General features: G+C 47.9%; 6 protein-coding genes, 1 long non-coding RNA gene and 1 pseudogene across 18 annotated transcripts; 2 read left to right on the plus strand and 6 right to left on the minus strand.

The window, feature by feature from the left end:
• Nucleotides 1–26,581: 26,581 nt before the first annotated feature.
• On the minus strand, nt 26,582–40,754 carry LOC134053062 (uncharacterized). 2 transcript variants are annotated; one of them, XR_009933923.1, is made up of 4 exons: nt 40,666–40,754; nt 29,255–29,318; nt 28,222–28,354; nt 26,582–27,029 (listed from the first exon to the last, which is right to left on the minus strand). It is a non-coding gene; the product is annotated as an uncharacterized LOC134053062 (long non-coding RNA). The 2 variants fall into 2 exon arrangements; XR_009933922.1 differs by lacking the exon at nt 40,666–40,754 and having other exon boundaries at nt 29,255–29,341.
• A 1,209-nt stretch (nt 40,755–41,963) lies between these two features.
• Nucleotides 41,964–57,870, plus strand: LIN37 (lin-37 DREAM MuvB core complex component). Of its 4 annotated transcripts, none has more exons than XM_062508204.1 (9): nt 41,964–42,076; nt 43,090–43,159; nt 54,225–54,275; nt 54,359–54,388; nt 54,758–54,840; nt 55,782–55,909; nt 56,310–56,450; nt 57,188–57,261; nt 57,492–57,712. In XM_062508204.1, exons 1-9 carry the CDS (start codon nt 41,998–42,000, stop codon nt 57,577–57,579), a joined length of 744 nt encoding a protein of 247 aa, XP_062364188.1. In that variant the 5' UTR covers nt 41,964–41,997; the 3' UTR covers nt 57,580–57,712. The 4 variants fall into 4 exon arrangements, with proteins under 4 accessions (XP_062364188.1, XP_062364189.1, XP_062364191.1 ...); XM_062508205.1 differs by having other exon boundaries at nt 56,340–56,450; XM_062508207.1 differs by lacking the exon at nt 56,310–56,450.
• A 2,433-nt stretch (nt 57,871–60,303) lies between these two features.
• On the minus strand, nt 60,304–61,029 carry LOC134053413 (olfactory receptor 14J1-like; annotated as a pseudogene).
• Nucleotides 61,030–95,349: 34,320 nt separating this feature from the next.
• MRC2 (mannose receptor C type 2) lies at nt 95,350–123,939 on the minus strand. 2 transcript variants are annotated; one of them, XM_062507833.1, is made up of 29 exons: nt 123,532–123,932; nt 112,353–112,751; nt 111,903–112,076; nt 111,551–111,715; nt 111,281–111,394; nt 110,244–110,387; nt 109,558–109,746; nt 108,613–108,767; nt 108,232–108,339; nt 105,828–105,943; nt 105,542–105,690; nt 104,840–105,425; nt 104,317–104,419; nt 104,090–104,228; nt 103,800–103,838; nt 103,137–103,297; nt 102,767–102,834; nt 102,389–102,489; nt 102,143–102,288; nt 101,625–101,739; nt 101,382–101,545; nt 101,061–101,169; nt 100,370–100,608; nt 100,116–100,284; nt 99,799–99,948; nt 98,616–98,735; nt 97,943–98,122; nt 97,513–97,539; nt 95,350–96,643 (listed from the first exon to the last, which is right to left on the minus strand). In XM_062507833.1, the coding sequence occupies exons 1-29, from the start codon at nt 123,644–123,646 to the stop codon at nt 96,423–96,425; spliced, it is 4,665 nt and encodes a 1,554-aa protein (XP_062363817.1). In that variant the 5' UTR covers nt 123,647–123,932; the 3' UTR covers nt 95,350–96,422. The 2 variants fall into 2 exon arrangements, with proteins under 2 accessions (XP_062363817.1, XP_062363818.1); XM_062507834.1 differs by lacking the exons at nt 95,350–96,643; nt 97,513–97,539 and having other exon boundaries at nt 97,986–98,122; nt 98,616–98,749; nt 123,532–123,939.
• Nucleotides 123,940–130,379: 6,440 nt separating this feature from the next.
• On the minus strand, nt 130,380–200,109 carry TLK2 (tousled like kinase 2). 3 transcript variants are annotated; one of them, XM_062508134.1, is made up of 23 exons: nt 199,870–200,103; nt 171,123–171,211; nt 169,280–169,345; nt 162,604–162,675; nt 160,143–160,212; nt 159,064–159,107; nt 157,866–157,961; nt 155,043–155,210; nt 154,388–154,483; nt 151,472–151,564; nt 149,818–149,928; nt 148,534–148,670; nt 147,019–147,171; nt 143,142–143,208; nt 141,216–141,313; nt 140,766–140,847; nt 138,987–139,078; nt 137,874–137,963; nt 137,235–137,404; nt 135,678–135,816; nt 134,483–134,594; nt 133,452–133,559; nt 130,380–132,982 (listed from the first exon to the last, which is right to left on the minus strand). In XM_062508134.1, the coding sequence occupies exons 1-23, from the start codon at nt 200,012–200,014 to the stop codon at nt 132,809–132,811; spliced, it is 2,472 nt and encodes an 823-aa protein (XP_062364118.1). In that variant the 5' UTR covers nt 200,015–200,103; the 3' UTR covers nt 130,380–132,808. The 3 variants fall into 3 exon arrangements, with proteins under 3 accessions (XP_062364118.1, XP_062364119.1, XP_062364120.1); XM_062508135.1 differs by lacking the exon at nt 169,280–169,345 and having other exon boundaries at nt 199,870–200,102; XM_062508136.1 differs by lacking the exons at nt 130,380–132,982; nt 133,452–133,559; nt 134,483–134,594 and adding an exon at nt 134,607–135,186 and having other exon boundaries at nt 199,870–200,109.
• On the minus strand, nt 185,595–195,484 carry LOC134053246 (tRNA N(3)-methylcytidine methyltransferase METTL2-like). The gene is made up of 7 exons (XM_062508137.1): nt 194,118–195,484; nt 192,172–192,221; nt 191,503–191,563; nt 190,138–190,277; nt 189,267–189,373; nt 189,012–189,077; nt 185,595–187,712 (listed from the first exon to the last, which is right to left on the minus strand). The coding sequence occupies exons 1-7, from the start codon at nt 194,499–194,501 to the stop codon at nt 187,561–187,563; spliced, it is 960 nt and encodes a 319-aa protein (XP_062364121.1). The 5' UTR covers nt 194,502–195,484; the 3' UTR covers nt 185,595–187,560.
• A 5,318-nt stretch (nt 200,110–205,427) lies between the features above and the next one.
• ITGB3 (integrin subunit beta 3) lies at nt 205,428–227,270 on the minus strand. Of its 5 annotated transcripts, none has more exons than XM_062508397.1 (15): nt 227,099–227,270; nt 222,058–222,143; nt 217,713–217,905; nt 215,557–215,809; nt 214,685–214,847; nt 213,941–214,102; nt 213,697–213,792; nt 213,436–213,525; nt 212,908–213,042; nt 211,840–212,269; nt 209,543–209,765; nt 209,172–209,272; nt 208,931–209,050; nt 207,743–207,909; nt 205,428–206,963 (listed from the first exon to the last, which is right to left on the minus strand). In XM_062508397.1, exons 1-15 carry the CDS (start codon nt 227,154–227,156, stop codon nt 206,895–206,897), a joined length of 2,346 nt encoding a protein of 781 aa, XP_062364381.1. In that variant the 5' UTR covers nt 227,157–227,270; the 3' UTR covers nt 205,428–206,894. The 5 variants fall into 5 exon arrangements, with proteins under 5 accessions (XP_062364381.1, XP_062364382.1, XP_062364385.1 ...); XM_062508401.1 differs by lacking the exon at nt 227,099–227,270 and adding an exon at nt 222,738–222,755 and having other exon boundaries at nt 205,431–206,963; XM_062508399.1 differs by lacking the exon at nt 227,099–227,270 and adding an exon at nt 222,350–222,423 and having other exon boundaries at nt 205,431–206,963.
• A 4,136-nt stretch (nt 227,271–231,406) lies between these two features.
• RPRML (reprimo like) lies at nt 231,407–231,742 on the plus strand. Its single transcript, XM_062508386.1, has one exon. It carries the CDS (start codon nt 231,407–231,409, stop codon nt 231,740–231,742), a length of 336 nt encoding a protein of 111 aa, XP_062364370.1.
• Nucleotides 231,743–282,259: the final 50,517 nt, after the last annotated feature.

The raw sequence follows: 282,259 nt of genomic DNA on the forward strand, positions 1-282,259 counted from the left end.
TCTCTGGGAAGGAAAAACCTTGGGAATGTTTCCCAAAAATAAATAAATATCCCTAAAAAAACCTCGGGAATACTCACAGAAATAAATAAATAAATATTCCCACGAATAAATAAATAAATAAATATTCTGAAAAAAACTTGGGAATATTCCCAGAAATAAATCAATATTCCAATAAATAAATAAATATACACAGAAATAAATCCATATTCCAATAAATAAATCAATATGTCTAAAAAACACTCGGGAATATTTCCCAAAAAAACCTGGAATATCCCCCCCAAAAAAATTCCAAAAAAAACCTCTGGAATATAAAAAAACCCTGAAATTCCCTCCCCCCTCCCAAAAAAAAAAATTCCCTAAAAACATCAGGAATATCCCTAAAAAATCCCTGGAATGTCCCCAAAAAGCCCTGGAATATCCCCCCAAAAAAATCCAAAAAAACCTCTGGAATATAAAAAAACCCTGAAATTCCCTCACCCCTCCTCCCCCCCCCCCAAAAAAATCCATAAAAACATCAGAAATATCCCTAAAAAATCCCTGGAATGTCCCCAAAAAACCCTGGAATATCCAAAAAAAATTCCCAAAATACCCCATGTTTATTAAAAGAAAAAAAAAAACCCTCGATTATCCCCCAAAATTACCTGGAATATTAAAAAGAATATTAAAATTAGTATCCTAAAAAACCCTCTGGAATATTCCCAAAAACCCCCTCCTGGAATATCCCAAAGATAAAGAAATATCTTTAAAAACCTTGGGAATATCCTAAAAAAACCTGGAATATTTAGGAAAAAAAAACCCTGGAATATGTCCAAAATAAATAAATGCAATTAAAAACTTCTGGAATAATTTTTTAAAAACCCCAAAAGTGGAATATCCCTAAAGGTCTGTGGAATAACTTCAAAAATAAAAACTCTGGAATATTCCAAATATAATTACCCCAAAAATCCACAGGAATAAATAAAAATAAATATCCTGAATAAAAAAAAAATAAATATTCTGAAAATCTTCCAGATCATCCCTAAAAACCCAGAATATCCCCAAAAAATGGAATATCCTCAAAAACCTCTGGAATATCCCTAAAAAAAAAAAATGGGATAAAGGGATCCAAATTCCACACAAAAATGGGAATTTCTGGGGAAAAAAAGAAGCTGAAATCCCCAAAATTTTGTATTGGAAAAATGGGAAATAAGGGTGAAGGAAAAAAAATGGGAATAAAAACTAAAAATCAGAATAAAAGGGGAGCTGGGAATGTTGGGACTGGAAAAATAAATGGGGAATTCTTTAATTGGAGTTGATGAATAGTTCATGGAATTCACCTGGAAAAGGTCAAAAGTTCCCTGGGAACTGCAGGCTGGAAAAAAAGGAGAATGGAGGGGAGGAAGGGGTTAAATCCATGTGGGAATTCCAGGGATTTTAATGGGAATTGAAGGGGAAAGGCACAAAATGCCTTAAAAATTCCAATTAAAACCCAAGGTGGGAATTGCAGAGGGAGGAGAAGGAGCCTGGAGACCAAAAAACAAAAAATTCCACCTGGAGGTGGTTCAGGAATTGGGAAAAAAACCCCAAAAGTCACACAAATCTCAAACTCCCAAAAAACTCCTCAGAGACCCCAAAAATCCCCACACAGACCCACAAAAACTCTGAGAGACCCCACAAAAAGCTCTCAGACCCAAAAAACAGCCCAAAAACCCCAAAAGGCACCAAAACCTCCTCAAACTCCTCAAATAACTCTTCAAGACCCCAAAAATCACCACACAGACCCCCAAAACCTCCTCAGACTCCCCAAAAAAGCCCTCAGAGTCCCCACAGAAAAACCTTCAGGGATCCAAAAGACCCTCAGACCCCACGAAAAGAGCCCACAAACCCCAAAAGACACCAAAACCACCTCAAACTCGCCAAAAATCCCCACACAGGTGTGGATGATTAGGGAAAGGCGATCAGAAGATATCGCGTTGTATGGGCAGACAGAACCCCTCCCCTCAATAGTTAAAGTTACTAAACCCCCCTAGTTAGCCACCAGCACCCAGTTTACGACGCAAGCGGAAGTAAGTGATGCAGTAAACTCAAGATATATAACCCCATGCAACCCATTAATAAACGCCATTTGCCGTCCACCACACTGGTGTCTGTGAGCTTATGGCCCAAGCGGCCTGGAGGTGGCCGCCGTGCCGTTCCTGAACCAGGTCACCATGCCTCAGTGAAGGCAACAAGTGGTGCCGAAACCCAGGAAAATCATCCAGGAAACGGGAATCGCCTGGATGGGTGAACGGTAGCCGAAGTGGCTGGACCAGCTCAGCGGGGAGGACGCTCCCAGAGCAGCGAGGAGGATGGAAGCTCTCGCAAAGGTCGTATCCCAGATTCATAAGCAATGGGGTATTGATTGTAAACCAAAAGATTTTACTCTTGCCGTGTCGAGGCCTTTGCAAATTGGGGTCATTGACTGACCAGTGGATATACTCCACCCAGAAATATGGGATAAATGTACTAAGGCTCTGGCTGAGGAAACAATGTCCTCAGGTTTGGGGAAAAATCTTAAATCATGGGGAAAAGTTGTACAGGCTTTGCAAAAGGCTTTGCAAGAGCAAGAGACCTGGAAAGCCGCACAAAACTGTTTGCTGGCCATTCCCCAGTTGGGAGTTGGGGCAACCACGCAGACTATAAATGAGAGCAGTCTTGCCGAGCACAAAGACTCGTAGGTTTGGAGGAGGTGTTTGGCACTCCAATGGCAGCCAGGGTTCTAAGTGGTGGAAGCCTTAGTATGGGAGAAGTCCTGGGATCCTCCACACGGACATTGGCACATCCCAAAATTCCTGAATCCCCCCACTAAAGTCACTTGGACTCACCCATGGGAACATTGGAACCCCCTCAGGAATCTGAGGGGATCAAAAATAGGTGGGGGACACACCTTGGGGACACCCTTGGGGACACTGGGAGCTCTCTTGTGAGGATTCTTGAGATTTCCACCATTTACTGGATGCCCCCGTAAAGTCACTTGGACTCACCCATGGGGGACACCCGGGACACCCCAAAGCTCCTGGATCCCCTCCTTGGGGACACTGGAACCACCCATAGGGACATGGAACAGCCCAAAGCTCCTGGATCCACCCCTAAAGAGACCTGGACTCGCCCATGGGGACACCTGGGACATTCCCTGTGGAAACTGAGACCCCCCACCCACCCTGCAGGGACGTTGGCACATCCCAAAATTCCTGGATCCCCCCCTGAAGTCACTTGACACAAAAAAAAAAAATCCCCCTAAATCCCAAAATTTCCCAAAAATCCCCCCAACAAATCACTAAAAATTTGCAGAAAAACAAAAAACAAACAAACAAACAAAGAATAAAAACAATGCCCCAAATTATTGCCCAAAATTCCTGACTCAATTTTACTTATCCAGGAGTTTGAACCCTACCCAAAAATCCCCTCAAATTCCTGACTCTTTTTACCTGTCCAGGAGTTTCATCCCTGCCCCAAAAAAACCCCAAAATTCAAAAAAACACTCCTAAAATCCTTAAAAAAAAAAAAAAAAAAAAAAAAAAAAACTAGAAAAACTGTTTAAATTAATAATAATAAAAAAAAATCTTGTGATTTTTCACCTATCTGGAAGTTCCATCCTGACCCAAAATCTGCCCGAGCCACCCCCCCCCCCCCAAAATAAAAACAAGACCTGCCAAAAAGTCCCAAAATATTTGGAATAAATTATAAACACATTTTAAAAATTCCCAAAACTTTTACGTAACTTGGAGTTTCATCCTGACCCAAAACATGCATGAAAAATCCCGCAAAATCCCAAAACCGCTGCTGAAAAATCATTTAAAAATTTGAATAAAACTAAAAATTCCAAAAGATTCTGGAAGGTTCCTCACCTTCCAGGATCAACTCCATCTGCTGCAGGCGCGGGGAGGAGGGGTGAGCACGGCACTGATCAGGGCCCCCCAAAATGGATAAAACTCCCCCCCTCAAAATACCCTAAAAAATACCCAAATAATTTCCCTCAAATTTTCCCAAATTTCTGACCTGTGCAGGACCATCATCCTCACCCAAAACCCCCTGAAAACACCCTCAAAATTCTAAAAATGTCTCAAAAAATCACTAATAAAAAAGTCTTTAAAAATTAAAAAAAAAATCCTAAAAATAAAGAAAAATCCCCCAAATTCCTCAAATTTTCACCGATCCACGAGTTTCATGCTGACACAAAACCTGCCCAGAAGTTCCCCCAAACACCCCTAAATTTTAAAAAGAAATTGAAAAATTTTGAAAGAAATTTTAAAAATTAAAACAAAATCCCCAAAATTTCCCAAAAATCTCACGAATTTCTGTAATGCTAAAAATTCACAAAAAATTCCCCTAATTTTTACTTATCCAGGAGTTTCATCCCAACTGGCTGCCCTGGCTCAGCCCCACCCCTGCCGGGGGACGGGGAGGGGGCAAAGCCACGCCCCCAGCCCCACCCTCTTCCCCATCCCCTCACCAGTGGGTCAGTGCTGGCATTTGGGGAGAAACTGGGAGGTTTGGGGTAAAAAATTGGGGGGGGGGGGGGGGTGTGAGGGTTATTTGGGTTTTTTTATTTCTATTTGGGAGATGTTTGTGGTGTTTTCATGGGGCTTTGGGGGAGGTTTGGAGGTTTATGGGTGGTTTGGGGAAAATGTCAGAATTTTGGGGGTATTTTGGGAAAAAAATGAGAATTTGGGGAAAATATTTGGGAATTTAAAGGGTTTTTTAGGTTTTACTTTTTATTTTTGGGTGGTTTTTTGGTGTTTTTAGAGGGATTGGGGAGTTGGGCAGTTTGGGGGAGGTTTTTGGATTTTGGGGTGGTTTGGAGGGAAAATTTTGGAATTTAAAAAGAAACTGGGAAAACTTTGCAAAATTTGTGGAATTCTGAGGAAAAAACCAGGGACTTTTGGGGAAAAACTTGGGAATTTTGGGGGATTTTTTTGGTTGTTTTTAAAATAACTTTTAGGGGGTTTAGGGTGGTTTTAAGAGGGTTTTGGGCAGTTTATTGTAGTTTTGGGGGTGATTTTGGGAGAATTTGGGAGAATTTTTGGAGAAAATTGGGGAATTTTGGGGGAAAACCTTAGATATGAAAGAAATAGGGAGGTTTTTTGCGCTTTTAGAGGGTTTCTGGGGGGCTTTTGGGGAGTTTTCGGGATTTGGGGAAAATCTGGGAATTTTGGGGAGTTTTGGGGGGATTTTGGATTGGGGGCGTGGGTATTTTTGCAGGTTTTTATTGGGATTTCGGGGAGGGTGGTTCTGGGGGCTCTGGGAAAAACTAGGAATTTAGGGAAATTTTGGGGACTTTTGGCTATTCCCCAGCCCAGGTTCCCCAAAAAATGGGGAAAAAACCTCCACATTACAAAAATATGTCTCTAAAAAGAGGCAAAAAAGGCAAAAGAATTGGGGAAAAATCAGGTGAAAAAAGTGGGAAAATATGGGGGAAAAGGGAAAATGGGTAAAATTAAGAAAAATTGGGAAAAACCTCCAGGTTGGTGCTGACCCCTCCCCATTTTCTCTCCAGGGAACGTGTTGCACCTGCTGCCTCCCACCTGCCCAGGTGACCCCAAAAATGGGGAAAACCCACCAAAAATGGGGGAAAAAAACCAAAGCTGGGAGTGAAGACAGCAAAAATGGGTGCAGACCCCCAAATAAGAAAAGAAACACCAAAATAGATAAAAGTTATTTATAAAGAGCAAAAAAACGCTTAAAAATAAGAAAAAGGGGGGGGGGGGAGACAACAACAACAAAAAAGAAGAAATAAGGGAAAAATGGGGCAAAATCAGGAAAAACCCCTAAAATCTGGGGAAAAACCAAAATCGTGTGAAAGACACCAAATATGGGTGTGGTCACCCCAAAATAATGAGAAAAAAAAAACAAAATAGAAGAGAAACCATCTAGAATTAAGAAAAAAATGTCAAAAATCCGAAAAAAATCAAGAAATAAAGATTTTTTTGAAGGGGAAAAGAAAGAGAAAAATTGGGGGACAATTGAGGGGAAATTGAAGGAATATAGGAAAAAAAATGGGCAAACCCCCAAAAATCTGGAAAAAACAACAAATTGGGAGTGAAGACGCCAAAACCTATTTTTTTTAAAGCCCCAAAAATATAAAAAAATCTCTATGAGAATAGGCAAAATTGCCAAAAAATGGGTAAAAATCAGAAAAAAAAGGGAAAAATTGGGGAAAAAATGGGGGGAAATGGAAAAAATGTAAATATTTGGAAAATACCCCAAAACTGTGACTGGAGACCCTAAAAGTGAGGAAAAAAACCCTAAAATTATAATAATAAAAAGAGGATAAAAATACCCCCCCAAAAAGGAAATTAAATGCAAAAAAAAAAAAAAAAAAAAAAGTGAGCGAATTAGAAAAGGGGAAAAAAGGAGAAAAAATTGGGGAAACATAAAAAAAATCTGGGAAAAACCCTGAAGTTGGGAATGGGGTCTCCAAAATTGAGGAAAAAGTCCCTGGCCCCAGTTACCCTGCTGGCCCACATGGGGCCCATTCAGCCAAGGGGGAGGGACTGGGACCTCCTCAGCCCCCCCCCCCCCAGGCTGGGGCTTCCTCTGGTGTTGGCACAAGGTAACAGGGGGAGGGGTGAAAGGAGACCTCAGACCCTTTTGGGGACACCTGGGACACACCTGGGAACCCCCAAAATCCCTTTGGGAGACTGCAGATCCATTTGAGGACATCTGGGACCTCCTGAAATCCCTCTGGGACCCCCCAGACCCACTTGGGATTATGGGATACCCCAAAATCCGCTTGGAAGACATCTGGAACCCCACAAAACCCATTTTTTTACCTCCCCGTGACTCCAGGATCGCTTGGGACACCCCAAGAGCAATTTTGAAACACGTGGGACACACCTGTGACCCCCCCCCCCCCCACCCATCTTGGACCCCCAGGACCCCCTTGGGACACCCCAGATGTATTTGGGGACACCTGGGACCAACCTGGGACACCCTCAGAGCTATTTCTGCCCCTCCTGCTCTCCTTCCCCCCACCCGACCCCTCAGGGTAATTTGAGGAGACCTGGGACTCCCAAAAAATGCCACTGGAACTCCCCAAAATCCCCCTAGGACACCCCCCAGACCCATTGAAGGGCCCTCCCAGAGACCCCAGACCCATTTAGTGATGCCCCAGGACCCCCTTGGGACCGCCTCAGACCATTTTGGGAACCCCCCCAGCCCCATTTCTGCCCCTCCCCGCCCTCAGACCGCTGGGGGGAACTTGGGGCAGGGGATTAGGGGTGTGGTCCTCACCCTGTTTCTCTCCCCTCCCCCAGTGCTGGTGCCGCTGGTGAACGGTGGGGGGATTGTGAAGATCGTGGTGTGCCAGCGACCCCCCCGCGCCCCTCCATGCAGGTGCGCCTGGCCGCCCCACCCCCACTCCCACCCTCCATCCCCAACCCGGGACACCTCCAGTGCAGAGCCATGGCAGACACCGGTGAGATGAGATCCCCAAAACCCTTCCCTCAAACAATCCACAAAATGGGTCATGGGTTGGTCCAGAAACATCCCCAAAATGTTCCTGAAACAGTGCCACAATCCTCTCAAAATATCCTCTAGAACCTTCTCCAAATGTTCCCAAAACAGTCCTGAAATATTCCCACAATCTTGTCAAAGCGTTCCCAAAACAGTCCCAGCATCTTCTCAAAATGCTCCCAAAATGTCCCCAGGAATCTTCTCAAAATGTCCCCAAAGTGTCCCCAAAATTTTCCCGAAATGTCTCCCTGAATCTTCTGGAAATGTCCCCCAGAATGTTCTCCAGGCAATTTCCAAACATCCCTAAAGTGGTATGGAAATAGCCCTATAACTTCCCCAAAATATTTCCAAAGTGTCCCAAAAAAATTTCTTGCAATGTCCCCAAAATACTCCGAAAATATCCCCAGAATCTTCTCAAAATATGCCCCCGAATTCTCAAAACATTCCCAAAACATCTCCAAGAATCTTCCCCAAATATCCCCTAAGTATCTCCCAGAATCTTCTTGTAGTGTCCTAAACGTGTTTCCAAAATATCCCTAAAATTTCCTCCAAACACCTCCAAATTCCCCTCCCCATCCCCACAACCCCCCAAAATTTCCCAACCCCCCAAATTTGCCCTAAGATCCCCAACATTCCTCAAATTTCCCTTCCCCCACCCCCCAATGCCCCTCCCCCACCCACAGGACCACCCCCAAATTTGGCCCGAATTCTCCCCCAAATTTCCCCTTAATCCCCTCAAATTTTCCCTCCCCCACGCACAGGGCCCCCCAAAATCTCCCTAAAATACCCCCAGATTTTCCCTGATTTCCCCCAAATCTGCCTCAGAAATCCCACAAGTTTTCCCTCCCCCATGCACAAACTCTCCAAAATGTCCCCCTAAACCCCTGAAACTGCACCTCCCCCCAAAATACCCCAAATTTGCTTTAAAATGCCCCCAAATTTCCTCTCCTCCACCCATGGGAGCCCCAAAATCCCAAAAAATTTCCCTTAATACCTCCAAATCGACCCAAATCCCCAAAAATTGCCCCAAATTTCCCCTAATTTACCCTAAATACCCCCAAATCCCAGAGATTTTCCTGTCCTCACCCACAGACTCCCCCACTTTATCCTCCCTCACCACTAGGACGGCCAAAATTCTCCCAATTTCCCCTCCCCCCAAGTCCCCCGGCCCCTCCCTCACACTGGCCCCCCTCTCCCTCTTCTCTCCACAGTCCCATCCCCCACTCCTCTGCCCCAGCCCCCAACCCTCCAAACCCCGCCCCTCCCCCACCCCAGGAGGAACCAGCAGGGCCCTGCCCCCCTCCCCCACCTGCCCCCCCATCCCCCCCCCGGCCCCTCGCCCACCGCCGGCAGCCCCTGCGCTCCCCCTTCTAACCGGTATGGAAACTGGGGGAAAAGTTGGAGAAATCCAGGAAAATTCGGGGCTGCGGGGGTGGAGCTTTGGGGGTTTTGGCAGGAAACTTTTGGGATATTTGGGGTGATTTAGGGGGGTTTTGGGTGTTCGAGATGGGACATTTGGGGTGGGGGAGGGGCATGGAAGGGTATTGGTGGGAAATATTTGGGGGTATTTAGGGGGAAATTTTGGGGTGGGGGAAGATCTTGGCAGGGATTTTGGGTGGCGGTTTTGGGACTTTGTGGGGTTTGGGGTGGGGAAGGGTGAATTTCAGAACTTTTTGGCGTTTTTTGGGGGGTTTTTATGTCAAATTTTTGAGGCCTTTTAAAGTTTCTGTAGGAAAGATTTTTCCCCGTTTTGCCCCCAGTTTATTTCCCAGTGATCTCTGGAATTTCCCTGGGTTTGGGACAATGTCTTGGTCATTTAGTGCAGACTTTGGGCGTCCAGTGGCCAATTTCAGGAGTTTTTTGAGCGAATTTTTAGGAATCTTTTGCTATTTAAGGGCAGAATTCTTTAGGAATTCCTTCCATATATTTTTCCCAGAAATCCTTGGAATTTTGGCAGATTTTGGGTGTCTCTGTGCAGATTTTAGGATCTTTGGGCCATTTTTAGTGTGATTTTTGGGGGACTTTTGCATTTCTTAGTGAAAACTTTTGGGAATTTTTGGTGGTTTTTATGCTGTATTTTTCCTGATGTTTCTCACAGAAATTCTTGGAATTTTGGCAGGTTTGGGGTGTTTCAGTGGAGATTTTAGGTGTCTGGTGACTGATTTTAGGGCTTTTGCGGGGGAGGGGGGGAGGGTTTGGTTTGGATTCTTTTTATATACTTTAGTGTGGACTTTTAAGGAGTTCTTACCCAATAATTTTCCCAGAAATCCTGGGAATTTTGGGAAACTTTGGGTGCTTTAGTGCAGATTTTACAACTTTTTGGGCCATTTTGAGGGTGATTTTTGGGGTTTTTTGGCCATTTTAAGTCAGATTTCCCTGGATGTTCTCCTGACCCATTTTCCTGTTTTTTTTCCTCAGTAATCCTCGGACTCACACTGGATTTTGGCAGATTTTTGGTTTTTTAGTGCATATTTTAGGAATTTTTTGGCCATTTTTAGTGCAGTTTTTGGGGGATGTTTGCGTTTCTTAGTGTGTATTTACAGTTGAAACAACTGTGGTATTTACAGAACTACTGGCAGCATGCTTATGTTATTGCTTACGTTATTACTCACATTAGATGTCACTCTGGCTTAAAGAAAGGGTTGGCTGTAGGAAATGATCGGGCAGATTCCCTTGTGGCACCTGCCTGAGCTGCACCACCCACAGATAGATTTCAACAGGCTCAACGATGACATGAGTTGTTTCATCAGGCTGCTGGTGTTGCAATGTCAGTTTGGTTTCACTACTCGTGAAGCTCAGATATTAGTGAAAGCATGGCCTGATTGGCAACAATTTAAAGGAGGACTGCACCCTGGGGTGAATCCTTGTGGGCTGGGACCATTAGAGGTTTGGCAGATGGATGTTACACACATAGCTGAATTTGCGTGACCATTTATGTACACGTAGTCATTCACACCGTTTCATTCGCTATTTGTGCTACAGCACAATTTGGCAAAACTAGTATGCACGTCCAGAGACACTTCCATGCTTCCTTTCCAGCCTTAGGAATCCCTCAGGAAATCAAAACAGATAACAGACCTGGCTATGTGGCAAAAGCAACACTGCAGTTTTTACAACTATGGGGGTTCATCATCTTACAGGCACCCACCTTCACCCGCAGGACAGGCTATTGTAGAACGAGCACCTCAACCATTGAAGCATTTGCTTCACAAACAAAAAGGGGGGAAATCGGGCTATTTCTAAATGACAGATTAAATAAAGCACCATATGTAATGAACTATTTACATTTAGCAGCAGGGAAAGCTATGCCACCAGCAATGATTTATAGTAGTGGTCTAGGAAATGGTTTAACAGGTTTTAAAGATCAGAGTTTCTTGGAACTCTGAAAAACAGGTAAAATTCTGAGACAGCACAGGGTAAGGTCATAGGAAATCTGCTGAAATAAGAGACAGAATTAACAAAAAATGAAAACAAAGGAATGTTACGAAAGTGAGGATTAAACAATAGAATGCAGGTCACAAAATCATTTTGTAATACAGAATTCATACTCTCAATGCAATGGTTTTGGAATTAAATATGGAAACTAAATATGAGTCTTAAAAATTGATCTTACAGAGAAATACTGTTCTTTCCAGTATACATAAAAGAAATTTTGGGTTGAATTAAATTCGACAGTTTAAATGATGGTCCTGATTTGTATATATGAATAATTTCATTGATAATTTGACAAATATAAACTAGAAATTTATTACAATTTGGTTTGAAAACCAATTCCCAAGCTGAATTTTCATTCTTCTTGGATGTTTAGCACCACGGCTGATACCACATGCAAGCATCCTGGCCATCTTTCTGCAGTCATGTCCAATTGTTTAGAAATGTAGGCAACTGCCTGATGGTATGGACCCAAATCTTGTGCCAATATTCCTAGGGCAATTCTTTATTTCTGGTGAGAAAACAAAAAGAAAAGCTTACTCATGTCAGGGAGTCCCAGGACTGGAGCTAACATCAGGGCTTTCTTCAGCTGTTCAAAGACCCATATGGCTTGTTGATTCCATTGAAGATGCTTCTGCTTGGTGTTGATCAGTGCATACAGGGGCTTAACCTATAGTCCATAATTATAGATCCAAAGGTGACACCACTCAGTCATCCTGAGAAAAGTTCTTAGTTTTTGTACAGTCTGTGGCTTTGGTGTTTGGCAAATAGCCTCTTTCCAGGCTTGTCCCAAGGTCCTTTGCCCCACACTAATCTCATAGCCCAAGTAAATTACTTTTTGCCGCATTACCTGGGCTTCCTTTTTAGACACTTGGTACCCTTGGAGCCCTAAGAAGTTTAAGATACTGTCCAGGCCATGGAAGTATCTTCTGTTTCCATAGCAATCAAAATGTCATCTAAGTATTGTAACAATCTTCCCTTCTCAGGTGGGGCTTCCAAAGATTCAAGATCCTTGGCAAGCGGATTGCCAAATATGGTGGGTGAACTTTTGAATCCCTGAGGCACCACAGTCCAGGTGAGTTGTATACTTCGTCTGCTTTTAGGATTTTCCCATTCAAAGGCAAATATCTTTTGGCTGGCTTCATGCAGAGGGAGGCAAAAGAATGCATCCTTTAAATCTAAAACAGTAAACCAAGTTAGTTCTGGTGTTAATACTGTTAGAAAAGCATATGGATTTGCTACTACAGGATGTAAATCCTCTACTATTTTATTGACAGATCTCAAATCCTGGACCACTCTATATGTCCCATCAGGTTTCCAGACTAGTATTATGGGAGTGTTAAAAATTAGATTCACATTCTTTTAACAAGCCCCATTGCAAAAACTTTTCTATTATCAGCTGGATTCCTTCCCTATTTTCTTTCTTTAAGGGATATTGTTTTATTCTTTTGTCCCTCTTTAAGCTTTACCTCTACTGGTGATGCACTTTTAGTTCTTCCAGGCTTCTCAATGGCCCACACTCCAGAATATACTTGGGCTATGATGTCTTCACTGATTTCTTCTTCTATGGGAACATCAGCTAAAAGTAAATTCATTATTTAAGCATATCATTGAGCATCTACTTCCAGAGTAATGTCCTCTTTTTAAAATCTAGTTATTGCATTTATTTGTTCCCTTCTCAGGAGTGCCTGTAGTGAGTTAGGCATACATAAGAATTTGTGTATACCCATTTGTTTTCCCAACTTATATATTAGAAGCTCGCAAAAATAAGCCTTTTTAGTTTGGCCAGTAGCTCCTTCAACCATAACATAATCCCCCTTCACAGGTGTCACAGCTTTGTTTAAGACCGAATATGTTGTCCCTGTATCAACTAAAAATTCTACTTGTTTTTGTGCTCTCCCTTCCCCCAGCTCTACTGTAACTAGCGGATCTGCTAGGGTAGATCCCCCTGGTTCTTGTCAGTCTTCATTCACACGTCACCACCACCACATGGCATCTCCTTTCCCCCCATGTAGTCGGCATTTGCTTTTCCAGTGGCCTAATTTCTTACATATAGCACATTGGTTTTAATCCCAGGTGGGGAGGTGGGGCCCCTTTTTAGAACCTTTGTCCTCTTTCTTAATTACCGCAATCACCTTTCCTTGTTTCCCCTTATTCCCTTCTTCGTGGTTACTACACACTCTTCAGGCCTCATCCAATAATATTTCTAGATTTCTTCCTTCTGGAGGTCTTAAATTTCTGAAGTTTACATCTTATATCACTAGTAGATTACCCTAAAAACAATGACACCAACTGCTGTATTCCTGTCTGATTCTGGGTCCAAGGGGGTGCTATGACACATTGTGTCTCTTAGCCTATCCAAAAACTCAGATGGAGACTCAGAGGGACCTTGTTCGACAGCATACAAAGCCAACCAGTTAATGGATTTGGGGATTGCCCTCTTTATTCCATTTGCAATCCACTCCTGATATTCTTGCAATTTCTGCCTTTCTGCTGCTCTGTTCACATCCCACCTCAGATACTGCGGGGGAAAGAATTCCCTCACATCTATTCCCTGTGTCTTGTAGTGCTCCTCAGCCAAATCCCCCACTACCTTTAGAATCAGCTGTTTTCTCTGTTTCTGTCATTCCACGTAACTGTATAATCATTCCAATCGGGATTATGTTTATTATTTATTATATATTATTATATATTATTATATATTATTTTATATATATATTAATATATTATTATATATTTATTATTAACCAGAAATATCCAGCTATACTGATAGGATCCTTTCAGTAGTCCTTTACATTCTTTTTACATATTTCCAAACTACTGGTATTAAAAGGGACCTTTAGTAACATCATTGTCTCATCTGGTCCTACCACTTGTCTAAGGGATACTTGTAAGACTGCTGGTTGTTCCCTAAATCTCATCCTTGTGTGGAAGGACACTGGGTTTCCTGGGGGTGGTGTTGGGGCTCAATCTGGTGTCCTCTCTGGGTTCCCACCCAACTCCAGTGGTTTGGGATGGTGTCTATAGAGATCATCCAAATCAGAATCTTCTCCCTTATATATCTTATCATTCCAAGTGCTCTGATGGCCAATACTACAGGATGAGCAGCATTGTCCTAATTTATATGAGACCCTTTTGTTTTCCCTTTCCAATGCTAGAACCATAGGATCTTGTGGTGGAATAATATCACAATCCCTTTGCCACTCTGGATGGTTTTGTAAAGTGAAAAATGTATCTGCATGTGATGCCTCATCCCATTTTCCTTCCTGTCTCAAAGAACACTAACTGCAATATGGTATCATAATCTGTGGTCCCACCCAATGGCCACTTTATCCTCCAGTTTATACAGAGGCCACCACTGATTACAATATTTAATGAAAACACTCTCCATTCCTCCTGTCCCTACAATTTCCTTCCAATGGGCTAGTATACATCCTAAGGGCCTTCTTTCGGGGACTTCCTTACTCTGCTGGGTTCCCATTGTTTGCTTCCTTATTTTTCTTTCTCTCTTCTTTAATTTCTACCCAAATCTTTGCTGACAGTTATCTTTTGCTTTTCCCAATTGTCTTCAAAAACACCCCAAACCTCGGGGACTAAATGACTCTACAGGTCAAGTTCACTGTTTCACATTTAGCATAAGATAAGTTCTGATTAGAATGCTGTGACTCCTCTGGGGTACAACTAGGGTATATAGGCTTTTGCCTATTAGATATACAAAACCGCTTCTTTTTACGCTGGCTACACTGGAGGAGGACCCAAGCTGAATGCTACCCCAATCCCCATTGAAGGATTGTCAGTTCACACACAAAACAGGGATTTACTCCCCTTTGTCCCTGTATACTGGGATTTCTCAGCTCTCTCTCAGCTGGGGGTTGTTCCCACTCAAAAGCCAGATAATGACCCACTGCATCTGAGTATATTCCTCCTAAGTACAACCAATTCTCTGTTCCATCCTCTTGCCTTTCAAGGGTTCACTTCCCCTCATCACTCAGAAACTTGCCCGGTTCTCTTAGTTGGTTGAGCTCTCTGGGCTTGAGCTAGAGCCTCAACCACTTTTGACAACACAGAAAGCTACTGACTTGTTGTAATTATATCTTTTGACACAAGAGGCCAGTGTTACTACAAAAATGAATACAACTACAAAAATGAATACAAACTCCAAACCACCACTCTTTTAACAAACAAGAGAATCATAAAGAAACTTAATTAACCAAATTTCCCACCAGCAAAGATTAAAGTGTAAATTTAAAACACCATATATTCCACCATCTATTAATATAAGCACAATTTATACAAAGTATTTTTGGCAGCAAGAATTATAGCAGAAAGATTGCCAAAAATACCGTAAAAGCAGCAAATTCATAGAAAATACTAGTAATACCTTGTGTTCTGCTCGAGCTACCCCCAAGCTCACTAGCAGCCACCCCATGTGGTGAGCATAAACACCCCTTTGGCCAGAAAGTATTACAGCAGCAAGATAAGAGAAAATACTGATAATACCTTGGGTTCTGCTCTACCACCAAGCTTGCTAGCAGACACCCCATATGGTCACCTTTCCAGTACCTTTTCGCAAAAGTCAGCACTATATGTCAGACATCTGACACGCTGCCTCTGCCAGGCGCAGGTATTCCCAGTGTCTTATAGATGTACCTTAGGCCCTCCTTAATTCTGATAAAACATACCTTATCTGCTGCATAGAAGGTTCTTGTTCACCCCCTCAGAGAACGCTCTGGGGAGCAGAGCTCCTCCGAAAAAATCCTGGGGTGTGCCTAGGATGTTCACTTCCAGGGTGATCTTGCAGTTAGACAAAGGGAATCCGAGTCACGGCACCAAAACCATGCTGTGGAGCAAAGAGTTACAATTGAGAATTGTAAAGCGGTATTTTTTATTTCCAGCTGGGACCCTTGGGGGATAGTTCCACCATACATGTATATTTGCTCAAGACAGGTTTCAGGCTTAAATAGACATAGATCCCACAAATCCACGCCTCCCTGCCTGCACATCCCTGCCCCTTCACCACCTTCCTACAATTCCTATTATAATTAGTATCTCCGGTGCCGTGCCTCCTGGAAGTTGTGGGTGGGGGTCTTCTGATGAAGTAAAGATGTCTTCCTCGGGCGTCTGCTGTTCAATGCCATAACTGAGCAGGCACAGTGGAGGTTTGGCGAGTTCCCAGGTGAGCTTATCCTGGCCAAAACCAGGAGCTTGGTCCTTGCTGATTTCTCAGTCCATTGGTTCTGCTTTATTGATTCTTCACAATACCTAAGTTTTGCTTTACTGAGTTTTCATACTGGAGGAAGAGCAGGGACACCCTGTACCTCCATGAGGGCAGGGCAGCAGAAACTCATCAGCTACTCCTTTCTCCTTCAGACAGCCAACATGGGAGGACAACGACGCCTTTGTGGATCTAGGAGGGAGGCACAGCCGGTGCAATGCCAGGGAATGCCTTTACCCAGGAGGCAGAGAACAGGCAGAGGAAGAGGGGTGAGTTGGGAAACTCCACCTGGGACTCCACAGAGAACCAGCAAGTGGAGTGTCTCAGCAAGGGCTCTATGCACAAAGAACCAGTAGAACTTGGCCAGAAATTCCTGTGCTGTGGACACTTTGTCTTCAGAGCCATGAACTCATTTGCTTCCCCAGGCCCTGGGAATTGCTCCTGTGCTCCTCCTGTGCTGCTGTGGGCACCCACAGGCACTGCTCTGGCCTGAGAAGCAGCATAGACAGCTGGGAGTGCGATAGCTGTGCTGGTCTTGGCACAGGTATGAGGCAAAGCACCTGGGTGTCCCTGGGCTGGGGGCGGTGCCCAGGTTGGGCTTGGCAGAGCCTGTCTACTCCTGGAGTGCTGGGGGCACAGCTCTGGCCTGGCCTGCCTTGGGGGCTTTTCACATTCCTGCATGCCTTTACAGCCTCCAGGGCTGAGCCGGAGCACCATGGCCCCAGCCTGACCAGGCAGTCAGGACTGGAGCCTTCCCATGGCTCCCCAGAATCAGAGGCCATCAGCCCCAGCTCCCGCAGCACTGTGCCATTGGGTCTGGCTCCCCTGTCTCCAGAGACCAGCCAGCGCAGCAGCCCCCAACATGCATCAGGGCAGCAGTCGCTGCCATCTTCTTCGAGCCACACCACCTGCCCAAGAACATCAGGGTCAGCATACAGCAGCTCCACAGACCCTGATGACAGGGTCCATTCCAGGCGTGCTGGGCCTGACCACAGGCAAAACCGCTCTCGCCAGCAACGTCGGGCCCCAGATCGATGCGTCCGGTCAAGGAGTCACCGTGACAGGAGCAGCAGGACAAATCCAAGGGCCGAGGGGCCCAGGCAAAGGGAGGGATTTCCCAGACGCAGCCGCTCCCGCCTGCAACGTCAGGCCGTAAGTCCACCTGACCGGTCAAGGAGTTGGCGTGACAGGAGCTGCAGGACAACATCAAGGGCCGAGAGGCCAAGGCGCACAGAGACCCCATCAGGGACGTCTCCCAGACGCAGCCGCTCCCGTCTGCAACATCGTGCCTCAAATCAACCTGACCGGTCCAGGAGTCGCCAGGACAGGAGCAGGAGAGCAGCAGCAAGGGCTGACAGGCCCAGGCGCAGGGGGACACCGCCCTGAGGGACTTCTCACAGGGGCAGCCGCTCCCGCCAGTGATGTCGGGCCTCAACTTCCACCTCAAACAACAGCATGTAGTGCCATTTTTATTTCTAGTCCGTCTGTTTGCTGCCATAAGTAAAGGTGAGAATGGTCAATTCAGGGATTTGAAATTTGCAGGTCTGTTAGAAAACCGCATTAGCTCTTGACACTTCTATCGGCAGGAAAGAAGTCTGTGCTAAGTACCTTGATTTCTGTGTTACCATGTATTAAGCGAAAAGCCACTTAAGATTAAAAAGGACACTGGTTCCTGTCTTTAGACTCAACCTCAGGTGTTTCCCCACTGCTTAGCCTTGAAAGTGAATCACTCCTTGATGGTCTTGGATGTGTTTAGGGAGACATGAAGAGCAAGGGGGCTCTTAGGGAAGCTGCCTTTGGAAAGGAGGTGTGCTGCATTGCTATCCTTGAACAATCTCATTTCAGTAGAGCAAAACAGAAGAAGAAAGGAGACAGCGAGACCCTGCCTCGAGTGTCCAAAGAAATCAGTGATGACATTGCTGCTGATTTAAAAGACTTGCTTGGACCTTCAAAGGACAATCCAGAAAAGACGGTGGAAATACCCCGGGACAAAGAGGATGCGCAGGACTCTGCCCCAGACGACCACTCGGGACCTTTGCCTGACAACAATGCAGCCCAGGAGTCGAGTGCTTTCATGTTTTCCTTCTTTGGAGACACGGAGGAGTTGAGTGTCAAAGAAGGTAACAGCAGAACCCTTCCAACAGTGCCATTTTTAAGGAAGAGCTTCTGGCAGGCACTGAAGATCTGTATGGTGTAATGAAGGTCAGGATCCTGGGGGTTTGCAACAGCAGCAGGCCGTAATTTGGCAGAAGCATTTTGATCTTCATTTATACTTGCCAAGGCTGCGGTAGATTAGTGACAGGTAACTCATGCTTGCATCTCAGGAATTTTGAAAGGCATGCTTTGAGAAGGCATTGGGTTTTTGCAGACTGGTGGACAAGCTTGTTGTCATCCCCTAAATGTCTCAAACAGGGAAAAAGGTGACACACCAGTCATATCAAGATTCATGGAACCCAACAAGATTTTAAAGAAAACGTGTCTTAATGTAGAGTGAGGAGCAAGATCGTGGAGTTGACCCCAAGATTGATGAGTATTCTGTTTGTTACTGAATTCTACTCTTGGACCTTGAGAAAATGGAAACTGAGTGACGTATGATCATTGGAGTGTCCCAACCTCAGATAAAATGAGGCCTTATGAAATGAATATGAGAGAATATTACATCAAGTCACAGTCATGTAAGAAAGAAAAGAAAGCATGTGAAGGTATCCAAAATATTAAAAAACCTAATGCAACCACCCAAAGAAGCAAGCCCCCCCCCCCCCGCCATACACACTTGTGCTGCATTCAGAAGGTATTCAGTGTCTTCTGAATGCAATGGTAAATATTTCAGAATTCATAAGAGATCCCTAGAACAAAGTGGAAAATACTGGAGCAGAGATATAGCTCAGAGAATCTGGGAGGAGAAGATGCTGTCCTTCCTAAATCTATCTTCTCCAGTGGAAGTATTTCACTTGAAAGGAGGAAGTTTTCCTGACAAGTAGAGAGATAATCTGGTTTTGGCTATCTGTCTTTTTTTGGTGCTGTTATTGCAGAGCCTTACTTGCTTGGAACAAGAAAACCGGTGAAAGTCACATGGCAAGAGGATCCATGTTTCCAAGACAGCAGTTCTGAGGGTGACGATGAGCCTGAGACGTCAGAAATTGACAAGGACCAAGAAGTGCTAGTTCCGTTTGTATTTGATGTTTACTTGCCTGTAGTAATTGGATACTGTGGGAATATTGACAGCAGCACTCAGGGAATGGGAAAGGGACATTGCACACCTCTGAGCAATTAAAGTCATCTTGGAAAACCATTCATGCTGCACAGGGTCCAACCTCCCAGCAGCCCATTTGGTGTGAAGTGGAATATGGAAAGAGACAAGTTGAGCACAAGAAATGAACTGGGTTGTTTTGGTTTGACCAACCCCAAAGTGAGTTTGGCCAAAAGCCAAAGACGCAGTCACTTTTCTTTTAAAAAGGGTAGTGGTTTTTTTTAATAGAAGGCTCTATGTGGTTCCTATGGGATAAAGCTCTTCAATGTATACCATTTCTCTGAAGCACTACAGCTTTAATGCGTGTTCATGGAATTTGATAGTACCTTTTAGGATGCTAAAATCTCTCTGTACTTGTCTAGGTTTCCTTCTTTACCACACACAGAAAAAACTAGAGTTTTCTTCTCCAGAGATAATGAATGCCTAAGAGGTAAGACAAAAGTTCTTCACTGTCTTTTGTAATTTGTAATTTTAAACTCTTACTTCAATTCAGTGAGGAGGAAAAAATGCTGTCCGGCTATGAATGTTTTGGAGTCCAAATTTTCCATCCTTCCTTGTGGCTGAAGTTGTGGTAGTATCCTGTGAGAAAGTCCTGGTAAAATAAAGGCTGTGCCCCTTTCTGGCTTTCTTTTCTTTTCTTTCAGGTAATTGGATGATAGATAGCTGGACTTTTTAGACAACAAAAGGAAACATACACAGTCCCATAAATTTTCACAGGCCACCAGAACAATTCCTTGTTACATTTTGTAGAATATCATCTTAAGACTTAAGGCTTAAATGATGTTCTTGAGACTTATTAGATAACTCTGCTGAAATGCATTGCTGTGTTCATACAGTTCCTGCCCTGCAATCTTCCAGCCTATCTGATTTACAGACTGTGTTAAAACGGAGGGAGACCTCAGTGCTTAGCAGGTATCAGTTCTGAGGGACGATGTGGGACCCTGGTGCTGAGCTTTTAATGAAACAGCTGATATTTCACTGCAGTTTAGATTTCAGCAAGTTCAGGAAAACTGCTGCTGCCTTTCATTTTTCTTAGTACACCTGGCTGCAGTACAGAACATTACTGTTGGAGCCAATGCGTGATGGGGGGCAAGAGAATAGGAAGGATGACTTTATTGCTGTGTTGTTCATGCATGCCTGCTAGAAGCAGCAGCATAATCAGAAGAGTTTAATTGTATTCATTGGTTCTTTGTTTTGTGCAGAAGGTCCAAAGTTATTTTGTAGATCAATAGAGCTCAGTGAAGAAAAAGAGGGTTGCGAAGAGAGACATGGATTATTGCTTGAGGTGAGTATGTAAGGTCAGCTCCTGATAACTGTGTCTGAAAGCCGAGCATGGGGGGGTGGAACACGGCTATGAACGTGCATGCAAAACCATTTCAGGTCCACGAGACGAGCCTGAAACTTTGTCACTACCAGGGCACAAAAGTTCTTTAGTATGCTGGTGTGTATAACATCATGTTGTGATGTCCAGTCAGGTAAACCACTAAATCTCTGTATGTTACAGGAGCAGCTACTTAACTATATGCAGTGGAAGTGTTTAAGGGAAACAGTGAGTTTAGAGACTTCGCCTAAGAGTGGATTCAGAAACTTCTCCTAAGGATATGTTAGGTTTTCATGATTTGCTGCAATGCCGAAGGAAGCACAAGGATGCCGAAAGGAAAGTGAAAGCAAACCAATAAACCTTTTACTGATTAGAGGAGTGTTGTGTGTGTTCCTTTAAGAAGTTGCCAAACAAAGTTACTTTCAGAATCCTGTCAAAGATCTGACAGGAAATCACATTGGCAAACGCAGTTAGGCAGTGTTTCTGGGCTGGGGCAGATGGTCTCAGGTTCTGGGCAGCCACGGGAAGGCTCCAGTCCTGACTGTGCGGCCAGGCTGCGGCCATTGAGCTCTGGCTCATCCCTGGGGGCTGTAAGGGGAATCAGGAATGTCAAGAGTCCTCCAGGCCTGGGCCAGAGCAGTGCCCCCAGCCCTCCAGGAATGCATGGGCTCTGCCAAGCCCCACCAGGACACTGGCCCCAGCCCAGAGACACGCGCCTGCTTTGCGTGCTAGCTGTGCCCCGAGCAGCAGAACTGTCACACTCCCAGCTTGTTCTTGTCCCTGTCAGGCCTGAGCAGTGCCTGTGGATGCCCGGGGCAGCGCCGGAGCAGTGTAGGAGCAGTTACCAGGGCCTGGGGGCGCAGAGAGCTCAGCCTCTGTGTGGTGACATAGCATGCATCCTGCAGGGCACAGACACAATGGAAGCAAGCTTGAGCACCTCTGTGGGGCTCTTGGCCTGCAGCATTAGCCCCAAGGGCTGCTCTGTCCCTGCCTGCCTGCCTGCCTGCCTGATGGGCAGGGCTGCAGGCCTTGGAGAGCAGGGCCCATTGCAGGCACAGTGTCCCAACAGCTGCCCCCGGGCCAGCTGGGCCCCACTTGGGGAGGAAGGAGGCTCCCAGCCCCAGCATGGCTGAGCAGCTCCTGCCTCCCCCTGCCTCTGCTCTGGGCCCCATGCTGGCTGCCCCAAGAGCCCTTGGGCCAGGCTGTGGGAGGGCTGCTTTGCCCTCACCTGGCTCTCTGGCATCAGGGCCCTCCTGCTTCCGGTCACGTATGGTTCTCATCAGCAGAGAGTTCCTGTGAAGGAACACCAGAGTCTCCTCCAGTTGTTTGTCCTCTCCCTCTGTGGGAGAAAAGAGAAATGTGGGGAGATTGCAGCACAGGCCCAGAGCTACGAGGGCACTACTCCCTGGTCAGCCCTGCGTGAGCCCTGCTCCTGCCCTGCCTTCTCCTCCCATTGTCAGGTCACACTGACACACGGCCTTAGCCCAGCGTTCCCTTTTGTGCCCGTGGTCGCCTACAGCCCTGCCCATCAGGCAGGCACAGAGCACCCCTTGGGGCTGATGCTGGAGGCTAAGAGCCCCACAGAGGTGCTCATGCCTGGTTCCATTGGCTCTGTCCTCTTGGTTTTTAGCATTTAAAAGGATGTACTTGTACCAGCTCACCAGCAGAAAACACCTAGTTTGCAATAGCCTCTTATTAAAAAATCCCTTTCCCAGGAAACCTGTGTGTATGGATCAGGAATCAGCATTGATGCTTGCACAGAACAGCTGACTTCTACTAACTCACGGCTTCCCTGGAATCAAAGCACTCATCTCCCTTTGCGTGGAATATTTGAGGGACAACTGCATTAAATCCCACTACTAAATTGGTAGGACTGGACAAAGGAATACCTGACTGCTTTTTAAGAGTTTACCACACTTGCAAAATTATTAAGGTGGCCCTTTTTAATGTCAAAACATTTAGTACGTTTTCTCACCATCACATTTCCCCTGACAGAGTTGAGATTACTGCAAAGCTTAAGATTCAGTGTCTTCTCCATCTTCCCTTTCATGCCCTTTTCTCTTTTGGCACACCTTCATTTTCCTTTCAACTCTGCGGTTTCCCTCTGGTGTTTTACATCAGGTGTTGGTAGTATTTTGCTATCTTGCTGTGCCACCGTCTCCTGAAGACGGCCAAGCAGTGCCACTCTGTCCGAGGTCCCAGCCGTCCCTCCTGCCGGCAGCCCCGGGGCAGGAGCGGCCCTGGCGCTGCCATGGCAGGGCTTCCCTCAGGTGTCGGCACCGTCAGCCCGGCTCTGCTGGGGGGCCCTGGCAGTGCCACACTGCATGGCCGCTCTGGCATTGCGGCCCCGTCCAGCAGCTGCCACTCGCTTCTCCCCAAGCCCAAGCACGCCTGCCCGGCTCCCAGGGCGGCGGAAAGGCGCTGAGGGAACTGCGCGAGCTCGGCTCTGGGCAGGGACCCCCGGGGCCTTCCCGCCCTCCAAGCTCCGCAGTGCTGCACCCGCACTGTCATGGTGGCTCTCGCCCACAAGGGAGAGCCCTGACTCCTGGAATGGTGCCAGGGATGTTCTGGCACCTAGGAAGGGGAGGGCACGTGTGGAAACACTAAAAGGCATTCCCAGTTAGGGAGACACAAGTGCCCTGACTCAGCTGTCCTCTCACAATCTCAAGCCCCGTTCTGTTCCCTGGGTCAGCCCATGTCCCTTCCCTGTCCCTCAGTCTTTTGCTCACTCCCACCCTGTTACCCGGGTGGTTCTCATGGCCTAATTCCCCCCCGTACTGCCCCTATGTCCCCTGGTACTTGTTCCCTGATATCTCTTCTCCCCCCCGTTCATCCCGTGTACTTAACCTGGACCCTTATTACAAGGCCTTTTGCCCCGACTCTTAGGCTGTACACGCATGTAGTTGAAATAAACATCTCTGTGGAACCCTTGCAAAGGCCCTTCCTGCTTCTTTACCTGCAAACACCATCCCAACAGCTACCCAGACTGCAAGAAATGGCACATTGTACAGGGACATCTATTCTTTCATAGCATCCAGCTGCCCCCCTGAGAGTTTTTTATACCAGTTCGGTGAGTTTAAAATTTTGGGATGCTCCTTGGCCTTTTCTTCATTTATACCCCAGTGCTGGGAAAAGACTTGGGTTGAGATGCAAGCAGGAATCAACTACCCACGGCAGAAAATCAACCTCTAACTTAAAAAGACTCTTCATTGCAAAAATTCTAAATTGTCATAGGGGGATTTGAGGTGTTTTGCACACACTGGTTGTTTGAGCATTTTCCTTAGGCTTCATGGGACTTATTTCTAAAGGATGACTTTTTGGAAGAAGTTTGGAGAGAGCTACAGACTGGTGAGGACTCAGAAGTGCTGAAATTTTGTTGTTTGTTTCATATGATTGTTTTATGTGTTAAGAGTCCTGATGCATGTTCGAGAAATGCAAAATCCCAGTCAAACACCTCTCCTCTGTGTCCCCCCTCCTCATGTCCCTACAACCCCTCTCCTATTTTTCCTGCAGGAAAAGTTTTCTTCTCCAAGCGTTCCTGTCCTTAGCCCTGCTGCACAGGCTGGCTCCCGCTGCGTGGTCGCGGCCACGTGGCCGCCCTCGTGCGCCCAAGACGGCGGAGACCCCGTGGCTGCAGACACGGGGTCTCCCCTTCCGCCCCTTCCCGCGTCGGGTCCCTCCGCTCCCGTTCGGGACCCTGCCCTCAGGCACGGCCCACCCTCTGCTTTCCGCGGTCCCAGTTCCAGAAGCAGAGGTGGTGTGGGTGGAGGCGCCGTCCTCAGCTGGCAAATTACAGCACAGCCCACACATCTTGGGAAGCTTTGTGAAGCCGGTGAAGTCTGTACCGAGCATGTTCGCCTCGGTTGTCAGGGCTCCGCGAGACGCGGCGCGGGCGGCGAGTGCCGCCGCCCTCATCAGCCGCAGCCGTGCCGAACAGCTACAGTTGCCGCTGCCGCCGAAAACTCACGCCCCGCCCCCCCCCGCCGCCATCCGGCCGGGGCGGCCCTCGGCAACGTCGTCGGCTCCAAGCCAAAGGGGGAAAGGAGAGCCGGGAGCAGAGGTCTGCCCAGGGAGCTTCAGCGCAGCTCACAGCACCACCTGAAGCGCGCCGCCTCGCCCCGCTGGCCCCGGCACGGGCAACAGCGCCGGCCGCGCCGCCGCCCCCATAGCACTGCATGCACTGTGCACCACCCGTGCTGCCCCCTCGCGTGTGCTGCCGGCGCAGCCAGCGACAGCTTTGCCAGCAGCAGCACGTCCGGCAACAGCACAGCCACGAACACAAACTCGCTGGCTTAAGTAAAAGAGTCGTTGCCACGAAAGTTTCGGGGGCAGTGAAGTGGTTCAATGTGAAAAATAGATACGGGTTCATCACCCAAAATGATACCAGGTGTTGTAATGCACAGTTATGGTTTTGTGTTGCACTGAGGATGGTTTGTTCTGTTTCCCCTCTCGGTTTGTAGCGTGGTTCTCCCCTTCCCTTAACCCCTCCTCTTTCCCCCTGGCCAGCCCTGAGTGGCTGTGACCTGGGGTTCCTCCGCCCTTGAGTTGGGATTGAAAATACCCTGCGTTTCCCATGCTCTCTCTCTTCTCCCTCGAACTCTTCAGGACAATAAACTTGGATCATCCCGGGAAGGAGAGCCTCCTCTAATATTTTGCCTTTGTCCATGCCGGATAAAAAATCCCCTTTCTCTCTGACCCCAGCTAGCTGAGGCAGGTCAGAGAGACCAGGGGAAATCCAACATTGCCCCCTTCACAGTTTCTTTTTTCCCCAACCCATCAGAACCTTCTGGGACCTTTATGGGGGGTGGAGCCCCTCCCCCTCACACTTCTCACCCTAAGCCCCTCCCTTTTAGTTCAGGCCCCTCCCCTTTCTTTAGACTCTTCCCCCTCCTTAAGCCCTTTCTTCTTCCTTTAGGTGCCTCCCCCTTTCAGGCCTCTCCCCTTATGTAAGACCCTCCTTCTCCCCTTAGGCCCTTCCCCCACCTTAGTCTTCTCCCCCCTTCAGGCCCCTCCCCCAGCCCAGGCCCTGCCCCTCCCCCACTTGCTCCACCCCCAGCTCCCTCCCCATTTCATGCAGTGGGTGAGGGGTCCCAGGGCAGCGGTGGGGCTCTTCCAATGCTTCCAGTTTGAATGCTTCCAGTGGGGGAGGGGCAGAGCCCTGGGCCATGGCTACAACCTGCAGACATTCAGAGAGAGGGGTTAGACTGGGATATACTGGGAAGGACTGGGAGGGCACTGAGGTGTTACTGGTCCGTATTGGTCCATGCTGGTCCATACAGGGCTGTACCCGTCCACAGTAGTATATACCGGTGCATACTGGTTTGTATTGCTCTATACTGGTGAATACCAGTCCATACTGGTCTGTACAGGTCCATACTGGACTGCACTGGTCTGTACCGGTCTATACTGGTGCTATCCCCACCTCCTCCTGCAGAGGGTGCAGTCCTTGAAGGCACTCCCTACTGGTGGCCATGAGGAATCACAGGTGCTGCTGGACCTGGAAGGGCCAAAATCACCCAATATCACTCCAAAAATCACCCAACATTTCCCCCAAAATCACCCCAAATTATTCCAAAAAACCACCCGAAATCACCCCGAATATCAACCAAATCCTGCCGAAAAATGACCCAAAACACCCCCAAAAAATACCCAAAACACCCAAAAATGGCCCCAAAAATCCCCAAATCCCCCCAAAATTGGCTAAAAAACCCCAGAAATTACCCCAAAACCCACCCAAAAACCAGAAAAATTGCCCCAAAACCCCTCATAAAGAATGACCTGAGAAAGCCAAAAAATTACCCAAAATCCTCCCAAAAGGACCTCAAAAACCCCAAATCCACCCCCAAAAATGACCCCAAATCCCCAAAACTGCCCCAAAAAATGACTTCAAAAACCCCTAACAAGACCCCAAAACAACCCAAAATTACCCTAAATCCCAATAAACGACCCTAAAAACTCCAAAATTTACCCCAAATCCCCCGCAAAATGGCCCCAAATACCCAAAATCTATCCCCAAAAAAATTCTCAAAATGCCCCAAAATCCCATCACTCCCCACTCCGGCCCTCTCTTTCTGGAGCTGCCGCCCAAGCTGCTCTAGGTCCGATTTCAGTTCCAATTTCGGGGCCGATTTGGGAATGCCTTCGGGGCCGCTTTTGGTGCCAGTTTTGGTTCTGCTTTTGGTTCCAATTTCAGGTCCAATTTCTGTTCTGATTTCAGGGCCGATTTCAAAGCCTATTTTGGGGCCAAGTTTGAGGTTTCTGAGAAGTCCCCCTTGAGCTTCTGAACCCAGTTCAGGGACTCCAAATACGCACTCAGCCCTGCCTGGGCCATACACAGCCTGAGAAAGAGAGAGAAAAATGGGTGAAAAATGGGGATTTTGGGCAAAAAGGGGTGGAAAATGGGGATCTGGGGAAAAATGGATGAAAAAACAGGGAAAACTGGGATTTTTTGGAAAAAACAGTAATATTTTGAAAACTGAGGGGAATGGAGAAAAATAGGAGAAAATGAAAAAATGAGGAAAGTGGGGGATTTTGGGAAAAATGGGGGAAATTTGGTGAAAATCTGGGATTTTGGGAAAATGGGGGAAAAAACGGGGATTTGGGGGAAAAACTGATAAAATGGGGGATAAACAAGGATATTGGGAAAAAACAAAGGGGATTTTGGAAAAAAAGGGGGCAGGATGGGAGGGAAATGGGGATTTTGGGAAAAGGAGGGATTTTGGAAAAGTCGGGGGAAAAATGGGGGATTTGGGGGAAAATGGAGGGAAATTCAGGGAAAAAATGGGGATTTTGAGAAAAACGGGGGAATACACAAAAAAATGGGAGGTTTTAGGGAAAAGGGGAAATACGCAGGGAAATGGGGAAAAACAGGGAAAAAATGGAGAAAAATGGGAGTTTTTAGGGGAAAATGGAAAAAATGGAGAAAAAGGGGGGGAAATTTTGGGGGAAATGAGGGACATGAGGGAAATTAAGAGATTTTGGGGAAAATGGGGATTTTCGGGGGAAATGGGGGCGTCAGGGAAGAATTGGGGGATTTTGGGATATTTGGGGTTCTTGGGCTGGATTTTGGGTACTTTAGGGTGAATTTTGGGACTATTATGGGAAATCTGGCTGGGATTTGGGGTAATTTTGGTCTAGATTTGCTTATTTTAGTGTTTTTGTGGCAATTCTGGGGTATTTTTGGGAGGGATTTGGCATTATTATAGGACACCTGGCTGGGATATGGGGGTTTTGGGATAATTTTGGGTCTTTGGAATGACTTTTTGGGAGAAGTTTTGGCTGGATTTAGGAGATTTTAGGATTATTTTGGGGTTTTGGGCCTGATTTGGGTATTTTTGGGTTTCTGGGATAATTCTGGGATGATTTGGGATAATTCAGAGACTATTATGGGATAACTCAGGGACTATTTTGGGACATCTGACTGGGAGTTTGGGTTTTTTGGGGATAATTTTGGGCAGGATTTGGGTTTTTTTGGGCTGGATTTGGCTATTTGAGATAATTTGAGACAAGCCACAGACTATTATGGGATACCTGGCCGCTGTCCTGGTGCTCTCCTCCCTGCCCAGGTGTGACTGCAGCTGCTCCAGCTTCTCCCTGAGCTGGCCAGGTGGGCCAGGATGGGGAGGAACTGTGCCCAGAGCCCCCCCACAGTCCACCAACCCTCCTGGAACCCCAAAACATCAACTCAGGGACCCCAAAAATATCCAAATTCACCCCCCAAAACTCCCAAATTCACCACAGAAAATGAACTCAAGGACCCCAAAGCGCCCAAATTCCCCTCAAAAACTGAACCCAGGAACACAAAACCCCCCCAGTCCGCCCCAAAATGACCCCAAAATTCTTTCCCAGACCCAAAAATCCCAAAAACTTTGAGTCCCACAGCCCCACAATCCCCCCAGGACACCACAAAAATCCCCAAATTTCCCCAAAATCCCCAATGTCCCCCCCCAAGTTTCACTAAAACCTCCCCAAATTCCCCCACAATTCCAAAACTTCCCCCCCCAAAAAAATCCCCAAAACCCACCCAAAGTCCCCCCCAGAATTTCCCCAAAAATCCCCAAAATCCTTCCCAAAACTTCCCCAGGACACCCCAACATTCCCAAAGTCCCTAGAATCCTTAAATTCCCCCAAGGTCCCCGCAAAATCTTCCTGAAAAATCCCTCCAGGATCCCCCAAAATCCTCCCAAATTTCCCCAAAACTGCCCGAGGACACCCCAAATTCCCCCCAAAAAATCCTCCAAATCTCCCCAGAATCACCCCAGATTTTCCCCAGTTTTCCTCAGGACTCCCTAATTCCATAATTCCTCCTAAAAATCCCCAAATCCCCCCAAAATATTCCCTGAAATCCCTCCCAAATAGTTCCGAAAAAATCCCCTCATGACCCCCCAAAATCCCTATGTCCCCCCAAATTCCCCCAGGACCCTCCAAACTCCCCTAATTCCTCCAAAAGGCCTCCAAATCCCCCCCCCCCCCCAATTCTTCCCTAAAATCCCAAAAGTTACCCCAAAATTACCCCAAAAATCCCCCAAATTCCCCACAAATCCCCCCAGCCCCTCCCTTATACCTGGATCAGGCTCTTCAGGGTGGTTGGGGCCTCAGCAGCAGGTGCAAAGCAAGCAGGAAGCTTCCTGTGAGAGTGAGGAGCTCAGGCCGGGCCACTTTTATCTTGTGACCACGCCCATTTCCGATGGGACCACGCCCCTTTAACAATTTCCATACCCCGTTGCCAGTGACCACACCCCTTTCCACGGTGGTTACGCCCCCTTTTGCCATGGACACACACCCATCTCACCCTGGCCACGCCCACTGCTTTACCCTGCCCACACCATGGTGGGGTTTTGGGCGAATTTGGAGAATCAAAGGATCCCGAAAAGAATTTTGGAGGGCTTTTGGGCATCAGGGAGACCCCAAAAAGAGAACTCTGGGGGCATTTGAAGGGATTTGAGGGACCACAAAAAGGGATTTTGAGGGATTTGCGCTGTCAAAAGATCCCAAAAAAGTAATTTTGGGGGGAATTTTGGTTACTAGGAGGACCCCAAAAGGGGAATTTAGGGCATCACAATATCCCAAAAAAGGATTGTGGGAGAGATTTGGAAAATAAAAACATCCAAAAAAACAACTCTGGAGGAATTTTGGGCATCAGGGGACCCCAAGAAGTGAATTTTGGGAGGACTTTGGAGGATTTGGGGGACCCCAAAAAGGAATTTTGAGGGATTTTGGGGGATTTTGGGTGTCAAAAGATCCCAAAAGATGATTTTGGGAAGATTTTGGCCACCTGAGGGACTCCAAAAAGGGATTTAGGGGGGATCAGAAACCCCAAAAAGGAATTTTGGAAGGATCCAAAAAATTCCAAAAATCAATTCTGGGAAGGTTTCAAGGAATTTCAGGCACTGGGGGAACCCGGAAAAGGATTTTGAGGGGATTTGAAGGGATTTTGCGTACCGGGGGGGTCCCCAAAAGGATTTCTGGAGGGATGTAGAAAGATTTTGAGGTGTCAGGGGATCGCAAAAAATTATTTTTGGGGGATTTTGGGCATTAGGGGGACCCCAAAAAGGGAAATTTTGTGGGATCAGAAACCCCAGACATGGAAATTGGGAGACCCACCCAAGCCCCACCCCTTTAAGCCCCATCCACCTCACACTCTGATTGGCCAACACCTCCAACACCCACGCACATCCTCAGAGCTGTGACCAATCAGCATGGCCTGTCGGGGGCACCAAGCACCAGGAAAAGGGGATGTGGCCAAAACTGAGACCACGCCCCCTTCCCCCTGAGGAATCCACACCCATCCAAGCCTGTTCCAGCCAATCCTGAGCCTCCTCCTCCTGGCCTTGCCTTAACTGATTGACAGGTTAATTAGGTGGGGAATTACTTAGCCAAGGGGTTGAGGAAGGGGTGGGGCTTAGCTGGGTGGGCGTGGTGTCTGCAGCTCCACCTCCCAGGCTTTGCACAGGGCCTTGATTAACAGCTGGGGAGGGGAACCAGGGCTGGGGGCATTTGGGGGGAATTTGGAGGATCTTGGGGGAGGTTTTGGGGGAATTTAGGGGGTTCTGAAGGTAATTCCACAATTTGGAAGAAAGCTGGGGGAATTTAGGGGGTCCTGTGGTGAACCTGGGAGGAGTCTGGGGGAATTTTGGGAGTTTGGGAGGAATTTGGGGGGATTTTGGAGGAATTCTGAGGGTCATTGCGCAATTTTGGGAGGAAGCTAGGGGAATTTGCGGGGTTCTGGGATGAATTCAGGGGATGTGGAAGAAATTTGGGGGGTTGGGAAGGATTTTAGGGGGAATTTAGGGGGTTCTGGGGAGGATTTTGAGGATCTGGGAGGAATCTGGGGGATTGGGGAGGACTGGGGGGATCTGGAGTGTCCTGGGGGTATTTTGGGGTATGCTGGGGGGAACTGAGGGGTTTTGAAGGGGTTTTACAGTGTCCTGAGGGGATTTAGGGGAGTCCTGAGAGACTTCGGGGAGGGGTATGGGTAACTTGGGGGGTTCTGGGGGGATTTTAGGGGGAGTTCTGAGGGATCCTGGGAGGATTTGGAAAGAATTTGGGCTGGGGCTGATGGTACCTCTGAGTTTCCATCCTCATCCTCATCTCTCTCCTGTCTTATGTGGGGAGACCTGAGCAAATCATCTGCCAGATCTTGTTCCTGGGCCACAGTCTGATAAACCTTACCACATTTTGTGCATTTTTGCCCTGTACTGCAGGCTGAACAACACTGCTTAAGCTTTCCTCTCTTGGTCTTCTTCTCTATGGCCAATACCAGAGGGTCAGATGGAGCCCTGAGCTCACAATCCCTCTGCCATTCGGTGTGATTTCTAAGAGAGAAAAACATATCTGCATATGCTACCGCTGTCCACTGCCCTTCCCTGCTAAGAAATAGCAAGAGCGTGTTATAATCCAAAGTTCCAGTTGGTGGCCACTTCGCTCCCTCATCCAATTTATATAAAGGCCACCAGTTTTTACAGAATCTAATAAGGTCTATTTTGTTTTCTGTGCCTCCTTGTCCAGAAACATCTTTCCAATGTGCAATAATACAGCCCAATGGACTGGCCTTAGGGATCTCTTTATTTTGTCCAGTTCCCATAATCTTCTCCTTCTTGTCTTGTCTTGTTTCCACCCAAACTTTACCTCATACAGTTTCACTATTTTTTCCCAGTTTTCTTCCCCCACACAACTCCAATCCATGGACACCCAATGTGACTTGCCATACACTAGCTTCAGAATTTTAGGTTCAACATTGATTAGGATAGTTTTTCAATTTATGCTTGGGGCATACACCCTGCTGGCTCCTAGAGCAACAATACCAATGTACTTCACAGTCTCCACACTGTAATAAAACCCATGCCAGATTCCAACCCCTTGATCCTCTGACTGTTCTAAATCTCCCACAGAAACAAGATATCCCATTCACTCTCTCTGGAACACCCAGAGTTTCTACTGCAGGTTGTTCCCAGCTCAAGGCTACCAACCTCCCTGCAGAGGTTTAGTAAATCCCTCCTAGATAGACCCGTTTGTTCCCTCTTTCTATCCAGTCACTAATTGGATCAATAAATTCCCAGGGATCAAGTCCAAACCACTCCTTGAGGAGACTCCTTCAATTTGTCTATCCACAATTAAAACTGTAATAAATGTGATTCGTCCTACCTAAATCATAACTATAGTGGCAAAATTGTACTTGTATTAATAGAAAACAATTGTTACAAAGCAAAGAAAGGAAATAGTGAGGAAAAAGCAGATGGACTCCCTCAGATGTTAGGTGGGAGTAGAAGGATGTAGGTTTGATAAGCCACATCTAGAAATAAAAATTTTGACCTTGGACTGGGCCAAATTGGGATTACTCCAGGCATGGAACTTGAAATTACATAACACCAAGCTACCTGTGAGGTTACATAATGGACACTGATGAAGACAAAGAGCCTTCGTCAGAAATAAATCCTCCAAAAGGATGAGACCCCTAACAACTAGTAAAGCATGCACAGCACAATATAGTGATGTAGATTTTAGGAACAGAAACTAGGAGGAGTTTTCCAGAAAGTTCTGTATTAATATGTATTAGCATATAGTATATAAGTGGGATTTTTGGTTTGATTGTTTGATACGTGAGGAAGGGTGGGGCCCTCTCCATATCCCCGGTCGGTTTTGCTCATGCTTTATACGAACCTTAACGATACTGAATATTACTCACTGCCAAATTTTGCATCTTTTTAAATATGTATATTTAATATATTTTGTGAGAGATTGAAGGCCTTTTTGGTTCGTTGTGATAGATAGATCGATAGCCTTGAAACCCGATGCAGTCTAGTTACTATGTAAACAGATAGGTAGGTGGTTACTGATTGTTTAAGCTTGACTCAATAACCGGACGTCTCAGTAATTCCCAGGGAAACAAAGAGTACTGCGAGGTCAGCAAAGACGACGGAAGACACCATAACAACCGGAAGAACGTGTGCAAGGCCTATCACGTACCCGGAGACCGGAGGACTTAAGAGAGACGAACTCTAGGAAGGAGTGTGGCAGTTTTTCGGAGCACGGACTCCCTGCCACCCAGCGCTGACATTTGCCTTTGTCTTTTATAATTAATAAATTCTCTAAAATTGAACCGGAATATGGCCCCTTGTGCTCATTCATAACAATTTGGTGCCGTGACTCGGATCGAGACTGGGGGGGGGGGGGGGGTTTCCCCTTGCGGGAAGGCGCGCCCCACCTTTGTTGGTGGTCCCGGGGGACGGGAGCTCACTCTCTCGCCTCGACCGACGAACCTAAAACCCTAAAAGGCAAAGGCAAAGGGAAGAGGGCCCGGCAGACCCCTTAAAATTTGTGCAGAAAGTCCGGACGAAGAAGCAGGACGCGTAAGTATACGGGATCCGTTCGGGCGGGGTCGGGATCCCGGAGTACGGTGACTCGATGTGTGTGTGAGAGGGGAACTGGCAGCCGGATTCCCCAAGCGAGTGCGGACCCTTAGTAGTGCGGTTCCCACTGACCCGCGAGGGCTTGGGCCACGAAACAGGGGAAGCGAAAGCGATATTTTGTGTGCGAGTGAAGGTACTCCGGAAGAAATGGGGCAGGGGAAGAGTAAGCCTCCTGCAGAGATTAAACTTCCACCCGTACCAAGAGATAGTCCCTTAGGGTTTTTATTAGATAATTGGGAACATTTTCCAAATACGGAAGGAAAAGATAAGGCTAGGATGATACATTATTGTGTGGAGGTGCGGGGTGGAAAGGAAATTTCAAAAAATGTGTTTTGGCCAATATTTGGGTCCTCTGAGGACTGGGTGAAACAAAAACTAAATATTTGGGTGAATACAAAGAAACCTTTTTGTATAGAGGAGAGTGAGTACGCAAAGGTGTGGGTAGGCCGCCCAGAAGTATTTATTTTTAAGCTAACTGAGAAATCCAAGAAAAATAAAGAAAAGAGAAAGGGAAGTCGGGCCGAGGAGACGATTATAGCCCCTCCCCCGTATGTGCCTCCTCCCCAAGCGCAGGAAGCAGCGGGTCCTAATGCACCCCCAGGGGAGGAATCTGATTCAGACCAATCAGACTACACCGGCCCGACAACTCGGAGCGGGGCTCGGAAAGGGTTGTATCCTCTGAGGGAGATGCCAAGGGGGGGGTCCACAGGCAGGAATAGGATTTATATCAGTACCCCTTAGTTCGGGAGATGTTAGAGACTTTAAAAAGGAGATGGGACACTTATTAGAGGATCCACTGGGAGTGGCGGAGAGAGTGGATCAATTTTTAGGCCCAAACATGTACACATGGGAAGAGTTACAGCCCATTCTAAATATTTTATTTACCGCAGAGGAAAAGAATATGATTAGGAGGGAGGGAATGCGTATTTGGGACATTACTTAAAAAAAAAAAAAAAAAAAAGAGGAGAAAAGAAAATAGACCCTGAAAGGATCCGAGCAATTGTGTCACTACCAATACCAAAGAATAAGAGACAAATTCGTCAGATTTTGGGACTCACTGGATACTGTAGGCAGTGGATTGAAAATTACAGTAGCAAAGCCAGATTCCTGTATCAGAAATTAGCACAGGAAGGGCTGATGAAATGGAACCCAGAAGACACGGACAAGTTCCAAGAATTAAAGGAAAATTTGATCCATGCCCCAGTCCTGAGCCTTCCGGATCTAAAAAGACCATTCTCTTTGTTTGTGAATATAGAAGAGGGGGTCGCATTCGGGGTGCTTACTCAGGATTGGGCAGGGAAAAAGAAGCCAGTTGCTTATTTGTCAAAAATTTTAGATCCGGTAAGCAGGGGGTGGCCCACATGTTTGCAAATTGTAGCAGGATGTGCTCTATTAGTGGAAGAAGCTAGAAAAATCACCTTTAACGGTAGTCTCAGAGTAATGTCTCCCCATAACATTCGGAGTGTACTGCAGCAGAAGGCAGACAAATGGATCTCTGACGCAAGGCTTTTAAAATATGAAGGAATTTTAATAGAGGCACCCAATTTTACCCTAGAGACTACCATATTACAAAACCCAGCTGCCTTTTTATACGAGGAACCAGAGTATGAGCCTTTAACCCACGACTGTATAATTACCATAGAAGAACAAACAAAAATTAGGCCTGATCTGGAGGAGAAGGAATTAGAGGAGGGCAAAAGGTTATTCGTAGATGGATCCTCTAGAGTAATAGAAGGAAAAAGAAGATCAGGATATGCAATCGTAGGAGGTCCAGACCTGCAAGTAATAGAAGCAGGCACTTTGGATAAGTCCTGGTCTGCACAAGCATGTGAGCTATATGCTATATTAAGAGCCTTAAAACTCCTCAAGGGAAAAGAGGGAACGATATACACTGATTCCAGATACGGATTTGGGGTAGTTCATACCTTTGGAAAATTATGGGAAGAAAGAGGTTTGATCAATTCGCAGGGAAAAGACCTAGAGCACCAAAAACTAATAATTGAAATACTACAAGCTTTAAGGGGACCTAAGAAGGTGGCTGTGGTTCATCTCAAAGGACACCAACGGAGCATAGACCTCAGAAGTAGAGGAAATAACGCTGCAGACCAAGAAGCAAAACGGGCAGCGATGAAGGAAATGGTCCTAAAAGAAAAAGGGGGGCAAGAGAACAAGAGAGTACACAATAAGGAAGAGACTAACCTAATTTTCACCAACGGAGAAAAAGAAAAGTTGAGGAAAATGGGAGTTAAAGAGGAGTCAGGAAAATGGGTATTAGAGGATGGATGGGAAGTGTTACCCAGGGCAGTGGCCCAACAAATATTATACAAACTACATCAGAAAACACATTGGGGAGCCCAAGGGTTAGTGGATCATTTTGCCACTAGGTTTATAAGTATCGGGCTCCACGATATGGCCAAGCATATTACTAAAAGATGCCCCATCTGTTTACGAGTGAACCGGAGTAACCTTAGGAAGCTACCTCATGGGGGAAGACCATTGGCAAAAAGACCCTTTGCAAATCTACAAATAGACTTTACTGAATTGCCAAAAGTAGGAAGGATCAAATACCTTTTAGTAATAGTAGATCACCTCACCCACTATGTGGAAGCCTTTCCAACAGCAAGGGAAACAGCACGGACGGTTGTAAAGACCCTGTTGGAGGAAATAGTCCCTAGATATGGGGTACCTGAAACCATTGACTCTGATAAAAGGCCCCACTTCACATCCAAAATAACACAAGAATTGGCAGATGCATTAGGAATAAAATGGGAACAGCATACCCCTTGGCATCCCCAAAGTTCAGGTAGAGTAGAGAGAATGAATGGAGAAATAAAGAAACAACTTACTAAACTAGTATTAGAAACTAAGTTATCATGGGTAAAATGCATCCCACTGGCCTTGTTAAATATCCGAACTCAACCACGAGCAGACGTGGGGCTTTCCCCATATGAAATGTTATATGGTATGCCATATAATTTACAAGGGGTACAGACTAACCCAAACCTTAGTGAACAATACATTAACAAGTACCTAGTAACCCTGATGAAGTTTAAGAAACAACTGTGGGAAAAAGGAATGTGGGCCCAGAAACCACCACTGGATCTTGCATTACACCAGGTGCAGCCCGGAGATTGGATATTGATCCGGAATTGGAAAGAAAATCCAATAACACCCAAGTGGGAAGGGCCTTACCTGGTGTTGCTCACAACGGATACAGCAGTACGAACCGCGGAAAGAGGGTGGACCCACGCGAGCCGAATAAAAGGACCAGTGGACCCATCCAAGTTCGCTAAAGACTCTGGTTGGGAAGTAAAGGGCACAGCTGGGGATTTGAAGTTGACTCTAAAGAGAAAAACACAATCCTGAGGAATACCGGGATACCTAAACTTCAAGATATTGCCGAATGGACTCAGGAGACATTTGGGTGGGGGAAAACTGGGTGTTGCAAAAAGAATTAATCGGACACTCAGAGCCCCCTGGATACTGTAAATATTTAGAAGATTTTGCTCAACAACCCTATTATCGACCTATTAGACTAGAATATAAATCTCAATTGTGGAATGGAAAAGGGCACATAGATCATAGGGACATAAGAGTAAAGTGTAGCTGGTTAGATTGTAACTGTTATCCGTTTGTGTATTTTTCTTGTAAAATTTGTAAAGAACTGTGGTGGGTTCACTGCCAGAGAGGGAGGGCTCCTAGGAGTGTGTGTCAACCCTGTTGGGAAGAACAACGGGAGCTGACTACCTGGGTCTTGAACCAGAAGGTAGCAGCGCGGGAGTTGAAAGTAGGATCTGCGTCTTGGTGGCAGGAATATTCAAAGGGAGTAAACCCTGACCTTTATTGTTGCCATCCTAACGAGCCCTTTGTTCCATTCGTTGTGGACATCCTAGAGGTAAAGTGCCGAAAAAGAGAAAAGAAACTCAGGTGCGATATTCCACCATTAAAGGGAATAAATTGGAACTCCAAAAGGAGAAAGTGGGAAAGAAGAGCCTATCCTGCCCCTGAAGAACATCCTTGCTGCCGAGAAGATGGCTTACCCCGTGGCTCGTAGCAACCGAGTGGACGGGCGAGGCAGAGGGATGAGTTGTGGGGAAAGAGGGATCCGCCAGAATAAAAGAAGCATGAATACAGCACTCAAAACCTCAAAGGAACAGGGTTTGAGAGGAGGTAACAAAGGAAAAACAGTAGGAGCAAAAATAAAAAAGAAAAATTTATTCTGGCAGTGAATATCACCTAGTTCTAAGGGGATGTATAATATGGATGAATGTAATGTTAACATATGGGGCAGAACCATCGCATGAACCCTTTAAGTGGTCCTTAGTAAAATGGGAGAGACCAGACGCACCGATTCAAACACAGATTACCTCAGGGGCTCCCAGTTTCAATATAACTCTAGAACCATTGTTTGACAGATGGGGTGCCGGGGGTGCTTGGTCAATACCAAGAGGAGTAATCTACATGTGCCCAGCATCGAATCCAGGAAAAGGATACTGTAATTATCCCGGAGAATTCTATTGTGGATATTGGGGTTGCGAAACTATTTCCCTGGGATGGAAAGTTGAGAATCCAGATAAATACTTAAAGGTAGAGAGGGGTCCACATGGATGTAAAAAACCCTGGACAGATCCATCGGGGGTAGTAACATATGCAGGAGATTGTAAATGGATTTACCTCAACGTCACCCAACCCCAAGATCCTGCTTGGTTAACAGGGAAGTTCTGGGGAGTGAGGCTATGGGAACCCGGAAAAGACAGAGGGGGGCATATTCTGATAAAGAAGGAATCCATCCCACATGACCCAATAGCCATAGGACCCAACCCAGTAATCGGAGAAAAAGGAGTAGGGTGGAACAATACAAATGAGATAACCAACGAAACTTCTAGAGAAGAGAATCAGCCTCTGAGCTGGCCCATAACCCAACCTACCCCGAAAGATAATTCTCTCTGGAAAATAATGCAGGCCACGTTTGGGATCTTAAATAACACCTATCCGAATTTAACCAAGGGTTGTTGGTTGTGTTATATAGTAAATCCACCGTTCTATGAGGCTTTGGGATCTGCTGCAAAATCAAAACGTATTAATGGGACAAACCCTAGGGAATGCTTGTGGAAAAAGGGGAGGGACAATACTCCCGGAATATCAATGGCACAAGTAAGAGGAAAAAGCAGGTGCATAGGCAATGTACCCAGGGACAAGGACCACCTTTGTCAAGTAAAAATGTCCATAACTGAACCCCGAAAACCAGCCTCATGGATAATTCCAGCTGCAAATACTAAATGGGTTTGCAATACTCTGGGAGTTACCCCGTGTCTAGCGATTAACAACTTTAACAAGACACATGAGTATTGCATACAAGTTCTAATTATCCCCCGAATCTCATATCACCCAAAGGAGTATGTGTATGAACAGCATATCACCCCGGAACATCATTTAGTCAAGAGAGAGCCATTCACAGCCCTCACTGTAGCAATACTGTTAAGCATCGGGGGAGCTGGGGTTGGAACTGGAGTAGCATCCCTAGTAAATCAACAACAGGGGATGAAGGATCTAAGAATGTCAGTAGATGAAGATCTAAGTAGAATTGAAAAGGCTATCGATGGTTTAGTAAAATCAGTAAGATCTCTGTCAGAAGTAGTATTACAAAACCGTAGGGGGTTAGACCTTCTATTCTTACAACAAGGAGGATTATGTGTGGCCCTACGGGAAGAATGTTGTACATATGCGGATCAGACTGGTATAGTTATAGATACCATGGCTGAGCTTCGAAAACAACTGGAACAACGTAAGAGAGAAAGAGAAGCTCAACAAAGCTGGTATGAATCCTGGTTCAATCACTCCCCTTGGCTAACTACTCTTTTATCAACCATAGCGGGACCCCTAATTTTACTGATAACTGGGTTAACGTTTGGTCCTTGCATTTTTAACAAATTAATCAATGTAGTAAAAGGAAGATTGGAAGCTGCCCACCTTATGCTGGTACGGGCAAAATATGAGCCCCTAAATAGCGTAAGAACTGAGGACCACCTAGAGCTCAGCTGAAGGGAACTCCAAAGATACAACGAACAAAAATAAGAAAATAGAAAAAGGGGGGATTGTGAGAGATTGAAGGCCTTTTTGGTTCGTTGTGATAGATAGATAGATAGCCTTGAAACCCGATGCAGTCTAGTTACTATGTAAACAGATAGGTAGGTGGTTACTGATTGTTTAAGCTTGACTCAATAACCGGACGTCTCAGTAATTCCCAGGGAAACAAAGAGTACTGCGAGGTCAGCAAAGACGACGGAAGACACCATAACAACCGGAAGAACGTGTGCAAGGCCTATCACGTACCCGGAGACCGGAGGACTTAAGAGAGACGAACTCTAGGAAGGAGTGTGGCAGTTTTTCGGAGCACGGACTCCCTGCCACCCAGCGCTGACATTTGCCTTTGTCTTTTATAATTAATAAATTCTCTAAAATTGAACCGGAATATGGCCCCTTGTGCTCATTCATAACATATTTGATTTTATTAATTTATATACAGTTGCTACTATTAAAAAAAAGAAGTTGCTAAATTTATTCTTGTTGTTTGGTAAATTGGACAGATAGAATAACATTTATAACAAAACGAATGCTAATCACTCCGTGTTCAAGCACACTACTTCTCCATTCACACTTGCACTCGGCCCACACTGACACGGTCACTTCGCTGTTCTCCGGCCGCCTCAATCACCCGAGGTCGGAAACGCGGATAGAGCTCCGCACTCGCTCCGTACCAAAGGTACGTCTCACCACTCACTCACTCCCTGACACACTCAACAATTCAACGTTTCCGGACTTAGCAGTCACACAAAATAGCAGCAAAAACAAGGGTTTACTCGATTCACTCCCAGAGTCGCCAGCGGGCTGCTCTATCAGCTCAGTGACACGCCTCCATCGGCCGCGCTATCGGCCACGATCGATCCCTCTCCCTCTGTCTCCAGCCCCCTCGGCCGGCTGCTTGCAAACCCACCGGGACTGTGCTATGTGCCAGACGTCTCTGGACGACTTACTAGCAGCCCTGTTCTTGATATTTAATACATACTGTTTTATCCGCAATACCAGCAGGTCGTTGTTTGCCTCCGCAGTGAGCGAGCCGAGGTTCGGAGTCCCTCCAGGGAAGGTCTCGGGTCGTGCCAGTGAATCCGCTCTTCAGCTACGCACGCAGCCAGACAGGGATCTCTTGGCTGGCTCACCACTCTGATGAGCGGAAAAACACTCTATAACCCACAAAACTAAGTTATAAGAGTAGGTATGTATTTATTCAGCGCTGAGGTGTATGGAGCATAGCTCCTCCAAAAATAGGCACCCCTTTGGCGACCTGCGCCTCTCCTTTTATTCTCTACAAACTAGGAATACACAATACACCTAACACATATTCATCGCGTATCCCCGCTTCATATGGAAATTAGTTCCACGCCTCTTTGAAACTGCGCATTATTCCTCTTAGGTCCTGGTGGTCCTCTGAGTGTCTTTGGGATGAAGTAAATAGTCTTCCTCTCAGTTTGAACTTTTCACCTTGCCTCCTTGCACATGCTCTCTATCTTTAGTCCTTTGGTCGTTTTCCCGACTTTGATATCAGTATTCCCGGTCCCAGGGGTCTGAGGAACCCCTTATCCTGTGGTGTCTTTGTCCTTGCATCCTGTTTGCACACTCTAGCGCTTGGACTGCACCTTATAGCCTTGCTCTCCTCCTGGTCTTGTAAGCACCATAAATTATAGTAAACAATAGTTTCATTAGTTCCCCTTTTAGTCAAAGCCTTTCTTAATGCTTGATTCTTAATTTTCAATTTCTCTATTTCACAAAGGAGCCGTTTAAGAGATCCTCAAAAGACTCTCGGGTGATTTGGGAAGCTGCGGCCCTGCCTCTATGGGGCCTGTCTAGGGCGCGGGGAATGATGGGACTTGTACGCTCGCGGCAGCACGAGCGCTGTAGTCGCGGAAGTGGCTTTAACGAGGTTCTGTGGGGCAGGGGGAGAGATTTTGGGGGACACCAGGGCGTCCTTGAGGGCACTTGGGGGTTTAGACTTGATACTGGCGGGGAACTTTGGGAACCTGAGGGGCAGGTGGGGGTCTGGGGTAGGGCGAGGTGGAAGGCCCCCCGCGTGAGGCCGCGGGGTATGACGGGAATTGTAGTCCAGCCATCCATAGATCGCTATGAGACCACGGGGCGTGACGGGAGTTGTAGTTAAAAAGCCAAAATAGCGCAGCCCAAGGTACCACCCCCAGGGCCGCTGATTGGTTGCTTGATGAGATTGGCAGGCGCGGCCACCAATGGGCGGGGGCATTGGCGGAAGTGGGGAAGCGGCGGCGGTGGGAGGGTGGCGTCAGATTTTGGGGGAATTTGAGGGGATTTGGGGGAATTTTGGGATCACCCCATGACCCCCCCACCCCTCACAGGCCCCAGAGACGCGTCCGGAGCCATGATGGCCGCGAAGGTGAAGGTGGAGAAAACAGGTGAGATCGGCTGCGAGCCCCCAAAATATCCCAAAATAGCCCCAGAATTCTTCCAAGTCCCCTCTGAAATCTCCCAAATACTCCCAGTTTACAAAAGATTCCCAGAATTTATCCCAGATCGCCCTGAACTCCCCGTCAGGACAGCACAAATCCTCCCCCCTCCCCCCCCCAAATTTACAAAGTATTCCCAAAATTCCCCCTTAAATTTCCCACTAGGACGCTCCAATGTCCCCCCAATTCCCAAAAATCTCAATTTTCCTCCCAAATCTCCCCAAGTTGTCACGAAATCACCTCTGGGACCCCCAAATTTCTGAAAGTTCCTGAAGTTCTCCCAAATTCCCGTGAAAATCCCCATAATCCCCCTAAAATTCCCAAATATTCCAAAATTTCCAAATTGCCTAGAGCTGGAAGCACCAAATTCCCCCTAAAATTCCCCAAACCCCCTCCCCCCCGAAACTCCCCCAAATCCTCTCCACAACCCTCAAACGTTCCGAAATTTCCCCCAAATTCCCCCAAATTTGGGAATTCCCAGAGCTGCACGCCTCAAATCCTCCCAAAATTCCTCCAAAATCCCCCCAAAGATTCCCAAAAATCTGCCCCAAATCCCCTCAGAACCCTCAAACATTCCCCAAAATTCCCCCCCTAAACTTCCCTAAATCCCCTCCAAGACCCGCCCAGAATCCCAAATATTCCCAAAAATCCACTAAATTTCGGATTTCCCCAGAGCTGGATGCCCAAAATTCCCTCCAAAATCCCCCTAAAAAATCCCTAAATCCACCTAAAAATTCCTAAAATTCCTCCCTAAAATTCCCCAAATTCCTGGATTTCCCAGAGCTGGGTGTCCCAAATCCTCACAAAATTCCCTCCAAAGTCCTCCCAAAAGTCCCCCCAAAATCCAAAAATATTCCAAAAAAATCCCCCCCTAAACCTCCCCCAAATCCCCTCCAGAAACCTGAAATATTCCCCAGAATTCCCCCAAATTCCCAAATTTCCCCAAATTTGGAAATTCCTAGAGCTGGAGCCGGGTGCCGCTCGGCGCCGCCTCGACACTGTCCTGGAGCAGCTCCTGCAGCGCGGGCCCAGGTGGGGAATGAGAATTCCCAACAGTTCCTAAACATCTGGGGCCTTTTGGGGGGGGATTTGGGGGAAATTGGTAATTTTTTGAGGATTTTTTGGGGGGATTTGGGGAAATTTTTGGGATTAAAATGGCAATTTCTTGGGGTCGAAATGGGAATTTGGGAGTTTTAATTGGGATTTTTTGGGGGATTTGGGGAATTTCTGAGGAGATTTTTGGAATTTGGGAATTTTTGGGAGGATTTTGGGGATTTTTTGGGGTTGAAATGGAAATTTCGGAGGGATTTTGGTGGGTTTTTTGGGATTAAAATGGGAATTTTTGGGGGGATTTTGGGGGGGTTTAAGGGGATTTTGGGGGATTTTGGCAATTTTAGGAGGGAATTTGGGGGATTTGGGGAATTTTGGGGCATTTGGAAGTTTTGGGGGAATTTGGGGAATTTTTTTGGAATTGAAATGGGAATTTTGAGGTGTTGAAATGGGAATTATGGATGGATTTTTTTGGGATTAAAATGGGAGTTTTGGGGGGAATTTTGTGGGGTTTTTAAGGGGATTTTGGGGGATTTGGAAACTTTGGGGGATTTGGGGAATTTTTGGCAGCAATTTTGGGGGGATTTTGGGAGTGAAGGGGATTTGGGGAAGATTTGGTGAAGTTTTGGGGAATTTGGGGAATTTTTTGAGAAATTGGGGAATTTTTGGGGAGATTTTGGGATTTTTTGGATTAAAATGGCAATTTTGAGGTGTTAAAATGAGACTTTGGGGGGATTTTTCAGGAGATTTGGGGACTTTTTGGAGGCAATTTGGGGGATTTTTTGGATTAAAATGGGAAACATTTGGGGTTGAAATGGGAATTTTTGTGGTTTAAATGGGAATTTTGGGGACTTTTTGGGGGATTTAAGGGAGATTTATTTGGGATTAAAATGGTAATTTCTTGAGGTTGAAGTGAGAATTTAGGGGTGTTAATTGGGATTTTTGGGGGGATTTAGAGAATTTTTTAGGGGATCAAAGGGAATTTTTGGGGCAAATTTTGGGAACTTTTTGAACAATTCTTGGGGGCATTTGAGGAATTTTTTTGGATTGAAATGCGAATATTGAGGTGTTGAAATGGGAATTTTGGGGAAATTTGGGGGAGATTTTGGGAGGGATTTTAGGGGGAATGTGGGTATGTTTTGGGTTTGAAATGGGAATTTTTGGGATTTTTTACGGCGTTTTGAGAATTTTGGGGGGATTTTAGGAAGTTTGGGGGAATTTGGGGGGGTTAAAGGGGATTTTCATGTGGTTTTGTTATAAGTGTTTGTCACACACACTGACTCAGAGCCAATTGAACATCAACCAGTGGAATTTATTAAGCAAGCGGTAACAAGCAAAAGCAGCGCTGGGCGGCCGGGAGTTAGCGCTCCACCAACGGCGCGCACTTTCCTCTCTCAGTCCTTTGGGTTTTATACCCCTTGTTTCTGCTGTACGTGTCTCTTTTGCAATCGGGTCTGCGCTGGCACTGCCTGTTGATAGGTGGTCGTACTTTGCCCTCCGGTGGTCGTTGGAATGAAGAAGACTCCTCTTCCTGGCAGCTCTGTCTTGACCTATGAACCTCTGCCTTATCAGTAGATCCTTTTTACACATTGAACAATGGATACTTAAGTATGGTTAACTAGCTCAGCTAAAACTAATCGTATCAAGACATTCTTGTGGGCTACGGGTGCATGATTTATGCCCTCTCAAATCCGGTTCTATTTTCTGTTACTTTATTGAACTCCTGGTAGTCCTTTTATTTTAATGAACAATTCTTATGTTGTTTTTATTACAGTCCCTCCTTTTCTTCTTTCATAATTTGTTCATTAAATCTTTTTAATTCCTGATAGCTCAGTGCAAGTTCTTCTCCCACCTCCTCATCATTTAAGATGTGTTCGTATTTAGCTTTAATTAACATCAAGTGAGCAGCTTCTAATCGCCCTTTTACAATTTCTATGACCTTATTAAAGATACAGGGTCCGAAAGTTAATCCGAACACCAGAAATAACAAAGGACCTGCAATTGTAGATAACAGAGTAGTAAGCCAGCGAGAACTGTTGAACCAAGTTTCATACCAGGACTGTTGAGCTTCTCTTTCTCGCTTTCTTTGCTCTAGCCCTTCCCTCAATTTAGCCATTGTATCTCTAACAAGCCCGGTGTGATCTGCATAAGTGCAACATTCTTCTTTAAGTGCCGAGCACAATCCTCCTTGCTGAAGGAAGATTAAATCTAGCCCCCTTCGGTTTTGTAATACTACCTCAGATAAAGATCGAACAGATTTTTCTAAGGCCATGATTGATTGTTCTATTCTAGCTAAATCTTAATCTACGGCTATCCTTAATGTATTAAACTCTGTTCTTTGCCTCACTAGGGAAGCTATTCCTGTACCAGCTCCCGCAGTGCCTACCAACATAAGTGTGGCTACAGTAAGGGCTGTAAAGGGCTCTCTTTTTTGTAAATGATGTTCTGGGGTATTTTGGGCTTGATATACATATTCCTCTGGGTGGTATATAATTTTGGGGACCACCACAACTTGTACACAATAGTCTGATGTTTCATTAAAGGTGTCCAGAGAAATACATGGTGTTAGTCCTCCTACACTGCAGATCCATTTTGCATTTTCTATAGGTATTAACCATTTGGCAGGGGCTTCTCTTTTCTTGGCGCTAGTTATCACCCCACAAAGGTGCTGCATGTTAGTTGGTACGTTTCCCACACATCGGCCTTTTCCTGTTACAGAGGCCAGAGTAATCCCCGGCCTGCTAGGTTCTTTCCAATTACATTGATTTGGGTTACTTCCGTTTATTCTTTTATCTTTTTTAATTACTCCAATAGCTTCATAAAACGGTGGTTTAATGCTAAAGCATAGCCAACAATGCTCAGTTAGGTTAGCCTGGGTTACATTGAGCACACTAAAAGTTGCAGAAAGCAAATTCCACAAAGGGCTATTAGGAAGTGGGGTATCGGTGGGGAGGTCAGTGGAAAAAGTGTTATTCTCTGTTTTGGTAGTGGTATTACCTATTGATTCAATGTCAGGCTTCAATTTTGGGGACTCCTTTACCACTGGGTTAGGACCTACACCCACCAGGTCTTTTGGGGCTATTTCTTTCTTTATTAGTATTAATCCTCCTCGGTCTGTGCCGGGTTCCCAAAACCAAATTCCCCAGATTTTCCCAATATTCCACCGTGGATCCAGTGGATTGGTTATGTTAAGGTAAATCTTCCAACAGGTATTTCGATTTTCCCCTTGCACTGTGCCATCATATCCATGTTTGGGTATTTGACATCCAGGCGGTCCCCACCTGACTCTAAGGTATCTGTCTTGGCCTGCCCCCGGTTCCCAATCAGAGGCAATAGTTTCGCATCCCCAATATGCACAATAGTAATGTCCAGGCCAATTGCAATAACCCCGTCCTGGATTTGAGCTTGGGCACATATAAAAAGCCTTATATTGTACTTGTCTTTTGTATGTGTTATCAGTCCCTGCTCAAATAATTGAGCTCAAATGTGTTTGGAAGCTTGGAGCTGCAGTCGTAATCATTGAGTTTATAACTATCAAGTCTTCTGTTTGTATCAAAGACTATTTGAAAGGTTGATGCTTGTTCGCATAAGCATCTACTTGGCTGATTTGTATATATATTACAGCTAGAATTCCCATAACCTGCTAAGAAGGGTGTGGTCCTGGTGGATTTTTATTCCCAATTCCTTTGTGTCCTAATGTGAAATTTTTATTTTTGCACCCCCCCACCTGGGTCCATGAGTGATTTCTGGGATTTAAAATCCTTGAAGCAGTTCTTAGAATATTTCTGAATTGTTCCAGTCTGTGGGTTCTCTCCTCCACCTTTTCTTATCCCTCTGCCTCGCTCACCGACTCGGTTGCTTCGAGCCATGAGGGGAGCCATCTTCTCGGCAGCAAGGATATTCTTCAGGAGGGCCATGTCATTTTTGTTGCCTCTTTTTATAGGATTCCCAGTTCTTGTCCTTCACTTGCGGTGAAGAACACCAGACCCCAGGTACTGCTTTTCTACAATTTCCCTTAATGATTTTAGCTATAAAAGGAACTGGTTCATTAGGATGGAAGCAATAATTTTCTGGCCTTGCCCCCCTTGTGAATACCTTCCACCAAATTCGAGATCCTTGGGGCAATATTCCACTCTCTTCCCCTTCACGTGAAATCCTTTCAGTAAGCTCCTTTTCTAGTTGATAACAATTTTTACAAACACCGCTAGGTGGACTTCCTCTCCGACAATGGACCCACCACCGTTCTTGGCAAATTTTACAAACAAAACATACAAATTGATAACAACCACAATCCTCGTTCGAGCAATATGTCTTAAAATCTCCAGTTATCAAGTAGTTATACTTAATTTCGCTGTCCCATTTTACCTGAACTACCTTCACAGTGTTCATTTAAGTCCGTTTTAGGGTGACTCTAAGATCTCCTGGAGCGCTGGTTACTTTCCAGGGTTCCTCGGAGGAGGGGTGTATAGGTCCTTTTATCCTGCTTGCATGGGTCCAGCCTTTTTCCGCGGTTCTGATGGCAGTTTCTGTAGTGAGTAACACAACATAGGGACCTTCCCAAGTTGGAGTTAATGTATTTTCTTTCCATGTTTTAACCAAAACTTTATCACCCACTTCTATATTGTGAATCGCTAAGTCAAGAAGAGGTCTTTGTACCAATAATCCAGCTTTTCTAAGTTTATCACGATCTTGTGTCAGCTGTATTATGTAATGATTAATTTGTTGATTACTTATCTCGGGATGATCCGCTGGGGCATCCATATTATATGGCATTCCGTAAAGCATTTCAAAGGGGGAAATCCCTACATCAGTCCGGGGTTGAGTGCGTATATTTAGCAAAGCTAAAGGTAAACATTTTACCCAAGATAGTTGTGTTTCATACATCAACTTGGTTAGTTGTTTCTTTATTTCTCCATTTATTCTTTCTACTTTCCCCGAACTCTGTGGGTGCCAAGGAGTGTGATACTTCCATTTTGTCCCCAGGGCTGAAACAATCTCCTTAGCAATTTTAGATGTAAAATGTGGCCCCCTGTCCGAATCTATCATCTCTATTAACCCATATCGAGGGATGATATATTCTAGCAAAATTTTCACCACTGCTTGTATAGATGCTCTAAAGGTAGGAAAAGCTTCTACAAAATGGGTTAAATGATCAATTATTACTAACAAATGTTTGTATCTCCCTACCTTAGACAAATCAGTAAAGTCAATTTGAAAAAGGTCTGTACGCTAAATCCCTTCCCCCAGCTTCCCGTTGTCTCCACTGCTTCTTACTCACCTTTTGACAGGTTAAACATCGTTGTGTGACCTGTTTGGCTAAGTTATACATTCCAATACAGACATATTTAATAGCAAATTGATCTATCAAGGCTTGTGTACCCCAGTGAGTTTTGGAGTGGATGGCTTCCAAAATTCTTCGGGCTACCGGTTTTGGAAGAACCTCAGGACCATCTGGCAATTCTCATTTATTTCCCTTCTTCACTACCCCCATTTCATCCTATTTTTGTTGTTCCCTCTCAGTGAATATGAGTATTTGAATTGGCCCGTGATAATAACAATATGTCTTAGTGGGATTCAAACAGACACATTCTATCCCATCTATTTTGGAATCTTCCCAGCAAAGCATACAAGGTAATTTGTCTAAATCTTTTTCACAAAAGGGGCAATTTCTCTTAGCTCCTGCAGCCTTTTCTTTTAATACCCTGAGGGCTGCGGTCTTTGCCTCGTGATCCGCTAGGTTATTTCCCCTCACTCGATTGTTTACTCCAGTCTGGTGCCCTTTTACATGGACCACAGCTGTTTCAATGGGCCACCTTAAAGCCTGTAAAACCTTCCTTAATAAATCTTCATGAATTAATCCTTTTCCCTGGGAATTAATTAAACCTCTCTCTTCCCAAATTTTTCTAAAGGTATGCACCACCCCATAAGCATATTTTGAGTCCGTAAAGATTGTTCCTGCTTTTCCTTTCAATAATTTCAATGCTCTCCATACAGCATACAATTCACAAGCCTGTGCTGACCACACAGAATTTAGTGGTCCTGATTCTGTTACCTCTAGGGTCTTTCCATTAATTACTGCATAACCAGATTTTCTCCTTCCTTCAACTACTCGGGAAGACCCATCCACAAACAGTTTTTCCCCGTATTCTAATTCTTCCTCTTCTAGGTCTGGTCTGGTTTTTGTTTGTTCTTCTATTACCCTTAAACAATCATGCTTTAAGTTTTCACTCGGTTCCCCATATAAAAATTGGGCGGGATTTTGGAGAGAGGTAGTCTCTAAACTCAATTTAGGAGAAGATATAAGGATCCCTTCATATTTTAAAAGCCGAGCATCAGTTATCCATTTGTCTGCTTTCTGTTGGAGGACCCCCCTTATGTTGTGAGGGGACAAAACATGCAACTCTCCCCCGAAAGTGATTTTTACAGCTTCTTCTACTAACAGAGTGGCAGCCACTACCGACTGCAAACACGTTGGCCAACCCCTTGATACCGGATCTAGTAATTTAGATAGGTAGGCCACAGGCTTTTTACTACCAGCCCAGTCCTGGGTTAACACCCCATATGCTCCTTCCGTTGTGTTTACAAAGAGATAAAAAGGCCTCTTTAAATCTGGGAGGCTTAATACAGGTGCATTTACCAACTCTGTCTTGAGAATTTGTAGTTTGTCTTCATCTAACTGATTCCACTTAAGTAAACCAGTCTTGGTTAATTTTTCATATAAAAATTTTACTTTCCCACTAAACCCCTCAATCCATTGTCTACAATATCCAAATAATCCCAGTAATTGCCTCACCTCTCGTTTTGTTTGTGGCCTTGGCATAGATAAGATCCCTTTTATCCTATCCGGATCTATCTTTTTCATTCCTTGCTTCAGCCTGTATCCCAGGTATTTTACTTCTTCTACAAATTGGAGTTTAGATTTTGATACCTTCAGTCCTTTTAAACTAAGGAAGTTCAACAGCTTTATGCTCTCTTGCCTTACCACCCATTCCTCCTTGCCAGCAATCAACAAGTCATCCACATATTGAATCAACACGGCCCCTTTTCCTAACTTATAATCACTTAGTAATTGTTCAAGTGCTTGGCCGAACAAATTGGGGGACTCGGTAAATCCTTGGGGAAGAACCGTCCAGTGAAGCTGCTCTTTTCTGTGAGTATCTGGGTCTTCCCACTCAAATGCAAAATAATCCCTACAATTCTCTTTCAAGGGGCATGCCCAAAAAGCATCTTTTAAATCTATTACACTATACCATTGATTATCAGGTCCCAATTGACTCAACAGGGTGTAAGGGTTTGCTACTACAGGAAATTGTTCCATGGTTCTTTTATTAATTTCCCATAAATCATGTACTAACCGGTATTTCCCATCAGGTTTCTTAACAGGGAGAATGGGTGTATTAAAAGGGGACATGCAGGGTTCCAACAATCCTTGTTTTAGAAGTCTTTCAATTTCGGGTTTTATCCCCATTCTCCCTTCATCTGAAATTGGATATTGCTTAATCTTTACTGGAATTTCAGGGTTTTTCAATGTCACTTCAAATGGTTCTATATCCAATTGACCCACAGTGTCGGGGGTATACCAAACTTCTGGGTTTATTTCCTGTTCATCCTCTACTTGCAATGGACATAATTTTACTGTTAATAGTTTATTTTCTATACTAATTTAAATTCCTAATTCTGCCATAAGATCTCTTTCCAAAAGATTGTAATCCGCTTCAGGTACCAACAGGAGGGTTCCTAAACCCAATTTTGAGCTGCTTTCAAAAACTACATCTTTAATCACAGGTACACTAAAAGGTTCTCCCTTCGCCCCCCCAACTTGGATTCTTTCTTTTGATATTTTACATCCTAAAGGAAGGCTTTGTACTGTGGACCTTTCCGCTCCAGTGTCAATTAAAAACTCAATTTCCTGTTGCTGGGGACCTACTTTCAGTTTTACCAGGGGCTCTGATCTTTCTCGGGTCCCCAGCAAGTAGAGCCCTTGACCCCCCTAATCTTCCTTAAATTCTTTCTCATCCGCAATCCTTTTCCGACAATCTCTCCGAAAATGCCCTCTCTTTCCACAATAATAACAAGTACCCTGGGTACCCTCCTTTTCTCTAGGCACATTTCTGGTTCTAGGAGGGCCCCCCTTCGAGGAGAATCGACTAGTTGTTACCCATTGTCCCTCGCGTACTATTGCCATCATTACTCTAGCCTGCTTCCTGTGTCCTTCTTCCTCTCTCCGGACATACACCTTCTGTGCTTCCCGCAACAATTCGTCTAAACCACAATCATGCCAATCCTCAATTTTCTCTAACTTTTTCCTGATGTCAGGCCAAGATTTTGCTACAAATTGGGTTTTTAATAACACTTGACCTTCTGGAGTATCGGGGTTCACCCCGGAATATAGTTGAAATGACCTCCGGAGCCTCTCTATCCATTCAGTAGGGTCCTCATCCTTCTTTTGGCTTTCACAGAAGGCTTTATTTGCATTTTGTCCCCGAGGGACAGATTCCCAGATTCCTTGGACTAGGATAGTTCTTAAGTCTGCCATATGGGCTCGGTGCTGTGGATTTTGCTTATCCCAGTTGGGGCGTTGCAATGGCCACTTCACATCTGCTTGGGGACCTGCCTGGTGGTCCCTGTCCCACACTCTCATTCCTGCTATTCTGATCATTCTCCTTTCCTCAGAAGAGAACAAAATTCCTATGATAGACTGCATTTCATCCCATGTATATATATATTGGGACCCAAAAATTGATCAACCCTTTCCGCCACCCCAAGGGGATCTTCTAACAAATGTTCCATCTCTTTCTTGAATTCTCTAATGTCTCCAGAGTTAAGGGGCACTTCTACATAGCCTATGCCCGGTATTTAGGCAAGCTGCCCCTGTTATCCAGCATTTGGATTAGGGATCATCCCCAGGCCCACTTCTCTTAATGGATACAAGGTTGGACCTTCTCTATCCCTCCTAGACTGGCTGTGAGTGATCCTTCGGTTATCTTCAGATCCTAACTCGTGGTTCCCCAGATTCTTTGTCATGATCTGACTCTAGGACTTGTGCCTGGGGAGGTGGGGGAACTGGGAGAGGAGGAGATATGTATGGTGGGGGGGGAGCAGTTGGGACCTTCTCGGATCGTTTAGATTTCTTTTTCCCTCCCCAGGTGTTTAGGGCAAACAATCTAGTCCTAGTTTCTCCCACTATCCAAAGAGCAGCATATTCACTTTCTTCCAGGCAAAAAGGTGCTTTAGAGTTTACATAAATATTTAACGCCTGGCAAATCCAATCTTCGGAACTTCCGAATACTGGCCAAAACAGATTATCTCCATGGATCTGTTTCCCTCCCCACACCTCCATACAATAATGTATCATTTTGACCTTATCCTTCCCTTTCCTAGAAGGATAATCATTCCAATATTTAATCATCATCCCTAACGGACTGTCAGGGGGTATCTGGGGGAGCTTTACTGGGGTCCCCTTACCCATGGGATCAGAGGGCTTGCTTTTCCCCTGTCCCATATTCCAGAACACCAACAAACACTCACACACACGTTTCTCTCTTTTTGTGGCCCAGACCCTCGCGGGATTTGGGAACCACACTACTCAGAGGTCCGCACTCACTTCGCCCACACTGGGCGTCTCATTTGCTGTGTTCTGGGATACCCAACCCCAACCGAGCGGATTCCCAAATGTACTTGCGCTTCCTGCGTCTTCGCCCGGGGCTTCGTGCACAAAGATTATGGGGTTACCGGTTTTCCTTTGCTTGTTACCAATTTAGGGTTCGTCGGTAAGCGTCCAGGAGGGTGGACGCAGCACCAAGGCCGCTAAAAGCAGGGCACCTCCCTGGTGGAGGTCTCCCACCGGGTTGCCCTTATCTGAGTCACAGCACCAAATTTGTTATAAGTGTTTGTCACACACACTGACTCAGAGCCAATTGTACATCAACCAGTGGAATTTATTAAGCAAGCGGTAACAAGCAAAAGCAGCGCTGGGTGGCCGGGAATTAGCGCTCCACCAACGGCGCGCACTTTCCTCTCTCAGTCCTTTGGGTTTTATACCCCTTGTTTCTGGTGTACGTGTCCCTTTTGCAATCGGGTCTGCGCTTGTGCTGCCTGTTGATAGGGGTCGTACTTTGCCCTCCGGTGGTCGTTGGAATGAAGAAGACTCCTCTTCCTGGCAGCTCTGTCTTGACCTATGAACCTCTGCCTTATCAGTAGATCCTTTTTACACATTGAACAATGGATACTTAAGTATGGTTAACTAGCACAGCTAAAACTAATCGTATCAAGACATTCTTGTGGGCTACGGGTGCATGACTTATGCCCTCTCAAATCCTGTTCTATTTTCTGTTATTTTATTGAACTCCTGGTAGTCCTTTTATTTTAATGAACAATTCTTATGTTGTTTTTATTACAGTTTGAATGGGAATTTTGGGGTTTTCAGTGGGATTTTTGGAGGATTTTCAGAATTTTGGGGGAACTTTGAGGTTTTGAATGGGAATTTTGGAGGGAGTTTGGGGAATTTTGGGGGTTTAAAGGGGATTTTCATGGGAATTTTTTGGGGTTGAAAGTGGAATTTTTGTGTCTTAAATGGGAATTTTGGGGGAATTTGGGGATTTTTTGGGGTCAAAATGTAAATTTTTGGGATTGAAATGGGAATTTTGGGGGAAATTTGAGGGATTTTGGGGGGATTTCGGGATTTCTTGGGAATAATACTGGAGGATTTTTGTGGGGATTGGGTGGATTTTAAGGAATTTTAGTGTTTTGGGGGGATTTGGGGAATTTTTGGGAGGAATTTTGGGAATTTTTGTGGGAATTTGGGGGAGTTTAAATGGGAATTTTTGTGGCTTAAATGGGAATTTTAGTGGGGGTTTAGGGAATTTTGGGATATTTGGGGAATTTTTTGGGATCAAAACGGGAATTTTGGGGGAATTCTGGGTGATCTGGGGGTTGTTTTTTGGGGGGGATTTTCAGGATTTTTTTTGGAGCATTTTGGGATCTCTTTGTGGAGGTGGATGCCCAAATGTTTTTTTCCCTTTTTTTTTTTTTTTTTGGGATTTTCCAGGGAGCCACTGGAGGAGGAACCTGGGAAGGTACCTGGTGACCCCCCAGCCAAGTAAGAGGGGGAGGGGATTACAAAAATTGGGGGATTCCCAAAATTCCCCTCCCTGATCCCAAAATTGCCAATTTTTTTCGCAGGGAGGCCTCGCCCAGTGCCCCTGGGAAGAGGTGAGAGGCCAAAATTCCTCAAAATTTCCCCTGAATTCCCCCAAAATTACCCCAAATTCCTAAAAATTCCGCCTATTTCCCCAAAATCCCCCCAATTTCCCTGAAAATTCCTCGAAAACACCCCAGAAATTCCCCCTAAATTCCCCAAAATTTGCTCAAAATTTCCCAAAAATTTCCACAAAATTCTCTGAAATCCTCCCAAATTCTTCCTCAAATCCCTTCCAAATTCCAAAAATCACACAAATCTCCCCCACCCCGCCATCCTCCTATTATTCCCAGAACTTCCAGAATATTCTCGTTTTTTCCCCTCCCCCCAACCCGTTTCCCATTTCCAAGGTTCATTCCCGGTTTTTTTCTCCCTTCCCCCAGGCCCCCCGGCCGTTTCCCGCAGCAGCGCCGCAAGAAGAGGAGGGAGGGGGGGGAGGGGCCCGAGACCCCGCCCCCAAAACACAGTGAGAACAAAATCCCAGAATTTTCACAGGAAATCGAGAATAACTGCCCCAATTACTGGAATTCCCACCAGAAAACAGGAATTCCACCCCCAAATCCTGGAATTCCAAACCAAAATTTGGTAATTCCCACCGAAACTTGGGAATTGTGACCCAAGATCTGGGATTTGTGACCCGAAATCCCAGGAGTCCCACCCAAAAGCTGGGAATTGTGACATAAAATCCCAGAGTTCCCACCCAAAATCCCAAAATTTTGACCCAAAAATTGGGAATTGTGATTGAAAATTGAGAATTCCTACCTGAAATCTGGGAATTCTGACCTGAAATCTGGGAATTCTGAGCCCAAATCCCGGAATTCCAGCCCAAAATCCCAGAATTCTGAGCCAAAAATCCCAGAATTCCAAACAAAATCCAGGAACTCCAGCCCAAAAATCCCAGAAGTCCCACCTCAGAAGCCAGGAATTCAGAGCCCAAATCCTGGAATTCCAGCCCGAAATCCCAGAATTCTGAGGCAAAAATTGGGAATTCCCACCTAAAAATTTGGAATTCCAGCCTGAAATTGGGAATTCTGAGCAAAAAAAATTGGGAATTGTGACACAAAATCCAGAAGCTGTGAGTGGAAATTGGGAATTCCCACCTTAAAATCAGGAATTCCAGCCCGAAATCTGGGAGTTGTTACTGGAAATTGGAAATTCCGAGCCAAAATCCCAGAATTCTTACCTGAAATCTGGTAACTCCAACCCGAAAATGTGGAATTCTGAGTCCATATCCTGGAATTCCAACCTAAAAATCCCTGATTTCCAGGCTGGGGTGGTTTTTTTTTTTTGGCTATTTGGGGGTGATTTTGAGCTGATTTTTGGGCTGATTTGGGCTGATTTTTGGGTGTCATTTTGGGCTGATTTTTGTGCTGATTTTGGGTAACTTTAGGTCTTTTCCTCCCCCAGACTCATTCGTGATTCGTCTCTTTGACCGCAGCGTGGAGCTGGGGCAGTTCCCGGCTGGGACCCCCCTGTACCCTGTGTGCCGTGCCTGGATCGGCCACAGCCCCGCCCCTGGCCCGTCCCCTGAGCAGGTAGGTATCGGTTTATACTGGGTTATACTGGGAGGGACTGGGGGCAAAATAACTGCAGTGGCTTTAGGGAAAAAAATGGGAATCTTAGGGGTAAAAATGTGAATTTTCACTGGGTTGTACTGGCTTAAACTAGTCCATACTGGTTTATACTGGTCCATACTGATCTGTACTGGTTGATACCAGTCCATGTTGGTTCATACTTGTTTATACTGGTCTACATTAGTTTATACTAACCCATGCTGGTCCATACTGGTTCATACTGGTTTATTATGGTCCATACTGACCCGTACTGGTTTATACTGGTCCATAGTGGTTCATACTAGTCCATACTGGTTTATACCATTTTATACTAGCCCATACTGGTCCATACTGCTTTGTACTGGTCTGTGCTGGTCCATAGTGGTCTATACTGGTCCATACTGGTTTCAAGGCCCCCCCCGGAGCTGAGGACGTTGTGGCCCTGCCCCCCCCTGGCCCCGCCCTGGCCCCACGCATCCCCTCTCCCCTGGGGCCCGACGAGGGTGTGGAGCCCCTGGACCAGGTGAGCTGAAAATCCCCTGAATTCACCCCAAAATCCTCTGAATTCACCCCAAAATCCAGCTCTGAAGTCCCCCAAATTCACCCCAAAATCCAGCCCCAAAATAGGACATCAAAATCCCCCAAATTCACCCAAAAATGAGCCTTAAAATTCCCTGAATTTACCCCAAAATCCCCCAGATTCACCCCAAAACGCTCCAAGTTCACTCCAAAATCCAGCCCTGAAATTCCCTGGATTCACCCCAAAATGGGTCCCAAAATCCCCTGAATTCACCCCAAAATGAGCCCTGAAATGAGCCCTGAAATGAGCCCCAAAATCCGCTGAATTCACCCCAAAATCCACCTCCAAAATCACCCAAATTCACCCCAAAAATCATCCCCAAAATCCCCCGAATTCATCCCAATATTCAGGATGGAAATTCCCTGAATTCACCCCAAAATCCAGCCCCAGAATCACCCCAGAATGAGACTCAAAATCCCTTGAATTTGCCATGAAATGAGCTCCAAAATGTGACCCCAAAATCCTCCGAATTTACCCCAGAATCCCCTGAATTCAGCCCAAAATACGAACCCCAAAATCCAGCTCAAAAATTCTCCCCAAAGTGGGATCCCAGAATTCCCTGAAATCAACTCAAAATCCAGTCCCGAAATCCCCCAAATTTCCCCCACTCCAAGCCCTGCCCTGAGGCCCAATTGGCCCTGCCCATGTGATGATGTCATTGGTGTTGCCCCCCCCTCCAGGTGTCAGACCCCGCCCCCTCAATCACTTCACTGATCTACAAGAACATGGACAGGTGGAAACGGGTCCGGCAGCGGTGAGAGAATGGGAAGGACTGGGTTATACTGGGAAGGACTGGGAGTGACTGGGAAGGAAATGGACTGGGGGGACTGGGATGAACTGGGATGGTGCAGGTGGTTTGTACGGATCTGTACTGGTCCCTAGTGGTTCATACTGGTCCATATCAGTCCCTACTTGTTAATGCTGGTCCATACTGGTCCATACCGTTTTGTACCAGGCCGTACTGATTCACTGTGGTCTGTACAGGTGGCGGGAGGCGGCGCAGCGGCAGCAGCAGCGTTATGGGCCCAGCCTGAGGCTGTTGCGCATCATCTACGAGCACGAGCGGCAGTGAGCCTGCACCCACCCCACTGGCCACACCCACCCCAGCAACAAAAAAAATCTGATCCATTTCCATATTTAGGTCAATTCCTTTATATGGACAAAAGGGGTGGGGTTTAAATGGGAGTGGTGACAACATTGCTCCTGTGGGGGGTGGGGTCAAGAGCAGCAAGGCCACACTCCCCATGACCCCAATAAAAACTTTATGCCCATAGCTTGGTGTGGGTGTGCTCAATGCCTTTATTTAGGAAAAAGGGGTGGGATTTCCATTGAGGTGGTGATGTCATTGCTCCTGCAGAGGGGAGGGGGGTCATGGGGAGTGAGTGCAATGAGGCCATGCTCACCCTGACCCCACTCCCACCCCATAAAAACTTCATGTACATATTTGGGTGTCATCAATGCCTTTATTTGGAGAAAAGGGCTAGTGCTTCCATGGGGGTGGTGACATCATCACTCCTGTGGGATGGGACAAAAGGGGAGGGGTCAATGCAGTAAAGCCATGCCTCCTTTGGGTGACCATGCCCCTTTTGGCTTTTTTTTCCCATAAGTGGTTCCTCCTGCCCCTTTCTGGTTTATCATTGGCTAGCCTTGACCATGCCTCTATTTCCAGGGAGTTCCCATTTGCTGCTCCATTCCCCACCCCAAATTTCACCCTCTGCCATTGGCCAATGGAGACCCCATCCCCTCTCTGCTATCTGCTGTTGGCTGAGTGAAGCCCTGCTCTCTCCCTGTCTCTCATTAGCTCTTTCAGGACATGGTCCCCTCTGTGGCATCTCCCATTGGCTGCTTTAAGTCCCACACCTCCAATTGAAGTCCCACCCCTTTCCCTTTTCCATTGGCTGCTCTAAGCCCAGCTCCCTCCCCACCCTCTCTCATTGGCTGGGTGAAGCCCACTGCATATAAGGACATAGCTCTGCCCCCCCACCCTCCCCCATTGGTCTGTTCCAGGCCTGCCCTCACCTCTCTGCTCTCCCATTGGCTGCTGGAGGCCCCACCTCCCATTGTCTGGATGAAGCTGAGGGCATTGGAACAGCCCACCCATGCACCCAGGCCCAGCCCCCAGAGCACTGTGTCCACGGCTGAATGCGCATCTTGGGGGGGAGGGAAAAGGGCACCAAAAATAAGCCCAAAATCAGCCTAAAACTTGGCCCCAAAATCTGCCCAAAATCAGCTCAAAAAATTGGCCCCAAAATAACACCCAAAACCACCTCAAAATCAGCCCTAAAATCAGCCACAAATCCGTTGAAAATCAGCCCAAAATCACACCCCAAAACAGCCAAAACCAGCCAAAATAAGCCTAAAATCACACCGGAAACAAGCCACTCAGTCCCATAATCAGCTCAAAATTGACCAAAAAACCAGCCCCAAAATCAGCCCAAAAATCACCCTGAAGTCACCCAGAACTGCTCCAAAAACCACACCCAAAACCAGCCCAAAAAAGGACAAAATCAGTCCCAAAGTCAGTTCAAAAATCACCAAAAATTAGCCCAAAAATCAGCCTAAAACTGCCCAAAATTCCACATCCAAAGTCAACCCTAAAATCACCTCAAACTGCCCCAAAAATCACCCCAAAACTGGCCAAATACCACCCCCAAAACCAGCCCAAATCAGCCCAAAAATCCCCCAATATTTCCACTCAAATCCCTCGAAATTGTCAAAATGCTCCCCAAAATTTCCCCCTAATCCTTCAAAATCCCTTCAGATTTTACCAAAATTTTCACTCAAATCCCCCCCTAAAATCCCCCAAAATTTCCACTCAAAACCCCCAAAACTCCCCAAATTTCCACTCAAATCCCAGCTAAAATCCCCCCAAAATTCTCCTAAAGTCCCCAAAAAATTTCCCAAAAAATTTCCCCCAAAATTCCCCCAAATCCCCCCAAAACTCCCCTGGACCATCCCAATTTTCCGGAATTCCCTGCATTTTCCCCCAGTCTCACTCAAATTTTTTGATGCACGGCTGCTCCCCAAAGGGTGGGGCCAGGAATGTCTCATGGGAAAATCAAACCACGTTCACCAACCACAGGAAGGGCAGGAGCAGGAACCCCCTTGGGACAGGTAAATGGGACAGGTAGCACACTGGGATATACCTGTACAGGTAATGGTACACCTGGGACAGATAATGACACACCTGGATACGCGTGGGACACACCTGAGCACACCTGTACAGGTAACACACACACACACATACACTGTAAGAGACGGTCCAAAGTTTCCCTCATTTGCCTCACGACCGTCACAAGAAGACCCCAGTGTACCCTACTCGCTTCTGACCTGGTCGGATTTGAGCAGGAGCTCTGGCCCGGCAGAGGTAGATGCTTGCCGGGTGACTGTTGGCAGGTGCACTGTGCCATCATAAATGTCAGCCCAGACATGTCAGCGCCTGCTTCTCTGGGTACACAATGGTCCATAGATCTCCCTACCTCATGGCCAGACGTTATTCACCTCAAGAAAAGACTATAAAAAGGTGACTCTTCGGAGAAGTCTCAAGATCTCCCCATGGAAGGAAGATCTGTCCATTGGCAGAAGACCACAAGGATTCCATTCCATCCATTGGTAGCTATTTCCCTTGCCCTCTTTCCCCTCTTTTCTCTCTCTTTCTCTCTACTTTGTCTCCTTTCTCTCTCACCTCTATTGCATAACTGTGTTGTTACCACAAAATAAAAGTTCTCTGCTGTGAGTATACTGAAGTATACTGTTGCCCTCTGCTGTCTTTTGTACCTCGAGATGAAACGAACCATCACCCCTGCCTGTATTGCCGGATCATGACAGGGAGACAGGTGGAAACGGATTTGTGCTGTCCCTGCTCAGAGGGGATGCTCAGCAAGACCCTGAAGATCTGCACACAGGAGAAAACAGTGACCACAAAACAACACAGTGATAAACTGCCAATAATCACAAGAAGCCAAACTTCCCTGAGGTAGAATTTGGAGCAGAAGAGTTTGAGGATCTGGGAGATTTCACAGAAGAACTGACCCAGGACATTGCCCTGGCACAGTGTGCAGCAGGGCATGGAGAAGGCCACTGACCCAGGCAGCTGCTGCCATGTGGGCACAAGCTCTGCTGCCCAGGAGGGTCTTGTAGTGCAGGGGTTTGCAGATGGATGCGTAGCGGTAGTAGCACATGATGGTCAGGAGGGAAAACTCTGCTGACATGAAAACAAGAAAGAAAAAGAGGAATGCAGCACATCCTGAGCAGGAGATGGTCCTGGTGTCCCAGAGGGAATTGTGCACATGGCTTTGGGGACAGTGGTGCAGATGGAGCCCAGGTCGCTGAGGGCCAGGTTGAGCAGGAAGAAGAATGTGGGGGTGTGCAGGTGGTGGCCACAGGCTACGGCACTGATGAGGAGGCCGTTGCCCAGGAGGGAAGCCAGGGAGATGCCCAGGCAGAAGTGCAGGAACTGCAGCTGCTGCGTGTCTGCCAATGCCAGCAGGAGGAAGTGGCTGATGGAGCTGTCATCGGACATGTCTTCTGGGCATAGTGGGCTGTCAAATGAAAACATTCACAAGTTGAGACCAAGTTCTTTGGCTCAATCCTAAGCTATTTTATTTGGAATCCCCTCAAAATACGTGTCTTCCTGTGGGAGACTTTTGCTGTACTTATTGACTATGGGTATCTGATGCTGCTGAGTTACTGCCTGATCTTCAGCATTGCTCTCATTCTGAACACTGGGGTGCCAGAGGGAAAAAAGTGCTCCCTGTACCCCAGTGAAGTCAGACCTGCTGGTCCCACACAGGTTCCTTTTGCTCATATCACCTGCCTTTCTTTCAGGGTGATTGCACTTAAAGCATACTTGAAAAATAAAGTGGCCTTTTTGAAAACTCCAATTCCAAAATAATTTTCCTTAAACTTGTTATAAATGAGAAACAAAGTCGTGATATTTAGCAAAATTTGATTGCTTTATTTGATATAGATGCAGCAAGCAGCGCTGGCGAACATGAGGGGTCACTGCCCACTACACGCTCCATCGAACCTTGGTTTGCAGCTCCTTTTTATAGGATGGTTTTCCTTGTAGTCTCTGGACAGTTTGTCAATGTTGGGGGTTGGTTCTCTCCCTTTTCCCTCTGTGGAATTTTCCCCATTGTCATGCTAAGATACCTGTTGACTGGGCCCTGGTGACAAGGGGGGGGGGAGAGGAGAGAGAGAGAAGAGGGAAACCCCACGAGATTCAAACAGCCAGAAGAGGAAGCAGAAGGCTGGGCCTCACCCCATTTCCCCCCCGCGGAGTTGGGAGGAGAAGGGACCAGCGTCGGGGACCATCCTCACTGCTGTCAGATCCTTCCCTGCTGTCTTCTTGCTGTGAACTACCACCATCCAGCACTCTGCTGAGTATCAGCACCGACACCATGAGTGGAGGGCTCTCTCCAGCTCTCTCTCCCCCTGGGACAGCACTGCCATCACCCCCAGCCCTCCTACAGCTCTGTGGGACCTGCCCGCCCCCAGCACCGGGAACTGCAGCTCAGGGAAAAGGTGCCTGCAGCCAAAAAACACTGGGACTGAGTTACTGTTCTGTTTGTGGGTAATTTCATAGCTGTTGTTGTTCTTGTTTGTCTTGTTAGATATACTAGTAAAGAACTGTTATTCCTACCCCCATATCTTTGCCTGAGAGCTCTCTTAATTCCAAAATTATAATAATCGGAGGAAAGGAAGGAAGGATCACATTTTTTTTCAGTCCAAAGGAAAGCTTCTGCTTTCCTTAGCAAACACCTGTCTTTCAAACCAGGACAGATTTTGGCCACCCAACATGGGGCCCGAGGGCATTGAGAGAAAAGGGTGAAAAAGGAATAACAGTTCTTGAGTTACCTCAGTTTTGTGTTAGGTGGCATCATGTTGTCCAGCTTACCGTGGTTTGGGCTCCATGTGGCCACAGCTTTATCTCTCCCATTTGCAATCCCTTACTTGAACATGGGTCCTATAACTCAGGCTGCTGTAACTATTATCCAGTTCATTTTGTGGGCTGATAACGTGAGAAATTCATGGATTTTTAACTTCCTCTGGAAGGTGGGTACATGGATTCAGGGCTATCACACTCTAACTGTATGTTTTTGGGGTTACATTAATAATGGCACATACTGTGAGGATATGACACCAGGAAAAATTTTGTCCCAACCCCTTACACAGTTTTTTGGGTCTGCTCCACCAGCTTTTGAGGGGTTCAAATCTCTTCTAAGCAGTAATGATATCATACAGTGGCTGACATTGCTAATAGGCCTTGTAAACCTGTTCTATTTAACATTCCGAGATGAGGGGAGATTGACTTGGATGACAACCCTGATACGTCCCCCAAGAAATAGGGATTCTGCCCCAGAGCCTGACCCTGACCCTGCCCCTGCCCCTGCCCCAGAGACTAAGGATTCTGCCCCAGAGCCTGACCCTGACCCTGCCCCTGCCCAGAGACTAAGGATTCTGCCCCAGAGGTTAAGGATGTTGCCCCTGAGCCTGATTCTGCCCCAGAGCTCACCTCAGAAAGGAACCATCCAGAGTGGGTGGGGCTTCTAGTGAAGGAGATGGGCCAAATGCTGAAGGAGTACCTTACCCCAGCTCTTGAGAAACTCTCCCCCTGCCTTAAAGAGGGAGAACCTGATGGTGCAGCAGTGGAACCCACAGATGTTACATCTCTCCAGGTTCCAGCTGAACTGCAAGGGCACTCACAGCCAGCAGCAGTTGCCCCCTTGGAAACTAGAAAGTCTAAGGTCAAAACAAAGCACCTGGATAATAAGGATCAGAAAGCAGGGCCCTCACAACCAGCAGGGGAGCCAGAGATTGAGATCGTCACGGAGTCCCTGTCATACGAGAGTCTCTGTAATCTGCGTAAAGATGTTGTATGAAGGGGCCATGAGGCTTTTACAACATGGTTACTGCGGGTCTGGGACCTTATGGGCACAGGTGTGCAGCTGGATGGTACTGAGGCAAGGAATTTGGGACCCCTGACCCAGGACTCAGGTGTTGATCACGTATTCAAAAGGGAACGAGGCCCCCTTTCCCTCTGGGAGCGGCTTTTAATGAGTGTAAGAGAGAGGTTTGTCCATAGAGAGAGAATGCAGGAGCACCACCATAGAATGCGCTGGAAAACCGCTGAGGAGGGGATCCAACAGCTGAGAGAAGTGGCAGTACTGGAGATACTCTTTGGGAGGGGTGGACAACATGACAATGACCCCGACAAGGTCAGGTGCACAGGGCAGATGTTGTGGAATCTGGCACACCTGGGGCCATCTCAATACACCACATTCATTGCAGCCATTAATGCTGACACCAACCACGAGACAGTGGGTTCTGTTGCCAATAGGCTCAGAAATTTTGAGAGTATAATGAATGGCCCAATGCAGGCTCAGGTCTCTGCTGTGATTAGGGAACTCAGAGAGGAGTTCAAGGAGGAGATAAGAGGGGTGAGGGAGGAGATGAGGAAGGTCAATGCAGCACCAGTGCGAGTCACAGATGCCAGAGTTAGAGCCCAACGTCCCCCAGCTAAGGAGAGAGGATACACCCCACGAGCTGACCTGTGGTTCTTTCTGCGTGACCATGGGGAAGACATGAGGAGGTGGGATGGGAAACCCACTTCTGCCCTGGCAGCACGGGTGCATCAACTCAAGGAGGGAAACACTAACCAAAGGAGCTCCACTAAAGTGAAGGTAGCCTCAACTTCCCATAACCAAGATGCAGGGTATTACAAAAGGGAGGATGATTTGTCAGATCCCCTTGAGGGAACCTCCAACATGTATGCCCAGGAAGGAAATAATAACCAGTGCTAGGGGGCCCCTGCCTCTACCAGGGAGAGGCACGGGAAAACCGGGTCTTTTGGACGGTGTGGATCCGATGGCCTGGCACATCAGAGCCACAAAAACATAGGGCATTAGTTGACACTGGTTCACAGTGCACCCTAATACCATCAGAACATGTGGGGGAGGAGCCTGTTTCTATTGCTGGGGTGACAGGGGGATCACAGGAATTGACTTTGCTGGAGGCTGAGGTGAGCCTGACTGGGAAAGAGTGGCAGAAGCATCCAATTGTGACTGGCCCAGAGGCACCGTGTATTCTAGGCATAGACTTCCTGAGGAATGGCTATTACAAAGACCCAAAGGGACTCAGGTGGGCTTTTGGAATAGCTGCTGTAGAGGCAGAAAACATTAAGCAATTGAACACCTTGCTTGGACTGTCAGAGAACCCATCTGCAGTGGGGCTCCTGAAGGTGAAGGAGCAACAAGTACCAATTGCCACCTCGACAGTGCACCACCGGCAGTACAGGACAAATCGAGATGCTGTGATCCCCATCCACAAGATGATCCGTGAGCTGGAGGGCCAAGGGGTGGTCAGCAAAACCCACTCACCCTTCAGCAGCCCCATCTGGCCTGTGCGCAAGTCTGATGGAGAATGGAGATTGACTGTGGACTATCGTGCATTGAATGAAGTGACTCCACCGCTGAGCGCTGCCGTGCCGGACATGCTGGAACTCCAGTACGAGCTGGAGTCCAAGGCAGCAAAGTGGTACACCACCATTGACATTGCCAATGCATTTTTCTCTATTCCTCTGGCAGCAGAGTGCAGGCCTCAGTTTGCTTTCACCTGGAGGGGCGTGCAGTACACCTGGAACCGACTGCCCCAGGGGTGGAAACACAGCCCCACCATCTGCCATGGACTGATCCAGGCTGCACTGGAAAAGGGTGAAGCTCCAGAACATCTGCAATACACTGATGACATCATTGTGTGGAGGAACACGGCAATGGAAGTATTTGAGAAAGGAGAAAAGATCATCCAGATTCTGCTGGGAGCCGGTTTTGCCATCAAGAGGAGCAAAGTCAAAGGTCCTGCCCAAGAGATCCAGTTCCTGGGAGTAAAGTGGCAAGACGGGCGGCGCCAAATCCCCACTGAGGTCATCAATAAGATCACCGCGATGTCTCCACCAACCAACAAGAAGGAAACACAAGCTTTCCTAGGTGCCATAGGCTTTTGGAGAATGCACATTCCTGAGTACAGCCAGATCGTGAGCCCTCTCTACCTGATCACCTGGAAGAAGAACGAATTCCACTGGGGCCCTGAGCAGCAGCAAGCCTTTTCCCAGATCAAGCAGGAGATCGCTCATGCGGTAGCCCTCGGCCCAGTCAGGATGGGACCAGAGGTGATGAATGTGCTCTACTCTGCAGCCAGGAACAAGGGCTTGTCCTGGAGCCTTTGGCACAAGGTACCTGGTGAGACCCGAGGCCGACCTCTGGGATTCTGGAGTTGAAGTTACAGAGGGTCTGAAGCCAACTACACCCCAACAGAAGGAAATCTTGGCTGCTTATGAAGGAGTTCAAGCTGCCTCAGAGGTGATTGGCACAGAAGCACAGCTCCTCCTGGCACCCCGACTACCAGTGCTGGGGTGGATGTTTAAAGGGAAGGTCCCCTCTACCCACCACGCCACCGATGCCACATGGAGCAAGTGGATTGCCCTCATCACACAGCGCGCCCGTATCGGAAACCCAAATCGCCCTGGGATTTTGGAAATAATTACAAACTGGCCAGAAGGTGAAAATTTTGGTCTTGCCGATGAAGAGGAGCAAGAACAAGTGACCCGGGCTGATGAAGCCCCGCCATACAACCAACTGCCAGCAGAAGAAACTCACTACGCTCTTTTCACTGACGGTTCCTGTCGCATCGTGGGGATGAACCGGAAATGGAAAGCAGCCGTATGGAGCCCCACACGACAGGTTGCACAAGCTACTGAAGGAGAAGGTGGATCAAGTCAACTTGCTGAACTCAAAGCCGTTCAGCTGGCCCTGGACATTGCTGAAAGAGAGAAGTGGCCAAAGCTTTACCTTTACACTGATTCATGGATGGTAGCCAATGCTCTGTGGGGTTTGCTGTAAAGATGGAAAAAAGCTAACTGGCAGTGTAGGGGAAAACCAATCTGGGCTGCTGATGAGTGGAAAGACATTGCCAGTCGGGTAGAGAAGCTACCCGTAAAGGTCCGTCATGTAGATGCCCATGTCCCCAAGAGTCGGGCTAATGAGGAGCACCGGCACAATGAGCAAGTAGATCAGGCTGCAAGGATAGAGGTGTCACAGATAGACTTAGACTGGCAACACAAGGGAGAATTGTTCCTGGCTCGATGGGCCTACGATGCCTCAGGTCACCAAGGCAGAGATGCCACCTATAAGTGGACATGAGACCGAGGGGTGGATCTCACCATGGACAGCATTTCCCAGGTTATCCATGACTGTGAGACGTGTGCTGCCATCAGGCGAGCCAAGTGAGTGAAGCCCCTCTGGTATGGGGGGCGGTGGTCCAAATATAAGTATGGGGAGGCCTGGCAGATTGACTACATCACACTGCCTCAGACATGCCAAGGCAAGCACTATGTGCTGACCATGGTGGAAGCCACCACTGGATGGTTGGAGACCTACCCTCTGCCTCATGCCACTGCCCGCAACACCATCCTGGGCCTGGAAAAACAAGTCCTTTGGAGACATGGTACCCCTGAGAGAATTGAGTCAGACAATGGGACTCATTTCAAGAACAGCCTCATAAACACCTGGGCCAGAGAACACGGCATCGAGTGGGTGTACCACATTCCTTATCACGCACCAGCGGCTGGGAAAGTGGAACGGTACAATGGGCTGCTTAAAACCACCTTGAAGGCACTGGGTGGGGGGACTTTCAAGAACTGGGAGATTAATCTACCAAAGGCCACGTGGTTAGTGAACACCCGAGGTTCCGCTAATCGAGCAGGCCCTGCCCAGTCTGAGCCCTTGAGAACACCAGATGGAGATAAGGTTCCAGTGGTGCATATGAGAGGTATGCTAGGAAAAACTGTTTGGGTGAACCCTGCCTCCAGCAAGGACAATCCAATTCTGGGGGTGGTTTTTGCTCAAGGGCCAGGATGTACCTGGTGGATCATGCAAAGGGATGGAGAGACTCGATGCATACCCCAAGGAGACCTTGTTTTAGGGTGAACTACCTATGATACTGTGCCTGTATCTGTAACTGTATGGATGTCTATAATTTGAAGATTTTAATTTGATGTAGCATGATGGTAGGGGAAAATTTGGGGTGGATAATGTTGGGGGTTGGTTCTCTCCCTTCTCCCTCTGTGGAATTTTCCCCATTGTCATGCTAAGATACCTGTTGACTGGGCCCTGGTGACAAGGGTGGGGGGAGGAGAGAGAGAGAAGAGGGAAACCCCACGAGATTCAAACAGCCAGAAGAGGAAGCAGAAGGCGGGATCGCGCCTCATTTCCCCCCCGTGGAGTTGGGAGGAGAAGGGACCAGCGTCGGGGACCATCCTCACTGCTGTCAGATCCTTCCCTGCTGTCTTCTTGCTGTGAACTACCACCATCCAGCACTCTGCTGAGTATCGGCACCGACACCATGAGTGGAGGGCTCTCTCCAGCTCTCTCTCCCCCTGGGACAGCACTGCCATCACCCCCAGCCCTCCTACAGCTCTGTGGGACCTGCCCGCCCCCAGCACCGGGAACTGCAGCTCAGGGAAAAGGTGCCTGCAGCCAAAAAACACTGGGACTGAGTTACTGTTCTGTTTGTGGGTAATTTCATAGCTGTTGTTGTTCTTGTTTGTCTTGTTAGATATACTAGTAAAGAACTGTTATTCCTACCCCCATATCTTTGCCTGAGAGCTCTCTTCATTCCAAAATTATAATAATCGGAGGGAAGGAAGGAAGGAAGGAAGGAAGGAAGGAAGGAAGGAAGGAAGGAAGGAAGGATCACATTTTTTTTTCAGTCCAAAGGGAAGCTTCTGCTTTCCTTAGCAAACACCTGTCTTTCAAACTAGGACAGTCAAGCAGCCATGTGGTCTTGGTAGATAAGGAACAGTAGACGTGGGGGGTCTGGTCTTAACAGATAGGTTGGGAATGATTACACCAAGGCAGGAAATCAGGTATTGCAAAATCTTTCAGGCTGCAATTAGATCATACAAAGGCAGGACATCTAATTTTGCAATATCTTTCAGGCCGTGGGAAACCCCCATTTTACAAACTGGTATCAAATACAGTTTACTAAAAACCACAATATTCATAACAGGGGATTTAAACAGAATGATTTAATAATACATATTTTTCTCTATCTAATGTCCATGCTTCATTTCAGATCTAAGTATTCTGCTTTATACAAACCCCAATGCTTTTATAATTAACATGAATCTTTTATCAATTATTACAAACTCTTCCTTTTCTGTGATCAGATGGACAGAGAGCGGGGTTGCTCTAGCTCTCTACTGCCTGAAATTTTGCTTACTGGAAGCTGTTTCTCTAATCAAGGCTTGTCCTTGCCAGTGCTCCCAGAGCTCAGCCTAGCCCTGGGGGCTCAGCTCTGTCCTGCAGACCCCACCCCGCAAAGTGCACTGCCATGGGGCATCTCCGTGGCAGCATGGCCTTAAGGGCAGCTCAGAGAAACTGAGATGCTGCAAGCCAAGTTGCAGCGGCTGCTGTCTGTAGGCAGAGGAGGCTGAGGAGGCGCGGTCTGAGGAAGATTTGCTGATCCCCAGTGGGACAGTGCAGGTACCTCAGTGACACAGACACACCTGCCAGCCCCTTTCCCTTGCCTTGAGGAGAAAGCTGAGAGCAGCCCTGGCTATGCCGCACTATCTCCAGAGCAGGAGGAATCTGCCCTGATGGGGGTGGCTCCTTCCCCCCTCCAACTTCTCCCCACAGTCCATAGGGAGCTCCCAGGCAAGCTGAGAGCTGTCCCTGGCATGTGGCACATCCCCTGGGCTGGCCAAGAGCCCTTAGGGCTGCGGGAGCTGCTCTGCAGGACAGCCCTGGGCAGCCCTGGCTGCAGCCCCAGCTTCAGCTCCTGCAGCCATCCCTGGCAGCAGAAGCTGTCCTGCCCTGTCCCTCTGACAGTGCCCAGGGCAGCCCCACTCTGCAGCACATCATCATCCTCCTCCTCTGCCTCAGAGAAACTGGGAGAGTCCTCCTGACACATCCCCCAGGCTGTGGGCTGTGCTGGCTCCAGGAGATCCCTCCAGGAGCACAGGGCACATTGCCCTGTACCCATAGACTCACTATGTCCAGGGCTGTGAAGATGTTTCACCGAGTGAAGACTTGGCTCAATGTCTTCGCAATCCTGATTGCCTTTAGCCTGTCTGCCTGGCTCCTGTCCCCTCAGTGCCTGCAGGCAGTGCCCTCAGCCCTAATGGGCTGGGAGAGGAGCTGCTCCTCAGCAGAAATATCTTTTTGAAGCTTTTCTTGATTGCCAGGAGCTCCCTCTATGCCATTAGCCCAACCCAGCTCAGCCAAGGGCAGCAGGCCTCAAGGACTGAAAGAAAGGATCACAGCCAGCCAAAGGGGGACATTTGCACCCACCTCACTGGGATCTCCTTGGGAAGCACTTTCCTTAAGAAGCAAGCCCCTTTCCTCTAAAGGCATTTCCCCAAATGTGTAGCTTTCCCTGGGAACACCAACTCACTCTTCAGAAGCCCTGGCAAGGCTGAATTACTTCTGGGCCTTTCAGAACAGGCACTCCAGCTCTAGCTTGTTTTCCCCCAAGTGTGTTTCCAGGTGGAGGTTCAGATGTGCAGCCCCAGGCCCTCTGCAAACACAAGCTGCCCTCTGCCTCTTCACCTGCCTCAACTCCTGCCGGCAGTCACAGCAGCAAAACCAGGCTGTTCCCAGCCAGAGACTAGAGCCCTGATCCTACAGGATGCTCTTGCCAGCACCTTCCAGGACTCTGTGCTGTGCAGGGAGCACTTTTCCTGCCCGCTCTCAACAGGCTTTGGCACACAGAGCACAACCTGGCTGGCTCTGCCATCAGCACACCCCAATCACAGGTGGAGGAAGAAGAAGCAGGGCCTGTTTTGCAGCCATGCCCAAGAGAGACTGGAATGGTGCCCTCCCTGTGGTCTCACTTGCTTGGCTTTCTGACTGGGTCTGGGGCAGGGGCTGTGTTTCCTCATTTGTGGGGACCAGAACCACACTCAGGTTCCCAGCACTGCCTGACAGCACTCTGGACACTGGCACGGTCACACGTCCGAGTCTCGGGCACTGTGCTAATGCTTCATTTGTCCTTTGGCACACCCAACGCTCCCTGTGAAGCCCTGATGGTCTCTGGTTCTGCCCTCTTCCTGACCTGGGCAGGGATGGAGCATTGCTGTGCTTTCAGGAAACTGTTCTTGAAACCTTCCAGCATTCCAAGCTCCTTTGCCCTCTGTGGATGCTTGCCATGGAATCCCTCCCAGCTGGGTTCAGAGAATACTCAGGTGGAGTGGCTCTTCTAAAACCCAGGGGCTTCAGGGTGCTCAGCAAGACCTTTAACTCTACAGTGTTGTGGAACTGGACCTTCAGCACAGAGACCTTTCCAGCTTGATTTGCCCTCGTTCCTCTGTGTCTCTGCACAAAATACAATGCGGAAGAGAATGGCAGGAGGGGTCTGTGTGTCCCAGGGCTCCGGATCTGCACTGCTTGAGCTCCACAGAGATGCAGGCAAAGTGAAGAAGCCAAACTTTATTGATGGAAGGCAAAACAAAGGAATGAGCTGGAGGGGAAAAAAAGGATGGGCACAGTCTCAGGACTGGAGGAAGGGAGCAGTCAAAAGGAAGAATGAGGTGGAAGAGAAAAAAAGCATGGGAACAATGTGAGGGTTGGAGGGAGGGAACAATCAAAAGGGAGGAATAGTGGAGGGAAGAGAGGATGGTCAGTGTCTGAAGGCTGGAGGGAGAGAGCTATCTACAAGCAAGGAGAGGGATGAAGCCACGCAAACTTCAACAGGCTCAGCTGCACATGGAGCTCCAGCTGGTGTCAAGGTAGCCTCATCTTCCATGGCATCTGGAGGTCTTAAAGGCATGCTGGCTCTTCTGAGCCAGATGATCATGGTTCTGCAGCTCTTCCATTGAATATGTCTTGAAGTAGTATGTTTGTCTGAGAAGGGCTGTCATCTCTCCTGAGGGCTTGAAAGACTGGAAGAGAGGGGAACAGAGCCATGGTCAGAGCCCAGATCTGTGGGGATACAAAGAGACTTTCCTGCCAGGGCCATCCCAGCCAGCTTTGCCATGGCCACAAGAGACATGGGGCCAATGGGATCAGCTTCAAGGTGCTGGCCACGAATCCACCTGCAAGCGTCTCTGAAACCTCCGTGTGGTCCATCCATGCCACTGTTTGTCCACACAGGGAGCGAAGCCAGGGCAGAGATTGCAGCTTCCCCCGCCAGCCCCCACTGACAGCACGCTGCCCTCAATTCACCCTCCCTGAGCACCTGGAGCTCTTGCCTTCTGCCCCCTCAAGCTCCGCCCAGCGAGCCCTGGGAACACAGAGCCTGTCACTGCCCCAGTGGCACAGCTCCCTGCCAGCAGCGCTGCCAGCCCTGTGGCCACTCGCCCTCCTGGCTCGGCAGGGCTCAGCCCGGGACCCCGCCGCATCCTGACGCCCAAGGGCACGGCTGAGAGAGGGCGGCAGCAGCCCCCAGGACAGCCGGGGCTCCACGGCGCCGGGCCCGGATGGCGCTGCTGGGGCGACAGCCGGGGCTGGGGCCGAGCTGTGGCGGGAGGGACGGGGTGGGACCCCGGGTTCACCGGTGAACCTGATGGCCGCCTCTCGTAGGGGCTCCTGTGGGCTCTGCAGGTGCTCGGCCGCTCGGCTCCTGTCCTCTGCCAGCTGGGGAGAGCGGTGGCAGGGAGGGAAGGGTCGGGCCGGGCTCTGCCCTTTTGGCAGGCGCTGCCCTGAGGCGCCCGTCCCCGGCCTCCCCTGCCCCCCCAGCCCTGAGGCGCGGCCGGCAGCCGCTGGCGCCGGGCTCTGCAGGGGCAGAGGGCCGGGTGCTGCCCGGGGAGCCGCGGTGCCAACCCGCCCCGCGGCCCCGCTGGGCCGGGGCTCTGTCGGCACCCGGCTCGGGGCCACTGGAGCCTGGAGAAGGGCCCGTGCTGCGGCCCCTGGGTGCAGCACTGGGCACGGCTACAGCTGCCAGCCCCACACAGCGAGCACCGCGCTCAAGGGGCTTCTCCAGCCTGAGCCTGGGGCTTCCAGGCCGTCCTTACCAGGCACTCAGCCCACTTCCACAGCTGCTCCTTCTTCAGCAGCTGCTCCAGATTCCTCCTCTTCAGGAATTTAGTTGCACAATGCAGCATTTCCTGAGAGGCCTGGAGAGCAGCAGAGATGTGGACATGGCAGTGCAGTTCAGGGCACAGGACCCGTGTCCCTGTGCCAAGGCCTGGAGGAGGCTGTAGCCCGGGAGGTGCCAGAGCAGGAAGCAGCCGAGTCCCCTCCCAGGGATGCACCAGCAGCCCACGAGTCCTCACCTCTGCCACACGCTGATTTTCATCATGGCAGTGCAATAAAACTGGGAGTAGGCTCTGGCACACAATTGACTCAAGGGGCTTTTTTCCCTCGTCTACTACCAATTCCATCACCTTGCAGAAGAGGTTAAGGGAGAGCAGCTGCACATGGCTGTTGTCCTGGAGTCAAGAAAAAAACCTCAGTACCAAATACTCCAGCCCCCCTGAACAATGGCCCAAATAATCCACAGGGCACCAGGTTTCTGGGAAGCAGCCAGTGCCCGTGACTGAGGACACAGAGCCTTACATTGTTGAAGAAGGCCCGGAGTTCCTGGGCCAGCTTTGGGGGGGTGGTGCTGGATATCAGGATGTCTTTGTCCTGGAGCACGTTTGTGAACACGTGGAGGGTCATGCCAACCACCTCTTCATCTGCATCACCCAGCAGCTCCAAAAGGCTTTGAGACAGGTTACACATTTTTCTGGCCTGTGTGGAACACAAGGCCGTGCTGTGAAGCCACGAACGACAGCACCACCAACATCGCCCTGGCACTGCAACCCCACCCTGCTGCCACAGGGCCCAGAGGCCAAAGGCTGTCCTGAAGAATTCAGGGAAGTGAGGCAGGAGAGCTGGGAGCATCTGCCTCAGCTCCTGAAGCCCAGCCAGCCCAAGGGGCTGCTTTCCCCAGCAGAGCTTCAGCCGCTGTTCCCTTCTCACCATCGAGGGATCCTTGCTGAGTACCATAAGGCCTCTGAGTGCCAGGTGACACCTCTCCCTGCACTTGCTCTGCACATGCCTTGACATGATCTCTAGGATGCTGTCAGCACATTTAGTCAAATCCAAGCACTCCAGAACCTGAAAGGCACAGGGCAGTCACGGGGGACCCGGCCGGCAGGAGCCCGGAACCGCACAGGGCTGGGCCCAGACAGCAGCACAGGGCGTGGGCACTGTCCCAGGCAGCTGTGGTGACAAGGACAGAGAGCTGGGAGGCAGCTCAGTGAGACAGCACTGGCCATCAGGCTCACCTCCACAAGAAATGCCAGGAAAGGCAGATCCCGGTGTGGCTCTTCCCTGCTGAGCCACCCAAGCAGGTGGCGTGCAATCCCAGAACACAAGGAGAGGGAGGCACGGCGCATTTCCCTGGCGGGGGGAAAAGGCACCAAGACACTGAGGTGGGCAGGCAAACCTCTCTCGGATTGGCTCACAGAGATTCAGTCTTTGCCCAGCATCCCTGGAGGTGATGTGGGCATTTTGGGAGGCTGCTCCTTCTGGGCACCTCTTCTCCCAGCATTTTCCATTCTGCTTGGCCGTCCCTTGGTGACAAGGCCCTCTGGCCCATGACCGCAGGGACTGTTTGGGGCACCCTGGGCACAGAGCACAAATGTCGGGGACAGAGGGGAAATGGGGGTCTCACCTGGCCAGCAGACCCACGGCATAGTGCTGGGTGTCAGCACAGAGCAGCGTGTCCCAGCCACGCTTGCGCTCCATGGCCATCACCTCAGGGTCATAGAGCAGACAGAAGAGCAGAGCCTTCATGGCCTGCACCACAAACCTGTGTGCAGAGCAAAGTCCAGGTCACACTGGGAGCACTGGTGCTGGCCACAAGGGCATGGGAAGGACAGGAGGACTGGGACCTGTTGGGCTGGCTGGGAAGGCGATGTTCCTCCCAGCACACTGTCCAGAAGTTGTCAACTTCCTCTGGCATCTGCTGTGTGGTGATGACAACGTGGAAGAGCAGAGCCACAAACAGGCAAGAGGAATAAAGGATCATTGCCTTCTGGCACTGAGGCACAATTAGCCATATCACTAGAGTTGCCTGAAAAAGAAGGAGCCCAGACAGCTCTCAGTGCCAAGGTGTCCATGGGGCAGGGCCTGAGGGGAGATGCAGGGGAGCAGCGGGCCTGCTCCCCTGAGCCTGTCCCTAGCCCAGGTTTCAGCCCAGTGCCTGAGGCACAGAGAAGATGGAGAGCTGCTGGAGAGACGACTGGGGAGCCTGCAGAGGCCAGTTCCAGAAACTCACAGCCAGGGCAAAAACGTCTTTGTTTTCTCCATCAGAGGTGCACATGCTGTGCAGAGGCCAATCCTTCATCACACAGAGCAGTGTTGGCAGCACCTTCTCCACTGTTGGTCCCGACAAACCTATGGCTCTCCACATCCTTGCAGCAGCTCTGTGGGATTGGAGCTCTGTGTCAGGGGGGTCTCAGTCACAGTACCTTGCCCTGTACAGATGTGGGGCCCAGGTGACAGAGCCCTGGTGCCCTGAGGGGCAAAGAAGGAGCATGGCAGCAGGCTCAGGAAACAGGGGCCTGAGGGTCCTGGAGCTCTGTGCCTGTCTGGCAGACCCCATTGGACAGGCTGTACAGGGCCATGGGCCCTAAAGGCTGGTGAGTTGTGAGCTCTCAAGGCACATGGGCCCCATACCTGTCACACGTTGGGGCACAGCACAGGAGGGTCAGCACCACGTCAGCAGGGTGTTCTCCAGCCAGCCTCCAAATGTCAGTGCGCAGCCTGGCACCCACAGTGGCATGGGACACGAGACTCTGGTGAATGCTTTTCACCATGGCTGTCACCTGGAAGGGGTGGGGAAGACTTGGAGCACTGTCCAAGGGAGCAACTCCCCAGCTTCCCCCAAGAAGTGCTTCCCTCCCAGCCACACTGTGCTGGCCTCCAAGACTGAGGGGGCCCAGTCAGCATGGTGTGAGTGGGCACGCAGTCCTGTGAGGCCTCAAGCCCTGGCCCCAGGCTGCTTATGTTTAGCTGAGAAGAGACACATGGGTCCTTGAAATAGTCCACCATGACTTCCTGACTCAGAGTGGGAGCGGTGTCAGTATTTGAGATGCCCTGAATCTCTCCAGTGTTGGTGTTTGTCATGGCCATGTCCTCTGTCATTGCCATGTCAGCCTTTGCCCTGTCATCATTCCTTGCAGTGTCAGAGTCCTCTGAGCACTCAGGTAAATCTGGGCTGACATCTGGCTCTGCCTGGAGCTTGGTCAGACTGGAGTCAGGCTCGGCTGTGCTCTCTCTTGCTGTGGTGCTGGTCTTCCTACATTGAATATGTAGAAACCTTTGGAACCTCTGCAGGAGAACAAAGGACAGGGAAGAGAGGCAAGTTCCATGCAATGTTCCAAGCGCTGTGCTGGGCTGAGCAGTGACAGCAGGCCCAGCCCAGGTGGGGATGGCTGCAGGTACCTTCAGTGTTCTCTGGAAGTGGCCGTGGGCAGGGTCCTGCTCTTGTGTCTGGTCCATAGCTGCATCTGGCAAAGAGTGAGCGCAGCCAGAGCTGAGGGGCTGTGAGAGAGGCCAGAGAACACAGCCCAGCCCTGTGCTCCCCAGGCAGGGACAGCCCCGGGATGCCCCAGGGGATGGAGCACAGCTGCTGTAGGGTGTCTGCCCAGCCCCTCTTCTATCTTGTTCCTGGCCATGTCCACAGTGGATGGGATGGGATGGGATGGGATGGGATGGGATGGGATGGGATGGGATGGGATGGGATGGGATGGGATGGGATGGGATGGGATGGGTCCAAGTCGGCAGCAGCCATTAGCCCTGTGGCCCAGCTGTGCAACTCACCATGATGCATTGGCTGGAACTGTTCCAGCTCTTCAGGCTGTTGTGCTGGGGAAACTCGAGGGCCTTTCTTTTTCTTCTAAAAAGGTTGAATAGGCCAAGAAATCTGCCCACCATGCCAGAGTCTGGCCTCGAGGGCACCGTCTAGAGAGATGCCTCAGGAAAGCTGTGAGGCAACAAGTTGTGCGGTTGTGCCTTGAAGATACCCACGACAGAGAAGCCTCAGGAAGGCTGCAGGGCAGCAAGTCCTTCACTCTGCTCTTGAGGGCTCCTGCCACAAGGACGGGAGACTCCTCGTAAGCGATTCAGGTCACTAAGTCCTGCGACTGCACCTGCTGCGAGTGCACCTGCAAAAGAGAAGCCCCGGGAAGGCCACAGGCCACCAAGTCCCACAGCCTTGCAATGAGGTCACCTGCAGGAATAACACCTCAGAAAAGCTCTGGGTCAGATACGAACAAGTGCGCTGTGTGGGGGCTCCTCACAGCACCACTCTGGCGCGTCCTGTCGCATCACATGCTCTAAGCACTGTGGCGTGGCCATGCCACTGCCAGCACCTATGTCACCACATGTCACAAAGGGTCCTTTGACACCCTGTCCCATTCCATCCCATGGTGACCATGCTGCTCTGTGTCACAAAGGGCCATTGCACACACTGACACCTGCCCTAGGGCTGCCCCCAGCCCACCCAAAGTGGAACAGGTTGGAAGGAATCCCTCACCCCAAGTGTTTAAGACAGCCTAACAGGATCTTTAGGAACAGCTCTAACCATCAGCAAACGCTGCCCTGCTCTGCAGGCTCAGGGCAGCAGAAGGAGCCCCCAGGGCTGCCGATACAGCTGTAGCAGGAAGGGCACAGGGCCTTCCAGAGAAGGTGGCACAGCCTCCTTGGGACACGTCCCAGCTGGTGACCATTCTAAAACAGGGGTCCAAAAGTTCCCTCTTGGGTCAACTCTTGTGGCCTAAAGCTTCAGCTCATTTAGCTCCTGGTGCTAAGCTGCTCATGCTGAACGAGATGACTCAGAGAGAAGAACAGTGTTCATCCAATTCCTTCTGGGACACTGAGAGGAGAGGCTGTGAAAACAAGAGTACTGTTTGGTGTCACCTCTCTGCCTTTCAAAGATTTGAAAGCAAAGAAGACTACGCAATTAGAAAGGGAAGATCAGGGAAACGTTTTTGTGCTGGCGCTGTAAATTTGAGAGAAGGGACATTTTGCAGCTTGGCTCTACAATGAGGGGTTTCAAGCTATGGCTCTGTGTGTCCTTCGTTTGTAAATCGACAGCGTCACCCTGTGGTTGTTTTGATGTACGCTGACAGTGCCCCGGAAAATCCATGCACTTTCCTGGCCCGGTTGTGCTTGCGTGGGGACAGTGCAGGGAAGAGCTCTGCTGCAGATCACGGTTCTTGGAGACTGCACATACAAGGGAAGGAAGAGGAATCGATTCATTTTTGTCTGAGCAGTTTATAAGCTGCAAAAATAAGACAATTGCAGCACAGCTTCTTTTTAGAATGTTTTCTGTGTGATCAGCTGCTCAACATATAACTTGCATGCACTGAACTGCATCCACCTCCCTGGAGATATGCACTTTCTCTCAAACTCGATGCAGCCTCTCACTCTTGCAGATCCCAAACTCCTTCAAAACGTAGAGCAATTGCTTGCGAAGAAAAAGTCCTACAACAAAACGCCACTTTCATAATCCCTTTGGCAGTCTGTAAACTGACAAAACACACTAGTGATTCACATTTTCCTTCTCAACTACATATCAACATGTATTCATGCATCAAAATGTTTTCTCAAAGTGGCAGTTTCCGTCATTACACTGAAGCATTTCCAGTTGCAGTTCAGCATGAGAGATGTGCCAGGACAGAAGTCATTTGCTGCTCTCCCTTGTGAAACCAGATATCTGCATCTCAATCACTTCCACACACTTTCCGTGTTGCTGAGTCCGGGCGGCTAGAGATCACTCAGATGGAAATGCCAGAACAGAAGATGTACTGCCTTCTCTTAGGAGCATTTAAGTTGTGCATACCGGCTGTGGTGCTCTATCTTATTTTCCAGATACTACTGCTGTTCCTTTTTTCACTCTCACATTTTCGTTGCAAACATCCATAAATGAGCTTGTAGATAAAGGCTATAGAAATAAAGTCCATTGCAGTGCTGCACTTTCCTCTTGCCCCATGTAAGTCATATCAAACTTATGTGGGCACTCTGTCTAATCTTTTTCCATCTACCATTGATTGGTTTCGGTCTCCAAGCCTGAAGGTTAGTGCAGTTATTTCCACATAAGTTGGGAGGGGAAGTAGGTAGTAGTAGCACAAGTTGGTCTAGTTGACCTGCCTCCTTATAAAAGCCACTGTGAATTCAGCTGGAAGAGCAGTGGTAGCCAAAATTGTCTGGCAGCCAGTATGCTGCTCACACCAATGGCGCTCACACGGTGCTCTTTTGCTTTGTTCTTTACCTTTCGAAATCTGCCATGGTTTTATTGTCCCGCAGGCAAATCATTGTCTGGTTCACATACAGAACACTGTGATGGTAGCAAAGCGCTCCTAAGCAGTTATTCTGCCAAAACACCCCTGAGCTGTGTATTTTCCTTCTAAACACTACTTACTGCATCATTCTGCCTTTCTTGTTGTCTGAATCCAAATGGAAAACTTCTCTGCTAAATCTCGTGCAGAGAACTGCACCTAGGCATTAAGATTGTGCAGAGCTTCCCTCTGAATCTTCTAGCTGCACCACAGTCAAGGGGCAGTATTCTTTTTTTGCAACTGAAAAATGCCACCAGATCACCGAGCGCTTTGCAGTTTTTCTCAGCTTGAAGTACCACCTCGTATATTACAGCCTTGCTAGGACTAAAATCTCCGGAAATACATCTAGCATTGGAAAATGTGAAAGGAATAAACATGTCCTTCATGTTCTCTACTTGTCACTCTGATTGTGTCGTTGCATTTAGAACAACTAATCCAGCTTTTCTTCTGCCACATTTCGCTGAGCAAGAGTTATATGGACAAATTAATATGAGTGTACCTAAAATCTGAGGAAAAGCCATGCCCAACAGACAGTAGTTGTGTGTAGTATATGCACTGTAAAGTGAAAAAACAGAATGCCATGTCTGAGCTTCAAGTTCTGTCGGGATCACATAACACGAAGAAAGAACCAGCAGAACACTGGGCTTATTTGAAAAGCATATCGAATTGCAGAAGTCTAGGGAAAGGTTGTTCACTGTTGAAGTTGGCTGACAGTGCTCTTGCTACTGGAAAAATAAAGAGCAGTTGCTGAAAATTTCAAAACGTGGAGACAAGCGTCTTCTTACACTTTCACTGTTGCAGAGTTTTGTGGAACATAAGACATTCTTAAAGAATGTGCTCTCCAAATAACTTTGAAGCAGTGCACAGCACACTACCTCTCTGTACCTTCATGCCTAACGTGGCATGCCATCTAAATTTTCCACTCTCACATCTCGGATGACAACTTTTGGCATCTGCCCTTATAGCAATAGACTCCAGAAGCAAAAGCCAGTTCAGGGCTGCACTTTTTGCTTTCCCCACATAAGTCATATCAAAGTCACCCAACCACTATGTCCTTCCCTTCTCCACTGCATCTACAATTGTGTTCTCTGTTATCTTGTAGCCTAAAGGCAAGCACAATTGTTTCCACAGAGTGCTGGAAAAGGAATAAGCAGCAGAATATTAAAGTCTTGATCACCTGCTACCTTACAACTTTTCACCGTGCATTCAGCTGGAAAGCCAGTGGCAGCCACATTTTTCTTACACCCAGTATGCTGTGCACATCCAGCCCAGTGCTGTGTGGCTTCCTTCACCTTTTGTACCCTGTTGCGCTTTCATTTTCCCAGAGACAAATTGTCTACTTCTCAAAGAACTCACTCTACAAGCAGAGAAGCACTCCTAGATTTTGCTTCTGCCAAAACACGTTGGGATCATGCATTTTCCCTCTAAGAGCGACGTACTCCGTATTCTGCCTCTCTTTTTGTCTGAATCTAAATGGAAAGCGTTGAAAACTCTGCCAGGAAAGCTGCACTCACAAGCCCAGTTCTCTGCTGCTTCATTCTTTACCTGATGTGATCTGGAGAGTACTGAAGCCTAGCAATGGCATTCAGCTTTGCTACTTTTCAGAGTGTATATTATACAGAACTTCTGTGTTTTGTACAGTTTTCCCTCAGCTTTAGGAACACTCATATCTTTCTAAGCTACAAAGTCTAAACTATTTCTGAAGCTTTTGCTCAGCGAAATGTGGCAGGAGAGAAGCACTTGCTGGATTAGTTGTCCTGTGTTCAAGATATTTAACACAACACAACAATCTAGGCAACTAGGGGACCCACAGGACGTGTTTTTTTCCTGGCACATTTTTTCCATGTGAGATGTCTCTCTGGAGCTTTAGTCCTTGTGAAGCTGAAATGTGCACAGTGGTATTTCATCTGAGAAGCCCCATGCAAAGAGTGCAGTGATCTGGTGCTGCTTTGTAGGTTGTAAAAGAGTAAGGACTTCCCCTTGAATGTGATACAAATATAAGTTTCAACAGGTTTTAGGGGCAAGCTCCAAGCATCCTTGTTGTCCTGGTACAGTTCTCTGCTAGAGACATATCTGAGGAGCTTTCCCTTTAGATTAGATGGCAAAAGAGGCAGAAGGATGTATTTTTAACTGTGTTAAGTACATGGCTCGAGTGTCTTTCTACAATACGCTGGAACGTTTCGCTGCCAGCACATTGTTTTGTGCTTGAAGTGGAAGAGGTTTCACCTCCAGGAGAACGTAAATGTGACAGGTTATACATATAGCGAGGAATGAAGCTGCAGAGCCCCGGGCTGTGCAGAGTGTAGTGCACCCAGTTGCAAAAGTCCAGCAACAGCTTGTTTTCAATCCGAGTGAACTGAGATTGCTCTTGCTGATTGAAGAAGGAAAGTGCTGCTGCAGGACTTCATCACCCAACTCAGAGATTAGATTTTTATTAAACTCAGTGTTGCAGGGTCTATGATCACTCAGTCCATAGATTACCCAGAAGGTGTGTACCGAGAAGGACACTTCAAAACAAGAGGCAATCTTAATGTACCCCTTATCCAAGAACCTTTGAAACATTGCGCAACAGCATCCATCACTGTACCTTCCTTTTAGTGCTCTCATATTATCCATTCTCACAGCTCTCTTGCCAACTTTCAGAAACTCCTCTCATATGAAAAAGCTCTAGAATAAAACCAAGTGCAGAGTTGCACCCTCTGCTTGTGGCACATAAGATGCATCAAGCTCACCAACTGTACTTTATTCCTACTCTTCTCCACTGCACTTTTCATTGCTTTTTCTGTGTCTCGGTGCTTAAAATAAGCGTAATTCTTCTCAAAGAGCACAGGAAGAATAGGTAGTACAAGTGGCTTTCCTTGAACTGACTACTTATGACTACCAATGTCAATTCGGAACCCCTTCTTGTCTTGCAGCCTACACGCTGTGTCCACCACCCCTGTGTTTTTGGCTTCTTTCTACACCTTTTATAACTTTTCACTCTTTTAGTCTTCTGGAAGCAACTCATAATTTACGTCTTACACAGAACATTCTGCCTCCTGCTAAGCACTTCGAGGTATTGGAGTCACATTGCAGTTCTCTGTGAGTGGTACTTCTCTGCTCAAAGTAACACCTCACAAATTACAGCATCATGAGAGCAGAAGTTTTGGAGAGACGCTTTGCACAGAAAAATATCCCAGGACAAAAACACATCCTGCATGTCCTCTCGCCATCCGTATTGGCGATTAAAACAGCAAAGTGCTTCTCTCTTGCCACATTTCGCTAAACAAGGACTTCATAAACAATTTAGACTCTGAAGATGATAAACAATATGAGTATTCCTAAAGCTGAGGAAAAACTGTGCTCAAAACACAAATGTTCTGTAGAATATATGCTCTGAATAGCAGCAAAGCTAAATGCCATTGCTAGGGTTCAGTTCTGTCCGGATCACATTAGGCAAAAAATAAAGCTTTAGTGTGTAAGCAGTTCCTGGTGCTGTTTAGATTGTCTACTGACTCTGCGAAACTGAAATCTAAGGACAGTACCCAGAGCAATTAAAAATGCCGATAGCAGGGAGTGCACTCCTAGTTTGATGGGCGCATTTGCAATTGTAGGCAGCAAGATCTTTTTCAGCTGGCACTTTTGTGAGTTCTCTTTTTCGCAGATAATTTCAAGTTTATTAAAGGAATCCGAGAGGCTGAAAAGCTTGGTTAAGGCAAAGGTGTTTGTGTTTCCTTTTGAGTGTGGTGCAAAGGAAAGTATTGCAGCTAGAAGGGGAAAGTCAGTGAAATGTTTTTGTGCTGGCCCTCTAGATTTGAAAGAAGGGACATTTGCATTTCGGCTCTGCACTCGTGCGTTTCGAGCTGGTCTGGTCGTGATTCCTTCTTTTGTGAGTCCACAGCATAACTGTGTGGTTGTTTGGATGAGTGCTGACAGTGCCCAGGAAAAAGTCAAACCGGTCGCACTCCTGTGCGGACATTGCAGGGAAAGAGTTCCGCTGTGGATCCTGGCTCATTCTGACAGAATGTGTTCTTGCATGTAGCTGGGAAGGAAGAGGAATTTAATTATATATATATATATATAGTTTAATTGTTGACACAGCAGTTTAATCTGCAAAAATAAGACAACTGCAGCTGGACTTCTTCCTTTTAGATCATTTTTGTGTGATCAGCTGCTCAACAAGTGACTCACATGCACTGAACTGCATCCAGCTCCCTGGAGACATGCACTTTCTCTCAAGCTCTATGTACCGTTCTACCCTCTCAGACTCTCAGATCCCAAATCCCCTTCAAAACGCCCAGCAGCTGCATGCAAAGAAAAACATCCTACAACAAAAAGTCGGTGCTGGCTTTCATAGTCTCTTTGCATTCTGTCAGCTAGAGAAAATACACTAGTGATTAGCATTTTCCTTCTCAGCTACACAGATAACATCAACACATTTTCTCATAATGGCAGAGTCCATAGTTAAAATTATGTGTTTCCATGGAACATGGGGACAGGGCCCAAGCAGGACAGGGATGGAGGCTCAGGGCAGGGATGAGGGCTCAGGGTTCCCTGAACACGAGCACATGGAGATAGGGCCCTCTTTTAATGCAGTAGATGTTAAAGAGGTCCTGGGTAAATGGTTGCTCTCATGAGCAGAGGCTCATCCCTGGCTGGGTTATGGTGTATTCCTTTCACCAAGCAACATCAGCTTCCAACCATGTCCTCTGAAAACTGCACAGCAAGAGAGCAGTTGACTCCCCCCACCCCAGCTCCTTTTTACCTGGACCTGGCCAACCCTTTTGTAAAGAATAAAACCCCAAAGTCACAAACTCTTGATTAAGGTGTCAGTTTACTTTTGAATATCAAGTGTTAATAAGCTCTTAATTAAAGTGATAGTTTGCTATAGAATGTTAAATATTAAAATTCTAAAACTTACCTTTTGTTGTCATTGTTAATATCCCTTGATAAGCTGAGACGTGTTCTGCTGATCCTGTGTTTGTATTCCTTCCCATCACCTACCCTGTAACTGTACCCCCTTCCATGAGGTATCTCTTCCGCTGCACCCAAGAGACTGTGCGCCCAAGGCTATATGCAAATCAGGGACATCCAGCATCTTGTAGAGCAAAAGACCCCCAAAGACAATGAGCTGGTGTAAAATTAAAGGCTGAAAATAACATTCAGGAGCCGGCAAAACAGTAAAGAATATCAGCTCATCAACCAGAGCTGGTTTCCATCTCCTCACATAACTTTAACAGCATCTGGCCAGAATAACACTCCTACACCAGGGCTAACAGGTGTTTTTTTAGGGACTCATGCAAGGATGGAAATGCGCAGCTCCACCGAGAGACAGAGTGGTGTGTTCTCCTCACCGTCATCCAGCAGGAGCCACAAAGGTGTGTGAGACCCCATCGGGCTCCCGCTCCCCACCCAGAGTTGGCTTTTAGAAAGGAGCTGCTCTCCTGGCACTTTGTTTTCTCAAGTACCCGTTAATACCCTCAGTCAGCATTTCCCAGCAACTCATAGGAAAAGTTCTATACCTAAGAAGGAACAAAACCAGAAACCTAACCCCCAAAATCAACAAAGTGGGGATTTTCCTTTGTTTTATAAGGGAGAACAGTAGGCAGAAGGGAAACAGATCTTGACTTGAATGCTGACACAGAGTTGAATCCATGGAAAGCAACTAGAAAATACAGCTGTTTGGAAGTGAAGCTAGGAAAGAGCCTGAAGGCTTCACTGCACTGTACCTTGAGCATTTGTATCTCAGCAAAAGAATTGATCAGTACAAATTTGTTTTATCAATCCTTTTAAACTTCTTTTTAAGGCACACATTTGTATATGAACTTTCTGAATTCTTGCCTGATTTACACATTTTTTCAATTACATGAACTTGAAACATATTGCTCAATACATTATAATTATTTTTGCTCTGTGACGAGACAGCATGATTTTGTAAACTTAATATCTTAATATACCCTATGCTGCTGGTTAACACCGTATTGGTTATTGTCCATCACTGGAAACCTGATCTATATGTAGGACCATGCTCACTGGTGTCCACACTGGGCCTTAAAAACTGTGTACTGACTGCATGAATTAGAAGGTAACAATTAAGCAGGAACTCTATGTGATAATTTGACTGGTAAGCATCCCAAGTGAGGGGCACCCAGCATACTTGATTATTACTGAACAAAATTACTTACTAAGCAGACACCACATACACAGAACATTGGATTCCTCCTTTATCCCACACAGATTAATACCTTCTGAGTAAAGCTTATGCCTTGCTTCTGGGAATGAGAAAACAAAGGTCTTGTGGCAACTCATTTTGCACAAACAGGTTGTTTTTAGAGTAGCAGTTTTTGCCATAGGGTGAAATGAAAACAGCTGTTAAGTGCAATTTGATTCAAAAAGGCAGTACCCACTTTTCACAGCCCAGACATGTCCATGGCTCTGCAAAACCCTGACCTCGGTTGTGCTGCAGCCACTCAGCACATTAGTGTTCCTGAACATTTAACACTGAATTGTGACCTTCACAAGCACCACTGTGAGTGGCAAAGAGCAGCTCAGCTGAATAGGGTCCTCACCCTCTCTACATTCTGCTAGCTACAGCTTGTAGACAAACCCACTACATGCCTTTAGCAGGGCTGAGCGCAGCAGGTTGGACTCTGCACCACCTGTGCTGTAGGGCTCCCAAATGTATTAGAGTGCTTCCCACACACCATGGATTTTGGGGCCATCTGGGTGCATGGCTGCAAGTATTCAATGCAGATGATGAGTAAATCCAAAGCAGCTTAGCTCTGCTTTTACCTACCAAATTGAGGGATTTAGCCTCGGAGTACAGGACTCTTCACACCTGCATCAGGTATGATGTAGACACTGCAGCTCACCAAGCTGCCCCAGTCTCCTGTTTTTATTCAGAACAGCGAACTTCAGGTCACTGTTCACATGACCCAGTTTAGATCTGCCAGCACCCAGTGAGTGCACCAGAGCTGACACAATGGGAGGCTCAGGCTGTGCCAACACCTGGGGCTGACTCAGTTTTATCAGATGAAGCCAAACCTGTGGTCTGGGTGTGGTGTGCTGCACTTACATATACTATAAACTGCTTCTGAAAATAAAAGGGACATTTTCCCTTCCACACCGCCACAGTAGCCTGTGATCCAGGGCTGATTTGTGGGCTGATGGGCAGCTCACCTGCCAGGGACTAATTTAGAATGTCCTAGTTGCCTGCCTTGGAGGTGCTGCCTTCCCTCTGTCTAATACCTTCGTATTCAGCAGGGAAATTAAAGATGATTAAAGTAAGAAGACTATTTTGTATCCTTCTCCAGATGAACCCATTTTGAACAAGATCTAATGGAATTTTTGAATGAGTCTTTTAAAATGAGCATGCTCAATTTAAGTTTAGAAGAGTTGATAAAAGGCAGACATTCTTCATGCCTGTAAGAAAGGGCCTCTGGTTATTACAAACTGAGCTTTTCCCCAAAGGGCACATTTCTTTCAGATTAAAATATAAATAAATAAACCATCTTCTGATCTTCACTGTTTCACATCAGTAGTTGTACTGGTTTGAAAAGCAAAACCAGTGAGACTTCAAGTCAGTAATACAATTTTTAATAGGGAAGAGAAAAAGGAAAAACAAAATACATGCAATAATAAAAAATAAAACCACTGACAGAGTCAGAATACAACCTGATACCCTGTCAGTCAGGGTGCTGGTGCAGTTTTCCTTCAAAGGGTTCAGCGATGATGTGGAAAAAAGACTGGTTCTTCCTCTGGAATCCAGTGGAAAAAGGTTGCCTTTGGTGTTCTAAACCTCAGTTTTTATCTAGGTAGGAAAGGTTTGGCTTGTCTTCCTGGCTGGAACATCTCCCAGTGGGATGATGTAATCTTATCAGTTATACAGTAGGACTCAATGGCCCATTAACGGAAGACATTTCCCACAGAGATAAGGATGATCACCCTTCTCAGATGGTAATAGAATATATATCTTGTATTGTAAACCAGGACATAATCCACCCCTTATTCTATTACCATCTACATTATACCCAAACCAATACCCTCATACAGATATATTTATATTACAGAATGAAACTCTACACACAGTTATCTCTTAAAATAAGGTCTCCTTGCGGTACACAGCAGGTTTCCCCATCTTTCTGCATTACCCACCAAGTGTAACCAGGTCCTTGAGCAAAAACAATCCCACAGATTGGTTTACCTTTGCCTGCGGTGGGATTAATCCAAAGAGTCTCCTAAAATACCTTTCATGTGTACCACAGGGATTCTATCTCCATCCACCTTGTGCAGGGGTTCAGATTGGGCAGGACTGGCTCGATTGATGTATCCTCAGGTGTTGACCACCCAGGTGGCTTTTGCCAAGTTCATTTCCCAATTTCTGAACGTTCACCCACCAAGTGCCTTCAGGGTAGTTTTAAGGAGTCCATTGCACTGTTCAACTTTCCTGGCAGCTGGCGCGCGGTAAGGGATATGATATATCCATTCAATACCATGTTCTCTGGCCCAGGTGTTGATAAGGCCGTTCTTGAAATGGGATCCATTGTCTAACTCAATTCTTTCAGGGGTACCATGCCTCCAAAGGACTTGCTTTTCTAGGCCCAAGATGGTGTTCTGGGCAGTAGCATGAGGCACAGGGTAGGTTTCCAACCATCCTGTGGTTGCTTCCACCATGGTCAATACGTAGCTCTTGCCTTGGCGGGTTTGGGGAAGGGTGATGTAGTCAATTTGCCAGCCTTCCCCATACCTGTACTTTGACCATCGTCCACCGTACCACAGAGGCTTCACCCGCTTGGCCTGTTTGATTGTGGCACAGGTCTCACAGTTCTGGATGACCTGTGAGATGCTGTCCATAGCAAGGTCCACCCCTCGGTCACGGGCCCATTGGTATGTTGCGTCTCTCCCCTGATGACCAGAGGCATCATGGGCCTAACGAGCTAGGAATAATTCTCCTTTGTGCTGCCAGTCTAGATCCACCTGTGATATTTTCACCTTGGCAGCTCAGTCCACCTGCTTGTTGTTGTGATGCTCTTCATTAGCTCGACTCTTGGGTACATGTGCATCTACATGTCGAACCTTCACGGTTAGCTTCTTTACTCGGCTGGCAATGTCCTGCCAAATCTCAGCGGCCCAGATGGGTTTCCCTCTGCGCTGCCAGTTGGCCTTTTTCCAGCCATCCAACCATCCCCACAGAGTATTAGCTACCATCCATGAGTCAGTGTAGAGATAGAGCCTTGACCACTTCTCTCGTTCAGCAATATCCAAAGCCAGCTGGACGGCTTTTAACTCTGCGACCTGACTCAATCCACCTTTTCCCTCAGTAGCTTGCGCAACTTGTCGTGTGGGGCTCCATACTGCAGCTTTCCGTTTTCGGTTAGTGCCTACAACTCGGCAGGAACCATCAGTGAAAAGGGCATATTGTCTTTCAGTCTCTGGTAGCTCATTATATGGTGGGGCTTCCTCGGCACGTGCCATTTGCTCCTCTTCTTCAGAAGATAACCCAAAAGTCTCACCTTCAGGCCAGTTTGTAATTATTTCCAGAATCCCAGGGCGATTTTGATTTCCAATACGGGCGCACTGAGCCAGGAGGGCAATCCATTTGCTCCATGTGGTGTCAGTGGCGTGATGTGTGGAAGGAACCTTTCCCTTGAACATCCAGCCCAGTACCGGTAGTTGAGGTGCCAGAACCAGCTGTGTTTCAGTGCCAATTACTTCAGAGGCTGCTTGAACTCCTTCATAGGCAGCCAGAATTTCCTTCTCTGTGGGAGTGTAGTTGTTTTCAGACCTTTTGTAGCTTCTGCTCCAGAATCCCAGTGGTCGACCCCAAGGCTCACCAGGCACCTTCTGCCAAAGGCTCCAGGATAGACCATGGTTTCCAGCTGCAGAGTAGAGCATGTTCTTTACCTCTGGTCCTGTCCTGACTGGACCAAGGGCTACCACATGAGCGATCTCTTGCTTGATCTGGGCGAAGGTTTGCTGTTGTTCAGGGCCCCAGTGGAAATAATTCTTATTGCGGGTAACCAGGTAGAGAGGACTCACAATCTGGCTGTACTCAGGGATGTGCATTCTCCAAAAGCCTATGGCACCTAGGACAGCTTGTGTTTCCTTCTTGTTGGTTGGTGGAGACATAGCGGTGATCTTGTTAATTACCTCTGTTGGGCTCTGACGATGTCCATCTTGCCATTTAACTCCTAGAAACTGAATTTCCTAAGCTGGTCCCTTAACCTTACTTTGCTTAATGGCAAAACCAGCCTTCAGCAGAATCTGAATAATCTTCTCTCCTTTCTCAAAGACTTCCCCTGCTGTGCTCCCCCATACAATGATGTCATTGATATACTGTAGATGTTTGGGAGCCTCACCCTTTTCCAGTGCAGCCTGGATCAGTCCATGGCAGATGGTGGGACTGTGCTTCCACCCCTGGGGCAGTCAGTTCCAGGTGTACTGCACGCCCCTCCAGGTGAAAGCAAACTGAGGACTGCACTCTGCTGCTAGAAGAATGGAGAAAAATGCATTGGCAATGTCACTGGTGGTGTATCACTTTACTGCCTTGGACTCCAGCTCGTACTGGAGTTCTAGCATGTCCGGCACGGCAGCGCTCAGTGGTGGAGTCACTTCATTCAATGCACGATAGTCCACAGTCAATGTCCATTCTCCATCAGACTTGTGCACAGGCCAGATGGGGCTGTTGAAGGGTGAGTGGTTGTTGGGGGTTGGTTCTCTCCCTTTTCCCTCTGTGGAATTTTCCCCATTGTCATGCTAAGATACCTGTTGACTGGGCCCTGGTGACAAGGGCGGGGGGGGGGGGGGGGGGGGGGGAGGAGAGAGAGAGAAGAGGGAAACCCCACGAGATTCAAACAGCCAGAAGAGGAAGCTTAAGGCTGGATCTTGCCCCATTTTCCCCCGCGAAGTTCGGATGAGAAGGACGATCACCACCTCAGCCCTATCCCTGCCAACCCAGCACCAGGAGCCATCCTCACTGCTCTCGGACCCTGCCCTGCTGCCTTCTCGCTGTAACCTGCCACCATCCAGAACTCTGCTGAGCATCGGGACCCACACCGTGAGCAGAGAGCTCTCTCCATCTCTCTCTCTCTCCCCCTGGGACAGCGCTGCCATCACCCCCAGCCCTCCTGCGGCTCTGCGGGACCTGCCCGCCCCCAGCACCAGGAACTGCAGCTCAGGGAAAAGGTGCCTGCAGCCAGAAAGGGACTGGGACTGAGTTACTGTCCTGTTTGTGGGTAATTTCATAGCTGTTGTTGTTCTTGTTTGTCTTGTTAGATATACTAGTAAAGAACTGTTATTCCTACCCCCATATCTTTGCCTGAGAGCTCTCTTCATTACAAAATTATAATAATCGGAGGAAGGAAGGAAGGAAGGAAGGAAGGAAGGAAGGAAGGAAGGAAGGAAGGAAGGAAGGAAGGATCACATTTTTTTTTCAGTCCAAAGGGAAGCTTCTGCTTTCCTTAGCAAACACCTGTCTTTCAAACCAGGACAGTGGGTTTTGCTGACCACCCCTTGGCTTTCCAGTTTACGAATCATCTCATGGATGGGAGTCACAGAGTCTCTGTCAGTACGGTATTGCTGATGGTGTACTGTTGTTGTGGCGATTGGTACCTGTTGCTCTTCAGCTCTCAGTAGTCCCACAGCAGAGGGGTCATCTGAGAGACCAGGTAAGGTATTCAGTTTTCTGATGTCTTCTGTCTCTACAGCAGCTATCCCAAAAGCCCAACGATGTCAATTTGGGTCTTTGAAATACCCATTTTGAAGATAGTCTATGCCGAGGATGCATGGGGCCTCTGGGCCAGTCACGATGGGGTGTTTCTGCCACCCTTTCCCAGTTAAACTCACTTCGGCCTCTACTACAGTCAGCTGCTGGGATCCTCCTGTTACCCCAGAAATAGAGATTGACTCTTCTCCTACATACCCTGATGGCATCAGGGTACATTGGGCGCCGGTATCAACCAAAGCCTTATGTTTCTGTGGGTCGGATGTGCCAGGCCATCGGATCCACACAGTCCAATAGATCCGATTGTCCCTCTCCTCTACCTGGCTAGAGGCAGGGCTCCTCTATTCCTGGTCTTGGTACACGTTGCTCTCTTCCTGTAAATAGGTTCTTGAGGTCCCTTCAAGAGGATCAGTCATATCATCATTCTGATACTGTTTGGAGTTCTGTGCACGAGAGACTGGAGCAGCGTTGACTCTAGATGAGCTTCTCATGTTGGGTGTCCCTCTTTTCAGTTCATGTACCCGGGCTGCTAAGGAGGAGGTGGGTTTTCCATCCCACTTCCTTATGTCTTCTCCATTTTCCTGAAGGAAAAACCAGAGGTTACCTCGTGGAGTGTGTCCTCTCTCCCTGGCTGGGAAACGCCGGCTCCTAATGGCAGAGACTCTTGTTGGTTCTGGTGAGATCTGGTAGTTTTCTTCCTTAAGTTCTTTTGTTAGTTTCTGATGGCCCTCTTCAATCAAGCTCCAGACTTGCTCAACCAGCCTTGTTTCCACGGACGAGACATGGGTAGGAAATGGGGCAGTGACAGTGTCCTCATAAATTCTTAGTTTCTTGGCCAAGACGCCTACCATGTCCTCACCTTCCCTCCATTGCAGCATTGCCACATAACGGGAGTACATCTCTGGTCCAAGCCGTGCGAACCTCAACCACATCTGTGACGTGCACCGGACACAGTCTGGGCTCTTGGGAAATCTCTCATCTTCTGAGAAAATGATCTCCAGCACAGCCAGTTCCCTCAGGCATCGGATACCTAGTTCCATTGTGCTCCATTTTCCTTGGTGCACCTGGAGATCTTCTTTACAAAGGTATCTGTCCTTCACACTTGTCAGCAGTCGCCGCCAGAGGCTGAGGGTTTCTTGGGTTTTCCCGATCCCCTGGTCAATGACCACATCCCGGGACAGAGATCCCAGTTGCCTGGCCTCACTTCCATCCAGAACTGTGTCATTGGCTGCAGCGTCCCAGATGCGGAGCAGCCAGGTCAGGATGGACTCGTTTGCCTGGCGGGTGAATTCCCTCCACAGGTCACACAGCTCACCCAGGGATAGAGAGCGAGTGATGATTTCTGGCTCTGTCTCTTCTGCTGGGTGTGAAGGTCCTGCCACGTCCTCATCAATGACTATGTGAACTGATTTGCTCTTTGATTTCTTCTTCTGAACAGGGGCAACAGCTACTGGTCTGGGCTGTTCTGGTTCGGTGACAGTTTGTGTGGAGATGCTGATGGCACTTTTGGTTCCTTCCTCCTGGGTAAAAGTGTGCGTAGAGACAGATGCTGTTGCTTTTCTCTTGGCTTTTTTCTCCTCTGTGGCAGTCTGCGTAGACAGAGATGCTGTTGCTTTGTGTTTGGTTCTTTTCTCCTTTGTGACACTCGGTGCAGACATGGACGCAGTTGATTTGTTTCTTTTTTCCTCTTCCTCAAGAATACGCTGGACTATACCATGTAGTGCTTTGTTTCTAAGCATGTTGCAGGCTGTGAATCTGTGCAGAGGAGACAAAACAGAACAACAGCATTATTATGTCCTTGGCATCCAGAGAGAACTCAACATTTCTAAAAACTGCTGAGCCAGGCCTGAAAGATTGGAAAAAATAATCTATTTCCCCTCCCCCCAGGGGCTGGGTGCGATTGTTGAGACCCCAGATGTAGCAGCCTAGACTAGGACAAACAAAGTTGAGTATATATTCTGAATGATGTTCACTGCCTCAGTGGTTATCATGCAATAGACATAATAGAACAATAAAGCAATTTTTATACCATACCCTGGTCTACATAGGACCATTACAACAGGCAGATAGTCCCCCACATGCGGAACAATATAGAGGGTAAGATATAAAACCCATGTAAACATGTTGAGTATCATGGCGAATAGGTGGCTTCCACAGTTCAAAATTGCAATGCTGACTTTTTCTAAGTACCTTTGTGCCCCATGTTGGGCACCAATAAATGTACTGGTTTGAAAAGCAAAACCAGTGAGACTTCAAGTCAGTAATACAATTTTTAACAGGGAAGAGAAAAAGGAAAAACAAAATACATGCAATAATAAAAAATAAAACCACTGACAGAGTCAGAATACAACCTGATACCCTGTCAGTCAGGGTGCTGGTGCAGTTTTCCTTCAAAGGGTTCAGCGATGATGTGGAAAAAAGACTGGTTCTTCCTCTGGAATCCAGTGGAAAAAGGTTGCCTTTGGTGTTCTAAACCTCAGTTTTTATCTAGGTAGGAAAGGCTTGGCTCGTCCTCCTGGCTGGAACATTTCCCAGTGGGATGATGTAATCTTATCAGTTATACAGTAGGACTCAATGGCCCATTAACAGAAGACACTTTCCACAGAGATAAGGATGATCACCCTTCTCAGTTATATAGTACGACTCAATGGCCCATCAACAGAAGACATTTCCCACAGAGATAAAGATGATAACCCTTCTCAGATGGTAAAAGAATATACATCTTGTATTGTAAACCAGGACAGTAGTACAAACTTTGCTGAGCTTCCTTTGAAGAGAAAACACATACCTGAATTCAGGTCAGGTCACACTTAAAGGGTTGAAGCTCTAAAAGGAAGGTGACTCCAGCCTCCTTTTCCCTGCTGCAGTGCAATTTCACTCCATGTTACTTCTGTTGCTTTTTGCAATTACATGGAGCAGCCCTCCCTGAGATCCTCTCAACTCTTGTGTGAGAAATAATAGAAGAGAAAAATAATTTCTTCCTCCAAAGCATTCTGATAGTTTCTGCTTCAGGTGCCTGCCCTGTGTTCTTCACCCAATCAATGACAAAACCAAATGTAAACCCAAATGAAACCTCACTGAAATTTAAAAGCTGTTTGGATGAGGCAGCTGGGGACATGGGTTAATGGTGGGCTTGACAGTGTTGTGGGAATGATTGAACTTGATGAGTTTAGACGATTTTCCCAACCTAAACAATTCCATCATTACGTGATTCTGTGATTATGAAATCACTTCTCTTCCCAGCACAGCAGTTGAGCGGGGACAGTGCTGGTTCTGACCCCAGGGAAGGGAGGGGTGGGTGTGGACAGTCCCAGGTTACTGAAGGTATGCGGAAGCCCCATAGAAGGGGGAGGTGAGGAAACAGCACTGAGTGACCAGTGCAAGCAGGGGAAGCCGGGTTCATGGGAGCACTCCAGCCAACACTTCCAAACAACCAGTGGAGCAGAGACATCATATCCATGGGACATGCAACCAAAAAACACAAGGAATCAATACAACATTGCCCTCACCTGGGCACCTTGGAACCTCTTCTGCAGCAGGCAGGTAAGCGTCACTTCAGCTTTATATTAATTACTTGTTGGAGACATAGGGAAAGACAAGTTTTGCTTCTCCCAGTTAAAAGGAAGGGGAAAAAATAAAAGGAATAAAAGAAGTAGGGAAGGAAATTTTATTTCCAAGCTTCTAAAAGGATCTTACAAACCACAGAGTTAAAAAAAAGGCAAATATATATATATATATTTGCTGCATGGCTCCTGCATGGATGTGGGAGCTCCTCAGCTTCTCCATGGCACAGAATTTCCTCTAGCACCTATTACTCCCCACCATCCCACCCATAATGCCCCGTGTTACCCTGTTCCCACCCTGCCCAGGGTCTCATCACTTCAAAGTAGCCCCAACCCTGCCTAGCTGCATCCTCAGCACTGCTCCTCCTTCACACCTACCCATTACTCCTAACCTCAGTGTTTATTTGTTAGGACTTTCTAACCCCTCTGCCCATCCAGAAGGAGTTAATCCTAGACTACATCCCCACCAGCAGCACAGCTTCCATCACAGCATGATATTCCAAGCACCCCTGCAGCAGGAATTCCAGCAGCTGGGGATGACAAGTTATTCACAATTGGCTTTTCAGCATCTAGCTCCCACATCAGGGAGGCATGGGCACATGGACAGAACAAACTGCTCCAAATGAGAAAGGACCTCAGGAAATAAAGGCAGAGAAAGCTGAGAGAGAGAAAGGGAGCTGAGGCAGGTCCATGTGCTCCAGATTCTTCCTCATTCTGAAATGTCATGGCAGCTTTTGGAGGTTGCCAAAAAGTAAACAAAAATCCTGGTTCCCCCATCCCACCCTAAAGTTTCTTAAACACTTAATGCCCAGTTTAAGTAAAATCAACAGATTTTAAAAATCCACACAGGTGTCAAAAAGGAGAATTACAAAAATTTGCTTGCTCCTCTTCTTGCAGCAAAACCAACCTCAACTTGAGCCTCAGAGAAAGAGGGCTGAAGGCAGTATCTCTTGTAGGGCTGTGTCACCCCACTTCAGAGGTCCAAGGGGCTCTTTGGATCCCATTTCTGTCAGGGAACCCTCGTCAGGGACCTAACAACCCCCGCTGTCTCCAGGCATCCTTCATCCCAGGGATGCTGCTGCATGCAGCTGATGGAGGATGGCTCAGTCCCAGGCACCCCCACTCCTTCCTGTACAGCTTAAAAGCCAGGCAGGGGATTAGTCACACACTGCCTTCCTCCTTCTCTTCCACCTCCTCCTCTGCTACACCCTACATGGGAAACAGGCAACCACACACACCCCAGCCAGCTGTGTGAAAAAGCATATATATTCAGTACGCACTCAGTACAGTATAGCAACAAAAGCTATCATCATTTCCTTAAAAGAACAAATCACCAACTTCAGAACCACCAAAACTTCCAAATCCTCCCCACCCTACAGCACTGATCCTTGGCCCTCTGTGCCCAACAAGGCACCAGTGGCAAGTGAGCCCAGCCCCATGCCATCCCTGCCTGACAAGGCACAGAGGGTGGCCCCAAATCTCTGGCAGCATCTCCTGCCTTTGCCCCCAACTCCTCCTGTGGGATCTGGGGTGCTGAGGGTGCTCCCACCAGAGGGGCTGAGCCAGCAGTTTGCCATGGTGCTCTCTCAGGCAGTTATTTGTGGGAACACAGACACCAAAGAAAATGGGACAAGCTCTGGCTTGCAGAACAGGGAAGCTGCCACAGCCTCAGTGGGGCTGGACACAGCTCAAAAAATGTGCCAGGTAGGAGAGGGGGATTCCATCTCTGATCGGGGGGGGGTGCACACTTGGATCGATACAACAGTGTGCCTGCTGGAGGTGGGGGAAGAGGCTGAAGAGAGGAAAGGAGCAGCACAGTGGTGGGGCTGAGAGTTGGCAGGGCCCTTGCTGCTGCACACAGAGCAGAGGTAGATCAGCTTTGGAGACCTCTTGCCTGGGAGGATGCCTTCACAGACACCAGCTCAGTTCCTGGGGGGAAGAGCCTGCTGCAGGGCCCGGAATGCCTGTGCTTGCCTTCTCCCAAGGAAAAGGTGTCTTGGAGCCAGTTCATGTCGCTGGAAAGCTCTCAAACTTGTGCAGCAGTTTTCCTCAAAAGCTTTTAGCCCTGAAACTGCCTCCACAGCTGCTGCAGGAAAAAAACCCGGCAGCTGGGGACAAGCCCAGAGGCAACAGCAGTGAAATGCAGGACAGGAGGGACCCTGGCTCCCTCTTCTTGCCCACCTGGTTGGACCCCAGCCCCTTTTCCTGCCCTGCCACACCAGTCCGGCTGCCACCCCTACCCCATGCACCGTGGGGATAGTGTGTGATGCTCTCTGACCTCCCTCCTCCCCAAGTCCCCATCCCCAGCGTCCCCTCTGCTATTAGTCTTGTTGCTCATTCATCTCCATGTCCGATACCAGGATGTTCTTCTCAGCAGATTCACTAGGGCTGGAGGTGGTGCGACTGTAGCGAGCGCTCTCAAAGGCGCCACGCTCTGCACTCTGTCGGCGTTTGTACAGGAAGACAACGATGCCCACCACAGTGCACAGCGCCAGCATCGACAGCACGACCACTGTGATGGTTGTTGTGTTCTCCGGCAGAGCTGCAGGGAGGAAAGGCTGTTGAGAGGCAGACAGAAGGCTACTGTTCCTTCCTCAGCCTGCAGGAGAGGCTGGAGCTGGTGGGGCTCCGGCCAGACCTGTGTTTCTGGGCAGTGTCATTTAATCATAGAATGTCCTGTGTTGGAAGGAATCCACAGAGGCCACCAAATCCAACTCCTGGACCTGCACAGGACAACCCAAGAATCCCACCCTGTGCCTACAAGTGCTGACCAAACACTTCTTGAGCCCTGGCAGCCCTGGGACCGACCACTGCCTTGGGGAGCCTGTTTCCCCTGTGGTGGGTCAGAGCAGGACATTACTAGAATGAGATTAGCTCAGTTGGTTGAGCATGATGCCAGTAACACCAAGGTTGTGGATTTGACTGCAGAATGGGTCATTCACTTGAGTGAATGAAAGAGTTGGACTCAATAATCCTTGTAGGTCCCTTCCAACTCAGCATATTCTGTGACTGCATATCTGCTTTGGTTTTTCTTGGGACATCTTGCTCTTGGCAGAGCTCCTGGGGCTGGAAAGACTCCCTGGGTCTTTCATGGTGTGTATGAATATTTAGCATCTGCCTGGGATGGATCTTTGGGATCCTACCAGCAGATATGCTGGCCATCCCCCAGACTGACCAGGCAGTGTGGGCAAAAGGAGTAGTCTGGCAAGTGGCTGGGCAGACATACACCTTCATGGAAGGATGGCTCCAGCTGCTGAGGAGTCCTAAGTCAAGGCCAAAGTCACTTGGGAATGGCATTCCCCACCCGCAAACCCCATTCCTTTGGTTATTTACACAAGCTGGGCTGTGGCACAGGCTCCCAGTCCTGGTTTCCAGTCCGAGTACTGTGCCCAGGCAGATGGTGCCACTCACCTGCCCTGGAAAAGCTGCTCTCCTCCACTGCAACAACAATACCAAGAGGTGAGTGCATGGCTACGACACCCTCCCATCTTCCCACCACCAGCACCACTGGACCCACACCCTGCATTGCTCCTAATGCTGCACCACATGGGCAATGGGTGACAAACAGCTGGGCTGGTCCTCTGGCTCTGCTCTACCACTGTCCCACTGACCTCATCCCGCCCCAAGTAGCTGACCCAGCCACTGAGACATGCACAGCCGATCGCCAAGTCCAATGGGGACCTGCAGACCCCAACACCAACCCATACAAGCCCCTGCTCTGGAATTACCCAAAACGTGGTTGGTGCTGCCAATGTAACAGCTCTGCCATGCAGCACCCTGCCCAGACCCCCAGCTCACCCTACATCAGAACAGGAGTCTTGGGCAGCAGAGGGGACCCTACCTCGGGGGATCTTGCAAATGACCCCCATGGTTACGTTTGTGCAGGAGCCTAGATGCCACATGCCGTTGCTGCTCTGGATCCAGTAGCAGCTGTTCTGGCTAAGCATGCTGGGCCCTGTGTCGTGCTGGCCCCAGTTGGAGTAGTTCACGGCAGTGTTGTCATGCCAAACCAAGGTGCCACCTGGACAATGGGAAAATTAGGCTTGAGGATGCTGAAGAGGACACCCTACCTTTGTCCCAGCTGAGAAAGTACAAGGAGGTGTGACAGGGCTCTGGGCAACCTGGTCTAGTGGAAAGTGGTCCTGCGCATGGCAGGGGGTGGGACTGGATGGGCTTTAAGGACTGTTCCAACCCAAACCATCCAATGATTCTGTGATTCTGTGGTGGGGAGGTATGATGGGGAGGACTAGAGGCTACACCACACCTTCCTGAATCTGCAGGCCCCAGTGCCTTGGAGAAGGCTTTGGGTTTCCTATCCCACCAAGCCAGAGGAGGACACACAGTATGTCCAGCACAGCCTGAGACACTGGTGTGCCTGGTCACACTATGACATGAGCCCTCCTCACTGGTGCCACCACCAAGGGCTTCCTTTCCTCACCACAGACAGGTAGGAATTCATGGAGGTGCCTGGGGGAGTATCTCAAACCTCAAATCTCTCAAACCTTCCTTTGTACCTTTGGGGTTGAAGGTCATGCCCAGCCAGGCCCCCTTGGAAAGGCCCTCGTACGCCTGGAGATGCTCCCACACAAAGATGTTCTCCATCTCATCCTGGATGGACAACACTGTGCCGCCAACTGCAGAGGGAAGACTGTCATGGAGGAACCCAGAACTGAGAGGATCAAGTTAGAGAGCAACAGTGCTCCAGAGGACAAAGTTGAGGACCCACCCATGAACCACATAACAACTGGGGAACCCTAACATGGAACAGCAAGGAGACAATGGCTGACCAAGGCCAGACATGAGCACAGGGACAAGGGAGCTCTGCTGCACCCACAAACACCCTGGGGAATCCCACTTTCTTCCATTTCTAAGGATGCACCGCTCTCCTTTACCACTGTTGGGGGTTCATTTTTCTTTTACTTGCTACTTGTGGAATTTTTCCCATTGAGTTGCTAAAAAAAGAACTGATGGATAAGTACTTAAGACAGGGGAGGGCAAACCCCTCTGGTTTTTGAGAGTTTCCCTCAGAGGAAGGGACAGAGAACCTGTGACACTAAAAGCAAATAAAAAAAGAGCAAGGTCAGTTGCTAGCTCTCGCTCGCTCTTGGCTTCAGAGGAGAACGGTCACTGCTGCTGCTGCTGCAGCCGTAACTCAGACAGGAGCTGCCACCTCTTCTGTTGCTGGACCCTGCACCCTTGCCATTTTGGCATGCTGTTTCCAGGAGTCCTGCTGGAACACCAGGACAGCCACCACCCCAGGGTTCGTGAGCAAAGCCTCTCTCCTCCATCCATTCCCATCTGGACTCAGCCGCCATCACTGCGTGCTCCCCGAGCCCGCATCACAGCGCCCCCTGCAGCCACGCGGGGATCATCGCACCTGCCCCACCCACCAGGAGCCACCAGCGCTCCCTGCTGGCCGTGACAGGAACTGCACCAAGGGGAAAGCACCGTGGCAGAGAGGATTGGAACTGGGTTCCAGTTCTGTATGGTGTTAATTCCATAGCTGTTCTTTTGTTTGCCTTATTATACATACTGAAAAAGAACTGTTATTCCTATCCCCATGTCTTTTCCTGAGAGCCCCTTAATTTCAAAATCGTAACAGTCGAAGAGACAGAGTGTACATTCTCCAATCCAGGGGAGGTTTCTGACTTCCCTAACAAACACCTGTCTTTCAAACCAAAACAACCACCCTCATACCTTTCTGGCACCTCCTTGTGGCGTCCTTCTGCCCAAGGGTAATCTCCATGTGGAAGGTGTAGCAGTGGTCCCGGAAGGGGATCCAGGACGAATCCTCCAGTGATTTGGGACAGCTGCCACTGTAGCTCCACTTGTATGTGCGGGAGTGACCTGGTGAGCACATGGTACAGTAAAGGTGTGGTGGGGCATAGGATTTTGGGGTCCCACAGTACACTGGGGCACCCACAAGGACATGCTCCAGAAGGTCCCTGGTGGGATGTCATCTCCAACCCTTAGTCACGTCCCACTCAAGACCACCCCAGGCCCCTGGCCAGCACCTGTTTGGAGCTGGCAGATGCCCCCCTGCAGCTTGGTGTCGCAGCCAGCTGTGCGCCAGCTCCCATCTGTGTCCATGTAGGAGCAGCCGGTGATCTGCTGGGGCTCCCCATCCTGCCAGTTGGTGTAGATGAGGTTCTCCCCGGTCAGCCACGAGTAGCTCCTGCCTCCCTGGAAGACCACAGGGAGGAGATGCCTGAGGAGCTGCTGATCCCTCTGAGGACCCATGCCCCAGGTGCCTGCCCCCTTCCCTCACCTCATCATTGGCCAACCCAATCCAGAAGGGAGCCTGCAGACTGCTGACAGCCTGTGTGAGGAAGGCCTGGCTGTAGGGGTTGGGGATGGTGGCCAGGGTGGCATTGAGGGTTTCACAGAGCAGCAGTGCCTCATGCCATCTGAGGGGTTTCTGCAGGATGCGGTAAGTGCTGTTGTGGTAAAAGAGGGTGCCAGTAGGAGAAGGGGGGAATGGTGCCTGCGCAGGGCTCAGGGACGGGTCTGGAGGAGTAAAGAGACACAGTCAGAGGGGACAGAGGACACTCCTGCATCCCAGGTGGGTCACCCCCTTGTCCATCCCTACCCAGGCCAGGCTGTCTCTGGCAGTGTTGCACCTGTTGCACCTCCTGGTGCAACTGAGGAGGGCAGAGAGATATTCCTAGGGATGACAAGCAGTGACACCTTATCACCATCCCCACCTGGGAGCTGTCCACCAGGATGCAAGTCACTGTGGGACACACTGAGCCAGGCTGCTGTCTATAGATTTAGGGCTGTCCCACAAAAGGCTGGGATCAGGGACCCACCCATGCAAGTTAAAGTCTGTCTCCCCAACTCTCCCCAAGCTAAACTGATTGCGCCAGGCTCCCCAGCCCCACCACAGCATGGGGTACCACACTGGCAGTGGCAGATCCCCAACTAAGAGAGCTGAGACTGTCCCCACATCGCCCTCCTACCTATGCTCCGCTGGCAGACATAGCCATGTTTCTCCTCCAGGCAGCTCCGGTCATCCCAGCGTCCCGTGAAGAGGGGGGGTGAGCCATGCCACACCACAACACAGTTGGTCTGCACAGCCAAGCCACAAAGTTAGTACTGTCCTTAGCACTATTGTCCTACACCACAGAGATCCTCATGCGAGAAACCCCCACCCTGCAGGGCTGCATCCTGCATTGCCCTTTGAGAGCCACCCCAGCCCATTAAATCCTTCCTTTTCCAATGCTGGGCCCAGCACTAAGAACTTCCTGGGGGATGGGGGTGCAATGGGGTATCTCCCTCACCGGCTCCTCATGGGGGCTGGAGGAGCTGCAGCCTGAGGGCTCTCCAGGTGCCCAGCTCACGTGCCTCAGCGGCTCCCCCTCTGCCCACTGGAACTCCCCCTGGACATCGTGCAGGCCAATCCAGAGGTCAAAAGAGATGTTGGGCAGCATGGATGTGATGAAGGCTGCAAGTGACAAGTGAGATGCTGAGGATCACCCATAGCAGGTAGAACCCTGATGGGATTGTGGGCAGAGGAGACCTACCCTGCTCCAGGGGGCTGGCAATGGTAGCCAGGATGGCACCTTGGCTCTCGCAAACCTTCTTCGCCTCTGGCCACTTCACTATCTCGCCTTTGTTGTGGCCATTGAAGCTGAAACACTGCACAGGCAGAAGCACAGTATGGGCCAGAAGGTGCAACTGCCCCCATCTCTGAGCCCTGCACCCTCCCCACCCAGCCACCTTCTGCAGCCCCATTCTGCCCCAACGGTCCTACTCCCCTTCACACCCTCATGCCTGCCACTCCCCAACCCCTCCAGCCCTCCCACATCTCTGCTGGCAAACCTGTGCAAACACCTCACCTTCCCCATCCCACAGCATCTCTGTAAATGCATCCCTCAGCGTTCCCCACAAAACATTTGCAGGCATCCCTCTCCATTCCGCCATCATGCAGCCACCCTCTCTGTGCCTCTGCAGGGCTGGTGGAAGACCAGGAAGTAGCCATCACCTCTCCATCTTGTGATTCCCTCTCCCATCCTGTTGTCCCCTCTGCCTCTAGTGGTACCTTACTGAGGAAGGGCAGCCAGCCTTGGGGACAACCCCCACTCGTGGCAGCAGGTACCGGAGGGAGGGAAGGCTTCACAGCTGTCCCATTGCTCCGCTTGCAGATGTAAGGCAGTGCCGTCATGCACTTCTGGTCCCCCCAGTCCTCTGTGGAAGGGACAGGCTGGGCGTGATGCCCCTCTGCATCGGTACTGGTGCCCCAGTCCCTCAGAGCCCCATACGGAGCTCTGCCCTATCCTGCCCTCACCTCGGCTGGCTGTCATGTACACACACTTCCTGTCCTTGCTGATGGGCCGAGGCTTGCCTGGTGCCCAAGAGACAAAGTTGAGGAGGGATCCATCAGACCACCTGGAACAGCATCAGGAGCACCACAAGGCTGAGCGATGATTTGGTGAATGGGACCAGGTGAATGCCCTAACTGCATAACCACTGCCTCACCACCTGGGTGAGGAACCTCCAGCCCAGCAGCCCAGGATGAGACCCCTGAGATGCAGGTTGCTGAGTCACAGCACTCCGAGAGTCAGGGACAGTAGCGTAAGGACATGCAGGGACATAGTGGTGTGGGGATGTGATGGTGACTGCAGTGTTGGGACGTCCAGGGATACAGTGATTGTCTGGGACTTACTTGAACCTCCCGTCATTCTCGTAGGTGTGCAGCCCAATCCACCAGTGCTGCTCCTGGCCCCTAGAGAACTGCATGCCCAGAGAGGACATATCAGTGCCCTTCAGGGACTGGGGTGTCTTTGGGGACAACTGAGGCTGCCATAGGGACCAGACACCCTTCCCCAGCTTGCAAAAGCAAGGCAAAAAACCATCACTTTGTTGACCCCCAAACGCACCCCCAGGCCTCAGGACCAGCCACCACATAAATCCATCATGACCCCAGCAAAGCCCAGCACCCCCAAATATTGTCCCTCCAGAAAAGGGTGAAAGAAGACAAACAAGAGCAGCCAACAAGGCAGCAGAGCCCTGGGAAGTTCCTGTCCCCTTGGTACCTTCTTCAGGTTCTGGCCCAGGAAGTGCAGCTCAGCCTTGCTGTGCACTGATGTCAGCTCTGCCTGGAACCAGCTGCAGATGCGTTGTGCCTGCAGCCATGTTGAGTGGTGTTCAAAGAACTTGTACTCGGCCTCTTGGTATTTCACCCACTCTTTGCTGCCTGCAGGCAGGGACCAGTGTCACACTGAGGCTGTGACACCCCAGCCATGGTCACCCTGACCTTGGTCTCTGCCTGTTGGGCTGCTTTGCTTTTTTGCTGCAAAGCTGCAGCAGGATGCCTGGGCTCCCCTCCCTCCCACAACGCTGCCCAGGATCCATCCTGCTCTGAATAACACTGCAGCAGATGCCCATTGAAGACATCAGGTGGTCTAAGCATAACCTGAAGTTGAATCAGGAGAGGTTGAGGTTATATATCAGGAAAAGGTTCTTCTCCCAGAGGGTAGTCAGGCACTGAACAGGCTCCCAAGGGCAATAACTATGGCTCCAAGCCTGCCAGAGCTCAAGGAACTCTTGGACAACACTCTCAAGTTCAGGGTGGGATTGTTGGGGTGCAGGGCTGGATTGTTGGGGTGCAGGGCCAGGAGCTGGACTCAGTGGTCCTTGTGAGTCCTGTCCAACCCAGAATCCTCTGTGACTGTAACAAAAGGCTGTGGCCAACACACCTTGGGTCGTCGTGATCTCCGGCTCCTTCACATCGGCACCTGGAAAAAGGGCAAGGAAAAGTTGTCAGTGGGGTGTAGGCAGGGATGCTCCCATCAATGTTTCTCTGCAAACCATCCATGGGCTACAACGGCAGGATGCTCCTCCTGAATTTCCCCAGGAGTGACAGCACCTCTCCCAGTCCCTGAATTAGGAATCATCCTCCCTCCTCCCAGGAATTCCACCAGCCCACAGCCCACACTCCTTCAGGTCAGTCACAGCTGATGGGTTTGGGGACCCCTTCTGCCAGTACCTTTGGGCAGTTTGCAGATCCAGTCCAGCTGGGCTTCACACTGCATCGGCATCCACTGCAGGGAGGCCAGATCAAGCACTGCACAGCTCCGGATGTCATCGTCATCATAGCTGCTGCGGTCAAAGTTGTGGTAGAAAAACTGGGGGTTGAGAGAGATGGGCAGTGTTGGGCATTTCCACCAGCACCAGCTTTGTCCCTCCCATAACCCAAATGCCTTCTGGACTCACCCCCAGCCCGTCACTCCACCTCCAGCTCTGGTCCCCAGCAGGGTCCCGCCGGTTCAGGCCGATCCAGAACCAGTGCTGCTCGTGGAGCTCTGGTTCTGACTCCCTGTAGGGAGCCAGGGGAACAGGTGAGTACACAGCCCCCTTCAAACCAGAGGGGTTCATATTTATATACAAACACATATTTATAATCAGGCCTTTTTCTGTTTGCTTTCAAAGCCTGCCATCCCCACACATCTGAAGGTAGGAACTTGGATAACAGGCATGCCATCTCAGGGCTGGAGATGCTTTAAACCCAAGCTCCATGCCCAGATTATACTGAACTTCCTGCACATCTCCCACATCAGCCCACCAACTGATGCACCTTCTGTACACCAGTCTATGCTCAGAGAAGTCTGCCATCCATCCATCCATCCATCCATCCATCCATCCATCCATCCACATGTGCCAGAGCACCAGGAGGGCTGTGGGCTTGTGGCAAGCACATTCTGGCTGTGCACACACACTGATGCTGCCAGCCTCTCACCCAAAAATCTTGTTGAGGGTGTTGGCAACAAAATGCTCCTCCTCGTAGCTGCCTAGGCTGAGAAGCTGGGCCCCCAGTTCCCGGCAGAATTCCTGTGCAGCAATCCACGTCTTCTTCTCTTGCAGCTTTTCAAAGTTGAATACCTGGGAAAGAAGAAACCCACAGCATGGGAGGCTCTTCAGCAGCACAGAACAGAAGCAGAGCACTGTTCCCACCTGCAGGCAGCCATGTCCCAGGGCATAGTGCTGCCATCCAGTCCCAGCCAGAGTTGAGGGGTGGTCCTTCCAATTACCAAAACGTGCCCCTTCACTCCCCTGCACTGGGGAGGCACGTGCATCCCCACACCGACTTGTCCAACCCCCCTTCACCTTGTAGCAGTGACGGAGCTTGGGGTCGGAGCTCCATCCTGGGGGGCAGGTGGCAGTGAGGCTGGGTGTGGGGAAAGGACCAGGCAGTTCAGGATTGACTGGGGTGCCCAGGTTCTGTCGACAGATGTACTTGGCCCTGAAGGTGCTGCAGTTCTTCACCTCCCATAGCCCCATGGAGCTGCCAGTGGCCAGGGCTACACAGCCACCCTTGTTGTAACCTGGAGCGCTCACGAGAGCAGGGGAGATGCCAGCCTTAGGGTAAGACTGTGCTGGGGGGCAGTGCCAGCCCCACCCTGCATGAAGGGGGAGTCCCCATCCCACCTCCATCCCTTACCGGGCTGGTTGCGGTTCCAGTGAGTGTACATCACTTCATCACCGCTCAGCCAGTGGAACGTGCCTGTCTCATTGATGTCCTGCAGAGCTGTCCAAAAATACTCCCCATCCCAGCTGTAGATGAGGCTGCTCACATATGCCTGCTCAAACCTGGAGGGACAGCAAGAGTGGGCGATGCAGCGAGCCAAGACAATGAACTACCCATGATGCTCCAGCCCTTGGAAGTCACTCCCCACCTTGTAGGGCTTGTTTTGGGGCAAACCCACCACCACTGGCATGGCACTGACCTGTTGGTGATGGTAACCAGCGTGGAGCTGTAGTCGGAGCACATCTTGCGGGCGTCGCTGTAGGGGACACGGTCCTCACCCAGCCAGAAGCAGGACGGGCTGTGCCACTTCCAGCCCTGGGGACGGATAACAGGGAACATCCACCACTGCCCACCTGGACCTCACAAGAAGGATGGGAGAAATCCCAGGGCACGAAAGCAACAACTCAAGTTCCCCACCACTGCCTCTGTCTTCTCCTGGAAGGTCTCCTGCCCCCAGCTGACCCTGCTTGACTCTGCTCAGCTCTGACCTCTAACAAGCCCCTTGCCCCAGAGGACATGGCTACAGGGAAAACAAACACCCAGACAGCTTCAAAGCTGGGGAAACAGCTCTCTCTGCAGGTGTCCAGCCTCAGCCGGGGCGCAGGCAGGGGAACACAATACTCCCTCCTCTTTATGCTGCAGGGCCGAGTCCAAAGTGAGTACCATGGCAGCCAGCTTTAATCCCCCTCCTTGTTGATATTGGAGTCGTTCCAGGGTTGGAGACACAATAGTGCCTGTTTTTTGCCAGAGCAGGGAGCAGGGTAGCCCTGGAGCTGGCAGCGGTGGTGGCATAGTGAGGGGGGACATGGGGGCTCATCTGCAAGAGGGGACACACACCCTTCACACAAGTGAAGTGGCTCAGCCAAGGAGCCAAGTGGCCCCAAGCTCAGGGAACCCCTGGAAAGGGAAGCATCACTAGGGTTCTACTCCTGGGTCCCCTGGGCATTGCAGGACAGTGGAGGCACATGTCATATGCACTGTCATCAGCACAGTGGGGAGGGAAGCAGGAAAGCAGCTTTTGGAAATGAAACAACTGCAAGTTCCAGTTTTTCCCCCAAGTTCCTGCTCCTGCAGCCTTTCTCTGAAGCTGGCAAATCCAGGTACAGACCCGTAAGCTGGATCCCTCTGGAACAGCATGGGTGCAACTAAGCAGCCAAGAATGGGGCCTGTCCTGGGACAGTGCAATGTCCCCAGATGGGTCCACAACCAGCACTAGCCGCAGCACACCCCAATACCCCGAGTGTGCACTCCCACGCACCAAGCACCACAGTAAGTCTCTGTGATCCAAAAGAGGACAGGATCCCCAGCCCCAACCATTGCCTCCAGCTCCCAATCCTAGTGTGCCCCCACATCCCTCTCCTGATGTGCCTTTCCCATTGCCCAAGCCTCTATCCCTCATTGCTTCTTTTAAGGCTGCTCCTGAAATAAAGGAGATTTTTAAAGGGGCGGGGGGGAAAGCAGCAAGGACACCATGAAAACCATCAGACTGACTGGAGTGGATAGGACTAAACCCCTGAGCAAGATGTGTCTCTTTTCCACCAGCTTCTGCCTCTGGGTGGCAAATGTCTTCATTGAGAATAAGTAGAGGATGGTTCTTGCATTGGTTCATTGGTCATTTGTCCCTTGCAGTTTGTTTCCCAGTGCATCTCTGCTGGGCACCCAGGGGCAGGGTAAGACTGTGACTGGAGAGCCAGGAGGGAGTTAAATCTGCATAGGGAGTGCTTTGGGGACACACAGATGCGTGGTAGCAGAACTTTGCCACCGAGTGTCTCATTCCCAGCACCTGTGGACACTGGGGCTCTTCTAGCTATGTCTGGCAACCCTCATATCTGGCCCTGCATGGCAGCTCTCCTGGCTGCTGTGCTTCCCTGAACTCTTATCACAGCCAAGCAGCTGCTGGAAATGGGGCAAGGACATGGGAGGAGCCCAGCATCACCTCTGGGAGTTGGCCTGGAGTTGTTGCTTGCTAGTCAGGGCACAAGTGCACTGGCAGCTCTCAAAGGCTGGGAGAGGTACAAGAGCCACAGCACTGCCAGACTCAATGCTTGGAGCCTTTGCAGAGAACCACAAAAGACACTTCCCAGCAAGCATGGGAATGGGGCAGCTTCAGCCCCGTGTGACAACTGGGGAAACAGGCAGGGCACAGGCTGAGTTAGAATCCAGTGGTTTGGTGTCTCCCTAAAATGCCTATGGCCTGCCCGGAGAAGGCAACCTGCCATCATGTCAAGGCACAGGGCTGGCAGCCACATCTGTCGTGCCAGGCTCCCACATGCTCCTGTGTCTTGGCACAAAGAGAGGCAAAGGGGGACAAAAACCAACATCCCTGCTGGCAGCCAAGGGTGCCTGATGGGGAGGGTCTTGGACAATGTACACCATGTGCTTTGTGTCCCAATTTCTTCCCATTGACTCCACCACCATGGCAGCAAGGGGCTCATCAGCCCCAGAGTACTCTAAGTCAATAGCTCTCAGGCACAGACCAGCTGCTCCCGGTGCTGCTCATCGGGGCTCCTCAAAATGGTTTTAGGGATAGGCCCCTTAAAGCCTTGAGCACCATGCAGAGCCATGGAGCAGTCAGAGCCACTGCTGCCCCAGGTGCCCCTCACCTTTCGGCACCCATGGTCATCCTCCTCCTTCTCCTGGCTCACCCGACCAGGCTTTTTGCAGATGGATGGCAGGGTCTGGTTGCAGGGGCTGTCGTTCCACCTGCCTTCCTGCAGGGTGGGAAGAGGAATGGCAATGAGCTCATCTGACAGCCTGGGGAATGTCCCAGCCCCTTCACCCCTACCTTGGGTCCAAAGACTTTCCTTCCCTACACCAAATCCCCAAGGATGATGAGATTGATTCCTCCCATCCCAATGACTCAGATGAGCTAGGCTGAACCCAGCTGGAGACACTCCCTAAGAAATGCCTTCCTCAGCAATGAGAATGCTGCAGTGCTCCCTGCAGAGGTGCAGGATAACCTCTCATCACCTCCAGGTTCTCACCGGTCCCCAGATGGTCACACAGTCCTCCAGGCTGTCACGGAAGTTGTTGGGCTCAAAGGGGTGCCAGTATGTGAACCTCACGGGCGTCCCGTCTGACCACTCGAAGTTCATCTGCAGCTTGAGGTCATTTAGGCCAATCCAGAGCTCCTCCACATCTGCCAGGAGAGGGAGAGGAGTGAAACTCCCTCCTCCTGGCTGACCCTGTGCAGAACCCTTTAGTGACCTCAGCCCTTGTGATGGGACTGGTCTCTGCACAGCACCTGCAGAAACCTACTCAAGAGTTCAGCTCTGACCTCCTTGAGCCAGTGAGCAGAAGAGGGCAGGACAGGGCAGAGCAGCTCTTGTCTGCAAGGATGGAGCCCCAGAGTGGGAAATACAAGGACACAGACCCCCAGCGTGGGCAACACAGGGACATTTGCCTGCAGCTTTCAGAGAGGGGCTAGCAGTAAAGTAAGTAAGTAAAAGTAAGTTAAACTTTTACCTGGGAGTAAAAGTCCAGGTCTGCAGGCTCAGGTACAGTGAACTACTGGTTTTCAGCAATTCCTTTCTAGCACATCCCAGTCTCCTCCCAGTCTGGAGGCACCAGTATTTCCTCTCCTTCCTCCACTCTCCTATACCTCCTTGCTGGCCTCCTCTAGCAAGTCTAGCAGGAATTCTTTCCCCATCTTTTCCTACATTAACCAGCTGGGACTAGCACCATTCCTAGCTGCAGCTGTGTACTTTTGACTCAGCAATGCAGGGTCTGGGAACAGCTTTTACATCTGCTGGATGGAGGATGCACCCAGATTATGGGCTCCTCCAAGGAACACAGCAGCTCCCAGCTTGCGACCTCCACTCCCTGCACAACCACAGAGTCAGCTCTGAAGCCTCCAGTGCATCCAGGGACTTTTCCATGGACTCCATAAGACAAGAAAGGAGCTGATGGGACAGCAAGCTCCTCCTTACCTTGCTTGATCTCCTTGGTAACAAATTCCAGCTCAGAGAGGGTGTGGATGCTGACCAGATCACCCCCACTCCGCAGGCAGGTCTTCTTCGCCTCCTGCCAGCTCTTCTTCTCTCCTACCAGCCGGTAGCAGCTGGACTGGAAGGGCTGCCAGCTGGGCTCGCAGTCCACCTTCACCTCCGACCACAAGTCTGGCAGGACACAAGGCAGCCTGAGGGTTCCTGCCCAGCTATCCAGCCCTCTCCTTGGCAGGGAAAGGACAGCAGTCCTGCAGGTGCTCAGCAGACCAAGCCAAAGCCACAGTGGGAAAGCCATGGCCAAAATATAAGAGGCAGTGCAAGGTGTGGGAATGGTGGCTTCAGAGCTCCAGGGAGAAAATAAAACCCCTTCTGTCTGCAGAGGAATGAGGGCAGAACAGAGCAGACAGCATCCCCTCCCCTGGGGACGACAGGGACCTGCTACTCTCCATCCCTCCCTTGCAGCCAACCTGGAATGGCGCCAAGCGCTTCTTGGAAATGTTTCTTGGGGATAACTTTTCCTAAATCTAGGGAACCTGCTCTGCACACCTAGGACACCAGCAAGCTGAGGGCACCTATATGAGCAGCATCCCCTGACCATACTGGGATGGGAGCACACCCAGACGGGTTACAGAGCTGCCCATTCCCAATGCCGGTCATCCCCTGCTCACCCGTCAGGAAGGGGTCAGCCGTGGCATTGGGCTTCTTCTTGCAGACATAGGGGAGAGCAATGCCACAGTCACGGTTCTGCCATCCCCCAGATGACTCGGTGCGAATCACCCCACAGTTCTCCTCACTGGGGTTGTCGGGCTGGTCTGGAGAACGGGATAAGGAGGGGACAGGCTACTGAGGAGCCAGGACACAGCCACCAATGCAGCTCTCCCTGCTTCAGCACCAGTAAAACCCCTTTTATTTTGTTATTTTGCATGATGAAGACATGACTCCAACATGCCCAGGATTATTTATAGTGTCTCAATGCACAAGAACCCAAAGGCTCACTGTTCTACCTGGAAATGTTAATAGCAGTCAGGAGGTCAAAGTATCAGACCTGAACTGCTCCTGCTTGTCCTCAAACCTCCTGTGAGGGTATCACCCAAGTGCCTTTGGTTGATGGCACCAGGCATGACCAAATGGGCCCTCTTCCCTCTGAGTAGCCCAGGCTTAGGGATGAGTGTCTGCAGCTGGAGACCACTCCTCAGCCACACTACACCACTAAGCAGGGATGCAGCAACCCACCAAACAAGGAATGTCAACCCAGGTTAACCACAAGGTCAACAAGTGTTTGCAGAGGGCCAGTTCCCCCTTAGCACCCTCATATTCCCACTTAACTTCAGCTCCTTCTTCTCTCCAGGGTAAGACAAAAGAACCTCTCATTAACTTGAATTATTTGGGGAGATGATTTTGTCAGTTTTCTACATTAATTCACAATAGCACAGTAAACTGCTGACAGAAATTAGAGTGGTGAATGCACAAGTAAATCAGAAACGTTTCCCTATTTCATTATCATCACCTGCACTTAACACATAGCAAGCATACACATACCCCCTGTGGAGCTCCTGCTCCACGGATTTCCCACAGGCCCCTGGGGCTCTCTGTCCCCATGCAGCAAGGGGATACCCTGCAGCAGCCCAGGCCACCCCCTCTTGCCATGGGGCCATATCTGGTGATTTCTCAGGCCCCATCACCACCACAACCTCCCCTGTCTCACCACTCTCCCAGTTGAGGTACTTGAGGGGTGAGTTGTCTGACCACTGCCAGCCTCCATTGATGTCCAGGTCATTCAGCCCAATCCAGAGTGTGGAGCTGTACCCAGTCAACAGACCTGGAGCCAACACAGCCAGAGAAGAATCAGTCCCCCAAGACCAACTCAGTCCCCAGCTTGTCACCCTCCCAAACCTGGGGCAGGCAGAGCCAACTGGCAGTTGCAATCAGCTCTGCCCCAGATGAGGAGTGCACAGCCAGGCTGCCAGAATCTCACCATTGATGTAGGTCTGCTCATGGATCTCTGTGATGCTCAGCAGGTTGGCCCCTTGCTGCTCACAGCTATTCCAGGCTTCCCGCCATGACAGTGTTGATTGGAAGTTGAACTGGTAGCAGCTGTTCGTGAGGTGGTCCTTGTCCCAAAACGTCTCACAGTCATTGCCTGTGGGGATGAGCAGAGAGAGCACCCAACACAGACACAAGAAAACCCCAAGTAACCCAGTAAACCCGAGTAACTTGCTGCTTTGGCATTGCAGACTGCTCGCAAGGGGAGAGGAGAAGGCTGAAAGTCCCCAAGAGGGATTGGCATGGAGGTTTTTTTTTCCCATGGGACATGTCCCTTTACTTACTCTTTATGGGGCAGAAGCCCCACCGCTCATCCTTGCCATAGTCCTGGGTGGTGGCACACCAGAGGTGCCCATCCTCCCGCCCCGTGCTGGTGCACTCGTGGAACCACTGGTTGTCGTACTTGAAGGGGATGGTGCAGGGCTTTCCATGGGAGTTGCCCTGGATGGTGTAAATCTCTGAGGGAAAAGAGGAGCCCTTGCTTGAGGATGTGTCAGTAGGGGCCGGAGGAAGATTTGGGGTGAGGGGTGTGGATCAGTCCACTGTGTGGCATTATGGGGTGCCCATAGGCTTCCCAATCCCCATCGCCCTGATCCTGCCTAGTCCTGTAGCCCCAGCAAACTGGGACTAAGCTTCCCAGGCAGTACCTGACTGCTGCAGGACCATAGCCTTAGCTCATGTTTTGGGATTGGTTTGGGTTACAGGATAACACTAAATGCCCATGGAGGTGTTACCAGAGTAGGGTATGGAGCACAGATCCTCCTCGGTGCCATACATCCTCCACTGTGAGCCATGTGCCTGGTCCCCCCTGTCCAGAGAGGAATTGCCCAGGCGGGCACCTAGATGCTGTGAGAGCTGCTCTCCGAGCCCACGGCAGCTCCAGCGCATGTTGACTGACTCACGGTCACACTCATAGGTGGCCAAGAGGTGCAGCCCTGCTGTGGCGTTGGCCCCATGCCATGACACCCCCAGGCACTGCATGGCCCCCACATTGAAGAGGCGATTTCGGGACACCCATTTCCACTGCTGGGTTGGAGCACTGGAGTTGCAGCCCTTGGCCAGGCGCACCAGCGAGTCCTTGGTCTCCAGGCAGCCCTGCACACCCGTGTTGTAGATGAGAAAGACTTTGGAGTCTGGGGAGAGAACAAATGGAAAGGGTGAAAGCATCACCGGGGATTCAGTATGTGCCACACATGGTCCTGAGCCCTGACAGAACATCCTGGCTCTGTGCAAAGCAAGTTTTGGCATGCATCCCTGCGCACAGCACCCAGGACACTGGGGACCACCACTTCCCTTGAGCACTGATTCAGGGTTCGCCCCAGTGCCCATCCCCGCTGGTGGACTCTGGGCAGAGTGACAAGGGTGGGTGTCTGTATCCAGCATGGCATCACCAAGGGTAGCTGTTGGGCACTGGAGTCAGCGCAAAGTGCTCACCCACTCTAACTGCATGGTTAGAGCTGTTCGAAACTGACCTCTCATGGGCAGCACATGGCTGCAGCATTTCCAGGCATTGCAATGATGCCAGTGCTGGAGAAACCAATGGCTTTAGCACCAGCCATCTGCTCCAGGCAGAGAAAAACAGAGCAGGGAAACAGCGCATCCGTCACTGCTATGTATGTTTGGGAACCTGCTAAAAACTGTGGAGCAAACAGGAACTGCTGGGGAAGGTCTCCCATCCTGTGGAGGAAAATGCCTGCACAGCCTCAGGCCCAGCAAATGCAAAATGTCATTTCAAGACCCTTTGGAATCTCAGCCCAGACACTGGGAGATGGAAGCCAAAAAAAGGAAATAGCTTCCAGAACATAGAGATGCAGCTGATGAGGGAAGACAGGCCAACATCAACCCCAAGTCCACACACATTCCAGTCTTGCCTGCTGCCACAGGCCAACTGTGCATCCCCAAGTAAACTCCCTGAGCCCCAGCATCACTGGGGGTGACCCCACCATGTTACTTTATCCTAAAACCTGTATAAACCAGTAAATCCCAGACATTATGCTGGGAGACGCTGCTCCAGCTGATGTGTCATGTCAAAAAGACACTTTTATTCAAATTTTTTCAATGAATGTTTCTAAGCTAAAAAGCCACTTCAGGGCTTCTCACTGCCTCTTCTTGCCCCAACACCCCAGTAAGAATCTTCCCAAAGTACCACATCAACACCACCACTTTTGCTGTTCTTTTTTTGTATAAAACATCCCATTTTTTTCCACCACAAACATTCACCAGAAGTCCAAATGAACTCACAGGCCCCACTATATTCAGCTTTGGTTTGTTTTGGTTTTTCGCCCTTGTATGCAATTTTTGGGCTGAAAAGGTTTTCATTTCCTATTTCTCCACAACCTCACCCTGCCCCAGCTCTGCTGTTACAGGCAGCTCTGGCACATTCAAGCAACATCTTGGCTCACAGAACTTCTCTGCCCTGTGTAAGAAAGAGAAAAAGAAGTGGAGGAAGATAGACATCTCCATTTCTTTTGGTTCAGCATTGACCCAGCTCTGAGACAGAAATTATGTCATAGACCCCTTCCCCAGCCCAGATGACGTTTATTTGATGATGTCAAATAAACAAAAGTGAAACTTGTTTTGCAGGGCTTTATTTAATTTAAGGGAAACATTTCATTTCACTGAAAATATCTTAAAAATCATGGCAAGTGAGAAAATAAGCAAAAATCTAGACAGGGCTGATTCTGGCTGGCTGAAGCTCAGGTTCCTTAAGCTGGTGCTGGTGTTTCTCTGCTGGAACTGGCCTGATCCTGACCTGGACAGAGGAAGACCAGCTCATTCCCCACCAAACACCTTTTCCTCATGCCAGCACCACCCATGCCACACCCAGTCTATTGCTCTCTCCTTCCCACCTGCAATGAGGGAATTGCAGCCCCTCCAGCACCAGACACGTGGGGGTCTTTAAGCAGGTTTGGGTGATGCAGCATCAGTGTTGTGACTCACTGGAGCAGGATGAGGCCTCCCTGGGGCACAGCCTGATGCCACAGTGGCTCCTCTGCAAGGAGCCAAACACCAGTGCCTTGCTTCTTAGAATAGAAAAAGCTGCTCTACCATGAACATCACCACAGGGAGGTGATCAGCAACAGAACACCCTTCACTGTTATCTGTGAGCCCTGTCCTGTAAGAAAAATTAATATCGGGGATGGAAAAGCCCTGAAGCAGCTCAGGAATCAGTGTCAGGGTGCTCAGTGCCACGGTGGGGCAGCACTATGCAAGGGCCACACTCACCAGCGGCCCAGCAGTGGCACCGTGTGCAAGGAAGCCATCCAGACTGAAGAGGGCAGGCCTGGGGCCAGAGAGGCACAAAATACCATTTTACTCTAAAAAGAGAAGAGCTGGAGGTAGGAAATTAGAGGCTACGGGATTTGGGCAGCTGCCTGCATGCTGCAAGCAGCTCAGCCCCCTGGCTCAAAGAAGACAGGAGAGGCCACACAGTGTGTGTCCCCAGGGTCTGCTGGGCCATGGAGGAATAGGAAAGCTCCAGCACCAGCTCAGCCCTGACACTTCCCAAGCTCTTCCAGCAAAAGCGCTGTGCAAAACTACTCACTGTGCACTGCTGGGGAGGAGCTGGGGCAACAACCCACATGAGCTTAATACAAGGCAGCAAAGCAATGCTTCACCAAAAACACACCTTTCCTTCCCTTATTTCTATGGATTTTGGGGTTGACTGGGTACATGGTGTCCATGACATGGTCAGTGGTGCTTGGATAGGCTCCTGGGCAGTGAAAGGAGCGTTCGGCATTCCTGACCCCAGGACAGATGTGTAGTGGGGTAGGAGAAAGCAAGTTTGGATCAATAAATCCCCTTCCCCAAGCTGGCATTCCGCAGAGAAAACCCAATCCTTGCAGGAGGCAGCTCCAGAGGAATATCCCAAAGGGACTGAGAATGTCCCCATCCCTTCCAGGAGTGCTCTCCTGCACTGTCCTCAGTAGCCATAATACAGCTATGGCTGACTCCTTTCAGAGATGTTCCTCAGGTTTTGGTACCCACCTGTGGACCTGAAATCACACAGGCAGAGCTTTCCAATCGCCCCCGTTATGGAAACCCACCCACAGCAACACCTGCAGATCCTTCCCAAAGAGGAGCTGTCCTCTGGCACAGGACAAAGAGCACTGGAAAACACAGTCCTGCTGGATGTTCTGCCTGGAATCACCAAGATTAAACCAGGGCTCAGATTGGCATGCTGTGTCTCTCCCTCCTGCATCCTCTCTCTTTTGAGCAGGAGCAGCTCTGACCCACCACATCCTGGTCCTCCTCTTCCTCTGCAGAGGACTTCTGAAAGCAAAGCAAAACCCCACACACTCCCACTAAGGATGGTGTCCTGTCCCAGCCATGCGGACACTGGGATGCTGCCTTCAGCCTTCTGGTGGGATCATGGAAAGCAGCTGGTGCTACAAGGCGGAGTGATGGTGAGGACAGGGGGAGATGGGATTGAAAGCAGGACACTGGCTCTGCCAGTAGAAACACTCTGCTCTCCCATGTGGGAAATACTGGGATGCTCATGCCCAAGCACGGTGGGAGAAATTTTCTTTGGCACTGGTGGCTGAATAGTGCAGGGATGGAGAAGCTGCCATCTTTTGAGGCAGCCCTCAGGGGAGATTTTACACCCTGTGCTGCCTCCAGGCTCTTTTTCTTAATCACAAAAAGCAAGTTCTTTGCCAGCAGGAAGCCTGAACTGAAGGAACTCAGCTCAACCCTACCAACAACAGCATTACCACCCCCAAGCAAATAAGGAAAGCTTCATAAGCAGCAATTCTGGGGACTGTGGGCAGCACCAGATGAGAGGCCACAGGGACAGTAGACAGAGAAAGCCCTGCAGCATAACATGGATGGGCATCCTTGGCACCACCCAGCCCCAAGCACATTCCAGCTCAGCCGCCCACAACAGGACACCCAGAGCATCCTTGCTCCATTCTATTTGTCACCCTCCCATCACCAGCAACAAATGCAGGGAGCAAATTCAAGAAAGGACTGAAGCTACAGCTGGACCCTGGTCCCAGTTATCCTGGACTGGAGCAGCTCCAGGGCTCTGGCTGCAATTACAACTGAAAGGAAAAGCTGTCCCAAACATGTCAGCACTGTGAGGCTACTACCACATCCTTGCTGGCCCCTGCCCCATCTTTGGCTCTTCTGTGAGGGTGACCATGGCACTGTGTGATGCCAGAGTCCCTCCCAAACCACAGCCATGCAGCTGCCCTGGCAACGGTGCTTCCTGCCCTTGCTGTCACTCAAGGTTCTCCTTTATGCAGGATGCCCCAAAAAACACAGCTACAAATCACTTTGTGCAGGAGGCTGAGCACACTCAGAGTCACACAGACAATCCCTCGGAGGTTCCTGTGCTGCAGACGCACCACAGATATGGTTTGTTCTGGATCACCTGGTAAAGGCAGCAAAGCCTTGAAGCTCACAAGGTGCCCCAGCCGTGTCAGCAAACTGGGCTCCATTGGCATTCTGAGACTCACGAGCTCCATTAGGGGATGCAGCCCCCTGTGCTAACTAACACCTTCATTTGGATTTGTGAGCCCAGGAAAACGTTTTACCTGTAATGTCCTGCAGCAAGAAACCCACCCTCCACTCACACGGTGCAGAAAGGAATCCCTGCTTCAGCCAGAACCTCCTCATGTAACATGCCTCACCTTCCAGCAAACAGGGCACAGCAGCTACAAGCCACCTACTCCAAACCGCCATCTTTTCAGCCCATTTTTGCAGCCCAAGGGTGAGCAGTGGCTCTGAAACCCACATGGCACAAATGGGTGAAAAACTGCGGAAAGTGAGAACTCATTCACAATAAACATGGTGGAAAGATCCAAGTATGGTGGGAAGATCAGCAACAGGGAAGAAAAATTGCTCTCGAATAAAAAAAAACCAACACCCCCCCCCCCCAAAAAAAAAAAAAAAGATGACATAGAAAAAGATGACAAAAAAATGCAGACAGGCTGGGAGAGCTGTTCAACCTGGAGAAAAGAAGTCTCCTGGGAGACCTTAGAGCCCCTGCCAGTGCCTAAAGGGGCTCCAAGAGAGCTGGACAGGGCCTTTGGACAAAGGCCTGGAGTGATAGGACAGTGGCTTTAAGCTGGAGGAGGGCAGTGTTAGATGGCATATTGGGAAGAAATTCTTCCCTGTGAGGGTGGAGTGAACCTGGCACAGACTGCTGAGAGAATCTGTGGCTGTCCCATCCCTGGTAATGTCCAAGGCCAGGTTGGATGGGGTTTGAAGCAGCGTGGTCTAGTGGAAGTTGTCCCTGCCCAAGGCAGGGGATGGAAGGAGATGTCTTTAAGGACCCTTTCAACCCAAGCCATTTTGGGACCCCACAAAGAATCAAAAATCATTGCGCATGGAACACAGGAGCATTACACCTGACAGCCTCAGCTGGGCCCAGCTTGCATAGCCCTGAAGAGGAGAGGGAAGTGCTGGAATGGGGAGAGACCAGCCTGACCTTCCAGTGACATTTGGGAGGGCAGGACCCCAAGACTGCCCCCCGACCACGTCCAGCCAGCTCTGCTGGGATACAGCAGGGTCACAGAAAAGCCCCAGCTCCATCTTGAATTTCATGTTACTGGACAAATTATTCCTCTGGAGGAAAATCACCTTCCTGGAGAGAAGTTTCCAGCAAAGCCCAGCTCCAGCAGTCAGTCCAGGGAAGATCTTTACGGTCTTGATGTGGAGAAGAGCAAAAAGCATAGCTACTGCCATGAAAAGCACCAACTTTTGGCCCAAGGAAGGAGCCTGTGCATCCTTCTGTGGGCTGGGAATGGAAACCAGTGATAAAAGCATCAGCTGTGTCCATGGGAGCTCCCAACAGCAAAGCTAGAGCATCCCCGCTGCCAACAATCACACAACACAAGCACATTCCCAGCCTGCGGGAAGGACGTCACAGCTGTACCTCTCCCCCAGTTGCTTTTGGCATCAGTAACTCTATGAAACTCCTTAGAGAGGAACTTCAGACTGAAAAAAAAAAAAAGAAATAAAAGGAAAGGAAATGCAGCCATATTGGCAGCCCCAGGACATGTCTGGCTCAGGAAGAGCACTGGTCCTGTCTGCTCCAGAGCTGAGAGGAGACACAACCCCCACTCCCGGCACTCCTAAATTAGAGGTTTGCAGCAAATGAGCAATGATGCCCAACATCCCACACTGATCCAGCACAGCACAACCCTGGGGCTCGGCTGGGGCCAGACTTGCCAGAAGCAGCTCCGGGTGCTCCAAGCCAAGCCAAGAATAAAAGTGGGTAGTTGTTGTGTTGTTTTTTAAAAAACAGACCTCAGGGAGTAAAGGACCTCTTGCTACAAAGAAGAAAGTGAAGCTTCTGACAGTCTGGTGGGGGGTATGGAGCAGCAGGATGTGCACTTGGAGCTAAGAAACTCCTCTTGGCTGGCCCAGCAGTCAGAGAGAAGCTGTTGCTTATATGGTGGGAGCTGTATGAGACGAGCTTCTTACTTGGCTGCAATGATGACGGCTACCAACCACCCTGCTCACTCCTGCTGTCTCGTAAAGGTTTTAGAAGGGGGCCACACACTCCACTTCAGACTCTCTGCAGACATTAAGAAGCCCATTCTCCCAGCATCCTGCCTGGGATACAGACGAATAAACGCATTCCAGAAGGGATGCCTGTCCCTGGGCAGCCCAAGGGACTCACCACAGCAGCGGCCACAAGGGAGACAAGAGCCCCAGAATCTGCCCTCTGCTAGCCAACAAGGATAGAATGATGGAAATTCTCCCTCAATTTCTCCCTAGACTTGGCCCATGCTCCAGCCCTGCAGCAGCTGCATTCATTGAGAGGTTCTGACTCCCCAGGAACACAGGGAGATGAAGGCAGCACCATCCACTGAGTGGGCTCCAGCCAGGATGGAGGAGTGCAATGGACCCAACAGCGCAGTGGGAGAGGCAAAGGCTCCCTCCCAGGACACGGTGGCCAAACATGCACCCCTGAGCACTCCTCTGGTCCCAGATCCTCTAACTATTCCCATTCCCTCACCCATCAGCACTGTAGACCCCCTGGCCAGCAAACTGGCCAGTGGTGTGATCTGATGTGCAGGACAGCCCTTACATGTCCTCACATACAGGTGCTTCCAGCACAGTTGGTTGAAGACTTATCAAATTTTTCAAAACTATTAAAGAAACTCCCCCCAAAATGATGAAAGATCCATAGATTTCTCCTCCCTTGTTTCTCCAGTACAACTCCTAAAGTTACTTCTCTGAGCAGTGGTATCACTGTCTCTGGACAGGGACCCCCCTATTCACCAAACCCAAGAACATTCACACTACCAGGGGCAGCCTCTGGTGTTCCATGTACATATTTTTTGTAATTAAAATGATATTTACCACAAAATCTCTCAGTGGGTGCCTTCGCCTACCTCATGCTCAGCACGGGAGTGCCTGGGAGACCAGGCATTACTGAGGTAGTGGGGTCATTAATACAGAGCCCCAAGTTGCCACATCTGGATTCAGGTGAAGGAATGGGAAAAGCTCAATCTGTCCATTCCACCTCTGCATCATCCTGCAAACAGGGCTGTTTTACATGGAAAAATCCCACGTGTCCCTACTGCGACAGTACGAGGTGCAGTGAAGGATGGAGATGATACTGGAAAATACCCTGTGCCCCCCGAAACAGCCAAACCTTTGCTCCTAGACTAAAGAGTGCTCCCAGGAATTTGTAAATCAACTCACTAATCATTTTCTAATCCTTAAGAAATTACAGATGTGTTCTTTAAGAACAAGAGCATCTCTGTGGGTCTCTTCTGGGCTCCAAGCAATCTTTGGAATGAGAAAAATGTTGATGCTCTGGGAGCTGAGCGCAGTTCAGATTAAATAAAATCCTGCTCCTCACTGCACATGAAGAACCAAACTTTACAAACTGCTTAAACAACCCTTCAGGAAATGCTGTCTTATGATGGGCTGGAGTGGGTGGGAGGGAGGCCACCACTCCCACTCCCACCCAAGATTCAGACGCATTCATGGAGCTGAGCAGGGCATGATGATTCAGTGGGTAACACTGGGACCTCTGGCAGAGCTGGACCAAAGCCTTCCCTTCTCTGCTCTAAGCACCCACTGAGGCAATAGGACCATAGCTTCCTGTGATGGACTTATCATCTGGAAAAAATATTTAGCACAGAGGGATGATAACACCCTCAGCACATATTTGCTTTGATTTTAGGGGAAAATGTTTCCTTAGAAAATACTTAAGGAAGTAATACTTAAGGACAGTGCCTCTGCCTGCAAGGAAAGGTGCAAAATCCAGCCAGAGAGAAAATAAAGCCAGGGAGAAAAATCTGCAACGTGGCTTTAACTATCACCAAGACCTCGTGCCTGAAAATGCCTTCACACATGCTGGCAAGGAGCATCTCCCCATGGGAAACCTGCTGGGGTCCCTACACCAGCTGGGTGGCTTTAGGGAAAGGGGACAGTTTTGCATGGAAGGTTAAATTAAATCTCTTTTCACTCTTGTCATTCTTGCACAAGCACCATCCCCAGCCCTGATGCCACATCCTTGCGGCTGCTGTGGCTGCAGACACTGGGGAGGTCTCCACTCTCCCTTTTGCCCTGCCAGGCTCCAGCAGCACAGCTAACACCTCTGTCCCCTTTTTCTGCTCCCAAACAGTCCAAAGAAGATCGAGATAAAATTTTTTGGGGCTGCATTTGCCATGCAACAAGCTATCTCCATTAGAAAGGGGGAAATGGGGGGAGATTAGTGCAAAGGCTCTGTTGCTCCATGGACTGTAAATTCTTTCCAGGTCCCTTCTGTGTTCTCTCTTGCCCCACAGCTGACATGGCAGGACCTACACTAAGCACTGGACAGGTGGGAAGTTGATCCAGCATCAGGTCCTGGCCTTGAGACAAGGACCTTGTCCTGACTGCAGCCATGGCAGGGTAGGAGCTGCTGCCTCAGTTTCCCTAGGAAGGCATGTGGGTGCCCACACTGTGCTGCACAGATGGGTCAGCTAGAGGAGATATCCCAGCAAGGAGTCCCAAACCTCCTGCCAAGAGCTCTGCTCTACCTTTCTGGTTGAGCTGGAGGTGAGGGTTTGGCACAAACCACTAAAGGAAGCAAGAGCTCCCCAGGGGAATCAATGCTGACTGCCAGGCTGGTCCCCACTGAAAGTGTCTTTGGCAACAAGGAACTCTTGGGACTACTCCATCCTGATCCCAAATTCCCAGTGAAGATCTTCTCTGAGCTGCAAACCAGCCTGCTGCTGAGGGATCCTGGATGCAGCACCTCCATAGGAGCCATCTTCTGCCCCCTTCATCCACCGGGTCTGAAGCAGGACTGATGCAGGGCTGGAGCAGCTGAGAGGGGAGATGGGTAGGAGAAAGAGCTGAAAGAGCACTAGGGGATGGGTAGGAGAAAGAGCACTAGCAAGGCACGAGTGACACAGCCCTGCGGGCTGGCAGCCACTGAAAGCTGCCTTGTTCCTCACCCAGGCCCAGCATGGGGTCAGCTGCCACCGGGCTCCCACCCCACAGCCGGGACAGAGGTACCTCTGTCCTCGGAATCGCAGACCTGGATCCCACTGACATTTTTTGGGATGAAACAGCCAGAATCGGCCTGTAAAGATAGCAAAACCTTGCTGAAATGAAATAACCCCCTTCAAGTCCACAGAAGGAGGAATCCACGCCCTCAAGTAAATTATGGGGAGGTCTAACAGGATTTCAGCTGTGCAAAGTCCAGCTGAGATGTCTACAAACAGCAGCAAACCCTGACTGCTCTTCCAGATTCCTCAGGGTACAGGGGTCTCCTTTTCCCACTCCTTCCTACTTTCTCCATCTCCCAGCCAAGCAGCTTCTCCTCCGATCCCGGAACTGACCCCTTGCTTGGCATGGGATTGCTGCCCACTATCATCATGCCCATGACCTCCTGTTTGCCCCTTGAGTGAGGCAGCTCAGCCCCAGGCACTGTGAGCCTAGGGGGAAAGGGGAAACCAAGGGGGCAAGGGGAGGTGGGCGAAGGGGATCAGTTTGTTCCTGTGCTTCCAAATCTGCTTTGGATTTGCTAAATGTGCTCCGATAAAACAGGCCAAGGGCTTATAGTTGTTATTTTCAGGCAAAAGTAGCCAATTTTGCTTTCTTCTGAAATTTTAAAGTTTTATCAATAGGGCCAAAATAACTCAAGGAAGCCCCAAAAGCAATTTCTTAGTTCTAGGCTAGATTGTCCTGGGATAAAAAAGATCTCAAATGGCAATTTCAGGGGCCGTACAGAGAAGCCTGCAGTGTCTGGTTCACGATGCCTTCAGAAGGTTAAACAACCACAAAATAGAACCCGCTGACTTTATTGTGAGGAGTTACTAGAAAGGAAAAAAAAAAAAAAAAAAAAGTTTGCAAATACCCACTCGGGCCCCAATCCCGGGGGGCACTTTTTGGTAAGATTAACACATCGGGAGAGGGGAGGGGGTCAGATTGGGAGAGGGCGGCAAGCTTCAGCAAACCCCTTCGGCCCCTTCTCGACCTCCTGCTCCGGGAACTGGCCTCCCCGGACAGACAAAGGGCCGGAGCGGAGCTGCGGGGCGCAGCGGGCCTCGGCCGGCGCTGCGTGGCCGCTCGGCGCGCGGAGTCAAACTCAAGACTGATAAAAGGGAATGAAAACGCGGCGGAACGGGAAGAAAACACGGCGCGACCAAACTGGAGACAACAAAACGCGGCGGAAGGCACCACGACCGAAGAGGGATGGACTAAAACAAACCGTAGTAAAAGCAAGTAAAACATTCCGCGAGGAAACAAGCCACAGCTTGTGGCGATGTGATCCGCGTTAGAGCCAAGCGGCCCCCCCTCGCCCTGAGCGCTGCCTCCGGGGTCCCGCCGCTCCCTCCCCGGGGGAACCAGGCCCGGCTGGGTCCCCCAGCCCTGGTTTGGCTCCTCGCCCCCCCTCCCCCTTTTCCCCCGATAAGAAAACTCGGGAAAGTGGAGGGAGGGAGAGCGCGGTCCCACCTGGGTGCGCAGCGCCGAGCACCAGCTGGAGCCCGAGGAGGCAGCAGAGGGGGCCGCGGAGAGGGGGGCACAGGGGGGAGCAGACGGGCCACGGTCCCGCTGAGCCGCGCCCCATCCCCGGCGCTGCCCGCTCCGTTCCGCTCCGCTCCGTTCGGGCCCCTCCTGCTGGGCCAGGGCCGCGGACGGGGTGGGGGATGGGGGGAAGAGGAGGAGAAGGAGGGACGCGAGCGGGAGAGGGAGGGCAAGAAAGGGGGAGGGAGGGCGGAGGGGGAAAAGTTACAAAATAAAATAAGAAAAAAACCCGAAGCGTGTGCGCCGGGCTCAGACACTGCGTCAGCAGACCGGGGCCCGGCCCAGCGACTGCAAGAAAGCGGGGTGCGGCCCGAGCCCGGGGGGCTCCGCCCGCTGCAGCGCATCGCAGGAACGGGGGTCCGGGGCTGAAGCAGGGAAACCGCAGAAGCTACCCCCAGTGTGGCCAGGGCATCCCTGCAGACGCCCGGGGATGGCTGGCTCCCCCAGCAGAATACCCACGCAGCCCTCTCCACACCTCGGGTGGTCCGGAAGCTCCGGTACGGGGTGGAGAGTGTGTGGAAGATGCCCGCGGTGCCGCCAGTCCCGCATTGGGTCCCGCTGCGTGGGACCCCACCTCGCCGGCGAGAGCAGCCAAGGACTACCGTAAACTCCCACCACACATGGTTACTTGCACCTCTGGGTCCCCGGCAGCGTTAACGTCATCCCAAGCACAGCCGGCCCAGCTGGATCCTCCTCCACCCATCCCTGTGGCACAGAGCTAGGCAGCTCCCAGTCCAGCTGTGGATGCTGAAGTTGGACACAGCTCACTGCACCTTCCACCACAAACCCAGTCCCTCCAGCCCTCCAGGTGGTGCAGCTTTCCAGCTTCTGGTGCTCTGCTGAGGGCACGGGACAAAGAACATCCACAAAATACGATGCAGGTATCTCCCACATCCAGGAGCTGAACAAAAAAGGCTTTTCAAAACTTCTAAAGAACTTTTAAACTTTTACTTTCACATCACTATTCCCGCAGGGCTGCTCATGGTCCCAAAAGCCACCCAAAGAAGGCACTATACATGGAAACCCTGGAAGTTGGCATATTCCTGACTTTCTACATCCATTTGGTGCCTTTGGGTGATGCCATTCTTGTGAGAGCATCCCTGAGGGTGTGGAAGCCTCACCTCCTCAACGTATCCTGGGATTTGAGCAGTGCAGGGAGGATCAGTTAGTCCTTGACACACAGACTCTGCCATATGAATTCAGGGGAGATAATGCTTTCGATGGGACCGAGCAGGGAGCAGGATCTGGCCCTGAGGTGGCACAAACTCCTAAGGGGGTGGCTTTGGCTATTCTTCAGAAAATAAAGGAATCCGTTGTTTCCCAGTGAGTCAGGAAGGACCTTCAGGCCAGTGCCAGGATGGGCTTTGGGGATGCAAACCCTCTAGGAGGGCTAATTAAGCACATTAAGCACCTGGGCTGTTGCTTTTTTCTAAAGCAGGGATTAGTTTTTAATTGCAGCAGCACTGAAACTGGCGTCCATGGCTTCCACAGGAAACAATCATGACAGTCCAGAGGAGAGGAAGGAATCATCCAGATCCTCGCTCCTATCCCAAAAAACTTGCCATTCCAGGAGGATGCCACCCACTGAGACACCAATGACTGGACATGATGGGGCTGTGAAGTCCTGTGAGTGGGACCCTTCACCCATCCCAGACAAACCTGGCATCCCTTTCAAGGAAGTTGAATCCGTCCAAAAGAAGGAACATAGCAGAGTCAAAAGGCTTTGGATCCCATGGAGCATTGCCACTTCCTGGCCTGGTTCATCCTGTGTCTTGGAGGCCCCTATGTTGCATGTGATTAGCAGATAATTAGCACTTCTTATTTAATTTCTGCAACACAGGCAAACAGCTCCTTACCTATCTCCTCCTAACCCAGTTATTACCAGTTGAGTCACTACTCAACGGAGTGGATCAGGAGGAAATGTGTTTTTCCCTTGGGACATTTCCAAGCTGTCTGACCCCTCTGGCCCTAATGAGTTGTTGCTAAACAAGGACAAGGGGACATGGCTGTGTGCAGGGGACAGCCAATTGCACCTCTGGCCACAAACTCGGGAGAGCTCCTTGCCTGTGGATATTGACTGGGAGCAATGGGCTTATCCCAGGATTACACAGAGCTTGGGATATTCAGTGTCATTAGCTGATTCCCACAGTCGAAGCATCTGTATCTGTCATTTAATTGGAAAAACAAATTCTGGGGTTCGGCCAAAGCAACATCCCATGTGGGCAGTAGTCACAGTGGAGGGACTGCAGTAGAATGAAGTGAAACAGCATTGGCTCAAGTGAAAGTCATCCTGCAGAAGGTTTGAAAAACATTTCTGGAGATAGATCCAAGCCACTTGCCCACCTTTGGCTGGAGGTCTGACCTGGTCAGGAGCACTTGGGAGAAAATGGGTCAGTCAGGATGCTCAGCAGGCTACAAAATATGCCACCAATGTGGAGTAGGACCCAACCATAGGGGTGGGGGAAAAACCCCAGATTTGGAGCTCAGTGGCAGTGAGGCACCCCATGACTTACTAAGTTTGGAGCTATTCTGGGGCACGTTTGGTGTTTGTTTGTGCTTGAGGCATTAAAGGAAATTATCTGGGGACCTGTGGACAGCGTCTGTAGCCTTCAGATTTTCTGAAGGAAGGGTCTGGCCAGTTCTGAGGACTGGCACATTCTAAGAGTCAATTTATTGTAAGAACAGGGAGGCAGCATGTCCTGCTCTGTTGCACTCTTCCAAGGGTGCTCCACCCAGCCCATGGCTGTCTGTGGGACTGAGTGCTCCAGGAGATCAAAGCCCTGCCTGTGGGAAGCAGCTGTCAGGGGACTCTGGTGTCAAGGGCTTTGCTTTACTGAGGACCAGCAGCACCTGCCAGGTTCTGCCAAGAGCTCAGCACTGCCTCAGCCTCATCCTGGCCTCAAATAGGACTGGTTGGGCCAAGATCAACACCCACCTGGCAGGCGCTGTGCACTTAGGTCACTGCTTGGGGAAGAGGCCATCTTGGCATCTGCTGGCTCCTTCTCTCTCGTGCCGGCAGCAGCAGGGAATGGCCACATCGCTCTCTCTGTTGGAGACAGGCAGGAACAGCCAGTCCAGCTCCTTCTCCAAACTTCAGGCTTTGCATTACATTGCATTGCAACAAGGATGATTGGTATCCTCTCACTGGGATGTGGATTTTCGTGGGGAACCCCGTTGGGATACAGCAAGGGACTCATACCCAAGCTTTGCATTTGCATCCTTCCATTTGGGGACAAGCCTGGAGACACCATGCAGGGGCTCAGCTCCTCCACAGCCCCAGGCATGTTGGTTGTCATCGGGGCCCCATGCTGATGCTCCTGAGGGTTTGGTTTTCTCATTAGGGTTCAACACTGCAAGAGCAGTCTTGGTGCTGGTGGCTGAGGCTCCACCAAAAAGGGAGTGTTGTGAGGCGCCTCCTGTTTGCTTCCTGTGCTCCTCCCCCAGGAGCTGAAATACAATGTTTAGGATCAGCCCCTGGTCCCACAGCTGCTGGTAGAGGGATCCTGGCCAAAATGAAGGGCCCTTTCCCTACCTCCAGCCCAGGTGTCCCTTTGGCTCTTGCAAGGATCAGATGGAGCTTTGCCAGGGTCCCTTAATGTCCTTGGTCAGCCCCATTCCCCCTGAGCTCCTTTGCTGTCTCCTAGCACTGCAAAGGGGGTCCCTTTGTGGGTGCCCCACACAGCAGCTCTCAGAGCTCTTTGCTGCTCTGTCTTCTGCAGCCCTGAAAAGTCAGACAAGTTCAAGTTGCAAATAATTTATTAAAACCAGATGTGCTTGCTTGGAGCTGCCATGAGGAATTTCATGGCGCTCCAGCCTTATTAAAGCCAGGACTGAGATCCTGGACTTCCGCTGCAGGGGCGAGACAAGGCTGGGGACTGCCCAAGGACAAGTGCTGCCTTGTGAGCCCATTGCCTTTCCTTCCTACCTAGCTTCCCCTGGAGGGCTCCCGGAAAGGGGCAGAGAGGGAATTCCAGCCATTTACAAGAAATTTGCCTTTTAGAAGGACACTTTCTCTACATGACTCAAGAGCAAATTGGACTGGGCTGCAGAGTGGGGAGGGAAAGCTGCTGGAGAGTAGTGGAAGACAGCACATCCTGAATGGCATCTTCCTCCTGTGGGAAGCGGGTATGGGACCACAGAGCAGAGATCTCACCCTGTCCCCTGGCCCTTTTCAGCAAGAGCAGCATAGTCCAGTTGGCCAGAGTGCACTTCATTTCAACCTCTGCCACTGCCTTACCTCATAGCCACCTCGTCCCCTTCCACTTCCATCCCTTACCAGTTCCTTTAGCCTGGAGGGGTTTTGGCAGCAATCCCAGCCACTCTCCTGGGTTTGGGTGTGAGTGCATGGATTTTCAGGATTAGAAGGAGCTGGGATGAGCCAATGCTGAACAAAGCAGGTTTGGAGTACTGATCCTGATGAGGAGCTGAGCCAAGAGTAAGATGGTTGCTTAAGTACGGTCACAGCATGCTCGTGGCTCCCACACAGCCGGCACCTTCAGTCAGGAGAGGACAGGGCTGAGCAAAACTGGATTTTTTCTTCCAGGGGCTGGATTTTTTCTTCCCCTGAATGCAAAGCAGAGCCGATCAACTTTTAACTTTGCTGCTGGCATTCCCCAGGGCAGCCCAGGTAGGAATGGGAGATCTGGCCTGAATGTGAGGCTGAATCTCTCTGTCTTCATCCTGCTGCTGCTCACAGCATCCCTGCATTTTTATCTTCATTCCTGCATTTTTATCTTCATTCCTGTGTTTTTTATCTCCATCCCTGTATTTTAACTCCATTTGGACCATGGCACTGCTCTGCACCATCCTTGCAGCCCAAGCAACAGAGGATGGGAAAGCAGCTCCTGGCCAGGGCTGTCTGGGGGCTGGTGAAGCTCATCTCGCACTGGTGGGGCAGATGGTGGATAACCTCTATTTTCAGGCTTTCATGAATCAGCTTGAAGCACTTGAGCCCTTCCCTTCACTGAATGTGTTTGGAAATGAGTAGCAACAGAGTGAGTGAAACACAAGCTGCAGCCAAAGGTGGAGGGAGAAGAAAGACCACAGTAACCCATCCCAGGAGGAGATGCAGGCTGGGAGCACAGAGAAGCAGGGAAGAGCACACGGAGATGGCAGCAGCATGAAGCTCCTCACCATCAGCACATGCCAGCAGCTTCTCCTGGCCTTCACACCCCCATGCAGCTAAAGCATGGACTGTGTGTCTCAGGCCCACTCCCAGAACAGACAATAGTGTCCTTGTGGCCAAGAGCCTGCTCCTGGGTTTGAATGTAGCGAGGAGAGGCCAAGCTGCTCTGTGTTTGTTTAGCCTTTTGCCCCCACCCAGGGTGATGGCCAGGGTGACACCCAGCTGCCCCTGAGGGCAGTGAAGGGGCCAGAGAGAAGCAGAGGCCACAGGCAGAGCTATGAGCAGCTGTGGAAAATCAGTGTCTTGGTGCAAAGATGCATCGGCACATGATAGGAAAAGTTAGGTCCAGGCTGGGTGCGAGTCAGGGCTGTGCCTAATTATGCTCCCACACACTCCAAAGTATCCTCCTCCATGCTGGGAGTAGGAAGGTTTAGGTTAAGGCTGCTTGAGCCAAGCTTTTGTAGCACCCAGAAAACAATATCCTCCAGCAGCAGACCCCAGGCAGACACTGACAGCGGTTGCAAAGCTCACATTGTGGGTTTGCCAGGTCACAAAATAAGCTGGGACTGGCCCATTTAGCTAAGGGAAGCTCATTTCTAGCATGACTCCCCACTGCGAATATAAGAAGCGAAGCCTCCAGTGAGGCAGCTCCTTGGTGAATCTTGATCCTGGCGGTGTCAAGGCAGTTCCCCCGACACATCCATGCCCATGTGGGCAACTGCCTACATGCTGCAGGACAATGATGATGCTGCTGATGCTACTAAAGCACCACTGCTGTTGCTCCTGGCCCAAATCTGTGTCACATCATCTGAACTGGAACAGGGGGCTGAAAAATTATCAAATTATCAATTATCAAAAATTATCAATTGCAGTGGCCAGGAAGGAGCCAAGCTCCCTCAGTGTTTGGTTTCATTTGCACTCACTGAGTTTGAGTTTCAGGCACAGTGAAGGTCAGGTCACGTTTGCAAAGTAACATGGGGTCTGGTGACTGTTTACCTGAGGAAGCAGCTCTGGAGGCAGGTATGGCCCTGGCTCCTGGGGGATGCCCAGCAGAGTGGCTCCACATGCCTGTGGAGGAGCGGGATGTGCCAAGGGCCCCTACGCTCCCCACTCCAGATACAGACTCAACTCTTCAGCTGCCACGGTCCTTTTTCATTTTCCGTTGTATATTTTTGCAAAGCTGACAAGGCCCAGCCCTAAGAAATTAAAGGAGCTGAGTTTCCTCACTGCACCGTGTGGTTATTGGGAGTGACCGAGAGGGGAAGAGTTGGATGAACATGGGCTGGGGTGTGGATGGGAGGTTGTGATATCCACAGATTCTTACCAACAGAAAAGGTGTTTATGTCTTCAACATATATGGCTTTTAAAGGCAGCTGCTGTTGTACAGGAAATGAGAAACAAACCCACTTCAGCTAATTTATGTTCCAGGACAAGATCAACATCAGTAGTTCAGTGACAGTAATTTTCATCAATTCCCCCTCTGCTGCAGAGATCTCACTGCTCTGAGCTACACCCTTCCTCTAACATTCCTCCTCCTGTTGTGTGTCAGCTCTATGCAGCCACTGCAAGTGAGCTCACGCCAATGCCAACAGCAGAAAAACAGTAAAAGCCAAGCAAAATCAGTTTCTTAAAACTTATTTTAATATCCATGTCTCATCTGTTGGGTAGAGCCAAAACAGTCTGGCCTGGTTTAAGTTACAAATTCTTCATACACTTTAAGTAAATGAACAATGTGGCAATAGGATCTGTTATTGGAAGTGAAACCCATCTTAACAAGGGAAGTGTCGCAGCCAGAATTCTACCAGAGTTCTTCTTCCCTGCTATCAGCCCCAAAAGGCTGCCACTGTCCCCTGGCTGTAAATGGGTGTCACACAGCAGGAATAAATGCTTCTGACACAAAATTCATCATACCCCCAGAGATGCACTCACTGGCTGGCCAAGAAACAATGGGACCAGGATAGAAAAAAACCCTTTTAGAATTCTCCCCGATGTGGACAGATACCAAATCACCAGTTTTGGCAAATGGGATGAGGCACCAACCCTGATTTCTCCTGACAGAGGCTGAATAAACACGTTGAAGCTGCTTGCTGGACAATTAACTTCTGGCTTAGAGCAGCAGGCATGGAAAAGGTTAAGAGAGAATGGCAGAGGATTTAAAGATGCAGTATTTCTGTTGTCTAAAACACTACAGCTTAGACATCACCTTAAATACAGCTGCAAGGGAGTAAATCCAATTAAAAGCCCAAGAGTCACTACAAAAATAGTAGAAAATCAAAGCAGCAGAGTTCTCCACTTCCCTGGCCTGTTGCTTAATTCCAACAGACTGCTCCATTTCTCAGTTAGCAAGTTCCTGATCAGGTTTAAGCACAAAATTTGCAGATGCTGGCTTACAATAAAGTGGACAAGGGGCAGCTCTGAGTGCATGATGGAGAACAGCACTTGCCAGAAGATGCCACTGGGTTATCAGAGTGACCCGAACAGCTGCCACAGCTGTGGGCAAAACCTTGGAATTGTCCCACAAAGGATTCCCCACCCCACACTGCTCCAGGGACGGGGTTAGGAAGTGTGCACAGCATGGTTTCTAACCACCATCCTGAACTGCAGTAGTGCTGTGCTCATCCACCCTGCCCCCCAGACAAACCCTGCTCCTCAACACTGCATCTTTAAATATTTCTGGCTAAGAACTCCTGCCACATGTTAGGAGCACTTGAACCTGGCTGCCACATGTTCAATTGCTGAGCTTTTCGTGTTTTCAGTTTTCCTTCAATGTGGGATGGAAAAGGAAGCAGAGTGGGAGGCTCCCATTTCACAGCAGGAAGATCCAGCTGAAGGTACAAGACCCCTCCAGGCAGATTACAGGAGGGAGACAATAATTAGGGTGTTTGCTCATTTCAAGAACGTTATCTCATTCCCCGCCATCTGAAATCAGATGCAGTGATGGCAGCAAGTTTCATGAGTCAGCAAGTTTGAAAAGTGTTAAGAGAGAGAGAAAGCTTTGCTGCCAAGTCACCCAACAGAGAGGGCCAGACAAGGCTTCAGTTTCAGAACGCTCTAACAGGAACCAGAGCTGTAGAGAGCTGTGTGGGCACAGAGCACACCTGTGACACCTGAACCACGCGCCAATTCCTGCCCCCTCCCTGCCTGTCAGCCAAGATCAGGCTCACAAGTGTGGAGAGCTCGGTATGAGCATGGGTCTGCAAAAACAACAGCACTTCAACACATTTAAAAGGGGCAGCTGTTGTGAGAGTGATGAAGCAGCAGCTGAGACCTTGTGGCAACCTGAGCTGTGACCCACTCTGATCACAGAGTGATGCAGGCCTGTTCTCCCAGGGCTTCACCATCCTCCTGAGAAGGTGAATCATTCCTAAGAGGCCACCCCAAAGGAGCAGAAAGATGCACCAGCTGCAGAATAGACACTGCCACAAACCTGCTAATACGGGTTTCACTGAGACCAGAAAACTCTTTTCATCCAAAAAATTGTTATTTTTAAAAAATTGAAATTAATTAGGGGTAAAACACTAACTCTAGTGCCATGAACAGGCAGGATCAACTTTTTTTCCCCTCCAAAGGGCAAAGAGTCATATACCATCCCCAGCTGAACCTTGGTGCTTCGAGCTTTTCAGGAGATGTTACCTAAACTTTATTAAAAGAAAAAGAACAATGTTTAAATATCAACACTGGACTAGCCCAGTCTTTTTTCCAAAGTCCACATTCTTCATATGAAGCACACATGGCGTCCTGGATTCCCCAAGGCTGCATGTTCAGAAGTCCACAGTACATGGAACCATGTCTTTTCGTATTTTTTCTTGAGTTTCTCCTCCTTGCTCAGAGCAGCCATCCTGCTGTGGTCACTGATTGGACAAACCTCAAGCCATCTCCTATCCACATGGCTTGGCCTAGATGCCAAAGGCTTTCTTGATGAGAGTTGATGTTGTCATGCTCTATGGATGGAAAAAAAGCAAGAGAAAAAAAGCACCTGGTAGAGGTTTCTTGAGACCCTTGTGGATTTCTCTGTTCCAAATGTGTTTCTGAAAGTCTTTTTGCCGGTTTCTCAAGCAGTTTTTGGCCTATTACTCTGTCTCAGTTTGAAGAGCTGTTATTGGATGATCCAGAGGTTGATGCAATTGCAGCTCCAGCTGGGCTGCTTGTGGATACAGATTTGCGGATATGGGGCAGCAAGTAGGGGTCACAGGCCAGCTGCTGGACATCTATCCGGTCCTCCTTTCGATAGGCCAGACACCGCCTGATGAATGCCTGCAGCACCCGAAAGCCAAAGCAAGAATTAGTCTATTATGACAGAAACAGGAAGCTTTTGACTCTTTGGGAGCAAGGCCAGCATGACAACCCCAGTGCTGAAATTCTTTCCCTAGACACAGCCCAGCTCTTGCACTAAAGCTCATCTTGCATCAGGAGAAGCATGGGCAGAGGCACCCAGTACTCAGCCTGACAGCTGCAGTAATCATGGAATCACAGAATGGTTTGGGTTGGAAGGACCTTAAAACTCATGTCATTCCAACCTCCCTGCCATGAGCAGGGACACCTTTCACTAAATCAGGCTGCTCAGAGCTCCATCCAGTCTAGCCTTGGAACAATCCAAGGATGGAACATGCAAAGTCACTGATCACCGTGCAATGGGTGAGCATTAAACACAGAACTCCTGCTGGTTTTATGGATATCAGGAGGCTGGAACTGCCTGTGCTGCCTGACCCTCAAGCAGATTTACCTTTGCTTCTGGTGTGACTACTGGCTTTGGAGGGAACTGCACCTCAGTAGCTTTCAGGATTGTGTTCTCCTGCAAAATATCCTGTTGTGACTGGTTGTGACCGAAGGGCTACCAAAAGAAAGAAAAAAGTTGTTAAAGGTTGAGGTCAGGCATAAAAAACCTGCAGCTCCACTGTTTATCATCACCTGACATCAGCATTTTTCCAGGCAAGCACCCACAACTGCTGGGAAAGTGCTGTGGATACCAGAGGACGAGGACTCACACCCAACTGAACAAAAGGGATCAAGCTGGAACACGTCTAGCTTAGCCAGCTGGGATCTCCACCTGCTTCCAGACCTTGTGGGTCTGTTACAGCATTTGCCATCAATCTGAGCTGGCAGAGATTCACCCACTTGTCTCTGGTTCCACATGTCTGACTGACAGCACTGAGCAGCACATGTGTCAACCCCAGCTTTCACAACACTTGGTTACAAGGGACTCCCCAAAACAAGAGCCCATGGAATCTTTTCCCTTCTCCATCTTATCTCTCCTGTTGTCATAAAGCAAACTACCTTTTCTCATGACAAATTGCCTTTTCCAGATCCACACTCTTCCCTTCCAAAAGCCATCCTAAAAAATTCTGAAGTGGGTCTTTGTATCTATGTTTTGTTCCTCCTAAGCCCTTGCAGCCATGAAGACCAACAATGACTCAGGGCACTGATAGTCATAGGCATAGTCACAGTTGAGACCAGACCAAAACCCTCAGACCACGAATGACACACCTGTCCTGCCCAAAACAACCTCAGTGGGAACATGCCCAGTGGAAAGAGATGTTCTGCAGACTGTCTTTTCTGAAGGAAATGCTAAAGGTAGAGCACAACACAGCCTAGTCTGTGTTCCCCACTTCCATTAGCATGGACTCTGCCCTGGAAATGATGGCAAGGAGACAAGGGAGCACCTTCAAACTCTGTGGAGAAGGAAGCAGAAGCCTGGGTTGCCTCCCAAAAGGTTTGGGAAACACCACTAAATAAAGGAACTAAACATGTTCTTACCTTTCTGCCATATAGACATTGATAGAAGATGACTCCCACTGACCAGACATCAACTTTATTTGAAATCTTTGGAGGTTCTTTCCCAACCACAAAACATTCTGGTGGCAAATACCTGATTAGAATAAAGTGTTAAGAAGAAGCATCAGCTTCAAGTATTTTCCATTATTTCCTTTAGAACAGAAAATTCTATGATCAGATACTGGCTTGGAACTCAGGGGTCCCACTGCATTCCTGTGTATCTCTGGGCCAAGATCACCACTGCCTACTCATTCTGGGAACGCTGATCTCAAGGACTCTCCAGACACTCATGTTCTGAACTAGTCAGCACAGTCAGTTTCTTTTCACCAGAGCACATAAAACAAGGCCATTCTCTTTTATCTTTAGAACTAGTATTTGCTGTTGAAAGGGTTTGGCTAACAATTCCACAACGCAAGCACGTAGCCGAAATACATATTTTTAGAAATGCAACCCCAGATGCCATGCCCCAATTTAAGACACTCAACTTCACTCAGGGTACAGCTAGTTTCATTTTTAGGAACACAACAAATCTGTACAACACAGAATGGTCCAACAAATATTCTGGTGCCCACGGTGACAATCTGCAGCTTGGGTGACATCTAAGAGTCACACTCGGTGGCACTCTCCAAGGGTCTGCTCTCAGCCAAGGGTGATACAGTGACACTGGCACAGAAGATAAAGAATTGCTGCAAACGTGAAATTCAAGTCAATCTCCGGGTATACACAACACCATGAGATTTACATCTTTTTTGAGAGCTAACTACACATCTTCACCTCCTCATTTTTCAGAGGAAGACTCTTTTCATCTCCCTGATGCACCTGAATTTCCAAATAGGTACAGTATTTCTCGTTCTTGCTTAAGATGCGAGACGGAGCCACTCTGGACTGTGAAAGAGCAGCCAACCCCCACTCTGGAGCTTGCCATCTCAGCAGCATATGCAGTTTTTCACCAGCCTTTTGAATATGAGCTGGTTTTCAAACACTGACCTGTTGAACACTGAAAAGCTGCCAGCCTCAAAAGGAGCTGTGTGACAACAAGAGCAGTTTCCAGGTTCTCAAACTTCCAGTGTGTCAAGCTGTCACAGCCAATGACAGCATACACAGAGCTGACACACTTCCAAAGCTGTTTATAAACTGTTCTTGAGCTTAACTTGCAAGTACCCCAGGCATCACTTACCAGTAAGTACCAGCCCCCTGCGATGTAAGCTCCATGCCATCAACTGAGTTGTAGCTGTCATCATCCATGATTTTGGAAAGTCCAAAATCTGTGATTTTTATCTCTCCACATGCAGTACCATTGACTAGAAGAATGTTACCTAGACAGAGGAAGGAAACAGCCCTTAGGAAGAATAAAATTGCATTGAGCCCTGCACTGCACAAGGTCAAGGGACCTATAGTGAGCTGCACCAGATGTTTTAAACTCTCAAAACCCTGAACTTCAGGGACAACTCCAGGACTGCCAAGTGCTAGAGCTGATCTGCCCATCTTGAATGACCTACTGACCTCCTATTGCTTGGAGCCTCCAGATCCTGAGCCCTGTTAGCCAAATGAGCTTCAAGCCCAGGCTGTTTTGACCCCTCCCAAAGATCCTGTTGGAAGGGCAGGTCAAAAAGGAGGATTAAGGAGAGAAGGACACATCAACAGTTATGACTCATTTTGCCCAGAAGTTCTGACTTGCCCTCTCTTCTCGACATGCCAGAAGCTCTCTCCTTCCTGACAGTGCTCCCCAGTGACATTCTAAGCTCAAAAAGGACAATTACTGCTTAGGCAAGAGTCTTTCATAAACCCATCAAGAAGTCAGATCATCACAGTTTTTCTCCAAGCCTACAATAAAGTAGCAGAACTGTGTGTGATGGTAGTGGACGAATCACAGCTCTAGGCAGCTACAGACAGAACCCAGACAACTGGGGAACAGCCAGGGAGGAAACAGGGTCACTACAACCAGTGCAACAGCACCATCTCCTGTACACATTCCTCATGCTGCTGCAACAAACCATGTCACGAACCAGTAACACAACGCCAGTGAGGTGCCACCAGTACAGGGAGACAAGCCAGGGATAAGTGCTCAAAGAGATGAATGAATTTATTAGACTAGGAAGAAAATGTAGCCAATATGTACCATCCCAAAATAGAGCATTTCTATTTTTCCCCTTGTGGCTCTGCCCTACTGGTATAAAGAAAATATACACCACCATTTGGGGAGGATCTTCTCCATGGCAGATGTAACTGATTTAACTCAAAGGCAAACCTGAGCACTCTGTGCCTCCTCAGCTTTGGGAGCTGACATACAATATACAAAAATGAACATTTCAAAATTAGCTTCCGCCATCAAATGTTCAGGCAGATGATTACAGAAAGAATAAGCCACAGAATAGGAACATGAAGTACACCAGTAGTTGTGGGAACCTTTATGAAGCAATAACAGAAGCTCTCAAGAGCAGAATACAAGCAGGACATTAAGAAAACAAACACAGCCACTTAGTGGTTCACAGTCTAAAATGTTAACACCTCCTTGTTTTACATGTTACACTTGTTTTATGTTACAATTCTGGGAGACAACACCCTCTACACATTTTCCAAGTGTTCTATGCCTTTTATGTTTTTTCTTGTTGCAAGTTTGCTTTCCCAGACAACCCTGTCTTCTTTTTTGCTGTCAGACCAAAGGAAACTTCCTCATATTACCTGTAGCCCAATACATTTCCTTAGCATCCTTAAGCATGACAGCACAACATACCTGGTTTAAGGTCATAGTGTATAATGGGAGGTTTGATTTCATTTAAGTATTTTAAAGCATTCACAATCTGCATGATAATGGATCGTGCCTCTTTCTCCGACATTAGCTTGTGCTGTTTCAGGTAAAAGTCCAGATCATTCCCCTCACAGTATTCTAACACTGTACAAAACCTGAAAGAAAAACAGGCATTGTTGCAGTTAATGCACCTGACAGAAACCAGAACATTTTGTTACTGCCTGTCTGTAACTCACCTATTTAGCCAATATATTAAATTAAGAGTCCTTCAGTCAATTAATTCCTTTCTAGAAGTAAGCTACCAGGAGCACAGTCAAAGTACAAAGGTCAGAGACAGCCCTTTAAAGACCCAGAGCCTGAAAGCTGTATCAGCCGTGGCATTTGCCCAGGGTCAAGAGCAGGACTTACCAGTAAAGCACCACATTTGACAGAATACATCACATTGGTTTGTGAGCTGAAGTCCCTAGAAAACCAGGGACTGTAAGCTGCAAGTATGCCTCAGTTATCTCTGCAGTAAAGTCTAACATTGGTGTGGACACCTTCTTGACTCTCCTAGAAAGTTTTAAATACTCTGCCTTTAGTGAATATGTAAGCCACGGGAAAGGACAGAGCAACACAACTTACGAGTCAGTATCCAGTGAGAAGTAGTCGTATAGTTTAACTATTCGAGGGTGATCCAGTTCTTTGTGAATTCTGTACTCTCTACATGCATGTCTGAAAACAGCAAAGTCTGAGCATTAGTCATAAAAGTGATTTAATTCAAATTTCTCCAGATAATTAATCCAGACATACCACACAGCATCCAGCTACAATCAAACCCATGCACATTCCTCAGACAGCTTCAGAAAAATCAAGTGAAGAAGGAGCTGCACATTACAGCTCTAGGGAACCACAGAACCTGAGTGCAGCTCCAACCCTGGCAATGCTACAAAGTAACTCCTCTTGATTAATGGTACTGTTTGCCAAAATAGAACAACCTAATAAATCCTTAAGAGATCCAAGACTGCTGAACACAAAACCCAGCAAGTTCTAGAAGAATTCCATAATGCTTAACAGCCTAATTTCCAGGCTTCAAATTCAGCTCAGTTTGTCCCAGTGACTTGCTGGGGAATTAAGAACACAGTTTTATCTTGGAAGTCCTATGGTGAAGGCTTGGCTGTCACTCTGCAAAGCTATATAACCCAAAATATTAAGGAGCAAGCAGCAAAAGGCTTCCAGTAAAGAGTTTCTTCCCAATATTTAATTTAACCCTGGTCTCTGTCAGGTTGAAGCCATTCCTCCCTTCTCCCATCACTCCAGGCCCTTGTAAATAGTCTATTTTCATCTTTCTTGCAGGCTCCCTTCAGGTACTGGAAAGCCACAATTAGGATGACTTACTCTAGGAAACAAAGGGAAGGGGAAGGCTTCCAGGGAGCACAATGCAGGTGTGTACCTGAAAGATGGGCAGGAAAAACCATTTCCCATGGAACTGCTTGAACATTTTAGAGAGAAGTCACTAAAGCACTTCCCTCACAGAACACTGATTCTTTAAAATGCAGAGGTACAGGGCTTATACAAAACTCTGTGCGTGTATGCACACATTTAAAACATTTCTCACATGACCAGAGCTTTTGCAAGGGACAGAAAGTAGCTTATGAAAATGTGGCAAACACAGGAAAAAATCAGCAACCTGTTCACAGGATAACCAAATGCAGGAGGAACCGGTAAATATGGCTGCTGCTTTATAAACTCACTTACTTGTGGTAGTTTTCTTTCTTCTCATCCCTCCAGTTTTTATTTAACTGGTGTATTTTCACAGCTACATATCTCTGTTCTGTTAAATCAAATGCCTGCAGAGAGAAGAGCTGAAAATCAGTAGGAATCACAGGTTCAAGTTAATACTGCAAAAGCAGACAAGCTGTAACAAACCAATATTCCCACCCACGAAATCAGCATTAAAACATAGTGAGGGAAAAGCAAATCCAACATTTTAATGCAATATGTTGCACTAATGAGTTCAAGCAACTCTGAAAACAACTGAATAGTCTGTGCTTTGATCTGACCTTCCCCATGGAAGGTAACTCACACTGCATTTATTTTGGCATTTTACTACCAGAGTTACAAAGGGACGAGGAAGACCAAATTACTAAAAGACATACAGTTTTTATACTGGGAAAGACCCTGCTATTATTCCCCCAAGTCCAAACTTCATTTTCTACACTTGGGTTAATAAAAAACAACTACCCAAATGCAGAAGATTTTTCAGTGCTTTGTTTCACACTGGTAGCTCAGCCCTCCAACTTGAAGCATCATGTTTCAGCACATATACAAGCTGGAGAATTTAACAGCAGAGCTGTGTGATCTTGTGCTTTTATCCTTCCCTCTACTTATTTATTATTTAAACAGTCCTTATAGAATGGACCTCTGAAAATGCACTCATGGAGCAATGCAGAATTCTTCTACCTTGCCTGAGAGCAGCAACAATAACATAATGATTTTCAGGATGGGACAAAATGCTGTGATAAGCAAACAGACATAACGTCTGTTCATCTCAAAAGTTGTCCACTTAATTCCTAACGCTTGATTTGCTGAGATTCTGGAGAAGAAGGGCTAAGCATTTCTTTGTTTTAATAACAGTTAGAGCTCTTAAGAGCAGGCAGGTAGGAAACATTCATACCCTCTTGCTTTCATCTGTGGAGTCAAAAACTTTCTGCTTAGCCAGCAAAGCAGCTCAAAGTACTTACACACAGCTAACACTCTTTTTTCACTCTTTTCTTTTTTTCAGCAGTCTAGTCCCCTTAATTTAGGTTCCTATTGTTGTGCTGCATCAAAATAATAAAGCACCATTGAAGTTTCCAATATCTGCATTGGCACAATTATTTCCATTGGCACATTTATTTCCATTCTAGCCAAATTCAACATGAATTCCAAACTCCTAAGTATAAATGGGGAATACTGAGAACTGAAATAGCTCTAAGTGTAATAGTCAAACAGCAAGCACCAAAGTATCTCAGGTCTTGGCTGTTAAGATTGCTGATACACCAGGAATCCTCAGCTCTAAGGAAATCCCAAAACTACACAAACATACACTGCCCCCAGTCTGCTATTTCAGAGGGTAAAATGAAGGCACCAGAAACAAATCCTTATATCCCCAGGAAGTACAGGCTTTGCTCTTGTTATTGGAGCTATTTTCTCTTGTTTACAGAGATGTTCAGACTTGCTGTGTCATCTCAGTAACGCTTAGCCACCGCATCTATTTGTACATAGCATTTGAAGAAACAAGTGGTTTGCTTCTCTGATCTGACAAAAATGGATCACTTGGTGCAATATTTTTTGACACATATTTGAAGCAAATTTGACCCCTGAGGACAAGGCCAGCACCTCAAAAATCTCAACTCTGATGTCTAATGCAAGCCAGTTGCACCATGAGCTGTCCTCCCTTCTTCCCTCTGTAACTCACATAGCATTGAGTAAACAAGTATAAAGACTCTGCTTCCTGCAGATCCAGATTACACCAGACTGTCACTCCCAAGTTACCTTATATACTTCACTGAAGCCACCTCTACCCAGAAGATGTAGCAACAAATATCTATCATTTAGCGTTGGATGGTCTTTAAATCTGGTGAGAAAGACACAGTTTAAGAAGACAGAAATAATGATGTCCTCTGCACAATAAATTACAGCTACCGCACAGCTAAGAAACTGACAGAGACACAGAATTGTGTTAATGACTGACAAATGTGATGCTATTTGATCATTCTACACCAATGAAAAACTATTTAATGGTATCTTGATGCATTTGGAAGCCTTTGTCTTATGTGAACTTCAAGCTACAACTGTAGCACCCCACAATCAAGTGACTATTGAGCTGTAACATCAATTCGAAAAGGATTAAGTGTTTCCCATTATGAAAAGATTGTTTCTCATTATGAAGAGAACAAATAAAAAATTACTTTAAGTTCTTATCCCTGAATCCCATGTGCTTACTGTGAATTATCTTCATTGTGTATCCTTTTCAATTCCCTGATGTGCAGATTTCTAACCCTCTCTAGCCGTTCCAGCTCCGCCTGGATCTCTGCTTCTTCCTGAACAATGAAAAACCAAAAGGAAAACACAACACTCTGTAAGGTACTGCAGGTAGTGTTTCCACCTGATTTATGGAAACACAATGCAATTCCACTTCTGAAGAGGTTATTAGCATAAAACTTGTCTGGGAGATCAAAGAGCTGGTCAGAGTCAATTTGCAGTCATGTGGCAAGTAACAGGAATGAAAACTGACTGGTCAATTCTGTTCACACTACACAGACAGGACTACACACTACACATCGTTGTTTATAGTATTTTCTGTAATTAAGAAGCCTTGTTGCTGTGGTCTTGCTCCTGCCCTGAGTAAGCTCTACAAAGCTGTTTTTGAAGGAATTTCAGTTCTGGTGGTACAAGAGAAAGAAGACAGCCCTCAGTAGTAGGAGTAGGGATGTCATGATGCCACGTGGGATGGGGCAGCATCTGGACAGGATGGGAAGTGTGAGAGAACGACATAATTTTACTAGTAGTAACTGCTAAAGCAGGTCAGAGTGTTCCTCAATGTCACGTGGAAGTTCTGACACAGTGTCTGTCTAGCTGGAAGTTTTGGTGCTCTCAAAAAATGACACGAGAATTTACCTCACTGCAGCCAGGGCTGCAAACCTCAATTCAGAAGTGCTCCCTGAGCAGTACAATTTGTGTATGTGACACTGCTACCAATCTGTCTTGTGATTCTGCTCCTTCCCTTTCCAACCAGTTCTATTTTTAGACATAAAGAATGAGCCAGTTTCCAAAAGTGGAGAAGGATAAGCACAGCTTCAGTCAATGCCATAATCCCAACACACTACTTCATTTTCCATTAAGGTCCATTTCCAAATGGATTCCTCCATGCCAGGGTGGCAATGCTACATGTCAGGATACATGGACCTGCAGTTAAGCCCCTGGAGCAATGTGGGAGCTGTAGAGCCAGCATGCCTCCAGCATTCTCCTGCCCATACCATTTCTCTTTGTTCACAGGTCAATAAATCATAATAGGCAGACTGCCAGCAGATTCTGGGTGTGAAGTAACTTTCCCTTCCACAAAAAATAACAAGGAGTATGGACACATTAATGAGGCCTTGCATTCAGCTTGTGTGACAAGGTTACAGGAAAAAACTAATGAGCACCACCTGAGAAAGGAAGAGGCACTCCAGCAAGACACTTGGTTCTTCTTTGGTTCATTTCCAAAAGAAAACTCCTTGGCCTTAGCAGAGATTGCACCTAACCAGGAAATGGCAGAAGACATCTACTTTTTTCCCAGTATTTAACCTGTTGAAGTGTCCCAGAACACTTATTAAAAAGTCACTGCAATCATTTTCAAGGTAACCAACAGCTTATCTAAATATAACCTCACTTGCAGGTACAGTTTCTACTGAGGCTGAAGTATTTGAGAACAAATGTGCACTGCAGCTGCCTGAACAGGACTGGTTTTTAACAGCCCAAGAGATTTTATTGGACTGATAATGGTTGCTACTCAATATTGTGAAGAACTGGAAAAGTCAATGACTGTTGCATTTTTTTGCTGTGTTCTTACAATTTTCTTCCCTTGGTCCATTCCTAACTGTTCCCCCATGTTACACACATTCAGAGCTCAGCACCAGGCAGGTCACAGTGACAAAAGATGTATCAAAAAAGTAGAACTGTGCATGAAATCCTAACTGTAAGGACACAGAAATCTGTTTATTGAAGCAAATAATATCTTCTGTGAATAACACCACACCGAAAAAGTTGTTACAAAATCCTGGCCATCCTTTCCAAGGACAAAACCCTCTTGATTATCAAACAAGTAGTGATCTCTACAGAGAAATGCCCTTGTTCACAGAAAAAGCCTTTGCTGCAACTAGTCCTTACCTTTTTAAGGTGACCTAGTCGGAGTTTGAAGATTTCCTCCTGTTCATGGTATTCCGCTAATGTTAACCTGCATGAAAAAGAAAGACTCAACACATTAAGTTTCCAAATGTGATAAAATGAACAATCTGCAGAGGCACATTGTCAGTGGAAGTGGAACAACTCCACAGAGTTCATCAACTCTGCAACCTATATCTTTTAACAATAAGTCTAAAGGAGAACAAAGCCTTAAACCTCAACAATATCCATTAATTTCAAATTCAAGTCCCAAATAACACCTATCTAGCCTACTGACTGACTAACTTTCAACAGACAGCTAAACCATAATCTAAATATAGAAAAGTGAAGCCCAAATATTCCACATCTTATTTTTCTATGTAAAGTTTGTTTTACTGATTCTTTTTCAGATTTTTCTTTGTAATAAAAGCTGGATATTTCAATCCAGCTATTCACTCTGAGACTACAAGCACAACTTGCCATACAGCCACTGGAAACAGAACAATGACCTGGGATTCAGAACGTTTTCCTGTTTCAGGTTCTGCCGGGTGGCTTCCAGGGAAACCTTGGGAAATTTACTTTATCATATTTTTGACCTCATGTGTATTTAGGAGAAGCAATGGGCAAGGGGAATAATCCCTACTTCATTGATAGTAAATAATGTGCAAAGTTTCTACTCTGGGTGGTTGGTCAAAAGAAGTTACCATAATGTTTTCAATGTCTTCCACGCCAAGCACACGTAGGACACACAGCCTTACACTAAAACAGGGACAAGCCCATCACTAGTGAAATGCAATGACATGCTGAGATCTTTAGGATTAGAAAAATGAATCACTATATTTACTGTCTCATTACTACCAACAAGGAATTTGGTAAAACCAATCACATGGGAACATGATGCCCATATCAGTTGCATCTGTTCACTCTGTAAACAAGATCTGCATGTGACATCATACAAATATCTTATTTTAAACCTACACTGAGTTCAAAGCATATCCCAGGAGGATTTCTGCAACAGCAGTTACGCTCTACACAGTACTTCAGACAAGGTTAGTGCAGGAGGCCTCCAGAGCATCAACACCTCAACTTCTTTCAAGGGAGGACCAAGTCCTACATCTGTGCAGGGATACCTTATTCAGTAAACTGAGAAGGAGAGAGCATTCAGCTCATCAAGTGCTCATCTTGAAATGTTCCAACTTCCCTCTGTTGATAATGCACAGAGTCCAGGTACTTGAAACAAGACCTAAAACAGCTGATACCTGATAAATTTAATAGAAAACTCATAAGCCAAGCTCCCTATGAAAGAATCTCAAGCATAAGGAACTGCTTATTACAAATTAAAAGGCAAACATAAAAAACAAAGCCAGTACCAAAACTGGTCACACGTTGTCTCATTTCATATAAAACAGCTGAGGGCCTTGAGCTAGATTTGATGATCCTTTGGAATTCCCTTCCAACTCAGGATATTCTGTGATTCTATGATTCACACACAGCCTGAATTTTAATTAGATTCGGATAATCTAAAACACTGTCCCAAGAGTTTAGGTCTTTGTGAATCTGTGATTCTTTTCTTGTGCTACTGTGTAAGGAGTACAGAGAAAATTGAATAAACTAGCAACAAGGTTTGCACATATGTTCATGCACGAATAATAAACACCATCAGTCTACACATTAGGGCAAGGGGGTAACTAGCACCACCAGGCTAACATTGCCCAAAACAGTCTGCCACAGCAATCATCACAAAAATCAAGGGGGACTCTGAGACAAACACTGCCCTGTTTCACAGAAATATGCTGGAAACACCCTACCTTACCTCTAGTACGGGTGAAGGCTGCCCAAGCTGCCCTAATTAACCTCAACCAGCCACAGCAGATTAATCTTCCTGAATGAAAACTCTCTTCTCATTCACAGGCTAGAAAACTCATTTTGGGAGAGCTTATGTTTAAATTTGCATCACAGGACCTTCCTCTCCTTTTTAAGGCACAGCAACAACCAAAAACCAAAGAGGAACCAAAAATCAAAAAGGAATTTGGCTGCCTGCTTCTCATTCAATTTTAGAAACATTTATATTTAAATTGCTTATAAGTCAGCCTCTTGTAAGAGTTCCACAATGAAAAGCCTCCCTCAAAAGTAATAAAAATTTTGTTTCTGATACACCATGGTCCAAATGCACTTACTGGATAACTAATGATTAAGTAGTCAGTCCAGCTGCTACAGATGACTTGCAAAAACCCTAGTGTTTTCACGTAAGACACAATGCTACACATGAACCATATCCATACCCTGGCAAGCAGTTTTTTATCAAGCACATGAAAAGAAGCTTTTCTAAACCACAAAGATATCACCTTAAAATGTACCAGTGAAGAATGATAAACCAGCAAGAAACAGAGAAAAATATTTGGGATGCCAAAAGGCTTCCTGGCAGAGCATGGCAAAGCTGGATTATGCCAGGGCAGGCTCACAGCACAAGCAGAAGCATCACAGACATGACCAGGATTCCCAGGGTACATCAGGACTTGTGCTGCCATGGCTCCAGAATAAGCCACACTACAGTTGCACCAGACTGCTGGAAAAAGAATCCCACAAAAATGATGAAAGCTCGTCCTGCTCTTTGGAAGTGAAAGGTTGCCACAGAGAATAGCAACATTTCAAAATATCCAAGTACAGACATTCTACTTGTTTCTCCCAGCTCAAATCTGGCAAGACAAAAGGATGACTTTGAAGTTTTATTTAGTTCTTTTCAGGCTACCTGGGCCAGAACAAGGGGGAAATGTCTCCAACCAACTTAGCTATTTGCAGGAAGCACAGTGCTCTCCAACACAACCCACCTGATCAGCAGGTACCTGTGCCCCATTTTGGGGGCACAGCCCTGGAGCTGAGGGCACCCTGAATATCAGGATTCACCCAGCCTTGTGCCATGTCTGCTGAGACTGAAGGCAGTGGGAGCTTTTGCTCCACATATCCTTTTAAAGATTAAGACCAAGAATCCAAAGGGCTTCTGGAACTTTGAGGTCAAGTCAAGCTCAGGAGATTCGATAATAAAAAATGGAAAGTCTCAATGAGGATTATGGCATTAGCCTACAGCAAAAAACAAGAAGTCTGTAGAGGGAACTAGGAGAAGGTAGGGCTAAATCTCTGACTAAATGGTTTCCCAACTCACAAAAACTTCTGAAAAAATAATGTTCTAAATTTATTTCGAGCCCCAGCTTTACTCTAGAAGAATATCAAGTCTCTTAGAGCATCAGTAACTTCAAAAGAGGCAGGGGAAAAAAAAAACAAAACCATGAGAAGAGTAGCACTCCTACTATTTCCCTGAGTCACGTATGTGTGAAGAAGTGTTTTGGAGAACAGGCCAATGCTCAATGCATTGTCTCTATAGATAGGATCTTATTCCTTCAGCATCCCAAATGAATTGTTTCAAAACTCTGAACTCAGAATCCTCCACAGTAAACACACAGAAATCAAGGCCTCTAAATGCATACAATTTTGTTTTCCTTAAAAAAAAAAAAAATAAAAAAAAATGTACCCCGTATACCTTGACACCAATAACAATTCTGAACTTGGAAAACTAAAGTCAGAGCCCACTTTTTAAACCTGACCACAACAGGAACACTGAAAAAATTACTGAATTACTGGACTCATAAAAAAAATGAAGTTAAGCTCATACAAAGTCTGGACTCAGCAATGATCCTTGCTTTACTTCAATGAAAACTATTTAGTACTGGAGCCAGATGTTGCTGAATGCCAGGCTAATTTCATAACATTCATTTGTGCATGGAGTGAAGCCTAGAGGCAAGGGCAAGATTCCATTTTCCAGGACATATTTTGTGCTCTAATCAAAGCATGTGGCTTTGCCATGCACCAAGAAGGCCACAGAACCTACGTTTCATTTTCTGCTCCGTTGGTCTTGTTCTTGCGCTGCTTCTGCTCGGTGCTTGCTGGCGGGGTCTGGCCCATCGCTGGTGGCTTCCGCTTCGCTAACATTTTTCGTTGTCTCTCTATTTCTTCCCGCTGGGAATTTATCCTTTCCTGTTGCCTGAAAAGCAGAGAGGAGAAAAAACACGGCACAGATAACTAAGGGTGTCACTTGGTTGTCTTCAGCATCTATTCTCATCATATATGAGCCATGAATTTCAAATCAGCTGTACTTGTAAGATTTGTAACAAAATGTTTTTTGTACAGAAAAAGGGGATGTGCCAAACACAATGAGTCAGAGTTTTAACAGTATTTTTGCATAAAACAGGATTCTTTTCCTGGCTCACAGAAATCTTTCAGTAAGTGAAAGGCTTAACTCATGCAGAAGACATCCAAAGGAGTTGCTATCCCCATGGAAACCTGGGATCCATGGCAAGTCACTAACTTTCCACACATTTTTCCTAGAAGCCTCTGTTTGAAATCTCAAGACATTCATGTTAAAACTATTCCTCAAGTCTGGCACTGTCTGAGAAAGTATCATTACACTTCAAAAGTACAGTTAAACTACTCTAAATTCTCTGGAATACAGCCAACATAATTCCAAATTTCACTAAGGAACTGTCTCTCCTCCAAGATAAAAAGATCATCTTGAAACATTTTAGTAATAAAAGCACTCTTGAAATTTCAAGTCTAAATGACCTAAGCATTTAGGTACCTAATTCCCTTTTAAGAAGGGACTGAGACTGCAGGTAAGTATTCCAGAAGTATTTTGTCCATGTCTTACAGCACAAACTAAGGAAGAATCATAAAGTTCTTAATCTGTGCCTAACAAGAGCTTCACCTCCCTTACAGACTGCAGAGAAGTGATGTGATTTTATAGGCTCACACGTAGCTCTCTAGTGCAATTAATTTGCCAAGTCCTACTTAAAGGTCTAGGCCTGGGGGGAATTGACTGGATACTTCCATTAACATCCTGCATAAAGGATCTCTGATTTTCATTTCCATGTTTCTGCAGCCCCTTTGATCACTGTTACCAGAAGGCAAAACAAGTTAAATAGTATGGATTTTCTCTTTCAAGCTTGTCCACTTTCTACTTAAGGAAAAAAAGAAGTGCAAGCTAATTAGCTTTCTTTGACTAATATATGCAAGGATGCAAATCAAATTGACTGACTCACGAGATACGTGAGATTTTGGTTCACCCCTCCACCCCAAGCACTGCGCAGCCAGCTGGGTGCACTGATGATTCCTGACAGCTAACAACGCAAACCATTTAATTCCAGTTCAAGTCTCTGGAAGTTTCAGTGGAAGTGGATTTATCACTTCAGTGTGAAAAAGTTCCCCATTGTCAGGTGTTCCTATCTGATCCTTTCATGCATCAGTCACACCATTCTCACTTTCTGATGTACAAGACAACACACACAATTGCTAGGGGCTTTTTCCACTTCTGCTTCTGAAGTTAAAAGACAACCCTGTTTGTCCTCACTTGATGAGGTTCTGGAAGGCATAGCCATCTGTCCACTGCTCGGTGAAGGACGCGCCGTGCCGCACTGTGGTGAAGTGCCCCAGCCTCAATCGATCCTGCATGCTCTTATCTCGGCATGCCATCTTCTCCTGCTTTGACTGCAAGCAAAATAAAGCCATGTAAAAATACAAGCCACAAATTACGGGCTAAGGGCTGTGCTGCATTTTAAATCACCACCAATTCTTTCCACTTCTATTATTTCAGCTCTGATTATCTGAAATGCAGCTGAATATCACTGATCAAACTATTGCTGGTGCTTTGCACTCATCTGGCAGGCATTTGTTCACCTCCATCATGACATTTCAGCCTCACTCTTCCCTCCTGATGACTGCCTGGGCAGCTCACCCATCTTATGATCAGTTATGATCAGCCTGGCTGTAGGATTAAAATTATCCCTTTGTACCAGTAGCTTAGCTAGACTGCAGGCCTGACTCTCACCAGGCCCTTATTCAGGAAATGAAGAAAGAAAATGTACCTTGAATCACTATTCAGACTAAGATACAGTGGTCAGCCAGCTCAGTCCTACTCTTGTACCATGTCCAGAAGTGACACAATCTCAGCTAGGTCACCACTCTAGAGAAGAGAGCTCTGCTCAGCCAAGAATCAGCTCTGTGACAAAATCAACTCAAACAGATGGCATGTCTCAGCCAGCACCTGGGTAGCTCATCCAGTGCCCACAAACAATAAGGTGTGACTGGCCAACAAGTGAAAGAGCAAACGAACCCCCACACTGTTTAACCATCAGGAAAGCTGGAAATCTTTCAGTATTGAACCAGGCTGGATGCTGGTGAACCTGGCACTGTCCCCAGTGTGTTGTTTTCAGTGTTACACAAAGCAACCATCTCCAACTTGGCCATTTGAAAGAAGGAAAGGTCTAAATCACCTGCCCATGTCCCAGAACTTATCTGCAATTCCACTGCACAATGGGACACTGTTCCTGTATTCCCAGAGCTGCACAGAGTTGCTTTTCAAGTGTATGGGTTTCCAAATCAAGCAATGCCTGCTGCATTTAGAGCTCTTTCGTTTAAGCAAGAGATTACTTTGCCACCATGCAAAGTGACCCAATGTGAACATTCTGAACCACTTTAGTCTTTGGATAAATAATTTCTCTGCAAACTGGAATGTTAAAGACAAAATTCCAGTTATCTTACATCATAAAAGCAACAGTAACAGGGTTTTACGGCTAAGAAGATAGAGATTTTTTCAAGGACGTGAACTGTGACTGCAGAGATATCCCCTGCTCACCTTTTCTATAAGAAGCTTCTTGCTCATCGTTACACATCGATTCAACCGCTCCTTGTACTTCTCCAGCATCTTTTGCTGCTCATCTATCTGCCGTCTCAAATCACAATTGGCCTAAAAGTGAACAGAGAACAAAGCCTGTGACTTTAAACCACTCAGAAGAGCCAAACTAAGTATCACTTTGGAAGAAGTTTCTCCAGCTAGCTGTGGGGACCAGATTAAAGTCAACAAACCAGCACAATAAAAGAACTGGTTTTGTTTAGCAAAACATCCAAGACAAACTCTTTATTTTTTAACTCAATCACATCTTAACACCACTCTAGAACAGAGAAGTTCTGTCATCTTGGTTTACATGTAAGGAACTAAGGTACAAAGACACTAAAGACAAGCAAAAGTATTTTAATTATTTTTTTTTGCTAAACATTTAAGACCTTGCCACAGCTATGAAGTCTCAAAATAGCTTAGTCATTGCTGGAGTATCCTCTCTCTTTAGCCCACAATGCTGGCAGAGGAAAAGGATGGAGGAACTCTTTGTATTTTCAGTTAAACTCTTGTTCAAGTCACTTTCCATGAGCCCTTCTACACAGACTGCTCCTAGTGGCAGCTGCTGCTTCACACCACCACAGCATGCAGCAGGACTGTATGTACAACCACTTTCATTAACAGAGTTAAATGTAACCACTTCCCTTTCAACCAATAGTCTTATAAAAAACAAAAGAAGTTAATTTAAAAAAAAATCAATTTCCTGCTTTACTGATTGTTTCCCATAAGCTCACATGTGCCCTATGTCTCCAATGAACTTGAGCTCTTTCAGGTGCTGAGACCAGACATACACAAAGCCTTCCCTCTACTCCCTTTAATGAGCTTTCTAATGCTTTTCAGCACTTCACAAGAGCTGCCTCTCCAGCTGATGAAAGCTAAGTTAATTAGAGCTCCTCGACTAAGACAAGATCCTTGATTTGAAGGTATTTATCTTTTACTGAAGAATACTAATAGGTTAAGACCTCATTCTTTTAGTTTGGCCAAAGAATGTTCTCATCTCTATACTTGTCTCTGATTCACCCAAATGAGCATTTCAAAACATAGCTTCCCAGGCTTTTGGACATGCTGCCAAACAAAAGGCAGTCAGGTCCTCAGGACTTAGAAGAAGGGAGTAACTGGGTGGAGGGAAAAGGGAGGAACCATCCCTGGAAGTGTTAAAAAAATGTGTGGATGTGGCACTTGAGGACATGGTTTTGTGAGAACATGGTGATGCTACACTGATGGTTGGACTTGGTGATCTTCAAGGTCTTTTCCAACTTTAATGATTCCATGATTCTGTGAATTCTGCAGAGAAACCTGTTAGGTTAGCCAGCAAAATACGCAAGTGTGCAACAGGTCAAAGGGAGGCCAGCACTGCTGAGGACACAAACAGTTGAGCTACAACAACTCTGCACTGTATATCCCCAGACACTGCTTACGTTCAAGCAGGCCCAAACAGGGTCCACAGGCCAGACAATTATCCTGCTGATAGGGGAGCGCTGGATTTGTCTTACCTTGCAACTGTTGGTTCTACACCTGGTATACAAGCCCCTGCTCTGCAGCCTGGCTGGCACAACCATTCTAAGTACCTTGAAATAGCAGCTTTTAGAAAAGTTGTCCCACTTTAAATACTTACTCTTAATAAGTCATCTATCCTCCCCTCCTTCTTCTCCAAGTCGGAGTTCTTACTGTTTTCTAGTGCAGATATTTTTTCCATTGTGAGGTCAGACTGTAGGAAAAAAATCACCATAAACCATGTTTAAGACAAATGGGTAATGTTTCGAATAGTCAGCACTAATGTCCCAGTGTACCCCCTCTGATCTGAACTGCTGGGTCTCAGAAGAACTGATCCCCTGCATCCTGGCATTCAGGGGAACAATGTTCTCCATTATTCATTTTATTGTTGCACGGTGGGCTCCTCCAGCACAGGAGGTGCAGTCAGCCAGCACAGAGCTCTGAAGAGCACAAACTAGTAACTCTCAACAGCCTAAAATATCCTCAGTGTCCTGTGAATTTTACATTTATAGTTGAGTTTTGCATACTCTTTGGTGGTCTCTGTGCTAGAGAGCTTGTACAGAAAAAAAGGCTTAAGGAAAAAACCTACACCAAATCCCAGCCCTTAGCTGTAATATCAAATTTATGATCCTTCTTGAGCACAGACAACCATCTGCAGACAAAGACAACACTGGCAGACTCTAAAGCAGTCCTGACAGAAAACAAAGGCATTAATTTTAAAATACTGTAACAGACTGACACCAAGAGTATTGGGCACAAGTTTTTGTTTCTGATAAACCGATGTATTAGTACACACTGGGGATAGGAGCTTTATAGCTGTTGAGTGAAAACTATTCGGAAAGTTTTACTGGGCACAGAACATCTCAAATACCTTCAGTGAAGAAGTGAAGTGAGAGTTATACCCAGGAACAGAAGGCACACACTATATTCTTTGAGTATTTCAGATTCAGCACTCCAGTTAAAGGGTAGGGAAGAACAGGGGAAGGAGTCAGTAAGTACATGAACACAGAATCTCAAGTAGCCACGTCAACACAGAGGAAACTCTCTAGGACTGCACACACAGATTGCACGTTTGTGGTTAGCAGGCACCTATTCTATTTCTGAGAAGAGATTGCAGAGACTTACCTGTGGAGTTGTTATAATACTGTTCTTCAAGAGTCAAGCTTGCCTGGAAGCCAACACCATGGAGTAAGAGACAAACCTGGCTGACTGTTGCTTCCTGACATATGCCCAGTATGGAAAAGCTCAAACAGAGCATCTGCCAGATGCTCTGGCCATCAAGCAAGATGGGCCTAAATCCCAAGAGACAAAGAGGCAGCCTGGACATGTCACCTCACCTCTGACTCGACATGGTTCACGTTTCTTTGCCTGCAGGAAAAGCTTTGACATGGTAGGCACCGTACAGGATGTCTGTGGAGAACCTGGTGCAGCTGGTGGCCAAACAGCAGAAAGTTTCTTTAGTAAGTGACTGTTATTTCACTTAGGCAAGTGCACAGACATGCTTGCCCTGTGTCTGATGAAGTCAGGATACATACTCTTACATGTGACTTCACCCCAAGTCACCTCAGAGCACTCGGGTCCTAGCACTAACTTAAAACACTGAGGAAATCACACCATGCCAATTTGCTTTTGACACTGGCACAAGTGACTCAAGCTGGGAATCACTGAAGTTTATCTATTTTTTAACTCTATCAACTCCAAGTAAGCCTGGACAGGGAAAAGCCAAGAATGTGTACATGTCCTCATCAAGCAACCAAACATCTTCCTAGATTCTTTCCAGCACATATATGCTCCACTGAGACCTCTGGGCAACATCATGAAACTGAACACTGGCAGAAAGCTCGCTCAATGTCTTGCAAAGAACACAGACCTTGTGAGCACGTTAAGCACAGAAGAAAATAAAAACAGCTTGTCTTCCTCCAGGTGAGACCACTGTTTTAAGCATGGGTGTTGAGACAGCAAAGATTGACAATCTCTGGCAGGTTCTTGAGTTGGGGCATCATTCTCATACACAGACCTCTTCATGCACTGTCAGGAAACAGATCTTCCCAGACCAGCATTGTAAGAATACAGACAACAAACGTGATCCCAGTGACACAACAGAGTCGACACTTGAGCAAGTGAGTCCCCCCAGAGGGGGGATTGCTGTCCTTGGTGAACAGAGAACTTGTACCACCTGCAGGGTTAATGGAGAATGGACCCTGCCAGCAACAAAATCATCCCTGATACAGACTGGTGTGAGGAAATTAATGTTTAAAAGTGCTCAAGGCAAGACACAGATCTGACATGAAAATCCAACGAAGATTAAAAGCAGGCTTGAAGAAGAGGTAAACCAGGTGCATTGCAGATAAAGCTGGGCACCCTGGTTAAAAGTAACAGAAGACAACACAGCTAAAAGAATATCAGTAATTTAAAAGGTACCAAAAAGATAACAGTGCAGTCAGAAGAGCTACTCCTCTTCTTGACTCCAGGTCAGTGAAGTTGCTGGGAAGCACTTTCAGGAAAACACCATGTTCCACCTTGACAGGACAAACTATTCCATGAATGGACTCTGCAAAGGTGAAAGAGCTGCCAGCTAGACTGTGGCTATTTGTTCTGTAGGCAATGTGATGCACCCATGATCCAGGGCACGAACAGAGACATTCACAACTATCACTCAGGTTTCCTTCTCACCTTCACTTCCAGAGAGAGGAAGAACACTGAGGATATAACAGAGCAGAAACAGACAGAGTTGAGGTGTTTCTCCCCCAAGCACAATCACACACAGCTGACAAACTGCCCACAGCACTGTCACAGAAAAACCTCAGCAGCAGACTGGACAAACTCCAGCAGCAGTAACTGAAAACATTCTTTACAGGATGAGGAACAAATCTCAGAGCAATTAACTTGATTCAGTCGTTACAGATGGAGTTGGGAATACTGGCTCTTCCCACTGGAAACATCATGTCCACTACCAGTGGCACCCTCTAGCACAGCAGACAAGCTGCATCAAGCATCAACCTCACATCCAAGAGCTACATTGTCTAGTGAGCTATACCTGTGACTGTTTGTGCTGGATGGAAATCTGTTTTTGGGAGGTGCAGGAATGCTCAGTGTTCCCTGATCCAGTAGAAGATGGGCTGCCTTGCTGGGCCTGTAAAAGAAAGTTGTGTATTGTTACATGTCCCTCAGCACGACCACCAGTGCCCATGCAGATACATTCATCTCCACACTGGAGCTGCAGCCTGGCCTGCACCACACTTTCATGTTCAGGTTTAAAGATGCTTTAGAGATTCAGTTCAGTAAAAGCAGAGATAGTTTCTTCCAAGAAGCCTGGCCCAACTAACTGAAGACCAAGCTTTTAAAAGCCTGATATAATCCATGGCACCTGAGATTAAGCAAGGCCAAAATAAACATTTGTCACAAGACTATACTTCAATCTTTTGCTTTTCTGCATCTATCAGATTTATCCTCTTGGATGACATCATTTTGATCTACATAATATTTTGAGCTGTTAACTTGAAACTCAAACCATTTTATTAAACAAGCAAAGCCTGGGACCCAGAACTCTTCACAAGGAAGATGAACTTACCAGAAGGTGACAGACTGGGGTCAGTAAAAAACAAGGGGGCACTTGGGCAGAAAAGCTTCAAATTCCCCATCCCTTAACTAGACACATGCCTTAGGATTCAAATCTTTTCGTAGCTGCTCACCGAGACAAAAGTAAAACAGAGGCCACCTCCCCTCTGTGCCAGCTGCTCATTCTCTAGCCGCTGCTTCGCCAGCATCACCGACATCAGCGTTGGCAGAGCAGAGTGTTCCTCCTGCGGCTCCTTGGCTGTGCTGCCGTCTACCCCATACAGCGGCTGCTCCACTCGCCGCTGCAACACAGTCAAAAAACAGACAATGAACTACTTTTTTTTTCAAATTAAAAAAAAGTGATTCTCCGGCTCTGCCAAAACTGTTGTCAGCAAAGCAGCAGCTCAGGAATGAGCAGGCAGCATGGTGAGGATCTGATAACTCAAACAGGACTCCTGCAGTGATTGTTCCAATGGCAGAGAGCAACAAGGAAATGAAGTTAACAATTGAAAAAACCCTAACAAATGAACACACAGGACAGAATTACTTGTCAGTTAACACATCATCTTCTTTTGCAAATACATGTGCTTCAGAGTCAGTGGGGCAAAACAGATTGCAGGTTCAAAAATCTACACTGGGATTTTGGTCAATATATTCACAATTATATTTTTCTGTGTTTCTTAAGGATTCATTTTCAAACAGCCAATTTCATGTTACGTTGCTATTGTGGTAAAGTAAACTGAGTCAGAAGCAATAAAAAGCAGTAACCTAATCACGTCTAGGACCCAGACATCAGGGTAAGCTCAGTTCTGTCATTACCACTGTGGCCCACCTCCTGCAAGGTAAGTGAAGCACTAATTAATTCTCAAAATCCTTTAAAGGTCCATTACATCACTTAAGGGCCAGCTCCTTTCTCCTGCAGTAGATCAGTTTTCCAACTGTGGTGGAAACAACAAGAATCACAAGAATCATCTGAGCTACACTGATTACAGCACACAGCATCTTAATGCCCTAGCTTCCAAAGCCACACCATCACTGCTAAAATTTGGCAATGTGGGTAATAATCATCCAAGTCCTTCCAAGGTCTAACTCCAGGCAAGGCAAATGCCTCTGAGAAAACAGTCAGGTCAGGCTTCAGTTTTTCTTAAAAACCTACACTGCAACCTGTTTTCTGGTTAACATTACCAATTTCAAGAGCGTACTTCCTACCCCAAAAGAATGCTTGTGCATGAGAGTAACCCTGCAAGAGTCTCAAGACCTGCAGATCATTCTAATCAAATGAGAAGCAAGGCAACTCAAATCAGCCAAGAGATTGGAAGAGAAGTAGTAACATCCTGAGGCCAGTACAGTTCCTCTGCAAGGTCTGATTGCAGAAATTTTCCAGTACAGTATAGATTAATTCAGGTCTGGAGGAGGTTTGCATCATGTGAAAGACATTTTAACACACTGCTTCCTTCCGAGATCACACTGACACCTGTAATGGGTTAAGACACTCAGTGGCCCCCAAATTTCGCTCATCCCCCCATTTTTTTGGGGATTAGATCAAACTATTGACATTCAGTTTGTAAGAAGAGGACAGATCTTGCAAAGGCCCAGAATAGTTTGTTATGAATAAGCAAACTTCACAGGTTTAGCTGCAAGAGTAAAGAACAGAAAATAAGCACCTATGTAAGGAGAGACAAACCAGCCTGGCTGAAACTAACTGTAACATCAATATTCACCAGAAACACTCAATTCAACTTTTATCTACTCAACACATACAAGTAGAGAAGAAGAACACCAAAGGAAAGAATCCACTTCTCCCATTGTGGAGCATCTAATATGCTGGAATAAAGAATTGTCCCTAATCCCTCACACATCTGCAACATGCAGAGATGCTATTTCTTCATTAACTTCTCTTTAAAGAGATGTATTAGTGAATTAATATATGCTAGGATGAAAGTCCATTCAATTAATAAGATGCATCTTAACTCTTAGAAACATTAAAACATATCTAGAAGCGTATGTGAAGCTCTGCCTTCAAGCAGTATTACAAAGCTTCTGAAATCTAGCAACACATGGAATTCTGAGGAGGGTTCAGTGCTGAGGTTTAGTTCAGTACATTCAGAAACTGCACAAAGATCTCTGTAGAATAATGTAATCATTAAAGACTTTACATTTGGCTTTGGGAATACCAGCCTCTCCCACAACGTCTCCAGACTTCTGTGACACTCAACAAATACTGAAAATTCTTAAAAAGGGTCCAATGGTCAAATGGTCAAAACTAAAGCTCAGGCAACAGAACCTCTGAATACTGTTCTGCTAGTTGCAACAGATTTTTTTAGCTGCTCTGTCCTAAAATGGTTTAAAAACACTGGCTATTTCTTCACATCCAGACTTCACAGAAATGCTGCAAGTAAAGTGGAATTACATGCCAAAAATCAGCACCAGCTGTGCATATACACACATTTCTCTTCAAGCTTTTGCTAATGCCCCTTGCAAGTCATGTGCATACAAACAGAAATAAAAGGCTTTCCCAAAATAATTGTGGTGGGCACATTGCTCAAGACACCCAAGGGGTACAATCAAGATCAGAATGTCCCTGACTAGTGCTGTACTAACACAACATACTCCCATCTCCATGGAGAAGTTCATGTGCTACAATAGAATACAGGGTAACTAACAGGTCAGTTCCACCTTTACTAAGGACCAGCATCCCTCTGTACGCACACAGCATGTTAGAAACATTCACAATTTAAGCTCAGATATTCATGTCAGCTACAGCTGGACTAGGCACTGTCCCAGGGTCCTAGTCATGGCTTTGCTCTCAGAACCCACTTTCAGATTTAAAATGGAGAACAACCCAAATCACTCACCAAGAGACACTTCCCTGTTCAGAACCTTGTATTACCTGTCTGAAGCATGGCCACCAAGTTAACTGATGCCAGGCCACCAGCTGTATCCCCAAGAACACTCACCGGCAAGGGGTTGGACAGGGAATGCTGTGGAGAGGATCTGGCAACGGGCGGCACGCTTCTGCCGGGACTGGTTCCTGGGCCACTGCCCCCAGCAAACTGGGCACACAAACAGAATTAATCATCAGGAATTCCACAGAGGTAGTACAATAAACCAAATTTAACACAGACAGAAGAAACACATTTATCTTAAAAATGAAGCCTTATAGGCTTCAGGGAATAATTTATATAATTTATATATTTAGATATTTTTATAAATATAATAATTTATACAATTTAACGCAAATTAAGAGGAAAGCCTTAATGTGCATGAAGTTTTCAAAATAACAGAAGTATCTAAGACAAACACTTAGTATTTGCACCAAGTACATTTTCCTTTCTAACTCAAAAAGATATAAACCTGCACGCTTGGCCATAGATCAATTATTTATTCTCTGGAATTAGGAAGCCCATTCCCTGTGAGGAGATGTGTCTGATGTGCACCACAGGAATGGTAGGACATGTTCATCTCCACTGAAGCACCTGTGCAAGTCACTGTTAAGTGGCAGTGCAGGTAAGGAGCTGGGAAACTGCTCTAGCTGGCACTGAAAGCCCTATAGCGTACCACTCATAAAAAAAATTGACCCAGGAAAGAAGCAATTTGTGACTCTGAGTTACTCTATAAAATAAAGAATAAACTTAAGAGAAGAGTTACAGCTCTGGATTGTGCAGCCCTAGAAAAATTCAGATACTATGCAGTGCAAAAAGAATACTTATTTTTAGAATGTCCATCACTCTTCTGGGGAGGGATTTGGCCCCTATGGAGCCAGTCTCTAATAGGAATTTTTTCTTAAGAGGAAACCCTGTAAACAACTTCCCACTCCAATCAGCAGGATTGTGTAGGTGGGCTCTTTTGCAACACTGGACCCTTATCAAAACTGTTTGCAAACCTAGAGATATCCTCAACTGAGATAAAAGTTCCAATGGAAATCAACCTCAAACCTATACTTAAGTGAAAAAATATGCCCTATAAACTGTTCAACTAAATGTTAATTTAAAAATCAACTTCCTCATATCCTCTGCCTAATCAGATATGAGCATATCAGACTGATCATCAGTCCATGATCCCAATGACGGATCAGTAACATCACATCACAAACCTGAATCTACAGATTTTGCAAAATGTGAATTAAGGCAGATTTATTGATGAAAAGATTCTTACCTCAAAATAATCACTAATTTTATGCCCTCTAGGAGTGCCTTTCCCTAAAGAGGAAAGCAAAGGATTAAAATAAGAGTTGTACTTGTAAGAAGAGAAGTTACCATGCCATTCTAAAAATCTGCTCCTACATTTTGACACTCCTTTTCCTGCTCAGTGCAACACCTATCACAACAAAGCTTCTGAACAACAAAAGCCTGCCCCAGGGTTACAGCCCTTGTGCTGTTTTTGGAAGGCTCTACAGTTAACAATTCAATTAACTCTCAATTCCAAACATGCAAGATCCAATCAAACAGCATTTGCACTTGCTGAAGTATTTAGAAAACACTAAAGGTCTTGACCTTGCCTAGGTTCTCCAAAATTTCCTACAATATAAGGACAGAGCAAAGGGTACTTTTACTCCACTGCCTTCAGATAAATTACTGCATATTACATCTCTCACAAGCATTCCTGTAAGAGTTTGAGAGATAATTAGCAGTGATTTAACATCAGCTCATTAAAACCTAGTCCTTTTTTCTTACTATCATATTATCAAAGCAGTTCTGTCAACACAATTCTCATTACTTTCTTGCTGAAGAATGAAAAAATCAAGAACTGCCCCTCTACCCATTTGCTAGAAAATCTGAATTTGGGTTGAACATGCCAGGTTCTCCACAGCACTCAGGACAGCACTGCCTGCTTGGGCACAGCTTGTTCCTGGTTTGTCATGGCGAGAACCTGCCCTAACAGGGCAGGCGCACATCTTGAAATGCAAGGAAGAGAGTACAGGCTGTATTCTGAAGTCTGGCTGCTGTATACGTAGTGACACAGGACCAGAACAGCGCTTGACAGCAGCATACGAAGCCTCTGGACAGCCTGTCACATAAAAATGCAAGAGTTTGTGCAAATAAGCCAAGTATTTTCCTGCCAATAAGGATAACAAGACTCCCAGAAGAGAATACACCATCATGGAATAGTTTATAACAAGCTGCCTGACACACCCTTGAGAAGAGCCATTAGTTTCCTAGGACACTGCCTGTGCACATTGTGCCCAAGTTACCAAGCATGCAGCAATCCTGTGGCAGGGCTGGAGCACGGATTACCTTGACTGGTCTCATAGGCTTCTGCTTTCCTCTTCCTATTCCGCTGGTCATTCTGCTTTTTCTCAGGAGTCTGTTAAACAACACTTCAAAATTAACATTTCTGCAGTTATTCCAGGATTTAAAGAAAATGCCTAAACACACCGATCTGTTCCATATCCCCAGTGCCCATTTCATTTCTCTGGTGCATTTCTTTCTATTGTTGGTACTTAAAGAAACAACTGCTTTCAAAGAGTTGCTACCTTCTCATAGATGTGCTGCAGGAAGGAGAGAATGTGGTTAACAAGCAGGTAAATTTATTTTTTCTATTCCAGCTGCTGCAAGCCAGCCTCTACTGTCCAGTGACCTCACAGGGTTAGCAGAACAAGTTCAGCATTTATAAAAATCTATGTAAACACCTTCAAGGTGACCATAGTACTGGTACAAGGGGAATAACGATGGGAGGTTTAAATACTGACATCCAAATCTGCAGTCCAATCAGTCTCTTAAGCCAATTCACTTTGCTTGCAGGTAATGCTTCTTCTCAAAGGCCACTGCAGATGGCTTCAAGAACTATCTCAGGACATCAGCCAGGACAAAGCTGTTACAGATGCAGCAATTCACTTAGACTTCTGTTTGCTCCTCACCTGCTCTCATTAAAGCCAAGGGTCAGTTGCATATGCCATTTCTGTGAGCACCCAGAGACCTGATGGGCAGCTGATCAATGGATTTATGCACAATTAATTTATTTATGCACAGGCACAACACAGAGCACAGTTGACAGGCCTGAGGGCTCCAGAAGTGTCATGCTTATCTGTCTGTGTAAGGCTAGCAAACCTTAACATGTGAGAATGGAGGAGACCCTGGCAAAGTGTTTTCCCCATCACCAGGGTCACATCTGTGGCCAAACCTGCTGAAGATACTGGGAAGCACTGCTGGAAGCAGCTCACTGAGGTTGCTGGAAAGAGATGTCTAGTCATTCCCATTACCACTGTCATTTTAAAAACATCTCTTATCCCAAATCGCCCCAAATAATTCCCAAACTGTATGTTCTCCAATCACTTCAGCCACCACTGAACTACAGCCTGGGGGCAGAGAGAAAAACACTGTGCAAAACACAGCTCTGGGGGAGGGAAAGCCATGGCCAGAGAGTCTGTGGTAAGCCTAAGTTTCATGCTCTTTGGAAACCCAAATCTCAAGTAACCTCTTTAAAGATCTCTACCAAAAGACATACTAAGCACAGAAATCAACCTCCCTCCTTTAGTAGGATAAAAAGGATAAAGTTGAATCTTAACCTGACTGTATCCCCACAGGGTGCTGGACATCTACAGCTCCATGTTACCAGCTAGGAACTCAGAGTGTTGTTTTAGTAAGAGGATGGAGGGGATGTTAAGACAAAGGTGGTTATTGTGTTTGCAAGGTACTATTTTAGAATGAGGGGACTGAAAACTCCGAAAGTAAATAAAGACTTCCTGCTCCAGCCCCTGTATGTGTAAAAATCAGTGACATTGGCTCCTCAGCATGTAGGGAAGAGAAGCTCCTGAACAGCGTTGGTGTGACTGCAACACCACAGGCTCCATTACAGCCTCCATGGAGCTGTAAGCATATTAATGAGAAGCAGTTTAAGTTGCTTTTCCATTCAAGTACTTACATAACAAAAATGACACATAACATTATCTGTTACAGACTGAAAAAGCGAGGAATGGGAGATTTCAGTACATCATCTTGGTCAATTTATATCTCTTCACAAAAGTTCATTTAAAAAAGACAGAATGAACACTCAGATTTTCACTATTAACTACATTTACTTTATGGAGTTGAAGATACTGCATTCTCAAAAGCCCCTCATACCAGTACTGTCATATAATAGAAGGAAATATGATCCAAAAATTACCTGGTAACTATGGGGGAAGTTCATAGGAAATGCTTAAGAAAATGCACTTAAATTTGAGATTTTTGGTTTATTAACATAGAACTTTAGAATAAAAAAAACCCCTTACAATTAATTTTGCTGCTTTAATGAGCACTTTGAAATGGTTAATCCTAAAGAACTGAGACTAACCAGGGACAAAGCATCAATTTCCACCTCCCCCACATTTCCACAGAGCAACCCATAAAATGCTCTGCCTTGCATAGGCTTAGGCAAACTCACGTATTTTATAGATATGGCAAACTTTTCCATCAATGCTTGCTGGCTTTTTATGTGTATCCAAAAATGTGTCCCAATGAACTGAAACAGCTTCCCAAGCTGAGCTTTAGGAGCGCTGTATTTCGGATTGGGTAAAATCTTCCTGGAATGGTGGGAATCTTCAAGGAGATTCATAGAGAGGTCAAATGCCTCCAGGTCAAGCTAAATACTTCCCTGGTCCCTTTCACTCTCCAAACTAAGATGACTGTGACTGACTCTCACACTATTTCTTCCATGCTTTGAGACTGATCATGTTCAACTCAAACCTGACTACCCCGAGCAGTTGTGCCTGCTTACCTCCAATTCTTTATCGCTTAGAGAGCCCACGCTGCACAAGCTCTGGTTGGAAGACTCGCTATTTAATGGACCCTAGTGAAAAGCAAGCAAAGACTATTAGAACACAGCAGACCCATCCCAACAAATACTCAATCTCTGGGCTAACCACAGTTACAGCAGCACCATGGGTCAAATTCCCAAACACGGAATGGGGCAATAAAAGGCTTCAGAAGCCATTTGCACCAGGACAGTTGGATTGTTCAACAATTTTTTCTCAGAATAATGATGCAGCCTTTGGAGAACTTCTGCATCAGTTCATATCCTAACTGGTCTATTTACCCACATCCACAAAACAGCCAAGGTGGTATTTATAGAAGCCTAAGGTTTGAGGAAGAAAACCTGATTTGTTGAGCAGCAGGAGTTCCAAGCTCAGCTCTCCAGGCAAGCATCTGCCTGACCCTGAGCTAAGCTTTCAGACACATCTTCATCTGGCAAGCCAGCTAATACTGTTACCAGATGCTGGCTATACCACTGATTTAAACGTGTTGTTTTATGGGTTTTTTTAACACTAGGAAAGTGAACAAGTGAAACTTGTGTTAACAGCAGTACAACTGGTACCCATAATACAAGCTTTCCCACTTGGCTACTTTATAGACCTGTATGTGACCTGTCTGCAGAGCAGCTGCTCCCACCAAGCCAAAGCAGAAACTCAAGAAGCCAGAATAGATTTATCAAAATTCTACCCAGGTACCTCAAGAGTCTGCTGCATCTTTGCAGGCTCTGCTGGATACACATCTGCATTTTTACATATCCAAGTGGTTTGAACATTATTTAATATCTCTAATAAAACTGGCTTTAAAAGGAAAAAGTGAATCATGCAAAGTCACTGTGTTTTATCCTGACACAAAAGTATCCTCCTACAGATCTGACTTAAGAAATGAAGACAAATTTGACAAAGAAGTAAAAACAAGATTCACAACTAATGATGAATGTATTAACAGAAAGAATGACGTGATAAAGCTAGTTCTCCATTAATAACTTGCGAGCATCTTTTCCCCAAGATGCATTCGATTTTAGCATGTTTAACTTTGCAGTAACCACTTCCCACCAATCAATCTTTTCTCAAAGCAAAACCATTTCTCATTATACACTTCAGCAGAAGACTCAAATGGTGGAGAAGCCTTAACACCACAGAGAAACCCCACAGTAGGCAATTTTTGAACAGACCAGTTCTCCCTCCCCTGTTTAAGGGACAAACACCATCAAATTGTGACGTAACCTAGTTATTACTAACTCCAATTCCTAAGCAGGCATGTGCTGAAAGTAAAAGTTTACCTTCTGTGTTCACTGAGAGTGTTGCACATCAAATTTGTTTCTCCTAGAATGACATGCTCAGCTGCTTAAAAAAAACCAAAACAAAACAAAACAAAACCAAAACAACACCCAAACAAACAGACAAAAAATAAAAAATCCAACACCTAAATAGCTCAAGAAGCTAAACATTTAGGATTCCCTTAAGGAAAAATTGCATGCTTACATTCTTTAAGCCATTATCCTTTCAAGGGATCACACAAATAGCTCAGGACTAGAAAAATATTTCACCTGATCTCTCCAGCAACAGTTTATTTTAAGCAAAGCAACAAGTTCCTCACCACCCAACATGATGGCTCACAAATGCTATAGGTACAACTCTTGGTTACTCCAGAAATTTACTCCTGGCCCAACAGGACTTAACAGATGTGCCATCACTAATCTTAGCTGCATTCACATGAAAGTCTCATTGCTAAAAAAAAATGTAAAATCTTATGGCAAGTGGCAACAGAAGGTGAATTACTTACTCATGGAAAAAAAAAAACAAACTTGCTTATAAGTTTTATAAACTGCACAAATGCTGCCCTCCAAAATCTTTCCATTCTCTCAGGAACTCCAACCCCAACAGCACATCCAAGGCACCAAACAACCTCCTGTGCCAGGTGAGAACTCAGTGAGATACAAAAGCATCTCTCCAAACAAGCATTGGCTAGTCCCACAAGGAGGTTCTAACATGATGAAGATAAAAGTGAAAGTTGTTCCCATATTTGCATAAATCTTGCTGCCTCCATTTTGTAGATGGATAGCAAATGACAGGAGCAGCTGCTCCAAAAACACCATGTTTGAACTTTCCATGAACGTTATAATTGAAGGGTAATCTCAGTGGCTTACACAGGACAATTCTTCTGCAAGGCCCCTGCATTCTGGGATCACCTGGAGAATTAACTGATGGGGCCACTTACAGCTAGAAATTATACTAACATTTTTTGCAGAAATATAAGTTTATCTTGTCTGGTACAAGAAATACACTCAGTTTGCACCTAAAAGTAAAGTTCTGGGATGCAAGCAGCTGGAAAAATGCCTAATACAAAATCCACAATGTTTTTCTTACTTCCAGAACTACAAGTACCTGTACTGACTACTCTGCATGGGACACCTTTAGCTCTACCAGCTGGAATCAAAACCATTTCTTGCAATAAAAGAGGAGTTTGATGCTGGCCAGATTCCTGAACAGAAAAAAAACCCTTTTTTCTCTTTTAAACTTTCCTCTAGAACCTACACTGATGAAGTGGCAAAATTCAACTCATTGCAGTAGTAGAAAGGGTTAGAAGGAACCAACTTCTTCATTATGGAACTGGAACAGAACAGCTTGTCACTGTCTACAGGTATCCAGCAATTTCACTGTCACATGTACTGATTTGTGAACAAATGCATAATTAATTCTTTGTAGACATGTTTTGACCCATGCAATGGAACAAATGCATGACTTTCCCTTTTCCCTGCTTACATTTGAGAGGGCCTGCCATTGATACTTTTCTTACTTTAAAGGATTAGACCTTTACAGACAAGAGCAGAACTTGGCAAAGTTGGCAAGAAGTCTTGCTTTGAGGCATTCTGGGTATGGAAACTCAAATTGTTCACTAGAACCTGCTGTACTCAAAGCAACAAGGATGCAATACCTAGGATGTTTCAGGACTGTGACCTCCTGTTCATCTGCTCCTCCTCATGTAGTGAGTAAAGAGAAAGGAAAAGCAAGTTTTCCTTATTATCCAGGTAACATGAGGTTACGTGTGAAATTAGGTATCAACTGCTTATAGCAACAAGTTTAGGCAGGGATGTGAGAAACCATATGTCTGAGTATCTCCCCATAGCTAACAGTCAGTGAGTGTATGTATAAAAATGTTTCAAATTTACATTTTATCATTTCTGACTGTTTACATTTAACATTTACATTAACTCAGCAACTGACTTGGGATGAATGCTCAGCACTTATTTTAGCATACCATTTTTAAGTGGACAAGACACAAAAGGAATTAAAGGAATGAACATGAATTTTGGAAAGAAACCCCTGAAGTAAGCAAAGAACATTAACATGAGCATACTGCCAAGGAAGTAGCAGTGGGGAATAATAAACATGCAATAGTTTACACAGGAAGGACTTCTGAATTTTATTCCAGAAGTTATCTGACTTTTCTAGCATAGACCACTTTGGGATAATACTGCACTTCTCTGCTCTCACTACCAGCCCACTCATCCACTGTGCCCTGTCAAGGCAATTGGTGATGGGGCTCAGCAAAATTTCAAAATACGTGGGTCATCTGAAACAAGCTAATAGTTCCTATAGTGTTTACCCAAATGACGAGCACAAGAACAGCACACACTTCCTCCTCCGCAAGGAATTTCTCTCCAAGATAAGCTGGCATGCTTTTTTCCCTTGTGATTCACCTATCAACTGCTGCTTCGAAGTCTGTGACCTACCTATGCACAATAAAGCCTCCATGTTGAGAACTGGATGCAACAGCAGCAGGCACTTTGAAGACTCCTACTCAAGAGGCAAGAATTTAAAATCTGGCCACTCACAGGAGCTGGTTAGTCATTTCTCCCTTTGATGGAGCCCCTGGAAAGCCCACAGTGAGGCTTCAATGGCTGAGACTTCAAAGGAAACAACTTATTCTGCTAATAGCGCCCACTAGATCATCTAGAACAACACCAAACTGAATCAGCCCCCCCTTACCTATCTCCTGCCTCCCATGACTTGTGCATTTCCACAACCTACCCAAGTTCCCAGAAATGATCCAACACTCCACAACTCAAGCTGGGCATTCTCCATTTTGTGATCTCCAATTCTTAGTACTGAAAAGGAGCTCTAGGAATTCCAACTGCCTAGCCAGAGTCTCCAACATAGGCTTACAGCAACATGCAAAATTCTCTTGCTGTCTAAATGAAGGAGACGTGGAGATAGACATGCCCCATTACCTCCAGCCAGGATAACCTGAGCTCCTCTGAATTCTGTAGCAGATCAAGAGATTTCAAAGGCAAAGAGTCAATCCTTAGTTCCACTAAAGGTTATTGCTGACTCCACACAGGTTTACAACAAAGAGAAGTGGTTGAATGGTTTTAGAGTTACTCTGGTCCAGAGCTACTGTGTCAGGTTTAATTAACATATTCTTATCTTACTTCAAGCATCACTTAAGTATGAGAATTACAACTTGCTTCTTAATTGGACTTTGAGAAAAGCTCAGTATTACTGCTGATAGTGAAGTCCCTGAATCACTGAGGTCTTTTTGCCACAAAAAGTTAATCTACTCTCAGATGTTTGCAGGTAACCCCCACTCTATCAGATGGGCAAGCAGATTTGAAGAAGCATTTGCCTGGCTTCCATTATGCCTCAAGAGCTGTCTCTGGTTGGAAACACGGTATTTTGATTTTAGTGATGGCAAACTGGACAGAAGGGTCATGCAACTCATCCTAATCCTCAGCTCAGGAGCAGAAATAGGACTGAGATCTGACAACTATTTCTGGGCTCTAGCAGCCAGACAACACATTTGAAGTAATGTTGCATACAAAAGCATCCAAAGAATTTTCAAGTATCTGGCATAAAGTCCTGGCACATTCTGTGGCAGCTGCTAAATTAAATTCTAAGTTTTAAAGCTCTTATTAACTGGTTCTTCTCATGGCCTATGACACCTGCTGGGGAGTACCACTTCCCTCCAAGAAGGACATGATTATCCTCAAACACAAGTTCTCAATGTGGTAACTAAACTGCTAAAACCATTGCTGAGTACATCACAGAACTGGAGCTGCTGAAGTGATCAGGACTTCAAAAGTTACAGAGACTAAGTAAAAACCAAACTAATACAAGCAAATACTGTTCTTTATAAACAATTTTGGCAGCATATTTTCTACATCATTACCTCAAAGCAGGAGGAAAGGGAACACTAGCTTTCACCAAGACCAACAATTTTTTCAATTCTGGCAGTCAGATGGATCTACAAGATTCCTACAGCCCAGATACTCTCCCTAAAGTCCTTCAGCCATTTAAGTTTAACTATAAAAGCAGCACACAGAGCTTGGTTCAGAGATTTTCTGAAAACCAAACTTGTAGAAGATATATGTGCTGCTCTGAGGCCCCACCCTGGTTAAGCCCAAGACAGAGCTCTGTGCAAATACAGACTCAACAACCACAACTACTTATTCAAATTCTTATCCAGGAAAAGTCTGTGGAAACAACAAAAATCCCTTCCAGTTAACCCACCTGATATCCTAAAGGCAGTATCCAAATAGGAGGAAGGGAGGCAGAAGACGACAACAGACTAAATTAAACAATATTATCCAGAAAAACAACTCACATTTTGTCTCCTGGGCCTCCTGACCCAAGGAAGATGTCTAGTCTGGATAGTGCCTCATGGGAATGCACTTAGGTTTTCCCAGTAAGTAAATATAAATGGGAGCTAAATAAGCAGGAATAGTAGGTGTCAAGAGGGTCATGTTAATTCAGGGACTTGCTCTGGGAATTTGGGGAAGAATGGCACTTCACCATATGGCAAGAATAGACATCTATAGCATCACCAGCTTTTTGAAATTATCTAGCAACATGGGTGAAGCACAGGAGTGTAATAGTTGCCTAGAAACAATCCTTGCTCATAAATTTGTTTCAATGAATAAATTCCAAGCTTCTAGTGAAATATATTCTTCAGCCAAATAAACTAAGTAGGAAACTTCATCACGGACTTGTAACACAATTTTGAGGCTTTTGGGGCTGCAAATGACCTCGGTCACTGGGCTGTGCCTTCAGCTACCACAGGTGACAAGCACACAGCTGTTTCCAAAACAGTTTAGGATTTCTGTCCTCTACTGTTGTTACTGGAAAGCTCTTCAAAAATCCCATGACTCTGATGGTTAGAAGCTTTTTTCTAGTTTCCAGCCTGAAAACTTATTCTAAATCAACTTGCTCTCATTCGTATCTCAAAACACCTATAATTGTTCTTAAATAACACAGATGAACTGTAGGCTTGAAGCTGAAATGTATTAAAGTATAAACTAATGCTTCAGTTTTATACAGGTCCAAAATATACCCTAAGTTTCTAAACATTAAAGAAAGAAGCAAGATATACCCAATGGGAGGAAGGCAGGAAGCTCAGCACAACTGCCTGCTGCCTTCACCCAATCGCATCTGAGATGACATTTCTTCCTTTTATACAATAAACAGCACCAGATACCTTCCATCCCAGGAGGATGGGCCAGGCTCTGTCCCACTAGATGGCACTCACTTATTCCATGGTTCTTTCCTTAAACATTTCATTGGAGCCAGCTAAAAATCTTAGCTGAATCACACAAAATTGTATCACAGCTTTCCCAATATATTCCCTTTAAGACAGTGACCTACCAATGCCAGTGCGGAGCATGACGGACGGAGGCTTGGGGGGGTAGGGAGGGAATTTGAAGCACCAACCTGGGAGGGAACGTAGTAGCTGAAATTAATATTGCAACCAAGATTTGCTGCAACATAGTAGAGTCATACTAATTTATATCAATGGTTGGCTGATCTATTGCAAATTAGCAAGAATGCAAGTAAATAAATATATTGTTTGCAATAAGTGTAATGTGCTTTAACAGTTTACTGACTAGTACAAGGTAAAACTGCGTAACAACAGGTAAAAATAAAACTCAGTAACAGAATAGCTTTGCTTGAAATGAGGCCTCCAACAAATGAGGCTTTTTTCCTTGGATTGCTTTAGAAACAAGTTTTCAGTATTCACCCCTATAGAAAAGGGCATGTACTTTCTGCTCCAAATCCATTGGAAACATAATTAAGATTTGCTTTCCTGTATCTCTCAAAGGTTATTCCTTTAAAAAGAAGAATTCCTAACATTCTTTGCAAACACTGAGTACATTGGCACTGCTTTAAAACTATACCAGTGTCTATGCTTTTAGCTATTCTAGTAAGATGTTTGGGTTTATCTGCACTGGTACAGCTAAAGATTCTAAAGCGACAAAACGGGGGAAAAGAGGCAAGAAACAGGTGATAAAGTACAAAAAAAGTTGTAATTTTGTATGAAACAAGTTCACAGTATAGTAAATGCCATCAACTTTTGTGAAAGAGAAAGAACATAAGAAGAACATAACTTTAATATGTTAAAAGTCTTAAGAGTAGGGGAAAAGATAAAAAAATCCCCACACTCTTACTTCAGCAACCAAAATTGTTACCTCTTAACTTCTAGTGCTACTCTCCCTTACTACACTTTCTTACAGCTGAGTCTTTGGCTTTCTTGTGCTCTCTTCCCAAACTCAACATTGTCTGAGAGGCAGAGCAGAAAGAAAAGTGAGAAGTCAAACAAAACTCTTTCAAGTTTTGATTTACTTTGTGCTTTTCTGAGAAATGCGGCATTTACAATGTTTTTTTCTCAAAATAATTCTAAGTGGCTTCAGAAAACCATCTAAACGATGTGTTGCTTTACCATCTACCTTGATGTTCAAAACTTAGTTATCTCCCTCAAAAAATTACCTCATTATTCTTGACCTAATTTAAAATTAGTTCTGTCACTACTTCATTGCTCAGAAAGACTGACTTTAACAGTACCAATACCTGGAGAACTCACAGCTTAATGCCAGAACACCAAGCAACTACACAAGGTTGTTACTCAGGTGCCTTGTTTTGGATAGCTCCTGACCAAGTGGAAGCTGTACATGAGGATAAAGATGGGATTTTATTGGCAGGTTGTGGATCAGACACACGAGAGCTGCTCTGCAAACACTTTTTGTGTGTGTTCCATATGATGGGGTACACAATTTTAACTCCTGCACCCCAAAGAAGAGAAAATGTTTCAGTCTGGTTATGCGTTGTATCCAACACACAACACTTGAAACTGTATCCCACCAGCAGCCAAATTCAGCTCTCAAATGTATTCTTGGAGAAAGGAAGAGACAGTTGAGATTCCCTCTTCTACAGAGTTGTCATGGAGTTTTTTGGGCATACAAGCTGACTTAAGATGGAGCAACTCCTAAGAACTTAATTAGAGCCCAAAATCTTCTGTATATCATCTGCTCACAGAGATCCCATTTTAACTCCTCTCGAACATACTTTGGACAAATTTGAGGTCAAAACACAACAAGTGATAGAGAATGTGTTTGCAAACAAGATTATCCATGTAGAAATTGAAAAACCAACCAAAGCACAAGGTAGGATGGCTAAGCAGTCATACCTGTTACCACAGTACTCACACACTCACCTTGGCAACCCCAACCCCAGTGAACCTGGCTTCCAGGAGCTCCTGTCTGCGTGGGTCCAGGCTATGCAATTCTTCCATCATTTCTGCTGCTGTGGAAGAATAACACTCTGATTATGAAATGCAGGGAAAGGAGAGAAACATTTAATATTCCATGCCTTTGATGAGACTTAGAAGTGCTTGTTCTGCAGCACAAGTGCATAGAGAGCATTTTCTTGCAAGAGAAATGCAAGATTACCATGTAGTAACAACATGACTTTGCCACCATATTATAGTATTTAAACCATAACCCTGCTGGAGTTTCCTCTCCTCTCCTCTGTTGCACCAACCATTTCAAGATCTCTAAATCCAAGAAACCAATTATGTTACATTCTCCTACTGGATGCTTTATTAAAAGGAAAACATGGGACCAGAGTGTTATGACTAAAAGCTTCAGAGCTTTTCATCCGTGCTGCATGACTAGGAGAAAAAAAAGCAACATTCTTTACCCCATAATTTATTTTTGGCCAATCCTGGAAATACTCGTCTCCACGAACTCCAGATTTCACTGCTAACAGCTTTGCTTCTTCCAAGCACAGAGTGGGATTATAAGAAGAAAATAATGCACGATTAAAGCTTTTAATTTACAAGTTAAAGCATCAGATACTTCTAAAAATAACAGCAGCTTCTACATCCTGCATGTACCTGGGGTACCTCTTGGCAATCCAACACCACGGATGCCTTATTTGAAGGATTAAAAATTTACCCAGCATAACTGTGTAAACAGGTTAAAAATCAGGAAAGACATAATTCAAATCCCGAACTGAGAAAAAATGGGACAAAATTTACTGTTCATTATAACTGTGAATCACATCTTCCCAAATGCACCAATCAAGTTCATTTCCAGAAATGTCTGTTCCAGTTTCATTTTCAGGACTAAGGCAGGAAAAAAAAAAAAAAGAAAAGAAAGAAAAAAGACCAGAAACAGAAGATAAAAATTTGCTGTATAAAGAGCATATGCAATGAGGAAAGTTCTTGAAGGGCAGCAAGTGCCCTCTAGAACAGGCAGTGCACAATTGTTCCTTTTATGAACTGTCCATTTTGTCCCTGCCGCTTCCTCCAAACACTGCGGCTCCAAGTCACAGGGGCAAAGTGAATCCATCCGGGGGCATTCTCAACTGCTCTCCCAGATGAGGCCCAAGCCTCAAAAACTAATAGGATCCTAAACGTGGTTATTAAATAACCATATTTATGACACGGGCTCTAAAAGCCCAAAGCTCTCAGCCCAGTTTTCAAAACAGGAAATCTGAGCAGCAAGGAAAATGACAGACAAACCGCAAACGCAAAGATGTTCAAATGCTCTCAGGGCTCTCGCCCATCATGGGGCGACCATCCGAAGGGAATTGTATCCCCACACCGGGACGCTCTGCTCTGGGAAGGGGCTGACACAAGTTCCCCCCGCCAGGAGCTGCCCCGGGACCCACTGCACCCCTCCAGGAAAGGCTGCCATTTCCTCCTGTCCTTCCGAGAGGGGATTGAGAGCACCCCTCTCCTACCCACTTGGGACGCACAGGCACCAGCCGCCGAGGGAGCAGCCTTGCCCCGCTGCCATCTGCTGCACCGCCTTGGCTTCTTCCTCCTCCTCCCCTCCAGCACCGCCTCAACCCTCAGCCCGAGGCTCCACAGGCCGTGCCCACCCTCCACTGCCCCCAGCTCTCATCCCCACTCGCCAGGCCGGGCCGGACCGGGCCGCGGGGCCTGCGCTGCACCGTGCCCGGCGAGGGGCCCAGGCCGCGCCACCGCCGCCCTGGGGCTCAGGCCGCGGCCCTATGGCCATGATCCAGCCCGACCCGCGGTACCAGCCCCTGCCACCGCCTTCCCCGTGGCCGCCCCCACCCAGTCTCGGGCCGATCGGGGACCAGGCGAGAGGTGTCCCCGCACTGCCCCCGCCGCCCCTGGGGGTCTCACCTGGCGCTGCCGCTCCTACCGCCGCTGCCCGGCCCAGCGCTCGCCGGGCACCGCGCGGATCCCGCCGCCGCCGGGGGCAGGAGCAGCAGCAGCAGCAGCAGGAGGAGGAGGGAGGGAACCTGCTACGGCGGCGGCACGGGCGGGAAGAGGAGGCCGGGGGCGGCTCCGCGGCCTCTGCCGCGGGCACTGAGGCTGAGAAGGGCGGAGGGGAAGGGTGGCGGGGAGTGGAGAGGGAGGGCTCCGGGCTGGGGGTAGGCCGCGGATCCCCGGCCTCGCGTGAGGGGCCTGGCCGGGCCGGAGCGCGCGCGGGCCGGCGGCGGCAGGACAAAGGCCAAGCAGGAGGACCCGGCGGCCAGGTGGAGTGGGCAGGCGGGCGGGGCGGGAGGTGCACGGGGCTGGCAGGCGCGGCAGAGCCAGGGCAGGTGGGGCCCCTCGTCCCTCCCGGCCCGCAGCGCTAGGCCCGGCCCGGCCGATGGGGGCACACGCGCTGGGGAAACCGCGCCGCGTCTCGCGAGACTTGCGCGGCAGGGGGGGGGGAGGGCGGGAGGGGTCAGAAGGGGCGTGACTTGAAGGGGTGGGGCCTAAGGGGGCGGAGGGAGGGGCGGGGCGGCAGGTGGGGGGGTCAGTGGGGTCTGGGGGTCAGGGCAGGTCGAAGTGGGCAGGAGGAATGGGAGGATTCACACGGGGCGGGGGGCAGCAGGGGTTGAGAGTCCTATGAGATCGGGGGGGTCTTGGCCGTCATTATGACCTGGAAGTCAGGGCAGGTCTGAGGGGGCATGGAGCATGGCAGGTGTCACACAGATCTGGGGAAGCAGCAAGGGCTCAGGATGGACCTTGGGGTTATGAGTATCGGGGGGGGCTGAGGGGGCAGCATACTCAAAGGCAGGTAAGATATAGCTTCAGGATGAGGACAGGTCTGGGGGGCACTGGGGGGGTCACACATGTGTGGGGAAGAAGCAGCGGGTCAGAGTCCCATGGGGTCTTGGCACAAGGCAGGGTCAGAAGGGCCTGAGGGTCAGGGCAGGTCTGGGGGGAGCAGGAGGTATGGAGGGTGGTCACAGAGGGCTGGGGGAGCAACAGAATGTCAAGGTGGACTGTGGGGTCATGGAAGGATAAGGGGGCAGGCACAAGGGGAGAGTTGGATGCAGCCTTGGGGCAATGGTCAGGGCTGAGGGTCAGCAAGGTGGGGGGGGGTGATCACAGGTGGCAGGGCAGCAAGGGTCAGGGTCCTAGGGACCCAGAGTGTGCTGGGGGGTGACAGGCACAAGGAGAGGGTCAGATCCAGCCAGGGCTGGGGGGGGGGGGGGGGGGGGGGGGAGGAAGGGCAGGGCAGGCCTAGGGACATGTCACCCCCAGGGGCGCAGAGGTTGACCTACCCCGTGCCGCAGGATGCCCTGGAGAGGGGATAGAGGTATGACATTTCATGCACCCCCGATTCTTCACCTCCTCTCCAGTCTCCACCTTACACACCCATGAGCAATCTCAATCCCTAAACCACCCCGAGGGAGAATGCAGGGGCACCTCAGCACCCCCAATTCACCCCCACTCCATCCCTGTCCCCCGGGAACCCCACTTGGAACACGCCGGGCCCCTGGTTCGGAACAGATCCGACATGGCCACCGTGTGAGACAACCCAGGCGCTTCAGCAGCCCCCGTGACACACAGTCCACAGCTCTTTCCAAGGCCAAGCTGCCACCACAGTCGGGAAAACAGCCCCCAAGATTAATAAAGATAGGGTTTGTCTTGGCTGGAGTGGAACAATTCCATCACAGTTCATTCGGCTCATTGCAGGCGGCCGGGGGCAGGACGCAAAGAGCTGCGGGTGTTGTACCCACTCGCTCCAAGGCTGAATCGGCTTTCCGAAAAGCAAACAAGCAGGAGAGGATTGTTGGGAAAGGAAGTGGCAAGGCCTGTCCAAGGGGAGGCAGGCGCGGATTAGCAATGGGAGCGGAGGTTCCTGGAGTTCGATTCGCCAGGGCTGGGAACGCCGAGGGATATCCGTCACCTCCCTTCATTGCGTGACATCGAGTGATTTATGACTGAGCTGGAACCGACTAGTTTGGCAAAAGGGACGTGGAGAGGAGCCGGCGGAGCATCATGGAAAAACCGCTTCTGCAAGGCGACGGGGGAATTTGTGTTATTTTATATAATTGCTAATTGATCGTACTTTGTTAAGTCGGTGCAGCAAATGGCTCTGGGAGCACTGCTTGCTCATGCAAGATGCTTTTCCTGTGCTTTAATCTGTTTTTTTTTTCAGTACAAGAGCCACTTCAGTTTCAGGTCTTGGTCTCTAAGTCACATTTTCGACATGACCAGTGGCACGAATTTGTAAAATAAATAATTAAATAAACAGTATTTTGTGTCTGTGTTGGGTTGTGGGGCTTTTTAAAGAAAAAATCCTGGAGTAAATATTACATCAGCTGGTAGCTAATTACAACCATTTAGGGAACTTTAATTAGGACCACTTGCAGTGATCATTGTTGAAGGAGGTTTAAATTTCATTTGTGCATTTCAGTTTGATTGTGGATGGAGAGAGGAGAAGTTGTGGGAGCTGTTGCACCCAATAAAGGGACTGACTTACCGAATCCCCCCAGCTCTTCTGGACTCCACTGCCTTTAGAAACACCTCCAACTCCAAAGTGAGCAGTTCACCCCCTCAGAGTGCCAGGCAGGGACCAGACACCAGTAACACCCAATCTAAGGTATTGTCCCCAGCCTTCGTGTTTTAGAGGTCATGAGGGTCACTTTGGTCTAATTTTCCCTGTGCTTTTTGGATAGCGCTCCATGGGGCACTTCCTCCTCCTTCTCCATGCATTGCCAGGTATTGCAATGCCGTCAGTATTTCCACGTAGGCCACCAGAAGAAACTTTTGCTGTCAGAGAATCACAGAATGGTTTATGTTGGAAGGGACTCCAAAGCCCATCCCATCCCACCCTCTATCATGGGCAGGGACATCTTTCACAAGATCAGGTTGCTCTAAGCCCCATCCAACCTGGCCTTGGACACTTTCAGGGATGGGGCAGCCACAACCTCTGACATTTCCTGATGATTGTCTGCCCACTGTCATTTTCACTGAAATCACAGACCAATGCCCCTCTTCTCCTTCCCTCTGGCAGAACCAAATTCCCAGGGAGAGCCTCCTGGAGAATCCATTGCAGCCAGGAATGTTTTCCAAGACATCCCTTGATGCACCGCTGAGTTCCAGGCCTCACAGAGGACCCATGGCCACAGCCCTGGGCTCTGCTGGGTCAGGCTGGAACAGGAGGAGGTGACATCAAATAAGAAACAGAAAAACTGAGGTAGCACCATCCTCCTCCTGTGACTCCCCTTCTCCGGCCCTGCATTCCTCTGAAATAATGGGTTTCTCTTTTCACTTTCAAATTCAGGACTGGGGCACATGCCCATCAGCACATTCTGGAAAGGTGGTCCTTTTGTTTTGCAGTCCAAGGGCTCTGCTAGCTCAGCTCCTAGATGTCCAGCAGCTCATCCTTGGCTGTAGTCCTATCCTTCCGATGCTCCTCTGCTGCACACTCAAGTATGGTCCTCTCCACCTTTATCCTCCAAAGAGCAGCTCAGAGCAACATTTCCAGCTGCAGTTTCCTTTCCAAGATGCCAAAATTGCACCTCACACCAGACATAGTAGCTGGTCCCTTTGTGGCACAGCGAGGGAAAGAATCATCAAGTTTTAACTATTTCTGGCTGTAAGCTGGAATTTCAGACCAGCCTTTAAGAATCCACTTGCTGTCAACAGAATACAGGTAGGTACAAGAGATTTTAGTCAAGTTTGTCAGATAACAGTAGGAAGGAAGTTACTTGGATGAATTTCCCAGTGATTAGTAATCTCAGAACTTTTTGCTTCTACACTCCATCAGGACACAGCTCTGAATGGGGATGTAGTGCACAGCCCAGCTGGGTACAACACTTCCAACTGTGCTGTGCTAGCACATCTGAGATTGGGCTCCCTGGAACATCAAAGGTCTCTCAGGTACAAATATAATTATCAGCGTTGACACATCACACTTGGACTGTTTCTTATAACATCTTCTCTGCTGGGAACTGATCTCCCAGGTTTGGACTCAGCGTAGAATTGGTGAACTGTTTGGTTTTTTTCATTGTTTGGGTTTTTTTTTGTTGTTGGTTTATTTTAAATAAGAAAAGCCAACTTATTCGAATGTGCTTCTGGTCAGAAAAGGTCAGTTTGTTCTTACAGGGAAAGTTTTGCTCTTCAAAGTGGCTGGAATATGTAAGTAGCATATCATTTTGTACAGGAAATTTTTTGATTCAAATAAAAATTCTAATGTCAACTTCTAAGATACTACTTCTAAAAGATTATAAAGTCTCAAAAGTAAAACAATGTAAAGTTAGAAATCAAGATTCTGTTGACTTCAACTTGATTTTCCCCATTGTATTACAGTTAGGGAGCAATTCCTGTGCTTCATGTTCTGGCCCAGCAACAGAAGAGATTATTTGGACCTCCAAGAATTCTCATGCAGGAAAACTCCTCCTTCCAGCCCACACCTGGGTGACATATGAAACTATTCTGTTTTTCCTTTAATTTTTAAGAGCCCCTGAGCTCTGGTCCTTTCAGAGAAGCTGGTTATGAGCAACAGAGTATATACATGGCTGACCAAATATTATCTCATCCATGGGGACAAGCCAGCTCTCCTCCACCATCAGCTCTGCCAGATGCGCACATCCCGCTCTTCAGGTCTGCCATCAATCAGTGTTAATGCCTCTGACTGCACTGCTGTGGTAGCTCCTCTCCTCTTGTCTCGGATATCAGTAATATCCCTAGTACACAGCACTTGTATCATGTTTTGAAGAACAACTCAGCTGCCACAGCCATTTTCGTTGTCACTGGATTCGACTGGAGCTTGGAGCTCCCCTCCACAGGCACAGCACATACAGCAAAACAGCAGCAGGCCCTGCCTTCCCACCATAGCCTCTGCTAACCCACAGGTTAGATTAAACCAGAATTTGGTATGATTTTATAGAGATTTTAACAGAGCACATAACAAGTTCCTTCTGCCTTCAATTTTGAAAAGATAAAGTGTCAGAAGCCAAGATTCTGATCTTTTAAATTGTTTTTGGTGACTTTTCTTTGCCTCTGCTTTCCAGGCTTGTGGAACACACTAGCTGCATTTTCCCAAGTATTTCTGTACTGCCACAAGGTCTGTAAATCTACTGATACAAGGTACACAAAAGAAGAGCTGAGATTCCTCAGTGATACCAGGACACAGGCAGCTGGGGACTGGAGAAAAACAACAAATAGCCTGAAACTTTAAAATGTAAAAGCTGGAAGGAGTAATCTCAAATCCAAACATAATACAGCACTGGGGGGAAAAAATCAACCTCAACCAAAACCCACAAAAGCACAACACTCAATAGGCTTCTAAGGATTTTAGCACGAGGGGATGATGTCACCTCCAGGCACCACATCCTGAAGAGGCTGACCCTTGTCTGCACAGCAGATTTTGTTAGACCTAATAAGGCATGAGCTGCCAGTGAAGATTTTTTCTAGGCTTGGGGCATTCAAAACATGTCACCCTTGTGCAGATTCTTGTCTACTAAGGGTAGGGCTTCTGCCACACTAGGAACATTGGAAATGTCTGTCCTCATTTTTCTTAGGGAGAAATCTGGTATTTGAGCGCATCAAAGACAACACACCATTGCTGACTCCTTTCTGAGGCCATTCCGAGAGCCTCCACCCTCCCACGCAATGGAGTTTACCTCTGAGGTTGTTCCTGCCCCTCCCTCTGTCAACATCTTCACCCTCTGTCAACATCTTCAGGTATCCCATTAGGGATGCTTTGATACCCAAATCCAATAGGAAAGCATCCAGGTCACTCAGCCTCCACAGAAGCAGCAAGCCATGTGCAGCTTCAGAGCCTTGATGCAAGGCAATGTGTGTCCTGCTGCTGGAGGAGGAAGGCAGCTGTGTGCAGCCATGTGGAACTGCACAGCCGCCACTGCCCAGTCGAGGGGAACCAACCATCGCAGGCAGGAAAGGAACACCTCTGCGATCCCAAAGCACACAGTACTGGAAATATCTGCTGGTTCTGCAAGCACCTGAAAAAATGTGATTCTCCTGAATGTGCCACCAAGTCCCTCCCTGTTCTCACTAACTCTCGGATTCCCAGCATACAAGAGGACTTTATTGTCAAAAGGGTTTGCCCCCTACTTCTCTTTTTCCTGCATAAAATGGGCAAAACTGTGGGAAGTGATGGGATGGAGTTGAGCTGCAGGCTGTGGCACGCACCTGCAGAAGCACATCAGAGCACAAGAAGCACATGGCAGCACAGAGAGGCTTGTCTCCACCTGACCTTGTGGGGAGGAGGTGTCAAGCACAGAGCCCTGCAGAGAGGAACCTGCCAGAAGCAACAGATGCGTGAACAGAGTGTGATCACCCCATAGAAGGACACAGAGAGAGCATGCGGCTGACGCGGCCATGTGTGATAGGTCACTCACTGAGAATTACCGTATCAGGAAATACCGTGTCTTGAAGAAGTGTGAAAAGCCAGCTCGTTTCTTTGAAAATACAGATCAGATTCCCTGCTGGTCTAAGTCCCTGCCTCAGTTGTTACACATAACAACACTACCTTACAGGGCTTTGGAAAGCCTTAATTAGACAAACTGCTCTGAGATTTGTGTAAAATTAAATCAACATGTTATTGTAAAGCCTGAGGCACACACTTCTTTTAAAGTATATTCAGCCTCTTTGTGAATGGCTGCAAATACATTCCAACCTTCCTAATGAGGCTCACCTCACTAGGGAGGAAGTCACTTGCAGTTGTGGAAAAGCCAGTTTTAGCTTTCTGTGTAACCTCCATTGACCTCTTCACACCCACCATTGGCACCGCATGTGCAAGAAGCCATATTGCTGTGTAATTACAGATTGCAGTTAGGACGCCCTGACCAGGTACTGCTCCCCAGGTAAGGGGGATATGCAGCATGCTTTGAGCCTGGTCCCAGGGATGGAGAAGGAGTCCGAGGGGAGATCAGGCAATTTAATCTGCAAATGAGGAAAGCCACATCCAGTGACCCCAGAGAAGAGTGGTACCTCTCTCCTTACACCTGAGCAAGTCCCCTCGTGTTTCACACATAGCAGAGAGGTGTGAACCTGGTCCCTATGTCCAGGGACTGCCTACAGCAACTCCCTGCTTCACAGGAGCTGAAAGTAAGTTTCATATTCCAAAGATCTGTCACTCCCCCAGAACTCCCTAACTTCCACATAATAAGAATTTGCAAGAGCTACAAGGGTCCTTTAGACAGCAAAGACAACCCAAATACAGCAGTCACACTCCACCTCAAAATCAAGATGCAGTTCCCATGCTGTTGGTGCTTGCAGTAAGCCTTTTGGGGTTAGCACCAGAGAGCACATTTTAGGACAGCAGGGTCCAAACCTCACCAGGATTTTTTTCTTTCCTGGAAACAGCCAACAAGGCTGGGAGCTCCTGGCAGGTGTTGACGTTAAGTCTTGCCAGTGAGCTTTGCCATCACTGCTTTCCAACAGCTGCCATTTCCTGCTCATCCCGCGGCAGGTCAGAATAAAAGCCTGCCCTGGCATGACAACTGCCATGTTTACAATCCCTGAGCAGGAGGTAAAAGCTGAGGCACACACGGCTCAGATTCCCTTGCTTTTCCCTGCCTGTGTTCCAGCCAAGTCTCCAGGCCTGGCCTGTGCTCTTCTGGCTCATGCTGTATCCTGCTTAGTTCAGATTAGCACTCAGGGCTGCCTACAAAGGTAATTTCCTGCAATGCATCTCACTTTTTAAGCAACACAAGCTCCCATTCAGCCAGGTAGTTACACGCATGAACTTGCTGCCTTCAGTGAGAGCTAAAAGCACAAACTCCAGAGCTTTGCTGGTTACGCACAGAGCTGACAACTCCTTTTCCTCCAGAGCACCTCACTTTGCAGGAGGGTCCTCCAAAAAATTCCTCCTAATCCTCATTTTTCTGGTAATTTCTATATTGGCCTGAAACAGTCAAAATCAGAACTTCTGTTGAAGTCAGTGTCTAGGGACACTACATACAAGGATCTGTGCCAGGTACCCTCATCAAGGAAAAGGAATAGTTACAATAGCAAAAATGGTCCTGATTGTGGCATCATCCCTCATGGACTTCTTTTCCCCAATATAGCAACAAATCAAAAATGGTGGCACTTCTCTGACTGACAAATCAGATCCTGCAGACTGATCAGAACGAAGACTGCATGACTCAGTTTCCCTTCATGCGTATTTGGAGAGATGGAAGGATGGTCCCCAAATCCTGTAACAACTTGATCCTTGCAGCCCCATCCTCACTTCTAGGCAGTAAAACCTGTGCATCTTTCAGTAGTGCTCAGGAAAAACAGTTCAGTACAGTTTGGGTTTGCAATTCCTGTAGGGAATCCAGTGGGGACAAGCCAGGGTTCATCCCAACACCAATGACAGTAAGAAGTTCTTCCAGCTTTCATTACGATACAGTGGCATAAGGTGCTGGTGTGTGCACAGGGAAGTTCCCTCTGCTCACACCTCTCTTCTATTGAAAATAATCAGGTCTCATTTATCCCAGAGCTCCAAAACTCACTGCAGATTAGAAATGGTGGTGGCATACCTGAAGAAGGCAGAGCAGAATTATTTGGGAGCGAAGATAACTGTGTCTAAACTCACATGCCCCTGGTCAAAAGAATTTGATGATCACTGTTGTAACAATCCAAATCACTGTGGATGACTGCTGTTTTCACCTAGCTGTCAGGAAGATCCTGTGAAAGCTCTGATTTGCAGTAGAATTTACAATTTACCTAATTTTGAAGTGACAGCATCAAAAATCCCTCCCACCCCCTCATCCACATCACCTCCCCTGTTCCTTCATGCCTCCCAGTTCACAGCCTGTGAAACTACAATGCTCTGAGAATGATATACCTGGGGAGGCAAAAGCTTCTTTGCCCTTCACTGGAGCCCTCAGTACTATGGCTGGATCAAAGTCCTTTCTAAAGGACTATCTCCAAGACCAAATCCAAGTCACAGGCTTGATAGCATTATCCCTACATGAAAGGATTATGTGAGGGGTCACAATAGGTGACAAAAAAATTCCCTTCCAGCCAAAATATTCTATGAATCCCCAAGAAAATCCACCATCTTCTGGCAAGAGCCAGGACCAGAGTTTCCAAAGTGCAACAATGCTCCAAGATCACTGGGGCAGTGCATGTGAAGGACTGTGAAATCACCTCTCTGCTTGGGAGGTTCATCAGGTCATGCTGGTATTGTCTGTAAGCCACAGGCCACAAGACTTGGAATGCTGGGAACAAAACCAGAGCAGAAATGCTAAGAAAGGCTTTAGAGTTAACATTACTCTACTAAGAAAGAAAAGGGGGGAAAACCCCCAAAATACTAGCGGCACTTAACCTGTCTTTTCAGCATGGTAGAAATAAATCTGGAAATTTCCTCTGAACATGCCAGAAAGCTTGAGTAACCCAGCCTGCTCAGCAGGCCCAAGGTGGAAATGGCAGGAGCTGCTGCAGGTCAGGATCAAGGTACCTGAGCAGAGCTGCACGGGGAGGCAAGCCTGGAGTAGCAGGAGGCCAGCAGCTTCGGAAAGAGCAGGAGCTGGCAGGGATTAGTTAAAGAAGCTCAAGCAGTATCTGTTTGTAGGAGGCCTGGCTCAATTCAACACCATTAACTTGCTGCTTTCTGAACACCACCAAGAGGACAGGAAAAAAAAGCATGTCTGCCCAGCGTGGGCCCTGCTAAGTGACTGCTTAAATACTCCATTAGAACTAAGAGCATTAAGAAAGGCAAAGAGCCACTTCAATGGATCCTGGCTCACAGGGCTGCAATTTTTTACTTGAAGCCCAAGTTAAAACCAGGCAACTGGGATATAGCCTTGAAAGCACAAACAAATAAGCCCTCATCTTCTCCCATTCAGGAGTTAGAATTTAAAGGGGAGTCCATCAACTTTACATAAACCATGCTTATAATTAAAAACATACTTTCCTGCACTGCTTACAAATCTTTGGATGATTAATAAGGCATTTTTCAAATAACTTTAATTCACACTAATTATGCTGATTGTGTACCCCAATAATTTTTCTTGCAGGGAGATAAAGCTATCCTGGGAGGAGATTGTCAGGGACCAAGAGGGAAGTACCCCAGGGAACTGCCTGAGGCCCCAGTAGCACCCAGGAGGTCTGTCACTGAGGTGGTGACACAAGTCCTGTCAGGTCCAGTGCTCATATGGCTCTTGCTCAGCCTGACTCTGTGCCTGGATAAGCTGAGGAGACTTCAGCTTGCTCACCTGGTCCTAGCGGGCTTGAGCTGTGCTTTGCCTAGACCTTGCCTGAGGCCTCAGCCTTGCCAGGGAACCAGACTTCATAGGTTTAGCATGAAAACACAGCAGCGACTGCAGAACTTCTGGGGTCGATCAGGCTTGTGTGTAGTAGAAGCCAAAAGTGCTTCAGAAGAGATGTGCTTTATCTCCTCCTGTTTCATTTGTAGATGCTGGAAAAGTTCTAGGTCCTTTAGAAAATACACTACAACCAACTGAACAAGAATTACCTTCTCAGTTATTTGACTCCCATTCCCCACCCCACAATTTGATTTGATTCAACATTTATTAAAAGAAACAGATATATAAAAAGCAATGGTACATTTCCATTGCTCCAGCACTGCAGCCTGTGTGGTGTGAATGGATTCCCGGGTTAACTTTCCCAGGGAGGGCTGAAATGTCCTGATCCAGAAGCCTTCAAGTAGCAGACAAATACCTGCAATATGCAAGCAATACCTGCAGGATGACATAGTGACATGGAAGTTAGGAACTCATCATGCTGCCACATGCCCAGCACAAAGTACTGCCCTTTCAATGCTTTCCAAATCAGGGTGTTCTGGTCTATCTCTCCAGGGCTCCTGCAGGCTCTCCAAAAACAGCAATGACATTTCCTCACCCCTCATCTTGGGTGACAATGTAGGATGCAACCAGAAGTATGTATTCTATCACCATCTTCATAAACTGTTAAAACCAGGTGGGGCAGTGTTCTTTATCTCTTCCATGACACACCCCTGATAACTCCCTCCTCTGGGGGAATATCTCTCTGCTAATCAGCCATCAAGGCCTTACTGCATGACTCAAAATTACATCATCCCATTATGAAATATGCCGCCCAGGGGGAGGAACCAAGCATTCCTACCTGGATATAATCTGAGGTTTGGAGCACCACAGGCAGCCTTACCTTTGGATTCTCAGAGGACAAGAGCTACATAACCACCACTGGACCCTCAGAGGAAGACCCTTCTACAGGACCACTTCTGAACCATATCTATCACTTCAAGAGGACTGCAGTCACCATTTAACTGGACTGCTACCAACACCCTGACCCACAGGGTGTCAGGTTGTATCATGACTGTCATATTAAGACAGCGTTTCCTGCCTTTATTTTAATTTTCCTATTAAATTGTAGTTCTGACCTGGGGTCTCCTGTTGGTTTGTTTTCAAACTAACACACCCTCTCTGCTCTAGTTCAAGATAGCAGTTATTTAATAACCTATGTGGCTCCAGAGGTGACAATGCCAAGCTCCACATATGAGTGTCTGGCCAACAAAATACAGGGAACTGAGTTTCAGCCAGCAGGATACACACAACATATTTTGATGCTTCATGAACTCAAATAAGGCAAGACATACTAGCCAAGACTTTTTCTTCTTCAATTAATGGGCAAGCACTAGTGAGACTTGTAATAGGAGAAGAAAACTGTAGCTCCCTAATGGTGGCACAGGCTCACACAAGCACATGACATTCCTGCAAGCCTGATTTATATGAATCAAATCACCACTGAAAAGCACAAAACTTATTCTAATACATGTTGCCCCACACCCTAAAAATAACAGAAGAAAACAGGCTAAGATAAAAGGTATTTGCTGTCAAAGACAGGGAAATACCTTCTGAAAGCCCCAGTGTTGGCTTCCTCTAAGAAATTAAACATGAGTGCAAAAATTAAACATTCTGCTGATTTCAGATCTTTCTGATCTCAAAGATAACTTTCACTAACAAAGTCTCTCACCTGCTTGGGTTTATCTTATCACCAAGACAGGGCAGTTTGTGACCTGGGAGCTGCAGCCAGTAGAAAAAAACAGATAATTGTTTATAAACCCTGGTCCTGTTAGATGCTCCTGATCTGCCGCACTCTGAAGGTGCTCCAAAACCGGCATCAACAGTAAACTTTTGAAAACCTGAACCCTGCCTGAGAGGAATTGTTCAGCACCTGAACAATTGTGTCCTGATTCCCTGAGAGAACATCCCTGTGGACAGTGAGCAGAGCACTACATTATTTGCTTTCTCCACAGGTTATCTCCACAACTTGGGGCATCCAGGGAAAACTGGCACAGAGAGACTTACATAGTCTCAGTTCCTGCCCTCAGATCAATGTATTTTAACTCATGGGTTGGCACACACCTGAATGACTAGGAAATAGCTGCATGAGATAAGATGGCCAAGGGATTCATATCAGTGAGCAGTTGCAGAGAAGAGCAGATTTATCCTTTGCATGTTTGTTCCCAATACAAGAATACACAAGACAGAGATAAAGTCAGAGCTCTCCTGTTTCATGTGGAAATCCAGAGTATGAGCAAGTTGCTATTCAATCTGCTCAGCTGCTGTAAGATATCATGACCATCTCTTAGGTTAAAACCATAAATGATTTTTAAAACTCAGACGAGTAGCACGACATTTACAGGCCTCTTCTCAAGCCTTCAACATCCGCATTAATGATCTGGATGCAGGACTTTAAGGAATACTAAGTTTGCTGTCTGCACTAAACTGGGAGGAGCTGTGAGTCTCGAAGGGGCAGAAAGGGCCTGCAGAGACCTTCACAAGTCAGAGAAATGGGCACTCACCAATCGTGGGAAGTTCAACAAGGGGAAGTGCTGGATTCTGCTCGTGGGAAGGGGCAACCCTAGATGTGGGGATGGACTGGGGAATGAGGCTGGAGAGCAGCTGCAGGAAAGGACTTGGGAGTCCTGGTCCATGGCAAGTTGAACATGAGTCAACAGTGCCCTGGCAGCCAGAAAGGACATCTGTGTCCTGGGGGCATCAGGTAAAGCCTTCCTGGTCAGGCAGGGGATTGTCCTCCTCTGCTTTGGGGCAGCCTCACCTCAAGTGCTGGGGGCAATTTTAGGCACCATAACATAAAAAAGACATTATGCCACTAGACACCATCCAGAGAAGGGCCATGAGAATGGTGAAGGGCCTTGAGGGGAAGCCATATGAGATGTGGCTGAGGGCACTTGGTCTGTTCAGCTGGAGAAGACTGAGATCAGACCTCACTGGGATCTTCAACATCCTGAGGGACAGCAGAGGGCAGGAACCAGTCTCTTCACTCCAGGGACAGGACTGGAAGAAATGGCTGGAGCCGTGTCCACGGAGAGTTAGGCTGGGTATCAGGAAAAGGTTCTTCCCAGAGGGTGGCTGGTACTGAACAGATTCCTCAGGGAATGGTCACCCCAAGGCTTCCAGAACTCAGTGAGTGTTTGGACAATGCTCTCAGGCACAGGATAGGATTGTTGGAGTGTTCCGTGCAGGGCTAGGAGTTGGACTTGATCTTCATGGGTCCTTCCAAACTCCATATATTCTGTGATTCTAAAATACTGCTTGCTCTACTCTCAGGGCATTTGTCCTTAGCAAAACACACTTGAACTAATGTCAGGCATGAGTTGGGGACTGGTTCTTTCCTTTTTTCCCCTCTGTGGAATTTTCCCCATTGTCATGCTAAGATACCTGTTGACTGGGTCCTGGTGGCAGGGTGAAGGGGGAAGGGAGGGAAGAGGGAACCCCCATGAGATTCAAACAGCCAGAAGAGCAGACGGAAGGCTCTGGCTCGGCCCATTTCACCCACGAAGTTCGGATGAGAAGGACGATCGCCGCCTCAGCCCTGTTCCTGCCATCCCAGCATCGGGAGCCATCCTCACTGCTGTCAGACCCTGCCCTGCTGCCTTCTCGCTGTAACCTGCCACCATCCAGCACTCTGCTGAGCACTGGGACCCACACCGTGAGCGGAGAGCTCTCTCCATCTCTCTCTCTCTCCCCCTGGGACAGCTCTGCCATCACCCCCAGCCCTCCTGCAGCTCTGCGGGACCTGCCCGCCCCCAGCACCGGGAACTGCAGCTCAGGGAAAAGGTGCCTGGGGCCAGAAAGGGACTGGGACTGAGTTACTGTTCTGTTTGTGGGTAATTTCATAGCTGTTGTTGTTCTTGTTTGTCTTGTTAGATATACTAGTAAAGAACTGTTATTCCTATCCCCACACCTTTGCCTGAGAACTCCCTTAATTCCAAAATTATAATAATTTGTAGGGAGGAGGGATCACACTTTTCATTTTCAAAGGGAGGCTTCTGCCTTTCTTAGCAAATACCTGTCTTTCAAACTAGGACAGAATGGTACAAGGCACTGAGGTTCTGGGTGTGCAGAACTGCATCAAACACATGTCACCATGAGAAGACAAAGAGGCTCCAGCCTAAAGTCCACATGCCTCATGGCTGAAGTGCGGTGGGTTTGCAGTACTTGCACTGGATCCACACCCGATACATCGTCATCTGTTTCCCACGGTTCACTTGCAATCGCCGATCAACCAGATTCTGGATTTTCTCCAGCCCAGCTGTGGTGAACAGATGATCTAATTCATCTAGAAGCAAAGAGATGGAGACTGAAGAGACCATAGCTTTTTTTTTTTTCTTTAACTGGTATCTGCTCACACTGAGGGCTAAGCTAAGCTGAAAGATGCACCAGAGGAAACCCACGGCCTCACCCTGGCATGGAAATGATCAAACAAGACTTAACTACTTTACTAGGGGAGTTGAACATCACAGTTTCCCAAGTTCCCCTTCTGTCAAAGAAGGAAAGAATTACTAGGAGTACATCTAGAACTACAGAGCCTTGACAAAGAAAACAGCAGCAGTTTCAAATATGGGTACTGCTCCTAGTAACCAATTAAGGAGCATCTTCTGGCAAGCTGGGACAGAGCCATTCCTTCCCTCTGCCCAGAGGAATTTCAGAGTCCACAAGAGCAAAGAACAGGATCAGCCCTAGGCTTTCAAATAGTGTCAGTAAGATATGTGCTGCCTAGGCTGGAGGGGAGTGGGATTCATTAAGGTTAAATTTGGGGAAAAAAATCCTTAAAACACACACCCTGTTGGGACCCAATTAAAGCACTAAGAGCCCTCCAAGCTTCAACGATTCCATTGGCAAGTATTTCTGACCAAGCAAATTAAGTCCCACAGTGCCCCAGTCCTGCTGAGCAGCAGAGCTTACTTCCAGAGCACATGGTTTGTTTGGAGTTTGTGTAGGAAAAGCCTGACAGGTCTCAGCTTGTGCTTCTTATCAGATGCTTTCTATTGTGAGGTGTTTGCCAAACATGCATTAAACATTAATTTTGTTGTGCCAAACAGGACTCATGGAGTGGGGAACAGTTCGGTTGTGCCACTGCTCTAGAACTGACTGTGCAGAGAGGCCTGTAGTGGAGGGATTGGAGGCACAGCTGGTTATAAACTGGGAGAATAACTGCTGCCAGTGCCAAGCAGCAGCAGAGGAGCTGCTTTAGCTCCATGCTGCACCACACCCTTTTGATTCCCTATAGGAGAGCAGGAAAATTAAGGGAGGTTCTTCTGAATGGTCTCCATCTCCCTCCATCATCTGCAGTCAATATACAAGGAGAGCTCCTCCAATCCCACCCCTCCCAGGGTAGCAAACACACCAGTTTCCTCTTAAAGGACTTTCCACTAAGGAATTGACCATGCCATGCTTGCACCAGGAGCTGACAAGTCCAGGTCACTGTTTAACTGGGAGATACTTAACATTTCACAGTGCTCCAAGAAAGAGGTTGGAAAGATCTAGTGGACAATCTGGAGGGCACAGGGACAAGAAGTGGTGAGGAGAGTCAGAGAGATGTTTTTCAATGGTCAGAGGCACATTTCTGGCCTCCTACCTTGTGTGAAGAAGTAGACTCTAGTGCCATCACCTCTCACATAGAAGTTATCAGACAGACACTGACCTACGGGCAAGACAGATATAAACAGTGATCACTTAAAAAAGCAACAACTGCCATCCAACAACAGGCCCCTCTCCAGCAAACACTGTGCTTTGGGGAATTAATGAGCTGCCCCCAAACAGGGCAGACACAGCTCCAGAGAAGCAGAATCTAATAGTGATGGGGCATGAATTCCCAGGGAAAAGGAAATACCTTTCTTGAACCGAAGTTGGGCGAGATCATAACGACCGTAATCTCGTAACAAGATCATTCCCCCTGGTTTCAGAAGGCGACTCAGTCTGGTCACAATGCACTGCATCCTGAGAGAAAAACAAACCAGGAGCACTCAACACTCTGCAAAATCATGCTTGTTTCCTTTCAAAGAGAAGGAATAACGCTCTACATGTTTCAACTTCATATAAAGAGCTACCCAAAGCAAGCAGCATCCTGAGCTCTTCCAGAGTCAGGTGGGTTGATTTTATTTGGCCCCTACTTTTTGATATTCCCCGATTCCGTTTTTTTCCCTACAAGGATAACATCCTGACACAGTAGGGATTAACTGCTCTCTCTTACTGATTACAAAAGGATCTCCACTGGTTTCTGTAAAACAAGTAGCAAGTGAACTTGAAGAGAAATGTTGTGAAGTAAAGCTAAAGGGAACTAAAGGGAAAAAAAGAGACTAATGTAGGTTGTAACAATTATGACACTAAGACCACAGCACTTTCCTTACCTTTTTTCTGAACCTGAACCCTTCCTTCTTGCCACCTCCCATGTGAGAAATTCAACTACCTTCTGAGCCTGAAAATCCAGCAGAATGCTTTCCAGAGTGAGTGCTCAGTGTGGCTGGGGCACAGAACAGTGAGCCCAGCAACAATCACCTGCAGCCACTTAAAATCACCCTGTCCTCTGCCAGAATCGGTTACAACAGCAACAGCAAATACCTGCAGATTTCATTTTCTGAGGCTTTATGGAAAACTGGACCACAAACAGAACAAACTTCAATTTTCCTTGACAAGAGATTATAGAAGAACTCAGGTCATAGAAGAATTAACTTCTGCAATCAGAAGGAATTATTAAAACTTACTTATCTGGGAGAATTGCTGAGAGGACAAAGATAAGAATAACAATGTCAAGACTCTCCTCTGGCATTGGGAAAGGGCTTTGGTCATTGCACAGGTCATGGACAAATGCAAAGCAGCGAGAAGTATCATATTCTGCATTGTTCTGTATTTGAGAGAGAGAAATTAAAAGCATTAGGAGCAGACCCTGATCTCAGTATTAGCTGGACAATATGGATTATTAATATTACATGGAGTCTTTTAACTTCCACATTATCAAAAGGTGTGTTCAGAGACCTGTTTCAGCCTCACTGGACTTCTGTGTCAGGTATGCTCCTTGGTCAGGCATAGCTGTTCTCAAAGGAACACATGTGAAATGTGAAAATATACTTACACGCAGGAGATTTAGCAAGAGCTTTGGTCTTCTTGTTAAAATCAGACAATCAGCACTGTAAAAAACTGCCAAACTGGATTCAGGGTTTATTGCAATTTTAAGGTCAGAGTTCCACTAACAGTGGTAAGAAGTGAGAGATTTATACTGATAAACTGGAAACCTTTACATACGTGAGAGTGCCAGGGCACCTCTCTGCATCACTGAAATCAATATTCATTTCACCTACAAGCAGATATTCACTATACCCTAGAAATCAACCTTGGTTGCCTAAAGTTACAGTCTTAAAAATCAGATTTTAGACATCTTTAGAAGTTGCATGTTTTTCTAAAGCTGCTGCTACTACAGATTGTAGAAGCCTCTACAAACAGTGCTTGTGTCACATCCAGAGGAGGAAATGGATGCTGACTCTGGTGCTATGCTCTCCTCTCATCTCAGGAAGTGACTGATTGCATTTGATACTTCATATATTCTCAGTTCTGCCTTGACCTGAAATTTATGAGTGGTATTTGTCCTTTGACTCAATCCCAGCCTCCTCATCCACAAACATGATCCCTCATCAGCTGTGTAGAAGCAATCCGACCATGCTCCCAGAACTGTGGTGACAGTAACACACACACAAACCAAAACCAGCTTCAGTTCCTGTAAAAAATAGCCTCAATGTTTTCAAGGTTCAAGTTTTTTTCAAGTTACTCAGTAAAAGAACACTGTATTGAAAAAAGTACTGCCTACCTCAGGGGAAGAAAATCTGACTGACTTGTTTGCTGCAGTGTGTGCTTTGCAAAATGTGACATTTTGGGAACTTCTACTTCCCTAATTTCTACAATCTTTGATGGCTCATGTTCCAGATTTCCCAGTGCAAGGGTCAGCACCAGCGCTGGCTAGAACCAGAAAGCTGCTAGCACAACTGGATAGTCACTGGTAGCTGGGATAGACTTGCATTAATGGACAACTGGCCCCAAATACTTCCCATATTTTCATAAGTCACCACTGAGATTACCTGGACAAGATCCACAGCTGCTGTAGAAAAATCACAGCAATAAACAAACAGGCCTGGGTCACTGCAACAAATCAAAGAAACCCATCATTTATACTGAGGAATTAAGGAGTGTTTCAAATGCACAAAGCCCAGAAATCCTGGGCTTTAGTTTCTGTGCAAAATCTGGTAGATTCCACTGCTCCTTTACATCCATTATTTTCATACAGAACTGACTGCTTCCTTTTCCTTCCGGCTCTAAAACTAAGGGCTCCCAAGCTCAAAACACAATAACCTGAAGCTGCAGATTGGCTTTTATCTGATATTGTCTAAACTAGGAACATATAGAACATTTTTCCAATTGTTTTTCAGAGACTGGTATCTCATGCAGGTCATGCAGCCTACTGAGAATTACTTCACAGAATCCCAATATGGTTTAGGTTGGGAGAAACAATAAAGATCATCCAGTTCCACCCCTGCCATAGGCAGGGACATCTTCCACTAGACCAAGGTGCTCCAAACTCTGTCCAACCTGGCCTTGAACACTTCCAGGAATGGGGCAGCCACAGCTTCTCTGGGCAACCCTTGCCAGGGCTTACCCACCCTCACAGGGAACAATTCCTTCCCAATATCCCGTTTATACCTGCCCTCTGGCAGTGGAAAGCAATTTTCTGTTGTCTTGTCACTACTTACTTGTTGGTTTGTAAAATTGGGAAGACTGTATTCCCAGCCCCACAGCCAACCTGTATAAACAGAGCAGATTTATACAGTGAAAATAATTCCTTCAGCACATCCATGCAGATAATTTTCAGTCATCTCTCTAAAGCCATGGAATACAGAGCAACTCATGAGTAAAGCTGAGCATGCCAGTGACCACTCTTAGGTGTCCCTGCATGATCCAATCATGTTAAGGTCTGAGGAACAGGATTACATACATGGGAAACCACTAAGCAAGTTTTTGTCAAAATCATAACAATAAACTATATATTGTTACTCTTTTGAAAGCTGCTTTTGCTGGAATCCCAAGCATAGCAACCAGTATGAGTCACTCAAGCACTGGCAAAGGCCATGGATGAGTTACATTCACTTCCATACAAAATCAGAGCAACAGAAAAGTTATGTTTGCTTTATTCTAATTACTCCCTCTGCTTGTTCCCATTTGAAGAGATGATGGCTCACACAACTGGGTTTGGGGAAGTGGCCTCTGAATGTTTAAAGAATCAGTAAAATTGAAACAAACTGAGCAGAAACAAAGAGGGTTTGCAGTGACAGATGTTAGTTAAAGAGCCCAGGTGAGATAGTAAAGGCATGTTGAGAAGACCGAAGTCTGAAGAATCTTAAAAGTGTCAGATTAAATTAAAACATCAGAACAGTTCATACTAACTCTCTGTGGAAGGGCAGGACTTTCATATAATACTAAGTATTAAACAAATACAGTAGTATCTACCGTGCAGAACTAGAGGTGGCAGAGCAAAAAGCCACAACCAGCTGTCAGCAGCCCAATATCTATAATTGCCACAGACTTTTCTGGGACAAAGCCTGTGTTATCACAACGGCCCTAGGAACAAACCCAAGAGCATCTTTACATTCTTGGCTTCATTGCTTTGTTTCATACCTCCCAAGGAGTCAGCACAAACATGCAGAAGGTAAAGGACAAGGTGTCCTAGGGTGACTATATGATGCTTGTATCCACTGTCATCTGTTCTGTTTATGCTTAATATTAAGATCTGCACCTTTAACACTTGTTCCAAGAGCAAAGGGGGGAGAGAAGAAACATGCAGAGTTTTCAGAAACTGCACTTGCTCCTCCCCCATGTATTCCTTCTCATGGACTGTGTTGTCTGCAGCACAGACAGTGGGAGAGAGCTCTCCTTTGCTTTTTAGTTAGTTTTTTTTAGCTAGCTGAGGCAGAGAAGTTCCCTGGACTGTGGCTTTTCTTTTTCTTGGATATGATCGGCAGTGCTCTGGACTAAAAACCCAGAAAAACACCTGTGAGCTCACACCTGTGGCCCACCAGGGCCTGGGACGCAGCATTTACCAGCACCGGAGGGACTGATAAGAGACTGAGTAAGCCGAGCTACAACCCAAGACAAGAGCTTTCTGAACTTGCCATCTTTGCAGAACAGTGAGACATTGTATTGTTTAATATTATCCACTTTTTATGCTTGTGAATACTTTGCTTGTTAAATAAGCAGGTTTTTTTCCACTTTTCTCAGAGGAAATCTTTCCCCGAACAAGTAGGGGGAGGGGCTACTTGAATCTGTGCTCTAGAGAGACCCCTTTGAAAGTTTCCTCCCAAACCTGCCCTAAACCAGGACACAAGTGAAAACTTTACACATAATAGAAGAATCAGCTGCTTCAAAAGATGCCTTTTAAATACTTGTTTGAACATCTGATAGCAATAGCTGACTTTTAAACTTGTAAACTTCTTATGGTCCTTGTGCTCTGCCAATTCAGAGTCTGAACCAAAAGAATCCCAACAGATTTAGTTCAGTTTTAAACTGCCCTCTGATTTTTGCACATTACTGACTGAAGGCAATCATCTGCTCCCTTGCTGTTTGGCAGTGATACACATTTTATGTGCCAGTCACACTGACACAAGGGAGGCTTTGATGTGTGACTTTCATTTACAGCTCTTACCTCTAATATACGGTAAGATGCAGCTGATCCTGGGTAATCCCCATCACTCTGACTCAGTTCACTGTCCTTCTGTGCAGCCAACTCCTCTGTGTGACCCCCAGGTGGGCATTTTATCAGGTTTAACTGACTCTCTGTCCTGGTTTCCAAAGAGAAATGGCCATTTCCACAGCTTCCCAACCCTTCATTGTTGGATTCTTCTGTGTTACTAAATCCATGCACAGAATCTCCATTTTGGCTTGAGTCCCTGTTAGGTGCCAGCTCAGGAAATTCAGTGAACAGCCAGTGCCTGTCCTTGAAGAAGCCATTTTCGTGGATTTTGTAGAAGTCATCCCAGTATTTCTTAGCATTCACCTCATATTCCTCTGTGAACACAAGCAAAAACATCACCAAGCATCAAATCAGAAGGCCTCAGTTCAGAGAGTGAGAGATCACTGCAGATATCTATGCACCAATCTGCTGTAGTAAGTGAGATTACTGACTGAAAATCACCTTTATTGAGATTTGCAATCCCACATAAACACTCAGTCTATGTCCTCACAGTCACTTTGTTAGGACTTTAAAAGGGAAAAGAGAGAAAACTCTGTCTCCTGGTAGGATTTAAAGGAAGCTGGCAACAGAAAGTCTCTTTGAAGGAGACTGCAATGAAGAAATCTGGTTTTACTTCCATCTCCAACACTAACTTGTTCAGTTCACTGGAACAAATAATTTGGAGCCTAGTGACATTAAGCATCAAGCACAACTCCTAAGTGTATTGAAACCTCCTGTCCAACACACTGCTCCTATTTTCATGTGGAGAAACAGAAAAATTAGTCAACTCTCCAGGCCAGGCAGGAAGCTCAGATAGAATTTATGCAATCCTCCAGGTAACAGGAACCTGTTTTCCACACTTTGCTGCGATCCAGTCCAGATAACTTTGCTTTCCATAATTCTGTGTGTGTGTGTGTGTGTGTGTGTGTGTGTGTGTGTGTGTGTCAGAGCATCACACATTTATGAACTAAAACAAAAGAAGGGAGTCAACAGTGACCACTGCATTAAAGTACAAGTGGAGAGCTAAGGTGGACAGGCTAAAGATGAACAGACTTTATTTGAAAGCAGCATTTTCATATCAAATGGGTCATTCAAGGAGCAAGATGAGTATTACAGGGAGCTGAAATAGCTCTTACAAAACCTTGATCAAGTGAAATTTGAGTTACCTGCAAACTTATTCCCACACACTTTCAAAGATTTCCTATCAAGTACAGTCTAGGGGAGCTATTTCTTCCATGGGAAGCTACAAATCCAAGCGACTATGACTTCATCAGTGTGATGAGTTTTCTGTCCTGGGAATTAACATCTAATTATAGCATCCTATGCTTGGAATCACATAGAGACATTAACATCCATGGCCAGAAACCCCAACTGCATTCCAATAACAAGTAATCCCTCAACCATCTTTGCACAGCAACAAGTGCATTATGGAATAAAAAATTATTGGAGGGCATTATTAGCTGAACTGATGTTTATTTATTAGTCTTCCTGAAGAACATAAAACTGTTTCAAAGCAAGACACTAAAGTGAACCAGAACACTGGGAAAAATATGTAGCCTCAGCCAAATATAGACAAAAATGGCTTTAACAAAGAAGCACTAATCAGTCATACATCTTTTTTTAGTAAGATCTATCCCTGCAGTACAAAGAGCTATATATAAAAATAATCTCTATCTCAACTACAAGGATTTTCTCCTTTTAAGAAGCCTGGTTCTTAAACCCCAAGCTAAAGGAAACTTTAATGTCTAATATTAGACACAAGCAGTAAGTTTGTGCCATGATCTCACTGTAGGTCACAGTCAGGTCTTTATTGGCATGAAAGAAGTCAATGACTGCTGATGCTGGAAGAAGTGCTATTGATCCAAACCATGGCACACTCTGTCCTGAACTGTCTTTCTCCCACGTACTAGCAGGAATATGCAAGGCTTCTGGGGATGAAACACACTTTTACCTAATACAAATACAAATTCCTGCTCATCTCCAACAATTCCATGACCACCTGACTGCAGTGGAATGCTTAACTGAGATGCTGGGACAAAATTCCAGCCCAGCCTAGCCATTTTGGATTGCCCACATTTCTGCCACAGTACACTGGTGAACAAGACCATTTTGCTCTTCCTTTGTTACATTAGTATGAAATTCTGTTGGATGCTTTTGAAGAACTGTTATACTCCAAACCACATGTGGAGAACCTTTATTTAAAGCTCATTTACCTTGAGGCCTGGTGTTTTCAAAGCGCTGAATAAAGCACCAGTAACAATATTTGTTTTTTTTTTTTTTGTATTTACAAAAAAAAACCAAGGGCCAGCTGACAAAGATCATACAAGAAAGAGATTTTAAACAAAAATATGACCATGTTAATTTTTCAGTAAGACTTCAATCCAGAAAAGTTCACATCACAGTTGTTTCAAGCCCTTTTTAGGGTATTAGCTCACAGTGCCATCTATGTGCAAGCCAGAATACTCCAGAGACTTTTCTGATAAAGACTCCTGACTTTCTGCTCACCTTTGTAAGCACATCCCCAAAGCCAAGCCCATACTCACCCCCTCACTCTGCAAAAGAAGAGCAAACAAAAGTAACTGTGCACCATGACCAGAAGACAATCAGGGACCGCTTGAATTGCAAGGCTAATCATGGAGCCTCAAAAGGAAACCAAGAAATTTGGACTTCTTTCTCCTTCTTTTCCCAGCCAGAAGACATCTTCCACATATTCACAGAGCTTCTCTCCTTCTTCAGAACAAATACTGACATTCCTAAGAAGTCCACAGAATAATACAGCCATAATGATCAATACTCTGCCTTTGTTCTTCTCCTTGGACATCCTGATTCTCAAACCACCAGACCCTTCAGGCACATTTGCCTGGGCTGCTTTCCCTACTTTCCAGCCATGCCATTGTCTCTACATGCTTCCCAGTGAATAGCAACCATCAACATTTGACTGGGCTCCATTGTTCAGTCTGGGAAATACATCATAGAGCTCTGACAAACTGCTCCAACAGCAAATTGCTCCACAATTTCCTAGTTGTATATAGGTTCTCAAAGCATGAGAGACAGCATCCTTTAATGCTAGCCAGATTTTAAAATGAACTCAATACAATGGGCATCACAATGGAAAACTGCTGGATACTTCTAGGAGTCCAAGAAATTAGGAGGGTTACTCTTTGGTGTAATTAAATTTGCTATTGTGAACACAACTGGAAGCTATATGGAAGTGTCTCAATAGTTCCAGTGGTGCTCAGCATCATCTTATGGGTGACACACTTGATTTAATTTGAACAAAAGGAGCACATCTACTCTAGAGCTCGGCAGGCTATAACAAGATCATCATCAGACAAGTTTCTTATCACACCAAAGAACCATTTCACCACTATTTGAGGGACTGGATGATCTCTACCAGGTGTGGAGGAAATGCATTATTAACCATCTCAGGATGGGCTCCAGCCATGACTTAACCACAGAACTGAGCACCTTGAGCTTGATTCAGAGACAAGTAAGTTCTGCATTTTGGATTGATAAGTATCCTTTATATAAAATAAAATAAAAACTTTGCAATCCCTTTGCTGTCATCTGAGGATAAACAATCAAAATAAAGTATTTTTATTTTCTCTGATGATATTGTTCTAATGTAGTTTGTTGACTCTGTAGAGACAGATACAGACAGTACTTTATCAGACCCTTTGAAGAGAAAATCAGCTTGGATCAGGACTCACTCCACAGCAAGCCAGCAAAAAGAGACTGGCTACTAGCAGTTAAGCTTTAAAGAGCAAAAATAAGCAGAGGCAACAACTCTACACTCAAAGAAGTTTGTTGACAATCAACACTAACAAGCATTTAACATACACAACATGACAAAGTAGCTCAACCGAATCTGACTCCTCCCAAACAGAAGGAGTCACTAGTGAAGGTGGAAGAGTCACAGAGAGGCAAATTAAGAACAGAAAGGTTCCTAATCCTCAATTTCCCATTATCAAACACATGTTAATGCCTCTGAGTGATTGGGAGAGGGGGAAGGGAGGAATTAATGATGTTCTGATGTGGCCCTAGCCAGACTGTTCCATTCCTGGCACAAAGCCAAGACTCACATGAGGACATTGTCCAAAAGTACCTTGTTTATGTTGTGGCAATAGCTGTGAGCTGTTCTCTTCAACTTTACTCCTGGCACTGGCTTCCTGCTCTTCTGACCATTCCACATTATCCCTGTTGTGAAAAATAAGATGAACTAGAGCCAAGCATGGTAGAGGAAAAAGACAGAGGGAAAGAGAAAGGTCTGGAGAGCCCTCCAAATGGACAGGAGTGCAGGTGTGATCCCTAATTCCAGCCCAGCACCAGCACAATGGCCTAGTCAGCACATGCAACTCCTACTCCTGAAGGAACTCATAGAATTGCAAACAGAAGGGATCCTAAATCTGTCCCATTTTGGATGCTAAATCAAATTTAAAGGGAATAGATCCTTGCTAAAACTATGAGGGTACTCAGCACAAAACTACATTGTCTTTCTCAAGTTAAAACAAAAAAGGCAGTTGGGTTATTTGGAAGGTAACTGCTAAAATAAATCAACTTATGAGAAAAAATATGCAGGAAGCTTTAAAGCATTAAGAATTACTAATAACTTCAAAGCACACACAGAGCTATGCAGTCATTAAAGTGATTAATGTGGCCTTTTTTCACAAGTAAATGAAAAGCAGAATACAAGGCCCAAGAAGCAGTTCTTGTCTCAAAAGGAATTACTCTTTTGATTTTAACTCACAAAACAAAGGCTTAAATGTTAAGTCTGTGAAAAAAACAGGTTACTAAGAATTTCTACAGGAACTAAGGATATACTTTTGTAACATACGTTTTGTATAGAATAGTCCCAGAAGGAATGACAGGCTGACATATCTATTACTTAATTACAAATTAAATACATCTGATTCTTAACAAGGTATAGCAGCCAGAGACCAAAAGTGGATCTATTTACCAAAAAAATGTAAAACACCTCCAGTTCTCAGCAAATTAAGATAATCTGGATGTTTAACTGAGTTAAAACAACTACTGTATCCAAATAAAAAGCTCCTGTTCCAAGCACACACCTGGCACACCTTCACCTCACTGAAGGACTGGCAGGTAATGGATTTCTGGCAGCAGGTAATTTACCTTTATTAACCACAGAAATATAACAATTTCTACAACCACAGGAGCCTGAGAAATGCTACTGCTTCAGGAGGGGTTGAGAATAGCTCAGAATTCTCTGTTGATCAGTCCCGAAGTCTCAGGACTCCCTGGAGACCAATCCCAAAGGTTCAGGAACCCTCAGGGGATCAGTCCCCAAAGTCCAGAACCCTGCAAAGAGCAGTCCCGAAGGCTCAGGACGCCCGAGGACCAGCACTCCCGAGCACCGGCCGCATAGGGCACTGTCCTGCCCGGGGATGCCGGTCTCCGCTCTCCGGCCGCCAGCCCTACATCCATCACTCCCTCAGCCCTCTCTGCGCCTTGATGGTGTCTCTCGAGGCGCGTTCAGAGAGGAGTGCGGTCACCGCGCTCAGGGCCCCGTGAGGCGGAGAGGGCAGGTTGGAGCTGGCCCACTACACAGCGCCTGGCCGCACACACCGCGAATCGGAGAGGCGACGGCAAGCCCGTCCCAGCCACCCCCACCCCAACGCCGGGCGCGGGGCAGCACCACAGGACAACAGCACCCCGTGCGGCTCACGGAGGTCTGAAGCGGGCAGCGGCGACAGCGCTCACGCACCAGGCGTTGTGCTGAAAAAGCTGGGCTGGGTCGGTGAGGAGCCGCCGCCCGAAAGGCCGTCGCTCCTGCGCCTCGCTGGGCGCCGCCATGGCGGGATAGCCAGTACCGGAAGCGGAAGCGATGCCACGGAAGCGACGCCGCGCATGCCGACCCGAAGGAGGACTGAGGGCGGCAGTCACATGGGACGAGTGGTCAGATGGGGCCGTGCCCTGGGAAAGGGTCCCGAAAAGGCCTTCACTGGAGTTCATCCCGCATTTCATGGAGTCTCGGGATGGGACAGGCAGGATTCGTCTGGTCCAGCCTTCCTGCTCCAGTAGGGTCATTCCAAAGTATACGGCACAGAATCCCAGAATGTTTTGGGTGGGAAGGGACCTTAAAGACCATCCTACTCTACGCCCTGCCGTGGGCAGGGACACCTTCTACTAGCTCAGGTTGCTCCAAGCCCCATCCATCCTCATTTTGGAGGATGGATGGGATCCAAGGGGGATCCAGCTTTCAGGGATCCAGGGGCAACTGCAGTTGCTTTGGGCAACCTGTGCCAGGGCCTCCCCAGCTTCATGGGGAGGAATTTCTTCCTAATATTCCACCTAACCCTACTCTTTCAAACTGAACCCATTCCCCCTTGTCCTCTTACAACGGGGCGTAATGGGTTCAGGTTCAAAAGATTTGAATGGATTGTCCAGGACTGCCTCCAGACAGTTCTGGAGTACTTCCAGCGGATGAAAGCTTGACACTTCTGGCCAGTCTGTTCCAGTGCCTGGTCACTGCACAATGAAGAATTTCTTCCTCATGTTCAGGTGGAACTTCGTGGGCATCAGTTTGCACCTGTTGCCTCTTGTCCTATTGCTCAGCACCACCGATCAGAGTCCAGCTCCATCTTCTCAGCACCTCTTTAGATATTTATTTGTTTGGTCTTCTGGGAAGAGGAAGGGAAGATGAAGGAGGAAGGAGGGAAGTTGAGGAGGCCACCAGGATGATGAGAAGGATAGAACACCTCTTGTACAAGGAAAGGCTGAGAGAATTGGGATTGTTCAGCCTGGAGATGAGAAGCTTTGGGGTGCCCTAACTGTGGCCTTTTCCAGTACCTGAGGGAAGCCTGCAAAAAAGATGGAGAGAGACTATTTACAAGCACCTGGAGTGACAGGACAAGGGGGAATGGCTTCACACTGACAGGGGGCAGGATTAGAGGGGATATTTTAAGAAATTCTTCCTTACGAGGGTGGGGAGGCCCTGGCACAGGATGCCCAGAGCAGCTGTGGCTGCCCCTGGAGCCCTGGAAGTGTCCAAGGCCAGGCTGGACGGGACTTAAAGCACCATGGGACAGTGAAGGTGCCCATGGCAGGGGTGAGACTGGATGGTCTTTAAAGTCCCCTAGAAACCATTCTGGGATTCTGTAATTTTGTTCACAGCATGCAAAGGGAGGCACAGGGTGACCCACTTCTTTCCAAATTTTGTGGGTCTTCTTTCTGCAACACTTGAGGGAGTCTCCACACTGGCTGGTGCAGTCCCTGAGCTCCTGTGGATGGCAACCAAAGGACAAAAGAGGGCGACATTGGCTTGTGAAACAGCCCAGCCCCACTCAGCACCAGCTGCTGCACCCATGGCTTTGGAGGGACCTGGTACCTGGGGGGTTTAAAATGCACATTGGTGTGACATACCCCTGGTGGCACTTCCTGCAGTGCCTTTGCAGAACAGATGACAGCCGTACAGATGCTTTTGGATGTGCAACCAGATATAAAGCTTTTCTGGAAATCTCTTCTTGGGGCCCCTCTGTTTTGTGTATGTTGTTATATAAGGCACAAATACCCCAGTAGAGAGGGGAACTTCCTTCTCTATCCCACAGAGGCAATTTATCTGATAATCTAAAACAGTTCTCCCAGGACAGAGGTGCCAAATCCAACCCATTTCCCAAATACTTTGAGGTGGAGGATTCCTCTGGTAATTGAAGCTGCCCATTTTTCCTAGGGGCTGAAGAGGAGGAGAGTGATCAGAGTGATCAGTGACTGAGCCTTGTCCTGCTTTTACAGAGCTCAAAGGGAGCAGAGATCCCAGCAGCCTTGAAAAGATCTGGACAAGTTATGCTATGGGGATCTATCCCCATTTTTCACAGTGCTGGTTAGTTATCTAGGGAGGACAATTCCCTGCAGTTTATCAGTAGCCAGAAAAGGTAAGGTTGACTTGTTCTGTGTCCCATCTGGTAAGAGAAGAGCTTGGCCTCTGCTCTTGTAGCCAGGAACATCTGAAACAAAACTGGAAAAAGGGAAAAAGTGAGAATCTGGACTAAGTCCAGGGGCAGAAATCCCCATCATAGCATGATGCCTCTGTGGCACCTGGAGGTACAAAAATAAGGTATTAGACCCTGCTAAGACAGGGGAGAGTGATTTTACTGCTGGAAGAGCCATCAGTTCCTCACCACCAGAGACTTGCTTCCATGTTTATCCCATGTGGGTGGGAACCATTGCAGTATTCTAAGGGAATCAACTGCCTCATGTTAACATCACATCCTTGTCATCTGACAAGCACCAGTACAGGCATGCAAAAGGCTTTTAACTAATCTGTTGGTTTCCAAAGATTTCTAGGTTTCCTCCAAGGAAAAAGACCTTAGGTACCTAGCCTTACCTTCCTCTGTCCTAAGGCTTCCAGCTTTCTTTGCTGGTCAGGTGAGCCCTGCTGGCTGTGGAGCCCAGGATGTAGTTGAGGTCCTGGGTGTCACCTTTGTGCCCTAGGGAAGCACCCAGGCAATGTTTGAGTGGAGCAGGGAGTGTTGCCAGCAGCTGTGACAAGCTCTCCAGGGAGATTTCAGGCTTTGGGAATGACAGCAAAAGGGCAACTGGAGAGAACCCATCCACAGAATCCAGACTTGACACCTCCCATGGCTCTGGGGTCAAGTGAGTCTCCTCTGTGGCTAGGTCAAAACCCAGATTATCCACAATGGTTGTGCCCTCTGTAACAAGAAAATGTTGGACAGCTCCTTTGCCCGCTGGCAGTCAGCACAGAGAGACTTGCCAAAAGGAGGTAATTAATAATAACAATAACAATAATAATATTAATAATAGTATTGCCTTTCACCTTTGCCTTTCACCCACTCCTTCCATCTCAGGATCTGAAGAAATGTAGCCATAATAATGCAATAAAACTCCCTCCCTCCCAGCAGGGCTGGATGCTGAGGCCAAGAAGGATTAAATTACCTTTCCATGGCTGCTCATTAGCCATCACCTCCTCCAGTGCTCCATCAAGCATACAGATACAACCCTTTCTCCTGTGCCCTGCTGAGGGGTGGCACTGCTGAGACACACCGAGTTCACACTGTGCCTCTCTGCCATGTAACGAAAAGCAAAAATTCAACCCAAGATTAAAGGAAGTGCAGAAATAGAATTTAAGCTATGCTGAGTGCATGGCGTGTCCCACGCCAGAGTGACCCAAAGAAAGTTGCAGAGACCCAGCAGCCTCCCTGTGCTCCTATCACTGGGCTGCTGAAGGAGAAGCCAGGTAGGAGCAGAGAGCAAGGAGGGGAGTACCAGTCCCCTCCTGTGGTGTGTCATGGGCTTCCTGCAGCTCCTTGCTGGCCAAGGGCATAGCTGGAGTCTACATTGGGAATGTTACCATGTCCCCAGGGCTATGAGGGAAGGTGGAGTTAGTCAGTGGGGAGATATCATAGTCATGGAATGGTTGGGGTTGGAAGGGATCTTAGAGATCCCTTAGAGATCCATGGGCAGGGACATCTTCCACTATCCCAGGTTGCTCCAAGCCCTGTTCAACTTGGCCTTGAACCCTTTCAGGGATGGGGCAGCCAGAGCTTCTCTGGGCACCCTGTGCCAGGGCCTCCCCACCTTTACAGGGAAGGATTTCTGCCAAATATCCCATCTAACCCTGCCCTGTTCTCTGACAGTGGGAAGCCATTCCCCCTTGTCCTATGACTACAGGCCTTTGTAAAAGAGTCTCTCTCCATCTTTCCTGTCAGCTCCTTCAGGTACTACAAGGCCACAATTAGGTCACTCTGAAGCTTTGTTTCTCCAGGCTGAACAATCCCGATTCTCTTAGCAAAGAAGGGAAGGGAAGGAAGGAAGGGAAGCCCAAAATACAACAACCTAAATTATTCTGTAATTTTGTACAGAGGGAAATGCAGCATTTTGGCTTTTTAATTCTAACTTTCTTTTCTTCTTCTCCAAATCTTAAGTTTTTTGCCCAGCAGATGCTCCAGATCCTAAACTATCCCAAAGTGCTGACGTACTCACCATCCACAGCCATGTCCTTCAGTATCTCCTGGAGATTCTGTTCTGGAAAGTGGATTTCCATTGAGAGTGTTGGCACTTCACTGACCTGCTTACCTAGAATGAGTGGGGAGATGTGTTTAATTTCAGTAAATTCCCTAGAGACCTAGAAAACCCCATTCTGGGCTGTGAATCAGACAAAACACACTTTTTGTCATCTTCTGGCTGCATTAGAAGTGCTTTGCTTATTTTTGGGGTGTATTAACAGAAAACAGTTTACAAAAGGAGTTGATGGGGTCCAAGGAAAGAGAGCACTTCAGCGCTTCCAGGAATTAAAGTAGCAGTAAAAAGAATCTTGGCCTTAAGTGTTGCTGTAGGAGCTGTGTCAGTGGGATGGGTTCAGGGTGTCCCCACTCCCTGGGAACCACCGTGGGGCAAATGTCCCCGTCCAGTGTGGGAGATGATCACTCAGCAGCCCAGGAGGTGGAAAACTTGGGCCGAGCACGTACAGACACCACCATCTAGTGGTGCCGGGCTCCAACAATCTCCATGCAGCCGGAGATTGTTCCGCAGGGCAGCAGCTTCTATCGCGCCCAAATGCCTTCTCCCAGGGAGCTGACGGAAACCACGAAGTCCACGCCCTGCCCCAGTAGGGACCTCCAACTCCTCCCTCTCTCTACTACGGCCGGCACCCGCGACACTGCCTTCATTTTAGGGGGAAGTCAGTCCAGATTCCCAACAGCTGCTGTTTGTATTCATGGGCTTGATCCTGCAAATAGCCATGCCCCCTGGTATCAAAAGGCAGTGAACTGGGATAAACTGGGGTCTTGCCTCATCCCAAAGCTCTATGGGAAATTGAAGTCTCCTGCCTGCATGGCATATGTGGAATCGTTGGGGTTTCTCCAGTGGAAGCAGCCCAAGGGAGCCTAGGGGGGCTTATCCTACTTCTTCATGTCGCATCCAAGTCTTTGCCTTTCCCTCAGCCCACCGGCAGACAAAATGCTCCTCCTGGGGCCAAACCAAGCTGGGCCTACCTCAGCTCAAGCCCAGATCCCACCCGGATGCTGGAATCACTCACTGAGCCCCTGCCTGGCACAGCTGGGGACACCGAACACTGCCCAAGGTTCCTGTATACAGTGTGGGTTGGGAGCATTTGGTACCCCGGGGTGTGTTTGGGGTGTCAAGAGACCCAAGCAAGCAGGATGTGGTGTGCTGGTGTTCACCCCACATGCAAGGGAGTGAGGTGCTGCCAGTACCATAGTCGGCAGTGGGCTTTGGCCTACCCTGTGCCTCCCACAACTGGTTATTGACCCTGAGGAGGGAACAATTAACAGAGCAGAGACCCCTGTGGGGGGCCCACAGCCCTGCTTGCCCTAGTTCTGCCATCCCTCAATCCATCTCATCTCAAACCAGCTCCCCTAGTTGTGCTGGAGTGTCAGGGGCTGCACTCAGGGCAGAACCTGGACACAGGCTAGAGACAACACTGATAGTAGTCTGAGTGTGGTTTTTTTTTCTTTTATTTTGTCACTATTTTTATTTTTGTGATGTGAATCACTGACACTCTGGTGCTGCCCATCTATCCCTGGCCCTCCTCCAGACCTCAGCCCCTGATCCCAGCACCAACCCCTGTCCCTGCTCCCACACTGCTGGGACAGGCCAGCCAGGGAACAGGGACATAGAGCCATCACCAGCTCAGCCAATATGCTGCTGGGCTATTGGGGCCAACCCCACGCCAGGAACAAGGTCACTGTTGCTTTTTTGGGGCAATTGAGGAGAACTGAGCCATTGTGCTTTGGCAGTGCAGAGACCAGGCAGCAGCACTGTTGCAGTCCAGCACTGCCCCTGGGGCAGCTCTTTGTTTTCCTCCATGGGTGACACAGAGCCCCAGGCAGCAGGACATAGCCTGAGCCCTACTTGCTCTTCTGGAACCCTGAGCCACACAGAAGTCCAGGGGTGGTGCAGTTACAGAGTCCAAAAACACAGAAAGGGGAGAGAGATGGCCAGGCTCAAGGGATATCAGGTATCATGACCCTCCTGAAGCAGCTGCTTGCACATCCATGCATGCTGTGGCATGGGGACAGTGGAGATGGACAGGAGGAGCTCAGTACCATCCCAGGGGCTGAGCCAGGCTGCAGCGGGTACCAGTACAGCTGATGCTACATGGAGTTGGCAGGTGGTATAGACTGAATGCACTGGAGGGAGTAAGGGAGGGCACTGTTACGTGGGGCACAGCTTTTTACCACCCTGGGTCACAGCAGCACCAGTGACATACGGCTGCAAGAAAGGAGCTTCTGGGCTGCTCAAGCAGTGTCCTGAGCCCCCAAAGCCAGCGATGGCTCCTGCCTGCTGGCAGCTGCCCTGTCCCAAAGGAGAAGTTCCCTGTGCCCAGAGGGACTGAGGACAGTGCAGAAGGGGACTCCAAGTGGGCAGAGCTTCACCAGCACAGGCTGTGGAGGAGAGCACAGCTCAGCATGTGGTTCAAGCAGCTGCTCCTGAAATACCCTTGACCCGATGAGCACCGAAGAGTTCACAAACTGACAGAGATCATCCCATTTCTCTGTGTTCAGTGTATAGAGGGGCTGCTGGCTCTGCGAGCAACCCGCTGAGGTAAAGACTGAGGTTTGCCATGGAAAGCACATCCCTGCAGTTACAGTGGGGTGACAGACAAGAGGGGTTGGAGGCAGTCAGGGACTTGTTAAATTACATGCAGTCATTCAGACAGGCAGACACAAACAAGCTCTTCTGTAAACTGGGTTCCAGGACATCCCACGGATCTTCAGCTGATCCCTTGACCAGTGCTGGATGTTGGCATCCTTACATGTTCCCACGATATGTGATGTTGGTGAAGGTAGATGTGGCCTCTTTATATAAAGGGTTATGGGTCTGGAGGAAGAAGGAGTATAAAAAGAACATCATCATTTTGTGCTTGGCATCAGCATTTGTTCTACTTAACATCTGGGGTAACTGAGGCGCCATCTCAGCATGGAGTGGTGGATCCCTGTCTCCACCCAAGGCTTTGGATGAGCAGTTTAATGGCTCCCCATAAGGTTTCAGGGGAAAAATAAGGAAAAGCTGATGTGGAGGAAAGGAAAAGCAGCAGGAGCTCAGGAGGACAGGGACTTCTTGAAAGAGCTCTCCATCCCATCCCATCCCATCCCATCCCATCCCATCCCATCCCATCCCATCCCATCCCATCCCATCCCTTCACTTTGTGGGGGGTTAGGAGATGGAGGAGAGGTGGGGGAGAGTTACCAGTACTGTCCCAACCCCCTCCCTTGTGCTCTGGGTTCCTCAGTGCTTTCCAGCATCCCATGGAAGGAAGAACCTTCTGCCTCACTCATGAGATGGCAACACTGATGTGATCAGTGAGTAAGGGGTTTATACTGCTGACAAGTGCTTTGGATATGCTGGAGGTGGGAAAATCCTCTAGGACATCTATCACCTGTACACAGCCCCTAGGACCACAGTGGGCTCAGGGAAGGAGTGGCAGTGTCCCAGGCTTTAGAGAGGAATGGGACAAGCTGGTCCTTAAGGACCATGTCATGGGACTACAGACAGCAGCTGGGCTCTCATGCTGGGAGCACTGGGATCTGGATCCCTCAAGCCAGGGGCTGTGGAGTTTTGGGGCTCCTGCTCAGCATACCAAATCCACTCCCCCTCACCGTGTCCCACTTGGCCCTGGCCTTCTCCTCTTCAAAACGGGCAAACTCATGGCGGTCGTGAATAGTGATGAGGAGCTTCCAGATGAGCAGGGCAGTGAGGCCAATGAGCAGGATGGCACCTGTCACTGAGAGCAGGACCACCAGGACATCTGGCCCCTTTGGACACTCTGAAACAGAGAGGAGGGCAGAAGTGGCAGAGGGGGGGTGGGGGGGCGGGCCTCAGCATCCCCAGGGCAACTTAAAGCAGCTCTGGGGCTACCTGGCCATGGATACATGGAGCTCCTTTGGTATCAGGAGGGCATCCTCCTCCTCTGCCAGCAAGCAGGAGCCTCCACCTTGAGCATAGCAGGCTCTGTAAGGAGGATCCTGTCCACAGGGTACCTGTGCCAAAATACTTGAGCACTTGTGTGTAGGGTGGGGGTGGGTGTCTGAACCCAAGCCTGGACCCAGATAAGGGGCATCACAGATCTCACCCACAGTGGGGAATGACACCAGAGACCAAATCCTTGTGCTTGTGAAAGTTTGCCCCAGACAACCAGCCCACTGACACCCCATCCTGGCCTCTGGCTGTGTGTCAACACCGAGTTGGCAAATGGGGACAGTGAGATCCAGTGCAAGTCTTTGCAGCTCCTGCTTCCCCTGCACACTGCCCAGGGCCATGTGGCCACCCCAGCCCCTGCCTGCCTTTCCTTTCCTGTCTGGCTGTGGGGTTGGGGCAGGGCTGTACCCTGCCCATGGCAGACAGCTGCAGTGAGAGCTGGTGGCTGGCTTCATGGCCATACTTCTGAAGGATCTGCAGCCACACAGCCACACAGGCTCAGCTGAGGTGAGTGGAGACCCCGGGGCTGCTGATGGGAGCCTCCTCTTATCTGCTTCCCAAGAAAAAATCACCCCCATAAAGTCAGACACAGGATCAGGGAAGTGGGAAGGTTGAATCCCCATCCTTGGCCTCTGCTGATGAAATAACTTAGGAAACATGATACCTGAGAGGCAGGAAATCATGGCCCCAGTGGCACTGAGCAGGGAACAAAGAAGTTCTTTAATTCCTCTCAGCCCCCAGCCATGCTGCCCCATGAGCCTGGCTGGAGTGGGAGGTACAAAAGGCACTCAGCATCCCTCTGTTCCACACAGAAACCCAGTACAGCACATTCTGCAGTCCCCAGCCTAAGCGTAGCAGTTGGGTCTTACCAGGCTCCTCGATGACATAGAGGATGGACTTGCCACTGGAATCCGCATAGTACTGGAACCTCATCACACAGTCATTCTCATCCTTATAGGTGCAGTTCATGGCATCCTTGCCCCTGTCACCTGCCAGAGGGAGAGAGTCAGAGCCCCCATGCCTAGAAGTGAGCACACAGAGGGAAAGCGTGTGGCATACACAGCCCCCTGGATTTCCACATATTAGGGCAGGGGTTGGGTCTCCTCTTACTCAGTTCCTGCACCGTCTCGATCTCGTCACGGCACATGCGGCTGCAGGACTGCTGCTCCACTAGCTTTCCCCGCTCAAACTTCTTGCACTCCACGCAATCCCTGTGGAAGAGGAGGGAGGTACCATGAGCTTCTCCATGCTCTCCTTGGGGAACTGTCATACCTTTCAGTCTCAGGTTGTGGAAATCACAGCACCCCCAACCCTACTGAGCTGCAGATGGTGAGAGCTCCTGCCACCAGTGCTGCCAGCTCCATGATGGGATATGACCCTTCCCAGCTCTCTGCCAGCTTCCCAGTGGAATATGACCTATCCCAGCTGTCTGCCAGCCCACAGTGTGGTATGACCTGCCCAAGCCCTCTTCTCTCTCTCACTTTTTGATGGTGCAGGCATCTGGGCAGGTGGGGCACTTCTCGCAGGTGTCTCCGTAGGAGCTGGGCTGGGTGCACTCGCAGCGGCCACACACACAGGAGCCGTGGCCACTGCACACCAGCCCATTGCTGGACATGCAGGTGTCAGTGCGTGTGGTGCAGTTGCAGTAGTCGCCTGTCCAGTCTGAGTTGCACAGACAGTCCCCACAGCTGCATTGTCCGTGGCCTGGGGACAACCAAAAGGCATCAGAATTCTAAGTGTCTCCACAGACCCTGTTAGCAATTCCCTATATAGATGCCTACGACCCAGAATGGCAGCTCAACCTTTGTGGGCATGGCAAGGTGGACCAGCCACCTAGGACAACTCCTTTGCACTGTCCTTGGGGTGGGACACAGAGCAGCTCACACCAAACCCAGACCTTCACCATGTCCCCAACACTCCTCTTATCCTACCCAAGCAAGAACAAACTCCCACATTTCAGGCTGAGCTGCCCCAACTCCAGCAGCAGCAACTGGAGATGCTCCATCAGACCTATCTCTGAGCAAGTCAAATTCTGGCTGTGGCTTTGGATTTAAGATTGAGTCAGGACATCTGGTCAAAGCCCACATGTCTCACTCTTTCTCAGGTCTGGACCTGAGACAGGGAAAACTGACTGCTGGGAAAAGCCCAACACATGCTCACCGAGACTGGTTTAATCAGACAGACAGAAAGGCATGCTCAAATCCTGCCAAACCCTGGAGCTATTTGGATTGTAGTTTGATTCCAGCTCAAAGATGAGACACAGTAAGTGGTAGAAATATGGGGGATCAGCTGGGCACCGTCCTGGCCATGCCCTTGGAGGTACCGACATGTGAAATAAATGTGTAACCTCATTAATGAGGAACTAGGGCTGAGTCACAGGAAAATAGTGCCACACTGGCTGACAAGGCATGGAAACAGACTGGGGAGAAGTGGATCAACAGAGTCAGAGTTCAGGTTAACACCCCACCCTAGCCAGGGGCAGCTCTTCTTCATTGCCCTTCACCCATCCTGGGGACCTGCAGCCCTTTTTCAAACAGGAACAGGCTCCTTGAGGACACTGACTACTCAGGGTGGGGGAAAACCCAGCGTTTCCACCTCCATTATCAGCAGGCTGTTAAGACAAAAGATCAGTCTGAGCAGCACAGAGGCAGTGTGAGCCATGAAGTTGGCCTGAGGGGCAGGTGTGAGTCCCAAAAACTCAAACTGGGGACATCAAGGAGCAAGAATAGTGTCATCTGGTCCTAGGCTGGGCTTCAGCAGAGCGGAACCAGCTTTGGCCAGTGATGTTTTCCTGGGGATTTTGGGGATTTCAGCAGGGAAGTGGTGGGGGTTTTTGGCACTCTGTTAGCAGCCACCTATCCTGGGCTTACAGAGGGAAGCTGGGCTTATGAATGGAGGTGGCTACCCCTCTCCCATTCTCCCCTTGAATCAGTTTTGGAGTGCTCTGTTCCTGGAGAGAATATGCCAGTTTCATACACCCTTCCGAGGCACTGTCACCTGTCTCACATCTCTTAAATACAAGACATGGGCAGAGCACTGCGATTCACTCAGACCTTCAGTGTTTACTGGAGGTGTGCGTGGAAGGAACCTTAAATGAAGGCTCCTGGTGGGTATGAGGCCCTGGCATATCAGGACATTTGGAAGTGTTGTTGGGATGGGGGTTCTGGAGTAAGGCTTCTTCCCTGGAAGGAGACCCAGAGAACCCAATGACTTGGTCCTCTCTTCTCAGTAATGAGAGCAGTGGGACTGGAGAGGGGGAGTGTGGGAGTATGTGGAAGAGGTAATTATTCAGGAGGGGAGATGCTGGAAGGTCAGCAAGGAAAGAGGATTTACTTCCCCAACACTTTTGCCAATAGGAGATTTTCCAGAATTAGGTGGAGGATAAAACCCAGATCTTCCCACTCCTCCCCCTCTACCCTGCGGTTTCTTCCTGCAGAGCAGTACTTCTGATGTGTTTGAACTGTGGTTCAAGCAAGGTCCCTGCCCTGTGCACCCCAGAGCTGCATTGCTTGGTCCCCACCAGGCTTCCTTTTTAACCTTCTAGCCCATTCCCGCTCCCAGCTCTCAGGCACAGGAGGTGGCATCAGTGGCCAAAAAGGGAGTAATTTCCCTGGCATCATTTCAGATCAGGGCTGATCCAGGGAGATCCATGGCTGAACAAGCCAGAGGTGGGGACAACTAACAGGACAAGCCACAAATTGACTGGTGTGTCCCTTGCCCATGACCTCAGGCAGCCTCAACAGCCCCAAGCTGCCTCTCTACCAAGCCCAGAACTCACCTGAGCACATCTGGCCCTTGAAGCGAACACAGGAAAAGTCATCGCACTCACAGTACTTGCCCGTCACCTTCCCAAAGTCACTGCTGTGGCACACACACTGCCCGCAGATGCACTCGCCACGCTGGCTGCACAGGGGCTGGCCCGGCTGGGGGCTGCAGTTGTCCTGCTGTGAGGGGTTGTACTCCTCCTCTGAGCACTCGCAGTGTGAGCCCAGGCGCCCGGGGTTGCAGCGGCACACGCCGCACTCCAGCGTGCCATTGCCATGGCTGCAGGACGGGCTGTTGGCCTCGGCATGGCTCTCACAGGAGCACTCGCAGGTGAAGTTCACCACCACTGTCAGGCTGTCCTTGAAGCCCACAGGTTTGATAGTGAAGGATTTCTGCTGCTCCTGGGGGCAACCCCGTACTTTGGCCTCGATGCTGAAGCTCACCTGGAGGGCAAAGATGTGTGTCTGGATGTCAGTACCTACCCCACTCCATGTCCCATCTTAAGGAGCTCAGAAATGGGACCCACCAGGTCTCTTTGGGTTCATCAAAGCTTATCAAAGCTATCCCAGCACAATATGGGCAAGAGAATGTGCCTGCCACAGGAACCAGGCAGATTTTAGATTCAATATTAGGAAAAATTTCTTCACTGAGAGGTTTGTCAGGCACTGGCACAGGCTGCCCAGGGAAGAAGTAGAATCACTGTCCCTGGAAGGGTTCAAAAAACCTGTAGATATGGTGCTCAAGGCTTAGTGGTGGACCTGTCAGAGATCAGTTAGTGGTTGGACTTCATGGTCTTAAGGGGTTTTTCAACCCAAATGAATCCAGGTTACCATGCCCTGTGGGCAGCAGCCCAGGCTGAGCTAGGGAGATCACAAGAGTTTGCATCCAGCAGATTCAAAAGAGCATTTTCCTCCTTGCACCCACCCTGCTGGATCTCTCTCTCTCTAGTTCTGAGATTCCAGGGTCTGTGTCACCTGGGAGGTTGTGGGACAAGCAGATGACATTGGTGCAGAGCAACAGATGACCTGGCAGTGCTGCTACATAGAGGGGAGAAAAACCAAGCCATGAGCAGAATCCTCACCGTGTCCCCGATCTTGAGCCCCATGCAAGACTTGAGCCCAGGGATGACCTCATCGTTGAGGCAGGTGGCATTGAAGGCCAGGGACAGCTCTTCAGGGAGGTCACGCACCTCCAGTTCCACTTTGGAGCGGATTTTCTAAGGGAGAAGAGAGGACTGATGAAGACCTAGCACAGGCTGGGCAGGGCTCAGGGAGGACCCTGGGAGGGTCCTCCCCTGCCCCCAACACCACAGTGATGCTCCCACACACATGAGAAAGGAGCCAAGTGCCCCAGGTCTTTCACAAGACTCAGCTGTGTCATTCTCAAAAGGGAAAAGTCTTCAAGACAGGAAGGGACAGGCAGTGAACACAGTGATCTCCCACCCCCTGGGTGCCTGCATACATGGGTGGAGGCAGATGCCACAGCTGGTCCAAGGAGGATGCTTGGGGCTGGAGGAGCTGACAAATCTGTGTGGGTTGTTGGCAGTGGGAAACAGTGGCTGTTCTGTTAGGGAGAGTGCTGTGGTGGAGCCATCACACTGCACACTCACCCCATAGGAGTCCACTATGAGCTGCAGGACGTTGCTGGAGTCTCTGGACAAGGTGCCCACAGTTGTACCTGGGATCAGCTCACTGTAGTTCTGAAGGAATATTGTAAACAGGGTCTGTTTGTGATGGGTAAATGTGCCATGGCTGGACCAAACCCCATCCAGGCACATGGGAGCTTTGATAGGACAGGAGACCACCAAGCCATGTCCAGCCACCCATGCCCACCAGCCCCCAGGAAGGTGGCTTTGCAAAGCAACTGGTACCTGGTAGAGGCCAACAACCGTATCTGTCACAGCAAAGATCAAGTTGATGTTCTTCTGTGAGAGTTTCTCAGTCATCAGGCCCAGAGAGGGATAGTCCTGGGGAAGAGGAGAGGTATAGCCTAGGAACATATACCTCTTTGGTCCCCATCATGCTCTCCAACCACAGATGAAACACTTTTCACATCCTATGGTGACCCAACAGGAGCTCTGGGCTCTACAACCCCATGCCTGCGTCAGGCTTTACCAGTGTGGTGGTGGCAGAGTAGAAATTATCCTTGTTGATGTGGCACTGGGCATCATTGGGCTGCACGATGCCAGCCAGCCGCCCATCCAGTGCGATGTGGGTCTTCGCATCCGTGGTGAACACGAGCAGGTGGGAAGCATCGTTCCTCCAGCCAATTTTTTCCTGCAGTGAAGGGCAGCTCCCAGTCATGTGTCAGCATATGCTGAGGGCAGTCCCATGTGCCATCACCCCACTGCTGCCTTTGTGCCAGGGGGTCACAGGTTGGCCTTAGAGACCAATCTTGCACAGGGAACCAAGGTAATTGCTCTCCCAAGGAAGTGCTGTGGGAGTGTGGGGTCTGGAAGGTGGGCCTGGGCTATCTGTAGATGAAAGATGAGTTTTAATTGGTTGGAGTGTTAATCAAGGTGGTTAATGACTCAGGGATGCCACACCTCCAGCAAAAGCAAAGTGAAGGCACAGAAAGTGTTGTCCCTTCTGGACTGATCAGTGCAGGGCTGACATGGGATTGTTCCCGAGCATCTGCTCCGCTCCTTTCTCCTATCATGATCCTATGAGAATCCTGCTGTTCCCTTGGCTATTGGACTAGAAATGTCTCACTTGAATGTTCACCCTCTCCAGAAATCAGTCACACAACTCAATAAGACTTAGGATCATGTCCTGGAGGGATTGGCTGGTCCCAGCCAACCCACCTGGCCCAGCCTGGTGACCCTGTCCTGACCCCAGCCAGGCCTTCCTGCCCCTTACATCGCACACGGTGGCCTGGATGATGGCATCGAAGCCGCCCTCAGGTGCATCACGGTTGCGGGAGACGCTCTGCTTCCGCACCTCTTCATTGAAGCGAGTCACCTCATCCGTGAGCGACAGGACATGTTTGTACCCAAACATGGGCAGGCAGGTTTCTCCGATCCTGCAGGAGGAGAGCACTCAGGGTACAGGGCTCACTGGGCTCTTCCAGCTCCCATCCCTGCCCTACAGTCATCTCACATCCCATGGTCCTGCTCAGGATGTGCTGGAGGGACCCAACCCCCCACGAGCCTGAGGCTGGTGAAGGACCTTTCAAATAAAATTAATGTTCTAGGGATGCTGGGTTCAGATCAGCTCCCAACCTCAGTCCTGCTGGGATTTTTAAGAATAATTTTTTCCAGTCTCAGCATTTCTTTTGAAAAAATGCTTCTTTTTTTCCCTGAAGAGCTTTCCAGTGATAATGATATTTCGAGTTTAGACCTCCTCCTCCTCCCTGTGCAGGCAGAACACAGATTACACCCAGGTTTAAACCCTGTTCAGAATCAGCCACTCATTTTCTCCACTCCTCTCCTTTCCTCCAAGGCTTAACTTCACTTCTGAATTCTCTGCCTGCACCCCTCCTAGTAGTACAGGGGAACAGGGAATGGGGGATGAATTCAGTTCCTAACACCTCTGCCATTCCTACCTCCTCACACTATTTCCCTGCTCCAGTCTGTTGTCCTTCCCATGGGAGACAACCTTTCAAGAATCCCTCAAACACAGTCCTTTCTATGGGCTGCCGTTCTTCACCAACTGATGTGGATTTTCAGCCACATTGCAGTGGTGTCCCATCAACTTCTGGCCCTTACAGGACTCCCCCAACCTGGACTTACTCATAGCAAGGGTTCGTGACAGCTTCTGGAGGAGATATGTACATGTAGGGGGAAATGGGTTTGTCCACAAAGGCACCGAAGCCGATGCGTAGGTTGCTGGTGAGCTTACGCATCTCACTGGCCAGTTTTGTGCCCAGGTTCTGGATGTTCTTCAGATCATCCTTCATTGAGTTGGACAGGTCCATCAGGTAGTAGATGTCCACGGGGTAATCTTCCACTTGACGCACTTGGACATGAAAGACCTGGGGGTCATCTACAAAGTGACAGAGCAGTGGAGTGAGAGCTCATCTCCTGGAAGGGGGAGGGGGGCTCAGCACAGGATTGGGGGAAGGGGTCAGCAGGATCTGAAGGGGATGGTTAAAGCTTCCAGGAGGAGAACATCACCCTTAGACAGAGGGGCAAAGTTCTTAGGTGCTTGCACAGGAGATGTGCTGTGCACCCCTTGGAAGTGTACAAGGCCAGGTTGTATTCAACTTGGAGCAACCTGATCTAGTGGAAAGTGTCCCTGCCCATGGCAGGGAGTGGAACAGCGTCATCTTCAAGGTCCCTTCCAACCCCAAAACCACTCTGGAATTTTATGGCAGATGGGGGTTATGGCTCCTGTTCTGCTAACCTCTCAGTGCCAGGACTTGAGTCGATCTTCCTGTCTAAGGCTGACCTCCCAAGATATCCTACAGGAACAGCTGGATGGAGTGAGGGAAACCTCCTGTGTGTGGGCAGCAGGTCTTAAAGGGATCACAAGGCAGGCTGCAGGGCTGCTTCAGACTTCTCTGAGTGTCCCAGGACTCTGACCATTTTCTGTGCCCACCCCCATCCCTGTTCCTTTCCTCTCCTCTTGGCTCTCCCAGACACTTCTGAGAAAATTTTGGTGAAACATTTTCCATTGAAACAAAAAACTCCTTAGAAAGAACCTTTTGGAAAACCCAGTTTTGATTACTTCTGCACTTAACAAATAAAAAGCTGAAAACATTTAGGGTTGACCTTTTCTTTCTGCCTTTTTAAGAGACACAGATTCTTTCTTCTGATCTTTGAAATGGTTTCTCTGAAATGTAAGCCAGGGCACAGCTGCAGCCTTGTTGGAACACCTCAAATGTTGAGAAAAAAAGGCCTTAACTGAGCTTAAAATATTATTATTTTCTCATTTCCATCTAAATCTGCATGCCACATTCTTTCAGGATGAAGAAAGTTTCAAAATTTATGACAGCCTGAAAAGCTCTCTCTCCAGCTGTGCTGGGACCCCACTATGGAGCCAGGGGTCCCATTTTTGTGCTTAAAGAGCAGCTATTTGTCCTCAGTGAAATGAAACCATGAGGATTCTGAGCTTGTGAGACATGAGCTGTGACCTGTCCTGCTTGTATCCTTTGTGATTTGGTCTTGATTCATGAGTCAAGGTAGATGACTTATGCCAAACCTTCTTGGTTTGGCAGAGATGGTATCGAGCTGGGGGTCTCTCCTCTTTATTCCAAGGAACAGGGATTTACAGCACTTGGAGCAGCACACTCACCTGCCTCCTGACAACAACCTTTAGACCTAAAGAGAACCAGGGCCACTTAGTAGCTCCACGTCCCCACTGTGTGGAGATTCCTCTTCCTGCTGTCCTTCCAATGGGGCAGGACTCCTCCTGGCCATACCCAGGGATGTGCACAGAGGCCATGTGCCTGATAGTTTTGCCTCCTGCCTGGCATCCTTGAAACTCCTGGATGCTGGCTAAGGACCAGAGCAGTTAATTGGCTCCAGCCTGCCTGGCTGAGCAGAGCCTGGGAAATTACAGAGATCTGGTGGTAGCCCAACCCTGCCATCTGCTCCGCAGCTCATTAGATATGAGCTGACTTCCACCCAGGCATTCTGAGCACAGCAGCAGTGCCTCAGGTCTGAATGGCTTAATAAAATACCCCATGCATTGTTGAAGTCGCATCCTATCCTGCCCTCAAATACCTTAGGATTGAGGCAAGAGAATGAACACAGCAATGAGACAGTTCAGCTGCTCACCAGACTTGTTCTGGAGGATTCTGTGCTGCTGTCAGCCTGGTCTTGACCTCAAAGAACATGAGACTACCTTGGCCAGTGAGGCAGAGTGATGGCTCACTCAGTGCCTGAGCCCTTTGGGTTATTCCCACTGCATTCCCCACTTCCTACAGCAGTTTGGGGGTTCATACCTGGCCGCAGGTTCAGCTGTATTCTCTGGGGGCTCATTTGGGTGGTGGTGGACCCCCCCGAGCCTTTGTTGCTGAGGGGCCGGTCCTCCAGGACAGTGACGCTGCTTCTGGGGGACTCAATGTCGTCCTGCCTGCAGCCATTGTGCAGGAGGTTGCCATGTAGGTCACAACGAGGGGTCGACTGCGCCCAGACCTGCAGGGGATGGACACGGTCAGGAGCCTCCCAGGACTATGCTGGGAGAAAGAGAAAGGCCCTCAACTTTTCCCTGGAGAGCCCCTGCTTTATCACACCTAACTCCAGACCAGGATCAAAGGTTTCTTGGAGCACACAGTCTCTGCCTGAGGAAGGCAGCAGACAGAGGGAATTTGGAACCAGCAAGTCCTACTGGGTTCAGACCAGGAGCCCACCAGCCCTTGCCAAGGAATGATGACACATCCCTGCCAACCTCCTCCTGACTCCTGGCAGCTGGAGCCTTAAGTTTGGTTTTGGCAGAGCTAAAAGGAAATCCTGTCTCTCTGGGATGGCTGGAGAAGGGCGCAGCAGGATGTGAACGAGGCAAGCTGGGTAGATGCAGTGTAGGACTTTTATAATTATTTATTACTTTGACAAAAGACAAATCACCTTTCCCCATTTTTCCAACATGGGCCCTTAGAAATCCTGCCATGAGCAAGGACTGTGTCCAATATGGGTGAGCTCATTGCATAGAGCAGTGCTCAGTTCCTGTCTGGAAGTAGATCAGACTTATCTCCAGCTCTTCAGCTTCCTAATGGATGGAGCCAACTGGGGAAAGGAGCACCAAAAAAGGAGTGAAAGAGTGCAAAGGCACTGGGGCTGAGGAAAAAGCCTTGAAGGGCCTGTCAGGGGCAGGAAGCACAAAGTGTGGAGTCATGGTGATGTCTAGCCCTGTCTCTCCTTTCCTAGAAATCTCCAGGCTCCTTATCCTTATCACAGAACATTCAGGAGGGTTCCTATTCCTTTCGTTGCTTATGAAGACAAATACAGAAATAATTTCTCTCCCAGCCCAACACTGCTGTGACTTGCTGCCTCATGTTCCTGCTCAGACAGCACCTACCTTCCCCTCCAAAGGGATTTTTTATCTCCCTCCCTCAGCCCAAATCTTTCTATGTTGGAGTCCTCCAACAGAGGACCACCACAGCCTCTTCCTGCAGCAAAGGGAGGTGGCAGAGGTCCTGTTGGGGCTGGTTCAGTTCCCTCCCTGCTCATGGGATGCTGGAATCCAGTGCTGAGCCTTCCAGTGCTGGAGAGGTTCCCATTTGCAGGTTCCCATTTGCAACTGTCCTGAGTTTAGGCTGGCTGAACCCAGGGATGAATTTATATGTTTTATGCAAATGAGTAGAAAGACACAAATAGTGTCAGGAGGCCCTGGCTGGCCCATGGCCCTCTGGAAACAGTGGCCAAGCAATAGCCAAAAAATACATCAGCAGGCGTGTTCCTACCCTGCCCCTGCCTGGACAGTGTGCTGACAGAGAGGAGGACAAGTCATCCTTCCAATTTAGCTCCCTCACACCCACTCACCCACAAGCTCATTCCACAGGGTTCCCTGCTGTGGGAAGGGGTGGCTGGTTCACTCCAGATCCCATCAATCATCATGTACATTCCTGTCCTGGTCAGGGAAATCACTGGAAAAATATGTGGGTGAAAAGCATGCTGGGCAGGTGGGTTTTAACCATGGTGCTCGGAGATACCTGGAGATCCTAGGGAGCTCCCAGGACCTCAGAGGTCTTGTGACACCTTAGCAACATTGTTCCTGCTGTGAGATTTCCATGGAGAAACTGTTTAACCCCAGGGCTGCATCCTTCCCCTTTCTTCAGAGCCCTAAATATAGTGACTGACTCAAGACTTACAGGAGTGCTCCCAACAACAAGAACTACTGCAAAAATGGGACATTTGGCTACAAGGCTCTGGCATCCCCCAGTCTGTTTTTGACCCCAGGCTCTGCCACTTTGCTGACTCAACACCTGGAGCACAGCCCTAGCTAGGAGTGACCCAGAGGCAGCCCAAGCTTGCTGGTGACAAACTCACAGAACAGGGATTTCATCCATGAGAAACCATTCCCTGTCAGCACAGACCTGATGGTATCAGCTCCCTACATGGAGATGTGGGGAGATGTGTGCCCCCTCTCTATCCCAGACATCCCACAGCCCTTCCCAGAGAAGGGAAGCTCTCCCTGTCCTCTGTCCCACTGCAGAGTGGACATCTGCTCACACTCCCTTCAGAATGGGAAACCTGATTATTTTATGCCAATCGCTGCCTTCAGAACTGATTAGTGAGGGTAGGGTCAGGCAGGGCTCTGGCAGTGCCAGTTCCATCCCTAAGCTCACAGGGTGGGAGCCTGGAGGAACCTGCGTATTCCCCAGGGCATCTCTGTTTTCATCTTGGACACAACCACATGCAGCATCAGCTTCTCTGCAGGAGAGTTCTTGGGAGTGTTCAGAGCACAGATACCTCCACAAATTAAGCGAAAACCTTCCAGCAGCTTCTCTAAAATACAAATCTGGTCCAGTCTGGCCTCTAAGAGCCCTAGAGTGGGTGACATTCTGGGTGGATGAGACCTTGAAGGATCTGTCACAGTAATCCACAAAGGGATTTTAGTGATACATCTCAGCCAGCATGGCTGGCTTTTTCCAGAAAAGCAGATGAGAACATCTATTTCTTGGTAAGAGTGGTCAAGGTTTCTAAAAAATAAATAAAACTCAACTCTGCTCTGCATCAATACCCACAGGGCTCAGTGATCACAAGAAACCACAATGAAATCCTCCAATCCAAAGCCAGGATGGAGCAAGAATAACTCATCACCCCAGGCTCCTTGGGAAGGCAGTTTGAGTGGAAAAGGGCTGTAGTGAGAGCAGAAGGAGCACAAATATGGGGGCTGTCCCTTTAAAAACAGGGGAGATGCAGTATCAGAGACCTCTTGCACCCCAGGGAAATTAAACAAACCACAGAAAAATGCCTCATTTGCTAAATTAAGACAATGTGGTCCAGATGTTGGAGGCAGAGTTGCTGAGCAGAGCACACAGCCTGGCCCTCTGGGGGCTGGGTCTGACAGCAGGACAGCTCCCTTGTTCTTGTGTTTGCCAGGGAGCACAGCTCAGAGTAGCACTGGAAATATTTCCTTTTTTGGAAACCTATGCTGATCTGGAGGGGAAAAAAAACTATCACAGCTCCCACTGCACTGTCAAGCCACCAGTGCAGCCCAGGACCAGTGGCTGGGAAGGAAGAGCCCAGTCCTGCCACCATTCCCCCTCGGAGCAGGGATGGAGAGGGAAGCCAGGCCCCTTATCAAGCTGCATGTTTCAGCCACTCCTTGCAGGAAATAAGATGGGCACAAACATCTTTATTCACACCACATGCCAAGAGTCAGATCTGACAGGCACAGCAAGCCAGAGGCCTCCCCTCTGGATATACACTGATCCCAAAGCATTAGATCATGATCTGGCATGATCCAGCAGCGTTTTCCAGCTTGGATCACTTTTCCCAGGTCTTTTCCAAGTCCCAGTGGGCACTATGGGCACAACTGCAGCTGAGGGAAGTGGATAGAGAAGAGGATAGAGAAGGAGAAAGAAAGGAAAGCCTTGAAGAAGGTTTCATCACCTCTTTCCATCCCCATCACCTCCCTTGGCTCTGCCCTGGGGCTCCTCTCCCATCCCCTTAGGAAACTCCCTTCCCTTACCCAATGGATTAATCCCCAGGGCAGCATTTTTGGAGGGGAACGTGGCTCATCTGCTTGGCTCTCACAGACCCAAACAGGATGATTTGAGAGCCACAGCTCAGCACTCACATCCACTTCAGCTCAGTAACCAAAACCTTGTCTTCTTCTCCCCTTATTTCTAATGAAAATAAAGGCTTTAACACCCAGCCCCTAACTTCTAATAAGTATTTTCAATTCCTTTACCAGGCCTTCCAGGCCCACTTCCCTTTTCAGCCCTTCCAGGAGCTAGGTTCCTTCAGCTATAGCTTTTCAACAGGTTTCCAAGAAGCAAACCTAAAGTAAACTAAGTTTTTAAATGTACATTATTTGAAAGATAAAGTGAATTCCAAGTGGAAACACCACAACTTCCCAGCCAGCTCAATGAAGCTCCCACCAACACACCCAGATAAGGGGTATATTTTTAGAGCAGGGCAGAAGCAGTACCCACTGACCAAGTGCCTTGGGCCAAGGTCTGAGCCAGGTGTCACCAAGGAATCTGTTTAGATACGGTGGGAACAGATGGAGACTGAGCTTGTGGCTGTAACCTAGACTCTTCTCAAAGGTTCTTCCCTTCCTTTACATCCCCTGCCCTTCACAGGCGTGTACTTCAGCCCTGCTCAGCCCCCAGGTCTTACCTCAGCAGAGCACCAGGCACAGAGGGGACTGACAGCCAGGCACTGCTTGCAGGAGTTCACCCCACGGGTGGTGCAGATGTTGCCCCCTGAAACAGGAAAACAGAGCAATTACAGCCCACAGAACCCAAACTCACATGTGTGCTCAGCCACCAGCTTCTGAGCAGCCAGAGCCCCACCAGGGCCCTTCTCTATCCCTTTTCCCACCTGCAAACCCTGGATCTTTCCTCCTTGCTCTCCCCAGCCTGGTATGAGCTGGTCTTCATCTTGCCCAAGGCTGAGCATCATTCCCTACCTGCCAGCTCCTCAAAGGGTCCTCTCACCCCTGCAGCATCACATGGGTGTTGGAGTGAAGCCCCCTGGCAGGGGGTTTATCTATTCTTGTGCCTCCCTGCAGACCCTTTGGGGCAGCAGGAGTGGAAAGGGTGAGTTCCCATGGGTGCAGGATGGTACCCAGAGCCCTGCCAGGGATCGGCTGCCTCTTCACACCACCTTGACCTGGGGTGGTTGGTGCCACCTTGAGCAGACACTAAACTCAGTGGCTGGTCTTGACTCAGCTTCAAATCCAGGGAAAGGAGGGGAGTGAAAGCTCACAAGTCTACCAGTGTGCTGGTGGTAGTTGGGACCTATGTCCCAGGCAAAGGCTGCGCTCTGGGTACCATCCTGCACCCATGGGAACTCACCCTTTCCACTCCTGCTGCCCCAAAGTGTCTGTGGCCCCCAAAGGGCCACAGAATGTCTGTGGAGCCCAGGGGCAGGAGGACGTCCTCTGACACAGACCAGAGTAGGTGGCCCTGTGGTTCCTGCTGCCAACAGCCAATTTGACAAGTGACATTTCTGCCATGGTGTCACCCTTGGCTCTTCCTCCCTCCTGGGCACAAGCCTCTCAGCAGTTTTTGGATTCCCCAGGCAGAGAAAAATGCAGCCAAGTGCCCACTTGGCTGGGACACACTGCAGCCTAGGGGATGCCAGTGGGGAGCAGTGGGCACTAGAGCCTCCCCTCTGCCCTGTGTGCCCCTATGGTTGCCCAGGGCTGTCCCAGCAGTGTCCCACAACTGCAGGAAATGCAACATAAAGGAGGAGAAAGAGGAAATGGTGAAACATTATCAGATCTTTGAGCAGAACCACAACCATAGTTCATGGTGCACTGCTGCCTGCTGGCATGTAGCCAGGGAATGTACTTACATGTTCACACGTGTGTGTGTGTGTGTGTGTGTGTGTGTGCGTGTGTGTTTGCATGTATGTCCATTCGAGGGTGGTGTCACCCTCCCAGGCTGTCCCAGGGGCCAGCAGCTGCTTGGGAGTGTGCCCCAGGGTGTCCTCATCACACCTCTGACACCTGCAATTCCCACTTGTCCCAGACTAAACTAAAGACTGAGACCAAGTACCTTGCTTAGCACCAGCTTTGGGATGGCACCCATGCCCAGAGCTCTCATCATACCCTGAAATACATAGCTCCATGTGAGGACGGGACAGATTTTAAATGTTACAATGCCCAAAAGAGTGACAGGTTGCTTCCTGCACCTCAACAATGTGCCAGCAGCAGTACTGATCCTTGGGTGGACAGGACTAGGAAGAGGGAAGGCAAAGGGCCCTCTGAAAGCAGCAATGACAACACCTCCCACATCTCTAGCTGGCTCCTGCAGTGTCCGTGTAAAATCCCTCCTGCCCTGCCAAGTACTGGTGGTTGCAGCCAGAGCACATGCCATGGATTTGTGATGTGCTGTGCAGCTGGGAGCCAGCTCAGCCCTCTGGGAAGCAGGGAGGAAGTGCCCAGACAGCCCTGAGGGGACAGTGACAGCCCTGACAGCTCCAGGTGCTCTGGATTAAATACTCAGAGCTGCCAACACCAGGGCCACTTGCCTGAACATGGAAACAGCTTCCAAATCTGCAGGTCCCTGGGGAGCCCTAGTGCCTTGATACTATGATGATCCCTTGGCCCTTTGCTCAAGGATGGGGAAGAGGTGCCAAGTACCTGCCTAACACATGCTAGGAGTATCCCTGCTTTCCATTCTCACATCCCTCATGTAGTGGCCATGTCCAGCTGCTGGCTCAACGGTGGTTGCTTAGCTCTGCTCGGGCAGAGTTATAGCACTGAGTGCCACCAGCAACAGTCCTGGTCCAGGCTCCTGTTTAATGTCAGTGTGCTGTTTGGCCCCTCATGGTGGGTTTTATCTGGTTTAGTCATATGGCTCTGCCCCAGCACCCACCTTGCTGGGGAAGGACAGAGATGGCAAGGGCTCCATGAGAGCTCTGGGACATGAGATTCACCAGTCCAAATCCTGCCTCAAACAGGTTTTCCCTATGACTTGACACAGTCTCTCAGCCATTCCCTGCCTGAGTTTTCCCCTGAGCAGTGATAACCCTGGTCTCAATGAGACCAGTCACGTTCCATTAAAACTCCATATGGAGGATTCCAGGGTCATGTCTGCTGGCAGAATCCCAGAATGCCTCCTCATGCCATGAAATCTGACCTTGGGGCTAAGGAGCCCCAGGATCCTCTGAGCTCATCTGCTCCTCACCATTTGGTACAAATTACCTCCTGCCTGTGTGCAGGCTGTGGACCCTGGTGGTTTCCTTTCCTTTCCTTCTGCTGCCACCCCAAAGGGATCATTTATCTGGTGTCCCCTCCCTTTGCTGGGGATGTAAATCAAGTCTTCTGGTGGATTTTGGAACGAAGGCCTTGGACCCTGGCAGAGCACTGTCATGGCTGGGGAGCTGCACATGGCTCAGGTGGGGCTAAAGCTGGGAAGTCCCTGTTAGAGGGATGCTGCCATTCACAAAGCTGACCTGGGCTCTGATGTCACATTGTGCCATCATGCCACTGCTGGTGGCTTTGCCTGGGGAGTCCCTGGAGGTCTGTATATCTGCTCCCACACTCACACAGCCTGTGGTCCCTCTGGTGTCCATCACTTCATGACTAAGATACTTCCTGGGGGATGGAGGATCCTTCACTTCTCTGGAACCAATCTCCGGCACTGTACAGGGCCATTCTTGGCTGCACTTCCATGGGGCTGGATGGAGCAGGGCCTAGGCAGTTATGACCATTCAAACATGAGGCTGGTCCTGCTGTGAGCAGGCAACTGCACACTCCCACCATGGGGAAATGTTGCTTTTCTGTCATTACCAGCACTGGTTGCATGCCTGGATGCAGGGATGCAGTGTTGGGAGGATTCTGTGGGAGCAGGGACCTTGTGAAGATGTCAGAACAAAAGCACAGATGGGCAGAAGGGGAGGATGTGGAGGATGTGAAAGATGGGTAAGATGCTGCAGCTGGAGTCCCCTCAGGTTTTGTCCCTGTGAGTGCCTGGCAGCCCTTCCCATATTCAGACACTACCTGGCTGTGAGAAGGTACTGTCCCAGTACAGCCTATACTGACAAATTCTGTATTTTTTAGTGAATTTTTCCCCCATCTTTGGAGCTTTTTTTTCTAGCCATAAAAACTAGTAAACCCAAATACAAAACCTGCATTTTTAAACTGTGATAGCAGCTATTCCCACACAATGAGATGATCCTAAAGACTCCAGCTTTTGAAAAAGAGCAATCCTGAAATACAGGGAAATGGAAGATAAACTGTGCAGAATGACGGGAACCACCTACCTGGGGCTGGGCAGACCGGTGGCCCTGAGACAGGGGAAAGCAGGGAATCCCAGACTGGTTTGGGTTGGAAGTGACCTTAAAGCCCATCCAATTCCACCCCCTGCAATGGGCAGGAACACCTTCCACTGGACCAGGTTGCTCCAAGCCCCGTCCAGACTGGGATTGAATTTAGGGAAGTGATGCACTTGAAACACCCCAGACTTCTGTGGCTGTTCCGACGGGAGAAAATTACTCATTCCCAGTCTGCATTCGGAGTAACCTCTGTCCGGTGCAGGAGCAGCCACACAATTTGTTTTCCCTCTCTGCCAACTTGAGCAAGAATGAGCACAGAGAAAACCCGACAAAGACATTTGAGGAAACTTGATAAAGGTACAAACCACATCCCCTCCAGCCTTTGACTAAGTTTGACTAAGTGATAAGGATCTGGGCTTTCTTGGCTGATCCCCACCCTACCATTCTGGGAGTCTGTCTTCTCACATGCCTCTCTTCCTGCCAGCATCTTTCTGGGAATAGGATACCCCAAACTGAGCACAGGCACCAGAGATATAACATGCACAGACTCAAATTGCAGCTTTATGAGCTCAGGCTCTTTCAGGGGTTATCCTGTGTCCTGTACTAATGACAGCTTCATCCAGCAGCAGATCAGAGCCTCAGGCTGTTCCTGGGAATTCATCGAAGTCTGGAATTCTTTAGACAAAACAGTGTTGCCCCAAAGCCCAAGTCTGGCCTTGAAAACAGTGTGTCTGATTATAAATCACCATACTGCCGTTTCAAGATTTCCTTTGAGCCCTAGGAACACACCTGGGGAGGAGATAATGGTTTTCCAGGCTTTTATCTACCTCTGACATTGGAAAACTTTTTAAAAATTACATTTATCCCAAGATCATCTGATGACAGAAATCAGATTTCTTAAAGAAAAGCATCAAAACAACACGAAAAAAATAAAACAGTACAGCAATGCTGACATAAATGCTCCCCCCACCGCCCCCCACCCCCGCAGCCCTTAAAATGTACAGACACAGAGAGGGATTACCTGACATGATTTCTCCCAGTGAATTTTCTGTTTATAAAGGATGAAGCCCAAGTCACACCCCAATCCTTCCATTACAAACCAGTAACCAGAGCCAAACACAGAGTAGGTAGATGACATAAACTCACCACATCCAGTAAGAATAACCCACCAAAGTATGTCTTGAGACATCCTTGATACATTTACCCCCTATATAGGAACTTCCCGGCCCGGACCCAGATGAAGCCCAACCAGCCTGAGCAGCGATTCGTATGGGGGAACGCACTGCAGCTCAGGCTGCCAGCTCCCCCTCCGAGCGATTTTCCCATGAAATCACAGACCCTGGGAATGCAGAAAGTCCTCGGGATTTGTAGAATAGGCAACATCTTCTCTAAATGGCTGTAATCAGTGACAAAAACAACAGAGTAAACTTACCCCGGCTGCCAGTAGCGCAGAGCAGGAGGATCCCGAGTGTCACGGAGAGTTGTCCCATGTCCTCTGAGCCCCAGGCTGGGGACACTGCTTGGATCAGCCCCACCAAGAGTGAGGGGCAGCAGCTCTGGAGTAGCTGGAGGCTTTTAGCGGCCGAGGAGGTGAATCATGGGGCTGGCTGAATGACACACAGGGCGAGTGGGGCGGCCGGAGGAAACTGTACCTCGTCACTTCGGAGTCCGGAGTGTCCCCGCCCGCTCTGCCGTCAGCTGCTTAGGAGGTTTTCACTCTCTCGGCTTAAACCAGGACCTAATAAACCCTGGCAGCGAGTCTTCCCTCGGCACTGGTGACCCGGGCTCATAACAAACAGGCTCTTTCCCATAGGGTCTTGCTTTAATACCTTACAAAATCTTGCTCTCTCGTTCCTTTTATTAACTCTTGAAAGGCAGCTGATTTTAAACCCCGTTTAAACTGCTGGACTTCAAGGATTTAAAGAGAAATAGAACAAACACACACTAATACAAAAGTGTGGGTCCTCAATTCCCTCATCAGAGAGGGAATATCCCTGCTAGCAGAGCTGGGAACTGAGGGAGACCCAGCCAGGAACCAGACCTGTGGAACCAGCAGTTTGGATATAAACCTGGACATCTCAAAGAGAGGGAAGTTCAGCTTGGGGGTCACATAATTTGGGCCTTATTTTCTTCTCACTTGAATTGTTTTTTCTCCTTTGTATCCTCAGGATTTGATCCTGTGCTGAGCAAATCCAGGGATTGGGATCTGCATGGGGACTGTGCTCACTGAAATGGCAGAACTGCCTGTGGGTGTCTCTTGAAGGGGTTTCATAAACCTCTTTCTCCCCTGAAATACCAGGGTCCTAGTCAGAGCTGGGGAAATAGGCACTTAGAATACACTTTAGGAGCAAAAGGAGAGAAGGGCTAGAGTAATTTCCCTGGGATGCTCTGTCCCACTGGGTGACAGGGGCTGGTGACAATAGTGATACAACCCTGGGTCAAGACAACCCAGCACACAGAAATACCAAGCTGTGGAATAAAAATTTTTGTGGGTGCCAAGAGCTGCAGCCACATCCTGGAAGCTACAGACAATGTGCACAGACCTGTACAAGAGCCACAGCCCTATGCTGGGAGATGAGGATAACAGCACTTGTCCCAGAGCTGGGAGCTGTCCAGGAGAGGTGAGGGTTTTTGTGAGGATGAGGTAGAGATGTAGACCCTGCTTCAGGACCTGGGGTCTTTGCTTAAAAAAAGTTTTGGTTCCTCTTTGTTTCTCCACACAGCCCCACAAATCTCAAAGATGCTGCTGTCCTCCTCAGTGGGGATCACTGTCTGCCTGGGATCCAATTCCCTCCCCAGGGCTTGTTATTAGGATTTGGCAAAGGGGACTAGAAGCAGCCCATCAACCCTGATGCAGTATCAAAAAAGGGCTGTACCTTGGCTGAGACATCAATACAAATCCCAAAGCTGTTTCTGGGCAGCTCCAGTTTTGACCTGCTCAGATCCTGGAGCCATGTGTCACTGCAGATCCCACTAGCCAGTTTTAGAGCGTCCAGATTCCTGATTTTCCTGCCTGGACATGCTGCCTATATGGCCTTTCCCACGTGGGCTTTCTGCCCACACAATTGCCTGTCCCAATGTGTTGTACTGTCTCATCCTGTGACTGTGTCTGAGTGTTTCATGGAAAGGAAAATTAGTCTAAACTGTCTAGAGAGGACTATGGAATCCTGTTTGATTCTGCACACCCCCAGACCCAACCTGCCATCTCCTAGCCATCTCCCAGGCCCTCTTCATCAGGGATTCAACCCACCCAGCTCCTGGCTGCCCAAACTGGCAAGTGCTGCTGCTCCCAGAGGACAGGTAGCTCTGTGTGGCGAGGAATCCCCTGCCCATTGTGGGCTGTGATATACACAGCATGGTGCAAAAACACTAAAGAAAAAGGAAAAAGTTTCAAAATTAAGTACTTAACCTGCCTTCACCTTCCTGGGCTGGTCCTGCCTGAAGATAAGGATGGAATTAACTCAATCCAACATGTTTGGGTGGAATTTCCCTGCAAACTACAAGAAAATGCTGCTTGTCCTGAAAACATTGCCAGGATGTGAATGTTCCATCTCTGGAAGTGTTCAAGGCCAGTTTAGATAGGTCTAGCAGAAGATGTCCTTGCCCATGACAGGAGGTTAGAATGACTTGAGGTCCCTTCCAACTGAAACCATTCCAAGACTCCACAATGTTGCCTCCAGGCACTGCATAATAGGCAGTGCAATGCAACAGATTTTGGGGTCCCTGGTGGGATGAAGGCAGGTGCCAGCAGGGATGTGTTTGGGAGCCCTGGCTGACCCACCACTACAGGCTGTGACCCAGGAGCAAAGGGTGCATCCCAAATCCATGCTGGGGTGTGCTGGGAGAGGAGATGCTGGAACTAGAGCCACCAGAGGGAGCAGAAACTCCTTCAGTCTGGGAGCATGAAGGGAGAGGATCTCCCACTCAGGCTGGGGCACTGGGGATGCTGATTTCCCATGGGATTTTTCCTGGTAAAACACAAGCAGGTGCTTGTTGGATCAGGGTTTTCTCCTCCTTACTGCATAACTTACTGCTGCAACTGCCCTATCAGAGTGGGCAGCAACCCGGAGATAAATACCAAATGCAGAACAAGGAGGAAAATGCAACAAGGAAACCCTCAAGTGAACAGTTCTGAGCCCCTAAAGTCACAGCAGCAGAGCAGGTCCCAGCTGCCTGAACGGAAGATCATGACACTGTCCCTACCAAGCTGCCCATACCCTCTGCCAGCCACATGCTCCTAACTTTGGTTGGCTACAACTCATCAATCCTCATTTTTGTTTTATCAAATTCCCCTAGAGGGCTGGGCAAAGGAAAAAAGGCAATATGTGCATGGATAAACCATGGTTCCTGGGCAAGGTTCCTGGTTCATGGAACCTGGGCAAGGTTCTCACACTGTGTTTTGGGGGTGATCTGCTACTCTGGGCCATCCAGACACATTTCCAGGCAAATGACAATGGGCAAAGCCAGGAAGCCAGGACATGGCAGTCATGTGGGCACAGCCCTGGGATGAGCAGGAACAGGAGTAAGCCCAACAAGCTAGACATCCTGACTCGTGGTGTCACTTTGCAAGCTTATGCAGACACAGATGGTGATGGTGATACTTCACCTGGGGTTGCCTTGGGGGGCTGAGGGGCTTGTGATGCTCCAGCCCTGAATGCTGCAGTGACACTGCTGTGGGATCCAGAGCTGGGGACAGGGCAGAGATCAGGGTGCAGCACTGCAGAGCTCCCCTCTGGAGGAAGCTAAAGTGGGAAGGGGAGGAGAGGGAGACCACGTGCCCTGAGGAAGAAGCACCCAGCCAGAGGAACAGGATGCAGAGAGGGGCTGGATCCAGCTCTTCTTTGGAGAAACAGGACAGGCATCACCAAGCAGAGCTGGGGGTGGACTGGCTGGTTTGGGCTACGCTGCTTGGAGAAGGAGTGGGTGGCACAAAGCAGCAAGCAGAGATCGGTGACAGCAGCGCTGACCTGAGACTTACAGGAGCCTTTGGGGAACAGGGACCTGCCAGCAGTCTGGGATGCACTGCTGATGTGCCAGCGCTGACCATGTAGGATGCTTTTGGGAGCAGGTGGGAGGGCTGGAGGGTGGGATAGGTTAGGTACCATTCTCTAGGACCTTAGGGGTCAGCCCCCACCTGGGGGTGGCAGAGGGTTGGGTGCAGGCACCCATGGCCAGGCAGAGATGGGGTGTGCATCATGGGGAAGGGGTGGGCAGCAGGGTGAAGTGGAGGGGGAGGAAGGCGGACCTGGGGGGAGGCTGGAAGGGGGTGGAGTTGCTGTTATTTCTTTGAGCACGATGAAGACTTCTAGCTTGTAACTTGCATTTGTGCAGCTCCCAGCCGGCAGACACAAGCTCTTGCTCGCATGGGAGAAGCCCTGGGATCTGGCAGCACCACTCTGCTGTTTTGGGGGCAGGTTGGGAGGGCAGGGGGCATGGGGTGATCCCTGGTGCCATCCTCTTCCCCACGTCCCTTTCTCCTTTTCTCTCTCTCTCCTTTTGCTTGTTTGGGGGCTTGTGCTAACGCTCTGCCAGGAGGGATCTGGGATCCAGCCATCCATCGGCTGCATGGACTGCTTCCCACCTGCTCACAGCCTTGAGGAAGTTCCCTCTCCATCACGGGCACTGAGAGAGGAAAGGCAGGAGGTAGCTTGGAGTTGCCAAGCCCTGGCCTGTTAAGGGCGGACATAGACAATAAGCTTTCCTTTTACCTTTCCTGAGGATTTGGGGTCACACACAGGCCATGAATGGATCAATTTTCAACCAGACTCTCCTGGAGCATGCAGCTGACCCCAACAGGACTCAGGGCTTGGGGATGCTTATGGCCTGCTGCAATGGGACCAGCACAGTGCTGGCAACTGATGGTGGCTCCTTGGTCCTGGAACCTGATGAGAGGAGCCTTTTCATCACGAGGGTGGTGCAGATTGCTGTCCTCTGCGTCCTCTCCTTGACTGTGATGTTTGGCGTCTTCTTTTTGGGCTGCAACTTGCTTATTAAGTCGGAGAGCATGATTAACTTCCTGGTGAAGGACCGAAGACCTTCCAAGGACGTGGGTGCTGCAATCATGGGACTTTACTGAAGCCACCAGGCTCTTGTAGGCAAGTGAACTGTCTGGACCTGGTGTTGAGATGCATATTCCCATGTGTTTGGGGCAACAGGGGGGAGTGGGATGGGGGGCAGGGGTCTTTTAGTCTGTCTGTGTCCATGGGAAAACAAACCTGCTCTTCCCAGCCAACAGACTGTGGTGGCAAATGGGGAAACCACCCCAGTGCTATGTGAAACACAATAAATGACCAGCATTTTGTTGCATGCAGAAACAGCTTAAGTTTTGCATGAAACTTGCAGAAACAGTGATAATGTGGAGATCTGGACTCTTTACTGCTGTTACCTTGGATACAGCTACCTGGGATTTAGGGCTAAAAAAACGACAAGTCGTTACAAAAAAGCAAACTAATGGCAGAGCAAAATACAGGGCACAGACCTCGTCTTTGAGAGGGGCAGGGGAAGGGAAACGCCATGTGGGTCATAAAACAAAGTCTTCATGCTAAAAAATGTGCGTCTGCTGTGTTTCAGACTTTGAGCATGCATCTTCTGGCAATAAAGAAAGCATGTTATTTCTTATTTTCCTGAGCTATCCTGTTAAATTAACTGGTACTTTCTCCTTTGACACTATGGTGGAGGAAGAAAAGGACCCAGATAAATATAAACCCCTCCCCACCCCTAAAACAAAAGCATGCTTGTTTTTGTACACACCAGCCTCTTTTTCCAAGTGGTACATTGTTACAGTCCTTGAGGTTTTGTAATTTTTGAAAACTGGTGAACATTCAGAAAAAAAAAAGAACAACAAACCTGTTTCAACAGCATTTTCTGTTGTCTTTATTATTTCTGTGCATGTGTAGTTCAGGAGTTTCATTCCTAATTCCAGTTATAATCATCCCACCTTGAAGTGAAGTGTAATTAGAGTTATTTCTTTAAAGCAGAAGCCATTATAATTTTTCACAGGCAAGTATCACTTTCCACTAGCAAATAAATACATCAAGAACTGTGTATTCCAGGCTCATGTTGAATACCTGCACAGCGCTGAAACAGAGACTCATAAAGATGCTCTGAATGCCTCTTGCAAAGCAAGATTTCATCCTTTGAGTTAAAAGCTCTATCTCCTCTGATCCTGATGAACTGTCAAAGCTGAATTATATGAAAGGAGGAATACTCCTGACCTTTGTTCTGTGATGGAATTACAGCTCTGTCTATGGGTATGAGGTAGGAGTAATTTGTGTTTTGTTGCACCAACAATATTTCTTGCTGGGTTCACTTCTGTAGTGATAAAGCAATCCTGGATACTGGAGGAGCTGAAGAACTGAGCTACTTGGACGTAAATCTAGAGGAACAGATCTCCACCTTACCCAGAGGGAAAAGCATAATTAGAGAATTTTTTATAATTAATCATTATTTGCTGAATACTTCCTCAAGGTTCCCGCATGATGCAGAGCAGGACCTGTGTAGTGCTGTCCCTGGTTGCTCCCACTGACCTGTTGCCTGTCAGGTCTTGCTCCTGCTTAGGAGCACACTGACAATGTGGCAGCAGGGGCAGAATTTGCAACTCAAAACTCTAAAATGTCCTATTAGTGCCAGTGGAATGTCTGGACAGGCAGTTCTGGTTTTTATGAACAGTTGCAAGTGTGTAGACATGGCCACCTTCTCAGTGCAGAGGGTCTGCTGCCCTGCTGCCATATGTAAAGTGGCCTCACACAGCAGCCTGAAAGGGGATTTTGGTGCCTGCTGATGCGAGAGGTGTTGTGGCCATGGATCTGGAACAGACTGCTCAGATCAGACTGCTCAGATTTGGATGCAAACTGGCACAGGTTGCCCAGAAAAGCTGTGGCTGCCTCATCCTGGAAGTATCTAAGACCAGGTTGGATGGGACTTCGAGCAACCTGGGACAGTGGAAGATGTCCCTGCCCATGGCAGGGGTGGCACTGGATGAGCTTTAAGATCTCTCCCAACCCAAACCATTCTGGGATTCCACAATTCCAGGATATCTTTGCATATGAGTGCAAACCACCCCATTGCGCAAGCCCAGTCTGGTCAGACATGAGAGTGAGACATAAAAAACCCCAAAGCAGGCCAATGACCCAAGCTCTGCAAACACTTGGACTGTACTTGCATTTGTATCCTAAAGGTGTATCTGCATCTCCAGGTTGCTGTGCTGTCACAAGGTAACCCAGATGCCCTCACTGAACTCCCATCCCATCTTGCTTTCAGCTGACATTTGGTCCCTCTTGCCAGTCCATTCACCAGCTGTGGCCCCAGTTCAAAGGACAAATCACAGATGATGGAAGGAACCTTCCAAGCAAGGAGAGCAAGGCACAGGGAAAGCTGATAATGCAATGAAAGGAACAAATTTACTTTTGCCCTGCAGCAATACTGAGAGTGAAGCAGCTGGTCATACATCTCAGCTATCTCTACCTCTGCCAGGGCTGTGACAGCTGGTGTATGTGGTAAGGGTCCTGCCATGTATCCTTATAGGCCACACCCAGGAATGGGGCATGGGGGTCTTCCACCCTTTTGTTCTGTGGAGTGTTCCAGAGGTAAGGAGAAACATCATCCACAGAAGGCTCATGTAACACGTAAGCTGGAGGAGCAATGAAACACCCCAGAAAGCAGAGCTGGGCACCTGCTGAGGCAGATGGAGCTTGCTCAGGACTCAGCTGGGAGAGGGAACATCTTCTGCATGGGTCCTTGGGGCAAGAGCCCAACTTTACATTGGCTTTTCTATCCTCTGGTCATGCTCACGCTGTGGCTCTTTCCTGGCATCAGGGATGTGTCTGCATTACCAGACTGTGTGGACCAAGAGGAGGATCCTCAGATCATCAGTTGGTGGCACCATCCACATTTGCTATATTACAGTACGTGTCCCTGTATGCTTCTGCCTTCCTTGTCCAGGGGTTAAGACACTTAAAACACTTGCACACATCCTTATCTCATTAGATTCCCAATAAAAGGCTGGTTACCCCACTGAGAAGAAATTATTTGTGGAAAAGAAGGCTGGCATCATGAAGGAACCCCTTGGAACAGAAATTATGAGTCTAATGACCATCTTGAGGTGTAGTCATGGTTGCTTAAGGGAAGGTATTGAGGGTACCACAGTGCTCCCCAGATCTCAGGGGAAGAGCTGTGATTTCAGATCCTGAAAACCCAGCTGTCCTGCCCCAGAGTGCATGAGTTCTGCAGGTGGTGGATGAGGTTACTACTGAAAGGCTTGTTGAGGAACACAGACCATAACAGCTCTTTTTGCTGCCTTTCCCCACAAGCTGTGGCTTTTCATCTTACACCTACTCATTTAGCGTAAGTTCACAAGTGGGTACCAGCTCCCAAGAAAATTCAATTTTTTTTTAAACTGTTACTTATTACTAGATTTTAAATTTTTTAGTAATTGCTGCTTGTAGCACGATAATTTCCAGAGTGCCACTGGGGTGCCAATAGCTGTTCAAGATGCTGAGAGATGCTGCTGGACAGACAGGGAGAGAACGGATGTGCTCAGATGGATCATCATATCAGTGGCAGACTGAGGACCAGCCTTCGAGTCTCATCTAAAATTTCCTCCTGCAGTGGAACACAAGACTGTGAGATTGGTTACACTGATCTGAGTCACTGGACCATCTAGTCTGCAGCCCTCCTCTGGAAACATCCATGATTTTAGGCAGTACATGGTCTTGGAGGTCTTTCCCAACCTTAATGATTCTTTGACTCTATGACTCTGTGGTCAGTCAGGCCATCCTGCCCACAAAGTGCAACCTGCCCTGGACCTTCACCATCCTCCTCCAGGCACAGCTCCTGTCTCTGGGCTGGTCCCCACTTGCTGTGATTCTGCTCCAGCTGGAATTTCTTCTTTCTAGACAGGCAGCAGGGAGACAGCAAAGAAAGGCAAATGAGAGCATTTCCCCCTGCTGAACTGCCTGCAAAAGGAAATCCTCTGCTTTATGGAATCACTGGCTGTACAGTTGCAGAAATAAAGAGGTGGCTTGACCTGCCTGGAAAATGCTGGTCATACAGATACCCCCGTGGTGGGGAAAATGCCAAAGTTCCAGATGATACCCACCTCTTTCCCCTGCCTTGGCATCCTGGACTGAGGGAATGGAAGACTTAAACATTATGAGACAGACAGACAGACTGTGGAGGGAAGAAGGATCCCAACCTGAGCTTGGCACCAAATGTACTGGAGGACCTGCAGCAAACATACACGGTATTTAATAATTCCTCAGAATCACCATGGTAATAAAGCACAGTCAGGTGGTTATGGTAACAGTTTGAGTGTTTTTGAGGCAGGGAGGCATTACTTGGGTTGTAATCTCAATCCAGACTGAACACAATTCTGAGAGACCAGAAAATAAAAAAGAAGTAAAATGAAATCAAGTTAGATAAGTAGCAGTTTCCTGTCTCTTTTCTGGCAGTCCTGGGTTTGTTCTGTAGATAGATGGAGGGAAGCAGGTTGTTCCAGGCCCTGGAAAGCCTGAGGAATACCTGGAGTGGATCTCTGCAGGTTTAAATTGGCTGCTAGAGGGTGTAGGGGCTGAACCCCTCTTATGGATGGGTCTGGGATGATGGGTCTGCCACCGCCTTGGTTCCTTGCCACACCTCTAGCCTACGTCCAGGTGTGTCCCCAGATGGCTTAAGGGAAGGACACTCTCATCTTTGCAGGTGTGCACACACAAGGGAGTAGTGATGGACAATCCCTGATCCTAGCTGGGCCCACAGCAGGGTGCTGTGTTCCCAGGTAACAGCCTGCCCACGTCCCAAGGGATGGATGTCCCAAAGCTAGTCTCCAAGACAAGACAGGCATTTGGAGGTTGGAAAGGGGTATCAGACCACTTTTCTAAATACCCACGGCAGACCTAAGAAGAGAACACACACTTCCTGGGCTCTGGCAAGGTCTCCAGGCTGCGGTGCTCCCCAAAGAGGCATCTATCAAGCATGGTGAGAATTTCCAGCGTCTCCCTCCTGCCCTCCCAGCTGTGGGCAAAAAGGCACTTCTACCCCCACTCACAAGCCAACCCCTCCAGCAAGTGTATGAGGCCTGTCCAGAGGGTACTCATATGGAATTTTAATTCAGTGCTGGTTAAAGCAGCAGCTTCGTGACCCTGTTTTCTCTGGAGGAAGCTGAGGCAAGGCATGTTGGGCTCACTTAGCAGGGACATGGCTTGAAATCTGCAGTGCCTTTACTCAGGATCATTCCTCCATAAATACACTACCCTCAGTGTGGGTCTCTTCTATCAGCTGTGCAAGCATCATTAGCCTCCAGATAAAGGCTCTGTAGGCCATTAACTCTGCCAGAGAGGGACAAGTTGATGCCATCAGAGTCAGGGACTCAAGGGAGACTGAGGCCAAACAATGACAGAGTCCAGATCTAGCTTTGCCTTGTTGGAGAGTTTGCCTGCCAGTTTCTCTGTCTGAAAGGGAAATGTTTCCTTCTTTCTGTGTCTTCCAACTCCTTTGCTGCTGAGGTGCTGAAGGCATTTTGGTGTGGAATTGCTCAGACCCCCTGCCCCGCTCTGGCCCCATCCTTGAGCCTGACTGGAACTGCCAGCCTGGCACTGGGGTCACTCTCAGGTGTGCAGAGCACCTAGTACCCACCAAAAACCCAGGGCAAAGAAAGCTGCTTACTTCCAAATAAATGTAATTTTGCCGAAACAGAACTGTTTTGGGATTGTGTGAGCATTTAAAGCCATCCTTGGAATAAAATTGATATTACAGCCCCATCTGTGCCAGGGAGGCGGAGAATACCAAGAACATTTCTGGGAATGGGTACTTGATTGATGATACTGTTAATGTGTGAGAATGGTTCTGGTGTGATTCAGACCTGCAACAACAACCTGACCTGAACAGTCCTGGGCAGTGGCAAAACAACAGAGGTAAAAGACCACAGAGGACTCAGGGAAATTGCTCTGGGCTTTACTGTCTGTGCACAGGAAGTGTCTCGTTAGATTTTGCAAGAGTAGATGACTTTAAAGCAGTTGCTTGGCTTCCTGAATCCAACTTAGTGTTCTTAAGTATGAATGAGGGATTGGAAACCTAATTTAATTTCAATTAGGAGAACATGTCTTTGTAAAACAGTGAGCACAGTGAAGAACAAAACCTCAACATCCTTGAAAACTGCCTGATCCAACTGTTGGATAAACCTTTGGCTTCACACTAGTTCTCCCATTAAGACAACTTAGCCAAGCATTTCTCCATCAGTCTGGCCAAATTTGTGCTCCTCTGGTTTTAGAGACAGACAATTTTTTGGAGTTGTTTGTTCCATGAGCATGTGGTTATGGAAATTTGAGTTAAGAAAAAATCAGAACATTGCCAGCAATGAGTATGGTTTGGCACCTCCCTGAAACTGTCACTGTCAATGTGCTGGGAAGTGGTGGAGGCAGTGGCAACACTCAGAGACATAAACATGTATCTAAAGTGACTGTCTCTGATCTGAAAGATGCTTCTCATCTACATGTATTTCAGGTTGTAAGTGAAACACAAGTCTTGCTTCAGAGAGGCCTTTGCAGCTCTCTTCCCTGCCAGAAACTCACTAATGGGGATATTTTCATAGCAATGATTTAAGGCAGGTTAATCAACAACAAAGCAAAAATGTCTTGCTGAGAGATGGGTCTATATGGCAATCTTGGCTGTAGGTCACAGATGCCTTCAAGGTGAAGGCAGTAGTTTTGTCACTCTTTGTCAGCCCATGGCATTCAGCTGGGAATGAGGATGGCAAAGTGTTCTCTGCTGGGGTGCAGTCAGGGACCAGCTATTAAATCAAATTAATATTCTCTTTTTGAATTGTGCTGGTTTTACTTTGAAGGGAGGGCACACCATTTTTTTTTTTATGAGAACTTCCTCTGTGAATTGATGGGACCAATTGGAGGCTGGTTTAGTTGTTGACAGCCTGAGAAACCAATTGGAAAAGTTGGTTTGCTCCGTAAATCACATTTGAAGCAAGTAAACGGCGGGAAAGTTCTCTTGCATTTCCGACCTCTTGCAGGGTGGCACTGGCTTAGCCCGAGCCCCTTTTAGTGAGGCCCAGGCCAGGCGGGAGCGGCTCCGGAGGCTGCTGGGCCCCGTTTCAACCAGGGGCCCCAGTGGCCAAAGGGAGGAGAGCCTATTGCTGGGATTTTTTTTCCCGCTGTGGCCGTGGCTCGGCGGGGCCCTGCCCAGCCGCCCTCACGGGCTGGGGGGAGGCAGCCGGGCCCGGTTCGGGAGAGCCCCCAGGGCTTTGTGTGCTGGGCAGGGCACAGGGAGAACCCCCGGGCTGCGGCTGGAGCTGGGGGCGGTTGGCACCAAAGGGCAGCCGTGGAGCCAGAGCCTTGGCACCGATTTCTCCTCTGGCTGGACTTTGCGGTTTTCGTCCGGCTCCCTCCAGCGTGGCCTGGGCGGCCTGAGATCCTGACACAGCTCTGGCATGGCCTGGCCCAACTCCTGCAACTTTTGTGTGAGATTTTAATTTTTTTTCCAATGCTCAAATAAGACTTGGAGACTTTCATCTTCCCTTGGGTGAGAGGGAGAACAGAAAGGATACACCAAAATCAATGAAGTAAAAGCTAAGTTTCTAGATGGCAGGAGAATGAGAAGACACCATAAAGGTTGGCTGAAATATCTTTTTCTAAGTTATAGGAGTGGACTGTACTACATGAAAAAATTCCTTTAAACCATGAAAATAAAAGACATGGGAGGGTGGACCAAGATGTAAAGTGTTTGAAGAATCCTTTGCCCCAAGGGAAAAAGGGGGATCTCTGTTCCTGGAAATGAAATATGAATAGAAAAACGTGAGCTAAAGAGAACTTTTGCTTTTGAGTAGCTCATCCTTAAAAGTAATATCCCATGACCTATTTTTTAACATGGCCCACTCAGCTCTGAAAAGACTGTAAAGTGGGAGGAGATGATAGCAGATCCTGGGCAGCTGTTATTCATGAAAAATGTCAGGAGAGAACTGGTTGTTTCCCTCTTAAAAAAAAAAATCCTTATAACTGAACAAAAAACTTTCCCTAAAGTGAACTGAAAAAAATTATTCAAGTAAGGAATTGACTGAAGTGTCTCTTTATGTTGTTAAGCTATGACAAAGGGGAAAGAAGGACTGGTCTGAAAATCTGTTCTGAATTCATTATTGTTATTTGTATTGTTAATAAATTTTTTCTTTATTCCCTTTTAAGTTTTAAACCTGCTTTACTTTTACTCCTAATTCTATTTCACAACAGAAGGTAAATATATTACAATTGGCAAACCCAGACTATTACATGAATTTATAAGACCTGCCTGATATCTTCTCAGAGGAATGGGGCTCTCCTGCCCCAGTGACAGCCTCTGAAGACAGCACCTCTGCAGCTGGGTTTACTCTCCTAGCATGGAGCTGTGAGACCAGAGTACACAGAACCAGAATCCCCAGCTGGATCTGCCTTTTCCTTCCATGTGGGCTCATTGGCTGTTTATGAATTTCAGCAGTACCAGCTGTACCAGCTGACGTGCTTTCAGAAAACGCTACTACTTCTGGTTTTTGGAGTGACTCTAGAGGGAAAGGAGACGAGATCAGCTTTCCTGTGATGCTCCACTTCTTCTGAAAGGATCATGTGAGGACATGAGTTACTACCTCTGTCTAACTGTGTGTGGGAAAAGGGAAATGATGGGTGAGACAGTAAGCAAGAAAAGGAGAAGAAAAATAAACAAGGAGAAACATCTATCCCTGTGGCATCAGGTAACTAGAATGGCCTTTCTGGAAAAGGGGCTGGAATTGCATAGTCGTACAACTCTGGATGTCCCTGAAGGAGACTGTTTTGTTTTGCCTTGGTGTGCATTGATTTTGGAGGCTAGTACATGTGGGTGTGAGGGTGGACTCAGGTGCTTGTGCATCTTGCAGGAAAACAAGGTGTGCATGAAGCATGCCCAGGGCCCTGTTCCTTTTCCATGGCAGCTGCCTGGCTGGCGCTGGATGCTGGCTCTCTGCTTTGGCACGGCTTGAGCTGTCACACATGCAGAGTTAAATCCAGACTCATCCTTTTTGGCAGGCCCCACAAGCGTTCCCATCTTACAGGTTTCCAGGCAGTTGAGAGTGCTCCCCTCCTGCTTGCATCCCCAAATACAGGTTTAATAGGACAAGACAGATGAAGAAGCACTCAAAATGTAATTAGACTTTAACTAGCTAAGTTCTTTCAGATAATTGCAAAACAGACTAATTGGTTGCAATAAATTCCCAGAGCAGCCATTCATCCAGCTTGGTGTGTGCTCTGCCAGCTGCCATGAGGACCAGCCCAGAAGCAGAGTACTACTCCCCACTGCTCTACCATGCTCTGCAGGGCCCAGCTCTTCAGCTCCAGAGAGGTGTTAAAACCCCCAAGCCCCTCAGGCTGTAGCCAGGGAAGTTACTGACCCATGGACACCGCAAGGCTCATCCCTGCCTCATCCCACCTTTCACAAACCAGGGAGCCAAAGGGCCACTAAATCACCCCCCTGGCAGGACATGCCAACAGTTCTGTGTGACAGGACATACCCTGGGACGTCAGCAGCAAGCCAGAGGGTCACAGCTGGAAAGAACAAGGGATTTAATCTCCACTTGCCCCCATCATGACCACAGTGTGCAGGCAGCTGACTGGTCTCAAATTCTGGCTGTGAGCAGTCAGTGTTGAACCAGCTGCTCATCTCATCTTCCTGTGCTGCTTACTATGCTCAGCTGGGAGGTGTTCCAGAAGCTCTGGTACAAGGTCAGAGCTGCCCTGGATAGAAACCTCTAGGTTTTTATTTTCCTGATAGAAACCTCGAGGCTGCAAGTTGGAGGTGGCAGTGACAAGTCTAGATCAGCCTTGGGAATGATTTCTGGTAGCAATCCATAAATTTAGTATACAACAACAGAATTGTTCAGGCTGGAAAGAGCTCCAAGATCACCAGGTCCAGCCATCTACCAGCACCACTAAACCATGTCCTCAAGTTTCTCATCCACATGTTTTTTGAACACTTCCAGGCGTAGTGACTCCACCACTGCCTTGGGTAACCTGTTCCAGTGCTTAGCAACCATTTCCATAGAGAAATTTTCCCTAGTCTCCAATATTTTCCCTAATTTTCCCTGATATCCCTGCCACAACCTGAACCTTTGGGCTCCGCTGAAGCTCCCTTTCAAATTAATGAAACTAAAGGTTTCCACCATAAATGTTGATTAGACAAACTTTCTGGCTGAGGAGCTTTGCCCAGGTGCACACAATGTTTCTAGCAAGTCCCTTTGAGACTCCACATCCCTGTTCTTTGCAGCAAAGACTTGGTATCTGGTACAGATGATAATTCCCAGTGACCAGGAATGGTTCAGGGAGGTTAAAAAGGTAGGAAAAGATCATTATGTTCTTTTCATTGCAGTGTTTGCAAGATCATGCCTAGAAAAATGCTGGACTTGCTCTGCATCCTTGGCTTAAGTTTCTCTTCTCTCTTCTCTCTTGGCAGTGTGCTGTGTGCCAGGTGGCTGCGTTTCATTACTGAGTTTATAAAGTTGCTGGGGAAACAAGCCATGAGGAGATGAAAAATCTTTACAGAAATGTGATGATCCCTGGACTGGGCAAAGGTGCAAAAGGGAGGTACTGATCACGTTTGTATTCCTGTAGGTCATGGCACTTTTTTTCACACTTGTTCTGCCTGGGCTGCACCATTAGGGGTATTTCTTTTAATTTGGAGTTAAAGCTGTTTCTAGTTTTATGTGCTTCCCACATGACAGGGAAGGAAAATGAAAGGAGGCAGCTCTGCCATGGCAGGGAGTCCTGGATATTTTTATTTTCAAGTCAAGACCTGACATCTGTTTTCTTCTTTGGGTTGCAAAGCAATTTCAGTACACTTCCCTGCACTGACCACAATTCATACAGGTGGAGGTGGTTCTGCCCACTCCATCCTCCTCTGTTTGATGTGCTGATTTCAAAGCACTTTGTTGTGGAGCTGAAGTCTCTGGCATGGCTGAATGATCCACAGCACAAATTGTTTGTATGAAAAATAGTGTAGCAGCAGGATTTCCTGCATCCTTGCTGCCAACCTGTCAATCCCACAAAAAGGGGAGCAACGCTCTGACCCAGGTTAGGGAACGTGGGAAAAACCCAACATAATAAACTAACACTAAACATAATTTCCATGTTGCTTAGGTAATTTCCTGGTTCACCAATCAGCCCTCAGGCATCACTACTGGCAAAAGAAACAGGAACCTCTGGCTGCTTAGGAATTTGCCATGTGCACGGTTAATTTAAATGTCTCAGGCTTCCTGCCTGCTGTGGGGAAGAGGAGGGAAAGGCTATAACTTTGTGAAAGGTATTTCTTAAGCTCCCAAGAAAAAGCTTTAAAAGAGTTCTCCTTGAGATTGGATCCACTAAAACCCCAAGACTATTCCTGTGCCTAGCTCACTTTTCCTCACCCACGATTCATGGAGCTGATAACCATGGCAGACTTGCAGAGCTCTGCCTTTGCTCTTAGTGAACCCCATTCCGGGGCTAATTCAGGGGCATTTCTGGGTATTTCTCTGTTTTTCTGGGCTCCTTTTAAAGTCTCATCCTGTCTCTCATCTTGTCTTGCATTTCTCACACCTCTCCTCCCAGTGTAGGGGTGTGCAAACATACTATACATTCTGGAGCAGATGAACCCCATGTGGTCCCTTCCAACCTTACACAGTCTGTGATTTTGTCATTCTGGTCTCCTTTGCCCAAAGCATCAATCAGTCGTTGTGCAGAAGCCCCTTGAATTCTGGCAGCTTCTCCTTTGCTTTTCTTTTCTGGGTGAAATGAGGTACTTTTGGCAAGCACAGGCAGCTTAGCACAAATCTGCCACCTTCAGGACAAAAATGCCTTGCCCAAAGCACCTTCCATGAGACCCGTTACTCCCTTACTCAAAGGTAAGTCTTTAGTGCAACTCAGCTCACTGCGTTGTATCTGGGAAATCTCACTCCCATTTTGAATTTGGATGAAAATGCAGAGATGGTGGGAGGGTGTGGCATTGGTTTCTTGCTGGTAGGTTATTTTGGAGTTTGGGAAATAAACAGAAAGAGACAAAACATTAAATTCTCATAATAAAACTTGGCTTGCTGTGCCATAGTCCAGCTGCCAGATGGTGTTGCCCTTTCTCAGGCTTTTTCTCCCTTCTTTTAGTCCCCATTCATTGCACTGTGACAAGGAAATAATTTGCTATTACAGAATTAGCCCTTGTCACTTTGTTTACGCCAAAATACGCTTCTTCCCCCAACCTCATGTTTTTTCCCTATTTTCCTTCAAGTTTGCTCCCTTTGTCTCTGGGACAATCCTCCTGTGAATCCAGACAATTTCAAGGGAATGATTCAACATAAAAATATCCCTGAGGAACTAATTCTAAATCTTTTTTGTCATAAATTGTTTTGTGAGTGTCTCCTGCAAGTTATTATAAACTCAGCAGAAAAGAATTACCTGTCTTGTTCCCTGAGGAATAATTTCAGCCAGGTAATGAATTCCCTATGGAAGGTGCCAAAGCCTCCAACAGAACAGCCTCCAGTTCTGTGCTATTAATGCTCCTCCTGAAATGTGTCAAAACTCTGCCAGTCCTTGCTGTGTCTGCTCCAGGGATGCTGCCTCTGGGGATGTGACTGGACAAATGTTAAGGTGGTGCAGAAAAAGTTCCCAGAGCAGGGCTGGAGGGAAATATCTCCCAAAGGCCAGTAAGCTCTGACAGAGCTGCTGAGCTCACACACGGAGTTCTTTACACTGTGCTGGGCTGAAAGTGGTCCTCAGCACCTCAGGCTGTGTCTGCAGAACCCACCAGGCTCTGAGTGTGCCACAATCCCTGGGGCAAAGATCTGCTCAGCTGCATCATTCCCTGCACTGACTGTGAGCTCAGCCAGCTGGAATCCCAGTCATCGCCTGGAGTCATCCCTCTGAACTGGGCACTGCTGAGGCAACCCAAATGCTGCAGTCAGTTCTGGGTGCCTTGTGACAATACAGACATTGAGAGGCTGGAGTGTGTTTTGGGAAGGGAACTGAGCTAGGGAAGGGTCTGGAGCCCCAGGAGTGGCTGAGGGAGCTGGAGTGGCGGGGAGGGGTGCTCAACCTGGACAAAAGGAGGCTGAGAGGGTCCTTCTGGCTCTCCACAACTCTGTGACAGGAGGGTGCAGCCAGGTGGGGATCAGGCTCTGCTCTCAGGGAACAAAGGACAGGACAAGTAGAAACAGCTTCAAGTTGCACCAGGGGTGTTTGAGGTTGGATATTAGGGAAAATTTATTCACCAAAAGGGTTGTCCAGCCCTGGCACAAGGTGCCCAGGGCAGTGGTGGAATCACTGTCCCTGAAGTGTTCACAAAATATGTGGATGTGGCATTTGGGAATACGATTTAGGGTTGGATCTGGTAGTGCTGGGTTAATGGTGGGACTCACTGGTCTTAGAGGACCTTTCCAACCTGAACAATTCTGTGAATCATGATCCCACACTGGTGCAGACAGTGGGTTTCTTACTCTCATCCCCTCTCCTGTGTCCATCAGTGTTGGGGGTTGGTTCTCTCCCTTTTCCCTCTGTGGAATTTTCCCCATTGTCATGCTAAGATACCTGTTGACTGGGCCCTGGTGACAAGGGGGAGGAGAGAGAAGAGGGAAACCCCGCAAGATTCAAACAGCCAGAAGAGGAAGCGGAAGGCTCTGGCTCAGCCCATTTCACTCCCTGAGTTCGGATGAGAAGGACGATCGCCGCCTCAGTCCTACCCCCCACCTCCGCCATCCCAGCGTCGGGAAACCATCCTCACTTCTATCGGACCCTGCACTGCTGCCTTCTCGCTGTGAACTACCACCATCCAGCACTCTACTGAGCACCGGGACCCACACCGTGAGCGGAGAGCTCTCTCCATCTCTCTCTCCCCCTGGGACAGCTCTGCCATCACCCCCAGCCCTCCTGCGGCTCTGCGGGACCTGCCCGCCCCCAGCACCAGGAACTGCAGCTCAGGGAAAAGGTGCCTGCAGCCAAAAAACACTGGGACTGAGTTACTGTTCTGTTTGTGGGTAATTTCATAGCTGTTGTTGTTCTTGTTTGTCTTGTTAGATATACTAGTAAAGAACTGTTATTCCTACCCCCATATGTTTGCCTGAGAGCTCTCTTAATTCCAAAAATTATAATAATTGGAAGAATCACATTTTTTTTCAGTCCAAAGGGAAGCTTCTGCTTTCCTTAGCAAACACCTGTCTTTCAAACTAAGACAATCAGTGAGGCAGATCAGGGAGCTGATCTGGCTGAATAGGGAGGGTTTTTTTTGTCCTCAGCTCTCTGCATCTGCTCCTTGCCCTGACTCACAGAGAGGATCCACTTGTTGCCAGTTCCATCACAGGAGAGACAACTGGGAACGTGCGATCCTCCTCTGGCAATGTTCAGCATCTCCCCACCTACAGCACCCACCTACAGCATGGTCAAACCTTCAAACACACCAACTTTCCACCATGAGGCAGAGAAGGAGCCCTGCAGGTGCAGGACATGGAGCAGCAAAGATCTTAGAACCACAGAATTAGCGGAGTTGGAAGGGACCCACAAGGACCATGGAGTCCAACTTCTGCTAGTGGCTACTGCAGCAGTGACTAAAACCCAGGGTAGCTTGGGGTGCATGGGGCACCTGCATCCTGTGTCCTGTCCCATTGATGAAGCCAGTGGTCCCAGTATACTGAACAGCGCCATGCTCCTGCTGAGCTGGGATGCATTTGGGAAGGTGGCTGTGACTCTGTGACAGATGGCCAAGAAAGCAAATGCTGTTTTTTTATGTCACCTCCATGTTTCCTCCTCTGCTGTCTCCTGCCCTGGAGGTGGTGTTTGGAGATGGGATATGCTACCACCACACACAAGAGCTGAAGAGACAGCAGAAGGTGGAGCAAGGTACTGGCCACCTCACACACATTTTTCCCTCAGCTTTCTTATGCTTTTTGATCTTCATCAAAGCCTTCTCCTACAGAAATTCAAGCCAAAGGGGGCTTGGAATTGGGCTCTGCCCTCACCATCTCCCTGGGTCACTCCACAGGCATGTGGGGGGTGCTCAGGAACAAGGCAAGGTGGGACACACATGGGGTGGGCAGATCCATCGATTCCTTCAAGTGGCAGAAGAGGCCAGGAGGTATTTCAGACCTCCCTAGAAGAGCCTGATCATTATTCTGCAGCATTATTCTGCTGTGCAGGAAGACATGTGGGAGTGCATAAAAGCAATGCCAGCCCACATCCGTGCTTATTTTACCCACAGAGGTAGCACTGGCAGCAGAAAGTAAACTTGTTCCTGTGCCCACCTGGCCCTGGGAGAATAACTTTATGCTGTAAGAGCCAGGCCCCAACATCTGCAGCAGGTGCCAGGGAGCAGGAGCTGAGGCTGAGCTGTGCCTGGAGCCAAAACCCTCCCTTGAGCTGCTCCGTGGCTGTGAGCAGCTCAGAGCCCTCCCACCCTTCCATGGGCCCTGGAGCTCAGCCTCCTGGACACAGCATGGAGCAGTATCAGAGATCACTGGGATGTGCCCCTGGGTGATGGGTCCTTTGAGAGCAAGGGTGTGAGGACATGAGCCTGGGGACAGCACCCAGATCTTTCTCTTTGTCCACACTGCCACACACAAAGGGCCTCAGACCTAGAAGAGATAAATGCCAGTTGTGTTTCACACTTCAAGAACTGGAAAGGTGGAACTGGAAAGAGATGATGAATCAGCAGGTGTGGCAGGGATACCTGTCAGTATTTTTGCATCCTTCAGTATCCATGTTTGTTTGTGGAACCACAGCTATTAACAAACTCCATGTGGGGTGAGGGGCCCTCTCTAAGATCTCCTCACCAGCACTTTTCAGCTGTAAAACAATCCCTCATCTGCTTTTCCTGCTGAAGGAACTTGTACAAGCAGAGCTGGGCCATCCATCTCTTCCCTGTTTTTCATGTGCTTCAAGAAGCAGCAGTGCCACAGGCACTGCCATGCCCCAAACCCTTGAGTTGAACCCAGTCTGTGTGTTCTCACCCCTATGTACTGTTCAGCCCTGTTGTGAGGAAGAAGAGGCAAATTCCACACTTGTCTGCTCACCTTGGTTGGCACAGGGCAGGCATTTTAGGACAAGATTTCCCTGAATAACTCTCCTCATCTGCCAAACTCAACATTTGCTGCCAACAGTCATGAGTCCTCTCCCTCACCTTCCTTGCTCTCCTCTGGTTTTTGGATAATTTTCTTTATTAAGACAAATGAGTGGTAATATCATATCATGCATTAAACACTGATCCTTGCAGTCTGTCAAACAAAGAGCATGAGGGAACTCTGAGATTCCAACCATTGCTAGTTCATTCACATTTGGGCAGGTCAGCTTTTAAAGAATTTTCTCAGAACAATTCTTCCAGATTTCCTATGAAGTCTATAACGTGAAATGTTGTGAGAAAGCACTATCACAGAATGATTTGGGTTGGAAGCGATCATCCCATTTCACCCCCAGCCATGGTCAAGGACACCTTCCACTATCCCAAGTGTCTCCAAGCCTCATCCAACCTGGCCTTGGACACTTCCAGGGATCCAGGGGCAGCCACAGCTTCTCTGGGCAACCTCTGCCAGGGCCTCACCACTCTTATAGTAAAGAATTTCTTCCAAATATCCAATCTAAACTTACCCTCCTTCAGCTCCTTCAGGCCATTTCCCCTTGTTCTGTGACTCAAGACCCTTGTCCAAAGTCCCTCTCCAGGACTCCTGGAGCCCCTCTGAATACTGAAGGAAGGGCTCTAAGTATTGAGTATGGAAGGGGCTTTAAGGCTTCTCCAGAGCAGGCTGAATTACCCCAACTCTCTCAGCCTGCAAGCGGTGAGCCCCAGACCCAGAGAAGTCCTGGAGGGCCTGCTGTTGGTACCTTTTGTTTGCAGAGGAGCAGACTGGTTCTGGACTGGAAAAAGCTTTGTGAATGAGAGACCCCCAGCTCTGCATGATGCTGTTAGGTTCCTGCAGTGGGAACACCAATTTTTGACCATCTTTAAGATGATGTCTGATGAAGTCTGCTTTCCAGAGTAAAAGGTCCTACTTTTCTGTACCCATACCTGGAACTTCCTTCAGTGGGTTGGGTTTCCCAGGCAGAAAATTTCTGCAAAGGTCTGCTGTTTTATCTGACAGATTTTGCTGTTGCTTGGAAATCTACAGGAGTCCTGGGTGCAGTGACACAAACCTATTTCTTCTGCAACAAAGGTGTCCTACAGTCTTGGAAAAGTGAAAGGAATGGCTCAATGGGTGGCTTCCATTGGGGAGTTAGTGTGGGCTTTCATCCAGCAGCCATACATTCAGAAAGCAAACATTTCCCTTTTTCTCTCATGGAAGCAGCCACAGAGCAGATCAGCAGAGTGTGAAACTTCCCAGCAGCTGGGTTTGCTGAAGCTCAGACAATCCTTTGGCTTCCAGAGGCTCTGGGAGTAGCTGTGTGTGGATGAGTGTCCGCAGAACACAGCAGTGATGGGAAGGGCCCCACTGTGTCACCAAGTGGGGGAGAAGACCTTGCTAAATGGCCCAGCCCAACCACTCATGTGCATCATGCACACCCAGCCCTGGAAGCCCCACCTGGAGCAGCGGGCAGACCCATATCCATGACTTTCATTTCCCTTTGCCTCCAACTGGTCTATTCTAAGAAAGTCTGCCTAGGATTCATCCACCCAAAGTGTCACACTTCACAGCTTCCTTCCCACACAGAGCTTGGTTCCTTGCTCTGAATAAACATCACTTCTCTGCCTGCCTCCCCACAGCCAGGCTGCTGCCTGCCTCCCCCTGTCCCCTAGGGAAGTGTGGCATGTCTAATCCATAACTTGGGAGCTGTGTCCTGCTTCCCACCATGTGCAGGAAAAAAAGGATAGGGATTAAAACTATACCAGCCTCCTTGGTTTCTAATTCCAGCCAGGGCAGGCAGAAACAGGTACTTCCAGTACTCCCATATGGCAACACCAAAAGTTTCAGTGATCAGGACCTGATCCCAGGCAGGTTTCAATCCACTTCCAAGTGACCAAATGCCAGCAGATGGTTTGTGGTTCCTGAAGAGTTCCCTTTCTTTACATGGAAAGGGCTGGCACTACTCAAGAGCTCCTGAGTGATATCCAGAGGATGGTTCCAGACTCTTTTTGGTAGTGCCCAGCACCAGGAAAAGGAGCAATAGTGATAAATTAAAACACAAGTTCCACCTCAGCATGGGGAAGAATTTCTTTCCATAGAGGGTGGCAGAGCCCTGGAACAAGGAAGGCATGGAGTCTCTCTCTCTGGAGATATTCCAACTCACCTGGACAAGTTCCCTGCTCCAGGTGACCCTGCCTGGTCAAGGGGTTCGACTGGGTGATCTTCAGAGGTCCCTTCCAGTCCTAATGATTCTGTGATTCTATGATGTGGGTTTTGTCCCAGCTGATGGGCGTTTTGTCCCAGTCCTTCCTACAACAGAAACAACTAATTTATGTGATAGGTCCCTGTCAGCTCCATCACAGCACCAGTGTAAGAGACCCAGAGAACCTCGTGGGACATCTCAGAGGTTACCACAGCCAGAAGCTAAAGGCAGGTTCAGAATCCTGCTTTTAGGACTCAGGGTAATGCTCAGTAATGAAGAAACTTTACTGACCTGAACACAGAACACGTCCAATTCTGGAAAGACACTCGAGTAAGCAAAGTTTGTGACAGTGGTTCATCTGTGACATATGCAGAACAAGTTTTTTAGGAAGAGATCAAGAACTGTTTTTGTAAGGACTGACAGGATGTGAAAATCCAGGGAAAAACAAAGAGAGATTTGGCCACTTGGGGGATGTACTTGTGGAGAGCCCAGCAAGCCCAGCTACAGGAGATGACAACTGAGATGGATAAAAGGACTCAGTATGAAGCTATGCCAGGGAAGGTTCAGGTTGGACATTAGGAGAGATTTCTTCACTGAAAGGGTGGTCAGACTTGTCAGGGAGGTGGTGAAGTCTCCATCCCTGGAAATGTCCAAGCAAGGACTGGATGTGGCACTCAGCCCAGAGCTCTGAGCTGGGTGACAAGGTGGGGATTTGGCACAGGGTGGACTCGATGGTCTTGGACATCTTTTTCAGCCTGGATGATTCTGTGATATCACCACAACCAGAACCATTAAATAGTGAGACTGAATATTTCTATCCTATTCCAATCACTCACAGGCATAGTTGGAAATACATGAAAGCTCCAACAAGCCCCATGTTGCAGCTTCACCAATGTAATCATCCAACACACTGTGTCCTCCCAGGGCTTCAGTTATGAAAAATTCAGAGAGAACCAAATTCACCATTTTATCCCTTGCAGTAATCAGCTCAATGTCAGGCCAACACAGGGCAGGTATCTCTATAAATATCTCTATAAATCTGACATTTTTATCATTTAAACCCTGAAATTTTAACCCACTTTTGCCTGAGCAGGCTTCAGTGTCCCCAGGCTGATACCTGAATTAGCAATGGCAAATTTTTCCTCCTCTTGCCCCTCAGCTTGGGCTTCAAAGGAAACTCTGCCACTGTTGCATTAAAAAAACCCCAAACCCCAAAAAACAACCACCATAGTCTAGTAGATGGTCTGGCCCAGAGCTTTTGGCAGGTGTTCCTTGAAGCAGCTGTAATCACTCATTTAAATCTCATTTATTTTTATTTTAGAAAGCTTCCTAACAACACAAAAGATTTCTTTCCTACATCTCATTGGAATTGTGTGCACATTGCCATGGCAACCCATGCCTAGAGATTTTTGTTATCCAGGACCCATTTTATTGGTTATTAAATATCTGTACTATATATATATATATATATACACACACACACACCTTTGTTCTCCTGTCTGTCTGTTCCATCTGTTTATTTGCCAGCGAATTACAACCATTTGGCTTGAGCATAGCTTTCTTCCTTTCCTCATGGGACTGGCTGAAGGAAACAGAGATGCATTTACTGGTGGTCATGGAAGTGGTGGAGGGGAGGAAGAGGAATGGAATACCTTGATGAGGACACCAACCTGACCATCACACACATAGAAAAGCCTTTAGCTGATTGACAGCACCTTGTAGTCTGAATTGCTGCCCATTCCCAGTTATCTCAGCTGGGAAGGGGAAAAGAAGCTCAAGAGGACTCTGGCCAACATATTCCCCATGTGCTGCTGGTGGAGCAGCAGTGTACTGGCTGCAGCTCAACCACAGCAGCTTTGTTTTCTGCCACAGGGTCAGTGGGGAAGTAGAGTCAAACTTGTGTCACTGGTCAGCAATAGGAAACATTATGTAAGTCAGCTGCTTCCACTGAGACTCCTTCTTACCTTCCCGAAGATAAGGACAGAAGTATCACTCTATCCCAGTACACAGTTGTGTGGAATGAAAAAAACACTAGTAACAAGATCTTTGTGCTGAACTGATTTGGTTTCTCCAAATAGTCCCTCTGTGCCACACTGACTGTGCTGCTCTCGACAGTCCCCTCTGTGCTGAACTGACCCTGGTCCTCCAACAGCCCCGTGTGCTGAAGTGACTCTTGCTCTCGACAGTTCCCTGCCTGGATCAGAACTCGTGCCAACAGCTGTTTGACATCTCCCCTCCCAGGCACTAATTTCTCCTGGCAGTGTTTGCCTTACCTGCCCACCCCCACGGTTCTGCTAGGAAAGAGGATGTGTTCCCAGCCGCCTAGCACCCTCTCGTTATTTAAGCTCTTAGTTGTTAATTATAGTGCTGCATTTCAACTTGATACTTCACAGGGGGCCAAACCATGCTATTAGACCAAAATTGAATATGTGGAGTATTTTTGGAGACTCTGCTAGAAGTGAGCCTATGCCTCTATCAGCCAGGGTGAGTCATTGCTGACTGCTCTCAGGAGTCTGTAACTGCACTTGCTGCTGTAAGACCCACACCTGCATTTGTAACCAACAAGTAACATTCCTGCTCTCTAGATGGGAGCCATGTCTTCCTTAAGGACATGAATATAAGGACATATTGCTTTTAATGATATAAAGCTATTAAAAAGTGTCCAAAGGAAGAGTGTGAAGATGGGGAAGGGTCTGGAGGGGCCACACAAGGAGCAGCTGAGGTAATTTGGCTTGTTCAGCTGGAGAATAGGAGATTGAGGGAAGATTCACTGGAGGCTGCAGCTCCTTCCTCCAGGCAGCTCTGACCTCTGCTCCCAGGGACAGGACCCAGCAGGGAATGGCTGGAGCTGGGCCAGAGGGATTTGGGATGGAGATTACGGAAAGGTTCGTCCCCCAGAGGGTACTGGGCACTGCCCAGGCTCCCCAGGGAATGGTCCCAGCCCCAAGGCTGACAGAGCTCCAGGAATGTTTGGACAGAGCTGCCAGGGATGGACAGGGTGGGACTGTCAGTGTGTCTGTGCAGGGCCATCGGGAGTTGAACCCTATGATCCTGTGTGTTGCTTCCAGTTCAAGATATTATAGGAGTCTCTGAATCACACAACCATGACCACCAGGCCTGGGGGACCCACACTTTCCTCTCGGTGAAGAAGGTATTCCTGTGCAGTTACCAAGCAAGTAGTCAGATCAAGTGAGAGCAAACACCTAAGAAATACATATGATACTGATATTCTCTGGCTTGTAGCAACATTATCCAGCCAAGTTATCCCTTTGCCTTGTGTGACCACAGAAATCCTTGCTTCAAATGCGGGAACAAGTGAACAAGTGCAGTGATCAAACCATCAACCTGCTCAGGGCAAGAGCATGGGGGGAAAGGAATACTTTTGGAGTTATAGGGGACTGTGTTACAAGGAAAGGCTTGAGGATCTTGACAGAAGAGCACCCATCTCCCTGGACTGAGTTAAGTTAGACATTGCTTTGTGGGAATTTTTTTCAAGTAGAATCAAATGTGATGGGTCAGATATACCAGAGGAAACTTAAGGGCTGCATGCAGAGTGCTGCAGAAAGCACCTGCTGCACCACCTACCCATTGTGGTCACTCAAGGCCAACTGAGCACCACAAAACACAGCCCAGCCCAGCCCAGCCCAGCCCAGGGACAACAGCCAGGAGAGTCTGGCTGGAAGTATTTTACTCAACATCTACAGAGAAATCACTCTAAGGGAGTTCTCAGCATACTTAGCAGGATGTAACTCATCCTAAAAACAACAAAAAGCAGAAAAGAGGCAATAAATTAAAAAGAACTAAAAAACCCTCCTGAACATTGTATTGCATTGAGCCGTAACTACAGTTGAAAACAGCCTTTGCACCGGGAGATTCAGGGCGGCAATTCAGCTCCTCAGTGCTTTGCCAAATTTGCATAAAAATGCCTCAATAATTATAATTTCATCTTGAATAGGCATTGTTTTATTTGTGACTGCTTTGCCTGCTCTGCACTATCTGCAGGAATCACAAAAGTGCAGAAGGAGGCTGTGGATGATTTTGGCTTCTTCCTCCAGCCACCTCAGTGACCCATCAGATCCTTGCTCTGACCCCCTTCCCCCCCCACCCAAGTCTGTGCAATGCAAAATAAACCCTGCAGTGCTGAAATAATCACAGCCCCTAATTACAGCCCCAGAGGGGCTGTTCAAAGAAACCCCAGTACCCTCCTGCACAGGACAATAAAGCTCCAGCAAAGCTCCAGCATCAGAACATGATGCCAAGCATAGAACCACTGTGGTGCTTGTTGGTGAGGTGAGCAACTTGAGCTCCAGGTGGTTTCACTTAAAATCAACTCCTCTGACAAACCACTGGTTCTCAGAGAGCTTAAACCCTCAGCAAATCCTCAGAGAAACCACTTTAAGGTAGCACTCACCATCATCTGTGTTTGATAATTTAATTCTTATTGCATGATAATCTAATATCCAGCCAAAAAAAAATGCCTGGTCTAGTGGAAGGTGTCCTTGCCCATGCAGGAGATAGGAACTAGGTGGCTTTTAAGTCCCAATCCAACCCATTAATCTATGATTCTATAAGTTATGCTGATGTGCTCACTTGTCTTTCAGTGTATGTGAACAGTCATTTATTGAACACCCTTTCTGGGACTGGTAACCCCTGCCCCCTTAACCTTTTCTGACCTGACCTGAACACACTTGACCCCTCAGTTCTGTGGAGGGAGTGGTTCAGGCAGGGACCTCTCTTAGTTGTCATCTTTTAAGGGATGATACTCCAAAAAAGACAATGTCCAGCTGAGAACTCCTCAGCAGTGAGCAAAGTGCATTAATTATCTCCTTCATCTTGCATATGACAGTAAGTGCTGTATCCTTGGAGGAGGAAGAGCAGACCAAGTGGTTCATGGTCCTTTTGAGCTTGAAAGAAAAAATACTCAAAATTACCCAGGAATACTTTTAATTAATTGCTGCCTACTGACAGCAGCTGTCAGAACAGCCCTTTGCCCATGAGCATTCAGACAATTAGCTCTGTCCTCCACTTGAGATGGTGGAGCAGCTCTGTGTTTATTCATATTTTGGGTGAGTTCAAAGTGAATAGTTTCTGTGATTTATTGTCTGCACAGAAAAATCTCTAAATCTCATTTCTTCAAAGAGTGCTGTCTCCAGCTCAGGGATCAAAGCACTGCAAAGGAGACATTTTCCTCTGGGGAGGGTCAGGACTGCGGTTTCCACTTTGTTGGTACCTTTCTGCAGGAACTGTCTGTGACAGACAACCTGTCCTTAGAATCATAAAATGGTTTGGGTTGGAAAGGTTTTTGAAGATCATGTCTTTTCCCTGCCACTTTCTACTAGACCAAATTGCTTCAATGCCTCACCCTCTGGAATGTCTGTCTTTCACTACTGATGCCAGAATGCTGAAGACACTATGTAGATTTTCCTCTGGAGCATCTCAGCTGTGTGCCACACCCGACTCATCCCATGTTGTCTTCAGGACATGCACTACAGCCCTTTGGCTCCCTCAGACCCCCAGCAAAGGGGGCAATCCCAGCAAGGGGGGCTCTGATGCAGGAGGATTGTTTGAGCAGTTTCTGAGAGCAAAGAAAGGAGTAGTTGTCATGGATACCAACATGCAACAGATGGGTCCAATTCAGCTCTGCTTTGCCTGTCCTCCCTTAGTCCGTCATGTGGATCTGTGGCGTGCCCATTCCACAGCACGGAGGTAAGGAAAATTGAAAATTAAAATCGGCATGGGAGCAAAACTGCAATATTTAAGGGCAATCCCCTGCCTTTCTACCTGGACAGCTATTTCCAAATACAAAAAGCCAGGACATACATGGGGTATATAGTTGCTGATGGTGGAAAGGAAGATGAGGGAAGAGGTACATGCAAGGAAAGGTGTTTGGCATCTTGGGAAGATCTCAATCCTGAATTTACTGAAGAAGTAAACCTTTCCTGGGCTGGATTTAGGCCACTGCAGAGCACTGGGCATCAGCTCTACTTGCCACTTTCACCCTGGCTGTGTAGGTCTGAGTTTGTAAGTTCCAGAAGTTTGAGAAATTTCACCATGTTTTCATTTTCAAAGGAAAACCTCTCCCCAGCGATAAAGCTGTCAGGTCCGATTATTTTGTGCTCAAATGTTTTGTGTTTACCTAATTTGAAATTAGTACTTCTATGTATTCTGTACATTTTGGTTGTTTTTTGTTGTGGCAAATCAGATTCTCCCATTGCCTTTTCCCCATACAGTTCATCACAGTGTTCTGGTTGGATTTTAGGAATAAAATAAATTCTGGACCAAGCTTTTTTTTTTTTTTAAATTAAATGGCATTTACTGTGGGACCTAGGAAAGACAAAACTTTGGTTCCTGAATTTCTTCTTAAAAGGTTCTATTATATGCACATAAATGCACAGAATTGCTCTAACAGAAGACCTTTTTGAATCCAGCAGGACTGAAATCTAACATAAATTAGAATATTTTCAAGATGATTGCTTGCAAACATAAGCATCAATTAGTTATCTCAGTCTGGTTAAGCAGCAGTGTGGGCAGATGATTACAAATAGTTGTATTGCTGCCACTTACTGCCTTATCACCCCACACCAAAAATCCCTTTGGTTTTCCTAATGATCTTGGTCTTTTTCCTAGATCCCAGTCCAGGGAAGCATCTAAACCTACACTGACACGCAGATGCAGAAAGTAATGTGGGTGCTTAACAGTCTTTTGAATTAAACTGCAAACAGGAGCAGCCTTTGTTTATCTTATTGATTAGGAATGGCAGCCCCAGGAAGGCAGGGGGGTTAAACTATCACATGGTGCAGGGAAGCACCCGGGAACTCACAAAAGATGATGAACCCAAAGAGGTTTTTAACGAATCCTAGGACAGAGCATTCGCAGACCTGTGTGCCAGACCTGGGCTTGTTTCAGCCATTCTGGACATCTGCCCATCTCCAGGCCACCAGTCCTGCTCTGCTCAAACCTCTCACATGGCCCAATTCTTTGAACCTTCCAGGAGGAGATTGACTTGGGTAGTGGGAAATCCACTGCCAGGCTTTTTGCTCAGCCCTGGATTGCAGGGGTGAATCAGCTTGTATTGAGAGCCACCCACTCCTTCCTAATCAGCTTGGACTCAGTGATCCTTGTGGGTCCCTTCCAGCTGGGAATATTATGTGATCTGTGAACTCCCAGTCCAGCCCACCCAGCTGGGGATAGGCGAGGGCCACAGCCCCTGCCCCCAGGCCCCACTACAGACCTGATAATTACACTTGTCTCAAGATTAGTCAGAAGGAATCTGTTCCCTGCAAGCTGAGCTGAGTTTGGCAGCAGCTGCCACTGCCTCCTCATGCCAGGCTGTGCCAAACCAGCCTCGTCACACTCTGCTGGGTCCCTGGCACCGACTCAGCGTCCTCAAGGCAGCAGAGGGGCATTAGCTGTGCTTCATTAGCATGGTGGTGGCTTGAGCTGCAGCCCTGCAGGGTCATTCCAAAGAGGGTTTCAAAGAATCCCAGAATACCCTAAGTAAGAAGGAACCCACAGGATCATCAAGTCCAACCCCCAGTCCTGCACAGACTCCCCAACAATCCCATCCTGTTCATCCCTGGGAGTGGTGTCCAAATGCTCCTGGAGCTCTGGCAGCCTCAGGGCTGGGACCATTCCCTGGGGAGCCTGGGCAGTGCCCAACACCCTCTATATTTACAGCCCCCTTCAGGATTTTGCAGAGGGGAGAAGGTGGGAGTGAGTGAGGAAGTTGAGCACATACAGACTCCACAGCAGAGAGGGAGCCCCAGTGTTTCTCTGTCCCTGTGTCTCAGGAAATGCAAATTTCTTCTAGGGGCTTCATCTCCAGACTAGCAGAGAAACTTTAGGGGGCAGACCCAGAAATTACTCACCTCTTCCCCCATTTCCTTTCCTCAAGGTTTCCACTTTCCTTGATTCAGAGATCCTGGAAGCTGGCACTCCGTTTTTCTACACCTTCAGCTTACTGATGCCAAAGTTGTGTTTAATTCCATGCTGCAGCCCCACAGACTGGAGAGCTGTGAGGAACAGCAGAACTGTGGAGCTTTATAGGGAACCACAGGCCCTCCTGACCTCACACACCACATACTCATCCCCTACTCCACCTCCACTCCCCAGAATTGCTCAGGATGCAAAAGCCCTCCAAGATCAAGTCCAACCATTCCCCCAGCACTGCCAAGCCCACCAAAACCCGTGTCCACAAGTGCCACATCTGCAGGTTTTTTTGAACAGTTCCAGGGATGTTGAATCTACCACTTCTTCTTCTCACAGCCTGTGACAGTACCAGTGAAGGAAGCCTGGTCTAGACTTGAAACACTTTGCTCCGCTCCCTCCTAACTCCAGGCAGCTCCTAGCATTCCTGCCCAGGATGCTATGGATGAATTGCACTGGTTCTTTCTTTGTTGAACCTCAGCAAACAATTGCCAGCCCAGACTTCTGTGCCCCAGACTTCTGTGAAATTTCTTGGGACAGCTTCATACCCTGAAACTACTGAGCACAAGCCTGGAGCTAGGCCAGTGCCCCTGCTCTGAGTTTCGTTCTATGCTAAAAAGCAGAACAAGCCACTCCTCCTCCTGCATTTTAGATCCAGAATTTCTTTCCTATAAAAAGACTCAGTTTCGGTTAAAAGTGCCAGCTTCCTGCACAGTATTGCTGCCCTCTTCTGGGCTCCACGGCAGCCAGTGGGTTCAGCAAAATTCCAGCTGCATACACCAGTCCCTGAGGTCAAGAAGGTGGGAATCCCTCCCAAAGCCCTGCGTCCCCACATCACAGGACCTGGTTCCGAAAATGAAGATATTTGAGACTGTGCTTTCTCTTGCTCTGTCCTATGTACTTTGACCCTAGTAAATGCTCTGGCTTTAGCTCTTCCCTGGGGCTACCTTTTCAGTAGTGTGTAAAAAGTGGTATGGGAAGGAAACTGAGTGGAAGATTGACTGGCAATGTTGCTTTCTCTCACCTGGTTTAACCTATATGGGTCTCCCCACTAACTCTCAAATCCCACTGTGTCTGGAGCAGCCAGTGTCGCAAAAATAATTAGAAGCTAATCTTTATTAGCAAAGAAAGTGGTTGCAGTCAGAGCTATTTGGGAAGAATAATTTAGAGAGAAGGGTGTCCCTCTTCTCCCTTGCTGGATTTTTCAGCTATTGTGAGGTGGTGGTTGGGGGACAAACAAAATGGACATCAGTGGTTGGAGGGATGCCACATCTCATGAGATATGAGTTTTTATGGACCTCTCACTTGCTTCACAGACCTGCTCCTTCCTTGGGGGCTGTCTTCCCTCTTGCCTTGCTCTGCTCTCATGGGAGCAGAGCCCATCACAGCTGAGAGGATCCAGGACCTGCCTGCCTTGCCTTGCTTTGCCCTGCCCAGCAGCAGGTGGGATCAGCCACCTCCATCCCAACAGGCTTTTGGCAGTGAGTCCAGGCTGATCTCCTTGTGGATGAAAACATGGCCCAGGACAGAGAGAGACAAATGCTGGGGAAACATTTGAGGAATTTTAAGGCATTGGAGAGAGCAGGCCTGGAACTGAGGAGAGAGGAGGGTTGGGAATTCACTGGGGAAAGCTGGGAACCTGTGTGGCATGTGGGTGGATGCAGCTCCACCTGGGACCATCTTACAGGCAGACTTGAGGTTGTTTATGTGCTTAGAGGAGAAAAACATGTCAGGAACTGTTGAAATAACTGGCAGGAAATGACACTGTGGTAAGTAGAACTGTGGAGAGCAGAGTCAGACTGGGACACCTCTGCTAATGTTGGATGTGACTGGGAAGCCACATCCTCTGCCCAAGTCATTGGCAGAGTGGGCAGAGAGGGAAGGGTCCTGTCACAAGCACCTGGACACAGGCTGGATGTGGAGAGCTCCTGGAGAGAGGAGCAGTTGGTAAGGGAGGTCCAGGAGAGCTTTGCGGGTCTCACCTCTTGGTGCTCCCAGCTGGAGATGGGAAAGTGCTGGCATGCAGGCACAGTGGCTGGGAGGACCCAAGGCAAGGACAGTGGATCCCCAAGGGGCAAAGCAGAGGGCCAGTGCTCAGGCCCAGCTCAGGGCATACTCACCTCACTCCAGTTCCTCTCAAGGCTCCAGTCACTCTTCCAAGGACTCAGAGTAGATTATATCCACCTCCACACTGATCGTTTACCTGAACAACTCCAAAGCACGAGAGTCAGCATCCCCAGGGTACCCAACACCCTTGGATCCCCTGGGGGCTGGGTAGACATGTGGAGCACAGGGCATTCTGCCTGCTGGGCAGTGTGGAGCATGCCATTACCATGGCAACAAGTATTCTACTGCTTCTCCCTGTTGTCTCAGTGATGCCTCCCAGGCTGGGCAGCCTCATCTTCCTGCCCACCTTGCTGACACTCACCATGCCTGGCCTTTGTGGGAAATATGGCCCCCAGAGGAATCTGGGAAGAGGAAATACAGCTGGAATATCCTAGAAGGAGAGGATGGTAGGAGAGATGATCAGAAGGATGGAGGAGTATGAGAGTGCTATTCAAGGCATGTTTTGGTGGCAGTCGTAGTAGAGCAAGAGGCAGGGAAAACCCTGAAACCCAGACTGAAGGTGAAGGCCTTGCACTTCAACAGGAAAACTGTGGGTCTCCATCTATGGGAGGCACCTAGAACTGGCTTGGGGGGGGGAACTGATAAAATAGGACTATATCGAAGTAAAAAGGGGATTGTGGTTTTTGAGGGGAAATTATATTTACAAAATTGTCAGGGGAAGAAAAGACAGAAGTTTCTGACCAAAGATCAAGGTGTGGCCACACACTAGGGAGGACTTCCTGCCAGCTTGAGTCATCCAAAAAAGCACATCAGCAGCTTCCAATAGGAAGTTTGCATTAAAGCCTGGAATACTTTAGCCAATCTCTTAGTTTTGATTTGAATCTCTTTTAAGAAGGGTGTGTTTTCTCAATGTTGCAGTTTGTCCTGGAAATTAAGTTTAGATTCCTATGGTTGTATATTGAGATCTACAAGTGAGCAGTTTAAATATACAGACAGCTGGAAACTTGGGAAGAGTAAAGCTAAAAACTCCTTCTCACTTGTACCAGGGTTTCTGGAGGTGGGATGTAGGGGGGAGGGAAAAGTGCTTTTAGGGTAAATATGTTTAGATCATCCCACTGACTTGTGAAAAAAGTGTGTCTATGAGAAAACAGCACAAGGTAAAGAAAAAAAAAAGAATAGAAATATGAAAACACCCACCACTTCATTTAAGATCCAACAGAAATAAAGTGCACACAACAGCTTAGAGACAGCAGAAGGCACCAGCAATTATTCTTGGGGAGAATCTTGCCAGGCTAAATGTCCCTCCCTCTTTCCCTCCCTCCCTTCCTCCCTGTCCTCTCAGAATGATGAAATAATGAGAAAAATCCATTGAAAACCTACACCTCCCAGCCCTATGGCTGGGAGGGGTGGGGAGCAGACACAGCAAGAGCAGCCTCACCCCTCATCCTGGCTGGAGCCAAAGGAAAGGGCAGGGCTGGGAAAGTGTGTTTGTTTCCAGGCTGTGCTTATGGAGAAAACTTCACCCTGGTGAACAATGGGATAAGCAAATCCTTCACGTTTCTCTAAAAAATAAAAATAAAATCGCCCTACACCCTAGATATAAGTTGTTTTTGGGGTTCTTTTGGGTTTTTTTGTTTGTTTGTTCTTTTTTTCCTTTTTTTCCCCCGTTTCAGCATAAATAAACCAAGTCTGGTCTGAAATCAATCAAGATAAAACCAAGAATGAAGTTTTCCTTGTGGTTTGTGGGGTGGGGCTATGCATCCCTCCTGCATGGTGTAGGCTGAACCATGGGGATCTCCCTGATCACCTTTCTACTGAACATGCTGGAACTTGATAGTACCTTTGAGATCTCCACTTCATCAAATCAGAGTGAAACTCATGTTCAGAAGTTATTACAAAGAAGGCAGGCCAGACTCTGAATGACTCAATGGATCTAATTTCCTGAGGGAACCAGGCTAAAAATATAAATGATCTGAGGCAGGTGAAACATTTCTGAAATTCCCTGGTTTTGCATTCATTTTAACTCATCAGCTCATTAAAGGATTTGTTTATGAGCTCTCAGATGAGTTTAGCAGTCACTGAATATGTGCTGTGATGGCAGGAGGAGGGATACCCTTCCTACATAGCAAAGAAATTCCTGCTTGAAATACAGAATTCCAGCTCACATGTGAAACTGAACTTGGCTCATCAATAGGAAAATGCCAAGAATACGGATTCACTTTCTTACCACCTTATAGTGTTTGTTATTCCTGTGCTTGTCTTGCAAAGAGCACAACCAGTGGTAAAACCATCCCGTGTCATCCTGAGTAGGAATTAACCTTCCTCCCTCCAAAGGAGCAAAGTGAGTTACCCCCACATGGTAACTCCATTTATAAGTAAGAATTGATACAGGAGTAGTTTCTGTATCCCTCCATGGTTGAAAACGAGGCATCTGGGATTGGTGGGCATTTTTCATCATCCCTTGGCTTGTTTTACACTGTGAAGGGCTAAGGGTTTTTAATAAAGGCGGGAGCTGCCCTGATACCACTCAGGATTAACCCTGGTGGTGCCATACCATTCTCTGAGAACTGAGAAGGGCTTTCAGTTCTCAGCAGAGTCCAGCTCTCCCATGGGCTGTTCCGTATTTGTGAGCAATGCAAAGGGAAAAGCAGCATAAAAGTAGGGGCAGGAACAAGGGGACCAGCTGGGGAGCAAAAAGAACAGTGTGAAAGAGCAGGCTGGGGGTGAATGGAAACACAACTACTCTGTATTTTGGATATTAAAATATCTGGGAGCTAGGGCTGAGTAGTCTGAGGGAGCAGAGGGTTGAGGGGTCAGCAGGCTCAGCCTGAAGGCACCTGGAGGGGCTCAGGGGAGGATCTGCAGGATGACGATGCCTGTATGGCAGGTGACGCAGGGACATAAAGGAGAGAGGAAAATAGCGGTGGCCTCTGCCAAGGGAGGTGAGATAGCGGGAAAAGGACAGCAGAGGGTAGCAAATGCCTGGATTTGTATCCTGGACTCTTGTGAGCTGCACTCTCAGCAGTGTGTGCAACCTGGTGCCGATGTATGGTGCACATCTGGACAGGTTTTGTTTAAAGGTAAAAGGGCAAACAAGGCATTTTGATGAGATAGATATGTTGTCACGACAAAGGCTTGTTTTGGAAGACATTTCCTTCAGAAATTTCCTGCCAAGATATCCCTAGTAACCCCACTACTGCCAAGGGGAAGGCAGAATGTAAGTATTCAATTAGAATAAGAGGAGAAGGTTTTGCCCAAATGAAAGGAAAGCTCCCTGCGTAGGGATTTAATTTCTCAGGAACAGCAGCAACGCTGGTTGCTGTTTGGGCAGCATCTTCCTAACTTTTAAGATCTGAGCCTTGCTGAGCTCTGCTGGGGTATTGTGCCTGTGGATTGCAAAGATGGGGATTCTTACCCTTGGGTTCCCTCCACAGGCCACTCTGCTCCCACTCTTTCAGAGAGGAAGCAGGTTTCCTTGCAAACATACCCAGGTACATACCAAAAGCCCATCAGGGCTTTGCACTCTTATTTTTAGGATCTGAAGCCATTCCTGGGCCTGAATCCCTCTCATAATCCTGCCCCTGCACACCAGCCCAGCTAGTCCTGCTGAGGTTTCACCCCTGTCATGTCCAGGTTTCCTGCTGCTCTTTGCATGCTGCATGTTTCCTGTTTAATGCAAGGGGTCGAGCAGGGGAATAATTATAAATGCTCTAAGTGTCATTACCAGCCCAAGGTTGATCATTAGGCAGCTTCCTTCTCTCTCTCCCTGCAGATGTATGCCCATGTCGGGCTCAGTGCTTGCCTTTGCCCCTAAAGCAGCTGGGAGATGGCTTTAGCTGCTGGCTGGTCCATGTTATCACATCAAATAGGATCATTCATCTTCATGAGAGAGCTGGCTGAGTAGGGCCTTGTGTGGCAGGCCATTCCTTGCCCTCTGTCTGGGGTGGGGGGGGAGGGGTTAGGATTTTTAGGTGGTGAAGAGCACAGAGCCCTGGCAGGGAACAATTGCAATGGTCAGTTCTGGGCTGGTGGCACCAGGGGTTATCCCAGGGCAGAGTTAAGGGCTGGTCCCTGCTCTTCACTGAAAATCTTTTCAATCCTCACTGAGTTATTTTCATGACTGTAGGTGCCTCTGCCAAGCATTAAGGAATGGAGCTTTCTCATTGAGGCCTATTAAGTTTGATAAAATCAGTTTTCAGGATCATGTCGTCCACCAAAGAGTGGACCAAAGAGCACCAAAGTGCTCTTGCAATGACCCAAGAGCAGCATTTTCTGTGTTCATAGGTGGCTCATCAAGTGATCCCTACTGCTTGTTTCTGTGATGAGTCTTGAGTATAGGAAGTGGGTTACACATGGGACAGGAGCATTTGGGAGGAAGCCTCTCACAGGTATACAAGACTCTGCTTAAATTCACGGGGCCTGGCAGGTGAGGCACATAGAGCAGGAGAGAAATCACAAACCAGAGGGCAAATGGGAGACACATTTTTGGGCTTGTAGGTTCAGTATTCCACTTTTATGCTTGAGTATTACCATCCTGTCCTCCTAGCATGGAAATCCACAGCCAAACACAAGCCCCTGGCCATGGAATACTGGAGAAGTGGCAGTTTGAATCATGAGCCTGAATCCCTGACATGGCTGAGAGCACCTCTTACTTTCCAGCTGGTTTCCCCTGTGCTGATGGGTGAAGAAGCCATGGTTCCTCTAATTTCAGCTGCAATTAGGGGTAATTTAGCCTCTCTCTGAAAGTGAGAGCAAACAAAAATGTAGTGCTTGGCAAACAGGGTGGGATGTTGGGTCTATGAAATGGGTTATTTTCTCAGGGCTGGAAAGTGGGATTTTCCATGTCTGCTCTGCTTGAGATGATTTGGATAAATACATCTGAGTCACTTTGCTCCATCTCAGTGCCTCCTTCTATGGGAGAAAAAGATTGTGTCTTCTGCCAAAGTGTCAGGGTTTGACACTGGCCAAACACCCAGCATCCACAAAAAAAACATTCATTTTCCTCTCCTATAGCTGAGCAGAGGAGGGGGAAAAAAACCCCAAAAGGCTCATGAATTGAGGTAAGGAGAAAACACTCTTAGGGCAAAATAGGCTTAAACTTAAAGGTATAAAGTAAATTTATTATTAACAGAGTAGAGGAGGATAATGAGGAATAAATGAAGCCTTTAAAACAACCTTTCTTCTCCCTCCCCTCCCACCAACAGCAAAAGGAGACAGGGTGTGGTAATTTTGGTCAGTTCTTAAATCTAAATCTTTTTCAGGTTTGCTTAGGGAAAGGAGTCTCTTCTGCTATGCTGTGGGATCCCTCCCACAGGAGACAGTTCTCTGTGAACTTCTCTAATGTGGTTCTAATTTTCACAAGTAACAGTCCCACCCAACCTGCTATAACGTGAGTCCCTCCCACTGGCAAAGCAGTCTTCCCAAAACTGCATGGTGTGGGTCCTTCTAGTCCAGGGGGTGCTGTCTTTTAAGGATAAGCTGTCCTAGTTTGGAAGCAAGGGCCCTCTTCCTTTATCTCTGGAAACAAAGGCCTTCTCTGTCTCTGGAAGCTGGGGCCTTTTTTGTCTGTTCAGTCTTCAACTAGGTAACAGCTTTTGGCATAAGCACCTTTTCTCACGGGCTGTGAATGAATCTCTGCATCCCCCCCATGCACTTCATGAATTACAGGGAGACAGTTTGTTGTATTATAGTTCTCACCACGGCTTGCAGAGGGATCTCAACTCGGACACTTGGAGCACCTCCTCCCCCTCTTCCTTTCACTGGCTGTGCATTCGCTATGTTGTCGTCTTCCACATGTCCTCATTTTCTCCTCTTTCTCTGACTAAGAAGGAAAAAACTCCTGCTGCTTGTAAGCACCACTGCAAACAAACTCCACCAGTTCAAAGATTTCTGCAGTATTTCACAGCGCTGACAAATTGATCTCGTTCACACTCCATGTTGGGGAACTGCTCACCATGCCCCCTGCCACCAGTCACGGAGCCCCTGCTGCCACTCGGTGCCTCTTTGCATGTGGGGTGCTGAAGAGAAGGCGCTGCCACCGCCCCTGCCCTTCTGCTCACAGCGCGGCTGGCTAGAGGCAGCCAGGCAGGCAAAGCTTGCAGCTGGCCATGTTGAGATGGTGGCAGCCACATGGCCCTGGCCATGCCTTGCCACCTCTCCGAAGGGCTTTTTGATTTTCTTCTTAAATATGTCATCACAGAGGTGTTACCAGCTTCTCTAATTGGGCCAGCAGCATGTCCATCTTCAGAACCATTGGAGATTGGCTCTATTGGACACAGTGGAAGTTTCTAGCAACTTTTCACAGACGCCACCTCTGTGGTTCCCCCCACCAACAAAACAAAACAAAACAAAACAAAACAAAAAACAAAACAAAACTAACAACAACAAGGGAAAAAAAAACCCAAAACAAACAAACAAACAAACCCAGGCTGTGTTAAACCAACACACAAAGCCAGGTACCAGATCATAGCTTTGGTGCTGGTACTCTATGCAGCAGTCCCTAGGGAGTGTGGAAGGGCAAAGACTTTGGCCCCAGCAGATCAGAGAGGTACAGATGTCTGTGGCATTGATGCCATCAGTTCTTAGATCTTCCTCCATCCAAAAGAGGGACATGAAGATACAGAAAGATCTGGAGGGGCCACACAAGGAGCAGCTGGGGACACTTGGTCTGTTCAGCTGGAGCAGAGGGGGCAGAGGGCAGAGCTCACCAGGGGCTGCAGCTCCACTCTCTGCTCCTTGTGACAGGGATAGGACCCAGGGAATGGCTGGAGCTGGGCCAGGAGAATTTGGGATGGAGATCAGAGAAAGGTTCTTCCTCCAGAGAGTTCTGGGCACTGCCCAGGCTCCTCAGGGAATGGTCCCAGCCCTGAGGCTGCCAGAGCTCCAGGAGTGTTTGGACAGAGCTGCCAGGGATGGACAGGGTGGGATTGCTGGGGTGTCTGTGCAGGGTGAGGGGTGGGACTGGATGAGTCTTTAGGTCCTTCCAGCTTGGTATATTCTATGATCCCATGATCTTCCCTTCCACACTACACCCACAAAGCAGTAACCAAAATCCTGTCTTTAGCCACAGCAGCAAGGTGACACCGCTGTCCCAGATACAAAAGAACAGATGGAAGGTACAGAGAACATGGCCGAGGGCTGAGGGCCATCAAGTTGGAGGTGGGCGAGAGTCACACCAAAGAGGCAGCAGGATGATACAGCATAGAAAGGGCCATCAGCCTCTGCTTTTCATAGGAGAGTGGGTCTGGGAGCAGTCTTACCTCTGCCCATCTCAGCAGTGGCAGTGAAGCTTTCTTTGTTGCTTTTTCGGGAAAGAATCTGGCAGCCTAGCAAAGGGCACCTTCAACTCTGCTGCTCATTGCAGACACATAACTCAGGAGCTAAGGCTCTACCTCCCTTTGAAGGCATTTCCTCTACAAAGATTTTTCATGTCTGGCAATATCCAACCTTTGCCAGTCTCCCTCCTGCCCACCCCAGAACATGTTTCAGTCCTCGAGCTGCTCACCGCAAACCTTTAGGATAATTTCTTGGCTCCTCTGGGAACCTCTGGCTCTCCCTTTCCTGCTCTTTTACATCCATTCCTCAATAACACAGAGGTGCCAGGGTGATGACAAACAGCTTCCCTTGTCCTCAGGCAGTCAGTGTTGGAGCTGGCTGTGGCAGTGGCAGTGCTATGAGGGCTGTCCCAGGAACACGAGATGAGAGTTCAGAGGCTGTGTATCCAATTTCCTTCTGTACAGAGGTCACACATCCCCCAGGAAAGAGCTCCCACCTGCCTGTCAGGGGCTCTTGGCAGCTCTGATTAAGGGGAGATATTGTGGGGGGACAGGGATCTAATAATTTCCTTACTGACACCTGCATTTATATGAGAAAATGTTGTGAAAAGCAGAGTGGGGGAGTCTGGAGAGCTCTGGATCAGCTGGTACATTATTACTTCCTGAGGTGAACTCAAATATTGATTGGTGTTATTCAAAGCATCCCAAATGATGGAGTTTCTAATTCTTCCACTTTTGCAGCCTGACATTTTTTCTGACTGCTCAGTCTGGATCATCCTACCTGTGCTTTCACACAGGCAGCTCAGCTATGCTCCCTTTGAACTCTCTCCCTCCACAAAATATTTCCTTTCCTTCCTTGGCAGTGACATCCCTTGATACTTGGAGATTGCAGTTATCTCCCTGGAGCTGAGTCATCACAACTCCAACTGGATCTGCCTCCCTGGAGCCTCGACGTGGCTCCAGCACAGGGATTTTCCCTCTTCTTGATAAAGGGAGCTAGGAAAGTCTAATAAGAGCAGGACTGGCCCCTGATAAAAGTAAGGATTAACTGCTTGAAATATCTTAAACTAGCTGAAACTGGCTTTGTAGTCTGGAGAAATGCTGAGGGTCTAAAGAGCATGCATGAAGAATAGAGGTGAAAAGTTCAATGTGAAGAAAAAGATCTTACATCATCTGAAGTCTCCCACCCACAACCATCAGAAGCCACTGTGCAGAGACACAACCAAGAGAAGCCAAAGGCAAGGACTATAGAAAAGATTCCTCAGAACTCATTATAATAAAACTGGCCTTTTCAAGCAAAGGTTATAAATATGCATAGGTTGTGTCACAATTTTCTTGAATATGTAGCATCTTTATATTTAAAGGCAAGATAAATCACCATGGTAGGTGTGCACGTTTGTGATGAAGAGATCCCCCATGCACCCAGTACTGAATAAAACATACCTACTTTACAACCTCACTAGTTACAGAGTCTTTACCCTGCGTATCACTCATTTTTAAGCCCCATTCACTGTGTCAGACACTTAAACTCTCACAGTCTTGCAGCAGCATTGATAGCTGTCCATCCATTGCCCCTAGGATGGAGGAGTTACATCACCTACAGTCATTCCTCCTCCATGTAACAACTGAGTAAGACAGTGTAGATGTAGAGGAAACCATTGTGCATTACAGTAATGGGGTTATTCCAAGGCTGAATGGAAAATAGTCAGCCAATTTGGACCTTTAGAGTGTCTTAATGCTTCAAATGGGATGGGAAAAATTTCTCAAATGGGAAGAAAAAGTCAGGCCAAACTGTTCAGTGATTCGTGATGTTGCATTTGCCTTGGACCATTTGCATCAAAATATTTATTTTATCAACATCAGTAATTAGAACCAAAATACATTTTGAACCAGAAGATTGGCTTTTCACCTCAAAGCAGCCAAAATCAAAATCTAGGATGATTTTAAAGCTTTGCCAAATCTTTCCTTGTGGTGAGGAGTATGCAGAGGAGCCATCAGCTGCTGAGGAAGACTTCAATTTATAGGGAGAAACATCATTCTTGGGAAGAACAGAAAAGAACAGACACTGGAGCCAGTGATCTGGCATGGTTCACATCCATCCTGGCAGGAAGGGCTGTGGCCAACCGCTGTGGCTGGGCCACTTGGGGAGAATATTGCTGCAGCTCTGAGATTACCCCAGAGACATCCTTCAGCATCGCAGGAAGAAGAATATTCCAGATAAAGAGAAAAAGATGGAGAATGAAGATGTTGGGATCCATCCCCATGAATCCTGAACCCTGTGTGGGTGCCATGGCATTTCTCTGGGATTTACTGGCTATGAGCTTCTGGCAGAAGTGCTGCTTATTTTCCTTGCTCTTTCATTATTGACCAAAGAAGTGTTTGTTATGGATCCCCATGAAGGCACGATGAGCAAAACTGCTGTTTGGAAAACCCAGATGGTATCATTCAGTGAGTCAAAGCAGAAAAGAGAGGAAAAACAAACCCAGGTACATCTTCCCAGATAGTGCAAGTGTCCCTGTCCATGTCAGGGGATTGGAACAAGATGAATTTACCAGATGTCAATCCACACATCCAGGGTTGCCCCATCCCAGGTGCAGAATCCAGCACTTTCCCTGGTTGAACTTCACACAGTTGGTGATTGCTCATTTTTCTGATTAGTTGAGGTCTCGCTGCAGGCCTTTCTGCCCTCAACAGTCAACAGCTCCTCCTAATGTAGTTCCATCTGTTGTTTAGTATCCCTTCCAGTCTTGCATCCCAGTCATTTATGAAGATGTTGAAGACCACAGGACTGAGGATGGAGCCCTGCTGGACCCTACTAGTGACTGGTTCCAGTCTAATGTGATCCTAGCCACTGTCAGCCTTTGGGCCTGACACGTGAGCCCATTGCTCACCCACCACATGATGTGCTTAAGAGCCTAGCACAAGCACACCCCACTCTGGGTGACAATTTTTTACTTGCCATCACCTTCGCAGGTGCTTTAAAGCACTTTCCTGCCTCTGTGCAGCAGTTTCACTGTGCAACACAGACACTGGAAATCTCCCTCAGTTTTGTTTGGGGAGCTTTTATTTCAACCAGTGCAGCTCATGGACACCTGTCAGCCCAGTTGCCAGGGGTGACAGGGAGCAGCTTAATTGTACACATGTTATTTTTAGCTTGTAGATACCCAAAGAATGGCAAAACTGGCAACTGAGATGCTCTCAGTGGGATGGAGAGGCAAACTCCCTCAGGGATATTTTCTCCCTGAACAGGGAGAGCAGTAGCAGAAAATAAAAATCCCCTTCTTGGAGGATTTGTTTGCTAAAAAAAAAAAAAAAAAGTGTAAATAATATTCAGCTCAGAGTTTGCACTGAAAATCATATCTGCAAGCTGCAGTTCCTGGTGGTGGAGCAGCAGGACACCTGAGTTATCTGCTTAGCTCAAATAACCAGCTGGTCTCCAATGCCAGGAGTCAGTGAGGAAAAACCACCTCTAATATCCTGGTTCTCATGTCTATTGTTGGTAGGATGAAGTCGAGGAGCAACTCCACCCCCTCCATAAGGGCAGGTCCAAGTCACTGTGTCTGGATTAGCCCAGCAGAGCAGTTGTTGCTTGCCAAGGATCCTCAGGGTAATACTTCCTGCATCTCTGGCTGTGGTTGAGAAGTTGCTAAAAGGATGAAGAGATACCGTGTGGCTCTGTGGGGCATAATTATTCAGCTTTGGCCTTAGACAGCACTGGATGACAGCTAGTGGGGGTGATCTGGGGGTACCAGGGTGCTCTGTGCTCAGACTTGCTCCACAACAGCTGGAAATCCATAGGCAATATCCCAGTCCCATTTCTGGCTCCAGAGCTGAGCAGTGACCAGGTCTCAAACTGCTGCTCTCAGCCTCTCAGCCATCTACCCTCTCTCACACTTGGTCTGATTCATGAGCCCCTCCTGTTCTCCTCCTCCCTGCTGCTTTGTCACCACCACCAAACTATTTACGTGCATATTTGATTGATGTCAAAGGCAGGTTTAGGATCTTTCTGTTCCTGCTTCTCACTGTTTCCAGCAAGAGAATAAAGATTAATCCTGTCTGTCTGAGTTATTACCCTGATGCCTGAAGGCGTGTTTTCACTGGGAGGAGGATGATGCCCTCATCCCTGAGTGTCTACATTGCTGTCAGAGATCCTCCTGCATCACCTACCTCCTGCAAACACAAGCTGTGGGCTCCTGCAGCAACACAACTCCAGCTTGGCCCTGGGATGGAGCTCAGCTACAAGCTCAGGTCCCCATATTGCAGTCGTAGTCCTGCCCAGCTTAGGAACATCCTCATGGGTTACAGTGGAACTTCTTCTCACACTGCACATCATCAGTGGCCAAGTGCTAGGGTAGGAGCAGAAACACCCTTGAGGTGTGTTCCTCACCTCCAGCTATTTGTGGCTTTGGGAGTTACTTTCCCTGTGCACTGACCCTCTGAATTTCACTCCTATGTGGTTATCTTGTCTCCCTCATACTCCCACAGATGCAGCTGGATTTCCTTGAACAACCTCCTGGGGATAACAAACACCTTCCTGGCCTCCCCCATACCAACAGACTGCAAAACACAGATTTTATTAGATAAGGCTGAGCTCAACCTCTGTGTGAGCCTTGGCTTTGGCCCCAGGGGCACCAGTTTCCTATTTGGGAATACTCAATTTTTCATCAGAAGCAACGAGCAAAACCCTGGTCCCTCCTGGCTTCTCTGATTCCACCCCTTTGCAACAGCTGAGCTGGATCCCTTTGGACAGACGGCAGCAGGCTCTGGTCAATTAGCCTGTAAGGCAATAACAGCAGGTAGGGTCTGGGTTAGGCAAGGATTTAGCCAAGATTAACTGTGTTAACAATATCTTTAATTCAGCCCTGCAGCAGATTCACTCCAGCTGCGATGGCTGGAGGCAGCCAGCCCAGCACAGAGCAGGAGAGCAGCCAGCTTTTGGACCCACACTGCTTTTTGGGCCTGCCTGGCACTGGGGTGACTTGATGATATTGAATTCTATCCCCATTTGTCTGTTTAACCCAGAACTTTTTGTGCCTTTAAAACTAGATCTGAGGATGAAGAGGGGGAGAGGGAAAAGCAGTGGAATTTTTTGTGGCTGTATTCAATAACAGGGGTAAGAGCTCCAGCTCGCTCTCATTGTGTGTTGTCTGCAGCATGGACAGGGAGCGTGAGAGACCTCTCCTTTACTTTTAGTTACCTTTTTAGCTAGCTGAGGCAGAGAACTTCCGTGGACTGTGGATTTTTCTTTTCCTGGAACTGTTCAAACCTGCTCTGGACCAAAAACCCTGAAAAACCACCAGGAGCTCACACCTGTGATCCACTGGGGCCCAGGATGTGGCAGGAGGGACTGGTAAGAAACTGAGCTGAGAAACACCCACAAAGCACCCTCTCTGAACTACAGAAGAACTTTCTGAATTTGTCATCTTTTCAGAACAGTGAAAGGTTTTATTATTAATAGTCTTTATATTTATATTTAGTCATATTTAATATTATTAATCTTTTATGCTTGTGAATACTTGTTAAATAAACATTTTTTCCCACTTTTCTTGAAGGAAAAAAAGTGGGGGGAAGGGCCACTGAATTCTGCCCTTTAGGGAATCATCCCTTTGGAAGTTCCCTTCCAAATTTGTCTCAAACCAGGACATGAGCAAAAGCACCTCTCCCTTCAGTGCTGTTTCCCACTGCTAATGTTGTTTTGGGAAGAGGAGAGCCCAACCATGTATTGAGCCTTAAGCAGGGTGGACTAAGTGCTCCCATGCAGGGGAACAGGGGACTGGAAAGACCCAGGGGTGCAAACAAGAGGCTGCCAGGGCTGGGAGGTGATCCAACCTCCAACCAGAATGTCCTTAATGCAGAGGGAAAGGCAGGTTTTTGGAAGCATTTGGTTGATTTTGGAGCTGAGCTCCAGGAACTGGGGCCCTTTTCAGAGGCAAGTCCCAGAGCTTTGAAATCAATTCCCACTGCAATTCACAGAATACTGGGAAATGAGCCAAGACAGCTGTTTGAAGTGAAACACTTGCACATGTGACTCTTGTCTGTCTTAAGATATTTTGGTGCAATTATTTAAAACCAGCCCCTGCAAGCTCAACCCTCTGTCCAGGTGCTGGGGGCTGATGAGTCATCCCATGGACCAAGGAAAGGCTCTGTGCCAGAGCCCAAGGGTACAGCATCCCAAACACTGCCCTGTGGCAAAGGCATCCCTGTTCTTCCCACTACAGCTTCTGTATGGATTTTAAATAATTTTTTTCTGAAGTTACACCAGTCCCACTTAAAGGTACAGGTAGCATGACTGGAGCTCTGTCTTCAAGCAGCAGCTTCCTCTGGAAAAATGGTGATTAATTTGGGATAGTCCTGGACAACTTAATTTTGGAAGCATCGCACCTGTTACAGAGCATCAGCATGGGTGTGTACCCATGTGCCATGTGTATTGGGCATTTACTGCTGCAGAATTCTGTGACAGAGGAATTCCTTGAGGAAAAGGGGAGTAAAAAAACGAACAGGAACAAAAGAGGAGGAAGACAGGGAGCTGTTGGATTTTATGATCTTATGGTTCTTTTCTAACCTAAATAATTCTGTGATTCTGTTATTACACTTGTGGAATCAATTCCAGTTTAATCCAATTTGTGAGCAGCTGGTGGACTCAGTGAAAAATAGGTAATAGGGCAAAAATTAGGTAGGAGAAGTTACTGTAATTAAACACATAGAGTATAGTCAAGGAAGCACTCTCATGATAGAGAAGAAGACAAAGATAAATTAAATCTCTGCAACCTGCTGCTACTGCTCATCTGTTGAAAAACACCTTTGGTGTTTTATAGCAGATTAAGATTTTTTTAATGTTTTTTCTTTTCTGGGTGAACAAAAATTCAAAGGATAAAAAAATTCTCATGGGAGCATATGAGTCAACAAATGTTCATGCTTGGGTCTAAATCCCATCCCTAGAAGTGTCAAAATCCAGGTTGGATGGGTCTTGGAGCAACCTGGGATAATGGAAGGTGTCCTGGCCCATGGCAGGGGGCTGGAACTGGGTGGGCTTTACGTTCCCTTCCAACCTAAAGCATTCTGTGAATTGCTAATTCTAAATAATTTCCATCTCAGGCAGGAGAGGGTCAGCAGCCTTGTGAAGAGCATTTTTCTGGTCATGATGGGATGGCCCAGTGTTCCTGCTTCTTCTTCCCGCATTACCATCTGCCTGAACAGGCTGGTTTGGGGATTGGTTCTTTCCTTTTTTCCCTCTGTGGAATTTTCCCCATTGTCATGCTAAGATACCTGTTGACTGGGCCCTGGTGACAGGGTGAAGGGGGAGGGGAGGGAAGAGGGAACCCCCATGAGATTCAAACAGCCAGAAGAGCAGACGGAAGGCTCTGGCTCGGCCCATTTCACCCACGAAGTTCGGATGAGAAGGACGATCGCCGCCTCAGCCCTATTCCTGCCATCCCAGCACCGCGAGCCATCCTCACTGCTGTCAGACCCTGCCCTGCTGCCTTCTCGCTGTAACCTGCCACCATCCAGCACTCTGCTGAGCACTGGGACCCACACCGTGAGCGGAGAGCTCTCTCCATCTCTCTCTCTCTCCCCCTGGGACAGCTCTGCCATCACCCCCAGCCCTCCTGCAGCTCTGTGGGACCTGCCCGCCCCCAGCACCGGGAACTGCAGCTCAGGGAAAAGGTGCCTGCAGCCAAAAAACACTGGGACTGAGTTACTGTTCTGTTTGTGGCTAATTTCATAGCTGTTGTTGTTCTTGTTTGTCTTGTTAAATATACTAGTAAAGAACTGTTATTCCTACCCCCATATCTTTGCCTGAGAGCTCTCTTAATTCCAAAATTATAATAATCTGTAGGGAGGAGGGATCACATTCTTAATTTCAAAGGGAGGCTTCTGCCTTTCTTAGCAAATACCTGTCTTTCAAACCAGGACAGCTGGCTCAGCATGTTTTAGAGATAAACTTCATCTGTAAGGAATGGAGAATGGGGAATTGGAAATGAGCAGGGGTAGTAGGTTAATAAGTTCAGTAATTACTACAAGAAGCTAAAGGTAGCAGTAAAATGTCCTTAGGATCATGCTATGCATGCTGAGTCTGGCCTTCTAGCTCCTATTTATCATCCAACTAAGAGGTGTTTAAATGCTCTATCACACTCACCCATATCTCTCTGCAGGCCAAGAAATCCTCCACCCATGAAAGTTAAATTCCCAAATGGCTTTAACAGGTTCTGCTTTTGAGCCATGGCATGGCTTGATTTTCAGTATCTTGCAATTTGTTGTATTTAACCTGATGTTAAAGACACTGCAGCATGACTGGCCTTCTCCTGCCTTAAGGAAGGGAAAAGCCAACACAAACCAGCCTGACACTAAAAACTATGCTGTCCATGTGCAGGCAGTGTCTGGCTACAGAAGCGATTTCTCTCAGCTGTCAGCAAAGTAGTCTCAGATGAGAGAGGGGATTGTCCTGCTCTGCCCTGGTCTGGGGCACCTCAAGTCTGGAGGTGGTTTTGGACACCACAATATAAAAAGATAAAAAGTTATTAGAGAGAGTATCCAAAAGAGGGACTTGAAGAGGGTGAAGGGTCTGGAGTGTCCACACCAAGAGTGGCCAAGGTTACTTGGTTTGTTCAGCTGGAGCAGAGGAAGCCGAGGGCAGAGCTCACTGGTGGCTGCAGCTCCTCCCCAGGGGCAGCTCCATTCTCTGCTCCCTGTGACCAAGGATGGGACCCAGGGAATGGCTGGAGCTGGGCCGGGGACGGATAGGTTGGAGCTCGGAAAAGTTCTTCCCCCAGAGAGTGCTGGGCACTGCCCAGGCTCCCCAGGGAATGGTCCCAACCCCGAGGCTGCCAGAGCTCCAGGAGTGTTTGGACAGCACTGCCAGGGATGCACAGGGTGAGATTCCTGGGGTGTCTGTGCAGGGTGAGGGGTGGGACTGGATGATCCTGGGGGGCCCTTCCAGCTCAGGATATTCTGTGATTCTATTTTGTGGGTGCCTTTTTGCAGCTCTCACTGGCAGAGCAACAAGGTAATGTCTCTCCCCCTCCATGCTCACAGTGTGCATCCCAAGACATGCCCAGTATTCTGGGAATGCAAGGCGATAAGGAAGGCTTGGCGTTTGGCACAGCTGCCTGGTTTGAACAGAAGACTGAACACAGCACCTATAGTTGCTCTGAGACAGGGGCATCACAGGGCTCTTCCCGCAACTTGCAGGGTTGTTGAGGCAGCTTCAGCCTGCAAGTACCAAACCTTCAAGTACTAAACCACCTGTCCAAGCCCTGCTTTTTCTGCTGGTTGACATGCTCTCAAATAAACTTGACTTTTCCAGGTGACACCATGCTATGTGACTGGGGTGGTAATGCTCCAGTTGCACTGCCCAGCCCAACTCAAGGGACCAGGCTGGGCTTCCTTGGAGTCACCATCCTCAGGGAGGCACCAGTGAGAGCAAACCAAGTGGCCAGAAGTGATGCTGCTGATGTGGAGGCGCTTGTACTGCACAGGGCTGGACGTGGATGTGAGCATCCGATGCCCTCCCCAGAAGTCAGAATGCTGAATTGATGTGATGCCTTTAATTTTACAGGTGTGCAGGCAGGGCTCTTCCAAGAGCTTCCTGCCAAGCAGAAGTGACTTCATGGAGATTGTCTTTGCATCTTAATGAAGATAGAAAACCTGATTATTCCACACAGGGTTAATGGACTACCCAGGATGCAGCAGAAGCTGCATGAAACTGCAGCTGGTCACAATCCTACAGGGAAATCTCATCTGATCCCACTCCAGGTCTCCACAAGTCTCCTTACTTGTGGAGACCCTGAAATTTCTGTGTGAGGAAGGATGCTTCACATAAAGCACAGCTGGCTCAGACAGCAATAAATACTCCAGACATTCACTTCCATCAATGAGTGCTCATCCTGCCTGTGTGATGAAATTACAGTGCAGTGAAAGCCTTCAGGACTGGCATTCTCCTTTATTTGTGCCCTTTTCTCCCCAAAACTGAGAGGAGCTGTCTGAGCTGCCTAAACTCACCAAGATGTGTCAGTGTATCCTGGAACCCGACACCAATTTTGTGTCTCTCAGAGGCAGCCCTGGAGATAGAAATGTCACAGTGCTGTGACATTTTTCTGTGTATCCATCTCCCTGGAGCTGTAACAGCCAGGAGAGCCTGGCAACACAGGCTCTTCCACTCAGGATGAGCAGCTTTGCACTGGGGAGGTGTTTTCTCCTATTTATTCCTTTATCCTCAAGCAGTTGCCTGTACTGGTGCACATCATCCCTGTGTTATCCTGGCTGCTGCTCTTTCAGTGGGAGCTTGGTCTTGGAACTGTGTCAGGGGAAGTTTAGGCTGGATATCAGGAGGAAGTTTTTCCCCCAGAGGGTGCTGGGCACTGCCCAGGCTCCCCAGGGAATTATCAGAGCCCCGAGGTTGTCAGAGCTCCAGGAGCATTTGGACCCAGGGATGCACAGGGTGGGATTATTAGGATGTCTGTGCAGGATCAAGCTCGATGATCCTTGTGGGTTCCTTCCAGCCCAGGATATTTCATGATTCTGTGACTTCCAGTGATGGTTCAGGATCATCCAGAAGCTGCAGATTCTTCCCCCCATCCCTGTCATTGCAGCTGGAGGTGCTGCAAAATTACACAGGACACAGCCAAGCTGCCACTCTGTTTGGAAACCCTCTTTTCAACAAGAGGTGAAGAAGCACTGGCGTGGCATGAAAATGCCCCAGAGAAGAGCATGGCATGCCTTGGGTCTCCCTTCACCTCTTCCTCCATGAATGAGAGGCTTCACCAGCAATTTTCCTTCAAGTGAAAGGAGCAGAAGGGAATTTTCCAGATGAATTAAAGCCCCTAATTTTGTAAGAATTTTAGTGGACGTTAAAGCAATATAATAGAGAAAAAGGGAATGGGGTCACACCTCCATGATTTTCCCAGCATTCAATAGCTGCTGAGAAATTCCTTTCATGGAAAGCAACACAGAGAAAAGCCCCTTGCACATCAATTTCCTCAAGGATCCATTTGAGAAAAGCTCACCTTGCCTCTCCATTTTAGTTTCGAGTAAATGAGGAGAACAATCTCTTCAGCTCTGAGTCATAAATTCAGTCATTAGTTTTCCATTTGAAGGCAATCAAGTTCCCACAGCTGCTGTGGCCCATTTCTCCAGGCCACTATCTCTTCTATGCATGCCAAGCTTGGTGCCAACAGTGGTTTCCACCTTATACTTTCTTTTTTACAGGGGAAGGATTGGAGGGATGGGGATGATCAAGGGATGAGGGTGCTTAAATCAAATAATTCTTCACAGGGAAGTCAGCAACTCCGCAGGTTAAATCCACTAATGGGCAGTGAATGAATGATGAAAGAGAAAGAGGATCTAAATGTGGCCAGGAGCATCCAGGACTTCAAAACATCCTCAGGAGCCATGGGGGAAAGGCAGGTCCAGCTGAGCTGCAGGCAGAAGACATTCCAGTCTCTGTATTTCTCTCTTCACATTCAATTTTTAATTTTAATTTATTTTTTTTATTGATTTTCACTGCTCTGAGGAGAGATGCCAAGTTAGGAAGCTGCCTCCACTCATGCATTGCGGCTACCCAAAACAGATTCCTAGCTAATATGTCTCGAGATCCCTGCTTGGGCTTAGGGAATGTGAAACCAGCTCAGAGCTTCAAATTAACCCATAAGTCACTGTACAGGTGTTACTGGGATGTGGAGGAATGTGCCAACGATCATCAGGTTTCACCGTGCCAAAGCCATGAGAACACACAACCTACAGACAGACATAATGAATGCACAGCCTCCTCCTCCCAGACTCCATCTGCTTCAGGACTTTTTAAAAATAATTTGTACATGAAAACATTAAATACTAAGAGGAGTTTTGAGGTTTTAAAAATGCTCCTTCGAAATGCTTTCATGATTTTGTTTCCAGGCCAAAATATCTCAGGTTTTCAACGACTGAAAGCTGAACACTTTGCGAATAAAATATTGCCTGGGCTTTTGATCTTCAAGTGGGAAAGAAAAACAATAAAGAAATACTTTATTAAGGAAGAAAACAGTAATCAATCCCAAAAAGAAAAAAAAAAGGCACCAAAATATATGATTGTATAATATATTGTACATGAATATTATTGAACTGCTGAAGAAACTCCACTCCCTTGGGTAAAGGAAGAGGTGCAGATGCTTTTTAAAGTGCATCTCTTTGGAAACAGGATTGGCTATTGAGTGGAGCAGGGAGAACCTATGGAGTAGGAGGTATTAGGGACAGACACAGAGAACATCAGCTTAGCTCCAAAGTCCACATTAATAAAAGCTCATACATGAATTCAGATGACAGGTATTGATTTTCCTTTGCAAGCTGAGTGCTTTCCCCTGGATAATGAAATGTAAACCCTTCCTTAGAGAGAGGTCACAGTGTGCTACAGCCATGAAGGTTTAACAGGTTGGGAGAATAAATGATACTCCTCTGAGGGAAAATGCAGCTGATCTGCCCAGGTTGTACCCACTGGAAAATGTCTGTCCCACTCTGGAAATAAGAATTCAGACAAAAGCATTTTGTGTTACGAGCAGTGCTGGCACACACTGAAGTTTATAAGGCTTCTGGTGGAATTTGTCAGTCTTCCCTAAAATCCAGAATGACTTTTTTATTGTCCTTCAAGCTTGAAATATTTTGCTGATATTTCAAAATTGCATGATGTGGATCCCTCCCAGAAGACTGATTTGGGTGGAAGTTTACTTTTGAAAGGAATGAGAGAGAGGTGTCTTTACAAACAAAATGTGGGCCTGCTGGTAGATAAACCCAGATACTGATAGGTGAAGGAAGCAATGGTTAGAACCATAAATTCCATAGGAATTCCACTAATTAACACAAACTGTTGCTCACCCAAGGCCTAAATTCCTGGAATTAGAGGAAAAGAACAGAGATACAAAGAAAGACAGGTGGGTACACATTAGAAGTGGGTCTGTATCAGGCAGTTTAGGAATCCTGTACCTCTCAAGTACCTCAGCCAGTGGGGGAAAAGAGAGGGAAATACAACTGGGAAAATAGATTAAAAAGGAGGCTTCATCCTCTAGCAATTTGAGAGACCCCATGGGAAATGCCCCATGGCATTTATTCAAATAAAGTCACAACTTCTCTGTCTCCTTTTTGAGCATAAACCTCTGGTGTTTGTGGATTAATTTTCTTGACAGTTTCAATGCCTTTTTTAAAGTTAGATTTGTTTTGCATTTTCTTCGACTCTCATCTGCTCTCATCCACTGAGGAATTCCTAATCCAAGAACAGAGTCACTGGGGAAGGGGGTAAAGAAACACTTCTACTGGACTGAGAAATTTAGTCTAACGCAAGGTGTCTTAATTTGAAAGTCTGGTGTCTCACAAGGAAGGTGGGAAGGGGTTTTCAGGCAAAGACATGAGAAAAGAAATAACAGGTCTTTACTAGTATGTGTATGTATAAAAAGGCAAACAAACAACAACAATGGCAGCAACAACAAGCAAAAAAACCAAAACAAAACCAAAAACAAACAACAAACCAAGCTAGAAAAGCCAATAAAGAGTCTGTTCCTGCTCTTTAATCATTTCCCTTTTGGTGTAGTTCTGGTCATAGCCAGTAGGGGAGCTGGTGGCTCCCAGCTGGGCCAGGCAGGTGTAATGATTCCCCCGCGGCTGCAGGGGGCGCAGTGGCGCGAGCTCAGGGACCATGTAGTAGCGGTGGCTTGGCCAAGATGGGAATAGGTCGAAAAAGGGCTTGCTTTACACATGTCTTGGTTTTGAGACAATTTTAGGAAGAAAATTATCTGGAATGAACATTCCCCCTACAGAAGGTAGGTTTTGGCAACTCCCTCACGCCTATGAAAGGAGTCTTGGAAGAAAGTGAAAAAACCTGTTTATTTGAGTAATATTAAACCTCCTCACTGTGGAGAAAGCTGGTGGATTCAGAGTTCTTTCTTTAGATGGCTTCCCCTGAGGTCCAGAGCTGGGATGCGGTGTCCTGCAGTGCTCCGCCGGATGGGCTGGTTTTCGGACTGGAGCTAAGATGAACAGTTCCAGCAGAAGCCACAGAAGTCACCAGAGGACTGCAGTACGCAGTCCCAGGAAAATGTCTTAGCTCAGCTAACAAAAAGAAGCTGGCTAAAAGCAAATAATGTAGCTCTTTGCTACATTCTGCAAGGCCAATCACTGGAGACTATGAGAGCTTGAACACAAACTGTGTGGAAGAATTCCCCTGGCTCCCTCTCTCTCCTGGACCTATCTTAAAGCTATCGGGCACATTTCTGGGCATAAAGCAGATGATAGAGGAGTGCTGTATTATCATAAAATCACCCCAAGAGAAAAAACTTCCCAGGGGCACCCAATCCTGGTGCCCCAGCAGGACCCTAAGAAGCAGCGAGCTGGAACAGCAGGAATGAGCAAACATGTCAGGGTGGTAGACAAGATGCATCAGAAACTCTGCAGCTGTAGCTGGAACTGGGGGGGAAGTGTTCCAGATGATGTGAGGCTACAGTGCAGCAAAAAACCTGGAGCAGTGGCAAAGAAACAGAGGGGCTGGGCAGTGGCAGCCTGGCTCCTGAACATGTCAGAGAGAGGCTCCCTTGGAGGGGGCTCTGGGATCCAGGGGTTTCCCCTGAGGCACCCCAACAGATGGCAAAGGGTCCCCTGTTTGGTGAGGTGCAACAGCTACTCTTAGCAGCAGAGCTCCACTCACGATACAAGAAAGGCAGCAGGAGACCGAGCCCTGCAGTGCTGACGAATTCTCTCCACAGTGACCACAGCCTCTCTCCCCTCTAAGTTACTGTGGCTTTCACTGTTACATGTTGACTTTTGCAAATTATTATAAATCAGAACAATTTCGATGTAGTACAGTTTGTAATCCCTTTTAAAAGTTTCTGAGATAGTATAATTTGTCACCTTCTGTGGCCAATGCCCTAGGCATGTGTATCTTACCTAGGCATTAGTGTGATAAACATATGTTGCAGTTTAGGCTTTCTTTCAAAATACTGAAATAGAGACTATGTTAGCTTTTGCAGGATGCTTTTTTGTTGTTGTTGTTGTTGTTTGTAACTAACTGATAATAAAAACTTGGGTAAGTTTGTGGAAATAGCTTAA

This window comes from Cinclus cinclus, chromosome 24 (genome assembly GCF_963662255.1).
Source record: "Cinclus cinclus chromosome 24, bCinCin1.1, whole genome shotgun sequence".
Lineage (NCBI taxonomy): Eukaryota > Metazoa > Chordata > Aves > Passeriformes > Cinclidae > Cinclus > Cinclus cinclus.

Bases quoted from the DNA above. Each gene is read 5' to 3' on its own strand.
- LIN37 (XM_062508204.1), top strand. From the start codon at position 41,998: ATGACCCCCCCACCCCTCACAGGCCCCAGAGACGCGTCCGGAGCCATG. The intron at 43,160-54,224 runs GTGGGGAATGAG...GGGATTTTCCAG, and splicing joins CTCCTGCAGCGCGGGCCCAG to GGAGCCACTGGAGGAGGAAC. The intron at 54,841-55,781 runs GTGAGAACAAAA...TTCCTCCCCCAG, and splicing joins GACCCCGCCCCCAAAACACA to ACTCATTCGTGATTCGTCTC.
- MRC2 (XM_062507833.1), bottom strand. From the start codon at position 123,646: ATGGGGCGCGGCTCAGCGGGACCGTGGCCCGTCTGCTCCCCCCTGTGC. The intron at 110,388-111,280 runs GTGAGACAGGGG...CCCGTTCTCCAG, and splicing joins GTACCTCAACTGGGAGAGTG to ACCAGCCCGACAACCCCAGT. The intron at 108,340-108,612 runs GTGAGAACCTGG...CCCACCCTGCAG, and splicing joins GTGTGACCATCTGGGGACCG to GAAGGCAGGTGGAACGACAG.
- LOC134053246 (XM_062508137.1), bottom strand. From the start codon at position 194,501: ATGTTTTTGCTTGTGTTCACAGAGGAATATGAGGTGAATGCTAAGAAA. The intron at 192,222-194,117 runs GTAAGAGCTGTA...CTGTTTATACAG, and splicing joins CATCTTACCGTATATTAGAG to GTTGGCTGTGGGGCTGGGAA. The intron at 189,078-189,266 runs GTATTTCCTTTT...TCTTGCCCGTAG, and splicing joins CCAACTTCGGTTCAAGAAAG to GTCAGTGTCTGTCTGATAAC.
- TLK2 (XM_062508134.1), bottom strand. From the start codon at position 200,014: ATGCGCGGCGTCGCTTCCGTGGCATCGCTTCCGCTTCCGGTACTGGCT. The intron at 137,964-138,986 runs GTAAGTGAGTTT...TGCTGTTTTCAG, and splicing joins AAGAAAGAAAACTACCACAA to ACATGCATGTAGAGAGTACA. The intron at 132,983-133,451 runs GTAAATCTGCTT...CGGGTGCTGCAG, and splicing joins TAGTCACACCAGAAGCAAAG to GCATTCATCAGGCGGTGTCT.
- ITGB3 (XM_062508397.1), bottom strand. From the start codon at position 227,156: ATGGGACAACTCTCCGTGACACTCGGGATCCTCCTGCTCTGCGCTACT. The intron at 214,848-215,556 runs GTAAGTCCAGGT...CTCCTCCTGCAG, and splicing joins GTCACGAACCCTTGCTATGA to GATCGGAGAAACCTGCCTGC. The intron at 209,273-209,542 runs GTGAGAGAGAGA...CCTCTTCCACAG, and splicing joins GATGCCTGCACCATCAAAAA to GGATTGCGTGGAGTGCAAGA.
- RPRML (XM_062508386.1), top strand. From the start codon at position 231,407: ATGAATGGATCAATTTTCAACCAGACTCTCCTGGAGCATGCAGCTGAC.